We start from the raw sequence: 225,276 nt of genomic DNA, 5'->3' as shown, positions 1-225,276 counted from the left end.
TTGGCTACGAAGTGAACTGGGCATATGTCCATGATCCTTTTGGGGGGGGGGGGGGGGCAACAAATAACATAGAACTATTTGTACTCCGCCATTATGGCTTCCTTTGTGCATATACAATCTATTCAAGACATGTGGAATCTTCCAAGAAAGAATTAGCAAACAATCTTGTGCCTACAGAAATATATCTCTAAATTTAATGTTTTTCTGCTATAGCTGTAACTCTGAACACATTAAAAAGTATTACTGAATATAATTGGATTTACTTTCTAAATACTGTAATAATGGCTCACGAGATTATGCTCTAAAGCAGTGATGGCCAACCTATGACACGCGTGTCAGCACTGACACGCCTAGCCATTTTTGCTGGCACGCTGCTGTCTGCAGATTGATTGGATGACTACGGTATGTCTTTTGTGGCCAAATTTGGTGTGATTTGGTCCAGTGATTTTGTTGTTTACTCCATGGGAATTATGCACATTACATTTTATATATATATATATCTCATTCTATTATTATTCTATTGTAGTATATTATATTATTACTATTATATTATTCATTATTCATGCCTACATTGAAACTAGAATAGAGAGAAATCAGCGTGGAAACTGTAAGAGGTACCATATATCGTTGTACATGGAAATAAGGGTAGTAAATAGTTTTTGATTTATTAAATACAGTTATATATTACAATTATACATTTTTGTTATTTAAACTATACATATTGCAAAATTATGCGTTTTTTTTCTCAAAGTGACACACCACCCAAGTCATGCTAGGTTTTTTGGTGAATTTTGACACACCAAGCGCAAAAGCTTGCCCATCATTGCTCTAAAGTCAGTAATGGGTCTTCCATGAGTAAAAAAAATCCAGATATGAAAGGCCATCTTTTGATATAAGACACAGGAAATCGTAAATATCCAAGACCTTAAATATGATATAAAACAGGCTGTTGTCAAAAACATGTTGACTTCAGTTTTTCATAGTTGCCAGAATGCACACATCTATATTGAAGGGGAAGTTTCTATGAAAGAGGGCTCTCTGAAGTGCTTTGAATACAAACTTTAAACTTCTTTTGTAGCTGGTATGCTACAAATGTTTTGTATTCATGAGGTTTCAGTTTCAGCCTAGTTCACCAGTACTTTCCCAATAATTTAACCACATCCCTCATTTTTAGTGGCAACTGAACACAGGGCAACCATCTCCTGGTGATGCACACAGCAGAGTTTAAGAAGTACATGGGCAAGTGCTATGTTTGTTTACAACAGCAGCAATAAATTATAACACTAGAATAACAGAACTCTCTGCCTCAGAGTGTGGTGGAAGCGGTTTCTTTGGATGCTTTTAAACAGGCTGGATAGCCATCTGTTGGGGGTGCTTTGATGGGGCTTTTCTTTGCATGCAGGGGGTTGGACATGAAGGCCCATTGGGTCTCTAACAACACTAAGATTCTGCCAAAGTAACATAATCTGGCAGCCTACTCTACTGTAGCCCACCATATTCAAGAAAAAGAGCAGAAATAAATTTAATTATATAAACTATAAGCAATACATTGAATAATAAATTAATTCTGCCATTTATGTTTTGTTTGAGCACACCTTGAATTAAATGCAAAAAAGAAAGTAAAAAAAAACTACTCAGGGAAATAGTTCTTTACACAGCAGACTGACAAAAGTGCTTGGTGAAATACCTGCATTCTGTAGCAGATAAGGTTCAAGACCTTGTACAACTACAATCCCTACGATTCCCTATAATTTAGCCATGTCAGTCAAAGTGGAGTGGAATGGCATCAATTCTACAGTGCAGATCAGGTGTCCTCAAACTGCAGCCCTCCAGCTCCCAGAAGCCCTGCCATCAAAAGATTCCTCCAGGCAGGAAGCAGCCATGCTTTGAAGCTGCAAGGCCATTCAATGCTAATCAGGGTGGCAAGATTCACACTTGCCTCCAACAGACAAGAGTTCTTTCTCTCATCATGGAGCTTCCACAGATATATAAACCCCACTTGCCTAGTTTCCAACAGACCTCACAACCTCTGAGGATGCCTGCCATAGATGTGCGCGAAATGTAAAGAGAAAAGGCTTCTGGAACATGGCCATACAGCCCGGAAAACTCACAGCAACCTACCCAGATTGTTCAATGGTCAGAAGTTCTGGCAATTGGGAGGCCCAAACAGCTGGAGGATGCCTGGTGTAGATACAACCTCAAGAGCAGGCATGGGCAAACTTCGGCCCTCCAGGTGTTTAGGACTTCAACGCCCACAATTCCTAACAGCCGGTAGAATTGTAGGAGTTGAAGTCCAAAACACCCGGAGGGCCGACGTTTGCCCATGCCTGAGACACAACCTCCAGAGAGGAAAAGGCGTCAGATCACAAGGATCTCCCACTAGGGGTAAGCAGCTCCCCACATGGTGTTTACAAAACCAGACGCTTCCGGCTTTGGTACGCTTGCAACTAATTGAACGGCCGTTTGGGCGGGGGAGGGGGCCACAGCCAATCAGGAAGCGGCTTGCCTTCGCGTGAGGCGGGGCGGGGTAGCCAATCGGGAAGCGGCAGCGGCGGCCCCGCCCCCTCCCTTGGCTCCCTTCAGGTCCGCTGCGGATGCCGGGCAGGGAGCAGAGCGGTGGAGCCCGAGAACCGGCCGCTTCCCTCCTCGGCCCGCCCCTCCGGGGCGCCATGCTCATCACGCTCTGCTACCTGTACCTGTGGGCGCGCTGGGGGCCCTGCTCGGTGGGGCTGGTCCGCCGCACGGTGAGGAGGCTCTACCGCACCCGCTGCTCCTTCACCTTCTGCTGCTGCGCCTCCTCCTCCTCCGGCGGCCAAACTTTGCCTCAGGAGCCCCGGCGCCGCCGTCACCGCAAAGCAGGCCTTCCCCGCCCCCCAGAAGAGGTAGCCTGCCTCAGGGCGGGAGACAAGGTGTTCTTCGCCGGAGAGACCAAGGTGTGGAAGGAAGGGAGGCAGGGTGGAGGAAGGGAGGGAGGGGCTCTGTGCTGTGGAACCGGGGGTCGGGATTGGTCAAGGGGCCCTTCCAGGCAGGCCCTACATATATCCCAGGATCCAATCTCAGGTTTTCTGCTTTAAACTGGATTATATGAGTCCGCACTGCCAGATAATCTGGGATAAATAGAAAACCTGGGATCAGATCCTGGGATACATACACACACACACATATAGGGCCTGTCTGGAAGAGCCCAAGGTCTCTCCTGAGCCTTTCTTGCCAATAATAATAACAACTTTATTTTTATATCCCGCCACCATCTCCCTGAAGGGACTCAGGGTGGTGTACAAGCCGGACCAAACCCAGTACAACAAGGTTTAAAAACAAAGATGACGTTTAAAAACATAATACACATATTACAGGGCTGTAGCCAACCCCCCCCCCCCCCAAATTTTCAGGTTTTAAAAAAACCTGATTTACTCATGAATTGTAATTGATTAATCAAATCCCCATGAGTGTCCACTGAAGTTTATCTATCTTGAGTGTTCAGTGAAGTTTATAGATGGAACCAGATTTCTAAATTACTTTGTGTTGTGGAACTACTCTACATGATTAGCTAAAAAGAAGTTTCAAACATCCCCCCCCCCCCCCGATTTCTTTTCTGGCTATGGCTCTGGTGTATATAACAATCTGATTAAACTGTTGAAAACCACAGAATATAAAACAACAATTAAAATTATTCAAAACCAACATTAAATAACCAGAACCAGGGATAAGGTGGGCAAGATCAAAAACTGTAGAGGGCTGGGCATGGGCTTGTGCAAAAAGTGCTGAGGCTGGGGTCTTGAGTTGGTTTAAACGACTGGTTTTAAAGTAGATATAACTGATTTTAATGCTTTTATATATTTATAGTTATTTTATGTCCCGGCATGGAATGCTTGCTGTATATATCTTGTGCTCTGCCCTGAGTCCCCTTTGGGGTGAGAAGGGTGGAATAGAAATGTTTTAAATAAATAAATAAAGTGCTGAGCTTGCTGTAATGGTAGTTTGGGATGAGTGTTCATTGACAAGGGCCTAATCATTATCAAATGTGCACTGGAACATCCATGTTTTGAGGTCCCTGCGGAAGGCGGACAGAGTATGTATTAGCATAATCTCTCTGGGGTGGAAGCCAGAGCGGGGGGGGGGGCACCATGAAGAAGCCCCCCCTCGTCATCACCAGCTGTGCTTGTGACAGTGGTGGGAGTGAGGGAAGGATCTCCCCAGCATATCTTAGAGTCAAAGAGGACTAGCCCCCCCTCCCCCCGATAATAACTCCCAGTTTGACAACACTTGAACTGCCATAAAATCATACTTGGAAGAGACTGTGTGGACCATCCAGTCCAACCCCCTGTCAAGAAGCAGGAGAATCACATTCAAACCATCCCCAACAGAAGCCTCTGTTTAAAAGCCTCCAAAGAAGCAGCCTCCACCACACTCCAGGGCAGAGCCTTCCACTACTGAACAGCTCTCATAAGAAATTCTTCCTCATGTTCAAATGGAATTTCCTTTTCTGTAGTTTGAATTCATTGTTCCATGTCCTAATCTGCAAGGCAGCAGAAAACAAGCCTGCTCCCTCCTCCCTATAACTTCCCCTCACATATTTATACATGGCCATAATGTCTCCTCTCAGCCTTCTTTTCTGCAGGCTAAACATGCCTAGCAATTTAAGGGCTTGCTCTCCGGACCGTTGATCCTTTGAGTTGCCCTCCTTGGGACACATTTCAGCTTGTCAACATCTCCCTTCAATTGAGGTGCCCAGAATTGGACACAGTATTCCATGTGTGGTCTGACCAAGGTGGAATAGAGGGGTAGCACAACTTCTCTGGATCTAGACACTATACTCCTATTTGTGGTGGCCAAAATCTCATTAGCTTTTTTTGCTGCCGCAGAGCATTGTTGGCTCATATTTAACTTGTTGTCCATGTGGACTCCAAGATCGTTTTTGCACATACTGCTGTCGAGCCAGGCGTTCCCCATTCTGTATCTTTACGTTTCATTTTTTCTGCCTAAGCGGAGTATCTTGCATTTGTTCCTGTTGAACTTCATTGTGTTAGTTTCTGCCCATCTATCTAATCTGTTAAGATCGTTTTGAATTCTGCTCCTGTCTTCTGGAGTATTGGCTATAGCTCCCAATTTGGTGTCGTCTGCAAACTTGATGATCATACCTTCTAACCCTTCATCTAAGTAATTAATAAAGGTGTTGAACAGAACTGGGCCCAGGATAGAACCCTGCTGCACTCTATGGCTTAGGGTTACGGAATCCTGAGTGTTCTAGTTCTGTGAGGTCTTTGTCCCCTTACAGGCTGGAGCTACACTGCCATATAATCCAGTATCTGATTCCAGATAACTCCATGCAACATGATTCTTGTTCCAGGGTTATAAATGTCATTTCCTAATTGGTTTTTATCATAAAAATATGGGGAAAGTGTATTGAACTCTTTTTGCAGGACATCCTGCAGCACATTTTGCTATAGTTTTTCAGTGAATATCTTATAGAGTCTCCGCCAATTCAACATAGTTGGTGGCAGCCACAAAACAAAGTTTCTGGAGTATAACAACTACTGTACTTTTAAAGAAATACCACACAAGTAGTCAGGAAATGATACTTTCAAATCAGGAACTGATTTTTTTTTTCAAATTGTGTTGCATAGTGTGATCTGGGATCAGAAACTGGATTATATGGCATTGTAGATCCAGCCTAGGGCCCCTTCCATACAGGTATATAAAATCCCACATTATCTGCTTTGAACTGGAATATATGGCAGTGTGGACTTACCGTGTTTCCCCTAAAATAAGACCTCCCCAAAGAATAAGACCTAGCAGGGGTTTGGGGGGATTGCCAAATATAAGGCCTCCCCTGAAAGTAAGACCTAGCAACTAAGGCTGCAGCAGAGTTCCATTGGGAAGCATGGCTGCAGGGCAGAAGCAGCACTCATTCATACACACGGGAGGGAGGGAGAGAAAGTGCTTGCTGGCCTTGCCTTGCCTGTCCCCCAGCCTCCATGGCCGTTTCTTCCTTCCGTCCTGGCCATGCTCCCTTCGCCCCCAAGGATTCTGATTGGCTCCTGGAGCCAGGGCAAGGAAGGATGGGAGGGAAGGAAGAGGGCTTTCCACTGTCCTGCTGCTTCTGCTTCTTAAAGGTACAGGACGCATAGGGATTCTCCTCTCATCCTTATTCCTATCCTATGCCATGAAACTTATTATTTTATACTATTATTCTATTACCATATTATTATCATCATATCTGTTACTATTATTATATCCCATTATTATATTATCCTATTAATATATTTTATATCATTATATTTTTATTATTATTATTATATCATTATATTATTATTCTATTATTATTCTATTATATTTTCATATTATTATATTATTATTCTGTTATTATATTCCATTTTATATTATCCTATTAATATATTTTATATCATTATATTCTATACTATTATTCTATTATATTATCATATTATTACTTTATTATTATTACCATATTCTGTTTTTTTATTATATTCCATTTTAAATTATCCTATTAATATATTTTATATCATTCTATTCCATTCTATTATTCTATTATATTATCCTATTATTATATTATTATTATGCTATTCTATTATTATATCCCATTATTATATTATCCTATTAATACCATATTATTAATACCATATTATATTATCCTATTAATATATTTTATATCATTCTATTCCATTCTATTATTCTATTATATTATCCTATTATTATATTATTATTATGCTATTCTGTTATTATATCCCATTATTATATTATCCTATTAATACCATATTATTATCATATTCTGTTATTTTTATATCCTATTATTATATTATCTCATTAATATATTGTATATCATTATATTATCATATTATCATATTATTATTATAGTATATTATATTATTCATCATTCATGACTACATTGAAACTAGAATAGAGAGAAATCAGCGTGGAAACCTTGTGAAACCCAAAGTGCAAGAGGTACCATAGATTGTTGTACATGTAAATAATGGTAGTAACAAGAAATTCTTGATAGGATTCATAGTTTGTCTGGTTATGCTGGTTTGTGATGACAACTACTTTACAGTATATAATAAATGTTCATTTTGTTGTTATAAATGTGAGCTCTTCTTCATGGAAAAATAAGACATCCCCTGAAAATAAGACCTAGTGCATCTTTGGGAGCAAAAATTAATATAAGACCCTGTCTTATTTTCGGAGAAACAGGATAGATAACTCAGTTCAAAGCAGATATTGTGGATTATCTGCCTTGATATGCTGGGTTATATGGCTGTGTGGAAGGACTTAGAATGCTGCCCCACCATTCTACAAGTCCCATGATTTTATAGCATGGAACCATGTCAATCAAAGTGGTGTCACACTGCATTCATTCTACAGTGCAGACACACCCCTACTGTGTGTGTGTGTGTGTGTGTGAGAGAGAGAGAGAGAGAGAGAGAGAGAGAGAGAGAGAGAGAAGTGGGAACCTTTTAAACAGCTTTCTTTATATACAATAAATTCACAGTTATCCATGGGAATTAGTAGTACTATTAAAAACAGGCCTAACTAATCCTATATCCCGTCAAACCCTCTATATTGACGGTATATTAATTGTTGAAGTACAGTAACTAAAAACCAGTGGTTCCGGTCCGCGAACTTCCTCTTTATTTTTTATTGTTTCAGCTCTTTCCGCAGAGCTGACCATTGCATTGGATAGACCACATTAACTCTAGATTATTAATATGGTTTTCTGTGGGCAAGCAGATAGCAACTACTGGATAGCATATGTTCTGTATCAGAAACTAGAGCTGATGTGGTCTATCCAATGCAATTTTCTGAATCGGCACTCTAAATAACCAAATCTAAAGTTGACCAAAAACTGATTCATAACCCTTTTGGTGCTAATCTTGGAGAGTGGTCCCTGATCAAGTGGCTCCTGGTCAAAAAAAGGTTGGGAACCACTGCTAAAAACAATTTTTTTTGTGTGTCAGGAGCGACTTGAGAAACTGCAAGTTGCTTCTGGTGTGAGAGAATTGTCCATCTGCAAGGACGTTGCCCAGGGAACGCCCTGATGTTTGTTTGTTTGTTTCTTGGATGTTTTTATCCTTGTGGGAGGCTTCTCTCATGTCCCCGCATGGAGCTGGAGCTGATAGAGGGAGTTCATCTGCGCTCTCCCCAGGTGGGATTCGAACCTGGCAGCTTTCAGATCAGCAACCCAACCTTCAAGTCACTACGCCATCGGGGGGGGGGGGGGGGCTCCTAAAAAAAAAAAAATTAAAGACAAGTAAATACAAATGTAATGTAACACAGATTTAGTGTATAATAAAAACAGCTTAAAATTATTATAAACTATTTTTATTGTTTGCTTGAGTTCTGGTTACTTGAGTTTCAGTTAATTGAGAATCTATTGTATTTATTTAATTTTTAAACTGAATTGTTTTAATAACTGTCCTAGTTTAATTCTACTTTAATATTTATTTTGTATGTTTATTGTACAGTTTTTTAAAGGTAGTGAGCTGCTTTGGGTCCCTGTTCCAGAGAGAAAATAGGATATAAATAAATCTAACAATAATATCAGCAAAAACTGCAGAGTGTAGCATTATTATTATTATCACGTTTGCGTTTATTTATACCCCGCTTTTTCTCTCCACAGGAGAGAAGGAGAATTTTTCCCTTCACACATAGACGATGTTTCTTGTAGGAGTTTGTATTTCTTACGTTGTCAGAGTGACCTCTCCTTATTCAGTTGCAGCTCTGATACAGTTTGAACATCCCTCATCCAAAATTCTCCTTTGCTTTCTGAGAGTTCAATGTACACACAATTTGTTTCATTCACATTTCTTTTCAAAATATTGTGTATAAGTTTAACTTAAGGCTGTAATATTTATAGGAAAAGTAAATCAATTTTGTGTTCAGACTTGGGTCCTGCTTCCAAGATATCTCATGATATGTAGGCAAATATTCCAAAGTCTATTTTTAATAGAATATGAACAGTTTCTTGTCCCAAGTATTGCAAATAAAAAGAATATTTGACCTGTAATGATAAATTGGTTAAAGGTTTGCCTGCACAAGAGTTACTTGGATGAAATCTTGTTTTATGCAAGTTTGCCAAGAAGCCACAAGTATCTATTTTTTTCCTCTTCTCTGCTAATGTAAAGTGATACTTACCTAAGTTACATGGTTGTTGTTAGAAGTACAGTAGAGTCTCACTTATCCAACACTCGCTTATCCAACATTCTGGATTATCCAATGCATTTTTGTAGTCAATGTTTTCAATGCATCGTGATATTTTGGTGCTAAATTCGTAAATACAGTAATTACTACATAGCATTACTGCGTATTGAACTATTTTTTCTGTCAAATTTGTTGTATAACATAATGTTTTGGTGCTTAATTTGTAAAATCATAACCTAATTTGATGTTTAATAGGCTTTTCCTTAATCTCTCCTTATTATCCAACATATTCGCTTATCCAACATTCTGCCGGCCTGTTTACGTTGGATAAGTGAGACTCTACTGTACTGTAATAACATTTGTATGAAATGTGTTGAACTCCACAGCCTAAACCAGTGATTCCCAAAGTGGATGCTACTGCCCCCTGGTGGGCGCTGCAGCGATCCTGGGGGGCGGTGACGGCCACATATGCATTTGCCATATGCATTAATACATATATCTTTCTGTTTAACTGCTATTAAAAAATTTAAAAAATTAATTTCCAGGGGGTGCTGAGTAATATTTTTTCTTGAAAGGGGGCGGTAGGCCAAATAAGTCGGGGAACCACTGGCCCAAACTATGCAATCTGAACTATATAAATGGGACTGGAATTAGGATTTCAATGAAATTGAGTGATCTTGGGCCAATCACACACTCATAATTTACCTCACTAGAGTTTTACAAGGTGTTTTCTCACAAGTGATGAATCTACATATCTGATTGTATTGAGCCATGGCAGTTAAAGTAGTTTTAGCCTACTTTGCCAACAAGTGCTGGTCCTTCCCTAAACTACAAATCCCAATATCCATAGTATTAAGCCATGGCAGTTAAAGTGGTGTTAAGCACATTACCTCTACAGTGTAGATGCCCTCCTGACAGCATTCTTGTGAGATAAACTATGAGTGTGGCTTGCTTAGGATTGCCCAATTTAATTTTAATTAATTTCAAGCCCAACAGTTACATTTGTATAGTTCAGGTTATGTAGTTCAGCCTGCAGGGGTTCAAAGCATTTAGTATGAACCAAATTCCTTCTAACAACAACTCTGCAATGTAGGCCAATAACACCTTATAATACCAGTTGTCTATATGTACTGTGCAACAGAAATTTCATATCAATTTGAAGATTGCTAAGAAAAATGTAGATCCTAGGCAAAGCCCGTTAAATGTAGTGCCTAGCTGCAAAATGTTTTACTAGCTAGTGCAAAGCTTCTTTGTGCTATGCTAACTTCTCTTATGGGTCTTGAGCATATTGTAATCAATTAGTGAATGTCAAAGCACCATCAGATAGTAGCATTTTGTTAGCTAGAAAGTTTTTTAAAGACTTGTAAAAGGCTAGATGGGTGTGGCTGCTTTACAAATGCTTGTGAAGTATCCCTTTTTGTTAATAAAGTCCTCCTTTGTCATCTTCCAGCCCTGTGTGTGTGTCTTAATTGGCTTCCAAGTTCATCCAGCACAATCCAATGTCCTTTTGGGGGATAGCAAATATTACAGAACTGTTTGCACTCTGGTTATTGTGGCTTCTTTTGTGCATATATATTCAAGAGATGTGGAACCTTCCAAGAAGGAATTAGTAAACAATCTTGTGCCAACAGAAATATATCCCTAGATTTTATTTTAATGCTTTTCAGTAACTCTATGCACAGTAAGGAGGAAGCGTTACTGAGCACAATGTGATTTCTTTTCTAAACAATGATGGCTTACAGGATTATGTTCTAAGTCAGTAATGGCTCTTCCATGACTGGAAGAATCCAGATATGGAAGGCCATCTTCTGATATAAGATGCAGCAAATCCTAAATATTTCAGACATTAAATAAATATGACTTGAAATGGGTGCAAGCAGTAACATGTTGACTTCAGTTTTTCACAAATCTCAGGGTAACTTTTGAGTTTGGCCTTGAATGATAAATCATGAGTGATAGATCAATTTGTAGCTGAAGTGCATTGATGCAAACTTCACACTTATTTTGTAGTGGTATGCTTTCTACTGTTTTATAATATGAGGTTAGAACTTTTTCTTTGCCCAAAACTTCTGACCTAATAATTTAGTCTCTTCCTTCTGTGTTCTACCAGCAATGAACACAATGGACTTTCAGAATTACGTAGGTGGATAGAATAGTCTTAACTGTCTACGTCAGTTTTTGATAGTTTGAAGCACACCTTCAGCCTAAGTTCAAAAGGCCTTTGAAAATGAGCTAGTCAGGTAAGCTGTCCATTCCATAGCATCTCTATAAAGGAAGGAGGAGTGTGTTTACTTACTTTCCCCCTCCCTGCCATGTCAAATCATTCCTGAAGAAACAGCATTTTCCATGAAAGGTGCCCATTCAGATACCCATCCTTGCCTTCGATCTGTTAAGATGCGGAGAATGCTGCAAATGTTGTCAAATACTGGGGAAGGGACACAATCTACAGGCCTATCCTAAGTTATATGTGTTGGGGATTTATATGCACCTTTCAAAAAAAATTCTTCCCACTACTGTGTTCTTGATTCTGGACAACTGACCAATTGAAGGTTTTTCCAGAGTTTTGTCAGTTTCAGTAGCGAGCAGGAAGGGAACAAGAAGAGCAAGTATGCTGTAGTGGTGCTAGAGTGTTTGTCTAGGATTTGGCAAATCCTAGTCTGCACTGATCCATGAACCTCCTTGGGTTACCTTGGGATGCATTTACTCTGTAGACATTTGTATCCTGCCTTTCTGCTTCAAGTGGATGAGGCAGCTAATCTTAATAAAACCTAGTACTTTGACTGCCATGGGTCAATGCTACGGAATCCTGGGATTTGTAGTTTGGTAAGACACCAGCATTCTTGACAGAGAAAGCTAAAAACCTTGATTCCATAGCACTGAGCCATGGAAGTTAACGTAGTGTCAATTGTACAGTGTAGATGCACCTAGGAAAAGTGGAGCATGTATGTTGCCCTGTCACTGGAGGAAGACAGAATACAAACAACAAATATATACATGATGACATTTCTGTTAAACAGAATATTGGGAAAGGGAAATAACCATTAGAATACTTGTAACTCAGGAGGATCTGTGAATTGCTTTCAAATTATCCCTCAGGTGTATAATTTAACTCCTTACACAGATTGTAGTGCACAAATATAATTCCTGATGCATCACGTTATTGGTGATGTCTGCTATTATTTTATCAGTAGCACTAAAATACCTTTATCTCTATTCCAGTCTGTGTCTTGCTCATGTTTTTGCCTCAACAGTAGGGTACCTTCCATTTCTTAGGGCCCTTCCACACAGCCATATAACCCAGAACATCAAGGCAGATAACCCACAATATCTGCCTTGAACTGGGTTATCTGAGTCCACACTGCTATATAACCCAGTTCAAAGCAGATAATGTAGGATTTTATACAACAGTGTGGAAGGGGCCTTAGTACTATATATGAGCTTTAATATCCAGTAACTACAGAACCAGTGAAGTGTAGTGATTTGAATGCTGACTATGACTCTGAAACCTCACTTATCCGTGGAAACCTAATGAGTGACCTTGGGCAAATCACACTCTCAGCCTCAGAGGAAAGCAGAGGCAAGCCCCTTCTCAACAAATCAAACACCGGGATAGACTGACATAAATCAGAAACAACTTGAAGGCACACAATAGCAACAATGATATTTAGGATTTTGATTCATAATTAGAAATCATTTTGAATTGGAAAGTGTGTCCCCTCTGATTTTACAAAATCCACAAAAGAGTAATACATTCATTGGCCAACCAAAATGCAAAAGGAAATACATAATGCAAGCTTTTGACCTTTTATTAAGCAAAGATATTAAAAATTACACAGGAAAAGAAAAATGACAGTGTTAGAGTCACATATCTACTTTTTGTCTGAGATGTGTTTCTACTGTCAGTTAAGATGATCTAGAGATAGATGTATCAACGCAAACAGAGGCTTCCCCTTAGCCATGTGGGGACCTGTAACAAAGGACAACAAAAGACTAAATACTCAACTCTGTTAGCAAGAGAAAATGTAATGTCCCTTGAGATAACTGACTCCTTGTTTTCCAATATTGTTAGACCACAGGTATAATGGATCTTTCACCATAGGCTATTCTGACTAGGGTTTGCAAGACTTAAAGACCCGACTATCTGGACAGACTCCGGTTTCCTGTTTTGCTTTAAAAAAATATTGGAAGAGATACCTGATTAAAGATGGTGATTGCCAGTGAAACTGTTGGTAAAGTTGTTCTTAACTGTCCTTATATTGACATTCTCTGGGTGATGCATTTGAATCCTTAACCCTCTTGTGTATATACTTTCTCTACCTTAGTCAAAACCAACATATTTTTCTAGTACTACTACTCTAGGTTTTGGATCAGTTTATTTCTCTGTTCTCTTGTTTAATCTTAAACTTCTTACATATGTGTTCCCAGAGGGTTAGATTAGGTTCCCATATCTCATCAGCTCTCACTCTCAACACTGGGATGCCACAGGGCTGTGTGTTGAGTCCTTTGCTTTTCACATTGTACACGTATGACTGTACCCCTGTCCACCATATAAATTCCATTACCAGATTCGCAGATGATACAACCATGGTGGGGCTCATCTCTGAAGGGGATGTGTCTGCCTACCAGGATGAGTTGGATCAGCTGCTCTCTTGGTGCAGGGGCAATAATCTGGTTCTTAACATCAACATGACCAGGAAGCTCATAGTGGATTATAGGAAGAACAGACCATAAATTTAGCCCTTGGTCATAAATGGAGACCAAGTGGAGCAGGTGGCCAGTTTTAAGTTCCTGGGTGTCACTGTGACAGAGGATCTGACCTGTGGCACCCATATGGCAACGTTGGTTACGAGGGCCAAGAAGAGACTACTGCCTGAGACTCCTAAGGAACCACCAACTGAATGAAAAACTGCTGGTGACTTTTTACCGCTGTCCTATAGACAGTGTCCTAACCTATTGTATCTGTGCATGAGTTGGTAGCTGCACAATGGCAGATAGGAAGGCACTCCAAAGGGTCACCACTTCAGCACAGCGAATCATTGGCTGCCCTCTTTCTTCATTGGAAGAAGTTTATAATTCCCATTGTCTGAAGAAAGCTCAGAGCATTCTTGGAGATCCATCCCACCTGACATATTCTTTTTTTGAACTATTGCCATCTGGCAGATGGTACAGGGTGACAAAGACAAGGACAAACAGACAGAAGTATAGTCTTTATCCTAGAGCTGTGGCTATGTTGAACTCTGGTTTAGCATTGATGTATTATTGGGGACTGTGTGGTGGTGGGGGGTGCAGAGAGATGGATATGTTGTTTTGTGGTGTGTGTGGGGGGAAGGCATGTAATTTCATTGTGCAATAGCACAATGACAAATAAAGCTATTCTATTCTCAGACAAAGTTTACTTACGTGTAATCTTTATTTGCTCATATTTATTACTTTCATTTTCATCATCTAATTATTTGTTCTTTGTTTTCCTCTTATTGTTACTACTGTACCATGGTTTTGTTGGGGCGGGGGGAATTAACTCATGAGTTCAAATAATTAAAATAATGCCTTAGAAAAAAAACCTCATCCAGCCACTCGGGATAATGAAAATTTAGACCACAGTTACCCTTACTATTTTTAGACAGTTGTCAAATGTAAGAAGAAGTATGTTAACACAGTAAAAGCTGTGTAAAAATAAAATTGCCATACTCTTAAAAATAATAGCATGCACATAAGAATTCACCAGAGGTTGACAGAAAAATTAACATTGCTATAGACTCATTTTAAATGCAAGGGAGTTAGGAAATTAAAGAGTGGACTGGACATGTTTCTGACTCCTCTCTCTCTCTACAATATGATCTATGTTTTGATGAAAATAACAAAAATAGATTGTTTTCTGCATGTCAGTACATTTGGTGTTGTAAAAGATGCCTTTGTTGTAATGAATGGCCTAAACATAGTCAGGCTACTGAAATTTGAAATAGAATTTAGTTTGCCTGTGCTCTTGTAATAGGAACTGTAGTGCAATTTATCTTAAGATTTCCTAAAATTTCAATATCTCTTCTCCCCTTCTAGTTCCTTGATGATTTAAGCAAATGGACATTGCTAATTGTATCACCTTTCAGTTATTTGGATAAAATATTTGAAGCAGAACATATTGCATTTGTGACAGAAAGTATTTCTGCTCAAGCAGATAATTCAAAGGCTATAACTTCTTCAGCAGATAAGGTGAGTTTATTGTTTATGTTGTTTTGTTAAAAGCCATTCTGTGAGTGATAGTTTGTAGTAACGATTTTGTTTTTTGAAAGACTGGGTTTACAAATGGGCTGGAAGAGCACAGAGAGCAGCATTTGAAGATGAAGTAACAAGTAAATCAACAAACAAGTCTCAAACAACAGTCTAAGCTCCAAAAACCCAAATCTACACTCAGAGTAATAATCTTTCAGCATGTGGGAGGGCGCATATATTAATAAACACAAGCATGTGTGTTTGTAGCTGTGTGAGATAGAATCTATCTCCAGTGCAACATCCCATTAAATTAAGTTAGCAGTACTATTATAGTTAGCCCTCCCTGTTAGCACACATCTCTTTCATGGACTGGATTATTTGTAAGTTTATACTTGCCACTTAAGTAGCACCATCTCCTTGCTTCCTCGACACAACTGAATGTCCTATCCTTCCAACAATGCCAGACAGATTTTAAATCCCTTTCCAGCCCATCAGTCACCTCATCCTATCGCTCTTCCTCCCAATTCTATCCTCAGACTCCATCTATACTGCCGTATAATGCAATTTTAGAATGCAATTTGTGTTTTATGGAAATAGTGAAATATGACAATATATGAATCTATATTGCCATATAATCCAGTTGAATGCAGTTAATCTGCATTCTGAAGCTGCATTATATGGCAGTGTAGATGGGGCCTCAATCACGTGTTCTTCTAAAAGCCAGCCAGATTTTGAACTGCTTTCCAACCCAGCATTCTTTTCACCTCTTCCTCATAATTCTCTCCACTCAATAACCTTTCTTTGTAACTGCATCAGCATGTGGAGGGGCCGATGCAGTGCAAAATGGTTTAAAAACTGTTAGGCATTTTTGGAAATACAAGACTTGAAAGAAGAGGACTCGAAGGAAGAGATTGAAGTGAAGACATCTATGAGTTGGAAAGCAGTTTAAAGTCTGTTTGACTCTTTTGGAAGAACAGGCTCTTAAGAGACACGGAAGAGGCACGGGACAGAGAGATTCAGCTGAGGCATCCTGGTAGCAAAATGAGTAAAGGAAATGGTGGATTGGTGCTACAACAGGAGTCTGTAGCAGGTGGGAGCGTAGAGAATTACAGTGTTGACAGTTTTCTACTATTGTGGGGTTCCTGAGGCAGTCATGTCCCCACTTCCCCAAATATATGTATTTCAAGTAGCTTTGTTCTATTTATTGCCTGCAGTGTACTGTGTTTGTGATGCCTCATGGGCCTTGTAGTCCTGTTCCTAGTGCTATCGTGGCAGATGAAGATGAAAACATGGGGTTTTCGCCGGTTCAACAAGAGCCGGAGTCCTTTCACCTGCCGGATGTTGATGTTTGTCCTCAAGAATTCAGTAAAACAGACCTTGGGCATGCCTCGCCTCCGTTTCCCAGGAGGGAATCTTACTCTAGAGACAGAGGAGTCAGAGAAGCAAATCGCAGGAGTTTACGGATCGCTGCCAAACAACAGGCTGATTAGGCCTGCTTCCCTTGGGATGCTTCAACCTCGAGATGAAGGAAGAAATCTCTAAGGTGGACCCCCCTGGGACTCTTGAAAGACTCATCGCCCAGTGTTTACGGGCTGAAGTCCTGCTTGCCAACAAGAAGCAGTGGCTCCGAGGTCAGAGTGGAAGAGCCGGAGTAAAGCCCCCCACTCCTACCAGTGTCCAGCCTCGTCCAGTATGGAGACCCCCACCGCCAGCCCCTAGCCCCATGGGAAGCGAGGAGGAGCCGATGCAGTTGGGCAATGTGTGCCCCAGGCTGGATGTTGCTGAAAAGGCCCACCGCCAACGCTTGAATCTGTGCTGGTACTGTGGGAATGGGGGCCACTTTGCCAGGGAGTGCCCAGCCAAGAAGAAGCCCCCCGCCCGTCTGGCGGCGGCGGTTTCCGCGGAGGCGGAGGCTGCCGAGGCGGCTGGAACAAAGCCGGCGGGGGAAGCCAGCGACCGGGCGTAGAAGGGCTCGCCAACCCGGTCAAAAACTCCACTCAAGAGCCACAAACGGGGGTCCTATTTCTCCTGGTGGTCACACTGTTGTCAATAAAAAAGGGACCCGTCATGATCCATGCCATGATAGACTCAGGGGCAACAAACAATTTCATCGATAGAGACTATGCTAACTCTCTGGGACTACAATATCATGATTTCAAGAACGCCCGGGTGGTGCAAGCCATAGACGGCCGACCCCTGAAGACAGGTCCAGTAAGCCAATGGACCGAGCCCACCAGAATGTGGATAAGGGAACACATGGAAGAAATCTCCTTCTTCGTCACCGAGGTTCCTCATTTCCCCGTGATCTTGGGTATCCCGTGGCTGACACTCCATGACCCAAACATCTCCTGGTCCAACAAAGAACTGCAGTTCGCCTCAAGGTATTGCCAAAATCATTGTCTAGTAGCCAAGGTCTGCCATGCCACAGATGCAGAACCCATCATCACCTTGCCCAAGAAATATTCGGACTTTTGGGATGTCTTCAATGAAAAAGAAGCCGAGAAACTACCCCCACATAGACCCTATGACTGTGCCATTGACCTGGTGGAGGGGGCCCGAATTCCGCGAGGACACCTCTATTCCCTGACTGAACCAGAGCAGGAAGCTCTCAGGGAGTTTATAGAGTCAAACCTCCGCAAGGGGTTCATCAGACCCTCTCAATCCCCAGCCGCTTCCCCAGTGATGTTTGTGAAAAAGAAGTCAGGGGACCTATGCTTGGTTGTGGACTATCTGGCACTGAACAACATCACGAAGCGGAACCGCTACCCATTGCCACTGATCTCGGACCTATTGGACCAACTCCGAGGGGCCAAGGTTTACACCAAACTGGATCTTCGCGGGGCTTACAATCTGGTTCGCATAAGAGAAGGGGACGAATGGAAAACCGCCTTCCAGACCAAATTCGGATTATACGAGTCCCTAGTCATGAATTTCGGATTATCTGGAGCTCCCGCAACGTTCCAGCATTTTGTTAACGATATCTTCCAAGACTATCTAGATCGGTTCTTGATCATATACTTGGACGACTTTTTGGTGTTCTCAAAATCACAGACCGAACACGACCAGCACGTCAAAATGGTGCTACAACGATTGCGGGATCATGGACTATATGCCAAGTTAGAGAAATGCGCCTTTGATTTGCAAGAGGTAGACTTCCTGGGATAACGCGTCTCGCCACTAGGACTATCCATGGACCCGGCAAAGGTTTCGGCCGTATTGGAATGGCGGGCGCCAACTAACAAAAAGGAAGTACAGCGCTTCTTGGGGTTTGCAAACTACTACCGCAAATTCATCCCAGACTTCACTCGCTGGTCTGACCCAATCACCAGCTGCATCCGAGGAAAACAACCTTTCCGTTGGACAGAACAAGCCGAAAAAGGGTTCTACCAGCTAAAGCAATTATTCACGACCCAGCCAATTCTACAGCACCCTGATCCTAAAACCCCTTTTGTTGTGCAGGCTGATGCCTCTGATGTGGCAATAGGGGCTGTACTGATGCAACCAGTGGGAGAACATCTCCATCCTTGTGCCTATTACTCACGACAACTAACGGCTCCAGAGAGGAACTATACCATTTGGGAAAAGGAACTCTTAGCCATAAAGGCAGCCTTTGAAAATTGGAGACATTGGCTAGAAGGGGCCAAATTCCCCATTGAAGTTCATACTGACCATCGGAATTTGGAGCATCTAAGAACCGCATAAAAGCTAAACCAAAGACAACAACGCTGGGCTTTGTTCTTTGAACGTTTTGACTTCCGGATCCATTATGTGACTCCGGCTCAGACCAAGCAAGCAGATGCCCTGTCACGGAAACCAGAGTATGCAGCAGGGCGCAGAGACACCTCAGAATCTCAATTGCTGCAACCCGAGAACTTTGCCACGCTCACAGTGGGAAACACCAAATCCACTTCAATTGAGCCAGCTCCTCCTAACCCAGAATCCCCTTTCACTCAAGAGATTAGGGCCAGTCAACAGACAGATGCCTGGGCTCAAGAACAGATTCGCCAAGGACTACGTTTCCCTTTCTCACTCAAGAACGATCTATTATGCTACAGGAACCATGTTTACATCCCTCCAGGCCCCGGCAGAGAAAAGGCACTTCGTTTGTGCCATGACAGCAAGCCTGCCGGACATTTTGGGCTATTCAAAACCATACACTTAATTCTGCGAGACTTCTGGTGGCCCAAGATTCGCAAAGATGTGGAGAATTATGTTAACACCTGCCCTGTATGCCAGCGTTCCAAGACGCGAAGGGAGAAGCCGTCAGGGCTACTACATCCCCTTCCCACTCCTTCTCGCCCATGGGAGATAATTTCTGCGGATTTTATCACTGATCTACCACCCTCCCTTGGATTCACCACGATTCTAGTAGTGGTAGACCTTTATACCAAGTTGGCCCATTTCATCCCCTGCGATGGCCTTCCCACGGCCAAAGAAACTGCAGACTTATTTCTTCAGCATGTATTCCGACTACATGGATTGCCCAAGAGTTTGGTCACTGACCGTGGATCCCAATTCACCTCTCGTTTTTGGAAAGCCCTACAAAAACTATTGGGCATAGACTCTCGTTTATCCTCAGCTCACCATCCCCAAACAGATGGACAAACTGAGCACACCAATGCCACTTTGGAACAATATCTTCGCTGTTATGTAAACTACAACAGGACAATTGGGCTTCCCTATTACCTCTGTCAGAGTTTGCTTACAACAATGGTGTCCAGAATTCGACTAAAGAAACCCCATTTTTTGCGAATTATGGTTTTCATCCTCGTTTCTTTCCTCCCATCATGGAGACCTCAGAAGTCCCTGCGGCAGAAGATTGGCTACAGGAACTCACAGCGGTGCAAGAACTCTTGCACCAGCAACTTGATCAAGCCAAGGTGGACTACAAACGCCACGCTGACAGCCATCGCCAGCCTGGCCCCGAGATCAAGGTAGGAGATCGGGTTCTGTTGTCCACTCGCTTTTTGCCCTCCCACCGTCCCTGCCGGAAGTTAGATGCCCGCTTCATTGGTCCCTACCCAGTGGTGGCGCAACTTAACCCCGTGACTTTCAAACTCCAACTTCCGCGCTCCATGCGCATTCATCCGGTGTTCCACCGTTCCCTGCTACTTCCGGCGGATGGGGTACGCCCCGACGAATCGGCCGCCCCCCGCCCCTGTTTTAGTGGACGGAGAGGAGGAATTCGAGGTTCAGGACATTTTGGATTCTCGCTTCCATCGCCGCCGCCTTCAGTATCTCATTGACTGGGTTTTGGCCCCGAAGAACGCTCCTGGGAAGACGCTTCCACAGTCCACACCCCTGATTTGGTCCGCCGCTTCCATCAGGCCTACCCTACCAAGCCGCGGCCCCGCGACTCTCGGGGACGGGCCCTGAATGAGGGGGGCCTTGGGAGAGGGGATAGTGTGATGCCTCATGGGCCTTGTAGTCCTGTTCCTAGTGCTATTGTGGCAGATGAAGATGGAAACATGGGGTTTTCGCCGGTTCAACAAGAGCCGGAGTCCTTTCACCTGCCGGATGTTGATGTTTGTCCTCAAGAATTCAGTAAAACAGACCTTGGGCATTCCTCGCCTCCGTTTCCCAGGAGGGAATCTTACTCTAGAGACAGAGGAGTCAGAGAAGCAAATCGCAGGAGTTTACGGATCGCTGCCAAACAACAGGCTGATTAGGCCTGCTTCCCTTGGGAAATTCTAAGGAGTCTTGCATCTGGACAGAGTTGGGTTTCGCTTCTCGTTCTCTAGGGAAAGAGATTGTTGGCGGGAAAACGAGACCCAATATAGGTGTTTGACGAGGGAGATTCTTTGCGGAGTCAACAGAGCTGCTTCAGGAGTGAGATCGTGTGTGGACTTCGTAACCCCAGTTCCTTGCTTCCCGGATCAAGAATTCAAGTACTGCCTTGCTTTGCTGTTATCCATGGACCTTGTTCCAAGATTCACTGTTTGCCTTGTTTCTAGTCACGGACCTTGTCAAAGAACCAAGTCTATTTCCAGCCTTGTTGTCAAGCTTCATTGGACTTCTAAGACTCTGACATTTCCCCACACTATTGCTTGGCAATAGTGTGTGTTTCGGTATTGGATTAAGAATTTTGAACTCTAATATCATTTATTGGACAATACATTTTTGGACTATATTTGACCTCATTTGAAAGGTCTGCTTCTGGACTATATTCTTCACTTGTTTTTATTGCTTTTATATATTTCCTTAATAAAGATATTAGATAGAGATTGGCCTCCGTGTATGGTTCTTGGTGCCCAGCTGCCAGGGGTCTGACAGTGTTGTACATTGGTTTCCATACCCCTAGGCTCATCCTTACCAAAATCCTGGAAAGTAGGATTAGCTGGAATATTAGAATTGGCCTATGGTAACTATAGGAGCTTCGTGGGGAAGCTGAAAATTGAATCTAATAATGCCATCATATAAATCTGTAGAATCTTAGAATTGGTTCCAAGCATCACATAATCCAATCCCCTTCCAATTCAGGAACCCATAATTATGATATAGTTTATTTTTTGTTCTATTATGTCCTTCCAATTTACATAACATATTGTGGGGCTAAGAAATAGCCAAAAAGTTGAAGGAAAGTTATCTGAGGTTTGAAAAATCCTTTTCCAAGGAAAAACTACCATATATACTTGAGTATAAGCCGACCCAAATATAAGCTGACGCACCTAATTTTACCACAAAAAACTGGGAAAACTTAATTGACTCGATTATAAGACGAGGGTGGAAAATGCAGCAGCTACTGGTAAATTTCAAAAATAAAAATATATACCAATAAAGTTACATTAATTGAGGCATCAATAGGTTAAATGTCTGAATATTTACATAAAAATGTAATTTAAGATAAGACTATCCAACTCTGCTTATATCATTATTCACACCTTCTTCAATGTAAATGTGGTTATGTATCCTTTCAATAATAATAGAGTAAAATAATAAATGTAATAATACCAATAATAGCGTAAAATAATAAATGTAATAATTACAATAACAAATAGAATAAAATAATAAATGTAATAATAATAGAGTAAAATAATGAATATAATAATAACAATAATAATAGAGAAAAATAATAAATGTACCTTATATACTTTAGTATAAGTTGGCCCGAATTAAGCCGGCCAGGACCCTCTCTTGAGTATAAGCCGAGGAAGGCTTTTTCAGTCCTATAAAAAGGGCTGTAAACTCAGCTTATACAGTAAGCAAGTTTGGGGAATCTGTAATCACTTAACTCTAGGAATTTAAATGTAACTGTTGGAGCTTAATATCTGCTGTTTTAAGACATTCCAGATTCCAGTGATTTTGTGGGCTCACTCTCATGGAGTGATGAGAAAACAGATGTTTTATAAATCTGACCAAATCTCAGGTTCAAGTTGCTTTTACTTTTATTCACGTGTCTAACATTTTTGATATGAACAAAATGAATTCAGGACTATTGCCTGCAAATGTGAAACCAAATACAATTTTTTAAAAATAATACGTGTGTGTTCTGTGTAACCTATGCAAATCTAAGTTAACTGAAAACAGTACTTTTATTTTGTATTTAGCTAGGACACAACTTTGTCTATAGCTATTTCCTGGTTGTTCATGCCACATGTCATGAATGTGTTTTTTTAAAAATAATTTTTATTATACTTTTGTACATATATATGTATATACAGATAAGATAAAATAATATTAAAAACAAAACAAAAACACAGAACACACCATGGGTGGGGGGAGGAGGGGGGAGTAAAGTTGGGGGCAGGGAAAAAAGAAGAGGAAAAAAAAGAAAGAGAGAGAGAGAGAGAGAGAAACAATAGGGAAGATGGGGAAGGGGGGGTCGACTTCCACTTCACTCGGCAGGTAGGTCTGTCTTTCTCATTTTGAAAATTCTTCATCTGTTCCTCTTTACTTGCTTCTTTTCCCATTGCTATTTTATTGTCTTCTTCACGGGATCTGTGATTAGGTTTGGACTCAATCTTAGGGCGTGTTCTGGAATTTCTTCTTCTTCTTTTTTTTGTATATAAAAATTAATTTATTTTCTTTATTTAATTATTGTTATTTATATAGTCCTTCCTTTATTCTTTATTTTCCGATCCTATTTTGTAGCCATGTTAGTTCCTAAGTACTTTTCTATTGCTTGCCAGTTTGTTTCTTTCCTTGGTCTGCCCTGATTCTTTGCTATTAAATAGGTTAGCCTATCCATATTTTTTATTTCCGCCACTTTAGTTAACCATTCCTCTGTCTTAGGTATTACTTTCTGTCTCCAATATCTGGCGTATGACATTCTGGCCGAAGTGGTTAGATATGTCATTAGTTTTTCCTCATTTATGTCCTGGGATTCTTTAAAAATTCCTAACAAGTAGAGTTCTGGAGTCTTTTTCGCTTTTATATTCAACATATTTTGTATAATTTCATGTATTTTATTCCAATATTCTTTCGCTTTTTTACATTCCCACCAAATATGATGGAAGGTTCCCTCTTTTTCACCGCATTTCCAACATTTGTAGTTTTTAGTTTTATTAATCATTCTTAATTTTTTGGGGGTGATATACCACCTGTAAAACATCTTCATCCAGTTCTCTTTTAACTGGTAAGAATATGTGTGTTTTAACTTCCTTCCCCAGCATGCTTCCCACTCTTCCATTTGGATGGGCCTTCCTATATCTGTGGCCCATTTAACCATATTATTCTTTACCTGTTCTATCTCCGTATTCCATTCTAGTAATATTTTGTAAATTCTTGAGATTAGGTGGCCTGTTGAGAATAGTATTTTGTCCCAGAGATTGTTTTTCCCCATGAAACCCTTTATTTCATCTTTTTTATAGTATTCCTTCAATTGGCCATACTGTAACCAAGTTATATTTTTATATTCTGTTTTCAACTCCTGTTGGGATTTTAATACATATTCTGATCCTTGCAGTTTTATTAGATCTTCGTATTTGGGCCATTGTGACCAACCTAGAAGTCTCCTTTGGACCGCCTCGAGAGGGGAGATCCATGTCGGGGTCTTATTATACATTCTTAGTTTATATTTGTTCCAAGTTTTTATAAGCGCCGATCTAATGAAGTGATTTCCAAAATTTTTCTCGATTTTAATTTTGTCGTACCATAAATATGAATGCCAGCCGGCTCTTAAATCAAATCCCTCTACTGTTAATTTTTTTTATTTTTTAATTGAATCCAATCTTTTATCCAAATTAAGTTACTGCCTTTGTAATGCGTCTTCAAATCTGGCATGGCAAACCCACCCCATGTCATGAATGTTGGCTGTACCCAAATACTAGTTTGAAAACCATGCGACCCTTACCTGCATCTGTTAACAACTTATTTATCCCTTTACTGTTTTATGTAAACTTGCTTCAAGATAAAAGGTAGTATCCACTTGAAAGTTCTTCTGTTCAAATCCCATTGAAATAGAAAGCTGCTCAAGAGGTTGGGAGTGTTATGTTCTCTTATACCACTGAAGCATATACAATACATTTCTAAATACATTATATATTAAATTACTATTGTATTTGTAGTTGTTAGTGTTTTCATTTGCCTCTGCCAGCATTACCATATTAATTGCATATTTGTTAATAAAATGACTTTTGTGGATTTCTTCTATTTCTTGCATAAAATTCCTACTTCTGGAACATGCAGTACCTATCAACTGATTATGTACAAATCATAATTTAAACATTTCAACACAACTTTTAACTAAATTTTGTAATGAATGTACAGATTTTGTGTGTTTTTTCCTTCTCAGATTGTGAAATGGTCAGACTTCTGTTCGCCTTTGGCCTTTAAAACTGGAGAACCTTATATATTATTTGCTGAGGCCAGCATAGATAACTTCAGTAGTCTTGGAATAGCATTCATGGAAGATAGACTCCAAATGGATAATGGAATGGTTCCTCAAAAAATTATGTGTAAGTATACTTAGAAATAAAATGTGTTGTAAACTTTGTACTTCCCAGTCTAAAACAAGTATATTTGCAGTGGCACACTAGTACTTTGCACCAGTTTATCTTTAGCATTCTGTACAAGATAATAGGGAGCCATTCATTTTGCTCTTCTGCTACCAGTTGCAGTTCTGTTGTTGAAACTGTGCTTTTATTCACCTTACTGTGTCTTTATTGAAGACATTAAGATACAAGCCTCATGTTATAGTAGAAAGATGCAATTGGTTTAACGAATAGTAATCTGGAAATATGGTGGCTTCTGTAGTAAAGGCAGCTGTTACTAAATATTAATGATTTAGGCTTACCTTTGTAAATATGCTGTTAGTAAGATGCATGTAATAATTTTAAATTTTTACTGCAACATTATTTAGCATTGTTTTTGTATTTTATATAGTTATTCTAATGATTTACTTTAAAATGTGTCAGCTGTGCACCTACAGATGTCAAAGCTGGAAGAATTAGATCAATTATCAAATGTCAAAAAAGAAGGAAATGCTAATCAGATGCAGCATGGAGAATGGACTCAAGAGCCTCCTTTTGTGACAGCTACTAAACCAGAAGTAAAAACTGCTGATTGTGCAGGAGATGATGAGGAAGAGGAGAAAGGAACAGAATATCCTGAAAAACTTGAGCAAGTATCTGAAAGAGAGGTGGATACTGGTGAACATCATCACCTGCATCTTTCTAGCTGCCACGAGTGCTTAGAACTGGAAAACAGCACAATTGAGTCTGTTAAATTTGCTTCTGTAGAAAACATTCCAGAACTTCCTGATGATTACAGTTGCAATTTGGAAGGCGTTAATAGTGACTGTCCAACAGAATATCTGAAAAGAATAAGCCTTTCTGGGAAGCCTCCCAATATTTTAGTCTATGTTGGTTCTGACACTGAAAAAGTGAAATTTGAAGAAATAAAATCAGTCATTTTGGAATGCATTGATTTTAACTCGTATACTATCTACCAGTTGTTAGAGAAACATGTTTTAAGTGTTCCTTGGGTTCATAATGCACTACTATTAATCATTGCTACATCAGAGCCTATCACAGATGCAGTGTCTAAACAATTTTTAACTTTCATGTCAGAAGGTGGGAAAATTTTGGGACTTTCATCTTTTTTCACTTTTGGTGGTATACGTGTAAAGAGTAAACAAGAATTAATTGGCACAGTTCAAGCTTTTGTGTTTTCAAATGCTGAGAACAGTGAAATTAAACTCAATGTGCTAGCTAGTGGGAAAATATTTGAGAAAGAAATTGTGGAAGAACCTAACTTTCTGAAGCCACTAGGTTTCTTGGACAGTCCAGATAAAGATATGTTGATCATCCAGCTGCCGTGTGGAAATAATGGAGGAGAAGCCATACTCTGTCAGGTATAGTGTCCAAATATTCAGTTTACCTATTATTTTTTTCCCAAAGGATTGTTAAATAATGGTACTTTCATACATATTTCATAGTAAATCATATGTACAATAAACATTTTATCCTAGAAAATTGAGTAATTATTGCTGCTGTGCATGGTTTTGCTCCAAAGTGTTCTTTGTGTAAACAGAAGACATTTCAATATCTGTGATGAAATGTGGATGAACAGTCCCTGATTCCTCTCACTACTTTGTCTGTAGTACATTTATGAGAAGAGACTGCATGTTTCTTTACATGATCGTTCCTTTTAAAAATTAGCATAAGTTGGGTGGAAGCTTCCTGTGCTACTGGATTCCCATATTTGTTACAGTAACATTTCAACCTTTTATATAAAAGGTAGTACAGTAGAGTCTTGTTTACCCAGCCTTTGCTCATCCAATGTTCTGTATTATCCAACAGTCTGCCTTTTAGTAGTCAATGTTTTTGTAGTCAATGTTTTCAATACATTGTGATGTTTTGGTGCTAAATTTGTAAATACAGTAGTTACTAAGTAACGTTACAGTGTTTTGAACTGCTTTTTCTGTCGATGTGTTGTAACATGTCATGTTTTGGTGCTTAATTTGTAAAATCATAACTTAATTTGACATTTAATAGGCTTTTCCTTAATCCCTCCTTATTCAACACTTTCGCTTATCCAACGTTCTGTGGGCCAGTTTATGTTGGATAAGTGAAACTCTACTGTATTACTTAATTTCAAAATTAGGATCATGTGAATTTAAATTTAATGTGGGTTTTAAAATTAATTGTAGGTCAATACAGTTTCTAAAATAGCGCTATGAATCAGTTTTAAAGTTCCTTTTTTTCTTTACATTTGCAGGCACATTTAGAGGTTAATATCCAAAGTTTGTCTAATAGATCTAAAGATGACTTCAATTTACTCAAATTAAGCAATGCTAAAAGATACAAAGTTCTTACCAATATCCTGACCCAACTTGGCTTGAATTGTCAAATGAGTGAAGTTCCTCCATTAACTCCTATTTACCTCCTTTCATCAAATAAGGTAAGTCTCTTTTTAGCTTAAAGGTAGCATTCAAAAACAATCCATCCATTGCTGTGAACTTCATTGCTGTTTTCTGGGTTTTTCTTTTTTAAAAAAATATTGTGATTATGTCTTGGAATATGTCCATAACTCTCTTTGCAAAGCATAGTCATTCTTGGTTCAATGGTTTGTACATTCATCAAAGGTATGGTCAGGTTGGATTTCAGTCAGTGGTTCTCAACCTGTAGTGTTTTGACCTACAGCTTCCAGAAATCCCAGACAGTTTACCAGCTGTTAGGGTTTCTGGGAGTTGAAGACCAAAACATCTGGGGACCCACAGGTTGAGAACCACTGATTTAGGTGATCATGTAAAGTTAAGTATCCATAGCTGTCCACTATTTAGTGGGCATCTAAATACACTGCCTGCACATTTTAACATATAGTACAAAGCCTATCTAAACTGGAATGAAGTTTGAAGAAATGTTTATGATCTCATGTTTTACTTAATTTACATTTAAAGAGATAAGCTATGTATGTTCAAGGCAGTAAATGTAAAGCACGGGAATTTGGATAGTGTACGGCGCATGATCTATATATATAAAAGAGTGATGGAATCAGGGCACTGGACAAAACAACAAAACTACAGGCCCCCCCAACCTCGAAATTTGACAACAAAACCCATCATCCACGCCTCTAGGTTGATACAACAAAAAGAAAAGAAAAATAAAGTCCTAATTAGAGGGAGAGCAATAATTGTTTTTATCCAATTGCTGCCAGTTTAGAGGGCTAATCTCTGCCCACTTGGTCTCCTAGCAACCAACTCAGCACAGGGACAGCCAGGGTTCAGTTAGGGGACAGGCAGATTTAGGCCTCTTCCACAGATTATCTAATTTGCACTGGATTATATGGCAGTGTAGACTCAAGGCCCTTCCACATAGCTATATAACCCATTTATAATCTTATATTATCTGCTTTGCACTGGATTATCTTGACTCCACACTGCCATATAATCCACTTCAATGTGCATTTTATATAGCTGTGAAGAAGGGGCCTCATATAATCCAGTTCTAAGCAGATAATATAAGATTATCAATATACAGTAGGGTCTCACTTATCCAGCATAAACAGGCCAGCAGGGTAAGTGAATATGTTGGATAATAAGGGGATTCAGGAAAAGCCGATTAAACATCAAATTAGGTAATGATTATACAAATTAAGCACCAAAACATCATATTATACAACAAATTTGACAGAAAAAGTAGTTCCATGTGCAGTAATGCTATGTAGTAATTACAGTAGAGTCTCACTTATCCAACACTCACTTATCCAACATTCTGGATTATCCAACACATTTTTGTAGTCAATGTTTTCAATATATCGTGATATTTTGGTGCTAAATTCATAAATACAGTAATTACTACATAGCATTACTGCGTATTGAACTACTTTTTCTGCCAAATTTGTTGTCTAACATGATGTTTCGGTGCTTCATTTGTAAAATCATAACCTAAATTGATTTTTAATAGGCTTTTCCTTAATCCCTCCTTATTATCCAACATATTCGCTTATCCAACATTCTCCCGGCCCATTTATGTTGGATAAGTGAGACTCTACTGTACTGTATTCACAAATTTACCACTAAAATATCACAATGAATTTAAAACACTGACTACAAAAACATTGATTATGAAAAGGCAGACTGCGTTGGATAATCCAGAACATTGTATAAGCGAATGTTGGATAAGTGAGATTCTACTTTAATATGAAATAATTACTGGGATAGAATAATGCAGAACAATATAATCTCTAAAACCAGGACTGTACATAAATACCAACTGTCTGAAAGCAGGGAAATTGGAAATTCCACAAAGGAAACAATCAGGAACAGCTAACACCTCCAAGAAAGGATTCTTCCAGAAAGGAAGCTGAGAAGAGCGTGAAGCACTATTACCAAAGTTGTTATTATTATTATTATTATTATTATTATTATTATTATTATTATTATTATTATTATTATTATTATTGTGTTGCAGTCAACCATGAAAATGAATACAATCTGGCTCCAAGTATTCAAAAACACTAAAATCAGAATATATAAAAATTAATGTGGTATAATAAAACAGAACAATACAATCTCTAAAATCAGAACACTAAATAAAGAACAACACTCTGAAAACAGGGGAATTCCACACAGGAAACAATCAGGGCCAGCTAACACCTCCCAACAAAGTATTCCCATCATCAAAGTCTGGCAAATCCTCTGTTTTCTCAGTGCCACAGACAGTAGAAGCACATAAAATATCGCAAACAACACCACTCTGAAAACAAGGGAATTCCAGACAGGAAACAATCAGGGCCAGCTAACACCTCCCAACAAAAAATTCACTCAGGGAGGAAACAGCCAGGCTTTAAATCTGCAAGGCCATTACATCCTAATCATTTTTCCTAATTGCAGCATTCATACTTGCCTCCAACAGACAAAAAAAAATCAGAAATATTGTATATTCACAACCTTTAGGAAATAATATCCCCTGATGGCGCAGCATGTTAAAGCGCTGACCTGCTGAACTTCTGGACCGAAAGCGGAGAGAGCCCCCACTGTTAGCCCCAGCTTCTGCCAACCCAGAAGTTCAAAAACATACAAATGTGAGTGCATCAATAGGTACTGCTCCGGTGGGAAGGTAACGCCGCTTCATGCAGTCATCCCACATGACCTTGGAGGAGTCTACGGACAACGCCGGCTCTTCAGCTTAGAAATGGAGATGAGCACCAACCCCTAGAGTCAGTCGTGTCCGACTCTGGGGGAGGTGCTTATCTTCATTTCTAAGCTGAAGAGCTGCTTTTGTGCGTAGACACTCCCAAGGTAATGTGGCGGGCATGACTGCATGGAGCGCCGTTACCTTTCCGCCTGAGCGATACCTATTGATCTACTTACATTTGCATATTTTCAAACTGCTAGGTTGGCAGAAGCTGGGACTAACAGTGGGAGCTCACTCTGCTTCCCTGATTTGAACTGCCTACCTTTCAGTCAGCAAGTTCAGCAGTTTAACCCACTGTGGCATTGGGGTTCCATAAGACTTTATACACTATATCAGGGGTCCCCAAACTTTTTAAACAGGGGGCCAGTTCACGATCCTTCGGACCATTGGAGAGCCGGACTACAGTTGGCCACCGAGCAATAATAATTAATAATGACAACAACAACAATAAAAAGTGGGTTGAAAGAGACCCTTTGGGCCATTGAGTCCAACCCCCTTCTGCCTTTGTGCACCAAAAGCACAAGCAAAGCACCCCTGACAGGTGGCCACCCAGCCTCAATGTTATTAATAATAATCATCATCATAATCATAATCATAAAGAGGGTTGGAAGAGACCCCTTGGGCCATTCAGTCCAACCCCCTTCTGCCTTTGTGCACCAAAAGCACAAGCAAAGCATCCCTGACAGATGGCCACCCAGCCTCAATGTTAATAATAATAATAATAATAATAATAATAATAATAATAATAATAATAATAATAATAATAAGGGTTGGAAGAGAAGAAGAGACCCCTTGGGTCATTTAGCCCAACCCCTTTCTGCCTTTGTGCCGTGGGGGCCGGATAAATAGCTTCGATGGGCCGCATCCGGCCCCCGGGCCTTAGTTTGGGGACCCCTGCACTATATCATATAATAGCAATTCTTGGATTTGCTTTCCTTTTCCTCAGTTGTTTTATGCAAATGGGTGCTTTGTATATTCTTTCTTTAAGAAAATCCTATTGGTGATTAAGCATGACTTGTTTGTGTATGTAATTTCATCTGTTGATTCACAGTAACTCCATGCATTTCATAGGTTTTTCTTAGGCTAGAAATATTCTGGTGGTTTTGCCAGTTCCCTCCTCTGTAATACAGCATATGGCACCTTTTATTTATTTCTGTGTGGAAAAAATGCCCCACAAGATGGCACTTCTGAGCTATTTTACAGTTTGTATTCTCAGGTTGACTGAAGGAGCAATCTGCAACTATGGGTTTCTTACATGACTGATTACTGTTTCTCAGATGGTGGCCTCCTTAGTAATGATGTGTCAAAAAGCTGCAAAACATTTTTGGCAGGCTTGTGAGGGTTTTTTTTTTAGAAGCTCAAAATGTCAGTAGATGCGCTTCAGCAAATGATACTGAGAATTATATGCTATAAATTTTTAAGTTTAAGGCCAACAAAATTTATTACAAAATTAAGAAACAACAAGGTTTTTTTCCCAAGGTGGGAAGACAGGGGTCTGGAGTGCATATGTTTGTCTGATTGTTTTAAAACTCAAAAGTTCAGTATTACACACCAGAGATTTGGATGAATCTTTGTTTTAATGATCATATGAGCAATTTCACAAGGTTCATATTAAGAGAGGGCCAAATTAGTGGTTTTGGTTTTGAAGTTTTGGGGGATGGGTGTATTTAATTAAATATTTCTTTTCCTGTGAGGGAAAAGTGGTAGAGGAGGACAATCCAGCCCCCTGATGTCAAATTGTGGTCAGTGGCTATTGGCGGACTATTGATAGCAGGGGAAGGGGTTGTCATGGAGAGGTAGCAGACCAGCAACAGGCTGCACATGGCTTTTTGTGATAGGAACCATCCCTAAAGATGACACCCCGATGTCTATGCTAGTTCGTCACCTCTGTGTGGTAAAGTCTTCAAAATGTCAAGAATTCATAGGCATTTATTTATTTATCATGTCAAGTGAACAAAGGGTACAGTTGTAATGTATTTAGAAGCACCAATAAAGTTTAAAAACTTGGCGTTATACTAAATGTCCTTTGACCAGTAGCTGGCCACGTGGGTGCCTCTGATGTTGCTATAAGAATGTCCTCCATTGTGCATGTGGCAGGGTTCAGACTTCATTGTAATAGGTGGTTTGTGGTTTGCTCTTCTCCACACTTGCATGTTGTGGACTCCACTTTGTAGCCCCATAGGCGTAAATGTGCAGCTTTGCACAGTACCTCACTAGCTACCATGTTGTGAGTGGAGGTCTGTGATTCTGCTGAAGACAACAGCTCCTCCTTCTCAGAACAATGCAGTAGTAAGTTGTTAAGATGGGCTGCCTACTGTGTGGAAGTGAGCATGTCTCAGGTGGACAACCTTGCATAAATAAATGAAGTATTTATTTGCGAGACTGTGGCATATATCACTAAAGATGTACTAGGTTTATCTCATAAAGGAAAAGACCAGAAAACTGTCCCTACTAGCTTTTTCTCGTCACAGTCTGAATCATCCAGCATGCCTTCCTCCTGGTCCTAACTAGAGCACCACTATTCGAAACATCATCACAAGCAAGCTTTTGACCTCACTGAGGCTGAATAAAGTTATGCAAAAGGGAGACTTACTATTATACAAAGTAGGTAGCTCAAGTGCATTCTTCTAGTTAAGGGATTAAGTGAAGTCAGATTCCACTCTGCAGGGATGGTAACATTCTGAAAAATGGATGGGAGGGGTAGCGTGAAGGCAGATTCCAAAGCAAACCCCCAATTCACTTTCTCCTTCATTATCTTAAATTAGAAAATTAATTTTTTTAACAAGAATTCCTTTCATAGAGAACCACTACAAACAATTATTCTGGGTTCCCCTGGGGAAGAAGAGTGGTATATACATTAAATAAATAATAATAATAATTAAGAGAAATTAAGATGATTTAATCTACACAAAGGCTGGGAAAATTAGCAACCCATTGTAAGTGAACCCCACCAAACAAAGAGAAAGAGAAACCCAAATTAGACCACATCTTAACACTACTAGACAACTTGTTTCTTCTAACTAAATATAAGCATAGGCAAATATTTTCCAAGCCCTTCTCCCAGTCTCAAGCTACAGTTTCAACCACCTAGTCAAAGAGATATTTTTAAAAAGAGTTTTAAAAAATGATATGCAATACATGAAAATTGTGTAGATAGGTTAATACAATTGTAATACAGCTTTGTTGTTGTTGTTTATTCATTCATTCGCTTCCAACTCTTTGTGACTTCATGGCCAGCCCACACCAGGGCTCCCTGTCGACCATTGTCACCCCCAGTTCCTTCAAGGTCAAGCCAGTCGCTTCAAGGATATCATCCATCCATCTTGTCTTTGGTCGGCCTCTCTTTCTTTTTCCTTCCTTTCCCGCCAGCATCATTATCTTCTCCAACATTTTATGTCTTCTCATTATGTGGCCAAAGTACTTCATCTTTGCTTCTAATATCCTTCCCTCCAGTGAGCAGTTGGGCATTATTTCCTGGAGTGTGGACAGGTTTGATCTTTTTGCGGTCCAAGGTACTCTCAGAATTTTCCTCCAATACCACAGTTCAAAAGCGTCTTATCTTCCTTTGCTCAGCCTTCCTTATGGTCCAGCTCTCGCACACTACAGGGAACACCATTTTACTATGCTGACCTTCGTTGCCAGTGTGATGTCTTGACACTTCACAATTTTATCAAGGCTGGTCATTGCTCTCTTCCCAAGAAATAAACATGTTCTGATTTCTTGGCTGCAGTCTGCGTCTGCAATAATCTTCACGCCTCTGTCACTGCCTCCACGTTTTCTCCCTCTATTTGCCAGTTATCAATCAGTCCAGTTGCCAAAATCTTTTTTTATGTTTAACTGCAACCCAGTTTTTGCACTTTCTTCTTTTACCTTAGTTATTTTGTCCAGATGAAATATTGGATGTAAAAAAATGTTAAGGTCAGATGTTCAAAATGCCACTTTCTGGACACACTTGTGGTTATGCTAATAAACAGTCCTCTTCATTTAACATTTTGAACTCTAAACCTTATTTTTATTTTTTAACAACTATGTGCCTATCAGCAGAACAGGGAAAGGTGTGATTTTCCTCTGTCCCAGTAACCTTTTGTGTGCCTTCAAAATCAATTTCAACACATAGTAATTACAGAACAGAAATTTTCATTTTGTGAGTGTCCTTTGCTTTGTGTGATATTCAGTTTCATCCCTAATCTGCTTTAGATTGGGGAATTATATCTGATTTTAAAAATAAATGAATGTAGTCATTATCTCAAAGCATAATTGTGTTTAATGTATTATGTAACAGTGAATAAATGCGGCATTTAAAGTTCTAATGTACTTTAAGTCAGAAAATCTCATATCTTCATCTGTTTTGCATACTATTAGAATATATTTTAAAATAACATCCTTTCATAGGATATTTTTAAAGCACCTTTCTAAAAATATGTTGCCCCACTGAAATTTTCCAAGACAGCTTAATTGTCTATAATGTCAAAATTATTGCAGTAAAAGATTCAGTTTTCATGTTTTTTTGTCAATGACCAGTGGCGTTTTCAGTGTTGTGAAATGCTGTTGAATGTTTTTTGGACTATCTGGAGCAAAGTCAAATTTTTGCAGTGAAAAACCTGCAGTCCTCCTGACCCAGAAGGATATTGGAGACTGCCAAAATATTTTAAACTCCTATAACAGAGGTCTATTTTAGATACATTGTGGCTGCTCACCAAAATATAGATGATGATATATTGGGGAGGAAACAGACACTTTCATATTAAAGTACTTCTCATTAAAATACAGATACATTTGTTTCAGTGGACTTTAGCCATTGCAATGAACATAACTTTTTTTTCTATAAGTCTTTTTTCTTATGTATGAACTGTACAGTTTTTGAAAATATATGTTTTCAGCTTAGGATGATATTTAGCCTTTGACCTAACTACTTTCTTACAATAAACAGTTTGTTGATGAGAGCAGCTGCTAGGAAGATTGTTTCCAGACTGTTCTCATAGCACTGAATAAGAGGAATTAAACAAGAGTGCACCTTACAAAAGCCAGGCATTGCAGAATTATCTTTACAATGGTTCCAGTATATTGTATTATATTGTATTACATTATATTATGTGATGTATTAGTCTCTGCATGTTTATGTATTCAGACATTCTGTAGTTCAATATAGAACAGCATAGCCTTGTGTCTTCAAAAAAAGGCACAGCGTTTATATTTTCAAAGAGTTTGAATTAAAATTTCTGTAGAGTGACTCTTTAGCTCTGGTTGAAATTTCCTCTTGCATGACATTATTCTTAGTTAAATTAATATAGGGCTTTGTGGGCTTGAATGTATACTAATTATGAAGACTTGTATGTGAGATCATCATTGGTAAGCTTGTATCTTGCAGATACTGAGGAGCTAACACATTGTAAGTATATATTCCCCATTCGTCAGGTGGTATACAATCCTGGATATGAAATCATGTAAAAATGGTATCTAGTGGAGGAGGAGAGAGATCTTCCTTTCCAACTGAATCGCCCTCCAGAAATGCCCCTAAACCTTGTCAAGAGCAACAGGAAAGTCATAACAGGAGTAACAAAAGCCCCTTCCGCACAGCTGTATAAAATCGCACATGACCTGCTTTGAACTGGATTATAAGGCAGTGTGGACTCAGATAACCCAGTTCAATGCTGATATTGTGGATTATCTGCCTATTATATATTATTATTATTATTATTATTATTATTATTAATAATAATAATAATATACTTGTGCGGTTTTCTGGCATTGTATATTTCTGCCACTTCTGTGACTGTTCATTTGTATTTTGATTCCGTAGCCCGCTTGTCGATGGATGTCCAGAATCAGCAGCATCCACCGTGGTCCTTTTTATCCTGGGCGACGACCGAGCCAGTATAGACTTCGTTTTGGTTTGATTCTCCATAATGCTAATGGGTTAGGTGCTCTTAGTTCTGCTCCTCAGCTGAGGCCTCTCTGGCTTGGTTGGACCTGCCGGTAGTTACACTACCGCCAGCACAGCCCTCAGTCATCATTGGAGCAGTTAAGCCCTCCCACCACGTCAAGGTGGCACCTGCCGGGGGGGGGGGGGATTGAACTTCAAAGACTTTGGCAGAAACCAGTGCAGGTGGTCTCAGTGGTGATCGGCACATTGGGTGCCGTGCCAAAATATCTCAGCCAGCATTTGGAAACAATAGACATTGATAAAATCACGATCTGTCAACTGCAAAAGGCCACCTACTGGGATCTGCACGCATCATCCGAAAATACATCACACAGTCCTAGACACTTGGGAAGTGTTCGACTTGTGATTTTGTGATACAAAATCCAGCATATCTATCTTGTTTGCTGTGTCATAATAAAATAATATACTTTATTTGTATCTCCCCAAGGGGATTCCACATATGGCTGTGTGGAAGGGTCCAAAGAGGGTTTTTTATTGCTGAAGGAAGGTCTGTAGCATTTGCTTGTATCACATTGGATTTAGTTCACATTGAATTTTAAAAGGATCTTATTAGTGCTTACCTCCCCACTTTTCCACTAATTGCTTCAATATAGCATTTCTGGTGATGTTATCCAAAATATATCTTTATAAAATGCTATACATTATTGAAATGTGTGATACTTCACTTTCTTTTTTTTAAACAGCTGTATGTTGTCTGTCCTATAAAATTTGACACAAAATAATTTATAATTAGATAGAAGATACAAAATAAAAATAAAGAATGAATGAATGACTAAAATGAAATACAATTTAAGAGCATAGCAATAAAAGAAAATATGGTTCATTCTTAACTGAAAGCCCTTTTACTTGCAATAGATGTGAGATCATTTGCCAAAAACCTGCATGGGGAAAACAATTATTTGTCTGCTTAGTAGAAATACAAAAAGGAGGCAAACAGTCAGATCCCCTCATCAGGGAATTGCTTGCTGGTTAGATAAAGAATACAGTACTTCATCTGGATCTATGTCAGAAGTAAAAATTGGGCATCATTTTTGGTTTTGTTTATGGTACAGTAGAGTCTCACTTATCCAACATAAACGGGCTGGCAGAATGTTGGATAAGCAAAAATGTTGGATAATAAGGAGGGATTAAGGAAAAACCTATTAAACATCAAATTAAGCACCAAAACATCATGTTTTACACCAAAACAACAGAAAAGGCAGTTCAATACACAGTAACGTTATGCAGTAATTACTGTATTTACGAATTTAGCACCAAAACATCACAATGTATTGAAAACATTGACTACAAAAACACTGACTACTAAGAGGCAGATTGCGTTGGATAATCCAGAACATTGGATAAGCCAAGGTTGGATAAGCGAGATTCTGCTTTATTTATTTGTGTTTCTCAAAACTTAATGGTGATTTCTTTTAAGTGGAACTGATAAAGATATCCACACTAAGAAACAGACAAGGTTTTTAAAGTGCCAGTTGCCAAAGCAAAAAGTTTTATCTGATTGCAGGGATCTACAATTTGAATAATGCCCATGCTTTAAAAAGCCTTGAATAGTTTTAACATGTTTGAATTAAGCACATGATTACCTAACTGACAGATGTGGGGTGTGGCTTATCTCTGTTTTTGTTTCCTGGCATTCCCCGTTCCCCACAATATATGCTTGGTGTTTGAAGAAGTGGCATTATATTTTGTAACTCATTAATTGATACCTTAATATTGATATCATCCTTAAAAGTAGTTAGATTAATGCTACTGGTATTAACCTACAGGGTGAGATGTCAGGATGAATCTACCACCCAGTGAATTATTCAATTCTATATTGACATTGAACATAATGGGACTTAGAATCTTGCCCACTTAAAAATAACATGTGAAACCCTTATTGTGCTATGTATACATTTTGTGGGGGACTTTATTCTTGGGAACCAGATATGTTGAAGGCAGTGTAGGTTTCGGCACAGTGAACTTGAGTTTCCTCTAGTTATGTTGCTGTGGCTAGCAACATGGTCAAGAATCATGATCATGTAATCAAGCACATAATGCAATGAAGATCTTTGAGACTTGGTTTGTGTGTTCATATTTTCTTTTACACTCTCATAGGATAATTTTTATCTTATTGACTTCACGGGATAAATGCAACAAATGGCAACTGATATTTGCCATTATTAGTGAATCTGTTGTCTTCTAACTTTTCTCCAGAACTGATGAATATACACTATAGTTCTGTTGCAAGGTGATACACCTATACAAAATAGCCACACAAAGCCAATTAGATGAAATAATGACCTCTGACATCAAAGGTGAATGTAGAAACCAACCTAAAAAGGCAATCTAACTGACCAAGGTACAATTAAAAATAGTGGAAGCTCTTACCTGCAGCCTTTTGCTTGATTACACATGGGAATTGCATGCAAGGGATCAATATTATTAATTGCACTGTTGAAGATGTGTAAACCAATTGGTCTTAAAATTCCTGTATTTATTTAGGGAGGTCTGATTGACAGTTGGAAAGCCTTGGCATCCCTCTTTTAATAAAGAAAAGAAAAATTTAATTGGCGAATACAGAATCACTGCATAATATTTGGAATTGTAAATTAGTGGGAGTCTCAATGTAATACCTTTATGTTAAAGTGGTATTGGTTAATATTCCATCCATTTGAAAATTATAAAAAGCTTGCATTGTTTTAAAAACAGTGTAAAGTTTACCATTTCTACATAATGAAGTAAATATTGAGACTTGATGTTATGGCTGTGTAAGAGAATCTTTAAAACAAATACATACAGCTTTAATCAATTCACTGTGATTTAATTTGAACACATATAGCTACCAATATATATATTGCATTCTTGCCCATAATCTGATACTAGTTTTAGTAATCACTGCCAGGAATTTTAAAACAGCACCCGCAGCGCAGTCTCACAATTCTGTGCTTTATGTAGTATTTCTGTTAAGGTCTCAAGGGAACATAAGGTCAGATATTTGAACATTATTACCAACACCTTTCATTTAAGTGGCCACTAGAGGCTCCCACAAAACAGTGGTCACATCTCCGTCTATCGCTTGTAAATAGTGTTAAGTTCTAAACCCTTGAATCAAAGTAGTTAAATGTAGGGTTTGCTTTAGATTACAGTATTGTGGTTAATTGGCTCAAAACAGCAGTTTACAGGGCTAGGTGTATTATTTGCTTGGAATTTGAATGTTTTGTATTATATTAGTATGTGTGACTTATCAATATGCCTGATGAATTTAATGGGGGAAAGGAACTATGGAAATATGGTAATATATCTATGAGACCACAAACTGCTTTTCTCCTTTATTAAAATAATAAGTACAGTACTCATATTTGAAAAGTTAAAATAGCAGATGATAATATGCATGTTCTGGGAAACATGGTGGTTTGTTCTGCATTGTACTAGCTCCAAATTACTGTTGGAATACTGTCAGATCTTCATGTTCATTATGGATATTTTTAAATACTAATTGTTTTTAATATAACAACAAACAAATTCAAACAATTCACAGGCTTTACTTTTTAATCATTATATAGCAAGGTGATCTTTCTATGAGTCCTCAGACTATTTGAAATACTGATTGTTTCTGAATCATCAATAAGATAAATGAAATGTCTGATTTATGAATTATTTCACATTCCTCTTTTACTGCATATTATATATTTTTAATCTTTGCCAGCAAACAGCTATTAAAGAACTAGTAATTGAAATATTTGCTGTATGTCCCCATTTATCCGAAAGAATTAATTTGCAATCAAATTGTTGACTGTGTGAGTTTAACTTTTAGTATTGAATAGTTCTTCTAAAAAGTTACAACCTTGGTACATATTTAAAAGTCACCTGTTGTGACATGCAGCGGTAGGAAGGCATTAATATTGATGAATATGTAGAGTCATTGTGCATTTCCCCTGTTTTTGATAGAAGAATGCACACATGAATATACATCAAATAAAAGGGCACAAAGTGTTTCAAGTTGACTGAAATTGTATGGTCTGTAGCCAGAGGCACTACCATTTTGAATAAACCTCTTTTCAATAGTACCTTGTCTGAGTTGAAGATCAGGATCGAAAGTTTCACTGTCATCCTATTTTATTTCATTTCCAACAGGAAAACCACAGTTCTCTTCTGGAATGGTTAGGAAAAAATGTGAATGCAGCAGGAATAATTACTTCCAGCAAAGTGTCCCTTAAGTTTGTATCATCTTGCAGCATGGAGACAGAAATAACACCCTCATTCATGCCAGTCATCACTGAGATGAAAGCTTTCTCATCTGTAAATTTCAGCCTCGACCGATACAAGAAGAATCTACATACACAGAACCTTGGGAAAGTGGTTCTATTTACTGAGGTTACATCAACCACAATGGATTTGCTTGATGGGTAAGTAATCATACCAATAATAATTTCAGTTTATGTACTATGGCTAAGAACATGTTGGTGCACTATACTGATGCAACTATGCCAGTGTGGCAGCCAATAAGAAGAGGTCAAATGTGCAGTATCTGCAAGAAAAGGCAAATAACGTTATAATTGGAGAGCAAATCTGCTTCCTGAGTGCAGCCTTTTTCTACAATGCAGTAACTTGGGTAAATCGTCAAAGTCGCGTCATTTTTTTAAAGGATAGGTTGGAAGAATGCCTATTCTCTGGACAGATATTGCAGACCTACGCTGATCTGAAGTGACTATACTTTATCCTAGCATAAAACACCAAGATTTCATCCTTTATTTGGCAAAAGGAAGTGGAAATTCAAGTTATTGGGGCTTCCACTTTCCCAGTCTTATTGAGAAAAGATTTAACAGCAGGAGGGAAAAGTTCCAAGCACGTCATCTGTAAGCTTACTAAAACAAGTTAGACAAATGTTTAAGACAGATTTTTACATATAAAATTATCTTTATAAATCATAGCCTACAATAATTAAAAGAATATCCACTGCTACAGTATAGTTTCTTTTTTATTTAGTTACTTCTAGATTGGACTATTGCAATGTGCTCTACGTGGGGCTGCCCTTGAAGACGGCCCGGAAACTTCAACTAGTCCAACGTTCGGCAGCCATGCTTCTAACTGGAGCTAGTTACAGGGAGCGGACTACCCCCCCCCCTTTTTAAGGAGCTCCATTGGCTGCTGTTTACTTTCCGGATCCAATTCAAGGTTCAAGTGATCACCTATAAAGCCCTAAACGGTTCGGGACCATCCTACCTTAGTGACCGCCTTTCCCCCTATGAACCCGCACATTCTCTTCGTTCATCTGGGGAGGCCCTTCTCTTGCTTCCGCCTCCATTGCAAGCGCGGTTCATAGAATCATAGAATAGTAGAGTTGGAAGAGATCTCATGGGCCATCCAGTCCAACCCCCTGCTAAGAAGCAGGAAATTGCATTCAGAGCACCCCCGACAGATGGCCATCCAGCCTCTGCTTAAAAGCATCCAAAGAAGGAGCCTCCACCACGGCCCGGGGGAGAGAGTTCCATTGTCGAACAGCTCTCACAGTGAGGAAGTTCTTCCTGATGTTCAGGTGGAATCTCCTTTCCTGTAGTTTGAAGCCATTGTTCCGTGTCCTAGTCTGCAGGGCAGCAGAAAACAAGCTTGCTCCCTCCTCCCTATGACTTCCCTTCATGTATTTGTACATGGCTATCATGTCTCCTCTCAGCCTTCTCTTCTGCAGGCTAAACATGCCCAGCTCTTTAAGCCGCTCCTCATAGGGCTTGTTCTCCAGACCCTTAATCATTTTAGTCGCCCTCCTCTGGACGCTTTCCAGCTTGTCAATATCTCCCTTCAACTGCGGTGCCCAAAATTGGACACAGTATTCCAGGTGTGGTCTGACCAAGGCGGAATAGAGGGGGAGCATGACTTCCCTGGATCTAGACGCTATACCCCTATTGATGCAGGCCAGAATCCCGTTGGCTTTTTTAGCTGCCGCATCACATTGTTGGCTCATGTTTAACTTGTTGTCCACGACGACTCCAAGGTCTTTTTCGCACACACTGCTGTCAAGCCAGGCGTCCCCCATGCTGTATCTCTGATTTCCATTTTTTCTGCCGAAGTGAAGTATCTTGCATTTGTCCCTGTTGAACTTCATTTTGTTAGTTTCGGCCCATCTCTCTAGTTTGTCAAGATCGTTTTGAATTCTGCTCCTGTCTTCTGGAGTGTTAGCTATCCCTCCCAGTTTTGTGTCGTCTGCAAACTTGATGATCGTGCCTTCTAACCCTTCGTCTAAGTCGTTAATAAAGATGTTGAACAGAACCGGGCCCAGGATGGAGCCCTGAGGCACTCTACTTGTCACTTCTTTCCATGATGAAGACGAAGCATTGGTGAGCACCCTTTGGGTTCGTTCGCTTAGCCAATTACAGATCCACCTAACCGTAGTTTTGTCTAGCCCACATTTTACTAGTTTGTTTGCCAAAAGGTCGTGGGGGACTTTGTCGAAGGCCTTACTGAAATCCAGGTACGCTACATGCACAGCATTCCCTGTATCGACCCAACTCGTAACTCTATCGAAAAAAGAGATCAGATTAGTCTGGCAAGACTTGTTTTTGGTAAATCCGTGTTGACTATTAGCAATGACTGCATTTGTTTCTAAGTGTTCGCAGACCACTTCCTTAATGATCTTTTCCAGAATCTTGCCTGGTATCGATGTGAGGCTGACCTGGTTGGTGGGGACAAGGGAGAGGGCCTTCTCCGTGGTGGCCCCCCGGCTCTGGAACTCGCTCCCCGGGGAGATTAGGCAAGCCCCCACCCTGGCAATTTTCAGGAAGAGCTTGAAAACCTCGCTCTTCACACAGGCCTTTGGATAAGGTCTGCCCATCTTCATGATAATTCTTGTTTCCTGTGACCATTTCCTCATTGAATGCACTTTAATTCGATATGGCCACAGGGTCTATTCCCATCCCAAGTTATCCTCTCACTAATATGTAGCACTTTGTCACCTATCTCGGGTTTGAAATGTATATGGTGCACTTTATTCAGTCTGTTTTTTAATTTTTTGTGTTTTAATCATGTTATCAAGTTTGCTATTTCACATGTTTATGTTTGTTTTTATAATTGCACATGTCTTTGCACATTTGATGTATTTTATATTGTTACTGTTTTTATCTGGGTTCGTCCCTTGTAAGCCACCCCGAGTCCCTCCGGAGAGATGGAGGCGGGGTATAAATAAAGTATTATTATTATTATTATTATTATTATTATTATTATTATTATTATTGTATTTTGACATATAATCTTAAGATTCACAGAGGTCATAATGAATCATTAATTCCTAATGCAGCAGCTAAGAGAAAATCCATTCCTGCTTTTCGTTTTTGCCCATGTGAATTGGTGGTAGGGATGACAATAGGGTGTGTCGAATTTTAAATGTTGAATAGGAACTTCTAACATTCTTCACCATTCACTATGTTGGCAAGTGCTTCACCATTCACTATGTTGGCAAGTGCTAGCCTGCAGCAGAGAAGGCTGAGAGGAGACATGATAGCCATGTACAAATATGTGAGGGGAAGTCATAGGGAGGAGGGAGCAAGCTTATTTTCTGCTGCCCTGCAGACTAGGACACGGAACAATGGCTTCAAACTACAGGAAAGGAGATTCCACCTGAACATCAGGAAGAACTTCCTCACTGTGAGGGCTGTTCGGCAGTGGAACTCTCTCCCCCGGGCCGTGGTGGAGGCTCCTTCTTTGGAGGCTTTCAAGCAGAGGCTGGATGGCCATCTGTCGGGGGTGCTTTGAATGCGATTTCCTGCTTCTTAGCGGGGGGTTGGACTAGATGGCCCTTGAGGTCTCTTCCAACTCTACGATTCTATGATTCTATGATTCTATGATTCTACGAGTTGCAGTCCAATAACATCTGGAGGGCCACATGATTTCCAGTCTTTTTCTATGGGCTAAATCCACTTATCATTACAGGCCCAACAACTCGATGAACCTTAACATAGATCAGTCTATTCTAGCTGGAATTGACAACTGCACTTAATCCTAGTTGGTCTAGTTCAAACTTGTAACTCATTTTATTCTAACCACAAACAGTATACCTCAACAGTAGAGCACAGGATAGCACTGGGCTGCTTATGCTTACGGCAACTGTACCTTTTTGAAACACTAAGAGGCAATGCTGAACCTACGCAGCCAGAACAGCTACCACCATGGCTGGGGGACAGCCCTTAAATACTTTAGAAGTCTAAGTTTTGATTTTTTTTTAATTTCGTATCAAAAGCATTGCATAACAAATACATTTTAAAATGATGAAAAAAAGGAAATCACAAGCAACTAAATAGTTTTAGACCAAAAGCGGGCAACAGCAACCGCATTGACCGTAGCTTTAAGCAACTCCTCCTCTGTACATGAGGCAGGACATTGTGGGCAAGCATACATGTGCGGAGTTGTTTGTTCTGCTCCACAGTCACATAAGGTGGAGGATTCCTCCAAGTAGTGCCACCTTGCCAAGTTGTCTTTAGATCTGCCCACTCCGCTTCTGAGTCTGTTCAGGGACTTCCAAGTTGCCCATTCTTGGTTTGCCCCTGGAGGAGGACCCTCTTGGGGGGCCATCCAGTTAGAATTGCCAGGTTTAGCTGCCCAGAGGGACACCCTTGCTGTTGCTGGAGGAACATCAAAAGGAGTGGTAGTTCTCATGAAGCCCTTCCTTGATTTGAGTCTGGTGGGAGGAGGCTGATAGTCATGCAGTGGATGGCTTTCACAATGTTCGACCTTATTTCTCTCGCAGTTAGCAGCAACTTCCCATCGCACGTCAGGAGGGGCAATGCCAGCTAACTTGTAGAGGTGTAGGTTTAAGGCATCCTGTGATTATTCTGCATGTTTCGTTTAGTGCTTGTCCACCTGCTTCGCATGTGCAGACTTGTGCCAGACAGGACAGGCGTACTCAGCAGTTGAGAAAGACAAGGCCAGGGCTGATGTTCTTATTACTTGTGGGTCTGCACCCCATGCACTGCCAGTCAGTTTCCGCAGGATGTTGTTGCGTGCAGCTACTTTGTGCTTGGTGTTCATGCAGTGTTTCCTATATGTTAGTGTTCGATCTAAGGTGACACCAAGATATTTAGGATGGAAACAGTGTTCGAGCTCTTGGACTTCCCAAGTAACTTTCAGTTTCCTGTTGGCTTCACGGTTACGTAGGTGGAAAGCACACACTTGTATCTTGGCAGGATTAGGCTTCAAGTTTTGATGAACAGGAAAAGATCAGAGCATCTCAAAGATAAAATACTCTTTAGTGCATTACACAGATGCAACTATGCTAGCATGGCAGCCAGTAGAAAGAATCTGCTCTGAAACTGTTGGATGGTAACTACAAGCAAGTTTTAGTTTTCAAGATAAGCTTTTTATGTTTTTATTCAATGTATTTTTATTTCCTAACTTGGGTTTATGAAACATCTTAGACCTTTTTGGTGGCAAGGCTAATAACATTCTAGAAATTTCATGTGGTTGGCATGTCTTGTAGCATGTTTCCAGCTTGACCCTTTTTCTTGGTTGCACAACAAATTAGTCTTTCCCTTCCTGGATAGATCCTAAAGTTTGATTGCAGATGGCTGTGGTTAGTGTCTACAGTCCTCCTACCCAGGGACCTATGTGAATGATGTGTTCTGTAAATTCTTTTTTCTCTAATTTGTATGTTACATTCCAAGACAGTGGTTGTGAGACACAGAAGGGCATTTGAACCCATGTTTTCTTAGCATTTTTATGATTTCTAGATACATGTTTGTCCTTTCTGTATTTGAGCCCACATATAAATTAGTAACTATTTTCAAACACAGTAATGGCATATTTCTCCCTATCTCAGTTTATACAACAGTATACTTTCTGACATTATAAAACCTGATGCTTAGCATGAATATCTGCATTATATTTTATTATTAGTCCATGTGGATGATATAATAATTTCCAACTGTGCAGCATTGGTAATGCAAACTATTCATTTATTCTAAATATAGGGCCACTATTGCTTGACTTCTGTCATATAGGAAGACAGCCTTTATAATGGTTGAATGATTACCAGTGAGGAATTAACCTTTTTTTTTTGAAATGTAAGGTTTGTGCAGGGATGTTATTAATGGTTTAGCACTGCTTTAATATTGAGATGCAGCTAAATATACAGTGGAAGGGCTGGTTGTATATAGAAAGGCATGGATACATGAAAACTTGGCTGTGTGAAGTTTAGGGTGTTAATTTAGTTAGGAGATTTATTAGTTTGAATTGTGCCATTTATTGCAGCTTCCCTTGCTAAATGGTGTGTGTTTTTATGTACATAAAGCTATTCATTCTGTGGAGTGCTTCGAGCCTTATGAAATCTAGCAGCTGAATATTAATGTTGATCCAAAGTTAACTACAGAAATTCCTAAAGAACTTTATAAAAATGTGTGCACATGTACTAATTTATGACTTACTAAAATCTGTCTGTGAAAAAAATTAATATTCAAATTTTTGTTTTTGCTTATTTAGTATACCTAAGGGTATGTGTGGTAGTTTTAACAGTTCAATATTTCATAGCCCAGACACTGATCTGCAACACAGAATATTGCACTGTTCCATTGGTAAATATAAACAGGTATCTGCAAGGCTATTGCTTGGCTAGAAGATTGGTGGGCGGGGGGGGGGGGGGTATGCTCCCCTTGGTTTCCCAAAAGAAAGATATGTGTATAATAAATACACCAATGAGCTCTTTTTGAACACAAGAAGTACAAGGGTGAACTATAGGGACTGGCAGCCGTGTTGCATTCTTACTCCAGTTTGCTCCTTTTCTTTCTCACCTTTCTGCTACACATCTCACTGTTAGTAATAACCATAAACAATATTTTTAACCCACCATCTCTCCTTGAGGGGACTCAGGGTGGCTTCCAAAGTAAAAATGGCAAACATTTAATGCCGATACAGTTTGCATTCCTTCTATGAATATGCAGAGGTATGAATATTTATGGACATAGGTGAAAATGCAAGGGTAAAGAGGGTTTTTTGCTGATACTTTTTGTTTTTGAAAATGAAAAAAGATAGATTGTTAAATTTAAAATGATGGGGGGGGTTGGGGGGGAACAGGACTTTGGTCAAGATTTTCATATATTTTCCCCTCCACATTATTTCTAAAAATAATGTAGCCAATAGAAGTTTATATAAGACTATATCATAACATTGTAATTCCTGGTCGTAATTTCCTTTTCTCTGTTCTTTTTATGGGAAGGAATGCATTATGTCTGCTTATTGCTAGGGAGAAATAGAAGAGACAGATTAACTTTCTCTGCTTTATTAATACTGAGCTGTTCCTCCTGGCTTTCTGTTTTTTGGAGGTGGGCTGCCCCTTATAAATTGGCAAAAGTAAAGAGGTTCCTTACAGTTCAGGGTTTTCTTTAGCTCCAGTTGGCATGAATTTTTTTGTTTATCTATTACTTTTGTATGCTGCCTTCTTCATAGAGTAGAGACCAAGGCAACTTGCAAAAGAATTAAAAATAGTAATAAGAGAAAGAAAATCACAAAAATGTTAGCAGTACTTTAAAGATATTGTAAACATGTATTAATTGATATTATTAACGAATTATTTGTATTTATATTATTTGTGAATTATATTTGTAATGTATTTCCTGTATAAATGTCAGATACAATATTTTGAATATGTCAGATGTAATACTTTTATGCCAATCTAAGTTATGCATGTTGCATTTTATGTTCTTAAAATAACAAAGTGATTTAAAACCTATTATGACTTTTAATATTGCAATTCCAAAAAAATCAAATTTTCTCCCTGAAAAAATAAGAAGTGCACATGAATGTACTTCATCACTAGCAATTGTTCATTGGAGTTAAGGGGTGCATTTTTCAAATGAAATAGCTGAGCAGGGTGGAGGGCTAAGCTGAACTCATTGATCCTTGCCTCTCTTAGTTTACCTGTTTCCCATTTTCCACTTGCAGGGATTCTATACTTTGGGCTCTATACCAAAAAGAAATGTGTTTAGCTTAAAATAGTATGTTCAGATGTTTTGTTTCTCTCTCTGATTATGAGTATTGGAAAAACAACATTTTTTTCAAAACTGTCAGGACAAGAACAGTTAGCGATAGCCTAGTTTTCAGTTATCCTAATGTATTCAAGGGCCAAATGTATTTCAATTACAGCAATAATATTTATTTAATCTCCCTTATTGGGAACCTGACCTGAATTAATCATACTGAAAACACAAGATCTGAGGGATACTTGAATAAACACTTATCCAAGCAACAACAAAATCACATCTCCCAGTTTGTAAGCTTATATAGTGGCTTGGATCTTCATTTCAGTTATTTACATGCACTGTTACATATTTTTATGTGTAGTTCAACTATAATGTTCGATTGATTGCCAGGTGCAAATGATGCTTTGAATGGGACCATATCTTTTTCTTTGGATTTTTTTTCCCTTTTGAATATTAGGTCCCTACGGCATATCACAAACCGATTTAGATCTCTCAGTTTTGAAAGCAGCTTGGTGTAAGGGCATCAAAGCAGAGTGTCTCCCGGTATCCTGGGGATCATAGATGCCGTAGTCCAACACATCTGGAGGTATTGGATATGAGAAGTCTGCTTTACCATTATGAAGTAAAGCAGACTCACATGCCCCTGCTTTCCTTTGATGCAGCCATAAGGGAACTGGAAATCTCTGTTACACTATCAGCCATGCTTGACTATTATGTCAGAACCCTAAACTGTGGACAATGTTATTTATAATTAGCAAAAATATCTTAGCTTCTTACACTGAGGTTTGTAGCTGGTTTGTTTCCACAAAGAACTGCAGTTTGGCTGCATTGAAACATTGCAATGAGTTCCAGTTAGTTGAAAAGAGAAGCAACTGCTTCTCAACTCCAGCGATCATGCAAAAAGGGAAGTTTACCATGACTCAGCCTCTTAGCGCTACAACATGAATTTGACCAGAAACAAGCATAGAGACATCTACTTAACTACACAGAGCTAGTAATTCAGATTTGGGTCTATAGTCATAGCAGAATTATTGCATAACAGAATTCAGTAATTCATATTGCAATCCTAGGCACATTCATTTGAAATGTTTTATAACGGCAGTCATCAAAAGTACTTCCAACATGACTTACAGTGTTTTTAAAAAAAATAATGATACAAACACATGATCACATATGAGATTTAACTGAAACATAGCTATTTTACATCAAGAGTTTTTTTGTCACAGAACTATTTTAAAGGTTGGGAGTCTCAACAAATTTGAAGGTGTGAAAAGATTTAGCAAAAGAAATTTGTAATATTTCATTTTAGCTTGCAGATAACATTTAATATTTCAACCATACACAAATAAAGGTCATGTTTATTGGGCCTTCAAATCTTTCTACAAGCCAAATACCAGACCTTCTGTCCCAGTCCCCTAAATTTACATATCTCCCCGAAAATTAAGACATAGGAGAAAGTGGGCTGGAACTAATTTAATGGCTGAGTGACCTCACAGTAGAGAAACAGCCAGAGTCTAATAGGGGTCTTTGTCTACATTTCCACCCTAGCTGGTAACTTGCCAGTCAAAAGTCAAGCAGGAGAAACAGGTGGGAACTATTAAACCTGTCATAAAGTTTGAAAAATTGATTCTGGAGTCCAAATGAATAGATTGAACTTGACAGTGTTATCCTAAAGATTCTAAGAAAAATTCAATAGTTTAATTTGGAGTCCCTTGATTATTCATTAGTTCTCCAGATGGCCAGCATTGATGTATCACATATTATTATACAAAGTCTATTATTTTTGGCATATATTTGTATAGACAACTAACAAGCACAGTGTGAACATCTCTATTAGTACCTTTAAGGGGTATTAGTTGATTGCAAAATAAAGATTGGTTTAAATATAAAATAATTTTGAATGATCAAGCAGTGTCTTATTATTTTTACTTCAGAATTATTCAGACTCTTGGGGTTATCATTATGGAATATTTCTGCCAAAATTGCCATTGTCATGATTGTTGGAGAAACTAAAATTTCTTACTTTATGGTTTATCACTTAGAGATATTAGTAATAACGAGGGTACCTTAGCACTGTTAGGTTCCTTCCATAACCGTTGTGTGTTCACTTTTTATCAACATGGTTTATACAACATGTTGAAAATTCAGTGTAGTTTAGACATCATTTTAGGATTTTCTGAAGAAATATATTAAGTTTCGGAATGAATTACATTAATATTTTTAAACTGTGATTACAAACAACAAAATGTAAGCTAAATCATTCTAAAATACAAATCAAATCATCCATGTTGTAATGTCTGTAACCCACATGCTGGAGCAATAGGTAAAAATATAAATGTTTACAACAAAACAAGAGTCTTTTTATTGGATGGGAGCATGTTCCAAGCCATGGACTTTCATGTGTTTTGCCGAATTGTTGGCATAATGCAAAAATTTGCTTGTACTCATGCATGCAGTTTACACCAAGGCATTAAGTTCCCCACCTCCATTCCCAAATCCCATTGCTTTTGATATATCTATGAGCAGAACCAGTTTATTATCTAGTATGTGGTAAGGCAAGTAGATGTTTTGGAGAGAGGCAGTCCTGAAGCTCCTTGGACTTACAGAATTAATTCTATACTTGTTCTCTGCTGTATGGCAAAACAGGAAAATTATGCATTTAACATATTTTGGCATGTCTCTGTACATAGAGGGGCTGCCTCCCAAGTGATACGAATGGAAAGATTCTCATGTAACAGATCTTTTCCGACTCTACCTCCCACTGCACCCTCTGGAGGTTGGAGGATTTCTGAATGATATGGTTGTAACACTGAAAGGGAGAAATAAACCAAAAGCAGGTGGAAGTAATTTGTAATGGAAGTGGAGCACTAATCATGCAGGCTCTCTCCACCCAATTTTGGGCAATTTCCCTTTACATCACACCACAGTCCACAGTATTTAGGAGGTCTCTCAAACTTCTGGGCATACTTATTGGGGCACGCACTAGGAAATGGTGCAAGACTTCAGCTTGTATTCAGATCCAGTCCAAGAAGACTGATCACCTGTGTATTCCTGTAAACCTTTTGCAGTTGTTTTTCTGGATTTTAAGCCAACTGCTAAGAACTTCTAGATTCAAAAGTGGACATGGCAGTGTTTTGCAGTGCTAAGTTGCCAAAGGTATAAATATGCTGAATAATAAAATGCCTTACTTGTGTCAAATGTATAGTTCTTAACTTTATTACACATTTTCTTGCTGCATCAATCCAGTGGATGTATCCTGTCTTAGGATAGCAGAAATATATTTGTTTCTAATTGCACAAATATTAACAGCCTAATGAGGCACCCAGTAGTTCACACATTAGCTTGCACAATCAGATTCAGAGCTCTGATGGCTAGACATATACTGAAATTTAGGAGCTCTGAACTCTTATCTGGACTGTCATTTCTGTTTCAACATCAGCTGACAGAGCTCCTGGCCCAAGCAACCAAGGAAAAGGAGGGAGGCTATCTCTTCCTTTTCCCTTGTCACGTAGGCACTTTTGCTGATGTCAGCAAAGGCGCTTGGCAATGACCAGAACTGGCTGCTGTGGTGACAGGATGTCACAGCCTCTGTCTGACCATTTGTCTTTGTGTTGGAAACTACAGCAAAATGGAGATTGTGATGTCTGGCTATGTGAATAGTTTATTGGTCCGAATTAAAGCAAGTCCAGCTGCCCCACACTTTCCTGGAGTATTCCCCAACTTCTCTTATTGCAGAGTAAACTTGGGTTGACCAGTTTTACCCATGTTACCAACTAGAAATCCCGGAACATTGTCTAGACATCCAGAAGTGACCTCTGATTGAAACCAGGGTATTGGCCCAGGATAGACAAGCCCTGGTTTTGAGGTTTGCACAAGGATGAGAGTAGAATGACACCAATAACCATTCAAAAGAAACATTTGATAGAACTGGGGTAAATCTCACCCAGCTGTGTCCTCCAGGTTTCGGGGTGCAACAGCAGGCTAGATCCGGGGGGCGGGGAGGTGGGGTTGCGGTGGTCTTTCATCTCCCTGGTCAGGTGCGCTGTCCCACAATCTACAGGTTTTGAGTGTGTCCATCTTAAGGTGGGTACCCGGGACAGCTTGGGGATTCTGCTGGTGTACCGTCCACCCCGCGACACAGCAGTCTCCCTACCTGAGCTAGCAGAGGTGATCTCTGATGTGGCGTTGGTGTCCCAGCATCTGGTAGTGCTGGGGGACTTTAACATCCACACTGAGGTTGCCTTAACAGGAGCAACTCAAGACTTCATGATTTCCATGACGACCATGGGGCTGTCCCAAGTGATATCTGGTCCCACCCATGAAGCTGGTCACACACTCGACCTGGTTTTTGTTGCTTTGGATGGTGGTGTCAGAGTGGAAGAGCAAAATATCCTTCCGTTGTCATGGTCCAACCATCACCTGATCAGTTTAAGACTTACTGTGATCTCAAACCTCCGCAGGGGTGGGGGACCCATTAAGATGGTCTGCCCCAGGAGACTTATGGATCCTGATGGATTCCTGAGGTCTCTTGGGGAGTTTCCTGTCATGGAGGCTGGCAATCCTGTCGATGCCCTGGTAGACCGCTATAATAGCGAGATGTCCAGGGCAATTGACATGATTGCTCCCGAATGTCCCCTCTCTTTGTGCAGAGTCACTTCAGCTCCCTGGTTCTCAGAGGAGTTGGCAGTGATGAAGCACAAGAGAAGAGGACTAGAGTGCCGCTGGTGGAAGACTCATGACGCCTCTGACCGAGCATGGGTTAGAGCTGCTATTAGGGCCTACTCCGCAGCTTTGCGGGCAGCCAGGAAGACCTTCACGACTGCCTGCATAGCGTCTGCAACTAATAGACCATCGGAGTTGTTCCTTGTCGTTGGGGAGCTCCTCCACCCTCCTGAGGGTGGGGAGGCACCCGAGGACACGGCAACTCGGTGCAGCGAGTTCACACACCATTTTGCAGACGAAAGTCGCTCAGATCCGTTATGACTTGGACGCTAGCTTTGATGCAATGCCATGTGAGGCACCTGTCTGTCCTATCTTGTGAGATTCGCTTCAGCTTGTTCACCTAGATGACGTGGACAGGATCCTTGATGCGGTGAGAACAACTACCTGTGCCATGGATCCTTGCCCTTCTTAGCTAATTAAATTGGCCAGAGGGGGGTTGCGAGACTGGTTTGTAAGGATAATTAATTCCTCTTTGGATCAAGGTAAATTTCCATCTTCCCTTAAACAGGCCATAGTGAAGCCAATCCTGAAGAAGGCCTCCCTTGATTCGACCATTTTAAACAATTATCTCAAACCTCCCTTTCTTGGGCAAGGTCCTGGAGCGGGCGGTTGCCTCGCAGCTTCAGGGTTTCTTGGATGACACTGATTTTCTAGACCCATCACAGTCTGGCTTTAGACCTGGTCACAGTACTGAGACGGCTTTGGTCGCCTTGGTGGATGACCTCCGCAGGGAACTGAACAGGGGGAGTGTGACCCTGCTGGTTCTCTTGGACATCTCAGCGGCTTTCGATATCATCGACCATGGTATCCTTCTGGGACGGCTCTCCGGGATGGGCCTTGGGGGTACTGCTTTGCAGTGGCTCCAGTCGGAGTGGCTCCTGCTTGGACCCCTGGCCATTGACCTGTGGGGTCCCACAAGGTTCCATTCTATCCCCCGTGCTTTTTAACATCTACATGAAACCGCTGGGAGAGGTCATCCAGAGTTTTGGAGTACGGTGCCATCTCTACGTAGATGACACCCAACTCTACTACTCTTTTCCACCAAACTCCAAGGAAGCCCCCCAGATACTGAACCAGTGCTTAGCAGCTGTGATGGGCTGGATGAGGGTGAATAAGCTGAAGCTTAATCCCGACAAGACAGAGGTCCTCCAGGTAAGTCGTATGTCTGATCGGGGTATTGGGTGGCAACCTGTGCTTGACAGGGTCGCACTCCCCCGAAGGCGCAGGTCCGTAGCTTGGGGGTCCTCCTGGACTCATCACTGACACTTGCTCACGTGTCGGCGGTGGCCGGGAGGGCCTTTGCACAACTAAAACTTGTGCGCCAGCTGCGACCATACCTCGTGAAGTCTGACTTGGCCATGGTGGTTCACGCCTTAGTTACCTCTAGACTGGATTTTTGCAATGCGCTCTACGTGGGGCTGCCTTTGAAGACGGCCCGGAAACTTCAATTAGTTCAGTGCTCGGCAGCGTTGGTTCTAACGGGAGCCCGACACAGGGAGCGGTCAACCCTCCTGTTTAAGGAGCTCCACTGGCTCCCGCTCATTTTCCGGACCAAATTCAAAGTGCTGGTGATCACCTATAAAGCTCGGAACGGTTTGGGACCCATCTACCTTCGGGATTGTCTCTCCCCCTACGAACCTGTACGGTCTCTTCGGTCATCGGGGGAGGCCCTCCTCTCGCTTCTGCCAGCGTCACAAGCGCGGTTGGTGGGGACGAGGGAGAGGGCCTTCTCTGTAGTGGCTCCCCGGTTATGGAATTCGCTGCCTGGGGAGATCAGGAAAGCCCCCACCTTGATGGCATTTCGGAAGAGTCTGAAAACTTGGCTTTTCACCCAGGCCTTTGGTTAAGATCGCCTTTCTCCATCACAATTATTATGCTCCTCGACCTTTTGCACTGGTCGCTCTTCCTCTGATTCCTGATTGCTTGATATTATTCAGGACTCCTCCCTACCTAATGTGACCTTAAATGATTCTAATGCACTTTATCTATTTACGAATTTGTTACTCATAATGTGCACCTTGCTTATCCACTATTGCAACCTCATTGTTTTTAATTTGATGTTTTAATTCTGTCTTGTGTTTCTTCATCTATTGTGTATATTTTATTATTGGTTTTTGTTTTTGTCATTTGATGTTTTATATTTTATCATTGCTTGTATTTTAATTTTGCTGTAAGCCGCCCCGAGTCCCCTTCGGGGGAGATGGAGACGGGATATAAATAAACTTATAATAATTATTATTATTAACTGAAATTTTAAAGGTAACAGAAATCTTATTCAAATATAATATCATCATTAACAACAAACTTTTATTGTTGTGCTTGGTCAAATATTATTGACTTCAGTCGCTTCAAAAATATTACAATCATTATATTGGATGGGATTTTCATGTTTGATAGTGATATTGATGACTGAATGAACATTAAGTACAAATAACAGAAATAGAGCAAATGTCGTTTATAAAAAATGAGAAGTTAAAATTACTAAGTCACTTAATTTTAACCAATTACTTCTGTATAGAAAACAAATGGGAAATGTAGGCAACTGTACTCAAGTAAATCATGTCAGATGACCCATTGTGAAAGAATAGATTACTCAGCTAGTGCAACCAATAGACATAGTCCAAGTTCTTGATTGCATCTTTCGTAAAAAGATGTTTCATATCTGACTCTAATTTAATTCTGTAATTTACAAATTCATTACTTCTCATTTTGGAGTAGAATATGATAAATTGAAACAATGGCATATATGCGACATACTGGACACTATTATTTTCCTCTGAACCTTATTCAGCTTTGAAACTTCATGGGGAAAAAATCTTATCCTGTTTAATTTTTGTTAATTGTGAAAGCAAAACATGGGGAGAAGAACATGGATGGAACATAGATTTATTGGACGGAAACTATTACGTTTCAACTGGACTTGAACCTAATACCTCAGACTTCTTTTTATAGTAAAACAGCCTTTCCCATCATGGTTCCTCAATGGAAGAACAGCAGTCATTGTGGTCAAAAACATTTTTTTTTTCATTCATGTATTCTGTAAATTTCTGTGTGCTCTTGTTCTTCAAACTGATTTTATCAGAAATGTAAGTACTTCATAGGTTTGTAGTTTGTAAGTTATTGTTTCACTTGTACCGTCATCTTTTATATTAATCTATAATACTAATAATTAAAAACTGATAGTATTTCTAAAGCTAGTTTTTCCCTAAACTAGAAAAAAGAAAGTAGATGAGCAGTATAAAAATTATATTTTTCTTATAATTTTGCCATTACCTTCACTATTTTAAAAAGAGGTGAAGATAAATAACCCCTGAGCATCTCATATGTTGTACCAACTAGATGTTGAAGTACTACAGAAGTAGCTGGTGGCCACCTGTTTGGTATATGTTTCAGTTTTGTATAACTTCTGATGTAATAAAGGATGCATGTTGATAAGGAATAATTCTAAGTTAGTAGACCATGGCAGGTTAGCAAGGATCACTGCCAGTGGAATGCTAGCATTTTACATCACATTTAGACCCATCTGTTTTCCGAGAAGGATAAGCTATTTTTTGTCATTAAAAAAATAGATAGGTGATACCATTACGTATATGAAAATACTGCTTTCACAGTAATAAATCCCAAAGGTAATTGTCTCAGGAAATCACCAGACCACTGTAGACATTTAATTTTGGATTATTGGATTTCTTCAGTGCCCCCTCCCCACAAATCTAATACCATATTATAACAACAGCAACATCAACAATAATAATACATTTTATTTGTTACCCGCCTCTCCTAACAGCTCAAGGCAAAGTACAACAAAGTCAAAATATATCAACTTAAAATATATAGAATAAAATACACATATCAAAACACACCATTCTAAAAAAACATACATCAAACACAGGATATAAATCCAAAACTCATGAGTGACTGGATAGACCTGCTGGAAGAGATGGGTCTTGATTTGAGTCAAATTCTGACAGTTCATTTAGCTGTCGGAGCTCTTCCAGCATGTCATTCCACAGCCATGGTGAGGCCGATGAAAAGGTCCTCTGGGTGACGGCCTTGGTTGGGTTCTGGCTGGTTGAGTAAGTGTGTTCCAATGGACATTAGTGTCCAAAGATGTGGATTGTGCGAGAGAAGGTGATCCTATAAGCAACCTGGACCCAAATAATGTTGAACTTTAAAGGTTATAACCAATACTTTGTACTTTGCCAGGAAACTAATTGGCAACCAGTGTAGTGACGGCAGTATAGGTGTAGTATGCTCACTCCTGGATGTTCCTATAACTAGTCTGACTGCCACCTTTTGAACAATGTACAGTTCATTGCAGAAGTCCAACCTCGAGATTACCAGTACATGCACTTCTAGTGCTTCTCTAATGAAATCTGTAGTCAAAGACTCAGTAGAAATCAATTAGTAGAGTTCAATCTTAGGTCATTTCCTCTACATTCACTTCCTCTCAATTGAGCAAGTGGCATCCTTGAACTGATCTCTTAGTAAGTAAATAAAATTTCATCTCTCAGGGTCTCATTTCTCTTTCAGTCTTTAAATCTAATTTGTCTTTTAAGTATGTTCATCCAGTTCCTTTTTCATTCTTATTCTATGAATGTTGTGAATGCGCCTCCGGAGACTGTGAATGATAGTGGTGGGATCAGGAGAGGAAGGAAAACCCCTCGCGAGGAGGGCTCGTTGTTTAGGAAAAGGGTCAGGGAGACTGATGGGGAGTCTTCTGAGGAGGATTCATGAGGGATCCTGAGGTGGAAATGGATGCTGGGGAACAGGTGTTAACAGAGGAATTGGGCATGGACTGGGCACGGGCACCGGAGATGCTTGGGGACGAATCGGGGCCCATGGATACTACTGATGCTGGGGAAGCTTGGGTGTCTTCAGAAGCAGATCCCACTTGGTCTGCTTGGAGGAGTGAAAGGGGGTCCACAGGTGTGGATAGAGTTGGGAATGGGCAGGATGATTGGGACTCTGATGACTAATTTGGAACACCTGACCCAAAGGCTTTGGCTGTGTGGAGTTCTGATTCAGATTAAGAAGTTGAGACACCTGCTCTTTGGGTGTGAATAGTTTGGACGCCCAGGAAGACCTGGATATATTGGGGTTGTTTGGCCATTATACCTTGTGTGTGGCAAGGTGTTGCTGGGCGCCATTGGGTTTCCTGTGTGTGTTACTGAAGACTGGACTGGGACTTTGCAACGGATCTGCTGTTCGCCCTCGTTGCTTTGGCTCTCTGTGCCATTTTGTGTTGTGACCTTCTTGGATGACTTCAACCTCTCGGACCTTGGACGTTGGACTGGAACTTGACTTGGCTTTGCTCTTCGCTCTCAATCCGTGGCTTGGCGTCATTCTTTATTCCGTGGCTGTCTGCTGTTGCTGCCTACTACCTTCACTCCTGATACCGACGCTGTCTGCTTATCCTGACTTCAGACCGGCTTGACGACGCTTTCCCGCTCTGCTACTTTAACTCTTGGTTTGGTGTATGTTCCAGCAGCAGTTGCTGCGAGCTCGCCAGCGTCTCGCTGTTTCGCTGGCTTTGCTGCTCTCAACTGGGAGTTCCCTAGCTCAGTTTGGGCGTTTGTTTGTTTTGAACTCCTTTTTGTACTTTTGAGTTTTGGGAAAGGTTTGTGGGCTTCAATACTGCTTGCTTTAGTTCATGCCTCCGTTTTTCAGCCCATTGTGAACTTTTGGGTCAGGTTCTAGAACTTTAAGTTTAACCCGGATTATATCTCTGGCTAATCCGGATTATTTGCCAGTTCTTGTTTTTTGGGGTTTTGCCCGCTTGTTCTACTTAATAACACTGAAAGTTAAGTGTTTTAAGTCTTTTTAGTTTGTTGAGCTATTTTTTGGACTGTTGCTTTAATAAACTCTATTTTGCTCTCTAATTGGCGTCTGACTTTTGACAATGAAGTTTTAGCAACACAACTTTTTCTGAAATAATTATTCACACAGTTTTCATTTTATGCACATTACTTTTTAAAAAAACTGTTAGAGCGATTTGTTGACATCTTACTAGCTCAAGTGTTTTGCAGATCTTACCGCCCTCAATCAAAAGATTTTGAAACAGAACAGTATTATATACTAATATGTTACATCTATGGTGGTGTTGGTGTCACCCAGTTCGGTAACTCATTATGTCTCCCTATGGACCTTTTCCTGTATCTACTATATGTCGTGGATAGCTTGGAAAGCATGGATGAGGAGATGTAGATGGAAGGTTCAGCAGTGGAGCTGGAACCCAGCAGCTCCCTCTGAAGCAAGATCCATGGAAGGAGTTACTACTCAGCCTGCTGAGCAAGTGTAAGCAAGTTCCTCTGAGCAGGCTGGGGAAGAGTTAACTGTTCCAGCTTTTGTGGTCTCAGCTGTGCAGGTCATTGAGATTAGGTGAGAAGAGAACTAGCAACAGGTAACTCCTGTGAACGTAGGATTTAAGGAACTGAAAACATGTACAGTAGAGTGTCACTTATCCAACATTCTGGATTATCCAACGCATTTTTGGAGTCAATGTTTTCAATATAACGTGATATTTTCATGCTAATTTTGTAAATACAGTAATTACAACATAACATTACTGTGTATTGAACTACTTTTTCTGTCAAATTTGTTGGATAACATGATGTTTTGGTGCTTAATTTGTAAAATCATAACCTATTTTGATGTTTAATAGGCTTTTTCTTAATCTCTCCTTATTATCCAACATATTCGCTTATCCAACGTTCTGCCAGCCCGTTTATGTTGGATAAGTGAGACTCTACTGTACCTGATTGTTGGCTGCAATGTCAGTTCTAGAAGCTGCGACCTTGTACTCTTCATATCTCATGTTTCCTGAATCCTGGACTTAGCTTGGACCTCAGCTTACGAACTCTGATTCAACCTTGCACTCTGGGCACTCTTAAAATCAGCTCACAGGCCTGGAACTAACATTTGGATTCTCTCTTATGTTATTCTATTAAGGTTTGACCTTGATATCAGCTTGACCTTGATATTTGGGGGTTGAAGCTTTTACACCATACCACAATGTAGTAGCTAAAATTCCAGAATTTTCAAGTTTCCATAAAATACCACAATCTTCCCACACAGTACTTGGTTCCTTGCTTGTGATGCTGCGTAAGAACCACAATAACAGTGAAGCACAGTTGTTCCACAAGAGAGCAGGGGAAAATATGGAAATTTTAAATCTATGGTTAGCAGCAGAAAAGGTGTCTGTCTCCCAGCAATCAGAATAGCAAATTAAGACCATATTTATCATCACAAAGCAAAGCATGTCGCACTTTGGGCATACAGTGAGAAAAACATAGGCTACTGTTGCTTGAGTCGTTTTAGCTTCTAGAGCAGGGGTCCTCAAACTTTTAAAGTGGAGGGCCGGTTCATGGTCCCTCAGATTGCTGAAGGGCCAAATTATCATTTGAAAAAAAAACCGAACAAATCCCTATGCACACTGCACATGTCTTATTTGTAATGCAAAAAAAAACAACCAACAACATTTATTTACTTATTTATTTATTTACTACATTTATACCCCACCCTCTCTCACCCCGAAGGGGACTCAGAGTGTCTTACAAGTTGTATGTACATCTATATATATAAAAGAGTGATGGCATCAGGGCAGCGGACAAAATAACAAAACTACAGGCCCCCCAACCTCGAAATTTGACAACACAACCCATCATCCACAGCTCTAGGTTGATACAACAAAAAGAAAAGAAAAATAAAGTCCTAATTAGAGGGAGAGGAATAATTGTTTTTATCCAATTGCTGCCAGTTAGAGGGCTAAGCTCCGCCCACTTGGTCTCCTAGCAACGCACTCAGCCCAGGAGACAGGCACAAGAGTTTGGAGAGACCCCTAAGGGCCATCCAGCCCAACCCTTTCTACTATGCAGCAGGACACAATCCAAGCATTCCCAACACATGGACAACGTATAAATACTATACAATACTACACAGGGACATAGACCCCCTCTACCCTCACCACTTTCACAGTACACAAACAACCAAATGCATACTAAACATAAAGACAACCATACAACAGACATTCAATACCACCACTACCTCAACAATTTCTCACCAGCACCACCAGACAACGCCACAGCAACGCGTGGCTGGGCATAGCTAGTACAATATATTATGTTATTAGCATAGCACAATATTAGCATTATATATTACTACTAGCTGTGCCCGGACACGCGTTGCTGTGACTTAGTCTGGTGGTGTTGGTCAGTCTACATTAGGTTGTATTTATGCTGTGACCTCCACCTTCTTTATACTCACATTAGTAGTAGTATTTGAAGTCTGTTACCTTGTTCAATTTTTGTGTTGATTGATAATTGCTTGAGATCCCTGTTGTCTTTGGTTTGTTGTTAGTTGTAATGTCTGATTCTGCTGAGTGCGGTTTATATTTTTATTGTCTTTCTTTTGTTTTGCCTGTGTAGGTGTTTATTATTATTGTTGTTCTAGTGGTCATGAAGGTTGGATAAGTTGGATGCTACTGTATTGTTTTATGGAGGCCCAGTGTAGCACTGACTGGCCTCTCAGCCTCAGTGCCTGGCTGCTTCTTGCCTGTGATGGTGTTGATTCTTGTTGTTGTTGTCATTGTTATTATTGTAATTGTTTTTTTTTTGGAGGCCAAGTGTGAATGTAGGGATTGGGGAAGTGTTGGCGTTGTTGTGAGTTTTGTGGGTCCGGATTGTGGTTTTGTGGTGTGGTTGTGTTGTTACAACTGAGAGGCAAGGCTTTTGTGTTGTGTTGCCAAGTTTTGTATTTCTGGGGCATTTAGTTGTGTTGTTATAGTCACGATGCACTGTTGTGAGTTTTGTGGGTCCGGATTGTGGTTTTGTGGTGTGGTTGTGTTGTTACAATCGGGAGGGAATGCTTTTGTGTTGTGTTGCCAAGTTTTGTATTTCTGGGGCGTTTAGTTGTGTTGTTATAGTCATGATGCGTTGTTGTGAGTTTTATGGGTCCAGATTGTGGTTTTGTGGTGTGGTTGTGTTATTACAACCGGGAGGCAAGGCTTTTGCATTGTGTTGTCAAGTTTTATATTTCTGGGGCGTTTAGTTGTGTGCCAAGTTTCGTATTTCTGGGGCGTTTAGTTGTGTTGTTATAGTCACGATGCGTTGCTGTGAGTTTTATGGGTCCGGATTGAGGTTTTGTGGTGTGGTTGTGTTGTTACAACCTGGAGGGAAGGCTTTTGCGTTGTGTTAAGTTTTATATTTCTGGGGCGTTTAGTTGTGTGCCAAGTTTCGTATTTCTGGGGCATTTAGTTGTGTTGTTATAGTCACGATGCGTTGTTGTGAGTTTTATGGGTCCGGATTGTGGTTTTGTGGTGTGGTTGTGTTGTTACAACCTGGAGGGAAGGCTTTTGCATTGTGTTGTCAAGTTTCGTATTTCTGGGGCGTTTAGTTGTGTTGTTATAGTCACGATGCGTTGTTGTGAGTTTTGTGGGTCCTGTGTGGTTTTGTGGTGTGGTTGTGTTGTTACAACTGGGAGGCAAGGCTTTTGCATTGTGTTGCCAAGTTTTGTATTTCTGGGGCGTTTAGTTGTGTTGTTATCGCATGATGCGTTGTTGTGAGTTTTGTGGGTCTGGATTGTGGTTTTGTAGTGTGGTTGTGTTGTTGTAACCTGGAGGCAAGCCTTTTGTATTGTGTTGCCAAATTTCGTATTTCTGGGATGTTTAGTTTTGTTGTTATAGTCACTGCGCAAACAACTTTATCATTATATATATATAGATCTGGTACTATACTATACATTTAATATATAATTAATATTATTATACCATATTATTATATTGTATTATTATTATTAGCCACCCTGAGTCCCCTATTGAGTGAGAAGGGCGGGGTAGAAATACTGTAATAAATAAATAAATATTGTATTGTGTTACATTATAATATTATTATCAATATTATATGTATACACAATATATCATATTATTACCATAGCACAATACTAGTAAATGGAAGAACAATATAATATTTAAAAATAAAAACAATTTTAACCAACATACTGTAAACCTATCAGGATTTCATTAGGAAGTGAGGGCCTGCTTCTGCCCAAGTTAATTAGGATTGTTGTTGTTGTGCCTTCAAGTCATTTCAGACTTTGGGTGAGCCTAAGTCTAAAAATGAGGGAGGGGGCCAGGTCAATGACCTTGGAGGGCCGCATCCGGCCCCCGGGCCTTAGTTTGGGGACCCCTGTTCTAGAGGAACAGTTGGGAAGAGTAACTCAAAAGTGAAACTGAGAAGAAGAGTTTTTTTATATATCTGTTGTTTAAGGAAAGGGAGATGAAGCGGGAAAGTATTCTGTGTAAATATGTGGAAAGAGAGGTAGGGACTTTGGAGAGGAAGCCTTTTGCAAGGGAAAGTGAGAGTGAAATGAACAGTTGTAAAGAAATGCAGCTGAGAAAGGAAGGACAGAGTTCTCTCCTGTCAGCCTTCAATGAGCTATTCAGCATTACTTGAACCCTTTTTCTCCTGTTCTGCCCAACTATCTCCTAACCCTCCACGGTTGATGTCACCTCCTCTGATAATGTCACCTGGCACAGCCCACATTCTTTGTACTCCCTTGTAGCACCTCTGCCCATCTATCCTTTTGTTTGCAACAACTGCTAATTTCCATTTTCAGGAAATTCCAATGCAGCATTTTAGTCTGGTTTTTAAAAAGAAATACCATGTCAGAGTTTTATATTATTTAGGTCATTTCTTATGTGAAAATGGATAAGTGTTTATAAGAATCATGTCCTATCCATGTATGACCAGCAGCATTCAAGACACCTGCTAAAGACTGTGCTATTAATAGAGACTGAGTAAATCTTGTGTTAGTGAATGTGATGATGATGATGATAATGTGAAGGTGATGGTGACAATGATGGTGTTGCTGTTGGAGTGAACCCTAAGAGCGCTTTGAAGATGGAGAGTCTGGAAACCAGGTTGTTTAAAAGGTTGGAGCTGAAGAAAGCTTGAAGATAACATTTTGTTTCGCCAGTTGAAAGCTGCTAATAAAAGCCAAGGACTGTTATGTTTGTACAGTAGAGTCTCACTTATCCAACCCTCACTTATCCAACGTTCTGGATTATCCAACGCATTTTTGTAGTCAACGTTTTTAATACATCGTGATATTTTGGTGCTAAATTAGCAAATACAGTAATTACTACATAGCATTACTGCATATTGAACTACTTTTTCTGTCAAATTTACTGTATAACATGATGTTTTGGTGCTTAATTTGTAAAATCATAACCTAATTTGATTTTTAATAGGCATTTCCTTAATCTCTCCTTATTATCCAACATATTTGCTTATCCAACGTTCTGCCAGCCCGTTTATGTTGGATAAGCGAGACTCTACTGTATATATTTTCATATAAATCTTTCTTTACTAAAAGACAATTTGTTTTGGAGTTTTCTCCTTGGACGAAGGGTGCAGCTTCCGCAGAAGGGGTTGAATGTTTGGAACCCCAGTTTGATAGCTGCGACAGAGAGAGAATTGTGGTCAGGTGCAGGCTGGAGAGAAGGAAATATAAAAAGAACTATCTGATGTTCTTTGGGCTTATTTTCACATCCACCCCCTGAGCATAATCCCTCCACTGGGCATTTGATAGAAAATATTCACTAATAACAAGAGCTGTGGCATCAATGTCTATAGCCATCATGCATAATCATTATAACTTGTAACCACTGCCAATCTTCTCCCCCATCCTTGTTGTTAGAAAATGCCTATTTAAATAGAAGACTTTAGCTCGCCTATTCTTATCAGTGTGTTGTATTAGGTTTGAGCTAGGAAACTGATTTGCAGCTTGCTTCAATGGTGTTCAAAGTGGAAGGTGTTACAGCACAACAGTGATGTCACACTTATAGGATTATTCTTAGAATAGCTGAAGCACCTTCCAAGATGAATTTTCTTTTCTGTTGATTTAGAACTGAATTTTGAGATTGAGTTTTAGGATACATTTCAACTTTTGTAATGTCCCCCCCCCCCCCGCCCCCCGCCCCCACTTGGAGTCTCTGTCCAGGCTTGTTGTCATATTCCTACATTGTTGATTTGCTTCCCTTCAAATAATGCTTTTAGGAGAATGAACAGTCAAATAAAAGAGACCATAATGAGACAATATGAGAACTCTTGGTCTAAGTTAAATCATGGCTTCTGCAGCCTTTGTTATTAATAGACTGGGTTGAAAAGTATTAAGAATATTTTTGTCATTCTTGGGAGTCTGAAAGAAAATAAAAGAAACTTTTATATGTTTACTTATCCCTGAAATGTGAATGTAAAGAAAATGTGAAACCATTTTCTTGTACCTTGGATTAAAAATCCTTTTTCAGTAATTGAGTGGTAATTCATAAGTGGTAAAGTGTTAAAGTAGATAAGTGCTTCCCCACTGTGGTGAAAGTGCTGTGCCAAAGTGTAAAGTGCTGAGGTGTTTATTTTAACACTGGGAAACATATTATTGCAAGCATTCCTGGTTATACTTAGTATTTGTTATGCCAGATGTGCCACGTACAAATTAGACATGGCTCATAAATGGTAACAATCCCAGGTTTCTGTAAGACATAATAAAAAGTAATTCTATTTTATCACTTACAGTTTTCTCTACATTCAATATGTGGGACACACTGGTAGATGAAATCTGCTAAATGTGTTGAGAACATTGTGTAAAAATTTTCATAGAGGAGTAATCAGTCTTGAAAGCTAGTATGCTAACTGCTAGAGACCTAGTATTAAAATCTCTTTCTATAAATGGATTTGTTAATACAGTATCTAATCAACACTTGGCATACCAAGAAAAATCATATGGAAGTATTGAATGTAGGAAGATAAAAGTTGGTTGATTCCAAGCTCTGAGTATTTGAACTTAGGTCTAGTTGCTATTCTAATCTACAGTAGAGCCAATAAACCAATGTGATTTATATAGGTTATGGTTCATTATTCTACTATTATTTCAATAGGGTTGTTTTAGGTGGGATTAGCAATTGGCCTAAGGCCCTAGTGTAGCTATTTACATCTCTAAAAGAGGAAATGTGTTGGAAAAGAGTTCTGATATGAATGAAAACAATGTGATAGCTTAGACTACTGAGAAGTGGTCGATGATCAGGCAAACATTAATAATGACAAGTTGTTGGGATGAGGATACTTTGCCAACCAGTGACAAAATTGACAGCTCTATTCTTAGAATGTGATGTTTATGGGTTGTTGCCCTTGTTGTAGCCAGTCCGTAATTCATTACCTTTCGTCTGTATTTAACCTAATTCTGTGATAAATCTTCTTTATTTAGGTATAGTCACTGGTGGGGTTTTTTATTGACAAGACTCCTTAAAATAGTGTTCAGTTAAACTATATTTTTTAGCCACAAAGTTCATTCTGAAACAAACCATTTAAGTACATTTTACTTCAAAATAAGAAACATATCTGGCATGTATAATGGCAATATTTGCCATGTGCTCCTGTACTAAAGCATTTTGTTCAGTTTGCAGTAAGCATGTGAAGCCATAGCAATTCCTAGCTTTGCACTGTATTCGTTTGCCTTCCAGTCTCCAGGGCTGGAGCACGCATCCCCAACTTAAAATGGGCTGCAGAAGCAATGTTGTTTTCCTGTTTGCTTGCCTGGTTTCTTATTTTCTTTTTAAAACTAGGCACAGATTAGAGGAAAGGATATGTGTGTGGGAGAGAGACTAAGAGAAACGTCAGTGTACAGTAAAAAATTACTCCATGTTGGCAATTTATTCTGGATTTGAAAAGGATATGAACTGCTTGCTGCTATGAGAGCCTAGCAGTACTGCATTTTTTTACAGTTCAAGAGACATGGCTTCATAAGAGCCATACATTTATTTGAAAAGGGTGGTGTGTAGACTAAGGTTTAAGTGTAACCTTTCATAATTTGCCAGCATTTATGTAAAATGCTGGCAAAATGTTGAAGTTAATTTCAGACCAGAAGCCAAATTCCAATTTAGGTAATTGCATCCTGTATAGCAAATCTTCCCTTGATGGCTATATATTTTAATGAATAACACTCATTAATTTGTTTAATGTCCACCCAAAATCTAATGTATCAGATTGTTCTTCTAAACATCTTCAGATTTCACATAACATCTTTAGATTTTAAACCCCACATTCATATCAAAAACACTTTTTAAAATATGGGCAAGAAAATCTTTCATAACCTGTTTTGAAACCAAAGCTGTGTTTTTGGGAGGATATTTGTTGTTGTAATAGAACTACACTACAAGAAGTCCCCCCCCCCCCAAAAAAGACTAGGCAATGGCAGTAATGTAGTTGAAATATTTGATAATCTATTAAAAATCTGCTGCTTCATCCTATTAGAGTGGTTTTACTCCAAAATACAGACACCCTCTGCTTTTCAAAGATGCGCTTTTCCAAGACTTTTCATTTATAACCTGATATACTCTGTTGTTGTCAAAGGTCAGACGCCAACTGAGAGCCAAAATATAGTTTATTAAAGAAATAGTCCAAAAATAGTTCAGTAAATTAACAGAGACTTGAAACACTTAATCTTCAGTGTTATTAGGTAGTCAAAACAGGAAAAACGGCAAAAGCATTAATTGGCATATAATCCGGATTAACCAGAGATATAATCCGGATTTAACATAGAATACTTGAACTCAGCCCAAAAGCTCAAAACGGGCTTAAAATAGCAAAACAAACAAAGGCAAACAGTTATGAAGCCTCAAAAACTTTTCCAAAACCCAGAAGTACAACAGCAATTCCAAACTGAAACAAGAACCCAAACCGGGCTAAAAAGCTCTTTGCTGTGAGCGGCAAAAACAAGCGAAACTGGAAGACACTGAAGATTTAGCAGCAAACCGCTACAGAGACAAACGCCGAGCCAGGAGTTAAAGGAGCAGAACGCTGTAACGTAGTCAAGCCGGTCCGAAGTCGGGATAAGGAGAATACATCAGAGTCGGAAACAAAGCCAGTAGTCAGCAACAGTAGACAGCCACAAAGACAGGAACGACGCCAAGCCGAGTTTGGAAGCGAAGAGATAAGCCGAGTTGAGTTCCAGTCCAAGGTCCAAGGGGTGAAGTCGTCACTAGAAGGTCCACGTCATGGAATGGCAGAAAGAGCCAAGACAACGGAGGCGAACAGCAGCTAATGCAAAATAGTAATAACAGTGCAGTCCAGGGAAACCCACACAATTCCAGCCCTCCGTTGCAGAATAACCCGTATCAAACTTACATCTGTTGCAAAGTCCCAAGCTAGTCTTCAGAATCACGTACAGAAAACCCAATGGCGCCCAGCAACACCTTGCCACACGCAAAGCATAGTGACCCAACATCCCCAATTTATTTAGGTTTCCTTGGGCCTCCAAACCTCTAATGCCCTTGGATCAGGTGTCCCAAACTCCTCATCAGAATCTGAGCTCCAAACAGCCAACACCCTTGGATCAGGCGTCCCAAACTCCTCATCAGAGTCAAGATCATCCTGCCCACACCCAACTCTATCCACACCTGTGGAACTACCCTCATTCCTGCAGGCAGACCATGTGGGATCTGCTTCTGAAGATACCCAAATCTCTCCAGCATTTACAGCATCCATGGACCCAGATTCCTCCCCAAGATCCTCCGGAGCCTGTGCCCAATCTATGCCAACTTCCTCTGACACCACTGGTTCCTCAGCATCCATTTCCAGCTCAAGATCCCCTCCCAAGTCCCCACATGAATCTTCCTCAGAAGACTCCTCATCAATCTCCCTGATTCTCTTCCTGTATAAATCTTCCGCGAGGGTTCTTCCTTCCTCTCCTGATCCCTCCATTATCACTCACAGCCTCAGAATACTCATTCACAACAGTTGTTTTGGCCCATTTCATTTTGTTTCCACAAACATCCACTCAATCCTGCCATGAGAAGCTGCATTACTTAGCTTTAGCACACACAAATAGCATATCCTGGGTCATGTAAATATGAAAGGGGTTGCGAGGGGAAAAGAGAAGCCCTACCCTAGATAATTAAATCCACGAAAAAACCCAAAATTATTAATTTCTCAATCACCTAAGTGTGATATACACGTTTGCAGGTTATAATATGCGATTTTCCTGCTTCTTGGCAAGGAGTTGGACTGGATGGCCTACAAGGGCTTTTCCAACTCTATGATTCTATGATATATAAGTATATAAAATAGGTATAAAAAAAACCAAACATGTCTGGATAACAAATCAGCATTTGTAAGGCTTGCCAAACAGACTAGTTTTCCTTTTTCTGAAGTACAACTGAAGCAGTACACTGTAAACACTGCACAACAGACTTGTGTAAATGTCTAAAACAGCCACGAGGTTTTTTTTTGGGGGGGGGGGGGAGGGTCTCCAACATTGAATTAAGGCAGGGTTGTCAAACTCATTTTCATTGAAGGCAACAAAAAGTCTGTCGGGTGAAGAATCCGTGCATACAGGGAGCCAACTAAAAAAATTACTTAGTGGTCAGTGATCTTTAGATTTTACCCAGTATGGGTCCCCAGATGTTATTGAATGATCACTTCTATGTCTTTTTGTTAAGACTTAACTTTATGCTTGCAGAGTCTCAGCGCCTTCCAGTAGCTTACATCTGCTCAGTACTTTCAGTCTGCTTCCATAGTAGACTCTTGAGCACATGCCCGGCCATTGTCAGTTTTTACTACTGTCTTTCCCCTAGTCTAGATGATATTACAGACTCACCACAGAACGTAGTATCTTGTCCAAGTAGTAGTAGGTTTAATTACATATAGACGTCACGACATCAAAAGGAAAGGAAAAGGGGGGGGGGAAATACACTGAACATGGTTCCTTATATACAATACATACACATAGTAATCACTGATTGGTTACCAACTAATTAACCCAACCCAAACTCAGGATTGCATCATTGACAATCACCTAGAGTAGGCCCAAACACATTCCCCAAATGATTCCCAATAGAAGCCCATTAGCAGTGCATGACTCAGTACATTGTAAAACCTAACACTTTTGATTATGTGCCATGTGGACTGTGGATAATGAGAATTGGAGCCCAACAGCACTTGTGGCTCTGAGGTTGGGAAAAGGTTAAAAGACATTTTAAAGTCAGATGTCATATCCACAAGTCTTGTATCTCAATTCAAATTCCACTATCCTGACTCAACAGATCAAATTGCGGACTTCCAGATGTTACTGTATCACATTTCCCATCAGCTGTTGTAGTCCAGCAACTGAAGGGCAACATAAAATGACATATTTGACACCTTTGAACTAAGGGGACCCCATTTGGTGTCAGGACCCACAGTGATCTAGAGTTGTGAGTCTATTCTAGTTGATGGAAACTATTGAGTTTGTGCTTACTTAATGAATATTTAATTCTGAGGACCACGCTGTGTTTGGCAAAATCCTATTTGTTAGTCATTCTCTTGTTGGGGTTGTAATGTAACATTGTGCACTGCTCTTATAAAAATTCAGGGATTTTGCCATTATGTAGCCAAAATGAAAGCACTCATACAACAGAAGCAATGATATTGGCAGACTTGAATAAAGTTTTAGAAGTCCAAAAATAAAGGAACAAAAAAACTAGGAGGATGACTGAAAGCATACCAGTAAGGACTGAGTGTGCCCAGTTTATTTATTTTATTTATTTATTTCCAATATTTCTATCCCGCCCTTCTCACCCGAAGGGACTCAGGGCGGCGTACAATTTGCAACAATTTGATGCCGATACATCATTAAAAACAACAACATATAAAAATATATTACAACCATTAAATACAGTATAAAATATAAAACATAAAACATATGCTTAAAATCCGTTCGTCCAATATCCTCCAGCTTTATCCATATAACAGTCTGTGTCGTCTTTATCATTTATTCGTTAAAAGCCTGGGCACATAGCCATGTTTTGAAGGCTTTTCTAAAACTCAAAAGGGTTGGGGCTTGCCGTATATCTCTGGGGAGGGTATTCCACAGTTGCCATGGAATGCTGTTTGGGTTGAATGATATTACTAGAATCTTTAACACCTACATTCCACATTGCAGCTTTTTGTTGGCAGTCCCACTTCTTTAAATAGATTAGGAAATTGGTATTTAGAGACCATAGTTTCTTTTTAATGAAGCACATCTTAAGCAAAATATGTAGTAAGACTGTACGGAATGTTTGTAAGTAAATGAAGTAAGTATGGAAATCTTTTATGTATTTATTTTTAATAAGTAATTTTAATTCGTTTTCAACAGGATTTACAAAAACATAAACAAAAACATGATTGCTTAATTGCAATTGTGAGGGGAAGAGGAAATATAATAAAAAGGGTATGGCAAGAAAAGATATAGATACAAAGAAAGATAAGTTAGTGATGAAAAAGGAAAAGTAGGACAGGGAAAAAAATTAAAATAAAAAATTAAGAGAAAAAAATTACAAAAACAATAATTTGGAAATAACCAGGCAATGGGAAGTGACTTCCATTCGATTCCACAGGGTTTAGAGATCATTAAAATTATAGCACATATTTTCTAAGCCCTCTTCCTTGCTTTCCGCACTTCTCTGTTCCCTTGCATGACTAATGTCATTAAAGCAATCTACTCAAAGATAATGTGGCGTTTTTCTTGTAGGAACTTTTTGATTGGTGACCAATCTGTCCTTTGTTTTTTTGTACTATCTTGTAATAAAAAAGTCATAGTGCCCATGTCCATGTAATCCCTTAATTTGATGATCCAAGAGTCTTCTGACGGAATTTCCTTCGTACGCCATTTTTGAGCTGTTGAGGCTCTTGCTGCTGCTGTTATATAAAAAAATTATATATCTTCATTTCTTTCTAAATGAAAATCCGTGATGTTTAGCAAATAATAATCAGGTTTGAAATCAAAGTTCTTTTTAAAGATTTTTTTTGAATACTGGTGGATCAATTTCCAAAAGCCCTTAATCTCTTTACATTCCCACCATGCATTTAAGAAAGTCCCAATTTTCGTGTTACACTTCCAACATTCTTTCTTTTGATTTTTATAATACTCAGATAGTTTATGGGGAGTTAGGTACCATTGAAAAAACATTTTATACCAATTCTCCCTTAATTTAAGTGAACTAGAATACTTTGGTTTAACTTTCCACAGTTTCTCCCACTCTTCAAACAATATTGGGTGTCCTAAGTCCTGTGCCCATCTAATCATAGTAGCTTTGACCGCTTCTATTTCCATACTCCAGTAGTTTTCGGTATAGAATCTTAATAATTTTCTTTTCCTTAGACATTATTATGTCCCAAACAGTTTCTTGGCTCATAAAATCACTTTTTAAAAATCTTTTGCATAGCTTTCCGCTGTCTGTCTATGTTGATACCAGATTAAATTGCCTTCTAGCCTCCTTAATTCTTCTAATGATTTGAGATTCCAAATATCATCTTTTTTATGGAGTAGCTGTTTATAAGTGAGCCATTTTTCTTTGGCTATTTCTCTTTTATGGTGAGCTTCTCCTGGTGAGATCCAGAGGGGTATTTTATTATAGAATCTGTCTTTATATTTAAGCCAGTATGGAAATCTTAAAAGGGAAAGAAAATATAGGATATATCTTTCAGTAAAATGTTTCTGAAGAATATAGGTTTATTGAATAAAAATAAAGCTGAACAGATTTCAGCAGATATGAATTTCTTTCGTTCGATGTTTTCCCGTCTTCCTCTGTTAGGTTAAGACTCACCTGAACTATTGAGCCAACTTTCCTAATTTTCCTTTAAAAAAATAGAAAGTGTAGACAGAGACTAAATGTTAGGGATAGACTCCCTGTACCTTTAAAAGTATTCAAGGAGAAAGATATCTTGGGAGATCTTTTTTTTTTCAGCCTAATAAACTGCCAAAAATATTTTATAGAGTTGTTAAATATAAAGAAACCCTTCTTTGCATCTGTTACCTTAGAGAATGAAAGAGAAAGAACATTATAGTAAAAATATAATAACAATGGACCTCTTGTTATGGATTAGAAAACATCCTGGGTCCAAAATGGATGGAGGTTCGCATTGTAGTTACATGCTTTAAAATATTTTAAAGAGTTTTAAGTGAAAGATTTTTCTGAATAATGTATTTTAAATTCTTATGACTATTCTGTATCGATAGGTTAGGGAACAACGTGTTTAAACATTGTCCATTCTACCATTGAAGAAGCTGATCTTGAAAAAGGTTGTGAGATTGAAGGTATCCTTGCTAATAAATTACAGGCAAGATGGATGAGGTGCTAAGTTTTCAAAGCAGGTGACATTGGGCCAAGCTAAGCAAAGACAACTCCTGATTGACGAGAGTTTGTTCTAAGAGTTTGAATATTTGCTTTCAGATTTAACTGTTTGATCCTTAGATTTTATATTCCTCATTCAGATGTAAGTGAATACAGTTTCAGGATTACAAATTATAAAAAATTACCATCATCTTCTAAGGTGATTTAATGACATTATCAGTTCTTTCTCCCATTTTAAGAAATATCTATTGTATATTGCAAGTAAACTCTGGCTTTAAAATGCCACTGTTATAATCTGAAACAAAGCTTTTGGGAAACAAAGCTTGTTTTTTTGTCCAAATATGGTAAAATGCTTCCTTTTATAGTAGATAAACACATTTTGGATAGAAGTGATATTTAATTTGTTTTATTGGTTTGATGCTATTGGACAAAAATATTTTTTTATCAAAAGACTGCTTCTGTCCTGTTTAATGGACACAACAGCATTTTGTCCATAGAATGGAACAGAGATCTACGTCCAGCAGTCATAGAGACCCAAGGCTGAAATCCTTTAAATAAATTACCTAAAATAATCCCTGTTGGTGCAATGTAGAGCCCACTGCTAAAGAAAAATACTGCATCCAGGCATCCATTTTTTTCTTTGTGGTCTGTCAGTTATCATATATACAGATTGTGCAGCTATCCAGAGCCTGACTTCAGAGTCTTCTAGATTTCGTAATTAGGGTGGATTCTATAAGGTTCTAGAGGTAGGCTATGTACAGGAGCACAATCCATATACTAGTTCAGTGATATACTCATGAGGTACATTTGTGTACAACACTATTTCTTCCCTTTTTTTGCTTTCCTTTTTTCCTTTCTTCACAGTATGCTGTTATAGGCATATTTTGTCTAGAAATTTTTAGATAAGTTTCCAAGTATGTGTTGGGTTTCTCCAAATACAGGCAATCCCCAAGTTATGAACAAGATACATTCTGTAAGTATGTTCTTAAGCTGAATTTGTATGTAGGTCAGACCAGATACTTTTTAAAGTGTAACTTCAGCCAATTTATTTTAGCTATGGATAACATAGGGAAGGATGAACACTCCTGTGGGGTTTGCTTTGCTATCTGTGCCCCTGTTCAGGAGATTTCACCTCACTTTCTGTCCCTGTGAAATGTCTTGTTGTGGAAACAAGGATTGGTGAGAAAGCTTCAGTGGAGACACAATTTCACCATACTTCTATTCCATGCATAATGGTTTAACTGCTTTAGAGGGAAATATGCAAAGTAAACTGTAATCTTCAAGATTTGAAGCCTGTAAAAACTGGCTGAATGGGGTAACTGGCTGAGTAGGAAAGGGGAGCAAACATTAAATGAGTTGGTTCTGTCCTGCCTAAAAGAGACAGTAGTGAGGGGATGACTGAAAAGAAAACCCTGTCTGATCTCCTGTATAATTACCAGTCAGTCTCCAGTATACCTATTATGTACAAAGTTCTTTTAAAATTGCTATTAGCCCCTGGTGACGCAGCGGGTTAAACCATTGAGCTGCTGAACTTGCTGACCGAAAGGTTAACGGTTCAAATTTGGGGAGCGGGGTGAGCCCCCACTATTAGCCCCAGCTTCTGCCAACCTAGCAGTTCGAAAACATACAAATATGAGTAGATCAATAGGCACCGCTTCAACGCTCCATGCAGTCATGCCAGCCACATGACCTTGGAGGCATCTACAGACAGTACTGGCTCTTCGGCATAGAAATGAGATGAGCACCAGCCCTCAGAATCGGACATGACTAGACTTAATGTCAGGATAAAACCTTTACCTTTACCTATTAGTATTTTATTACTATTTTTTACTGCCTTGTAATGGACTGGATGAGAATGAACAAATTGAAGCTTAATGCAGACAAATCCAAGGCAGTCTGGACAGATGAAAGGCAGATCAGAGATCAGTGATCTAGCCCGTTCTAGGTGAGGTTACACTTCCCTGAAATTTCAAATTCATCATTTGGGTGTACAGTAGACCTTCCAGATCCAGGGACTCTGGGTCCACGATTTCCTGTGACTGCAGATCATGTTTTATACATAAATGGATATACAGTAGAGTCTCGTTTATCCAACCTTCGCTCATCCAACGTTCTGTATTATCCAATGCAGTCTGACTACAAAAACATTGACCTCTAAAAGACAATGTTTTCATCATCATCATCATCATCATCATCATCATCATCATCATCATCATTTAATTACTTATTAATCGCCCTCCATCCACGATGCTCTAGGCGATTTACAAGATAAAATTGTAAAGGATAAAAATATATACATACAAATATTGATAAAATTAACATAGATTAAAAGCTCTAGTAAAGAGCTTTTTTTCAATACATTGCGATGTTTTGGTGTTCAATTCATAACTACAGCAATTACTTCATAATGTTACCGTGTATTGAACTGCTTTTTCTGTCGATTTATAGTAAAAAATGGTGTTTTGGTGCTTAATTTGTAAAAGCATAATGTAATTTGAAATTTAATAGGTTTTTCCTTAATCCCTCATTATTGAATATTTTCACTTATCCAACATTCTGCTGTCCTGTTTATGTTTGATAAGCGAGACTCTAATGTCAACTGCCTCCTCATGCACATCGCAGCCATTGAATGATATGAGCCACAATCATCCCTGTTTTGGGACATCCGTGGTAAGACCAGGAACCAAACCCCCATGGATCCAGAAGGTCCAGTGTACTCCTGGATTCAGTTGTTAGCCTGGCTGTCCAGTTTTCAGTAATTTCCAGAGGTATGTTTCTAATTTAACCATTTCATCTGCTAGCTGTGCCCATTTCTGAAAAAGTTAGATCTGCCTAAAATGGCACATCCCATGATTACATTCCATTTGTTCCAGAGCACATGGAGGTGCCTGCTCAAGTTTCAAGAAATCCTGGGCAGAGTTTTCTCTTGGCCTTACCATAGAATCATAGAATCATAGAATAGTAGAGTTGGAAGAGACCTCATGGGCCATCTAGTCCAACCCCCCGCTAAGAAGCAGGAAATCGCATTCAAAGCACCCCCGACAGATGGCCATCCAGCCTCTGCTTAAAAGCTTCCAAGGAAGGAGCCTCCACCACAGTCCGGGGGAGAGAGTTCCACTGCCGAACAGCCCTCACAGTGAGGAAGTTCTTCCTGATGTTCAGGTGGAATCTCCTTTCCTGTAGTTTGAAGCCATTGTTCCGTGTCCTAGTCTGCAGGGCAGCAGAAAATAAGCTTGCTCCCTCCTGCCTATGACTTCCCCTCACGTATTTGTACATGGCTATCATGTCTCCTCTCAGCCTTCTCTTCTGCAGGCTAAACATGCCCAGCTCTTTAAGCCGCTCCTCATAGGGCTTGTTCTCCAGACCCTTAATCATTTTAGTCGCCCTCCTCTGGACGCTTTCCAGCTTGTCAACATCTCCCTTCATCTGCGGTGCCCAAAATTGGACACAGTATTCCAGGTGTGGTCTGACCAAGGCAGAATAGAGGTGGAGCATGACTTCCCTGGATCTAGACGCTATTCCTCTATTGATGCAGGCCAAAATCCCATTGGCTTTTTTAGCTGCCGCATCACATTGTAGGCTCATGTTTAACTTGTTGTCCACGAGGACTCCAAGGTCTTTTTCGCACACACTGCTGTCAAGCCAGGCGTCCCCCATTCTGTATCTTTGATTTCCATTTTTTCTGCCAAAGTGAAGTATCTTGCATTTGTCCCTGTTGAACTTCATTTTGTTAGTTTCGGCCCATCTCTCTAGTCTGTCAAGATCGTTTTGAATTCTGCTCCTGTCTTCTGGAGTGTTAGCTATCCCTCCGAGTTTGGTGTCATCTGCAAACTTGATGATCGTGCCTTCTAACCCTTCGTCTAAGTCGTTAATAAAGATGTTGAACAGAACTGGGCCCAGGACGGAGCCCTGCGGCACTCCACTTGTCACTTCTTTCCATGATGAAGACGACGCATTGGTGAGCACCCTTTGGGTTCGTTCGCTTAGCCAATTACAGATCCACCTAACCGTAGTTTTGTCTAGCCCACATTTTACTAGTTTGTTTGCCAGAAGGTCGTGGGGGACTTTGTCGAAGGCCTTACTGAAATCCAGGTACGCTACATCCACGGCATTCCCTGTATCGACCCAACTCGTAACTCTATCGAAAAATGAGATCAGATTAGTCTGGCATGACTTGTTTTTGGTAAATCCGTGTTGACTATTAGCAATGACCGCATTTGTTTCTAAGTGTTTGCAGACCACTTCCTTAATGATCTTTTCCAGAATCTTGCCTGGTATTGATGTGAGGCTGACCGGACATCAATACTTGTTGTTTGGGTCATCAGTAATTGTTTGGGTCGTTCTTTTTTCCCTTCTTGAAGATAGGGACCACATTCGCCCTCCTCCAATCTGCTGGGACTTCTCCTGTTCTCCAAGAACTCTCGAAGATAATTGCTAGTGGTTCTGAAATAACTTCCGCTAATTCCTTCAATACTCTTGGATGTAGCTGATCTGGTCCTGGCGACTTGAATTCGTTTAGAGTGGCCAGGTGTTCCTGGACAACTTGTTTCCCTATTTGGGGTTGGATTTCCCCCAATCCTTCGTCCATTCCATGTTGCTGAGGTTGAAGATGGCTTTCTTTTTGTGAGAAGACCGAGGCAAAGAAGGCATTAAGCAGTTCTGCCTTTTCCCTATCCCCTGTCACCATCACCCCATCTTCTCCTTGCAGTGGCCCTATCGCCTCCTTTTTCTTCCTTTTTCTACCAACGTAAGCAAAAAAACCTTTTTTGTTGTTTTTTATGTCCCTGGCAAGCCTGAGCTCATTTTGCGCTTTAGCCTTGCGAACCTTTTCCCTACAGGTGTTGGCTATACGTTTGAATTCTTCTTTGGTGATTTCTCCCCTTTTTCACTTCTTGTGCATGTCACTTTTGAGCTTTAGCTCAGTTAGAAGTTCTTTGGACATCCATTCTGGCTTCTTTGCATTTGTCTTATTTTTCTTCTTTGTTGGCACTGTTTGCACCTGCGCCTTGAGTATTTCACTTTTGAAAAACTCCCATCCATCCTTAACTCTCTTGTTTTTTAATATTGGCGTCCATGGGATGCCGCTCAGTAATTCCTTCATTTTTTGGAAGTCAGCTCTCTTAAAGTCCAGAATGCGTGTTTGACTTGTCTTAGTTTCAGCATTCCTTTGTATTGCAAACTGCAGGAGCACATGGTCACTTGCCCCTAAGGATCCAACCACTTCAACTGTATTGATCAGGTCTTCCACATTTGTTAAGATTAGATCAAGAGTTGCTGATCCCCTTGTTGCCTCTTCTACCTTCTGGACCATAAAACACAGCAAGGAGGAATTTGTTGGACTTTGTACTCTTGGCCGAGTTTGTTTTCCAGCAGATATCGGGATAATTGAAATCGCCCATGACTACTATATCTCTTCTTTGTGCCTGTTTGGTCAGCTGTTGACAGAAAGCTTCATCAAGTCCTTCATCCTGACTCGGAGGTCTGTAGTAGACACCCACGACAAGGTCTTTTTGAGTCCCGGTTCCCTTGATTCTTATCCAGATGCTTTCAAGCTGGTTTCCCGGATTACAGTCTTGCATTTCTTCTGCAACGTAACTGTTTTTGACATATAAAGCTACTCCCCCTCCTCTCCCCTTTGTTCTATTTCTGTGAAAGAGGTTATAGCCCTCAATGGTTAAATTCCAGTGATGGGAGTCATCCCACCAGGTTTCAGTGATGCCTATGACATCGTATGTGTGCTGCTGTGCTAAGAGTTGGAGTTCGTCTTGCTTATTTCCCATGCTCTGAGCATTAGTGTAAAGACATGTAAGCCCCTGTGACCTCCCCTTGAGCTGTTTATTTGGGATTATGCTCTCTGTACTTGGTCCTTGCTGTGTTTGTGCAGCCCTCCGTTTAGCCTTTTGGCGGTTCCCTGTAGTCGTGGGTAATATAGTGTTTGCCAGGCTGTTGTTCCCCTCCCCCAGTGGATCTAGTTTAAAGTGCGCCTGATGAGGTTTGTGAGTCTGTGTGCAAAAAGATGTTTTCCTACTTGTGTGAGATGCACCCCATCACTTGCCAGTAGTCCATCCTCTTGGAAGAGTAGACCATGGTCAAGGAAGCCAAAATGCTCCTCTTGACACCATTTTCTGAGCCAGTTATTGACCTGTACTATTTTTCCGGCCCTTGTAGAGCTATGTCCTACAACGGGGAGGAGGGATGAAAAGATCACATGTACATTATACAGTTTTAGCTTTGTTCCCAGAGCTCGAAAATCATTTGTGATCTTTTGAAAAGTATGCCTAGTGGTGTCATTGGTACCTACATGAATCAACATAAGGTGGGGAGGGTGATGGGGCTTTAGGAGCCTGCTGAGCCTCTGAGTGATATGGTGTATTTTTGCCCCCGGGAGGCAGCATGTTTCTCGAGCCATCCCATCCGGTCTGGAAATGATGGCTTCTGTTCCTCTAAGGAAGGAGTCACCTACTACCAAGACCTGTTTCCTTTGAGGATTGACAGGGTCCCTTTTGTGCAAAACAGTGTGTATGTCCCCTGAAGAGTGTTCCTGTTGAAGTGAATCATGTAGGTGTAAAGTGTTGTCCTCCTCCTCAACATCCCCAGTGCATTCATCAATGACAATCCATTGAGATATATCCGAGAGCCCATTACTCTCCCAAGGATGTTCCTGTTGCTCCTGGTCTATGATTGGGGATGGAGCATTTGCATGATTACATAAGTGTGAATGTGGTGATGCACTGTCCCCATCAGGGCTATCCCCTGCGCATTGATAAAGGGTGGCCCACTGAGTAGTATCTAAGAAACTGTGGTCCTCCACAAGATGTGTTTCCTGATTGTATGTTGATGGTGTAAGAATATCAAATCTGTTGTGTAAATCCAGCTGAGCAGAGGAGTTCAGCGGAGGCTGCCTGGTTATGTGTCTCCTTCTATGGGTGACCTCCTTCCAAGCCTGAGGGTTGTCTACCTTTGAGTTGATCTCCCCATAAGGTTCGTGATCATGGTCATGGTGGTGTTGGTGTGATGCAGGCTGCAAATCTACAGCAGCGTGTTGTGCAGTGTCCAAGAAGAGCTCGAGTGCCTGAATGTCCTTAAGGGTCTTAATACGGTGCTCGAGCTGTTGGATCCTCTGCTCCATCAGAGTCATCTGTTTGCATTTGGAGCAGATGTAGTTGACTACTTTTTGTGTGAAAAAGCGGAACATGCCGCAGCTGGTGCATGTGATGGGAATGTTTTGCTACCATTGTCACAGTGGCAGCTGACACTGTGGTAGTTGCTCCCAGGCGGTGGAACTTTCTGCTGAGGGAAGATAGCTTGCACACCTTCCACCAGCAGGCAAAGACAATTTATTTAAACAAGCTATTAACTGGTTGTTGCAGAACAGTCTTTAAAGGGAGAAAATGTTATTCTTCACCCACGTGTTATATTTTAAGTGTTTTTAAACTGTTTTAATAGGGATTCTTTTAAATGATTATTGTTAATTTATTACTATTTTTGTCTGCCTTAGTTTCTGTGTTGGAGAAAGGGAGGAAGTAAATATATAAAATTAGCATCTTACTGTGCCTTGTGTGACCATGCATCTGTACTGAAATGTAAAAGCCACTGGTTAGGAATACTTTAGACCAGTGCCTCCCAGGAAATCTGATGTGGCAATTATTCTACCATCATCACCACCATGCCAGGGAACAGCACTAAATTTGTGCCTACTGGATGTTTCCCTCTCCTTTTCTGGAAACTTTCCAGGGATCTGCATCCAATGATTCAGGGACAGCACTGGTTCAGGGATCACCACTTGAATAACACTCTCGATCATGCATAGATATTATTTTTTTACTGGAGAATTTTGAAGATTCTTTAACAAAGTTTCTAATTTGGTTGTTTAAATCAACATGAAGCATTTATGTATACAATCAACATTTCTATAAACTTCTCCTGCCTGTTCTTCCCGCTTCTTAGTGAACTTGGCAATGTGCTGTAGGTATGGAGGAAATGGAGGAAGGAAAATGGGTTATTTGGTAATGCATAAGGCCCATGATCAATGTTTGTTGTTGTATAAAATCACAATCAAAATTGACAAAGTTGCTATTAAATACTATTTCCTGTGCTAAAAGAGAGTCAGTGTAAGCTGAAAAGAAATCTGCAGCAGTAGATTTGCACATAGACCTTAATTGGCCCAATTGACCTTCTGTGCTGTATTTACAATTGCCTTCAAATTGTAAGCAGATGTTTCAGAAACATTCATTAATAGGTTGCTAACATCTGTTTCACCCGCAGTATTGCCCACCAAAGCAGTTGTAATTATATGGGTATACCATGCATCTTTACTTAGTGGCCTTGGGTAGTTATTTTTTGTTTGGGAATTTTAAAATATAATCTTACCAGTTGTTTTTTAAAGGTAGATAGAAAGATAAATAGAACATAATTGCTGACAGTATTGGTTAACACTGTAACCCAAATTCTAACATTCCTATTTGAAGAACCATGAAAGCATATTGTTCTGTACAAATCCCTTTTGACATGACAGAATTAAGCAAACATAGTAAACAAAGCTCCTATCTAGAATGGTCAGGTATTTCATTAATGTTCTGTTAAACAAACTTGAAAACACAATTTTAATACTTTTAGGATGACATTTTACATTAATGTGTTTGATGTGTGGTCACATGCATACATTTTTAGTTTACACAATCTTTTTAAAAGACTGAATGTTAAATTGACAGCATGATACCAAATATTCTCCATTTAGACTCTCCCCATAAATATAATAAACATTCTAATACAGATACAGTATTATAAAAGTTGTATATTATTAATATGTATAGCTACAGCATACAAAGTCAGTGAGTAGAGTGGGGTTGTGTCTCATCATGTCTGTTGTCCTACCTCAAAGTTGTATGTTGTGGAGTTTAATCCATTGTGTATGATAAAGAAAAACACAGTTCTAGGGGAAATTCTTCATAGTTGGCCATGGTGGTCCACGCCTTGCTTACATCTAGATTGGACTTCTGCAATGCACTCTGCGGGGGGCTGCCTTTGAAGATGGCCCAGAAACTGAAACTGGTGCAAAGATCGGCAGCCAGGTAACTAACAAGAACTAATTACAGGGAGTATATGACACCTCTACTGAAGTAGCTCCATTGGCTGCTGATAATTTTCCGGTCCCAATTCAAAGTGCAGGTTATGACCTACAAAGTCCTTAACAGTTCAGGTTCTGCCTATCTTTGTGTCTCTCCCTACGAACCAGCGTGGTCTCTTAGATCTGCCAGGGAGATCCTTCTCTCGCCCCTGCCTCCGTCACAAGTACAACAATCTATGGTACGTACATTTACCAAACCTGCATGCTCTGGTGTTCTGTTCGGCGGACATGCTTCCAAACACAAACGGTGCTAGGTCTTACTTTCGGGGGAGGCCTTATATTTAGCAATTCAGCAAAACCTCTACTAGGTCTTATTTTCTGGGGATGTCTTATTTTAGGGGAAACAGGGTATGTATGTATATATATATATACATATACATATACATATATACACACACACACACACACACACATATAATTAGCATAGCATGTTACTGGTGAGAGAGGCCTTCAGCTGGTGCAAAGGAGACAAGATGGAATAGCATGGGACAACCCACTGGCCAACAAGTTAGCACTAGAATTTCATGGGATTTTACCTTTTAGAGGACCTGTTAGAGGTAGTCTCCTTCACAAGAAGCCTTGCAGAGAAATTAATGAATCTCTAGCATGTCCTACAAAAACTAATTAAACATAAAAGCAAAAGGTATTATGTGTACATGTGTTAGGCATTTATATATATCTAACTAGAGACATCTGAGAGTTTCTGGAGTCACAAGGACTGGTTGCCAAGGACTGATCAACAATGATGCCTGTGCATTATCAGCTGTCACTGAGCAAAAGGAAAGATTGTAAGAGTGTGAAATATTGTTAAGAGGAAGGCATATAGTGTCTAATCAAACCACTTGCTCTGGTAGCAAAAAAAATGGCAGAACCATGAGGAGAATGTTTAATTAGTGCTTCAGACGTTTTGTCCATAGCATCTGAAGAAAAGATCAACTATTGTTTAACAATATTATATTAACAATTGCTATTAACAATATTATAGCAAAATAAATAGCCTCAAAGGACCGATGCAGGTGCCCTTAACTCAGAACATGGCAAATTTAATTTGCCTTCAAGCATTTTCATTTACCAATTAGCCTATTAAAGAGAAAGGCTTTTTCATGAATAAGAAGCAGAATGGTAAATCTGGGATGGGAATCAGGTTGTATTCCACTTGGATTGCACGTCTAAGCATTCCTCACCATCAGCTATTCCCGTGATTTTTGATAGGAAAGTCCTACAGCATCTGGAGAACCATGTAAATCCTATTTCTGTAGTTCATCATTCACCATTAGAAATGTGATAAAAACAATTAGTGCCAAGGCTAGACCAGAAAGTAAAATGGTGAGATTGGAAGGAAGTACATATAGAAAGCCTTCAATGTATGCTTTATATGCAGATGTCTTCAGGTTCAATTTCTGCCATCTCCAGTCAGATTTGAAGGAATTCTGTTTAAGAGCCAGGAAACCCAATGGTGGGTCTATGTAGGGTAGTAATACTGAATCTGTTTATTCTATTTTGACTTGGTATAATTACCTTCCTGTGGTTCTGTGCTCATTAATTGCCTATCCATAAGAGCTAGTACTACTGGTAATGGAAGTAACCTTAGTCTATGTGATCTAGGCATTATCACCGCAATATGGAATCCTAACCATTGCACTGTAATGAGGCGTAGCAGCTGCTCCATAATCAATCAAATAGTCTGAGCTGTACATAGAGAGGCTTTCTGTGCCGTTCTATGACAGGTAAATGCTCTTCCTTTTTTAAACAGGTTTTGCATAGATCACAATTGGTTTATTGAAAATAAAGCATTGCTTCAGAGAAATTCTTAAAATATTAAAAATGTATGTGTTTTTCTAAAACAAACATTGGGGGAAAGGCCTAAGTACTTCTACTAGAATTTCATATACATTGCGCTATATGAAAACAGTAGCAGTCATTATTGCTTGCCAAAATGTTCATGATTGCATGATTACAGATGAGTTGCAGATTTCTCCAAAATTATACTTTAGGAAAGAAAACAGATCCATCGATGTGTGAAAATTGCCATTCATTTCTCTGGATTCGACCTCTTGATTTTTCTAATATTTAGTTACACTTGCATTCATAGTTTGGCTGCGAGAAAAATATTTTTTTATGTGCTATACATTTTTGTTTGGTAAGCTGACAGCTTTTCGTTTCTAAGAATTGCAGCAGTTTTCATTAGTTCAGGTGCAAGTCTCTTTTATGTTCCAGTTTTGTAATGGACATTTTACTATTCTACTATTTTAATTCTCGTTGGAATAAATTTATTTTGGAAGACGTCAGCATACTTTCCTTGGGTTGTAAAATTGTCAGAATTAGGCAAGTCATTAATATAGGGTGTGATATTCTTCTTATATCATTCTAATTAATGCATGTGTGCAATCTGGAAATAATTAAAGCAATGTATAAAAGCAGTATTCCTCTTTGCATCCATAAAAGCTTAGGCCCACAAGTGTGTGTTGAAGGGCAGTATTACTTTTTATTTAAAGAGTGACTGACAGCTGGGACTCCCTGGCTTCATGTTAAAATTCCCAAGTAATGCAACTGCAAACTCACATTGTTCAAATGGAATGAACTGGAATTAATCTAACAGGATTTCAAGCATGTTTGTATAGTTTACATAGTAGCCCAGAATGTTGAAGTATAACAGAAATTAATATGAGTTTGAAAGTGTAGCAACATTGCCCTTCCTACTAATTTTATTCTTATATTTAATATTTCTTCTGTTTCCATTCAGAAGTCTTGTACAAATGCCATGGCATAATATGTAAAACCTGGTAAGAAAATGCTCCATATTTATGATTTATTTTGTAATTTCCAAACATTTTATTCTTCATTTTGTTGCATTCTGTCATCGCTTCCCAGTAAATTGCCTACATTAGCGGTTAAGAGGAAATGCTTCACCTTATTATATATGCTTCTGTAGATCTTTAGAATCCTTGAAATTAAGTTGAGATGGTGATTTGGACTTACACAAATGCCAAAACTATGAGGAAGTACTTTATAACATACCTTTTAAGTAAGAAAGAACCTACCACACTTTGTCTGTAATGAGTTAACTTTTAAAACCATAAATTTAATGTGGTTATACATTATGCTTGTTTGCTTCTCAAAAAATCATATTACAGTAACATTTCATTTTAATGCATTTGGAAAACCTGCCTTTGTTCTACCTCAGTGGTTCCCAACCTTTGGGCCTCCAGCTGTTTTGAACTTCAACTCCCAGAAATCCCAGTCAATTTACCAGCTGTTTGGAAGTGTGGGAGCTGAAGTCCAAAACACCTGGAGGCCCAAAGGTTGGGAACCGCTGTTCTACCTGAAAGAGCACTTCTCTTGAACTCTCTAGACCAGTGGTTCTCAACCTATGGGTCCCCAGATGTTTTGGCCTTCAACACCCAGAAATCTTAACAGCAGATAAACTGGCTGGGATTTCTGGGGGTTGTAGGCCAAAATACCTGGGGACCCATAGGTTGAGAACCATCCAGGGCAATTGCTACCAGACATTGACCGTAGAATCAGTCCAGATGACCTAGAGAGTCTAGAGAAGTGTTCTGTCTTGGAATTTCCAGGTTCTCCATCATAACTCTGTGGTCAAATTTCCAGAGAGAACAAATTAATCAAATCCACAAAAGTTAAACCTGCAAATGTTGAGGGACAACTGCATTGATAAGTTTTTTTTTCCTTTCATGAAAATCAACTAGAGTCTCTGCTGTTTGAGAAAAGTGCCAAATGTGATAGATGTTTAATATTTTCCCACCTCCCTTTTCTGCTGAAATTTACACTGAGCAGCTTTTCTACACACTCAAATTGTGTATTTATGAGGGCATAAGTGGGTGTGGATATAGAAACACATGCCCTTTTAGTGTATAGTACACTCTCCTGAACAAGTGTATTTTTCAAAAGTCTTGCCTCCCTAGCATTTTCTTATAACCAGGCTCTTTCAAAAAATAGTCATAGAATTCCAATTAATAGATATATTAATTGTCTCCTTGTTTTTTTAAAAAAGGAATTACTAACACAACATATGCTTTTATTGTTTTCCCTTGGAACTTCGCATTATAGAAAAAAACACTGTCTGATATACAGTAAATGTGCAAGTTTTTCAGTGCTGTTTAAACAGAAATTATTCTTTTTTTTAAAAAAAGTTTAGATTCTTAGCTACTTCCACAAATCCTCATTTCATGCTCCCCATTATAAACTGGAATGGTTATTTTTTCTTTGAAATTATGCTTATGCTGTACTATAGTAAACAGGATTACTCAATCAAATTTACAGATTAACTCCTTATTGATCACACTTTTGTTATGCTGAAGATCAATGGTAACACATTTTAAATCTTTAATTTTTAATCCTTTTAAAAATGTAAGTCTGTCTGATATAATCCTTCTTAATATAGAATTTAATTCTTTATGGGTTTGTAGTACTTTGCTGGTCTTGCAAAATACATTTGCAGAAATTACTGAATAGACAAGTGGAAATTTTATTTTAAAAACAGTCGCTAGTGGCAAATACAAATTCAGGCTCAGAAGAGAAAAATAACATTGTCTGTATAGATGAAATGGCTGAAAGCTGAATAAACTTTCTTAATTTAATAGTTTTTTTTTAGCATCTCAAACAAAGTTTGAGAAGCAAAACTTTGTTGTTGCTATTGGAGACATAAATCTTATTGCCTGGCTTATACAGTCAACCCTCCATATCCCTAGATTCAACCAACCATGGTTTGAAAATATTTGTGGTTTCCTATCTGAAATTGGTTGCTTAGACCCATTTCAGTTTAGCCAAAATGTTCAGAACATTCTTATCAGAAAAAAAAAACATCAAGGAAGTAAAAGTGCGGTCACTGCTCTTCCACCCACAGAGGTGCATGTTAGCTTCTTGATTCTTTTTTTCTTAATTAATTAATTTGTTCTCTTTGCATATTTCATTGTCACATTTTATAGCTCTTTTCAGTACTACATCAAATATAGATATAATTCATGAGAAAATATTTTCCTACCTTAATACCATTATTTACCATTCTAATACTTCTGTCCTCTTATTGTGACTAATTTGATTCTCAAAGCAATGAAGTACAGTGTTCCCTCGCTACTTCGCGGTTCACTTTTCGCGGATTCGCTGTTTCGCAATTTTTCAATAAACTCTAAAAGACTGTTATAAATAATAAAAAAATTACAATTTACAGCCTAAGGAAGAGGGAAAGGAGAAGCCGAAGGGAGAGAAAAGGAGCCCAAGCAGCAACAGGAGGAGAAGGAGGCAATGTATCAACACACGATTGGTTGATAAAGACTTAAAATAGTGTATAACTACTAAAATAATGTATAAATATTAAAATAAATATGGTGTCCCTACTTCGTGGATTTTCTCTTATTGCGGGTGGTCCTGGAACCTAACCCCAGCGATAAGTGAGGGAACACTGTATAGTTCTTCCAATGAAATTAAGCAATATTCTAACTGGAAAAGCTGGGGGCAGGAGAGGCAGCTTTCACTGGTAGGAGTTGCAAAAGCTACCAGAATTGATTCTAAATGTCCTCCCCTTAAATATTTCTTGAATGTAATACTATGAGGTGCAAATGAGAAGGCCCATCTACTCTTAGAATGATTTGTTATTTCCTTAACAGCCTAGGACCTTTGTATGTAGCTTTTCAAATAGCACAGAGGCTGCAGTAGGAAAGAGTGACATATTCTGCAAGCAGAACTCAGCTCATGGTTCTTAGTATCCTCCCAATAACAATAAGGAGCTGTATCTACTCTGTATTTTCCATTTCAAAAGCATTTCTGTTATAATATAGTATATTGCTTATTAAAATATATAGTTAACTTCTTGTCAGAATACAGTTCTGCATAAGTACTGATTCTGCAAAGCTTTGTAAACAATAACATTGTCTTATTAGCATATGAGGCCCATTTCATGCCTGTAACGTGTGACCATTTTTATACATAAGGCAGTTCGATAACACTTAACTGTGTAGGTTATGACGACCCCTTTCTTAGCTACTCTGAATGCACTGTTATTCTCTAATTGGCTTAGTGTGGCAACTGGGTGGCAATTGATATTCTGCTGTGGGAAATTAAGTGCAAACATTACTGCCATTTGGGAAGGAGGATGACCTCTTGTCCTTTATATGTGTATGTGTGTGTTAATCTTAACACATTTGGTGCTTTTTCATATTTGTTATCAGTATTCTCTACATTCTTTCCATATCTTCTACCCAAATTATCATTTTCTTTGATACTGTGTGTATGGGTGTTTAAGTTGAGAGTATATTTCGGGGTAAAAATTATGGATTCCGCTATGAACTATGGATAAATTGGAGGTAAAAGTTTATCTCTGATTTTAAAAATGCTAAAATGGACCATACTTAGGAAGACCTAAGGTGAAGGAGAACATCTGTTTATTTGAGGGGTTACAATGGAAGGGATGTAAATTGCATTGCTGATCTTAAAATGTCTACAAGATATAAATACAGATAGGAAAAGGAATATAAATGAGGAAAATGAATTAGAACACAGCACAAAAAAAGGGAGTGAAGAGCAAGGAAAGCAACCTGCCTCTACTACGAACATAGCATGAAAGTGACAAAGCCAGACGTGAGAAGTTGCTCTTATATGGCAGGCCATGAAAGCAGCACTCTCACCTCATTACGCCCCTCCCTTTCCTAAACCAGAGAAAGAAAGACAGCTGTCTCTCCTTTCCTCACCTTCTTTTTTGGGCTGAGTTACCTTCAGAGGCAGGTAAAGGAGCCTACAGAATGCAGCATGTCCACCATTTGGAGTGGCTAAGGAGGAGCGGAGCAACAATGCCTTTTATTAATTGGGATTTACTGTATAAGCCTCTCTGCAGGGAAACTGCCAGACAGTCATTCAGCATTTGTTAGCAAACCTCTTATTCAAAACTAACAACATCCTCATATTTGTTGAAATAAAACCAGCAAGTGATGTAGGGCTTGCTTAGGTAAACCAAAACACTTCATCTATATACACATAATAAAAGTGAAAATCTGTATGTGTGTATGTGGCGCAGGTGTATGTGTGGAGCCTCCCACCTCCACAAACTGCTTTAACTCACAGTGCTGAGGAGCCACCAAATTCACATGACCCCGCCCACTGCCTCTCCCTTAATCCTTTCCTATTCTTTTCTATGGTACACAGCAATTAAACATACTAGAGAGAGAGGATTGGGGAGAATTCACCATGATTTATAGGAGATGTGGTGACTGGGATGTATAGTTCATTTGCAGTCTAAGAGTGCTCTGAACCCCATCAGCGATGGATCTGGACCAAACTTGGCACACAGACCCAATGCTGCCAGATTTGCATACTGGTGGACTTTGGGGGTGATTGACCTTGAAATCTCGGGGTTATAGTTCACCCGTATCCAGAAAGCACTGAACCCAGCCGACGTCAGATCTGGGCCAAACTTGGCATACATACCCAACATAGCGTGGGGCTGCCTTTGAAAATGGTCCAGAAGCTCCAACTAGTACAACAGGCGGCAGCCAGATTAATAACCGGAGCGGCTTACAGGGAGCGCACTACTCCCTTGTTAAGCCAGCTCCACTGGCTGCTGATATGCTGCCGAGCCCATTTCAAAGTGCTGGTTTTGACCTAGAAAGCCCTAAACGATTCTGGCCTATCTTACCTGTCCGAACGTATCTCCCCCTATGAGCCTTCTAGAACTCTTAGATCATCAGGGGAGGCCCTACTCTCAGTCCCACCGGCCTCGCAGGTACAGCTGGTGGGAACGAGGGACAGGACCTTCTCAGTGGTGGCTCCTCTGCTATGGAACACCCTCCCCAGCAACATAGGGCAGACACCAACTCTCCTAGGCTTCAGGAAAGCCTTAAAAACATGGTTGTGCACAAAAGCTTTTAATGAATGAGAACATGGACTTTACATGACCTGTACCAAGACTTATGTTGAGGATTCTGGATGAATGGATTTTAATCTTGGATATATTTAAAATTTTATATAGTGTGATTTTATTTTGTAATGGTATCTGTTTTTATATGAATTGTTGTTTTGTACACTGTTTTAGGCATTGAATTTTTGCCTATTTATTGTAAGCTGCCTTGAGTCCCCCTGGGGAGAAAGGCGGGGTAAAAATGATGTAAATAAATAAATAAATAGCCAGCTGCATACAAGCGGGGCTTGGGAGTGATTAACCTTGGGATATGGGAGTTGTAGTTCAACCTTATCCAGAGAGCACTGAACCCAGCTGATGATGGATCTGGACCAAACTTGGCACATAGACCCAACATTTTCAGTTGTGCATACAAGCCTGGTTTGGGGAGGATTAACTCATGATTCTGGGAATTGTGGTATTTTCTAATGGGAACGTTCATAAAAAATGAAATCAAAGACTGGCTTTTTCCTAATAAATAATGTTATTAATTAACTAAATGATATTACCTAGCACCCCAAAACAAACAATGCTTTTTTTCAAACCTGGGCACCACTGGGTACCCAAGCTAGTACTTTTTCTAATCCACTTGAAAACTGATTCCAAATTGCATCCAGGGTTCCCCCCCCCCCAGCAGCTTCCACCCCTTTGTGGTGGCCAGACATAAAGACTTACTCATTTTCTCTCTGTTTTGTGATTTTAACCTGTTCACAGTCAGGGATTCGGAAGGGGCAGGGTCTACTGCTTACCTTTTCTGTTACAGCAGTGGTTCCCAACCTTTGGGCCTCCAGGTGTTTTGGACTCCCAGAAATCCTAGCCAGTTTATCAGCTGTTAGGAAGTGTGGGAGCTGAAGTCCAAAACACCTGGAAGCCCAAAGGTTGGGAACCACTGTGTTACAGGGAGGCACACATTGGTGAATTAATATCAGCTGGAGCAGAATCCCATTCTTTTCCACCTCATTCTTTAATGCAGGCACACTACTGCAAACTGATACTGAAAGTTTGTTTTTTCTTTACTATCTTCTATGCCAAATATTATTTAAAAACCTCCAGCTGGACAGTAGAAAAGGGGGCATGCAGGGCATAAAAAGACTTTGTAAAAAGCAATTTCTTTTGTCAGAGGTGGGAAAGAGCATTTGATTGTATTTGACCTTAGGACGCAATGATAACAAAATACTATTTGTTTATTACACTAAAGCTTTATATTAAGAACCAATATGCAATGTCAGCTCTAGAAATGAAATCAATGTGTGAGTGTGTGTAAGAGAGAGAGAGAAATTGTATTTAGAGCTGAACCTTCAATATTATTGTAGTAATTTGAGAATCTGCACATGTTTTCTTAACTAGGAAATAATAATTGCTAATTTTGCAAATTACATAGGAATGAGGACAATTAATCAATTATAAATTCTTATCAGCTCTTTCTTTTTGTTAGCCCTCTCATCATTTGGGGTGAAGTTGTTTCGTTATTGTTTTTTAATGACAGTTTTAACTGAGAGTATTTTTAGTATTTCTAAATCTGATACCAGCATTTTCCTAGCAAATATATATATTTAAATTGGTCCTTTTAAGACCTTGCGCTTTTAATGAACCATCTCATAGTCGACATTCAGAATCCAATAGTGTGCCTTTTGGTGACGTTGTTCAGAATTTTAATGCATTTTAGTTCTCATTCAGCACGGCCTATGTGCTCCTCACAGGAGGGCCTTTAGAAATAGGATTAACTTCTAGAGGAATGCATTAGCTATGCCACAGAAGTAGGCAAAACCCTAACTAGCTTGATAGATTGCTCCATGCCTCAAATCCTCCTTACTCCCCACTCCCCCTTTTTATTGACAGCTTCTCATTGAGCGCCTAGAAGCATTAGTGTATTTAGGAGTTAGGTGTTTTGTATGATCCTAGGCTGATCTCATATTCGCTTTCCAAAATTATTTCGACACTACTTTACATGTTAATCCGCAAAGGATTGATTTTGGGAAGGTCAGAGTAGAGCAGTCTCAGAAAATGGAAGAAAAGCTCTACTTAAAACAGCTCATTTCAGTTCCCAGAGTTGCATATAGCTGTCTTTTCATTGGGGCACTTAGCCAGCTGTAGGAAACTTGGTCCTCTTGCAGATATCCCCAACTGCATTGTTTGAAGTAAGCTATAGAAAGCTGAATTAAGTTTAGCTTCATTAACCAATTGCAGTTTGCAAATTGCACAACTATACTTGAAAGCCTGCAGGATAATAGAGTGTTCAGTCTTCTTTGGACCAAAGCCTTAATAGTTGAATGGCACTTTAATGGGAATATAAATAGAGCTTTAAAAACTTAAAACTACTTATCTTTAGGCTTTTCTGTGGTATCTTTGACTTTCCTTTCTTGTACTGGAGTTGCAAAGTTGCTAAAATACAAAGTACGCATATAAAGCAAAACGCTCATAATATGCAAGAAATTGATATTGTTTCATAAAAGATGAGGAATTTCTTTGTAAATCTAAACACAGAAAAGAATGCAATTGATAAGATCATTATCACAATGTTGTGCTCATACTATATAGAAATCATTCAATTTTACAAAAATAAGAAAGTACCATCCATTCAACCACATGTTGTGCCTGCGTGGAAGGGCCCTTAGTCTCAAACATAATTCAATATATTGTGCCTTTTGTTCAGTGATAACTTCCAGTCCTTGATTCTTCTGCTTGGGTTCACACAAACTACTGTTCCAAGCACATCCATTGTTTGCCATTTCTTTACTCATTGTTGGTAATGAAAGCTTTCATACTGCCAAAAGTCACACACACGACAGGTAGTGATGTCATTACCAAATGCAAACGTATCTGACATAATTTCTCTGTCTCCATCTGAAAATATCTCTTGGGTTTAATTCCAACCTCTACCAGTATATCTGATCCACTTTTCAACAGCTTGATTCAAACAGTGTGCAGACAGTAAGCTGCTCTTCTCTTCTACCTCCGTTTTCTGAATTAATTCAAAATTGATAAGACTGCTTGCCTCCAGCCTCAAAATAAATTGAAAATCCATGTAGAAATTTGATGGGAGGTGCTAATTTTGTATTCTACCATCCTCCTAATTCTGTTCCATTTGAAGTTGAACAGATAAAGAAAGCTCACTGCAGATGCATTTGACAGATGTGCCCATAAACTTGACATACTGAGTTGACTTTACTTTGAAAGTGCCTCTCATTTCTTCCCCAAACGCATAGCACTAGTGGTTGCCTTCTTCAGCACTAGAGATAGTACAGTCTTTCCAAATACAGATAGCTAGTTGCTTGCAACATTCTCTGAACCAAATGACAATAGTACTGACTAATATTCTCACCCCAATACCATCTATTTAATTTATTCGAACTCAATTTGATTTTCTGTGGATGTGAACCTGCTTACTCTAAAGGCAGAGCTAAAAAAATTATACCTCATATAAATGGTCTTTTCAGATTTTTTTCCCTACAGTCCAAGCTATTTTGCAGCCTCCTTTTTAGCAAGAAAAAAGACTACAAAAGAAATTATTACCTATGCTGCAGGTAAAAAATATAATTTTGGTGAAACGTTGCAGAGACCTGGTGCGCACTTTCAATTATTGAAACAATACATAAAAGAATCAGTGGAGAGCACACTGCATGACATTCTACAGCCCCCAACAAATGGATTTCTTAAAAGCGATCATTGGACATAAATATTGGATCTATTCAAGGCTTAGCAGGCATTCATAGTTACTATATTGGAGAGAGTGGTTCAGATTGCCACATACAATACTATCAGGTGTATTATATGGACAAATAAGGCGTTTTTCCTGATTGAAATTAACAGCTCCTCGGGATAAGATTGGTTTAGGATATGATCTGTAGATCACATGCAACCCTCAGAACCATTTTATGGCCTCTCAGAGATGAAAAAAAAGTTTTGTTTGCAGAATATCCAAAGTAATGTCTGGAGCAGTGGTTCTCAACCTGTGGGTCCTCAGGTGTTTTGGCCTACAACTCCCAGAAATCCCAGCCAGTTTACCAGCTGTTAGGATTCCTGAGAGCTGAAGACCAAAACATCTGGGGAGCCACAGGTTGAGAACCACTGGTCTAGAAGATATGGAGGACATTTTCACCATGTTTAGAGCACACTGAGAGCATCCAGGAGTCAAAATGAATTTGAGGGGAGGGTTTAAAGGGAGGTGCTTCAAAATGCCCCAAATGCTCTTGATGGAACCAATGCCTTGATGCTCACTAGAGGGTGTTTAAAAATGATTTTAGAAGAAGCAATGTAGTGGAAAGCAAGTTTAGCCCTCTACTCTTCCACAGTAGCCCACCATGGTTTAGTTGAATGACATGGTAATGCCTTTAGAGGATAAATAAGAAATAATGCCTAAGTGTTCCTTATGCTCAATTTTATCACCTATAAAAGTGTATATAATTAAATAACGTAACAGGTGATCATTGTCACACCTTTACATTATGTGAGCGTTATTTGCTGAGAAGCAAGGAAGATTCAGATCTCCCAGAAATCCTAACAGCTGGTAACCTGGTTGGGATTTCTGGGAGTTGTAGGCCAAAACACCTAGGGACCCACAGGTTGAGAACCACTGTGCTTATGGGAAAGTTGATTTCCCAACTCAAACAGAATAAAAACATTTAAATAACTCCTTTTTGTTGCATGTTGCAAACGTAATAATAATGTTTCAACCATATAATCTCAAGCAGGTTTTGGACTGATCCAGTATCTTAGCTCCATACTTGATACATTTCAATATAATGATCAACTTTGTTTTTGATACATTTTTTAAAAACCTGCTACACAATTAGTCTTGCAGTATTTCACTGTAAATTGTTTTTGTTTTGTTAACATCTTCCTCTTTTATTACTGAATGCCATAAAGTTTCCTTAAAAACCTGCAACAGCTTTATCAACTCTAATTAAATGAACAATCATACTATGAACGTGGTGTCTCACATAACCCTTATTGCTCTCGGAAGTCATGGAAAAAAGGAAATTCTCTTGTAGATGCGCAATGCAGGAAAACTTAAGCCAGTTTTCAACCTGTGGGTCCCCAGGTGTTTTGGCCTACAACTCCCAGAAATCCCAGCCAGTTTATGAGCTGTTGGGATTTTTGGGAGTTGAAGGCCAAACCATCTGGGGACCCACAAGCTGAGAACTACTGACTTAAGCAGTATCTTTATCTAATTAGGTTTCATAATCTAATGGCCAAATGTGAATGTCCTCAGGTACAGTAGAGTCTCACTTATCCAAGACTCGCTTATCCAAGGTTCTGGATTATCCAAGGCATTTTTGTAGTCAATGTTTTCAATATATCGTGATATTTTGGTGCTAAATTCGTAAATACAGTCATTACAACATAACATTACAGCGTATTGAACTACTTTTTCTGTCAAATTTGTTGTATAACATGATGTTTTGGTGCTTAATTTGGAAAATCATAACCTAATTTGATGTTTAATAGGCTTTTCCTTAATCCCTCCTTATTATCCAAGATATTCGCTTATCCAAGGTTCTGCCAGCCCGTTTAGCTTGCATAAGTGAGACTCTACTGTATATGTTTTCATAACCAGTCTCATCAAAAAATACAGAAAAACTGCAGTTAAACAGAAGCAGGCCCTGACTTTTCGGGCAATGGTTTTATTCATAATTGGAATGCATCTCTCAAACTTTCTCACCATTTCCTTTGATAGTATATTGTTTTCTTGTAGCACCTTGATTCACCATGCTTTGACTCCAGCAAGACCTAGTAAGTTAGGCAGGCAGACTTAACTAAGAGCATGAAGACTGCTTTTTCCTTTCCCAGTGATCTAGGAGTTTTTTGGGTTCTGGAGGCTTCATAGTTACCAATTATAAGACACTCTTACACATTGAAGTTACAAAAAATTCAGGAATATTTGTGGGTGCTGGGCACTTCAAAGCAGCAACCTATTTGCTTTGCCAAATATTCTTAATTCTTCACTTCTTCACTTCACTTTATTTCTTAATTATTCGCTCTCCACCAGAGTGCTCCGAGCGTCTTACAATTTAAAATATCATTCCACAATATAAAAAACATTGAACATAAAAACATTCAACCTAAAAACATTCAACAGTGACTATTTGGCAAATTTGATCTGATTTACTTAAATGCACAACCAAACAGCCAAGTCTTGAGCGCTTTTACAAAAGGTCGCAGCTCTGACATTGCTCTAATATATGGAGGCAATGAGTTCCACAGAATTGGAGCATAGATCGAAAAGGCTCTACGCCTTGTAGCTTCCAGGTGTACCTCCCTAGGGCCCGGTACGTATAGGAGATTTTCCTGGGAGGATCGAGGTGACCACTGATGGAAACAAGGAATGAGGCGGTTCCTAAGATATAATGGTCCTTGGCCATTTCGAGCTCTAAATGTCAGGATCAGTATCTTGTAAGAGATCCGATGTTCTGTTGGTAGCCAATGCAGTTGTTTCAGAATCGGTGTAATATGGGATCTTATAGATGATCCCGCTAGCAGCCTGGCCACCGCATTTTGGACCATTCGGATCTTCTGGGTTTTTGTCTTCGGAAGGCCGGCATATAAGGCATTACAATAATCCAACCTAGTGGTGACTGTTGCATGGATTACCGTTGCCAATGCTTCTGTCGAAAGGTAGGATGCCAATTTCCTTGCCTGGCGAAGATGAAAAAAGGCCTGCTTACTTATGGCAGTGATCTGGGCCTCCATTGTCAGCGATGAGTCCAACACAACCCCAAGGCTTTTAACAGTAGCAGATGGAACCAGAACTTCCCCATCAAAGTCAGGCAGTGACTGGATTAACTCTGGTGGCTGGCCGGGCCAGAGTATCTCAGTTTTTGCGGGATTCACTTTTAATCTACTCGCTGGCAGCCAACTCTCACTGCTTCCAAACACAGCTTAAAGTTCTCAGGAATCGTGGTTGTCCCAGGTTCGAGACGCAAGAGTAGCTGGGTATCATCTGCAATCTTGTAGCACTCTATGCCAAAGCTCCGCACTAGTCCAGCAAGTGGTCGGACGTAGATGTTAAATAACAGGGGCGAAAGGATAGCACCCTGGGGAACTCCACAGCAAAGGCAGGAGCTCTCAGAGCTTTGGCCTGACCACTCCACCCTCTGTCTCCGGTCCCGGAGAAATGAATTGAACCATTGAAGAGCTAAACCTTGTACACCAGACATAGCCAACCGATGGATCAGCAAGTCATGGTCCACGGTGTTGAAGGCAGCTGTAAGGTCCAAGAGTACCAATAGCGCTGATCCGCCCCGGTCTAACTGACGACGAATTTCGTCAGTAATAGCTACCAAGACAGTCTCTGTCCCATGACCTAAACGAAAGCCTGATTGAAAGGGGTCTAAGCCCGCAGTCTCATCTAAGAATTGCTGTAGCTGTCCCCCCACTGTCCGTTCAATCACCTTGCTCAAAAATGGAAGGTTTGAAACTGGGCGGTAGTTACTAGGTATGGTGGCGTCTAGACTTGGTTTTTTCAGAAGAGGGTGAACCACTGCTTCTTTAAGACACTCTGGGAAAATTCCTTGTTCCAAGGAGCTGTTAATGATGTCCCTTAAGGGATCTCGTAGTCCCTCCCAGCACTCCTTAACCAACCGGGAGGGGCAAAGGTCGAGGGAGCAGGTAGTTGGTCTTGCTGCAGCTAGAGTCTTTTCCAGATCTTCCATTTCTAATGGCACAAAAAGTTCTAGAAGTTTGTCACTAGATGGCCAGAAAGCTTCTAGTTCCCTCAATGTGTCCTCTGTGGGAGGTAGCCCTTCGCGAAGCAGATTGATCTTATTTATGAAGTAGCTCTGAAAGGTCTCTGCTGTAATATCTTGACTGGCCATATCTTTGGCTGGATGGGTTGGATTTATGATGTTGCGAACAATTTTAAATATTTGAGCAGGTCGAGATCTGGCAGAAGCTATCAGTGAGGAATTATATTCTTTTTTAGCCTCTCTGGTGGCTGCTTCGTAGATTTTCTGATGTGTTTCGAGAGCCAACTTCGATGTTTCATCAGGTTTCTTGCGCCATCTACGTTCTAATCTCTTCCGCTCAAGTTTCATCTGACGTAATGCATCCGTGAACCATGGAGATCTATTCTGGCGGAGGCGAAAAGCCCGTTTAGGGGCAACTTAATCTAAGGCAGTTGATAGATTTTTATTCCAATTTTCCACTCATTCATGCAGAGAATTGACTGTGTAATCCAGTTCTTTAAGGACACTCGAAAGTCTAATAGGATCCATCAGCTTCCTCGGCCGCGCGAAAATTTGTTCAGTCTCCGGACGCTGTGGTGGTGAACTCTACTGTACCTTTTTTCTTTGTCCTTAAAATCCACTTCACTACAGTTTAATTTCTCACCAATGGGTATATTTAGGATTATTTGTGTGGGTTTTTTTGTATTTTATTTGGTTTTTGGCAAGTGTTAAACACTTGTGGGGATATGGAAACAGAATGTTGTAGTGGTTTGAGTGTTAGACTATGACTCTGAAGTTCAGGGTTTAAATCTCCACTTGACCACAGATCCCACTGGGTTACTTTGGGTAAATCACATTCACTCAGCCTCAAAGGAGGACAATGGGAAACCTTTTTTGAACAAATACTGCCAAGAAAACCCCATGATAAGTTCACCTGAGAATCTCTGTAGGTCAGAAAACATAAACTGTGCAGCAGGAAATACAAACTTGTGAATATCACCATATAGAACACCCCAATCCCCCAGCCCACCTTAAGAGTGGAACTAGAGACTCTACCAACCATTGTTTTGATCATATTTGATAGACAGTGTCAATTTGTGAAGTGATGCCAATCCTACATCCAAGGGACAACTAATACATAGTTTTACACATCTACTTTGGCATTATCTTTAATTTATGTCACTAATTATTAATATTAATAAATATGGAAGAAGAAATCTGAAATCATTTTAAAGCAAATGCTACCACACTTATCAACCAGTGGGAGGGAAATCTGAATCTACAGTGAGACAGTGCTCTCTCTTTCCTTTTCTCCCCAAAATGCTGTAAAATATAACATTAAATTTATTGAAAACTGATAATCAGGAAAAGTAACACAACAAGTGAGGAATGATGATGATGATAATGATGAAGAAGAAGATGGTGATGATGATGAAGAAGAAGAACAAACAATTAGACCAGATCTTGTAACTACTAATCTGTAAATTCAGATCCATGCTCAAGATGAAAATTGGTGCTAAATGGTGCTACAGTTTATGCATGATATCTTGGATTCTGGAGCAAAGAATGTATGACTGATGGACAGGTTGCTTTACATGTAACTGGTTCTTCAGAGTATGCTCTATGAATTTACACAAATGCCTTGCTGAGTGTTTGTTTGAAATATTCTAGAGCTGAATAATTTTTGGTGGGATCTTCACCACCTATGGCATATGTCCAGTGCACAAAGCTGAGTCTGCCAGCAATGATCAATGAAACAAAATTATGGGGAAGGGGGTTGGTTGTGTGAGTTCACAGATAGCTACTCAAAGAACTATACAGGCAGTCTCCAAGTTACAAACAACTGACTTACAAACAACAGGGCTGAGACAACAGGAGGTGAGAGAAATCTACCTCTCGGAAGAGAAATTCACTCATAAAAGAGTTATCATGGAGAAAAGGTGTCTCAATTGAAACTTTCTCATCAACCCTTGTTTCTACAACAAGCCACATTTTTCAAAATCCAGTTATCACAGAGACAGAAAGTGAGGTGAAATCTTCTGAGCAGGGGCACAGACAGCAAAACAAACACCACAAGGTGTTCATCCTTTCCTATCCTACCCAAAGGCTGGAGTTACACTTAAAAATGTACCTGTTACAACTTACATACAAATTCAACTTAAGGACAAACCTGCAGAACATATCTTGTTGATAACATGGGGACTGCCTGTACTTACAAACAAGTAACCTAACCTTTTTGGTTTCTATGATTCATGTTAAGAGGTTAGACACTTATAAAGAGGAGACTGAAATTTTGGAACTATTAATCAGCATTCAAAATATATGTGCAGATGTTATAGCTTGAACACCATGAATTTATATGACATTGATTATAGCCACAGTTGTTGTTAAAGTAGTTTAGCCAATTTAATTTTTTAAGCATACCCAAATGTAAATGATGCTTGCAGTGTTTTTCCCTTTTTTGATTTGCAGCTCATATTAGAAGGAAAATAATCTTTCAGATTGAATAATGGAGGAAACTGCTTGATACCCTCCTTGCAAAAAAAATTAAGAGTTGCTTCCTGTAATTTTTAATTTATTTATTTATTTATTATTAGTATGGTCCCAGCTGCATTATCTAACCCCAATGAAGAAAATTAAGTCAATGTAAAAGTATACTCTGTTTTTTTATAGAGAGGTCACGAATAGTCTTTCTTTCCTTACTAGTCACTAGTGTTCTTATTACACTTCATTTATATAGTTGAAGGACTCAGGAGAACCAGCTGGGCTCCCTGTCTGCACTCATCAAGTGTTAATTTCTGAAAGGGGTACTGCTGTCATGAACAAGTGCCGAAGGTGCTCTGGTGGTCCTGCCAAACAACGAGAGCTCTTAATTAGTGCCAATGTTCAATCAGGCTGCTTAACCTGCCACAGTACTGAGGAGGTCATGTTCCTTCCTGCGGCATTGCCAACAGAAAATACGCAAGAGCAGACCCCCAAAGCTTTCTTTTACTGTAAGAATAGTTCAAAAGGAAACTGATCCTAGTAATGTGGTCTTCATTTGAAGATGATGTACAGAGAGTGGTGTATGTTCTTTGGAAGGCGGAGGCAGGCCTCGTTGCTGCACAGAATTTTTGAATGATGTTTTTAATTCTTAATTATCTTTTGCAAATACAGAAGACTTTCAGATAACTGGAACTCAAGCAACTGGGAAAAAGTGAAGAAATAATACTTTAAATTAAAATTAGAATTAAATCATTTTTAATGGACATGTTACATTCAAACATATATTACGTTCAGTAATGTTAGTCAAGTTCATTGTTGAAAAGTTAGTTGGTTTCCATTTAACTAAGACTGCATATTGCATTCACAAAGCTGTTTTTATAAAACAGTAAAGCTGTTAGATTAAGTTGTCTTTAATTGTCTTAATTTGCTTTTAAATTTTTAAGTGTAACTCCAGCCTTAATATCAAGCCAATACAGAGTTTATGGTATGGTGTAGTATGGGGTACGGTGTTAGTTAGGCCTATTTTTAATAGTAACTCTCTAGTAACCAGAAATTACATCTATCCAGCATCTAGGGGTGAGCATATTACACCTATCCTAAAGTCACTCCACTGGCTGCCAATTAGTTTCCAGGCAAAGTACAAGGTGTTGGTTTTGACCTTTAAAGCCCTACATAGATTGGGCCCAAGTTACTTACAGGATTGCCTTCTCCCATACAATCTGCCCTGAACACTTAGGTCCTATGGGGGCATCTACTTCAGCCTGCCAGAACCCGACTGGCAACCATTATCCAGAGGACCTTTCCATCAGCCTTCCCAAGTCTGTGGAACAGCTTGCAGGAAGAGCTCTGACAACTAAATGAGCTGTCAGAATTTAAAAATCATCTAAAGACCTATGTCTTCATGTAGGCCTGCCAATTTTAATCATGACTTTTAAACCCATGCCCTGTGTTTAATCTCTGTTTTATGTGTTTTAATATATATGTTTTATAGAAATAAATTTAATATGTGTATTTATAGAATTTTTACAATGTTTATGAGTTTTCACTATGTAACCCACCTCAAGCCATGAGGAAAGGTGGGGAAGAAGAAGAAGAAGAAGAAGAAGAAGAAGATAAGATGGTGATGGTGATGATGTAAATGTGTCTAATTTTATTTTCAACCTACAATGTATTTAATATTAAAGATTTCCCCTGACGTTAAGTCCAGTCGTGTCCGACTCTGGGGGTTGGTGCTCATCTCCCTTTCTAAGCCGAAGAGCCGGCGTTGTCCATAGACATCTCCAGGTCATGTGGCTGGCATGACTGCATGGAGCGCGGTTACCTTCCCGCCGGAGTGGTACCTATTAATCTACTCACATTTGCATGTTTTCGAACTGCTAGGTTGGCAGGAGCTGGGGCTAACAGCGGGCGCTCATTCCGCTCCCGGGATTTGAACCTGGCACCTTTCGGTCCACAAGTTCAGCAGCTCAGCGCTTTAACACACTGTGCCACCAGGGCCCCCCGTATTTAATATTAGTTGTGATTATTCTACACTGTTACCTACAAGAACCTACTGTAATACATTAACCATTCGCAACACAGTGAAACTGAAGCAAATAGTAAAAGTTAAAGTGATGGAGAAAGTAGGGCAATTCAAAATAAATTTGAATTAAGGATCCAAGGGATTGATCAAATAACTCAACATTTTTTCCCCCTAAGGTTAAAAAAAGTATTAAAGGCATTCATGTCAGATTTCCACGGTAACAATATATCTTTGAATACAGCTTCTTTGGCGTAATTTCACTTTTTTTGTGTGTACAAGCCTGGCAAAAAGGAAGAATATTTGTTTTTGTTATTAAATTAAAATAGTGTTTATTTAAAATTGGACTGAACAAGAATGGTCTTGTGTATGGAAAAGCTGGATATTTCTGTAAAAGCCCTTGCACTTTGAAATAATTGCCATATCATAGGCCAGATTGCAGTTTAAACAAGTGCAGAAGCTGTGTTCAAACATTTCATAGAATTTAGGTTCATTTAAAGTCTAGTTATAAAGATACTACAAACTATCAAGTTACAAATGTGTGATAATTTTTCTGTTTAAAACATGAAAACCTCTGTGTATGTGTAGAGACTAAGAAACAGCTTCAGAGTGGTAAGAGATGGATGGCTGCTAAGACTGCTCTGTTGACACAACTTCTGTGCATTATAAAGGTTACCTTACCCTTTTCAAAGTGAAAATACATTGGAATGCTTTCTGATCTTATTGTGCAATTGGAAGCATGGCATGCTAATCCTTTTGTACATACATGCTTATCATGGCAACCACATTGTTCTGATGGTTTTACACAAGTTAGAAAGAATTTAATGCATCTCTCAAATACGGATTTTGGGAAAGATTGTTTGCTGTCTGTCTTATGAGAAGGAATGCAGGGTAGTTTCATTGTTTCCTTCATTGTCTCCATGTATTTTCAGTTGCCATTTTAGATAGTAGTTTTATTTTATGTAAACCCATTATGAGGAAAGGGAGGCTTAGCCTTTCTGAACCTCATCAAAAGAAAGTAGTATCTTTACTACATGTAAGCCTGTCTTGAGCTGAAGTATACTTATGTTTAGTAGTTTCAAGTCTGCAAATATTTCTATATATGACCTCCAAAGTGATATATCACTGCAGTGGAGAAATGCATGCTAAAATGTTGAATTATTTTGTGGAATTTTGTGGAATTTTATCAATTTTCATTCCATTGTGTCTCTTTTGACAAAGCACCTCTGACACAGAAAAGGTTGAAGATTCTGCCCATATGAATTGAAAAAGCCAAGCGGAACTGTGGACATACTTTAATTTTAACAACTAGTTCCCTCTGCATAAGTTAAATGTAATTCAGGAGGGAATATTGTAAGTCAGGAGTAGCTCCTAGCCTCTTATCTCCAGAATGTTTTGGAGTATAGCCCTTACTGTGCTTGACCATTTGCTATGCTGGCTTACATGTGTATTGGAACTGGAGGGATCCTATTGTAATTAGTGTATTGGGTAGGAGTTGAATTGTTGTGGTTGTAGTGATCGGAAAGACAGTGCCAAAGTTTGGCTTTAGGTAAAAATAACATTAAAACATGCTCAGGAAGTATTAATTGTCTTTATCTAGGACTTTCAATTATTGGCCCATGCAGCCATGCAAATAAAAATGTGTAAATACTTCACATTCAGCAGAGCCAACAGTGTGTATATTTCATTGCTCATCTCATCAAGAAAAAAAGTAAAAGAACAGTAGCATTGAGAGTTGTGGCCAATGAATGCCAAAGATGTTTAACAATGAATTCATCTCCTCATCCTATGGTAGTCATATTTTTAATCTCAGCAGGCAGAAGCCAATTCCAATAAAACTGACCCAGATCTACACAGAGAAAATGTATGGAACAGGCTATTTTATATTAATAAAGGGTGTTTCTATTTAGTGATGTCAATATTATGCATATACATAGGGGGCAATGTTTTTATTGTTGTTTTGCTTCCTACAACTTGAATAAACAGTTTGGATGCCAGAAATTAAATGAGAGAAGTATCATTCCAATTCTTTTTAAGAAAGCCTAAATATTGCTGCACCGCTAAATATATCATTTGAAAACTGTGGCTTCATCCTCTCTAGATTTCTTGGTTCCCTTTTAAAACTGGTTAAATTGTGTTAGTATTTATGTTAGAAATAGACCACAAGTTAACTGGGTCAGTAAATTCATTTTATTACTCCACATTTGCTTTAGCTAAAGTTTTTATTCCAAATTCTTGAGGGGGGGAGGGGGGAATTAAGTGAACTCTGTAAACATTGAATTGCAGTGACACCCCAGGCAAAATGCAGGAAGATGCTACTTTCAAAGAAATGAAAGTTTGGGAATGTGGCCATGGCACACATTGGAAAGCCCCATAAAAGATTTGAGTCATTTTTCTCTTTCTTTTGTAAGTATATTCTGTGATGACATAGAGAAGTTCTGTTTAAAAAAAATATGTCAGTCTCAGGTTCTTTCTGTAAAATATCTCAATGGCATAACAAGTACTGTTAAGACCCCCGGAGAAGGGGTACATGCACAAGGGGTTCGCAGAGCATGAGGAGACCCTATGTGGTCTCCGTGCCTGTGGGAATGGGGGCAGATGCATAGTATGGGACCCTGGACTTGGGGGAAGGATGAGGCTATGAGATACATGTCAGCTGTGACGATGTGGGGGTGAGACCCTGGTTGCCGTGCAGAGTGGGTTCCAAAAACATCATCCCGGTCTCACCTCCTTCTCCAGGCTGTATTCCCATGCGGAGAATCAGCACTGGTCAACAAACAGTCCAGCAGGCGAAGAGTCCGTTGTTTAACTTTATTTACATAACTATTTACAGTTGCATTTATTCACAATAAATCCCGACACATGGCTGTGTCACCTCAGCTACAGAGCATAGCATTCATAGTCCATCTCCAGAGAATGCTCAAGCCGAACACTCACTAAAACGACACTCCCCTGCATTCCACAGACCATGAAGGAAGTTCCGGTCAAACAAACTTGACCCCATTGGTCCTGTGATACGTCAATCAAAGCAGGTTCTTATTAACTCCGTAGTTACTGAAATGCCTTGCCGAAAACTAACACAGAAGGCATTTCTAACAGCCTAGATTGATTTCAACATTTCACACAATTCACAATACCCTGACAATTCATAGTTTGGTTGGGGAGGGTAGAAAGACGAAGGAAAGAGTCAGGAAACGGCTGGGAGTGTTGGTTTAGCATCAGGGGAACAGCAAAGGTGAGTCAAAGATTGTTGTAGCCCAGCCTCCATCTGAGCTGTCAGGTGAGCCTGAGGTTGGGCCTGTTGAGCCTGTGATTGTCCCTGCACCTGCCTTGTTAGAGGACTCTGGGTTTGGGCCTGAGATGCAGCCAGAGTTTGTCCCAGTGGATTCTACGACAGAAACATAATGGTTGCAAGTAGGCAGCTTGAACCGCATTCCTCAAAGCAGTCAAGGTCTGATCTCCTGGTGCCTGATGGACGTTCTAGCTTGGATTCTGGAAGTGATAAGGCGGATAGGGCTAATGAGCCTGACGGAAGGAAGGTGATAACGTAGCAAAGGAAAGAAAGGGAGTATGTCATAAGGAATAATCTATTGCTTTTGAAATGAAATAATGAGTAGACTTCTCATGGAAAGGGACCTTGAATTTCTCTTAAGAAGGGCTGCTTGCTCTGACAGAGTCAGAGTGGTAACTTTGTTTTCCTGTGAATTCCATGTTATTTCCTACAGCTTTGTATCTTGATTCGAGTTCCAGCCTCGTTCTTGTTTCTGTGCAACCAGTTGAATATTCCAGTAATTTTGCAGTTTGGATTTCTGTTCCAGTCAAGACCCCTGCCTTGTGTTTCAGCATTGGCTCTGTACCTTGGACTGAATTTGGAGTTTTGTTCCTGTATTCCAGTTTTGCTTCCTGTGTTTCCAGCTTGACTCACGCCTTGGATTAATCCTTGATATCTTGTTTGAACTATTCGTGATACCTTTCTTGGGACTTACTTTGATATCCGATTTCGATTATATTCTTTGAGTGACTTTTATAGACTCTTGCTTCAAGATTTTCAAGTACTTTGTTCTTGTGGATTCAAACTCATTTTATTGACTTTGAACTTTGATTTGCTATTGCTTGCATATAATCTTCAATAAACAGTTTGCTTGCTTATATTCTGGGGCTCCAGTGTGGTTTTGAGGTGCCTATGCAGCCTAGGGGTGCAACAAAGATGATACAAAGAGACAAGAATAGGCAGAACGGATACATTTTGTATTTGAGAAATAAGGGCAAGATTATAAAATATATTGTTTACTTGGCTTTTACCTTTGCTAGCCTTTAGACTAAAGCTTAGAAATGTAATTTTTCCTCAACCCAGCTTCAGACAAAGGGCCTTGAAGTCCCTTTGTTTGTGAGTCATTGACTGGGGTGGGAAACCATTAGCAAAGTCGTCTGGCCATTTGCTTAGGCTGAGCAAAGATCAAATGGCTTTTGTAATATGGATCCCAGTATGTTCGTTATAAAATATGAGATATAAAACCTTAATTAAATGTACTCAGATCTAACATGGGAAAGGGTCCTTGCTGTTGTTAATCCTTTTGCAAATTGGCCAATTGGCCCTTACTATATCATTCCAACCTGGCAAAACTATAAGTTTTATTGGGGCGGGGGGGGGGGGGGAGTCACCCTCGATAATAATGTCTACACTGACAAAACAAAATCTGTATGACACTGCATTTTCCTGGTCTGCACTGACCCAGCAGTGATCCCACTGCCACCCTATGTGATCATGGTGAGATCACTATAAACAATCACACATTTTCCCTTTAGAACTCTCTTCGTTGTTAGGGGACAGTCCACATTTCCAGTCCTTCACACTATATTTAGCTACACAATGGATAATGCTTTGCTTTTTTGTTCTGATTTTTTCTGTCATGCATGCGAATCAAAATATTTTTTGTTAAATGGAGGTTCCCTAATATTAATATTTTGATATGCGAGTGTGAGTACCCACCCACACAAAACTTTTTTTAAAACAAAATAAAACTCCGTCTGAGAGACATTTCTTGGTAGGAATGCTCACCTCCCACTTATCTGTTTGCCAATTACTAGCAATGCTCCCACATGGATGGCCATATGTCCAAAAGTTTGGATTTTCTGTAAAACCTTAAAAAAAAACATTCCAGCCCAAAGGTATTCATTGCAAACAAATTGTCATGGACATTAGGTTTGAGTATGATTTTTTTGTCCATATAGGCAAATCCAAAGACTTCATATATTAAGTGCTATTGAATATAGTTTGCCTTCTATGAGACTTAACAGAAATTGTCCCTTTTTTCTGTCTTGTCTCATTTAAATATATTAAAGACAAGTTATCATATTTTTGCATTCTGTTCGATATATAATTTGGCTTGTGATTATTTAGTGGAACTAGCTACTGCACCTTTACCACTTTTTATTGCAGCACAGAAAGAACCTGATAACAGATTAAGAAATACTACGGGGTTTTTTTCTGATTTCAGTTGATTTAACCTAAATTCATGTTGAATTTTTTTTGTTTTTTGTTGTTGTTGTTTTTTTGCTGAATATGGTATCAGAGGTTTTGTGAGATGACAATATCCAAGATCTTGGGTTTGTATTTTCTTCTGCTCCTTTTCCTCTTTAATTGTTACTTTGTGATCCTCCTTTCAAAATTAAGTGGAAGTACAGTAAAAGGCAATAAGTGTATTAGTGACTGTGAAGGACTTGTGTTAGAAAGAGAATGGTCCTACATGGAAATAGGATAAATTTTGGTGAATTTTGTTTGGTGAATTTCTAAAATTAAATTGAAAAATTGCATAGAAATATATTGGAAGCATATGACTTTTTAAACTTAGATTATTAGTTTGAAGGCAGCTCAGGTTTGTAATAATGAGAAATTACTAGCAGGTGAAGACCTTTGGATGACCCTTTTGAAAAGAACTGACCATCTGATCTCCTTCCTGGTAGATGAATGTTTTCATCACAGGAAGCCTTTCCAGCTGCTCTCTGCAAAGAAATGAACAGTTAACCAGAGAGAAATAAAACCAGTTTCATTTTATCTGGAATATTTCTATTTGACAAAATAACTACTCTATTAAAGTTTTCAGATTGACTATGTGACCCAATAATAGTAAGTATTTCATACATTTTCTAAATGAACGTTTTTCTTTTCTTTTTCCCCCTATAAGCTTATTATTTTATAATGCCTGTTTCGAAAAATTAAGACTTTGATCCAATTTTTGTAAGCCATGGAGCCTTCCAGGAGCAAGAACGTTTGCATTGATGGGTCTTGTGTTTAATTCACTCTGCACTTTTTTTTTCTTTAATGCCACAATGCTTCCAGTGCACTTTTAAGATTTTAAAGATATGATTAATTTGACCTCTACTCCTAACGTACAGAAATAAGGATCATATATGCGTGTAGCCTTGCTTCTCACACAGAAGCAAGAAACATTGTGGTCTAAAGTTACCTGCACAATATGAAGACCAGGGTAAACAGCTGTCAGCTTGTGGTGTCTTTTCTGCAGCCCTGCCCCTCATTGCTGTGCAAGAGCCACTCCAGTGCTCCCAACTCAACTAGAAGAGATGTCACAAAACATCTGGCTGCTTTGTTCCTTTGTTAGACCTGTACATCTGAGTGCAAAGATCCTTTTCCAATCTCAGACAAATTCAAATATATTTCAGGATTTGCCTGTGTGTTTGTGATTTAGTTTGCACTTTACCACAATTTCCCCCACTATTTTGAAACACATGTAATGTCTGGGGATTTTTTCAGAATAGACAGAAAAACATTCTGTGATGTCCCTAATTTAGTGCAGTTCAACTTTTTATCTGTTGTGAATGTACCTTTAATTTTTGAATACCTGGATGAGTTGGTGTGTTCAAAATATCTCATCACATATAGCAATAACAGGTAAAACATGTGTTCTAGAAGGCAGATGTCTTCTTACTTGAGTCAGGAAACACTACCCATCCAACCCCTTATGTCTATTTTCAGTTGTAGTTCCAATCACCCCACTTTTTGTTTTAGTAATTAATGGGTTATGGGTTATATATGTTTATACAAGGATAATTTAATGTCAATTAAGAAATATCTAAGCAATGTTAATCCTGTTAGTGAAGAAGTTAGTGAACCCAAACGCCAAATAAGTCTGTTTACTGTTGAGAGTTTTCATTCTGTGTGTCTGCTGACATTACTCTGATGCATGCATTTGAAGAAAATTGGAGAGGTGTCTGCATTTTTATCATTCTAATCACAGATTTGAAATCTGACATAATTGTGATTCTATTAGTATGTTACGTTTTCCCACCATTGAGAGTATGGATACAGCTACTTTTCATATCCTGAAGAAGCATTGCTGTGTATCGAACTTGCGGAATTTGCATAAAGTATGTATTTGGATAAAGTAAAGTAATGGAGATACTACTTTAGAGCAGTCGGATGCATATTTACTCATATGTATCATGTGCCCAATTTGTTTAGGGTTTCATACAATATTATCAGTACTGCTTCTGGCATTTCTATTTAATGTCAATTAAAAATTGAGGGCATATTGTATAGATTGTTCCAATTTGAGACATGCTTTGAAAGTAAAGTACAGATTTCTTCAGCAAGCTATATGAGGGGAATAAGTTTTTTAACTACTGAAAATAAAAAACGTTAAATGTTACTTCTGACCTCCAGGTTTTTCAACATCTGGAATGCAATGTTGCTTTTTGTAATACCTTGGCAATACCATAACACAGCAGGGTGCATTAATGAGAGTTTCAGTCTGAAAACCACAACATCAGTGAAATTTATAGATGTCAGGTCATTAACATTAGTCAAACATAGTTTCTGTGGTTTGAGTTCCAATTTTAAGTAGGCAAATAAAAGTCATTTACTGGCTATGAAGACTGAGTGTCTTTGGACCTGATGAAATTTCAATTTAACTATTCTGTATTTAGTCCCATTTTCAATATATGTAATAAGCATTTTGTGTAAAATGCTTAATAGGCTGCTTCAGCACCATTTAAAAACTTCTTTTAACTATTTTCCCTTGAGAGTAGGATTTTAAAATAAACCTTAAACGTTCAGCATTGTGTTGAATGTTTTCAGTCTAACATGTGATATATTGATTTGTCTGTTCATTTCTTTCCTACAATATCATAATTTCTGTAACATCTTTTCATTGAAATTCCCGGTATAGTATAGTCCGCCTGGCCAACCCCTCCAATAGTTTCTGTTGGTCATGGGGATTCTATGTGCCAAGTATGTCCTAGATCCGTCATCAGTGGGGTTCAGAGTGCTCTCTGGATGCAGGGTGAACTACAACTCCCACCCTGGTAGATCAGTCCCCAAACCCCCTTCAGTATGTTCTTTTGATCATAGGGGTCCTGTGTGCCAAGTGTTGTCCAGGTCCATCATCAGTCAGGGTCACAATTAATATAAATATAATATAAATATATCAGATATAATATATAGTTATAACAGATATAGATATAAATACGCTATTTTAATTACAAAGCTTAGTTGCATGTATTTCTCCTTTCTATATGCACCCAGAGCTCCTCTTAGATAGAAATTAGTAGTGGTGCTTAACTGTAGCCTCAGTCTCAACAGTAGACACAGCTCAGCTTATAAGCCTTGGTGTGGTGAAAGAGTTCACATAACGTGAGCTTGCTTCTTTCTACTAGATTAAACATCCCCAGGCCTGGAGCATCTTTTGGAAGGGGTTTCTAGGTTCAGGTTATTGTATCTGTTGCAGGTGAGTTTTTTGTTTCAGTGTCTGCTTAAGACTACAGAATATGGATGATAAGGGAGCTGCTGTCACTAGCAACAGCTGTGTTATATTTATGTTTTTAATAGACGATATGGTTAGTCATACCTGCAACAAGTACAAGTTGATGCTCCTGTTGCAAGAGAAGGTCTAACAACTTAAGGTCTACTCTTCAACATATTGGGAAGCATGAAAGTTTCTTGGAAAGAACAGAGCACATTGTCCAGTATGAGGAACACGTAAGGAGTGTCTCCAAGAAGATCAGTTCTCAAACATAGAAAGTAGACTTTTTGATAGAATGTGACACATAAAATGGCCAATGATCATTCTGCAAGAGATAAGGAATCAGTTAGAAGATCCCTCTATCTGTGATTACCAAGAACAGGAATAAGAGCAACAATGTCAGTCCTTAAGTAACCTTGGAAATTCAGCACATGGAATATTCTCTACCACTCCTCCAAAGAGACTTGTTGCTGATGGTGCTAGAGGTTTCCATATTGAGGGGAGCAGAAGCAGTGGTTTGCAGACCTGGCAGGATTACTCGAGTGGTGTGCTGTCTCTGATGCTAAAATGTGTGATGTTTCAGAGAGGTTGACAAGACTTGTCAAGCCCACTGACCTTTAATAATAATAATAACAACAACAACTTTATTTATACCCTGCCACCATTTCCCAGACGGACTTGGGGCGGCTTACAGAAGTACATGCAAGTGCCATAACACATAAAAATAGAAATAAAATTACATCATATATTTTATATATATATAGCTCTGTTGTGGCTTCAGTCCTTCCTGGAGGGCCGTTCCCAGTTGGTGAAGCTGGGGGACACCTGCTCGGACCCCTGGCCATTGACCTGTGGGGTCCCGCAAGGTTCCATTCTGTCCTCCATGCTTTTTAACATCTACATGAAACCGCTGGGAGAGGTCATCCGGAGTTTTGGAGTTCGGTGCCATCTCTACGCAGATGACACTCAACTCTACTACTCCTTTCCACCGAACTCCAAGGAAGCCCCCCAGATACTGAACCAGTGCTTGGCAGCTGTGATGGGCTGGATGAGGGCGAATAAGCTGAAGCTTAATCCCGACAAGACAGAGGTCCTCCAGGTCAGTCGTATGTCCGATCGGGGTATTGGGTGGCTACCTGTGCTTGACGGGGTCGCACTCCCCCTGAAGGCGCAGGTCCGCAGTTTGGGGGTCCTCCTGGACTCAGCGCTGACGCTTGATGCTCAGGTGTCGGCGGTGGCCGGGAGGGCCTTTGCACAATTAAAATGTGTGCGCCAACTGCGACCTTACCTCGTGAAGTCTGATCTGGCCACGGTGTTCCATGCCTTAGTTGCCTCTAGACTGGACTATTGCAATGCACTCTACGTGGGGCTGCCCTTGAAGACGGCCCGGAAACTCCAACTAGTTCAATGTTTGGCAGCCTTGCTTCTAACTGGAGCTAATTATAGGGAGCGGTCAACCCTCCTGCTTAAGGAGCTCCACTGGCTGCCGTTCACCTTCCGGACCCAATTCAAGGTGCAAGTGATCACCTACAAAGCCCTGAATGGTTTGGGACCCTCCTACCTTAGTGATCGCCTCTCCCCCTACGAACCTGCACGATCTCTTCATTCGTCGGGGGAGGCCCTCCTCTCGCTCCCACCTCCGTCACAAGCACGGTTGGTGGGGACGAGAGAGAGGGCCTTCTCCGTGGTGGCCCCCCGGCTCTGGAACTCGCTCCCCAGGGAAATCAGGCAAGCCCCCACCCTGGTAGCATTCAGAAAGAGCTTGAAAACCTGGCTCTTTACTCAAGCCTTTAGATAAAGATTGCTAATCCAGAAGCAATCTGTATCTGTGACCATTCTTGTACCGGTTTGCACTTTTTACCTTTGTCAACTCGATATAGACACAGGGTCTATTCCCATCCCAATTTGCACTTCCAAGAATTTGCAGCACTTTATTAGTCACCTCGTGTTTACAATATTTATATGGTGCACCTTACCCAGTCTACTTTTACAATCTCTCAGTTTTAATCCATGTTTTTATTAGTTCTTGTTTTTTATTGGCTAATGTTTAATTTTTTTTTTATTGTGCATGTTTTTGTCTATTGCTGTGTTTTATACTGCTACTGTTTTTATTCGGGCTTGGCCCCATGTAATCCGCCCTGAGTCCCCTTCGGGGAGATAGAGGCGGGGTATAAAAATAAAGTTGTTATTATTATTATTATTATTATTATTATTATTATTATTATACAATGACAACATTAATTAAGATAAAAACAACACATTACAAAAGGTCCGATTTTAAAAATCAATAAAATACAGTACAAATTGCCATAAAAATAAATAGTATTGCGTCTGTTGAAGAGTTTCCTTAGACGGTTATGTTGTTTTGTGCAGCAGCTATATTCTGCTTTAGTCTTCCACCTATCACTCAGATTCAGCTGAGTTTCTTTCTCTAGCAAACTCAATTGGTCTTTTTGTGAAGCAATCATCTGGGTGATACCCTTTATTTGTCCCAGTTCAGCTAACTCCACCTGTGTCTCCATGTGCTCAAAATTTTTCTGAAGCTGAGAAAACATTCTGGAAGTGTCTTCTTGCAGTTTACTCAAAGCAAGAGGGTGGCCTTGGAAGAAAGCAGCCATTTCTTCTTTATAGCCTGTCATTCTCCAAACTGGATGCCACATATTTATGTCTTCCTTTTGGTCCAAGTGGGAACCAATGACACTTCAAGATATCACAAAGCTTCAGGTATGAAGCTGAAAACCTTATGCATAGGTTGCCATTTTGTCTCTGATCCCTGTTAAAAGACACAGTCCAGGAAGAGAGCGGAGAATTGTAGCGATAAACAACTGGTTCTGCAGATGGTGCTTCCAACATTGATTTGGCTTATTGGACCATGGTCTGCAGTTTCATGAAGATGAACTTCTGACAAGTGATGGATTGCAACTCATAGTAGTTGGTAGGACTGGTTTTTGCTGCAGAAACTTTTTTGAGCCTTGCAAACTTGATCACAAGGTCTTTAAACTGCAGCAATTCATCAAGTGCTGGAGATAATAGCTCAATTTTTATAGAGAGAATTCGGTAAATATTACAACATAACAGAACAGGGAAATAAACAAGATGAGCTTGAATCATTAGCATGGTAAAAATCTGATATAATAGACATCACTGACACTTCATGGGATGAGTCTCATGATTGGAATGTAATAGAGGGGTATAACCTATTTCAGATAAAAAGAACAATTAAGAAAGTAGACACAGTAACCTTAGATATCAAGGAAGTTTTCATCATGTGACTGAAAGAGACGTCATTATGGAAATCTGTAGACTCCCCACATCAGATTGAGGACTTGAATGCCTTCCTGGAACAGATGAACTCACATTTAGAAAGGAGCAGTAATAGTAATGGAAATTTCAACTATCCTGGTATTCATTGGAAGTCAAGCTCTTTAATGAGGTGCGGTCTAACATATTCCTCACTTTCCTTGCAGTTCTATTGTCAAGGGAAAGCAACAAGGGATTTTGCTATTTAAAATCTGATCCTACCTAACAGTGATGACGTGGAATGACAATTTCACCTGAAATTTATTATATGACAGAAAGCAGAAACCAAGCATAGTCTTGAAGTCATTCTAGAGATGGGGATTTCTTAAAAATGGGAACTGAAGGCACGATTCCAAACAGTTCAAATGAAGAGTTAAAATGGGAGGTATTGAAAGAATCTGGTAAGGATAGCTAAAGAACTTTTAGCTGGGTTACAATTTAAAAGAATCATGTACAAGAAATAGGTGATTCAAGTGAATTGCCAAGACATGTAGGGAGAAAGTCAGAAAAGCTAAAGCTTAGAACAAACTCAGGCTTGTGTGAGAGGTGTAATAAACAATAAAAATGGGCATTTTTGATCCTGTCTGCAGCAAAAGGAAGAACAAGAAAATGTTGGTGTCATTGTATGATGAAGATGGTAAAATACTAAGAGGTGACAGAAGAAAGGCAGAACTGCTCAATGTCTTCTTTGCTTTGGTCTTCTCTGTAAAGGAAAGCAGTGTTTTAACTTGGGGGAAATGAAGCAGATAATGTAGTGGGAAGAATGCAGCACAGACTGCATAAAAAGGTGGTATGGCAATACCTATCTACTCTGAATGAATTCAAGTCACCAAGGCCAGATGAACTATATCCACATCTATGGAAAGAACTGCCAGAACCAATTTCAGGATTCCTAGAAAACAGAAGAAGTCCCAGCAAGCAAATATTATCCCACTTTTCAAAAAGAGGGAAAAAGATGACACAAACAATTACTACCCAGCCAACCAGACATCAATATCAGGAACGTCTAGAAAAAATGTTTAAAAGACAGTCTTTAAGCACTTAGCAAAGAATGCCATGGTCACTAAACGTCAATGTGAATTTGTCAGAAGCAGGTCATGGCAGATTAATCTCTTTTTTTGATAGTGTTGTAAACATGGTAGATGAAAATTAAGCTGTGGATGTAACACGCCATAGTTTTAGTAAGGCCTTTGACAGTTTCTTCTTGATATTCTTGCAAATTGTAGACTAATGCCACTATTAGAGTTGTAATTGATTGACCAACCAAGCCCAAAGGATACTCATCCTGGAGAGAATTGACCACTGGGGTGCCACAGGGCTTTATTCTAGGCTCAGTGCCATTCACAATCTAGGAGTCTAACGACCTCATCACATTGGGCAAAAATTGGTGGCATGTGTTGATTTGAACCCAGGTCACCACACGCACTCACACTTTCCCCCATGTGATCTCCCTCGAATCCGGGCAATGTGGGGCATGGGGTGCCAGATTTTACACAGCAAAGCGGAGCACCGCTGGCTGTCACAGATATGATGAGGTCATTAGTGGACCCTAACCAAAACATAAGTAAACAGTATAGCGTGGCATTAAAAAATACAGCTGCAATTCTATACTACATCAATCAGAGTATCGTATCTAGAACAAGTGGAGTTATATTGTGTTTTGGACAGACATCATCTGGAATATCATGTCTAGTTCTGGGCACTGCAAATCAAGAAAGTTATGGACAAACTGGAACGTGCAACTAAAATGGTAAAAGGTCTGGAAACCATGTTTTATGAGGAGTGATTTCAGGAGTTAGATATGGTTAGCACAGAGGAGAGAAGATTAAAAGTTAATATGAAAGCCATGTTTAAATATTTGAAAAGATTTCATATTGAAGATGAAACATGCTTATGTCCTGATGCTGCAGAGACTAGGATAGAGAGAAAAGGATTCAAACCAGGGAGGTGGAAGGGGGGAGAGGTTCTTCCTAAACATTAGAAAGAATTTCCTTATGATAAAAGCAGTTCAATAGTGATATATGCTGTCTTGAAATGTGGTGGAATCTCCTCTTGAGGTTTCAGAAAGAAGCTGGATGGCATCTGTCTGGATTGTTTTGATGATTTCCTGCATGGCAATGGCTTGGGCTGGATGGTCCTTAGGCTCTTCCAACTCTGTAATTCTAAGGTACTTTAGAATGAAAAAAATGTTTACAATTGCTTCTTTCTGTTACAAAAATATAACATTCACAAGCAATTTATTATGGCTATGGAAGTCTGTGGTAATGCACCTAAAGTTATCTAGCCTAAATAAATCTGTCTGTCTCCAGCTGTCTCAGTCTAGGTATTAGCAACTTCTCCACTTTGTATCCTTCCTTACAGAATTTCCTCTTAGCCTTCAGTAGCACAGGAGCTCAGTCTTGTCATTCTTGTGCTCTGGTAACTCCAGCCAAACCACTTAGCAACTCCATGCATATGCTTCCTTAATCACATCCTTGTTCTGCAGTCCTGTGTTTGGTGTCATAACCAATTTTTTTCTTTCTGATTTTCCCCCCTCATATTTGTAACATATGACTTGCCTGTTATGTAAAGCCTAGATAGATTGCCAGTCGCAACAGATATATTTATAATCTGTTCATAGCACCATTTCCACATTTAAATTAGATTTCCTTTTTTGTAACATGAATGTGGTATTGAAAACTGAAGCAACGTTTCACTCTGATGTGCCGAGTTTCTAGAAGACAATATTAAACCTAAATGGATACAAAGAACCTCTCTTAGAATCTTTCCTTCAACTCCCAAGATTACTAAAATATACTTTTAACAGCAGTGGTTGGTGGTAGATAGTCTCAATAAGCAATTCATGGTGGCCAAGAGAAACAATTATCAAGTTCTGTTTAATGTATAATGGAAGTAAGACTGGCAAAGAGATCATCTGGCTTCGAAAAATTGACTCTCACTGATATTTGCATTGCATTGAGAAAATATTGCATTACCATTCCTGTGGTTTAAGTATTTCTAGTTACTAACATCTCTTTTCTAGCTCTCAGAGCCAAAATACTTAGTTTTTTTTACAGTTATATGAACAAGTGAGTCATTATTTAAAGATGTTGAAAACATTTTGGATAATATTTTGAGACCTTTTATGTCTTCTTTATCTTTCCAAAACTATTTATAAAGTATCAGGCAGAGTGAATTAGGAAGCACTTATGCTAACCATTGGAACTAAGCATTAATTTCCACTGATCAGGAGTGGGGGCATTTGTGTGTACTACTCTGCTTTGCTTCATTGCATTGTTATCTTAATTCCTGGGTTTGTTGATCTTCTAATATTCAAGAAAGTCTACTTTGAATTCCAGTTGTTCATCTACTACAAAGAAAAGAGCCTTGACTAGTTGTCTGGCAACTTTTCTGAAGTATATTACATTACTATTCTCTGTGGGTGACAACTGGCAATTAAATTTCCTCTTTACCAAATCTGAAAATAAATTTTTAAAAAATTAGTCCCATTCACCGTTATTACGGCAATTTAACAAGCATTCTCACAAAAAGATTTTTTAAAAGTGAACACTAACTATTTTGGAGTTAGAGTATGCACTGCTTTCTCCCTATCCCCAGAAGGGAAGCTGCATTACTTTTAGTGAATTTTTTTAAAAAGCAAAGCACAAAGTTAAAATAAGCCAGTGTTCTCTAGAGTTCTCAGAAGGTGTAGATTTATTTACTGTAGTTAAATCATAATTAGTTCTCAAGGGATAATGTCGCTTTTAAACAGTATTATTGCCACCATCCTGGTTTTCGAAATAATCAGAAACTGCTGTAGTTACAGAATTTACTATAAGTAGAAACAAATGTTGGGAATTACCAGTTGTCACCCATAGAAGATACTAATATACTTCTGTGAAAATAAGCACTTCAAATTGAAATGTTGAATATTTAACTACAGTACCTCTTCTAAGTATACATCTGAATGATCCCTTATGTATCATCCTATTTCATTTACAATTTTCTTACAATTTTCTGTGTTACATTTTTCCATGATCCTTTTGACCTGTGTGTGAAACAGAATAAAAGCCACACACTGTTCTGACAGAAATGTGCTTTTCTAATATAATTTGCCAGGTTGATATACAAGATACCACAGGAAATCGGTCTTATAGCAATTGCTGTTCAACAGACTCAAGGGAAAGGTAAGTTGCTGTAATTTTGGTGTTAGTGGAATAACCTTTATTTGATTAAATGTATCAGTGACACAAATTCATCAGGTGAAGCCAGATTCATTCATATATAAAACAGATCCTTGAAATCAATGGGATGTAAGATGAAGATGAGGAACTATTTCATTAAGTCTTCTCAGTGTGATTAAATCTGCATCACACTTGAAGAACCTGTGACCCTCCAACCTAGAACACCCATCAATTGTGACTGTTGATAATATTGACTAATGATAATTGGTTCAATGTCATTTTGAAGATCACAGGTCCCCTACCCCTGTTTTACAATAATCATTATAATCCACCTGTATCTCTGTGATATGAAAACATTCCAAATTGTGACTGTTTTTATGCAGTTACATTTTTCATACAAGGAGCTAACATGCATTTTTCATTCTGCCATTGATCAGATCTAGAAGCTCCAAAGTTGCACACATACAGAAGCACACATATGATACTTTTGTGTGCTTAAACTTTCCATGAGATTACCCTTAAAATATCTAGAACAGCCTTCCCCAGCTTGGTATCCTCCAGATGTTTCAGATTACAGTTACATTCTTGACCATTGGTCATGTCAGGTGTACAGGAACAGAGGGAAAGACTAATCTGGGAGAACTACTTTTTTAGTTCAGTGCAAAGAAAAATGTTTTAGTATGTGAAACATGAGAAAGTATCTTGTGTCACTGGTTCATAAATCAGATGAATAATGATACACTAAAGTGATAAGATTTGATTTTTCTGTATGTACAGGTTATTCTACCCAGACTTGCTTTATCAAGCAATATCAGAATTGTATGTTGTTTGTAAGACATAATAAATAAAACACTTCTGAAGGCATTTACCGTTTTTGCTTTGTTTAGTGGTCATGATTGAATAAAGGTCTTTATAATTAAAAATTCTGCATATCCAGAACACATGCTGTTGTTTAGAATGCTGCTATATTGCTTGCTTTTATGAGTCTTATGATTTCTCTTTTGGGAAAATATGGGAGTCGTTTCTTCTTGGTAAAATTTCCCTAGAAGTTTTGAAAACTGAAAAGCCATATATTCTGAAATAACTCAACTGCCACTTGCACTTTTAGGACTAAAGTTAGGGACATGTGGGCTCATGAGACTCTTACAGGAAAGTGAGCATCTCCTTATATATTGAAATCCCATGCTGAGGTAAAAATGCTCTGCAGCCTTTTGTCTGTGCTAATTAATCATCTCCATGCCTGTTTCAAGTTGTGCATACCATTGTGGGCGTAGTTTGGGTATTCACAGGTTTCTCTGATACCAGGGACTATAATGCCTACATATACTCTAAATCAGTGGTTCCCAACCTTTTTTTGACCAGGGCCCGCTTTGACCAAGGAGCCCTTTGGCAAGGGACCACTCTCCAACATTAGTACCAAAAGGGTTACGAATCAGTTTTTGGTCAATTTTAGATTTGGTTTGATTATTTAGGGCGCTGGCTCAGAAAATTGCATTGGACATCAGCTCTAGTTTCTGATATAGAACATATGCCATCCAGTAGTCGCCATCTGCTCACCCACGGAAAACCATATTTAATAATCTAGAGCTGATATGGTCTATCCAATGCAATTTTATGAATCAGCACCCCAAATAACCCCAGGAACAGGCCTAAAATGAAGACACAAAGAAAAAAATATTTTGGGTTGGGTTATGTTATTATCCGTAGTAGTAACGGTGAGGCCATGGACCGTATTTTAGTTCTTGTAGACCACTGGTGGTCCATGGATCACAGGTTGGGAACCACTGCTCTAAATAAATGCATTTCTTCTTTGTATATAAATAATAGTTAATTCTCTCCTCACCCACTCCCCTTTTACAGGTCGTGGTGGAAATGCTTGGCTGAGTCCTGTGGGAGCTGCTTTATCCACCATTCATATCACCATTCCTTTAACATCCCAACTGGGTCAAAGAATTCCATTTATTCAGCATCTGGTTTCTTTAGCAGTTGTGGAGGCTGTTAGATCCATACCTGGGTACCAGGTACTCTATTTCATATCTCTCTTATATGGTTTTAAAACTTCATTTGACCCAAATGAAAGAAATGGTATATGTAACTGCCATACCTCCTTGTTATTTTATACAATTAAAAATTAATTTGCTTTGCCTGCAATAATGTTTTTCTTTTCACAAGTGAGGTTTATGTTCCCGTAATGAACAAAATATGACCATGTTGAAGCTACCAGTTCATTTTGATTTAAAATTGTATTGTAACTACTTTCCTATAATCATGACATACACATATATGCTTTTTAGTCTAATTCCAGGATTTATTTTTGTTATTAAACCAATGAGGAAAATATGGGGGGTGGGGGGAGAAAAAATAACAATACTTTGCCAGTTGCTTCTTAGATTATTGCTGAAGCAGTTTCAGCGGCTACTTCATCCCTTTTGATAAAGCTTCTTTTTCTGTGTCTTGTTTAATGTTGAAAAATGTTTGCTTCACACTCTGAAGCAATAAGTAACTATATCCTCTCAGGAGGGAATCAAGTGTCCTGTCATCAGTGCACAAATTACAAACCAATCTTCTTTAGCACCTCATCTGTTTCCTTTGGCTGTAACCAATTCTTAATATTGGTGAACTGTAAAACATTGGTATTTTGCAGGACCAGTTAATAAAAGCATGTGTTCCCTATATTATACATTATCAGTGGCTTACTCACATTTACACATGAATTTAATTAGAGTGGCATTCAGTAGCCTTTCACATATTTTAGGGCTTGTCTTCTATTAACACCTCCCAACCTCAGGACTTCATAACCGGACTATAAAAAATGCTTTATGGTGGAATTTAAAACAAAATATAATTCTCTGGGGTTTACAGCATTAATCACAGAGGCAAGAAAATTTAAAAATAGAAGTAATCGTTTATGGAAAATATTTCAGCTTGTTATACATATCTAATTTTGTTTGCCAGCTGACAGGTGTACATAATTGTCATCCATCTAATACAGAACTTTCCAAACTCTGAAAAAATTGGACACATGGTAGTATGTCGGCTGCTGTGTGTAGGTGTGTATACAAATGTAACGAGAAATGACAAAAATCTTTAAAATGTATGTTATTATCTTACAAATAATACATTTTTAAAAATATAAATGAAAGGTTTTCAGCGATAAGTTGTGCCCTCATACATTTAGCTATTACAATTTCTGTATGTGCCTTACAAGGGGTTGATTTTAACCTCTGGTTTGCTAGTAAAACTGAATTACTGTGTCATGAAATGATGCATGTCTAAAAAGTATGTTACCAACGTGAAATGTTCGGAAAGTTCTGATCTAGATTATCTGTTTTGTGTGCCATTATATGTTTTACTGCCTCTTCTGGATCTCTGCCAGTTTCTAGGGCAACATTGGTAGTTTATTGCACTTGAATCTGTGTTTAAATGTCACAGGAGCTGTTAAATTGCTGTTATTTAGCCTCAGATCCTAATAATAAATGATTGTTAGGAAGATGGTATGAAACTCGCAACCTAGTGAGTCTGTAGCAAAAAGGGGCTTTTGACAATATCAGCACCTAAAGATATGGATGGAATAGTCTCTTACTATATCCAGTTACCACACATTATCAAAGCTGGAGCAAACTTGAAGGCAAAGTAATAAAACTTATGAAAACATCTCCATTGGCCATCAGTCTATCCAGGCATAATTCAAAACTCTGGTTATGACCTATAACGTCCTATACCCCTTGTGTACATACTATTTGAAAGACTGCATTTCTCCATATGAACTTACCTGAGCAACTGAGATCTTTAGGAAAAACCTTTCTCCCAGTCCTTCAGCTTCCACAGGGATGTTCGTTAGGAACATGAGAGCTTTCTTGCTAGCTCTTGAACATTGGAAAAATTAGACAAAATTCTTCTTTGTTAGCCTTTCATAAGAAAGGGAAGACTTTTATTTTATTTCCAGTTGGTTTTTGGGAACTGGTCCACTGTAATAGACTGAACGTAATAGTGTGACATACTATTTTAATTTTTCTCCTTCAGATATGTTTGAAAAAGTTACCAATGTACATGTTTGTTTCCTTAGGATATTGATCTTCGAGTGAAATGGCCAAATGATATTTATTACAGTGATCTTATGAAGCTTGGTGGTATTCTAGTGAATTCCACACTAACTGGAAATACATTCCACATACTTATTGGTAAGAACATACAAAATCTCATACTTTTGTTTGAAGCTATTTTGCCATTGTTGACACTAAATGTATAACAAAATAATATTTTGTCCCTTAAATAATTCACCTACATTTTTTGTTTCCACTATGGTATTCGGGATAATTTATTGACTTCTCAATTTGGGAGAAGAGACACCTGGATCAAAAAATCCTCTTAATGCTAGACCATTTTCTATCTTGTATTATGTCATCTAAACATTATGTCATCTCGACACCTTTCTGTTGTTCAGAATGTTTTGGTTGTCATGTGTTTCAGTAATTATATTCAATTGAAGAGATAATTTGGGACTATGTGTATATTGGGACTTACTTAAATCAAATGGATCTCACTTAGAGTTAGGAAAACTTTTAAGACCAGTGCCATTTACACAACTAGAATAGACTTTAGAAGCAATACCTTTTGCAACTTTCACTCTAAGTAATCTATTAAGTATTTTGCTTTTTAAAAAGACTGCCAACATCAATAACAATTCTTCACCCTAGGTCAGTGAGAGCCAACCTATGACACGCGTGTCAGCACTGACACACCTAGCCATTTTTGCTGACACGCTGCTGCATGCAGATTGATTGGATAACTATGTCTTTTGTGGCGAAATCTGATGCGATTTGGCCCAGTTGTTTTGTTGTTTAGTCCATGGGAATTATGCACATATTATATATATATATATATATATATATATATATATATATATATATATATATGTAATATCATGTTATTACTATTATATTATTATTCATTATTCATGACTACATTGAAACTAGAATAGAGAGAAATCACCGTGGAAACTGCAAGAGGTACCATAGATTGTTGTATATGGAAATAATGGTAGTAAATAGTTTTTGATTTATTAAATACAGTTATATATTACAATTATATATTTTTGTTATTTAAACTATACATATTGCGAAATTATGGTTTTTTTCTCGAAATGACACACCACCCAAGTCATGCTAGGTTTTTTGGTGAATTTTGACACACCAAGCGCAAAAGGTTGCCCATCATTGCCCTAGGTAACACCCATGTGAATAAATAGTATCATCAGTTCTGTTCTGAAAATTATGAAGATGGAAAAAAAATGGTCAGATGATTGTCAAAATCATTTATCAATTGCCTTTCTACAACTTGCTTACATGATTGGTAAGATTATATGTTCTTCAAGGCATGTTTACAGGTGTATTCCCCAAAACCTAGATTACTCTGTGAAGTTTGTTGAGAAAGATTATTCTTACAGCATCTAACATTATTAGTCAACTCCTTTTTAAATGCCAAGATTTCTCTTTAAGACATGGAGAAATATGTTTTAGGCATAGAAATTTTAGGACATAGCATTCTTTAATCATCATCATCATCATAATTTAATTACTTATTAATCGCCCTCCATCCAAGATGCTCTAGGCGATTTACAAGATAAAATTGTAAAGGATAAAAATACATACATACAAATATTGATAAAATTAACATAGATTAAAAGCTCTAGTAAAGAGCCAGGTCTTGAGTGCTAGGGTAAAAGGCCCTAACTCACGCATGGCTCTCATATAGGGCGGCAAGGCATTCCATAAGGCAGGGGCAGAAATAGAAAAAGCTCTGCGTCTGGTCCTTTCCAAGTGCACTTCTCTAGGACCCGGTATGTAAAATAAGTCTCGTTGAGATAGTCGTTGCAACCTCTGATGATGCACTAGTTCTCACCTGTGGGTCCCCAGGTATTTTGTCCTACAATTCCCAGAAATCCCAATGAGATTACCAGCTGTTAATACTTCTGGGAGTTGAAGGCCAAAATTTCTGGGGACCCACAGGTTGAGAACCACTGCTTTAAGACACAGGTTATAGAAAGTACATTTGATGATTCATGCTTATCCTCCTTAAAATACAGGTACCATAAGTTCCATTCTGTTCCCATGCGGTTTAGTATTTTATCAAGAAACAGATTTGCTCATTGGGGTTTTCAGGAATGAGTATCTTCAGTACACCGATGATACTCAGCTCCTCTTCTCCTTCAGAGTCAGTGGATCCATGCAGAGAGTCCAGGCAGGGAGTCCATCTTGAGACCAGTGCCTGGATACTGTAATGGGCTAGATGATGGTTAATGAACTGAAACTGAGTCCTGATAAGATGAAATCTCTGTTGTGTGTTAGTTTCTGGATCTTGGAATTGAGTTAGCATCCTGCCATAGATGGAGCCATCTTTCCTAGATCTATCTGTCACTTGTTTGGGCTTTCTGGCTCAGAGTGATTTGAATCAGCTTATCTGCCAGAGTGATTTGAATCAGCTTATCTATTTTGCAAATGGGTATAACCTCACCAGATTTGCACCAGTTGCTAGTACATTTGTGGTCAATATTCAAGGTGCTGATAATGATATTTAAAACCGTAGATGGCTTGGTGATGTACTGTTCAAGAATACACTTGTTGCATTTTTTTCTCTCCAAACAGTTGTGTTTCCGTGTGGACAGACTTGAGATTAATTCTACTGGTTTTTTATTAGAGGGAGAAAATTAAGTCATAAATATCAGCAGACTGTCTTGTCTTTGGCAAACGTGAGGGACTTGTGTTTATATGGGCTTGTTCATCTTTCATCATCACTGAAAACAAATGTCTTCTGAAAAACTATGGAAGGATTTCCACTGTTGTCTTGATGTATGTGTTTATATTGCAGTAAGAAAAGAGAGTTTTGTAGAGAAATTGAACTTCTATATCACTTTTCTGATTACATTTTCCTCCTCAGGCTGTGGATTTAACGTGAATAACAACAATCCTACTATATGCATCAATGATCTCATTATTGAGCACAATAAGACAAAGAATACAAATTTAAAACCTTTAAGTGTTGACTGTCTAATTGCAAGAAGTGTGACAGTGCTGGAAAATCTGATCAGTACTTTTCAAGAGAAAGGACCTAATGGTGTTCTTCCCTTGTATTATAAGTACTGGATACATAGGTAAGTAAGCTCATCCTTCTGGCCTTCATATTCATAATTGTTTAAGCTAGAGGCTGAACTACCCCTATCAATCTCTTAAGTAAATCTCTTAAAGCTATAGTGACATGCTGGGCTTTTATTTATCTCCAAATAAGCTTCTTCATTGTGCATTTGTTTATATAAATGAAGATTTAACCAAATTGTGTTGTCCTCCATGTGTACTTTAAAATACATCAGAATGTTTACATTTCAGCAGGCATTTCGATATGCTGTATTTTGAATCACTTTGGTTATCTCCCTCAGTGTGCTAAAAACAAGCTATGAATTAGCCATAAATGTTACAAGGAGCTAGAGAAGAAACATATTGAATCTCAGGTTCTCTCACAGGGAATTAAATAAACTTTTAAAAATCTGTGGAGGTTGGTTCAGGGCTTACTAGCTCTATTCTCGCTGCTTGCTTTGCCCCCCAGGAGGGTTGTCTCATTGCTCCCTGTCCAGGACTCCACTGGAAATTCCCTCATCCAACATGTGTGGCAATTATATTTTGAAAACAATTCCATTGGCACCAGTGCAAGAGATTTTTCTCTCCATATGTTGCTATCGTGCAGGAAGTCCATCTTGTGACTTAGGGCACATCTACACTGACCACTTAAGTCAGTTTCACAACCAGTATTGACAAAAAGGTTCTCTATACAGATGATTACATAGGAAATCCTGGAACCAGTTTGAAGCTCAGATGGTAATTGTGCAAACCACAGAGCATAGATATGCATTAAGGTCTTTCTTTGACATATTTTGTTTGATGTCTGAATCTAGCTTCGAAATGCATTAAATGGTCAGTGTAGATGGGATCAAAGGAAAAAACAAACTCTTCCCTTCCTAGGTGCACTCCCTCCTAAAAATAACTCCTATATAACATTAAATTAGGGAGCTCCCGGTGGTGCAGTGGATTAAATTGCTGAGCTGCTGAACTTGCTGACCGAAAGGTAGGCGGTTCGAATCCAGGAGCGGAGTGAGATCCTGCTGTTAGCCCCAGCTTCTGCCAACCTAGCATTTCAAAAACATGCAAATATGAGTGAATCAATAGGTACCACTCTGGTGGGAAGGTAACGGCGCTCTATGCAGTCATGCCGGCCACGACCTAGGAAGTGTCTATGGACAATGCCAGCTCTTCGGCTTAGAAGTCAAGATGAGCACCAACCCCCAGAGGCGGACACGACTAGACTTAATGTTAAGGGAAAACCTTTACCTTTAGCATTAAATTGGGGGGACAGGGGACTTACATTGAATGAATTGACATTTATGGCTTTGGGCAACAGAGTCAAGTTTTTTAGTAATAGATCTATCCCTGGAAAGCAATAATGCTCTAATTTTAAACAAGCAGAGCTATGTGATAGATGTAGGTAGGGACCATAAGTATGTACAGCTCTTGTTCCCAAGGATGGTAGATTGTTAAGTTACATAGTTTACTGCATAGAATCCATAGTTTTAAAGAATTACTTCTACAATGGCTTTTTTTCCTTTTTTTATTAAAAGACATCCAAAGAACCTGGCTTATCAAATGTGAAAACCTCCTTGGAGCACCTGGAGCACTTGGTTGCTATATGAAGGTGCCTTGTTAAATGTAAATATTTACACAAGACTACTTGATTATGAGGCACTACAAAACAAATTTAGATAATCAGAAATCATGGAATATATTTGGATGGGAGGGATTCATTATAACTAGTTTGATGTGGTTCTATGAAACTTGATGCACCCCAGTTTTATAATGTGAGCAATTTTTGTTTTCTGTTTGCAGTGGTAAGCAAGTCCAGTTAGGAAGCGATGAAGGGCCAATGGCTTGGATTGTCGGAGTAGATGATTCTGGTTTCCTGCAAGTTCACGAGGAAGGCAAAGGCGTAGTAACTGTGCACCCAGATGGCAATTCTTTTGACATGCTGAGAAACCTTATAATTCCAAAGCAGCGATAATTTCTCGGTCTGGTGAAACAGCTGCTTGCTTAGAAGACCTTTTTGTGTTATGATACATCGGTGGGGGTCATGTATCAACCGCAAGGGTAGAAACAAAGGCTGGAGGATGGAAATGATGTGCACTAAACGAAACCCTGCACTCTACAATATTTAATTGTTCTAAACATGGGAATTGGTAATGTTCATGTTTTGTTTTGCATTTTTGCCTTCTATTTGAGAGAAGCTTGTCAGCATGAATTCTAATTTTTGGCATGGAAAACCTAACCAGAATTTCCTCCTAAAGTCTGTGTTAGCCTGTTACTGCAGATACTTAATACTTTTTCTTACGGTATACCTATACAATTTATATTACTTTGATTTCTAGTCATTTATTGAGGGATATGTTTCATTTCATAATATGTAAGATATTAAAGCAATAGGATGGACTTATGTGATTTCACAATGCCCCAGTTTAGCGTAGGGTTTAAATACAAATAAATGTAGGTGGGGTTTTTAGATTTAATTTCATACCTATTCCTTTCCTGCACCCCCCAAATTAGTGCTTAAAAGAGATTGGAACTTTTTAGAAAGGGCTTTGAAGCAGGTCTGTTTCACAATAGTTTGTTGCAGTTTTCTTTTGCTAGGATATTTTATATTTAGGATATATGTGTGTGTGTGTGTGGAGGGTGAGAGAGAGGGGGTCGGGAATCAAAACCATTTTCCTGACTTAGAGACTGGCTGCACATGCTTACTTCTGATAGTTCATTTCTCTTACTTTATGCCAGAGCAGCCTACTGTTTTTATCTAGGCATGACAATACATTCTAGGCTTGTGCCATACACTAATAGAGAGATACCCCTTTCTTTCATCAGCAGATTCCTTGCTAACCCACAGCTGCTACAGATTCCAGTCAGTTGCTTCACTCTTTGATAAGATGAGCAGGTGGAATCATGCTAAATTTGCATGTACATTATCTAACGGTGGCTCTGTGCGTGCACATGCCCCTTGTCAACCAGGCAATGCAGAGGCTGGATTGGCCACTGTCCCTGGCTCCTAAATGTGGCCATGGTTCCCTTTGCCAATGAGGACCAAGTTGTTAAGTTTAAGACAGGGAAATAGCAGCCAGCATAGCTATATTTCTTTGGTTTGTCTTAGGAGTCCCTTGCTATTGTCAAAGGTTTCTTTTTTAAAAAACTGGTGGCTCAGATGAATGGGAGCATTAGTGACGATGTGCCAATGAGATTCTTTTTCAACCCACTTTTTTAGAAAACTTTTTTTTATTTCTTTCAATTTATGGATTCAAGACCTTAAACCTAATGTTGTATACCTTGATTTTGCCTTTTTAATGCAAATGTTATTGTTACAGAAGACATTGAGCTTCAAGAAATGGTTTTATGATTGAATTGGCCAGACAGGGCCGGTTTTCAATCTTTGAGGCCAACACTTGTTTGCCCTGCCATCCATAACATCATCCCTGGTGAGTACCGGATGCCATTAGTTAATTAAACTCAAGGACTTTTCACACTCTATGATGCCACAATCTCATCTATTTTGAATATTCAAGTCTCCTGATCACCACTAATAATTTAGTAATGTAATGCCAAATAAAAATGGGACTAAAAATATGCTCCACCTCTTGCAGTGTTTTCCACTGTGATATATGTGTGTTCTAGACTTTGAACTCACATTTGCAACCCTCTTCACCCAGACTAGAGTCTGAAGCTAATTCCTGCATTTCAGGGAACTGTAGGTAACCTGACCTCCTAATGAGAGCTGCTGTGAGTCCTAACAGATTCCCTCATGTTCAATAAAAAGTGCCCTCTCAAAGGCATGCCTGACTTGTAGTTAGAAGCCAAGTTTTGTAGGTTAAAGTTCACTTCATAAAGAATTGGGAAATAAGTGGATTGGCTCAAATATAAGTCCAAAAAGTATTAAAGAAAGAAGTTGTCTTGTAATGGTGGATTAACATAATCCCTGCATATTGGTGATTTGTTAGGTCGACTATAAATTACTGGAGACTAAGTTATCCAATCACTGACAGTGAGGATTTTGATTTCTGCCGCATGAAGTTTTCCATACAGCAGCATCCATAAACAGTTCTTGGAATAAAGCTCAGTTAAAATAATGAAGTTAACTTTTTAAAAACTTAAAACAATTAAAACTATACTATGAAGCTTGCAGACTAACATGGACCAAAGGTTGGATTACATTGAAACGAGAAAAATTGTTAACATTGGAAGGCTTTGATGTAAGAACAGGGTGGCATTCTTATTTATGGTATGAAAACTTGAAAATCGAGAAAAACTTTGGAAACCATTTCATAAGATCCGCTTTAATTAAGATATGAGAAAGATACAAAGACTTATTTTATTGAAAAACCTCACTGTGGATATCTCTGTTAGAAGCAAAAAAAAAGTGGGTAAAATGGCCCACTTACAAGGAAATGTTGATAAAGCAAAATGGATTGTTCCAGATGAAATCACAAGGAGATAAATCAACAATACAAGAACATCTCTTGGTTCCAGTTTATGCAACTAAAAGAATCTTATAATAAAGATAGGAAGATAGACTTTAATGACAAAGACACCTTCTGGGACAAAATGATTCAATCTATAGATCTATAGATACATGTTATGTTTTTCTTATCCACTTGAATCATTTTGTCCCAGAAGGTGTCTTTGTCATTAAAGTCTATCTTCCTATCTTTATTATAAGATTCTTTTAGTTGCATAAACTGGAACCAAGAGATCAAAGCCTTCCAATGTTAACAATTTTTCTCGTTTCAATGTAATCCAACCTTTGGTCCATGTTAGTCTGCAAGCTTCATAGTATAGTTTTAATTGTTTTAAGTTTTTAAAAAGTTAACTTCATTATTTTAACTGAGCTTTATTCCAAGAACTGTTTATGGATGCTGCTGTATGGAAAACTTCATGCGGCAGAAATCAAAATCCTCACTGTCAGTGATTGGATAACTTAGTCTCCAGTAATTTATAGAATGGACAAAGGATTGGGGGAAATCCAACCCCAAATAGGGAAACAAGTTGTCCAGGAACACCTGGCCGCTCTAAACGAATTCAAGTCCCCAGGGCCAGATCAGCTACATCCAAGAGTATTGAAGGAACTAGCGGAAGTTATTTCAGAACCACTGGCAATTATCTTCGAGAGTTCTTGGAGAACGGGAGAAGTCCCAGCAGATTGGAGGAAGGCGAATGTGGTCCCTATCTTCAAGAAGGGAAAAAAGAACGACCCAAACAATTACCGTCCAGTCAGCCTCACGTCGATACCAGGCAAGATTCTGGAAAAGATCATTAAGGAAGTGGTCTGCAAACACTTAGAAACAAATGCGGTCATTGCTAATAGTCAACACGGATTTACCAAAAACAAGTCTTGCCAGACTAATCTGATCTCTTTTTTCGATAGAGTTACGAGTTGGGTCGATACAGGGAATGCTGTGGATGTAGCGTACCTGGATTTCAGTAAGGCCTTCGACAAAGTCCCCCACGACCTTCTGGCAAACAAACTAGTAAAATGTGGGCTAGACAAAACTACGGTTAGGTGGATCTGTAATTGGCTAAGCGAACGAACCCAAAGGGTGCTCACCAATGCATCGTCTTCATCTTGGAAAGAAGTCACGAGTGGAGTGCCGCAGGGCTCCGTCCTGGGCCCGGTTCTGTTCAACATCTTTATTAACAACTTAGACGAAGGGTTAGAAGGAACGATCATCAAGTTTGCAGACGACACAAAACTGGGAGGGATAGCTAACACTCCAGAAGACAGGAGCAGAATTCAAAACGATCTTGACAGACTAGAGAGATGGGCCGAAACTAACAAAATGAAATTCAACAGGGACAAATGCAAGATACTTCACTTCGGCAGAAAAAATGGAAATCAAAGATACAGAATGGGGGACGCCTGGCTTGACAGCAGTGTGTGCGAAAAAGACCTTGGAGTCCTCGTGGACAACAAGTTAAACATGAGCCAACAATGTGATGCGGCAGCTAAAAAAGCCAACGGGATTCTGGCCTGCATAAATAGGGGAATAGCGTCTAGATCCAGGGAAGTCATGCTCCCCCTCTATTCTGCCTTGGTCAGGCCACACCTGGAATACTGTGTCCAATTTTGGGCACCGCAGTTGAAGGGAGATGTTGACAAGCTGGAAAGCGTCCAGAGGAGGGCGACTAAAATGATTAAGGGTCTGGAGAACAAGCCCTATGAGGAGCGGCTTAAAGAGCTGGGCATGTTTAGCCTGCAGAAGAGAAGGCTGAGAGGAGACATGATAGCCATGTACAAATACGTGAAGGGAAGTCATAGGGAGGAGGGAGCAAGCTTGTTTTCTGCTGCCCTGGAGACTAGGACATGGAACAATGGCTTCAAACTACAGGAAAGGAGATTCCACCTGAACATCAGGAAGAACTTCCTCACTGTGAGGGCTGTTCGACAGTGGAACTCTCTCCCCCGGGCTGTGGTGGAGGCTCCTTCTTTGGAGGCTTTTAAGCAGAGGCTGAATGGCCATCTGTCGGGGGTGCTTTGAATGCGATTTCCTGCTTCTTAGCAGGGGGTTGGACTGGATGGCCCATGAGGTCTCTTCCAACTCTACTATTCTATGATTCTATGATTCTTTACCCCAACACAATTTTCTCTAATTTTTCTCTCATTTTTAAACCATATTATCACTGTGAAAACTCTTAATAAAAATTATTACAAAAAAAACCACGTTAAACAATTAGAAGTAGCTATTTGTAAACATCTGGGGGATTGGAAGATCAAAGATCCTTTTTTCATTTATAGACATTATTATTGATTTTATAACTTAAGTGATTACTAAACCTGAATTAGTATAATGAAATAAATGGGAACTCCCGTAATATAGTTTGACTGTTTTTAATCCTTTTGTGATCACTCTGCCCTCTTGTCTTACTTCATCACTTTTTAAATGCATGAATCATGCCTTTATTTGTTAGCTACAGAATTGATAGAATCCGGGCTAAGTTGCTCTTGGAAGGAAGCAGTCAATTGTTCAGTCCAAACTTCTAGCCAAAGCAGTTAATCCTTCTGTTCCCTGTTCTTTCCTACATGCCTCCAAATATGTCCTGGCTGAAAGATAGAATTCTTTATTTTTACACATTTAGGACAATTCCAGAATAGCATGACTGTCCATATTTTCTTACTGAAGCATAGAATATTGGGAAGTGCCTTGTCAAAACATTAAAAAAACATGTCTAGCTAATGACTTTTGACTTCTCCAAAGGGAAAGCTTAATTGATTACATTTTTGCAAATTTACATGAGCTCTAGCTGTGACATATTTTTGGTTTCTTTGCTATGAAGTTAGTGATGAATAATGCTTTTTCTAAGATGGCACTTGTAATTTGCATGCATTTACATGTACTTGTATTAACCTTTTTTTCAAAAACCTATTTAATCCGGAATGCCTTTTTGTTGAGCAAGAGGACTTTGTCTATTAATAAAAGCAATTACTTAACTCTGTATCACAGTTTAGTTGTAACAGCACAGAGTAGAAGGAATTGAAGCAATAAAAAGTTGTAATAGGCATTTTGAGTAAAGAAATAACAATCAATGCCTTTTATATAAATCTGAACTAAAGAATACTGTGTCTATTCTAGTCATTGTCTCTTATCAGATATCTTGAGAAGAGACAGAAAAGAGCTAATAACCTTTCGATGATTGAGAGATTTTTTTTCTTTTCAAAATACTTGGCTTTAAGGAAAATATTATCAATGTGTGTGTCCATGGGATAGAGGGCCCTAGGCACAGTGAGGTATAGGATACAGATTTGGGTATCATAGCTAACAATCCATTTTTCTTTAAACAGACATTTGCTAGTCGATAGATGTTTTTCTGATGCTACTAAAAAAATCAGGGCTGTTAACTTTTATATATGCACAGTAGTTATAGGTTATATATTTCATTTCTGCATGATGTTCTGAAAGTATTAATGGATATCTTTGTAGAAAATAGAGCTAGAAATGTGTGTGTACACAAATAAAACATCTGATTTTCATATATTGATAAAAAAAATCAATACTTTGAAAAGCTATCCAATCTTCCCACCTCACCCCCGGTTTGGTTTATTTTAATTCAAGTTATGTTCTGAAATCGTTTGCACTGCAAACATTTCTTCATTTAATTTCCTTTTCATAAATGAAAAGTAATGAAGTATGGACACATTGAAGCACAAGTAAATTAGTTGGGAATATTGTTTTTGCCTCCGCGTTTTGATGGACTAATCCTGTCCATACAAGGCAAAGCATTACCTTGATTGAAGGCGAAGGGAGAGTCAGCATCAAGTGGAAACATTAGATATCAGATTTTACTTCATTTTATTTGCTTTAGGTGCTTTAATGGGAAATTCCTCCTATGTACAGAATAGGTAAAGGTAAAGGTTTTCCCCTGACGTTAAGTCCAGTCATGTCTGATTCTGGGGGTTGGTGCTCATCTCCATTTCTAAGCCGAAGAGCCTGTGTTGTCCGTAGACCCCTCCAAGGTCATGTGGCCGGCATGACTGCATGGAGCGCCGTTACCTTCCCGCCAGAGCGGTACCTATTGATCTACTCACATTGGCATGTTTTCGAACTGCTAGGTTGGCAGAAGCTGGAGCTAACAGCGGCCGCTCCCGCCGCTCCTGGGGTTTGAACCTGGAATACCGGAATAATATATTCAAAGTTCTGAGTGACAGCTGTTGCAGTAAGAAATCTTGGGTACGTTTCTAATGGATACTTAGGTAAAGGTGAATGTGAGGAATTCAGCTGGTACTAACATTGTTTTCGGCATCAAACATGGCAACTAACCACGTCTATATGACAGAAGGATTTTATAGCAGTCCTTATGATTGTTATAATACAGCAAAATATGTCTGAACAGCCTCTGAAGGAGCCAGCCAGGCATCCTGGAATTCAGAGGTAGCCCACTGAAAATGTGTAATGCTATTAAAATGTCCATGTTAGTAAAACACCTTTTCCACTGTGAAGCTGATGTCGCCTTTCAGACTGTTCATTTGATGAAGTGGTTTCTAAAATATTTTATGGTGCCTGCTTTTTCCCCCCTGTGCAATATGGGTTTTTCTTCTGGCTTATGTTAAAAAACGCCCCATTCCATGTATTTTAAAAATCTGTACACATTACTTATTGACAGCAGTGTTTCTTAAGCCACTGTGTTGTGTCGATATGTGGATTTGAAAAAAAAATTAGGAGCAAAATTATATCCAGGAGTTGATGGCCTTTCCAGAGTTGTACAAAATTTCCACTACATACTCAGAATTTGAGAGGGGAGGGTTTTTTTATTACTGGTCTATAGGACCCCGTAATATTTTGAAATAAATGTCATAGGAAGTCTATATAACTCATTGATTTAAAAATACATGAAATGCTTACTTCTTTATACTATGGATCATATTTGCCTTTTATAGGTTTATTACCAAAATGTTACAATTGCTGTAATTATGGAATGTACTTTACTCATTTTGTTTCAGTCATAGAAAGGCTCAATAGTTGGTAAACTATATCACTGCCAAACAATATACAGTGTGAAAAGCAGGACAGAATGTTTCTTTGTGTTGCCTCTGTGCAGTTTCCACTGTGATCTACCTGTGAATAGCAGTATTTGACATCTAGAGCAGGGTTTCTTCCAGTTTTCCACTTGCAATCCCTTTCAACACGGGAATTTTTTACATGACACCATGTATATATAGGTATATAAAATAGGTATAAAACCAGACATCAGCATTTGCAAGGCTTGCTAAACAGACTGATTTCTCTTTTCATGAAGTACATCGGAAGCATCTTCTGCTGAGTTCACTGTAAACACTGTACAACGGATTCGTACAGTGTTTTAAACAGCTACTATGTGACATTCAGAAAACTTTTATTGATGCCAACATAGAGCTAAGGGGAATCCATTTGGGGTTGGGACCAACAATTTAAGAAGCTGTATTCTAGAGCTACAGCAGTCACTTTCTGGCTCTAAATATTCCTTCTCAGATGGAGTGTAAGCTGAGGTTGGTGGAACCTATGAGATTTCTGCCCTTTATTCCACCATTTTTCTGCTTGAATCTCTGCTGCCACCATAAATGACTGCTTTTCCTATTACCAAGAATGAGATCTTTTCCTTATCCCAAACCTCTGCCTCCCTTGTAAAAACCTCTTAGGGAGAGAATATGCCCTCAATGTTCTTATTATATTATTCAACTTATATCCCCATTGAACACAAACTCTCTTCATATTCTGCTACCACCACTGACATGTCTGAACTCTGGCTAGAAGCGTACGATACTCCAAAACAATACTTTAATAACAGAAGTTGAACAAAACAAACTATATCAATAATATTACATATTTAAAGCAAGTATTTAACTCTCACACTCTTCTCTACAGAAACTACTAAAACTTTTAAACTCAATTCCCAATTCCCTTGACCTCACTCTCTTAGCCCTAAGCCTCTCATTTGCTCATACACTGCACTAATCTCTCTCAACTTCCAGAGCAACTTTCAACCTTTTCCAAATACCTTTGAATATTTCTTCTCACTATGAATATTCTGTTCTCACTCCCTCCTGATTCTTACTTCCCTGATTACCTCAAATATTCAAGACATAATAACATAAAACATAAAACAATATTTTCTACAAAACGCCCATGACATCACAGAACCATACTACTCAGTTTCTACCCCATTTTCTTCTACAATCTGATTCACTCATTAATAACATTAAAATACAATGAATGTTAGATTTATAAATGTCTAATTTATTATTATAAAGTAGTTATATTTGTAAAACCAAGCAATTAATCCAAGTCCATTTATTTCTTTGGCTACATTATTTTATTTAACATTTTTGTCTTACATAATAAATAAGCAAAAGAAGCTTTACAATTTAAGGGCACAAATATACAATCCAAAGCAATAATAGGTGGTATGTATTTAGGGTGTTTCTTTTTCCACATACATTTTGTTCATGAACTGATTTTTTATTGTATCATTTGAGAACAAATTAACGTGTTTTAGAAGTTATTCATCAGTTTGGTCTCAATCTGATTGGAACAAATAATATCATTGGCAGTAGACTTTACATTTGCTCAAACAAATGTCCTTGATTTTATGAGTGAGACTATAATTCTAAACACACTTCCTAGAAAGTAAACTCTGTGGAACATAGTGAGATTTATTTCCAAATAATCATGCATAGGGCTTATGCTGCAAGAACTTTAAAATCATTTACTAGTTTACTGACGTGGCTAAGCGTTTAAAACTAAAATAGATTTTTGGAAGGGAAGGGAAAACCTATCAAGTTGGGTTCAGATGAGTGGTGTATGACGAGGCATACTACAATGCAGCATTTCTGTTGCTATGATTTATTTATCATATGACAAGCAAACGGAGGGTACAGTTGTAATATATTTAAAAACACAAAGTTAAAAACTTGGCATTATACTGTTGCTATGATACAATGCCAATACTGTCCATATCTCACTTGCCAATTTTTAAAAAAGATTTTTTTAGAGTCCTGCAACATATTTTCATAGATTTGTTTAGAGTAAAATAAATGGAAATAGAGTTTCTACTTTGTGCTACCTCCCCAGATTGAAGTTTCTGCTACATGTAAATTAGCATTCAATTTCGTTGCCGTTCTTAACTAGCATTAGTAATTCTCAGGCAGGTTGAAAGAACAATCCACCCACTGTGGGTTTATCTCCTGCACCATCCTGATGAAGGCAGAGGAATCTTCAAAATTCTGTTAATATCATTGACTCCCCTCTCTCTCTCCTCAAATTTTTTCTGCTGTCTATCCAACTGGTTTTTTTTTAATCCAACTGGTCAAGCTTTAAGTTTCTCCTAATTATACTACTACTCATTTTAGTTTCACAACAAAATCTTTCTCAGTTATTTAAAGCATCTAAGAATTGAACCATGACTTTTGTAGTTAGTGATGTGACAAAAAGTATAAGCAAAATGAACCTGGAGAAGTTAAGGACAATTGCTGCTTGCCTACTGAAAAAAGGAGGCATGAAAGAGAAGACTGTGTGCATGGTCACAGAAGGTGAGCAAAATCAGCAGATTGACACAAAAGGTCAGTAGACTGAAGATAGAGGTGTTCAGGATAAAAAAAACTACAGAAAATATTTCCTCAGGCAAAATTTAAATTGAGGATATCTCTGCAACAACAGATGATGCAGTAAGGCAGGTTAGAAAAGGTGGGCTGATGTGGGCTATGATGCAATGGCAGTTGTAGCCAGGCCTATTTTGGTAAGTGCCTTAAATAGAAGAGTGTTGTGACTTAAACACTGAGATGCAGACTAGAAATCGAGGTCAAATCTTGTGAGCATCCCATATAGAGAAAAATTGTTATTTGAAGAGAAAATGTTAGAAAAAGGATGGAAGGGCCAAGTACTGACTACAGAAAGATACTGGTAGGAGGGAGATACCTCTGTTTCGGTCATTTGTGGAACCTGATAACTTTAGACAAATGGTTTCTTCAGATGGCAATAGTAAGATTCAGCATTCAGGCAAACAGGTTCTAAGTCTTGTCAATTTACAGCTCCTGGTTTAGCTGCAGTTATGCTAAGAATGCAGAACTAATTACCTCCTATCTTGCAAGGTGTGATAGCTGAGCCAGCACAGTGCTGGACTTACTTGCTTCTGGAAATAATTTAAAATTAAATCAACGTGTTTCCATAGATGGCAGTTTAGGCATTACAAAATAGGCCTTTTGTAGGTACCATGGCCTCAGTGTCAACAACATCCTATATAGAGTGTCAGCTTCATTTGGAGATGTCTATAGAGTGGTGATATGGAAGGAGCCATCCACATTTAAGCACCATTATAAAGTAGACAAGTGTAAAGTGAGGCAGCCTTTGGCGAAACAGTTCGTCAAGCAGTGATGCAACAGGATAGTTAGTGGTAGGTTGCAGCTTAAGTATATCCCACATGTAATAGATTGCTCTTTCAGCCTGCCTGAGAATGATAGGTTGGCATCTGCTTTGATACCCATGGAAGCTGAAGGAGCAATCCATGCCAACAATATTAATAAAAGAACATTTTGAAGACTCATGCCTTGATCAAATTGGTGCAAGGGATAAACCCACAGGTTGTTGATTGCACCTTTAGCCTTCCTTGAATGACTGTCCACAGTAGGTGTCGACCATTCATTTACACATTATGGGCATTGATAGATGCTAATACTTGTTTGAGTTTTCATTTCTGCATAATGCTCAAATTTCAAATGTAAACAGGACCTATTTGCGGATGACACAATGGATGGAATATTTTTCTTAAATTGAATAGCACAAAATAGGCAGTTTCTTAAACAAAATTAAAATGTGCAGTTCATGAAATACGTTCCTCCAGTGTGGGAGAAACTAGCATAAAGGTCTCTTTGAAGAATATAAAAGAACTACTATGATACGTTATCTATCAGATTTGTTTTATGAGGCATGTAATTGTTAGAATCTCATTAAGAAACTCCTTTATAGGTAGCAAAATGAAAAACATGTCTCATCATAAATATTTTCTTTCAGGACTTCATCTGAATGAACAGAGAATGAGAATTGTTTGAAAAACTAAACTTAGATTTGAGAATAGAGTCAAAGCATGGCATTGTGAAAAGATTCACTTACAAAAGCTTCTTTATATCAAGGACTTCTCGTGCTAGGAGTGTTGCTGCTTTTTTCCAGCAATATTGCTAAAAGGCATCAAACTCATACCGTCTTCCTTGCAAGGGCTAGAAGGTATTTTCTGTTTTCCTGACAGGAAATATATCTAGCTCTGTTAACATTAAATACAATATAGAAATGCAATTACAAACTGAAGTCTTATGACAAGTTGAAACTGCATGAGTAAACATGTTCCCAATGCTTGACACTTCAGCCAAGGACGGCACCACTTTGGTGCAGTAACACACAAACAATTACATTGCTGTGCAAGTTGAGGCAACAGCTTAGTTCTCCAAGGTTGGCATTACACACTTGAGAACCAGGTTTTGCTTAGAAAAGAAAAGGCATGTAACCCTTTGTGAAAGTGATTAAACTTGCAAATTATTTGTGGGCTACCTCTTGTGTTTTCATCCTTATTTCTATAATAATGTTTTTGGACATTGATTTTGCAAAGATTTACTACATCGAATTCCTAAAATATTCCTGCTGGCTTCAAACACTAAAACAATGCCTACAGACCCAAATTTCAACTAATTGATTGTTGCATATTTAAATTGGTGCTGTCTAATAGAAACGTTCACACGTGCAGTTTGAGGCCTATTTGTGTGTGTGTGATGCATTTAAGAGATAGCACACAGATGACAACCAGTCAGTTACAACATGCATCTGACATTATCAGCTTTCAGCATACTCAGCCCCTTCAATGAGTACCATATAAATGAGAACAGACCAAAACTTTTTTGTGAAAAGCATATCAACTTTTTAAAAACCATTAAAACTATGCAGACTTGAGCTTTCCTTAAATACTGTATTCTCCAAATGCAGATTTAGACAAAAATGGTAGCCAGTTCACCTGGAGGTACTTCACCTTTGAAAGAGGATCAAGAAAGAGAAAGAACAAGGCCAAAGAAGGTACTCAACCCCAAATGTGCAAAGCAAAAAGAATTACCTTCAGCCCCATGAAGCAACCGTGGAGGGCATGTAGATTGGTAACAAGGTGCTTTTTCTTCCCAGCAACTTTGTGTCCCAGAGAAGCCTACCTTACACTTTGGGAATTACTGGCATCAACTCAAGGCACTGTTTAACTCCATTTGAACTGGTCTGTACATGGCTCTGTCATTATTTAATATATATGCCCAACACTGTTAAGTTTTTAAAAAGATAACATGATAAATTTGTTTCATTAGAAAAACAAATTGTAATACTAGAAAAGGGAATGCTTTGTATTGCAGAAAACAAGAAAAATTATCTTATTAAGAAAATGCCTATCCGATTTAATTTGATACCTGAAATGGTATAGCTAATGATATTTTTTATTCTGCACGAAGTACATTAAATATGATGTTTGAAGGAAATAACCTTAAAAATTGTTGCTGACTCTACACTAGTTTGTGGCTTATTGTACTGCAGAATTTCTTCTGACTTAACATTTGACTTTTAGGGGGTATCTTTAGAGATGGTTTTAACATAACTCAGCCTTAAGCAATAGAAAGGAAGCTACTGGATCCAAATTAAAATATATTTCTGATTCATGTCAGTATGCATTTTAAATATATGTTGATCCATCAGGGAGCGTTCTGTCATGTCAAGAGGACAACTCCCATATTCTAGTAACACCTTACATGCCAAAGAGCCCTGATGGATACATGCACAAGCTTCTATGTACACAAAGCTCTCGGGTTCAATTAGCAGGAACAGTTCAACCAAGGGATTTCTTTGTGCTATTATTTCATACGATTAGAGAACCCACAGAGATCAGGATCAGAGCAGCGACAACATACTTATGGCATAAAATCTTTGCAGTCCTCCTTAACCACTAGATTCAACATTACAGAAAATCAAAAATCAGTATACTGTACTTAAAATTAAAAAGTGCCTGTGAATTTTCAACTGCATTGGTATTTTGATAATTTTATAATCTCTTAACCATATGAATATTTTTACTTGCTGGCCTGAAAACACAAGCCCCCTAAACATAAAATGAAAGCTATTGAAACAGAAAGGACTTTGGATCTCATTGCTAGCACAAACTGAACAGAACACAATTCTCTTTTATTATTCTCTGTCAAAGGAAGCTTTGGATATACTCTTTTTCCTTGAAGATATATTTCAAATGGGGGGGAAATTATCTTTCTTCTATTTTCAAATATACTTTTAAAAATTCTTACCACAGTCCCCCCCCCCCCCCTACAATGTGAAAATTCATCAACTCTTTGGTAGGTATTTCCAAGCTTGCTGAAATAATAGATTTTCCTTATTTCAAGATGCATAGTAATAATGAAAGCTGGCCTTCATAAAATCTATCAAAGTCATAAAAATAAAAATCCATTATTGGGCTTCAGAGATTAAAAATGTAAACACATGTTCTTGAGGGTAATAAAACTGAAGGCAAGTTAACAGAGACAATCACAAATAACTGCGGCACTTATAGTCTCCTGCCAAACTTTCTGTATATCAGGTAATCAAATATTCAAATATATTTTTGATCCAAAGGATTTTGGAAATGTATTTTACAAGAAAACATAGTAAATCTTTGTGTTGGTAAATGAACTATAAGTAGTAAACCTGCAAAATAACAAAATTGATTTGTCGAATGAATGATTACTGGGAGAATCAACTACAGAGATTAATCTGTAACAATAAATCACTGAAGCTTAGATACATTTTTTCCTGACCTTAGAAGTACTGTTCAACATGGCTTGCCAAGAACACATGCAAGTTTGTGTCTCAGCTGACTTTTACCATGCTTACTGTGTGTGTAGGTTCGCATTTTTGGAAACAATTGTTTAATCAGTTAGTTTAAAATTGTTCCATGACTGTCACCTTCCATTGGCTATTATTACAGAAGTTCCAATATAATGAGGAAGTGCAGGTTCCTTGTGAGTCTCAGGGGAAGAGGCAGATGAGGGACTTTGGTTTTTGTAAAACATATTTACTTCTTCAGAACTGTGTCCGTAAGTTTCTGCTCTGTGTTCTGTGGCAGTGCACGAGGATGTTTGAAATGTGCCATGTTTGGCCAAAACCCGGTGGTAGTTCAGAAGAACAAATGGGACTTGTCCTGTGTGCCTCATATCAACTGTGTGATCATGTTCAGAGTCTTGGTCAAGCTTAACTGGCATTCTATTGTCTGCTGCCAGCTCACCCATATTTGAAGAGTGATGGGCAACATGCTCATATTTGGGCTCTTTTGTACACATTCTTCTTGTTTGTTCATAAACTGTTGGAACTGGGAGAAGATGGCTTAATGGTCCAATAGATTTAGCTTGGAAACATTCTGATTTGGACAAAAAAGAGTTAGTTAATGAGTTTGAAAAGGGCTTTTCATTGACATTTTTGTCTTGTACTTCTCTGTTGAAAGCTAGCTTATTTTCTTCTTTGATCAGATGGTGATGTGCTGGATATATTCTGCTTTCCATTTTGCTATGTTTTATAATGCTGGAATCATAGATCTCTTCCTTGTATCGATTACTTGGTGTTAGTGTGGGACAACTTGAGAAACTGTCAGATATACCTTCTTCTTGGCTGTATCGTCTGTGTGACAGCGGCACTTAGGAAGAAAAGATGAAGAAACAATGAGTAGAAATAAATGCTAATGCCTGACTAATATGAGTGCATTAAGGTTGCATTAAAAAGTTTACATTCTTTCATTTCACTTTGCATATGACAAATTATAGTGAATTACCTTCTCAGGCAAGGCCCTGAAACTCACTGGAATTCTTCGAAACATAAACATTCTGATGAATTTGGTGGTTACATACCCAAAGACATAATATAATCCCAATTAGGTCAGTTTTAAAAATGAAAAAGCCTTATTATACTTTGTTAGGATTATTATTTTTTATTTTTTATTGGAAAAAATCCAAAATATACTGTCAAAATAAGTTAGCATAAACTCATAAGTAACAAAATACTATACTTATTCATAAAAACTAAAAAAATAAAATAAAAAGCAATCTCAGCCTTTGACTGCATTTCAATGCTATGATGGTTCTTTAGTCAGCTCAGACAAAGCTCCCATGAACCCAAGGGCAGTTCCTACAGTATTCAAGGTTGGCATGAAACTGATAGCAGAGCTACCCAACTCTATAGACTGCAATGTTTCATGCTGATAGTCATATGAATGCACGCTAAGTAAATCCAATTGAATCCATATTTCTTCCATAATTATCTTTGCAAAATAATTGGATTAGATCAGTATTTTAATATTACCCCTATACTGAATCTATCACATAAACTACAATTGTTATAATCTGGGGTGGAAGCCTAGATTATAGTCATCCCTCCACATTTTCTGGTGTTAGAACCACGGGGCCCCTGTGAACAGGTAAAACTAAGAATAAAGACAGTGCTTTTTTTAACCCAAGAGAACACCTCTCTGGGAATTTCTAGGTGTTCCAGAACAACTCTATGGTCAACTTCCACTGGAATATGATTATAGAATTGCATTGAGTGACCTAAAGTTTTCTAGGTTCTGCAACATACCTGTAGGAAGATTAACACAGACTCACACTGGAGGTCCTTGAGATATTAGAACAATTTTAATAAATCTGCGAATAAGTGACTATGTGAATGTCAAACCCATAAATGTGCAGAGACAACTGTAGAGCCTTAATGACTTTGGACCTCATCACATTGATGAAGTCCTCTGTGCTGATTTGCCAGGCTCTGTGGCAAATCAGCAGGGGAATTTTTCCGGCCAGCTGGTCGGCAGCAACATTTCCCTGTCATACGTGGGGAAATATTGCCGTGAAGCTTGTCCCTGCAGTAGCCCCTTTGTTCCAAATGGAACATGAGGGAATCTCCCGTGTTGGCAGCTCAGTGTCCTACTATACCACCACAGTTGAGCAACAGAGCCCTGCCAGAAGTGAAGCTATGTCATATGATGGGCGGTGTGGGGTTCTGTTGCTTAACTGCGGTAGCAGCGTCCTAACAATTCATCATGGGATGAGGTTATTCATAAAACACAATTTGGATTTCTTGGGAAGACATTTCAATTTAATATTTTAATAAGTTAGTATTAAAGTTATCCAAAGCTTCAACTGAAGATACAAATTAAATATCTTGAAAATATTCAAATGTAAGTATTTCACATTTTTTAATTTTATTTTTATTTTACAAAACAGCTTCTTAGTTGTTTGCATCATACACACCTTCATAGCCTGGTAAGAGATTGTGGCGTACGTTGCTTGCTGATTGATCAGAAGGGCTTTTAGATGGCGATTGGCTGCCTGGTATAAGAGAATTGGCATAGTGCCATTGGCACTCTCCACTTGTCTGTAATGTACTTAAGAAAAACCGAGCTACTTCGCAAGGTGTTCCTTGAGTCTGCCCAAATTTAGAAGGCAGCATTTGTTTTTTGCTACTGAATACATGAGGGTCTACGGGGAAGGGTCCATAATGGTAAGGGAATGGTAAGCTGTACGATGGAGTATATAAAAGTTCGCTGTTTTCTGAATGGAAGGCTTGTTCTTGGACAGTGGCAGAATTTGCTGTGGAGCTGGATCTCCAGCTTCCAACCTGGCTACATTCCAGTTTGTCTGTCTGGAAGGAGCTGTATTGCTGAAAAAGCAAATAAAAAGAAAGAAAAGTGTTTAATAGCTGACTCTGAAATCTGTCAGTATAACAGAGTGTGCTGCAGCCAAGTACCACCTTGAACTACAGTTACACCAGTTCATTTAAACTAAGAGGAGTTGGCAATACTTATTCTCTAAAGAGAGGAACTGCAGCTCAAAGCCTTTTGGAATTCCTCCTATTTGCCTTGAAAACTCTTCTACTAAATCCAAAATGCACCGGATAAGCTATCGTACCCCAGTGGAGAGCGGGGAGACGTTTGGCAAATGCTCAGATTAACAAATTCCTCTATCTTCAGCTCTGACCACAATAACAGATTCCGCAGCTAATCCCTGACACAAAGTATAATGTTAGTCATGTAACAAATAGGTAAAGGTAAAGGTGTTATCCTAACGTTAAGTCTAGTCATGTCCGATTCTGGGGGTTGGTGCTCATCTCCATTTCTAAGCCAAAGAGCCAGCGTTGTCCGTAAACACCTCCAAGGTCATGGGGCCGGCATGACTGCATGCAATGCCATTACCTTCCTGCCAAAGCGGTACCTACTGATCTCACATTTGCATGTTTTCAAACTGCTAAGTTGGCAGAAGCTGGGGCTAACAGTGGGTGCTCACCCTTCTCCCCAGATTTGAACCGCCAACCTTTCGGTCAGCAAGTTCAGCAGCTTGGTGGTTTGACCCAATGCGCCACTGGGGGCTCCATATGCAACAAGTAAGAATGTATTTATTAATCTTATTTGCACCCAGCAGACCAGCTGCTAAATAAACCAGTTCACCTATCTTGCAACTAGAGACAGGATCTTGGCTACCCAAAAACTAAGAAGCTAGAGGAGATGCTACTCTTTTCACCCCATTTTACATACACATTTAATTCCATCTTCCCATAATTGCCCAATGTTGTTGTTCCATTGTTCCCTGTTCAGCTCCTGAATCCCCCCCCAGGCCTGGCCCTAGGTAATTTTCAAGTGTAAGCAAACAGAATTTTGGCGCCCCCCCAAAAAAAACCAATCACTGAAAAATAAAAGTGTTGGATAAGTGAAAATGTTGGATAATAAGGAGGAATTAAGGAAAAGCCTAAATAAAGAACAACACTCTGAAAACGGGAATCCCAGACAGGAAACAATCAGGGCCAGCGAACACCTCCCAACCAAGGATGCCCCCCAGGGAGGAAGCAGCCAGGCTTTGAATCTGCAAGGCCATTAAATGCTAATCAAGCTGGCCAATTGCCTCCATTCACACTAGCCTCAAACAGACAAGAGAGATCTTTCTCCCACCCTGGACTTTCCACAGAAACCTCAATTACCTAGCTTCCAACAGATCTCAGAACCTCTGAGAATGCCTGCTATAGATGTGGATGAAACGTCAGGAGAGAATGCTTCTGGAACATGGCCAGGCAGTCCGGAGACCTGACCTTGAGGGCAAAGTCCAGAACAGGCCGCAGCTGCAGAATAGGAAGGCCTTTTACCTGCTGGGACCTCTGGCGACCCATCCTGAGGCAAGCGGTGGGACCGAGCTGTAAACCAGCGCCAGCCCCGCTGAAGGGAGGAACAGCAAGATGGACGGCTGCTTGTGCCATGCTGCCGCTTGGCCCCACCACGTATCCCTTGAGGATACGGGGCGGGGCCAACCGGCCGCATGGCACATGCGCAGCAGTCGGAGAGGGTGCCTCGCCCATCTCGCTGTTCGGACTGCCTTTGGCGGATGGGCAAGATGGGCGGGGTGCCCTCTCCGACCACTGCGCATGCGCCAAGCGGCCACATGGTGCAAGCGGCCGCCCATCTTGCTGTTCCCTCGTTGGATCCGGCACCGGTTTACCGCTCAGTCCCGCCGCCTGCCTTGGGACAGGTCGCCAGAGGCCCCGTCAGGTGAGAGGCCTTCCTGCCTCCACGGCCTAGCCTGGCCTCCAGCCAGGCCGTCCTGCTGCCCCTTTAAGGGCAGGGATGTGAGACAGCCCTCAGGCGCAGGCCAGGATCGCTTCCCTGTCCTTAAAGGGCCAGCAGGGCAGCTTGGTTGGAGGCCAGGCCAGGACACGGAGGCAGGAAGGCCACGCCTGAGCAGAGATGCCTCAACGGTTGCTGAAGGCGCCATTCTCCAGCCTCAGCTGCGCCCCATAGAGGATGGCACCTTCGGCAACTGCCTAATTTGCCTTGCGGTTGAACCACTCCTGATCCCCCCCACACACACACACACACAAAACCTTCATTCTTCAAATGTGCAAACTTCCCTTTGTGCAAATCATTCTACAATGCTCATTTCTCCCTAGACCTTATTTAATGTATGTACTGGTTATTTCTCTATCCCCTCCCCTCTCGCCAGCTCCTCAACAATGGCCTTAATTGGAATAGAGGGAGCCAAAATAGTGAGGGGTCAGTTTTCATGCCTGACAAACTCACTGTTGCTAGAATATTTGGGTACAAGAGTGGTATCACCACAGAGCCCCATATTGGCTGGAATCTTCAGGACAGTGATACAATTTCTGAGGTTGAATCATTAGAACTCTCCTTATTTCTGATTCTAAATACTTATTGGGGAAAACAACAGCTTCTCAAATTAGTTTGGGGAAGAGAATGTTATAGCTTGAACTGCAAAGACATTTCTGTAATTATTCATAGGGTACCTGGTGCAATGATGCTGCTGCAAATAAATTCTCACACTATTTTAAGCATGAAATGTTCTGAAGAAAAAGTAGTACCTGCTGTGGATATGGAGTTGTTCTGAGTTTTGTCTTCATTTTATTACTTTTAGGTTTTGTTGCTTTTCTTGTTTCTTGTGAGGTAGATACTGAGTTTCTACATGAGAACTGTGATTTAGAAATTGTGACCTGGTCCAATGATAATGGAAGTTCCTTATATTCTATATCTCTGCAAAAAACAACAACAACAGTGCAACAAAGGAATTGGTTCTCAAACCCATTTTTCTTCCCTCTTAGCACTAATTAAAACTGATTACTCTGCACTCATAAGAAAGAGAGGCTCAGATTGCTTTGAAAGATATTAGTAGTGGCGAAGCTAGTGTTGCGAATTTAATTCAAAGTAATCAAATCTTACATATGAACACATTTCCATATAAGGTTAACTCAGCAATCTTTTTTTTAACTTTTCCCAGCTGGAATCCTGTTAGGAACAGACATTTCCTTTACATGTTGTGCTTATATCCTTTTCTGGGTGCTGTGGGGATTGGTATTTCCTTTCTCCACAGTCCGCAAATTCCCTCTGATTTAGACCCTTCTACACAGACCTTATAATTCACACTGAAGTTGATTGTAAGGGGGAGGGGCCAAACGATACACATTCATAATGCAGGAGGAACTGCATTAAACAGGGAAAACTCATGTTTAAAAAGACCCGGAGAATGTCTGGTTTTAGCTGAAAAATCTGCTGCAACAGAGCCCATCATTTTATTTATTTATTTACAGTATTTATATTCCGCCCTTCTCACCCAGAAGGGGACTCAGGGCAGATCACACAACATCCATATCCAGCAAACATTCAGTGCCATTTATACACAGAACAAGACAGACAATTGCACATAGATAGACGTATATAGGCTTTTCCCATCTCCAGCATCTTGGAGGCTTGTGCTCAGTTCCGGCCATGAGGGGGTGGTGTCACTCCATCTCCCTGCCAAAAGGCTTTGCTCATAAACTTTCCTCCTTGATCTAATCCCGGCATTATTCTGGCATTTCTTATGGGTGCCTTGAAAATACCTCCTTGCTTTTAAGCGGTACCTATTTATCTACTTACATTTTGCTTTCTAACCGCTAGGTAGGCGGAAGGTGGGCTAAGGCCAAGAACTCACCCTGATCCAGGCTTCGAACTGTCAACCTTTTGATAGACAAGATTTACTCCAGCTGGTGGTTTAATCTGCTGTGCAAAAGCCCAGCCTGTGCAAAATGTGACACTTTGCAAGATTTCCATGTGGTGCACTGGTGTGGACAGCACTAGCACATTACTGTATTTTAAAACTGAAAAAATTTACAACATTTTAAAAATTCTTGCTCTCTGCATATGCACTGCAGCACATTTCCAAAACTATGTTGGGGGGGGGGAGTAAAAAACTTCTGACAGATGTTCCACCAATCAGATTGTTCTAGATTAATGTGGACGCCCAAGGAGGATTGCTCTGGGGCAATGGAGTCAGGTAGACACTCTATAGAATGTAATGGGTTTTTAAAACCCTCCTTATACTCCAGATTAAAGGCCTGGAGTATAAAGGTATTGAACACACATACCACATAGTCATTCCATGTATCATATGAAGATGTCAAGATCATAAAAGCATCTCACCATAGCCAAATATAAAATCACACGACCAGTGCTGATATCCAGCAGAGTACTCCTGAGGTTTCAGTGCTGCTGTAGTCATTCCATATCTGGCTATGGGGATGGAAGGGTTCAGAGACTTTCAGTAAGTTAGGATGAAGTAGTTTGCTTAGACTAGTTATGTTGAGTCATATAGGATTGTAGCCCTCATTTTGCAATACTGAATGCATTTTTTCAGTCAGCTGCTTTTATAACCCTATTCTACTATGATGTATATAAGCAAGTGCCTGTTCTCATTCTTCCATAAAATACACTCAGTTCTCTGTATCCAATCATCATCAACTTCCAAAAAACAAACCTTGATTTTGCCATTTTATATATAGGACACCGTTTTACTATGCCATTGTATATCATGGGACTTGGGCACCCACAAAGTTTGGTATGCACAAGCAGGGGAGGGGGGTCCTGTAACTAAACCCCAATAGATACCAAGGGCCCACTATAATAAAATATATCTCTGTGCTGTTTGGATTCATTTGAAGTACACAGTTTTTCAGAGTTCAGGAAGATTACATGGTCAGTCCTATAAAAGCAAAATGCAAGCGGTAGAAGTTCCTGGGGGAACAGTGATTCTGCACTCCAAAAACCAATGGGTATCCCCCATGCGCCAGCTGGATAGGCAGGTGTTTCAAATTCGTTTTCAGTCTTTTTCAGTCAGAGCTGTTTACTTCTCTGCCTTACTTGCCAGTTTTTTATTTTGTGCCTTGCCAACTGGACTCTAAATCCCTTAGCTTGTAATAAGGCAATATTTAGAAGTTAAAATCATTGGTATTATGCTAGAATTGAGACGTTTAAAAAAGAGGAAAGGTGCCGATCAAGAAATGGAAACACTGGCTGTGGCACTGCCAGGTAGAAAGACAAACCATGGTCAAAGTTACATCAAAGATGAACTCACTAACTACTAACCAAAGCATTGTGAGTTCAAAAATAAAGAGCAGCAAACCCAGATACCAATCCCAGTGTGACTTTGAGGAAAAAGAGAGAGAAAGGGCTGTTTTAAACAGAAAAATTATATCCTCAAGTGAGAGTGAGGCAGAGGTGAGTATAACTTCCTCTCCTGCACAAAACAGGGACTGGAAAAGATGCAAGTAGAGACAAGGTAAAAATGTGGGGTAAAAAAAGATTAAAAGGTGAAAAATAGTTAACGAAAATAAAACACCTAAGTTTCCTGGTAAAATGGCAATGGGAACTCAGGGGTCTGAATCACAAAAATTACCAACATCAGCTTTGAGTTGCCATTTTAAAAAATGGAGAAAGTGAATGATGCTGATGCTGGCAAACAAAGCTTCCTATTCTACAGCTTAAAAATTGTGCCATCAATCATCTGAAAAGGAGGGAATGTATACTAATTAATCCTCATGGCTGATGTGATATTGCTATCTCTACAACCATGAACCTCCCATAAAACTCTTGCTACTTGAAAGAGTGAGGCACAGAATTTCCAGTGAATGTTGCTAGATGCCTTTCCCAGCACACAAACAGCCCCTGGCCTCAGTCATTCGCAAGATGGTGACCCCACAACATAAGGCCTAATGAGATATTCTCCATGTCTGGACTTATTTTTTAGATTTTGTTCTGGCTCAAAATGGTTCATAAAACTTGGTAACTAGATAGCTCATTAAAAAGTCCATCACTTTTTGTGTAATTGTAACATGTTGCCATCATGAAATATACTGTTTTGAAATTGAGTCCATTATTTTGAAACACTTTGTTTAAAATCAACAATGACGGGGACAGCACAGGTAACACATCACCTGTGACTCTACCTGCAGCTCCCAGTGGTTCAGCGACTGCACAGTAACATGCATACCCAATTGATATACAAGCGATAGTTAATGAAACAGAAAGAAAACAAGAAATTAAATACTATACTGAAGCTATGTAATACATTTCTGGGCAGCATTACCAATCAGGAGACAAATCGATTCATTGGTTTACAGTTAATTAATTATTTAATACAAATGAATTTCAGAAACTCGATTCAACCTAGCATTATTTCTGAGATTGTCTTTTCATAATTATTCTTATGAAGAAATGAATATTCCTCTGATGTCAGAAAGAGAGGAAGTAAATTAGAACTTCAGTCAGCATAATGAATTCCTAAAACTAAAGTTATTAATAAAACAAACAAAGAAAACCAGTAAAGTCAGCAAAGGAGTATAAAATTAAAGTCAGAAAATGTTTAAGAAAAGACAAAGAATTTGACATGGAGTCTGATTTTGAGTTAGTAATAGGAGAAGACTTGGCAAGGAGTGAAATGGCTTATGAGTCACATGAAAACAGTGATGAGGAGGGTTTCTCAAGAGCAGGTTCAGAGAATGATTCAAGTAGATTATTTATGGTGAAACAATTCAGAGGTTTGATTAAAAAGGCATTGCAGACATTAGTCTGTTGGGTCATATAAATGATAAGGTTAGTGGCAGAAGGATCATTAAAAGAAATGGCATGAAGCTTCTGTGTTAGTGATTAGAAGCTCAACAGCAGCATGTTTACTAGGGCAGCTGCACTTTGGGTACAAGATGTTTTAGATTCTCAAGAAAACAAAAGGAGGGATTTAAAGAAAATATTGCATACAAGTATGATATATTGCTGATGCAGGTATTGATGCTACAAAATTTTCATGCAGCTCATTTTGGGTGCAGTTAACCACATGGATTTTGATAGGAACATACTAACACAACAGGGATATTCGCAGGAGGTAGAAGAAACAATCCTGGCATCAAGGAGAGATTTTACACACAGAACATATGATTGGACTTGTAAGGCCTTCAAAGGCTGGTGCTTATTATATGAAAGCAATTACACAAGTGTGAAAGTAGCTGATATGCTGGATTTTTTTCCTAAGGATAGATACTCTAAAATGATAAAGTGCCACTTTGTTGACTGTATTACATCAGAAGGGTGTCAGCTATCCCTTTACGAAGATATTTCTAAAAGGGGTGATATTGCTGACACCAACAATACATAGATTTCCTTTGTGGGATCTTAACTTATTGCTCAATGTGTTTGGGAAGGGTCCATTTGAACACAAACATCAAGCTTCTCTACACTTACTGTCTCTCAAGGTGGCCCCATTTTAGTGTTAATAAAATCATGTAGAAGAGTGGCAGAATCAGCTACTCTGTCTGTGAATAGTAGTCTATGTAAACACGAACACAACAAATTAACATTGAGACTACATCATACCTTTTTGCCAAAGTGTTTAGTCAATAAAGAGGTATATCAAGATATGCAGTTACCAAATTTTACCCTGATCCTAAACATCCATTAGAGAGGAAGTGGCATGCTTTGGATGTACAGAGGGCAGTTAAGCATTATACTAAAAGAACAGCAGGGTTCAAGCATACAGAATAACTGATGTATTTGTAGTTTTTAATCTGAAATCTTTGGGCAATAGAGCCTCAAAACACATAATTGTAAACTGGATTAAAGCCTGCCCATTTCTGTTACGTCTCCTCAATATGAAAAGGCGAGTGACCGTGTGGTTCACTCCATTCGCTTGATGGCACAGTTTATGCCATATCAATGTCTCTGCAAGACATTTGTGAGGCATCAGGATGAAAAAGAGTCTTCAACATTCATCAGGCATAAGAAAGTCAATAAATACAAATTGGCACAGGCGACGTTCAGCCAAACAATACTACAACCAGTAAGGGAACTGTTATGCAACTATTCCCATCCAATTTTAAGGGCTTTGGTACATTATATGTTGATTTGTGGATAGCTCATCCTAACCCATCCAGAGAATGAAACATTGGTGCTGCTTACTGTGGTAAATCATGATTAGATGGTAGGAGGGGCAGCTATTATTTGGCTGCATAAAGCAAAATTACTTTGGAACTCCCTCCCCAGGTAGATTAGGCAAGCACCCACCCTGTCAGCCTTTAGAAAAAGGTTAAAAACCAGGCTTTTCCAGTGCGCTTTCGAATAATCATTCCCCATAAGAGACCCCCTCCTAAAGGAAAACTGATTCTTTTGCACTTTATTCTACCCCACCCCAAATTCTGCTAGAGAACACTTCAGCACTTTGTCCAGGCACCTTATTAAATGATCTTATGACTATATATCTTTGCACGTTTGTCCTGACCGCCCAGCCCCCCCCCCATTTTATCAATTAATTGTGGGCTTTGTCTTAAATCATTTTAACATTTTATTTTACTACTACTGTGTCATACTGTATTATTGTGTTGTAAAATTGTTTTATTTTATCTTTTGTTGATGTTGTGTATCCAGTATATGCTTTTAATATTGTTCATGTTTTGTTTTGGGCTTGGCCCCATGTTAGCCACCCCAAGATGGAGGCGGGATAGAAAAATAAAGATGATGATGATGATGATGATTATTATTATTATATAATTTAGTGGATTTTTGGTGAACAACAGAAGTGTAGTTAGTTTATAATAGAGCAAAGTCATTATGGCAACACTATACAATTAAATTGGCGAACAACAAAGATGGATAAATGGTTGCACCTGAAAAAGAATTTGGAATTCCTGCCTATCCAGCTAATGCATGGGTAATAACCCATTGATTTGTGGATTACTCCTCAAATCCAAAAATAAGTTTTCATGATAAGTACCAATATTTAATTTCCTAACTGTTCCACCTGGATCATCCTTCTCACCAGTTATTCCCTACTGTTGGATTTCTGAACTATATATATGTTGCAATACTTGCTCTGGGCTCTCTAATTTAACTTGCTGTCTCCTGATGTAGGAGGAGAAAATGTTCATTATCAGCACTTAAGTAAGACTCACTTTCCAGTCTTCTGTTTATGATATGGGAATAAGAACTACTTTATTTTGGGCCTCCAAGGATCTTTTTAAAGTCAAAGTCAAGGAATCAACTCTGTTTTCAACTAATTTAAAGATACATTTTTTAAAAAAAAACATAATTAGTAATTTAGAACAGCTGAAATTGTAAGGTTGAGAGCCATGAGGGTGAGCTGAGTCTCAGTTTTCAACAGGTCATGCCAGCTGTGTCATATTTCTCCTTTGTCTTTGACTAAGAAAAGTTGAAAATCTTTCCACAGCTGGATACAGCATTATAAAAGCACAGCAAAAATATTTTAGTGATCAACCTTGTTAAGCAACAAGATGGAAAATAAAATGTCAAGAGTTGCTATTAACACAAAACAACAGTGAGCAAAACAGTCAGAAATAAAAGACACCAGGAGGCAAAATGAAAACAGTATCTTATGGCAGGAAGTTTGAACTTACGTTAGTACATAATTGACACTCACGATGCAGTGAGGTCGTGATGAACGGCTGTTGTGGACAATGGTGGCATAACTCTGGATCCAAACCCAGCCACCATTCTTTGATAGCAATCGATAGTACTTGGTTGTGACTTGTCCTTTCACCAACACTATAAAAATAGTATGAAAGATTTTAATTACATGATATTCCGCCTTTCCCATGCAGAATTTGAAATAAGATTCCCAGCTGACCGTTTTTGTTAACAGCTCAAGACCTACTTGCCTTCAGTTAGATTACATCATTGCAGCCTTTCAGAACCAATTACTCTAGCCTAACTTATTTAGCTTTTTAAAAGGAAATAAAACAAGCTGAATTTGACTCCTACCATTGATTTTCCATGAAAATTCGTGATGCAAGAAATTTATACAGTTTTGTATCTGAGGTGTTGTGATAAAAGGTTCCCTTTATATGGATCTTATGTAGCATAAAATCCAATAATAGAAAAATCTCACTAACAGCATAATCCTATGTATGCCTTATTAGAAGTAAGTCTCATGAAATGTATGTACTTTACGAATTCTCATTCTAAATTAGTTCTGGTTATTTTAGGAATAAACTTGTGCAGACCAGAGCCTTTGGAGCCAATTTGCAATCAGGTTTGGTGATTTTTACTCAGCACTTTAGATTAATTTAAGATTCCTTCAGATATCAATGAAGCTCTCTGTTTATATTGTCCTCATTACCATCATAGCCTATCACTCGTGACAGAGTATGATTGTCTTCAAGAAGTAGTCTTGACGCTGGATTCATAAGTAATTGTAGAGACCTATTCTGAATTCACATGGTCTGTCACAATGATGACATCAATTTCTAGATGGAAGGTGGTCCCAAAAAGGGTTTCCTTGATGCACCTTCCTTTTGGCATGTTTCTTCCTCTATTTGGGCATCTTCAAAATCCACAGCATTGCTGGTAACAGTTGACCTACAGTTAGAATACTCAAGGGCCAGAGCCACAACTTTTGGTGTGTATTCCACATTTTTTTAGGTTAGCCTTAAGCTCATTTTAAAATCTCTTTTGCTGTCCACCAATTTTCCGTTTTCCATTCTTGAGCTGAGAGTAAAATAACTGCTTTGGGAGATGGTGATCGGGCATTCGGACAACATGGCCATTCCAGCAAAGTTGATGGCGGAGGATCAATACTGGTTGTTTTTTATTCTTCCAGAACACTGACGTTTGTCTGCCTGTCTTCCCAAGAGATCTGCAGGATTTTTTGAAGGCAGCGCTGATGGAATCTTTCCAGAAGATGAGAGCAATGTTTGTAGATGGTCCATGTTTTTCAGGTGTACAACAGGGTTGGAAAGATAATAGCTTTATAAACAAGCATTCTGGTATCCCTATGAATGTCCTGATCCTCAAACACTCTCTGCTTCATTTTTTTTAAATGCTGCACTTGCAGAGCTCAGACGGTGTTGTATTTCAGCATGAATATCAACTTTTGGGAGCGGTGTGGGGTTGTTGGAACAAAACTCTGAAAACAGTGCATATTTTTAATAATTCTTTTGATATCATTTTTTCTATGCTACTCAGATATTTTTCTCATGGCCTTTGGCCTTTTCATTTATATGTATTTGTAATGATGTAGTATTTGTACTGCTTCATGAGTTATCACATTTAGTCCTACAGTATTCACGATTAAGTCAGGCTCATTATTTTGTTTAGCTTTAGCATTCTTTTAGCATTTTACTGTGCCTTCATGTATCTTGAAAAATAAAAATGCCCTATCGATTTTCTGCTTCTATTATGAAATTCACTCTTCATTCAGAAACCAGCAGTGCCATTAATTAATGCCAACCCATTACAATATATGTTAATTAGACAAAGAATGCTATATGCAGAAAACAGTCTTTTCTGAAAAACAGTCTTTTCACTGAAGAGTAGATTATAAAATGGCAGAAATGGGCAAACTGGCAATGATTCTAAGCGGGGGAGAATCAAAATGATTCCCAAATAACCTAGGAATCATTTTGGAACTTTATTTTTAAAAAGCGAAAGATGCACAACTTTGGATTGAGGGCTTCAGATAAGTTTAAAGCAGGAATAGGTCTATATTCAAAATATCTACAAACAACATTTAGCCAGAGTGTTCAACTTAACATTGTCATCTTGGAAGATCTGTTATGTTAAAAGCAGTAATGTCTTCTATCTAGAAAATGGAAAACCAGCAGAGAAGATGGGTTGGGGGGATTGTACTGTTATACTATATTTTACAAATTACAAATGTTTTGTTAGAAAGAACAAGGCAATTGTGGAAGAAAATACATTTAAAACTTTGAGGGAAAATAAACCAGCAGTGCCACGTATTCAATAATTTGGGTCTGCTAGCTCTGCATAGAATAGATGTAGATGACATGGTCCCCCTCTTGCTTTAATGCTAAAGTCAGTGTAAAACAATGGGAACAGATAGATCCTATAATATGTATGACAAAACCTTCCTGCTATTTAAATAGAGGGCATTGTCTCACAAATGCCTACAATTCAAAGAAGCCACAGGAGCCTTTGATGCTCTTGGTAAAATGAAGCTACTTTGCCATAGGTGTTTACCTCCTTATCACACTGCACTTTATTTATTGTGTCAGAAGCAAACTGAGGGTACAGTTGTAATGTATTTATAAACAAAAACAAAGTTTTAAAAATTTAGCATTACACTAAATGTCCTTTGACCACATGCTCTGAAGTACCACATGCAGATACAATTAACTGGCTTTTGATCATTTTCCAGCCAACCATCTTATTGGGCAAAGATTTCTATAAATTTCCTTTCAACCTCATTCCTATGATAGCAATTTGTTCCCACTGTTATATCTTGCTCAATTCATCTTTCTAAAATTCCACTTTGTTTTCATAAATTACACACCAGCTCATGTACATACCCACCACAATAACAGGATACTCAAAAGCTACTTACTTATATTTCATAGAATCATATTTAATTCATTTATTGTATACCCCAATTTTTTCCAGTGACAACCCAACATGGCAGTCTCAAAACAATGAAATAACTGTAGAACTAATAAAAGCTAAATTTGATTTCCATTACTTACAGAGATGGTGAGCGTATCGTAAATGAAATACATCACATCCGTGTACATGGTGGTAGAGAGTTTTCTCTATCAGGTCCTGTGGCTCATATCCAGTCAATTCAGTCACTCTAAGAGAAAAGAAAAAGGCACAACCTATAAAATGTAAGCATTTCAAACAAAAGTTCATCTTTTTCCAGTAATTAGACTAGAAGAACCTTTGTTCAACATCCTGGAAACCTCTAGAATGAATCATCCATTTACTTTTGACTTTGTAGGTATAGGTCAAGTTTGAATCTCATGCAAGAGATCCATATAAAATCTCTTTAAGAAAAGATTAATAATTTGTTTTAAGCAGAATAAAGAACTCACTGGTTCTCCATATTTAGATTTTTAAAAGGCAGTCCTCACTTCCAAGCAGAAGACAACTGGCAAGTATGAAAGGAACACAATCATATTTAATGGCTGTTCCATTCATTAAGATGCAGTGATGTCACTAGAGGGGTGCAAGGAGCACTGCACTAGGTGACATCAGCAGAGAGGTCACATCAAAATGACTGTGGTGCAGTGATTCAGCAGAAATGTATTCTTTTTAATAGTATTATCCCTGCATATTACCACAAAAACTATTTACATAAGCCCAAGTTTACATGTATTGTATCAATACATACCTACAAGGCTAAAACCCATGTGGATTTGTTTTTTGAACTTTCTAATAATAGAATAATAGAATATGAGAGTTGGAAGAGACCATATGGGCCATCTAGTCCAACCCCCTGCCATGCAGGAGAAACACAATCAAAATTTCCCTGACAGTTGACCATCCAGCCTCAGTTTAAAAGTCTTCAAGGAAGGAGCTTCCACCACACTCCAAGAAAGAGAGTTCCACTGTTGAATAGCTCGTATGGCCAGGAAGTTCTTCTTAATATTCAGGTGGAATCTCCTTTCCTGTAACTTGAACCCATTGCTCAAGTCCTTCTTTCAAGGGCAGCAGAAAACAAACCTGCTCCCTCTTCCTTATGACACCCTTTTACATATTTATACATGGCTATCATGTCTCCTCTCAACCTTCTCTTCTGCAGGCTAAACATGCCCAAGTCTTTAAGCCACTTCTCATACAGCATGATCTCCAGAACTTTGATCATTTTAGTCGCCCTCTGGACACCTTCCAGCTTGTCAAAATCTCTTTTGAACTGTGGTGTCCAGAACTGGACACAGTATTCCCATCGAGGTCTAACCAAAGCAGAATACAAAGGCACCATAACTTCCCTCGATCTAGACACTCTACTTCTTTTGATGCAGCCCAAAATCCCATTGGCTTTTTTAGCTGCTGCATCACACTGTTGGCTCGTGTTCAACTTGTGGTCTACAAAGATTCCAAGATCTTTTTCACATGGACTATTGTCAAGCCAAGCATCATTCATTCCGTATCTTTACATTTCATTTTTTCTGCCTAAGTATAGCATCTTACATTTGTGCTTGTTGAAATTCATTTCATTAGTTTTGGCCCAGTTCTCTAATCCTTCCTAATTTGGTGTCATCTGTAAACTTGATAAGCACACCCTTTAAACTTTCATCCAAATCAGTACTGGGCCCAGGACAGAACCCTGCAGCATTCCATTAGTCTCTTCTTTCTAGGATGATGCGGAACCATTGTTGAGCACCCTTAGGGTTCGGTCGCTTACAGAGCCGCTTAATAGTAGCATACCCTAGCCCACATTTTGACTAGTTTGCTTGCAAGAAGGTCATGGGGGACTTTGTCAAAGGCCTTACTAAAATCAAGATATGTTACATCCACAGCATTTCTTGCATCTACCAAGTTTATAACTCTATCTAAAAAGAGACAAGATTAGTCTGGCATGACTTGTTTTGAGAAATCCATGTTGACTTTTAGCAATCACAGCATTTCTTTCTAAGTGGTTGCAGATTGCCTCCTTAATGATCTGCTCTTTCCTGGTATTGATGTCAGGCTGACTGGATGATAACTGTTTGGATCCTCTTTTTTCCCTTCTTGAAGATAGGGACAACATAATGCACATGCATTTCTATCAGAACTGTTATTGCGCTATTACAATGTTTCAAATCATGTGGTGTCATCTACACATACTGCAAGCACATGATGTTATGTTAGTTCACCTGATTTTGTCAAATTTTTTGGTATTTTAGCTACAATACTATAGACATGGTCTGGTATAGGAGGTGATCCATGTGGGTGACACCATGTATTGCTGCACTGAGTGACATCAGTGCTAGTGATGCCATTTCTAAGATGACTGACTATAGCTGATTCTGATTTCTATCTATTAGCAGAAAAACCAATTAATGTTCACATCCAGAAGTAGCCAAACATACAATTATCAGGACTCTTGGCAGGATATGCCTAAAAAAATTATTGAGGTTTCTTGTTACAATTTTGTGGCAATATTAGCATATGGGATGTAAATGGTAACTAGAGCTGGATCTACACTGCCATATAATGCAGTGTGAACTGCAGTATATGATCAGTGTAGATTCATAAACTGCATGTAGATCAAGCTAAAGTCAGCAATGGATGTCTTGTATTAGAGTCCATTGCTGGTCCAAATGTGATAGTTATTCCCCCTTTAGGACGACGGCAACAGTCTGAAAGTATGCACTGTTTTCATGCTTTTCTTTACTGACTAAGCAAAGAGTAGAAGATACATGTACCCAATGCTATGCAGTCAAGTCAACAAACAAGGCAGTCAGATTTTCACTCAAAGATGTCAGTGTCTTCTATGTTTCCTTCTTCCTGTGCACACAGTGAGTTACTCAAGAAAATAAATAATATACTTTTATTTTCTGTTGACATATTTTTATTTACTTCTTTCAAGATTGATTGCTGTAACAGAAATTATTATTCTACAGGGCTTATGGTCAGTTTATAAATTTAAGGGCATCTAAATAAATTAGTCTTTTTTATCTGTGTTGAAAAACCCTATTTCAACTAAATATTGCAAAATAACATGCCAGTGAAAATATCAGCCAAAAGATCTTAAGAACAGTAAGGGCATTAAGGCATTACTAATGATGACAGATACATATTCTTCATCATGGTCTCTAACTCACACATATGGATTGTTCTGTGCCTGCACATAACCTGGTTAAGAACTTCTGAAGATAAGTGGAATGGTTTTTGGAAGTTGTTGGATTTCCTGCTCTTTCTCTCTGTTAATTTTGACTGCCTCAGCTACAGCAGTATGTTGGAGACTCCACTTTCTTGCAAAGAATCAGTTATGTGATTTCTCTGAAAATACATACTTTTGACTTTCCTCCAAATTTGTTTCTTTTCTGTTTTTATCAAGACCCTTAAGCCTATGGTATATCTTTCTTCTCATTGTGGCATCTAAGAAGTATATGTAAAATAACTCATACTGATGGGCATTCATGCTACTTACTTACTTTATCTGGGTGAGTGTCACACTGTCAAAACTGAAACCATTACAAAGTTTAGTCAAAATATGCACCAAAGAACTTTTTATACAACCTCAAATTCTCAGAGATGGAGAAAAACCTTTCACCTCAGAGCTATTTGTTATTCTGTTGTTCCATCCTTGAATTCAACTACATCCGGTCCAATTACTTTCTTTTTGTTTACAGTTGCCTTAACCAAGCTCCAAGATTTAGCTACCAAGCACAAAGCTTCCTACTCATAGGAGATGTGCAATAAGGAAAGAAACCCAGAATTTAGCTGTCTATGAAGCCTGCATCAATCACCTCCCAAGTGGGTGAACCCGAATCCAATGGATAACACCACTTTCTTTGTTTAGATAATTGTTTTGATGCCTCTCAGGTCTCCAAACTAGCCTGATGGGAGGTGTGTCTTACCCTTCTAGATGGATCACACTAAAGTCTCCACCACCAAATCAACATTTGTTACAGGAGCACCCCCAAGGGACACCAAATCTGAATAAACAAATCTCCTAAGGAGTAGCAGCTGCCATCCACTTCTCTTATGAACCTTGTCTTCAGTCTTACAAAGACATTCCACCAGGACTTTAGGTACATCTATAACATGTTTGACTTTTATACCTATTTTATATACCTATATAATTGGGCTCACATAAAAAATGGGCCAAAAGGCATCACAAGTGAATAAGTTTAAGAAGCCCTGATCTAGATCCTCTATTGAGGGATCTGAAGGCTACACATATGCACATGCTCCATCTTGTTTTCTACTGAGCACTTTGCCGAGTGACAGTCATTATAAGAGAAGATGTGTTACAGTAGGCCCTCAATTTCATGGGAGTTGGGAGTGCAGGACCCCTATGAAAGTGGGAAAACTGCAAATTTCTTTCCTCCAACCACCTTCAACATGCCTGCAGGCTCTTACTCTTGTGTACGATCACCCTAGCACAAGGCCTGCCTTGACCCATCCCACCTTTTATCTAGTTCTTTCTTGGACATCTAATGATGCTAAGTGAAAGGAGCTGTACCATGCCACCTCCCTTGCCTCTTCAACCCATCCTCTTCTGCCTTTCCCCATCAACCCTCGCCTGTTAACCAGGCTGTGGAGGCCAACCCTGCTCTGCTGGGGACTCTTATTTATTTATTTACTTACAGTATTTGTATTCCGCCCTTCTCACCCCGAAGGGGACTCAGGGCGGATCACATTACACATATAAGGCAAACATTCAATGCCTTTTAAACATAGAACAACGACAAGACAAACGCGGGGCTCCAAGCTGGCCTCAAACTCATGACCTCTTGGTCAGAGTGATTTGTTGCAGCTGGCTGCAGCAGGTTGCTCAACAGCCTGTGCCACAGAGTTTGCAGATAGAGTCTGTAGATGTGCATGGTATTAAAATCTGTTGAAACATGCTGTATTGCCCTTATTTTATGATATAGGAATCTAAATCTATTCTTTCCATGCTATTTCTCCCTATAGTATCAAAATTCCTGTTAAAGAAGGAATGCTCAGGAAAACGTCTACATCATTAATTGAGGTATATATGTAGAACTAGAGCACAGACAGGTCTAACAAAGGTCATTCAAAGCAAAGATAATAAAATGAATATAGATAGGCCATAGTAGAACCTCTAGCAGATGGATGCAAAATAACTGGATTTGGATTTGCAGGGAGCATAAGCATTTACCTAGCCAACTAAAGCATAAATAAGATCTACTTGTCGTATTTTACAGGCAAAGAGGGCTGCAGAAGGCGCAGAAATGAAACATCCAGAGATGTGCAGAGTTGTACTGCTAGTGAGAAGCGATGATGAGGAAAGATCCAGTGAAATAAGAATTGGTATTTATTAAGTCTCAAGCTTAGGATAAAGACAACCTGTTACAAATGTCTCTTTGAACTATCACTCCCATTACAAACATTCAGCCAAGTCACTCCCCAAACCTTAAATATCTTGTCTTAAAAACAAATGACAGGAAGATTTTTAGCAACCACTCCAGCTTATTTCCACAAAACTGAACAACATATATTCACAGTGGTTTCTGAAGTCTCTTTTTTATTCAGTGTTCTAATTGTAAGCATAGTAGGTAAACCCTCCCCCATAAAGAACTATTATTATTTGTTTCTAAAAAGTCAATCCATGTGATTTACAGCAAATCATAGTTTTACTTACCTAGAATCCAGAAATATTAGTTTTAGGTCCAGGCTTGCTCTGAACATAAACATATTACTATGAAGCTTTATCTCGGTGATTGCACTGGGAGGTAATGATTGACCTACAGCAACCAGACCAACAATTTGGTAACAGGTATCGTACAAAGACATATCCAACATGTACTGTCGTATCTTCAAATAGCCGCTGCAGTGGATCACCTAGTGTGATGTGGGAGGAAAAGAAAAACCGTGAAGGCAAAAACAGACGTCAACATTGTTTCTTCACGGTACTGTCTACCCTATCTTCCCCTTCAAAAAAACCATGATTTTTTTTCCTAATAAAATTAGGGGTTTTTTCTTACTGATTGATCAACTAGCAGCAGTAAGCATACACCATGTATTCCCTTCCACAGGTAAAATATGTAGTCAAATTTATACAACAAACTTGACATGATACTGGAATGATCTTGATTTTACATAGATGTATTTGTAGTTTATTATTTCACATTGGCTCTCCTATACCTTTTATTTTAGAGAAAAGGAATGAAAGATAAGCAGTAAGAGGGGATTTGAGGGGAAAACCTGATGGAGGTGTTCTCTGATATACTGTTGATTTGTTAAGAAAGAGTAAAATGTTTCACTAGCATTTTCCAACAAAATAATATCTATTTAATTTCTGTAACATATTGTTCCAAAGCAAAGGTTTTAGGATAATGTACACTGCATACTTTCAAGATACAGACTGTGAAGCAGACTAAACTATACAATTTTTGTAAAACCCGCAATTGAGAGTACTGTAAGCTACCTCTGAATAGATATGAAACTTGTTCAGGAATACCTATGCTCAGACTGGCAGGTTCTCTATGAGGTACTGCAGAAGTCTTTCATCATAATTTTTAACTGAAACTGCTAGACAGCAAACCTACCATTATTAGCTGACAGGCATCTCCATTACTGTAAAATACATGTTTGAGAGTGAGATTTCACTGTCACAACCTGTTATTCTATAAATATAAACTATTTACCTTGTAACCACTGCATGTCAGTCCTGCATTCCTCTTGGCCAAGACACATTTCATGCGCAGAAAAAAAGATCTTTCTATTTCATACTCTGAAAACAACATACATATTATTATTATTATTATTATTATTATTATTATTATTATTATTATTATTATCCCACTTTTTCTTTCCACAGAGCCCCTGGTGGCACAGCGGATTAAACTGCTGAGCTGCTGAACTTGCTGATGGAAAGGTTGGTGGTTCAAATCTGGGGAGCAGGGTGAGCTCCCGCTGTTACCAACCTAGCACATTGAAAACATGCAAATGTGAGTAGATCAATAGGTACTGCTCTGGCAGGAAGGTAACGGTGCTCCATATAGTCATTCTGGCCACATGACCTTGGAGATGTCTGTGGACAACACTGGCTCGTTGGCTTAGAAATGGAGATGAGCACCAACCCCCAGAATCAGACATGACTAGACGTAACGTCAGGGGAAAACTTTAAAAACTTTTTCTTTCCACAAAGGAAAATATGATAATGAAAATAAAATGTTCATATTTTGAAAAATAATCTAAGATAGTATTGAGATAATATTTGTTGTTTTATTGGATTTTTTTTGTAGTGAATCAAATTAGCATGCTAGCTGTGTAATGCCCTCATATATGAATGCTGTATTTGAATAAAGAGCATTTTAATAATATCTTAATAAATAATCACTTAAAATGAATGAAATGATTAAATAATGTTGCCAACTATCCTGAAATTAATTGGATTTTTTAAATTGCTGACAAAATCTTTTTTATGGAATGATTTTATAGTTGGAAGGGGCCCTGTTCTGCAAAATGCACAAATTAAAGATACAGGATTCTGATCTGAGAATAACTTAGACAAAACTTCTATCTTTGAAATCCATCCCACTAAAGACTTTGTTGATCCTGCATGTGAGAAAAAGATGGACTCCCTGGCATTTCCATATTTAAATTTCCAAACATTTTTAGGCCCATGTTATTCTTAAAATAAAACTAAACATTGGGAATCTATTATGTTCACTGTTGATAACCATCTCCAATTTTCTATCTACTGTTGGCAAGGTAACACAGTTCCAATCACCTATGAATATATGTATAAAATAAAATCTTTTCTGTTAACCTTTCAAAATATTTCATCTTGTTTTATGTCAGGGTATAAATTCCCACAGCTGTTTTCATGCCTTGAATATCTATCTGTACATATCTACCGTTAGAATTCTCAAAAAGCATCCTAGAATCAAAACATATTTGACATAAATAACTAAAAAAAACTCTTCCTCTTTTTTATCAGAAGCAGCCACAAGTTCTATTCCCAGTTTCAGATACTTTAAGTATTTACATGTGCCTTATAATGTATGTTTTTTGAAGACAGGTTGCCCATAAACTCATTGCTTTTCTTCTTTTAAGGCCCACACAGACTCTTCACCTCTGCACCTGCAGACCATCCACTTGGACTGTTTTCTATTTTCTTTTTGGGGGAGGAGGAGGCTTAAGATTTGTTCTGAATCACTTTCATACTCCTTTGACCATTGTCTTGATCTTGGTCAATCATTGAGTTTCCTCTGTCTGAGCATCATCTTGCTTCTTTTGCCATTGTTCTGAATCCATCTCCTTGGCATTCCATTGTTTGCTCCTTTTAAGAGCTTCATTCTGTTAATTCAGGGGCCTTTTCACAAGCATTGGTCTCTTCTCTGTCTTCATTTCATTCTGTTACTTGGATCCAGCTGTTCCTTTACTCAGCTCAACAGCTCTGTGACACTTACACTTAGTTTTGCAGTGTAGTACTATGCCAGAGCATAAATCATCACTTATACATAAGAAAGAAGCTAAATGTCGATGTGTCTTCAAATCATGTGTCAAATGACCACATTAATTTCATAGGATTTTGTAGGCAATGAATACGGATAGGTGGGTTTGCTAGTTTCTTCTGAAATATAGCTTACATCACCTGATATTTGTGGGTGGTCTCCCATTCAAATACTAACCAGGACCGATTTTGCTTAGCTTCCATGGTGCCTGAGATTTGGTGCCTTTAAGAGGTATTGAAGCTACAAAGGAATCAAATGCATCTGTTTAAAAAAGGACTTGATTTGCTTGACAACATGGGGCTCATGGTTTAGCTCAAGGACTGTTGTGGACCCTGTAGTTCTCAGCAATTGTAGCCAGGATATTATGAGGAAAGTTGGGAAGTGATGTGCAATAATATCTAGATTCCCAGGTCTGATGTAACTGTTGGAACTATAGTAGACATATACCCGACTAAGTTAAACATGGCTTACACTCAAATGACTATGCATGCATGTGTAGATGCATAGGTTCATATGCATGTACTGTGTGTGCATGTATTTCTTCCTTAAGGAATGCCATTCATGTAATTCGTTTCTGATAGATTATCTGAAAAATTGATATAATTTTTTGTATTAAGAAGTAGAAGCAAAATATAGGAAGTAGGTATCAAAAGGGTGAACTGATGTCTATTGTACTATATTGGCACTTGTTTGAAATACAGTATGACTCTCTTATTCATGGTTTCACTTTCCCACATGCCTGGAAATGTTTGTGGGCTCTTTAGCTCCTCCAGTGCTATTCTAAAGTTTGCATTTTGCCCAAGTATAGTCAAAATATAGGGTTCACTGTTATCCACAGTTATAGGGTTGTATGTTACATACCTTTTTCTTACACAATAAATGACCTTTCAATTTTAGTTATATAGTATATAGTTTAGGTAAATAGTATATCACATTTTTTCTCCCTAATATATTTGTAACAGGGCAATGGTTGCAGCACTGAAGGAAGAGGTTAATGTAACAGGGCAGGATGAGAAAGCAGTCACACATAAATACAGCTCACAAAGCCTTCCTGATCTTGGATTCTAAAGACTGCTCCAATGCAAATTAATCTTTTTTGCAAGTATTTTAAAATATAGTCTTCTACTCTGTATATACTAACAGAATGGTAGTTTCTTGAGAAGAGTTGTCAGTACTCAGCCAAAATATCCCATTGTGACAAATGAAGAAAACACCACCAAACAAAAATCAGAATAAAGCAGTGTTTTATTCTGTAAATATTGTGTGATGGCTGAACATCCATTCACAATTGAAATCACTTGAACATTACTGCTTTTGAGAAAAACCACAGGACATTGCTAAAAAATAAATAATTTAATTAAAACCAAAGACCAATTCATCCCAATGTGAGTACAATCTGTTAAGGGTGTTGTTATAGTGCTCCCTTTTTCTCTTGATACGCATGCACTATCAGTTAGTCAAAATTATGGATCAGCATGATTCCAGTTGTCTTATCAGACCCTTCTCTCAATCTGAACTGCCAGTTATGAATTAACGCATCAACCTAGTATATACAAAAACATTCAGATATCCATTGTCAATGCAATTTAAAACCATCAATTTGTTTTCATCAAATGTTTTATTTAAATTATTCACTTCCATTTCTTGGACATTCAAAGACAACATATCTGACTTCAAAAAAGATGTTAACATGAAATGTTTTATGTACATGTAAATGGTTTGCTCTGTTATATGACATGATAAAAAGGAGGCATTTACTACTTCATGAAATGAACTTGTATTTGTTCTCTTAGATTTCACATGACTTATAAATAAGGTTCTTTAGCCACTTCTGTAGAATTATATTTAGCTTTCATGCAACCAAGATTAATCCCTGGGGTGATGAAATGAAACCAATCTTTTTTGGTGTCTCCCATCTTTCATGTGTTTTGAACAAAGATCACACAAAGCCTCAGTTTGGTGTTGGTCAGCAAATAGTCATGAAGCATTTTACAACTTGATACTATGTAAATCATAGTTCTGCATAGAAATACTTTTCTAAAGTTGGTACATGTAGCCCATAAATCAAATGCAAAATCAAAAAATGTGCTTCAACTAGGGTCAGGTATGGGAAACCTGTAGGCCTCTGCTTGTGGTTGGACCCCATTTCACACTGAATCCCTAAAACCAGAAATGATGGATTATAATCCAAAAGAATACACATTGGTTCTCTAACACTGGACTAAATAGCACAATGAGCTTTATGAAAAACATGAATAGTATTCCTATAATATAGAAAAATTGTATATCAGTATAACAGTTCTCAGCCATATACCTGCTTTATGTTTGTTAATTTCAGCAAATGAAACATTAAGCATGATAGAGTCAGTCCTGCATCTACTATCACATGTATTTGTGCACTGTCACATTTCATGGAAGTACCTTGCAAAAGATGAGGATGAAGAGGTTGATGAGCTGTTAGCACTGCTGTCATTTCATCATGGTCTGATGGGTGTATGTATTCATAAATACTATTACCAGTGAGTTCCACCTGTGAAGATGATAAACAATTCAACACAACATCATTTTTCTTTTTAAATACAATCATTTAAATATTTATTGATTTAAAAAGTTATATCCCTCCCTATTTTATGAGATCTTACAGCAGTATACAAATGAAGGGGGTTGGACTGGATGGCTTTTGTGGTCTCTTCCAATTCTATTACTCTAAATGATTCACGCATTGCATTGCTATCAACAACAAGATTTCCCAGTACCACAAGTAGCTCACCAAAATACTATAATCTACAGCCAATTTAGTCTTACCATGATTAAAAAAAAACCACTCAGCTGAAAAATTCAAGGCCCAAATACCATAATCTGTATCCACACCAATCATAGCCCCAAAAAACCTTATTTAAATTTAAAAACTATCCTGTGAACTTCTTTAGCCATTTCTGGTTCTTCACTTCTCACAAGGTTGTTGCCAGACAAAATAAAAAATACAGTGAACGAACAGATCTTGTAGTTCCTATAGTTTAATAAGAAATCAGAATTCAAAACATTGCAGCTATTCGATGGGAAAGTAAATTTTAGAAAGAAAATAACAATATATATATGCTTATCCACTCTTGAACAGACTTGGGCTTTTTAAAAATGTCACAGACAATCCTGGCTGTTAGAGTAAACATGAAAATGAATCTATAAGAATGAATTCATACATTAGGGGTGAGCAGTGGTGACCTACCAGGTGTTTCTGGACTGCAACTCCTATGATATCTGACAGTTGGCTCTTGGGAATTTCAGTTCAACATCTGGAGGGATGCTATTACCAATCCAGACTTTAGAAAATATGTCTGCATATCCATCATCCAAATCATAGTTTTGAGAGGCAGGAGAAACTAAAGGCTCATGTTCCTCCCTATATGCACACTCCTCGCCTCTTCCTCTCATGTGCATATGGCGTATTATGACTAAAGGATGGTTTTATTACGTTTTTTCAAATCAAAATTACAAACCACAGTTCAGGACTCCCTCAAACCCACACTTTGGACATAATAAAGCCCATGGAGCCTGTGTGGTGTAGAGGTTTGAATGTGGGACTATGACTCTTGGAGACTGAGATTCAAATCCCTGCTCAATCATAGAAACCTACTGGGTAATCATGGGAAAGTTACATTCTCTCAGCCTCAGAAAAAGGAAACAGATACTCTCTATGAACAAATCCTACCAAGAAACCCCAGGGATAGGGCTTCTTAGAGTTGTCATAAGTTAAAAATGATCTGAAGGCACACAATAATGATGAATACAACAACAGCAACAACAACAACAACAACAACAACAACAGCAGCAGCAGCAGCAGCAGCAACATAGTTTGACTATGTCAGGATAGGCAAAGTTCAGTCTTCCAGATATTGCTGCAATTCAAGGCATTTCTCACCACTAAGTGCATTGGTTAGAGTTTCAGAAAGGGACATTTTGTCTATTTCTAGATTAGAATGAAAAATAATCCATAGAGAAGGGGATGAATGAGAAGAGAAGGGGGCACTAGATTTCATGTCTTTTTCCCAAGACAGGTTTTGGAGCAGTGCTGGAAATCACATGGCCCACTTCAGTAATTCCAGAGCACACACCTTTGACCCTACATTTCTCTTCCCCCCCCCTCCCCACCTCACAAAAGAGAGTTTTGCTGAAAGAAGCTAGTGTGGCCTGAAGCACATTGGTGCAGTAGGCTGGTAATGGTCCCAGACTTTCTAATATGGGGTTTAGAGAATTACATCAGATCTTTGCAACTCCTTACTTCCTTACTCCATACATACATAGCTAATACCAACAAATAAGTTTGCCTAAATCCCATATTTACAATTGGTGGTGTAACCTTTGATTGTTTAGGGCAGTGGTTCTCAACCTGTGGGTTCCTAGGTATTTTGGCCTATAACTCCCAGAAATCCCAGCCAGTTTAACAGCTGTTAGGATTTCTGGGAGTTGAAGGCTAAAACATCTGGGGACCCACAGGTTGAGAACCACTGGTTTAAGGTAACCTTACTGATTCTTAACCCCAATAATGGAGAAATGAATTAATATCTTCCCCTATGTCAATGCTACAGACATCTTAAGATACCTAAGTGATTCAATGGAACATACCTCCACGCAGAAATAGATTAAAATGTTGCTTTCTCTAGTGGGATAACATAAAACTGATAAACTCATTTCCAAAATTAAAGACATCAATGAAAAAAATTCAAAACCAGCTACAGCAACATCTACAAATAGTTTTAAAATCAGAGATAGTTTTAAAAAGCCACAATAACTATTCTTGCTATTAAGAACAAAGCCCACATGAGATAATATAGTTTTAGTTGCCTGTTAGAACTGCAAAAGAACCCTAACTTCTTTTATGAGGTTATTCCATTTTGGGCTTCTAGAAAAGTCCGTGTTTGTCTTTATGTGTTCTGTATGTATTAAGTAATCAGCAGAAACACACATGTACCTGGTAACTTTCAAGTCATCAGAGGGTAGGAAGTGGTTTCAAAACTTCTGTTTTGAGCTATTTTTCTTTTAAAAACGAGGTAGCAAAACACAATCACTTACAGCAGAATAACCCCTTTAATAAACTTTCAATATTGCAGGTTTGAGCACTGTAGTGACAATATACCAGCTATTCATTTGTCTGATCAAATATCCTTTAATGAGATATAGTTAAAGTGCCCGTTCAAAAATTGAAAAGACTTTATCTTACAGTTACCAGGGAAAGCCAATATCTGGCAAGATCTCCTATTCACCTATATAGATTCCAAAAATGTCTCACCAAGGGATATGATTATTTCGAATCAAAAGCAGTGTAGGCTTTTGACCCACAGAATGAATGCTGGGAATTAAGACTGCAAGAATGTTCACTACAAATTCTGTGAAAACTGTTAACGTTACTATTTTATGTAATGTTGACAGCCAATTAGTTACAAAGAATTATGCAATATAATACAGACAATAAATTGTAAATGATTTGGAGCATTTTGAGTGAACTAATTAATAATGAAGTATAAATTTAAAATCAATACTTGTTTCCTTTTTCCCAAGTATCCTAACTTTTATGGTTGCAGTCCCAAATTAATATTCAAATCCTAAACAGAGTATATAGAAGTAAAATTGAAATAGAATTTTGACATTGGCTGGGATTAAGGACTAAAAATTAAGATTTTGCAAACATCAGTAAAGCAAAAAAGATAAACCCCCTAATTTCAGCAGTGTAGTCAGATAAATCTACTTTCTATAAACATGCACTTCATTTAATGAATTAAGACTGAAATACACTTTAGAGCCTGAAATTCAGCTCATTTAAAGTTTAAAGGCTACCTTCAGTATGCAATAGACCAGAGAATATAGTCTTTCCTCCATCTTAAAACTACACGAAGATTGCATAATAACTATTGGTGATATTCTATCCTTTTATGTGGGCCTTTATATCTTGTTTTGGTTCAACAAGTGAGGTGTAGGCATAAGTAGCGCATCTACTTGAGCACAAGGAATAACACCAGTGTGGATCTATATATGTTCCTCCAGAGAGAAAAAATAATCACACACACATAGCTCCGGTGTTTAGCTTTCTCAGGATGTGAAGAGGCAAAACTATATTGAATCTTCACTCTTGCACTGATTTTCCACTGCAGATAGAGATGCTCCCTGAGATATTGGGTAAATATTCCTTCTTTCTCTCACAAAATAGATTTTTATGGAAGGAAGAAAGGCAGAATTGGAAAAAAAAAGTTAGGTGTGAAAAAAAAAATCAACTGAACCATCCATTTAATGCTGTGTGTGAGACACAATGATTGTTTGGTAAAGCACCCCAAAAGAGTGGTGCAAGCAAAACACACTTTGCATATTGAAACATTTTAGGGAGGTATACATAGCAGAACGAGAAAGATAGTATGAAGAACTAAAGGAGAAAAGAATGTGATAGAAAGAACTAAGGGAGTGGTAGGACAGGGGAACAGGTCATACATTAGGTTTTTAACAAGACACCACATGTATAGAATCCCTTCTCTGCCTGCGCTGGCCTGCAGAAAAAGTGTGGAGTTTATTTCCCTTGGAGACCAAAATAGGCAGCAGTTGTTTGAAAGTACTTTTAGCACTCGCATACCTCTTTGCTATGCCTGCCTTTCAGGATCAGCTACAGTCACCACAATAGGTCTGATTTTCCTCATCTCCACGACCTCCCTTTGTACCCCATCTCCCAATACAAATTCACTTATTCATTCTGATGGTGGCAGAGTTCATCTAATGGTTCTCAGAGAAAAACAGATGTCACTTGAGCAAACCATTTATTTTAAGCATAAAAAAGAGAAATCTGTTAGGATGGCTAGAAATGGGGAATTGTGTGTGATGGTGGTGGATCCTGAAACATACCTTCAGGCAGTCCCCAAGTTACAAACAAGATAGGCTTTGTCTTTGTGTTCATTATGAGTCCTCAAATAGAACATGTGGCTGAGTAGTTGATAAATCCATACATTACAATACTGAAAGGCCTTTTTGTGATTGTGATTTCATTGAATAATGTATTGCATCAAAAAATGACAATATGCATTAAATGGGGCTTCTGTATTTTAGCTTGACTCCTGTATATATGAATACATAATTGAAAGTGAACAGTGTATAGGCAGTCCACACGTTACGTACAAGATAGTTTCTGTAGGTTGGAGGTACATTTTAAGTGTAACTTCAGCCATACACGCACGCATGCTTTGGAAAGCATAGAGAAGAGTGAACACCTCTGTAGTGTTTGTTTTGCCGTCTATACCCTTGTTCAGAAGATTTCACCTCACTTTCTGTCGCTGTGATAATTGGTTATTGAAAAAAAATGGCTTGTTGTGGAAACAAGAATTGGTGATAAATGTTCCAGAAGCATTATCTCCAGAAGGATAGAATCTTTCTGGAACATGACCCTACCGCCTGGAAAACTCACAGCAACCCATTGAGTCCAGCCATGAAAGCCTTTGACAACATATTGGTTATAAAGTTTCAGTGGAGACAACTTTTTCCCATGAGAACTCTTTCTGGAGTGAATTTCCTTTCTGAGGGGTAGATTTCTCTTTTTGGTTGTCTCACCCTCATTCTTAATTATGAATCATATGTAAGTCATATGTTTGTAATTTGGGGACTGCCTGAAAAGCAAATGGTAAACATGGTACCACATCATGTAGCAAGTGTTATTAAAGAGGCATCTTGAAAAGCCTACTCAGAGACCCTGAAAAAAATCCACTTAACTATTAATAACCCCAGAAAAAAGAACAAGTACACTGCAGATAGAGCAAATAGATTTAAGAGTAAAATGTGTTACAGAAAAGAATGAACCTCAATTCAAGCAATGCCAGGAAGGCTGCAAATGGAGTTGACTAACCAATACCGACCCACAACAAGCTTTGAGGCTAGTTTGAGATCATTCTTCAAGAGCCAGTCCACACATGAAAATGAATGTGCACTTTACTGTACACTACACAAATAGATGTATTTTGCACAATTAAATGTGTGTGTGTGTGTGTGTGTATCCATGATAATGGGAAGATTCAAAGGTAATTAAAATGCTATAAATGCTATGATACCCATTCTTCACCATTTGAGCATTATGAATTGCGGGCATAATTTATAATTTAAAACGTTGGATTAAATGACATCACCTTTAAGTACTTTTGATGCTCACATTTTAAGCATATGTACTTGAAAGTAAATCCTATTATTCTCAAATGGATCTGTTTGAAATTGTGTTTTAGATCACAACTATCATTACTTCTAAAAGAACAAATGTGGCATGCCTTAAAACCCAAAGCACTCACTCCTAACCAGAACAGTAGTAAACCCAGTTTTATGAGTTCTGCCATAAGCATATAAAACACTTTACTGAAAAGTCCACGAGGCTGGCAAAACTCAGAAAAAATTACCCTGAATTCCATGTGAACACTCATAAATCTACCCCTTTTTTTCTTAAGGCACCGTTACTATAAAACTCAGGTTTCCACTATTTTCACAGCAACTAACATTACTGCGCACTGTTGAAAACAAAGACTTGAATATCTATTTTTTTCAGTGATATTACAATTTCTGCTCAGGCCAGTTGCAAAAGCACCTAAATGGAAATGGATAGCTTTTGGCTATATATATGGTGAATGAACCACGATGCATAGTGTGTCCAAATTATCACACTTTTGTGGGTGACAATTTTAGTTTCTAAACATAAGTATAAGTAATAAGAAAAAATGAAATCAGTTTATAAATAATGACAAATTGTGTGAAATATTTCACTCTTCAAAAAACCCCAACCATCTAAACCCAACTAAAGGGGAAACTTTATACCACCAGCAAAATTATATCACCATATGACACCAACATTCAGCATTCAATAAAAGGACAAAAATGTGTTCCTACCTGAGATAAACCTAGATGGACAGAAGCTGTTTCTGAGATATACATTATTTTGCCATCAGATGCTACCACAAAAACAAATCCATCCAGAGTCTGTAAAAGAGAAATAAATTGAGTAAACATTTGACACTTAAAATTTATAGTCAAGTTGCTTGAGATAAGTTTTAATTTCTCCCTACAGAAGAACATATATTAAAAGGATATTACCCATATTGGCCTGATGAAGACTATTATATACACACTGTAAAAAAGTTAATTCTAACTCATTCTCCTCTTACATATGGTAGTTTTACAGCAGCAGCACTTAAGCTAACAATCTCATGTTGATATGGGTTATTTTAGTACTTAGCACAAATCCTGAGTTATGTGGTTCTTGGGGGCGGGGGGGGGGGGGACCAATCCCAAGTCATCAGCCAAAATAGCTTATCACTATTTACATTTTTAATGACATCTTGGGCAATGTTAATGACTTCTTGAGCACTGTTTTAAATTCTTCTGACCTTTTGTAATTATGGCATTGTGAGCTAAGGATTATCTGACAGGTGCCTTGTTTGAAACTTATAAGGGAAATAAAAAGAACATGAAACCATAGCTTCACAAACTATAACAGCGAAATTTTAGGAAAATTAAATCAACCTTCAACACCACGTGGAACACTGAAACATGCTACTTTAATGTATTACATATTAATTACTTGGGACCTAATATCGCTTATTTCCACCAAAAAGATAAATATGAAAATACAACATGAAATGTGAATCATGAGCACCTTTGAGTAGATACTGCTTAAATAAATGAGATTTGTCTTCAGACTTGATCAGATTACACAAGCCAACAGTTATTTTTCATCAGATATAATTTTAGGTAATTCTTATAGAGGTTTTTGCACTGAAATTCTGATCTGTGTTTATTTTTTCTCTAACACGTGTATAATTGATGCATTTACGCACTGATATCAATTAGATTATGTTGATATCAGTGAGTAAATGCATTAATTATTTGATTATTCTCGTCACAAAAACTACATGTAATAGAGAAAAAATTCAGCGCAAAAAACTTTATAAGAATGACCTAAAATTATATCTGTTGAAAAATACTTGTTGGCTTGTGGTTAATTAGATTCTATTGACATCAATGCCTAAATGTATTAATTATTCGATTAGCCTCATCGCAAAAACTACACATGATAGAGAAAAAATAAATACAGATCTGAATTCAGCACAAAGAACTCTTTAAGAATGACCTAAAATTATATCTGATGAAATTATATCTGATGTTGGCTTGTGTTACATGAATATGATGTGAAATGTGCAGACTTTACAGTAGTCCGCTGTAATGTACCGTTCGTCATATTTTTAAAAGTTGACGTGATGGGGGAAAAATAAAGACATATTTAAAATCAGCATAAACAGTTGATTTAAACTGTGCTACTCTCCTTTCTGATGATTACAAAAAGTTTGATTTTGTTGGCTTATGTTATGAGTTACAGTATTGAAATCCTTATCAGTCTCGACAATATGTATTTGGTAGAAGCTCCACTAATTTCAGACAAGCACCATTAATCAGAGATGAATTAAAAATACTAAGACAGGTAAAAATATTTGTTTGAGGCCTAAATTGCATTATTTGTCAAAGTTGAGCAGCACTTTAGGGAAAGTGGCAGAAAACCTCAGTACCAGGTTCAAGCTCCATTTTAAAAAGTCTGTGATAGGACTAGCGAGATCTCTGCCTAAGACCTTTGATGCTCTTATGTCATCATAAGAGATAATATGTTATCAATAGTTTAATTAAATATAGAGCAGATTAATATATACATTTTAGTGAAACTCGGCTCCATTTAAAGGTGATGAGATTAAATAAAACTCTTAAGTATTTTCCATGTTGCAGGAAAGACATCTCCATTTGAAGAAAAAAAAACCTAATATCTAAATACCTAGATTAAACAGTTGCTTTTTCTATTTACTAATTCATATTTTAAGATGCTTGAACAGGAGAAAGGTAATAAAAGGCTGTAACAGAGGGCAAGTTCAATGTTACCCCAATAAAAATATTCCAAATTATTCTCTAGCCTCCCTACTTTTACAGCATGTAATTGGAACCAGATTACTTTTTGGTTTCCTCCCTCCCCACATTTCAGAACATAAACAAAACTTTGTAGCATGGGGGAGAAATCGTTGCTTTCTTAAATAAAACATTGCTTTAAAACTTTCCTCATAAAGTAGCAATTTGTTCCCTGATGTTATAGTTAGGCTATATCAGTACTTCGATTAGAAAACCTTACTTTTAATGGCTCTGTAAATATATATAGGGCCTTTTTCTCAGAGGTAAATGTGTATACATTTTCAACAGATTAACTGAAGAATTTAAAGTAGCATTCATTACTCAAAAATAATTGGCACACATCATCAGGGTCTTTTTGTTATGCAAAACGTTTAAAGGTTATATTAAAGAGCAACCTTTAAGTTAATATTGTATAGATATTATTAATTGTTGCAAGACATTTCAACTATCAGAGACATTGGATCTGAAAGTTTGCGGGAGGGGGAAAAACAAAAAATGCAATTCAGTTTTTTCATTATACAGGAAAGGATATTTTTGGAAAAATGAAGAATTTGTATCAAATTTTGCTTACATATATAATTTGTGTCACCAAGAGAAGGGTTTCAAAAACATTATTGTAACATAATATCTAAGCAAAAATGTTATGACAACAGGAAAAGTAAGTTTTAAGGACATACAATTTCATTAAAATTACATCCAACATTTTATGTATCACAGTGAAAAGCATTTCATTCTCTACTAATGGAAAACAATTTATGTATGACAATAAACTGATCACTATCATTCTTATGACCAGGACATATTTCTGACTGCATAAGAGTCTACTGTTCCTGACACAGAGTGGGATTTATTAAGTGCGCAGACTGAAGAATAGCTTTATGCAAATTGTAGAAGGCTGTGCAAAATCTCTCCTTGCCAGTGATAATTCCATTAAAAGTGGTCGAGAAGTGTAGAAAGTACAGGACTTGAAAAGTTTGTGGGAAACAGAGAGGAAAACAAAAGTATGAGAAATTAGGAGGAAAATATTACATAAGTTGTATTGTACACTCTGTCGATTAGTGTATTATTATAAAAAAGGGAACAGTCAGTGCTGGCATGGATGTCAACAGAAAGAGTGGTTTATGCACATGATGTGGGAATGAGAACAGGTACAATAGTTCTGTCAGACTATATAAAATGTGTCAAACCAAATATAGTAGTTTTTTAGAGTGTGAGAAGAGAAGGAAGTTTTGACAATGAAAAGACACACAAACAAAATGTTTGGACACTGGAGTATGTGCTACTCTAATCTTCCAGGCGCTAACTCTAATAGGAATCATATCATTCACCATCTTAAAAACCTCAAATTTTAAAACATTTTCTCTAATCTACCATGGGGAGGGAAAATATTGAAAACTCTCATTTAAAATATACATGAACATGAGAGGCTGTGTGTAGATATAATAATAACTAGGCTGGCGTTCAACTTCTTGTTAACAGCAGCCTCTTTTTGTCCAGAATGCCTGCAAGTATGTGCAAAAAAATGGCATATACAAATAAGCATTAGCCCGTCCATTGCTACCTTTTGATTTCTGTAATCCCAATTACAAATTGAGCCTACAATTTGTCCATAATATGCATCAACCAGCGGAGGAGGGAGTGACACTTATCCATTTATTTTTAAACTCTCCTCACTTAACCTACAGAGGTGTCAACAGGGGAACCAAGCCATATTCAACTGGCTTGAGTTATGAGCGCTTGAAAGGGGCAAAGCTCAGGGCAGCCATGGCATTTCAGGGGCACTCGCGTCAACACGGTGAAACTTATCCTGAAACAAGACAACAAGCGTTGAAAGCAGCACGACTTTGCCAACTCTACCTGAAGCAAATGCGAGCCCAGCTCCTTGGCCACATTATCCAAGGGGCCTAACCGACTCGGCTGTCCCCAGGCATCTCCAAGACCTGTAAAAAAACCGAAAACATTTAGTATTTGAAAGATAAAAGATACAATACTGACTGGCTGGGTGAGGGAGTGGGAGCCTCTTTTCTGGGCAAGTTAGGTGGTCCTTTCCTCAAGAAAAAATCAGCTCCATGACATTTGAGTTAAGATTTAGAAGGAGTGGTTGAAAGCGCCTGGCGGGCCTACATGTTCTGAGAGGTTCAATGGCCATTTTAAGGGGAAATCCCCCTCAAAGGCACATAAGCCTCCCTGAAATTGACTGAGGGATCTCTTCAGAGGGTCATGTTTCCTTCAGGCACCCAACCACCCACCTTTCTGAAGGTTTGCAGCCCTCCCAGAAGCCTCCGCAGCTTAGCCTTTCAGGTCTTCCAGGGGCCGTAAAAGCATTTGGTCCCTTCAGTCAAAATGCTGCTGCTGCTTCAGCAGGCTGACCCTTCTCTTCCTTCACATAGCTTTCTGGTTCAGCCCGTTCTCGCTGTATAACTCTTTGGATAAAGATTATTGGCACGGATATAAAAAGAAACCACTTCTGGCCTTTTCCCGCCCTTTCTCTCCAAGGACCAGTTCTGTAGCCACTCCAAATCCCCTCCGCATTTCTTCTCAGAAAATGGCTTCCTAACGGCTCATGTCAAAAAGTTATTTGTTCATGGAAGTCAAACTGAATGCCGCCGCACACTGTAGATCCCCCTGAGAGAGCTAGATTCCATATCTAATCCACACAAATACTAACAAAAACTAACAAAGCGCGGGTTGTCCGAGTACCAAGTGAAAAGGAGAGGCCCTCCCAATTTTGAGCAAGCTCATCTAAGAGATAGGACCATCTGCCATTTTGTGACCCCTAATGCCTGAGAAACCTCTATTTAAACTGATGGATTCTTTTATATATTTTTTTTAAAAAACCCACTGAAGTAAAAGAAAACAGGAATATTGTAAAATCATAATAATTATGTTTAGACAGTAACTCAGTTGCTCTTTTTCTCTGCTTAAGGTGTATTCTGAACTGAAAAGTGACCCAGTCATCCTCTCAGGGCCCTTCCACACAGCCATATACATAACACAGAATAACAAGGCAGAAAATCCCGCAGTATCTGTTTTGAACTGGGTTATCTGAATCCACACTGCCATCAGAGCCGGTCCAACAATGAGGCAAATTAAGCGGTCGCTTGGCGCGCAAAACATACGGGGGCGCAGTCAATACTACTTTTTCTGTTGATTTGTTGTAAAACATGATGTTTTGGTGCTTGATTTGTAAAATCTTAATGTAATTTGATGTTTAATAGGCTTTTCCTTAATCCCTCCTTATTATCCAACATTTTCGCTTATCCAACGCTTTTATTTTTCAGTGATTGGTTTGGGGGGGGGGGGGCAAAATTCTGTTTGCCTACACTTGAAAAATACCTAGGGCCAGCTCTGACTGCCATATAACCGAGTTCAAAGCAGATAATGTGGGATTTTATTCAGCTGTGTAGAAGGGGCCTCTGGTCCCCTGAACTTGCTGACCAAAAGAGAGCAGGTGAACTCCTGCTGTTAGGCCCAGCTTCTGCCAACCTAGTAGTTCAAAAATATGTATATGTGAGTAGATCAATAGGTACCACTTTGGCTGGAAGGTAACGGCACTCCATGCAAGCATGCTGGCCACATGATCTTGGAGACCTCTATGGACAATGCAGGCTCTTCAGCTTAGAAATGGAAATGAGCACCAACCCCCAGAGTCGGACACAACTTGACTTAATGTCAAGGGAAACCTTTGCCTTTATCTTTAGAAGGAGCCTCAGAAAGCCAACCCTTGAGTTTTGTTCCTGAAAAGAAGCCACCTTTTGCCTAATGGGAAAAAACACTGTTTGACCTTTCAAGTCTTTGCAGCTGAAAAGGAAGCTGTAGTAACTTGAAGAAGAAATGCTATTTGAACATGCGTAGGTACCTTTTTTGTATTAAAATATATGCAAAATATAATCTAGTCTCTGACACCTTTAAATATGTGTAACATTTTCCAAATCCTGACATTCCTTCTGGGACTGAGCATTGGCTTCAGAGTGTAATATGGGTGTACTACCAGCACAGGACAAAAGTGAATTCATACTACACTTACATTATTATACAAAACCCACAGGCGATTCTTTACTAAGGGCATTTTCAATCACCTGAAAGGAGATGTTTGCATGAGTGCTTTCTTCAACTCGTGCTTCAATTTACTGGTCCCTTCAGGCCTACATTATAAATGAATTCCCTTCATCACATGCAAGAGAATCTGGAATTTTCCATACTTTCCCCAATGAATCCCCCCTTATTATCTGAAGATTTTAGTTCCTTGCTGCTACAATGAATTGACAACATCTTCTGCAATATCTCTCCACAATTGCACAAAATTGCCAATCTGAATTAATTTCCCCTTCCTTCCCCGTAGTTATAAATGTATTAACTTCTTATTGATTACATTAGTAAAGTGAGATGTAATATATACTAGAAAAGAAACTATGCTATATAAGAAGGCATCCACACTGTAGAATTATCACATTTTAACTCCAATTTACCTGTTACATTTCAATGCTTTAGAATTCTGGAATTTGTAGTTCTGAGATACATTTAGCCTTTTCTATAACGAGTGAGCATACAGTATGTTTTGGAGAAAATCAAAAGCTTCCAATAAAAGGAATAAGAATGACCTCTGTGGTCCACACCTCTAAGAAAGGCAATATTTTATCTTGTAGGTCTAGCAACAACAAAAAACATTAGAAAGCAATTTATTAAAGAGAATTTGAATGAAGTCAACCACATGAATTTGAATTGATTGTTTTGGTGTAGCAGCCACTGCCTGAAGCACCAGATCCCATCTGATCATGGAAGCTAAGCAGGATCAGGTCTGGTTAATACTTAGATGGTAACCGCTCAATCAATACAAAATGCTATAGACTATATCTCACAGGAAGGAACTGGCAAAACTACCTCTGAATATTCCTTGCCTAAGAAACATTCATGTGATCCCTTCAGCCAACTGGCAACTTGGAGACATACACATTTATCCATCCCATTGCCTGCCTCTTTCCTCCCATCCTGGAGAATGGCATGCTAAGAGTCAAAGCAATGTTGGATCTAGACTTAAGATGCATCTACACTGTAGAATCAAAGCAACTTGACACCATTTTAACTGACAAGGTTTAATACTATGAAATCCTAGGAGTTGTGCTTTGGGGAGGCACCAGCATTCTTCTCCAGAGAAGGAGAAAGACTGAAAACGACAACTCCCAGGATCATTATTTTTATTATGTTTATTTATACCCCGCTTTTTCTCCCCACAAGAGTTCCATAATATTCAGCCATAGCAGCTAAAGGGGTGCCAAACTGAACTAAAATTCTATAGAATAGATGCTCTCTTACTGACACTTAAGAGTGGACCCATCCAAAGAGTGGACCCATGACTAAAGTGCCAATTATTTCCACTGGTCTGCTTTAAATATGACCCATACTTTTCCATCCTAAGTATCTCTTAACTTTTTCATAGTCTTCAATTTCACTAACGTTAATTTCCTTGATCATCCGCACTGGGATTGGATGGGAGGACTTTTTGTATCATTATAATAGGGAGAGGGCAATCTGGAGAGGGCGACCTGAGCATTTTGAGCGTTGGACTAAGGGTAAATCTACACTGTACAATTGGTTGGAATTGAACAGAATGAATGCAATTTGACACCATCTTTACTCAATGGTATGGAAGACTGGGAGTTGTAGTCTGGTAAGGGAGCAGCATTCTTTAAAAGAGAATGCTCAGAACTGTGTCAAGCCACAACTCTCTTGATTCCATAGCATCGAGATATAGTAGTTTAAATGTATTATTTCCACAGTTGTAGATGCACCCTTCGGACTATGGGGCCATGGAAACCCACTGGTTGACCTTGGGCCAGTCACACACTCTCAGCTTCAGAGGAAGGCAACGGTAAATGTCTTCTTATTTTATTTCTTCCCTGGATGGCACAAGTTCTTGTTTAATGGAGTTTCCAGTCCTCAATGAGTAGCTAGACTAGAGACAGGGCTAAGCTAAGGGATTCCTTCCCCACATTCCTATGCATGTTTTCCGAAAGGGTTTTGTCTTTCCTTTTCACTGCTAGCCATTGTCTCCTCCTCCTTTGATGAAGTAGTGATAGAATTTCTGTGAGGCAACTTCCTCTTAAGTTTAAAACTACTCTGGGTTGACCATAGGTCTCCACCATTTTAGGGTCTTCTGCTTTTCCTTTCTCCCAGTGAGGATGCACATTTTGCTTCTCTCCCAGTGGTTCTCAGCCTGTGGGTCCCCAGATGTTTTGGCCTTCAATGCCCAGAAATCATAACAGCTGGTAAACTGGCTGGGATTTCTGGGAGTTGAGGGAAATAAACACCTGGGGACCCACAGGCTGAGAACCACTGCTCTAGGCTGCATGGATATTTTTTACCTTTTAGCTTCTTTAGAAGATGAGATTAAGTAAGCTACTTAGCTCCAAGACTTTTCTATCAAGAAGGTATTTCTTTTACTTCAATAAATATTATTGAACCAAAGTTCTGACTCTGCAATCCCGAGCCATCCTAAGGAATAGAAGACTATCCTTTCTCACCACACCTAAGTTTTCTGCTGGTTATGGAGTTTACTCCTGGAAATCTGTTATATTTTGGTGGAATTTCCCTGAGAGTTAGTTTTGAGCCTAACAGCTCAGGGCCCTTCCACACAGCCATATAACCCAGAATATCAAATCAGAAAATCCCACAGTATCTGCTTTGAATTGGGATATCTGAGTCCACACTGCCATATATTCCAGTTCAAAGCAGATAGTGTGGGATTTTATTCAGCTGTGTGGAAGGGGCCTCAAATTCCACAACACTTCTGAACAAATCTTGCCACACACACACACACACAAAACTGTGACTGTGCCCTGTTGTTGTTCAGTCACTCAATCATTTCGGACTATTCGATTCGTGACCTCATGGACCAGTCCACGCCAGAGCGCCACCCCCAGTTCCTTCAAGGTCAAGCCAGTTTCTTCAAGGATACCATCCATCCATCGTGACTGTGTCCAAGAGTGTCCAAATGGCCTTCATGTGTGGAGGGACTATGGGACTCGTGTCTATAGCAATCCAGATGACAACAGGACCCTTCTGCTCACCTCAGGTCTGCTGTGGCTGCCTGGAGCAACAAGGGCCTGATTTTTCCCTTTCTCTTCCTGACCCAGAAGGGCCACTTGCCCTTGCCCTTGCCCCAGTCCGGGCAAAAAGAGGGCAAATGCCACCTGACTTTGATCAGGTGACGCTGTCTTTCTGGGCGTCCCCTTGGAAGGCTTGTTTCAGAAAACAGACTTGCTTGGGCAGATAACAGGGAGGGAACCCAGTCTCTCCCTTTGCACCTGATCCAAAGGACCTGGGACTCTTGAGATATTTCAAGTCTATCTACTAGGTCAGGAAGGAAGTCTGAGTTGCAAATGAACGGTATCTGTTTACAAATGATGAAAATCACCCGGGGGAAAATACTAGCCCAGCCGAATTGGTCACCCTTCCTCCCAACAAAAACCTTGTACAACAGGCATGGGCAAGCTTGGGCCCTCCAGGTGTTTTGGACTTCAACTCCCATCATTCCAAACAGCATCAGGCCCCTTCCTTTTCCCCCTCAGCCGCTTAAGTGGTCCAGCATTTCTGCGTTCTCAAATAATATGCTTTGCCTAGGTTGGTTCATCAGGTGCTCTGCTATGGCTGACTTCTCAGATTGGATTAGTCTGCAGTGCCTTTCATGTTCCTTGGCTTGTATTTTGGCACTGCATTTGGAGAAAAACAGGAGAATTCCAGACAGAAAACAATCAGGGCCAGCTAACACCTCCTAACAAAGGATTCCCCCAGGCAGTATGCAGCCAATCCTTGAATCTGCAAGGCCATTCAATGCTAATCAGGGTGGCCTATTACTATATTAACACTTGCCTCAAGTAGGCGAGAGTTTTTTTTCTCCCAACCTGGATCTTCCACAGATATATAAACCCCACTTGCCTGGTTTCCAACAGACACCACAACCTCTGAGGATGCTTGCCATAGATGTGGGAGAAACGTCAGGAGAGACTACGGCCACATGGCCATACAGCCCAGAAAACTCACAGCAACTCAGTGTCTTCCCTGTTTCAAAGAACTGTGTGAAACTGATGTTATTGGTATTGTACTTGGAACACCCTGTTCTAAGCTGTGATTCCTATTCTTAGAGAAAGTTGGGCTCACGTCAAATCAAACCAATGTTTTTGGAACATGGCCATACAGCCCGGAAAACTCACACTGATTCCGGCCATGAAAGCCTTCGACAACAGTTTAATACATATCTGATTTTCCGCCTTGAAGTTAATTCTATACTTGTTTTAAAAGGGTTTGCGGATTGCAACCAAAACAAAGCCCTCACCCAGATTCTGCTGCTTCCACCCTTTTGGACAGACGAGCCAGGCATTGTTCCTTGGATTTGCGTTGCTTTCCCTGTTCGCATATTCTCCCCCCCCCCCCCCCCTCCACGCCACACACTTTATGGCCGAGTCTCTCCTGCTAATGAAAGAAACTGATGCAAAGCCATGAGCCGTTTGCGTCTCTTTCCCTGGTAATAAGAGACCTGCATGGAAATCAGAGGCAGGCAAAGCTTCCTTGACACACCGTCTCTCGGTTTCTCCTGAAAAAAATACAGATATTAAAAGCACCTTCGTGCCCGTGTTCTTGACAAAGGGACCCACCACAGAATAAATTTCTGCTCGAAATGGATCGGAGTCTTTCCATCGATTCAATTGCTTGTTTCAAACAGGCGCCCGAGTCTCCAATAAGGAAGACAGTAAAGAGATAAATGAAGTCTAATTTTCTATTAAACCTTCCTTGGATGACAAGGAAGTGTTCCAGTGACTATGTTCGCCTTCGTTGCTTGTTTTCATGTATTTCCTTTTTTATTGTCCTGGTCATATTCTAGTACCAATTCACCCAGATTCCTATCGACAGGCATCTTCTGTCTAAATCAGAATCGTTCTGGGCAAAGGCTCGCCGAGAAACCTTTTAACCTTTCTAGGAAGGCAAGGATCGCTTTGCTTTCAAGCCTCAAGCAGGACCCAGCTGTAGCTTCTCTCTAGACTATAAATCCATCGTTGCATTTCCTAAGAAAGAGAATTGAGATTATTTTTGTGGGGAGCACCGCTTTCTGTTAGAGTTACAAATTCCATTCCCACATACAATCCTTGGGACCTCAGCACACTAGCGCTTGGGTCCACCTTAAATCCACTTTAAATCTACTTTAGGGAGGTGACTTTAAACAGTTCACCCTGGGCCTCACCAAACTGCAAACCCCAGAATTCTGCAGGAGGCAGAAACCGGATTTAAAGTGGATTCATGCCCTAGTGTCTCCGCAGAAAAGGGTGCCTTTTTCGGGCTGGAAAAAAACATCAACAACCTTGTAAGGAGCACACAAAACCATTGTCGGAAAGGCACTCAATCAAAGCATAAGCAGTGGGTTGCTGTGAGTTTTCCGGGGATGTAGGACCATGTTCCAGAAGCATTCTCTCCTGACGTTTCGCCCACATAATTAGATTTATACAAGTGCCCTGGTTTTTCGGCCTGTTCCTGGGATTATACGGGGCGGTAATGTAGAAAATTGCATTGAATACACCGCATCAGCTCTAGTTTATTATCATGTGCTGTTGAAGGCTTTCATGTCCGGAATCACTGGGTTGCTGTGACTCTTGCCCAGTTTTCAACAGACCTCACACAATCTCTAAGGATGCCTGCCATAGATCCAGGCGAAACGTCAGGAGAGAATGCTTCTGGAACATGGCTATACAGCCCGAAAAACTCACAGCAACTCACCGATTTCTTCTCTCCTCTCTCCCTTTGATCAGGGGATCAGGGCGCGAAGCAATCTAGATGTTGTGGGGTTGCAGCTTCCATCAGCCTTCGCTAAAAACACAGTGGTGGGGCTGCTGGGAGATGCAATCCACCAAGAGTGAAAGGGCCACGCGTACCGCACCTGTGATTTACCTGCTGTAGGTGTGTGTCGGGTGTTATATCCTCATCCACACAGTAATAAATTCAGGCAGGAACGTGCATCCAACAGAGGTGCTAACAACAGAGAGACTGATTACTTGTTATCCAGATACTTAAAATTCTGTAAAGGGGATTCCTGTTGTTGTGAGCCTTCCAATAGAGTTTGACTCATTGCGACTCTCTAAAGGGGATTTCTTGGCGGAATTTAGTCAGAGAAAGTTTGTGTGTGCCTTCCCCCGAGACTGAGAGAATATGTTTTGCACGCACGTTTCTATGTACTATGGGAATGCAGGCCTTTGAGTCCTGGAGTGCATCCACATTGTAGAATTAATGTGGTTGTACATCACTTTAACTGCCAAAGTTCAATGCTACGGAATCCTGGGGTGATTCCATAGCATTGAATCATGTATTGGAAAATAGCTGCAATTACAATTACGACTGCAATTTAAAGAAACAACCATCCTCTGCTAACCAAATATATTTTTGTAGTGGCACGTCTTTGTCCTTGGCAGTTCAAAGACATGGTTCTTCAGTTTAACAGCTGCGTTACCTGTGTGCCATTACATGAATACTTGTGAATATCACTTGTTCAAAGAGCTGACTTCTAACAAGGTCATGCCTTTCTTGACTAGTGGTTTTCAAAAGGTGGTCTCCACATATGCATGGAGATTCACACTTGCCAAAAGGATATGTGCCCAGATACTGGGTGCAGTTATTTTCCAATATCATGACAATTACAGTTGTGTCGATGAATTAAAGTGTTGTAGATGCACCCCTCAAACTACTACATCTAATCGGCTCTCGGGAAAACGATGGTGCTATATAGGTATTGCCAGACTCCACTTCCCATTAGCCAGCACCGCCAAGTATTGAAGCTAATGGAAGCTGTAGTTTGGCAACATCTAGAAGACAGCGGGTTTTCCTGCACTTTTCGTCGAGATCTTTCTTTCTTCGAGGAAAAAAAAGCAGCAAGTAACCTCGAACACATTCGGCACACAAGCATTTCTTTTGCGTCTTTGCTAAACTGGGGATTTTTTACTAGAGTGAGACTATGAGCTGCTCCGATTCCTCCTCGCATGTAAATGTGTATTTAGGCAAGAGCTGGAGATCTGGGTCTGTCTCTCAGGCAAACATTGCTCGAAAGGCTTCTTTTATAACAAGTCATTTGGAAACCTGGTCATTTTCAGGCGGAAGGGGAAAGGCTACAGCAGTCCTAAACCAAACCATTCATTCCTGATGCCGATTAGAAAGATTTGGGCCCCTTCCACACTACCTCTAGCCCAGGATCTGATCCCAAATAATCTGTTTATCCCAGATTATTTGTCAGTGGAGATTAATATAATGCAGTTTAAATCAGACAATCTGGGATCAGATCCTGGGGTATAGGACAGTGCTGAATAGACCTCCGAGAGATCTGGAAACAGATCCTAATGCAAATTAATGTGCCTTCACCCGCATCTGAGGGTGCATCTACCTTGCAGAATTAATGCAGTTTGATACCACTATAACTGTCATGGCTCCAGGCTATGGAATCGTGGGAGCTGTAGTGTGGTGCTGCATCACATAATATCATGTAGCTATATATATGCCTCGATTTTGGGGAAACCATACAAAATTAGTCAGATCCACCCAGAAATGTGGGAAGAGTAGTATATGTGGTCATTTCTGGGTTCTGGGTTTATTGAAATACAAAGGACACCTCCTTGCAACCCTGGGACAAAAAAGCAACAAAAATAGGGAACAAGGGTGAAAATAAGTAACAGGAATACACCAAACTGTAGACTCAATCCAGTTTGACCACACTTTAAGTGTCATGGCTCAGTGCAATGGAATCCTGGGACTTGTAGTTTGGTGAGGGACCAGCCCTCTTTGGCAGAGCAAGCCAAGTGAAACCACAACTCCTATGGTTCTATAGCTTCGAGCCATGCCAGTTAAACTAGCATCAAACTGCATTCATTCTACAGTGTAGATCAGGAATGGGGCAACTTCGGCCTTCCTCCCAGGTGTTTTGGACTTCAACTCCCACCATTCCTAACAGCCTCAGGCCCCTTCCTTTCCCCCATCAGCTGCTTAAGAGGAGGCCTGAGGCTGTTAAGAATGGTGGGAGTTGAAGTCCAACACCTGGTGAGAAGGCTGAAGTTGGCCCATGCCCATGAAAACATATTGCCATTTACCATAGCTAGGAATGGCCTTCTTTACAGACATAAAAGGATGTTGAATCCTAAAGCTTTTTAGTCTGGGGTCAATATGATTTCCTCCAAAATGTACACTGTGGCTCCATTTTAAAAGAGAACTATTCCATGTTGTGGTAGAAAACCAAAGCCCTCCTGTGGTGCTCCTACCATTAAGAAGCTGGACTTAAGAGTCGGCCTTATCATGAGTTGAGTCAGGCTGGATCTACACAGAAGCAGTTTGAACTGCATTGTGTGGATCTACACTTACTTAATGCAGTTCAAAGTGCGTGCTACTACGGCAGTGTAGATCCAGTTTCAGAGGGAAGCCACAGGAAATAGGGGGTTGATATGTGGATCAGTGCAATGTAGTGGTCTGGATGTGGGACTCAGTTCCATAGAATGCAGTTTGAACTGTATACAATTGAGTTCTATCTTCACTGACCCGTATAATAGAACTGGATATATGGGTTGACATTGACCATTTACACAGCGGGCAGTGTAGATCCAGCCCAAGGCTCAGGGTGGTTGGAGTATTTGATAGATCTCTGGAGACCTGGGTTAAAATTCCTGGATGACCCTGGAGAAATCACATTCTCTCAGCCTAGAAAGAAGGCAAAAGCAATGGCAAATTTCCTCGGAAAAAAACTTACAATAAGTTTGCCTTAGGCAGTGGTTCTCAACCTGTGGGTCCCCAGATGTTTTGGCCTTCAACTCCCAGAAATCCTAACAGCTGGTAAACTGGCTGGGATTTTTGGGAAGCCAAAACACCTGGGGATTCACAAGTTGAGAACCACTGGTCTTAGGGATACCAAAAATCGGAAAAGAAGGTACAAAACAACAATCTTGGAGCCTGAACAAGTACTTCCTTCTCGCCTTTCTTTAAGACAAAATGTCCAATAATCCAGCCTTTCTATTGAACCTCACTGCCTCTCTCCAACCCACATAAAAGCAGGTTGAGAAAGGTTCCTTTTGGTGTGTTTATTTGTAGGGCTCCAGCCCTTGGAAAGGAAAGGAAACAGCGTTTGTGCGTTTGTTTATTGATGGGATATGAAAAATCGTGGCTCCATTGGGGGATTTCTCTCTACGTGTATCCAGAGTTTCTGTTTCTTCTTGTTGGGGAATCTGAGCTGTTGGGTTCAAAAATAATCCTCAATTGGGGCAATTCCAGCAAAATATAGCCGAGTACCAGGAGTAAACCCCTTAACCAGCAGAAACGTCCAACTACACATCGCAGGATTCCCTAGCAGTTAAACTAGTGGCAAACTGCGTTAATTCTATAGTGTAGATGCACCTAAAGTCCGATCTCGTGCAAATGAGGGACTGCAGGTTTGAGGCCTGAAATGTTGGAATACCATGTAAAAGGGGACATAATGCACAAATTATTCCTGGAGGGAATTCAACTGGGCTTAATCCCTTGTACATTGGGGGCTGGTTGGTTTGCTTTAATCCGCTCTAGAGGCGGTGAACAAATAATAGGAATGAGGCAACTAATTAAAATCAGCAAGGGATAATGTGAAGATCAGTGTTAATTCCAGCTCGGACGCTGGAGAATTGGGAAAACCCTGCGTGCATCTAAACTCTAGAGCCGTGGTTCTCAACCTTTCTGATGCCACGACCTCTAAATACAGTTCCTCGTGTTGTGGTGATGACCCCAGCCATAAAATTATTTTCGTTGCTACTTCCTAACTATAATTTTGCTACTGTCATGAATCGTAATGTAAATATCTGATATGCAGAATGTATTTTCATTGTTACGAATTGGACCTAATTAAAGCAGAGTGATTGATCACAAAAAAACAATGTTTGGGGAGTATGGACAACGGATGATGGGATTTGCAGTACCTTCAACGATTCAGCTCTGACTTCCACAGACCACTGAGACCCCCACGAATGACAGACCTGGACCAAACTTGGCACACAGAACCCCCATGACCAACAGAAAATGCTGGAGGTGTTTGGGAGGAATTAACAGTGATTTAGGGGAGATGTAGTTCACCTACATCCAGAGAGCACTGTGAACCCAAACTACTATGGATCTGGACCAAATTTGGCACAAATACCTGATACACCAAAATTTGAATTATGGTGGGGTTGGCTGGGGGATTGATTTTGTCATTTGGGAACTATAGTTGCTGGGATTTATAGTTCACCTAAAATCAAAGAGCATTCTGAACTCCACCAACGATGGAATTGAACCAAACATGCCACACAGAACTCCCAGGACCAACAGAAAGTACTGGAAAGCCTGGTGTGCATACAATCTAGAATAAATGCAATTTGACTCCACTTTGGGCCCGTCCACACAGCCAGAATATCAAGGCAGATAATCCACAATATCTGCTTTGAACTGGATTATCTGAGTCCACACTGCCATATAGTCGAGTTCAATATGGATTTTATACAGCTGTGTGGAAGAAGCCTTTTACTGCTACGACTTAATGTTGCCTTCTCCACCGAAAATGACTAGTGCCTCACCATGCTCCACAGCGTTCCAAAGGTTAACACTTTCTTTCAGCATAACTTAACTGATAATAATTATTTTTATGATACACTGACAGCTACAACTCTCACAGTTTCATAGCATTGAGCCATGGCAGTTCAAGTGGCGTTCAAATGCATTAATTATAGATGCTCCCTGAGTGAATGGGATGCGCATTCTGTGTCTACTTTGGAAACTGAAAAAAAAAAAACCCAAGGAATGGTACATTTGGATTCTTTTCTTTCCTCCCTGGTTTTCTCACTCTTCCCTTCCTTCCTTCAGTTAAAGCAACCAAAGTACGAGTGGCTTGGTTGTATTATTTTTAAAGTAATTCATTAAGCAGACCACCTCCTTTTCTGGCTAAACCATTATGGAGTGGGACGTTTTAATGGTCTATTTTCAACACCACCCTGAGTCACATTTTAAACCGTCGGGGCTGAAGTTTAAGACCAACCACCTTTCCCTCAGTTTCTGCGTGGAACAAAAATAAAATCATCAGCCAAGGAGAGGAAAGGGAGTTACACGTGTATATGTATGTATGTATGCGTGTGTGTGTTTTGCAGCAGTAAATGATTTGGCCACCAAAAAAAATTAAAAATCAAAACTCGAAGGGGATGAAGTTACAGAGCAGAGAGCTGGTGCTGGTTGCTGCCTAGACTTTAAATTCATGGCTTGTTAACAAAACTACAGGAGCAGGAATGAGAAGAAAACCAGGCAAGAAAGGGCTGTCTAGATTTAAGCAGGACGTTAAAAACTCTACAGATCCAACCTTTGCAAGTAGACTCTTTTTTGACTTTGACTCCCAATTGGAAAAGTTCATATTGAGAATTTAGGAGCTGCTGCAGACCCGTTTGGCCCATTTGTGCTAAAAGGGACCAAAGGGGAACATTTGGTGCGTCCACACTGTGCAATTAATGCGGTTTGACACCATTTTAACTGCAATGGCTCAATGCTATGAAACCCGGGGATTTGTACTTTGGTGAAGCACCAGCCCTCTTTGGCAGGGGAGATTAAAGACCTTGCTAAAACTGCAGCTCCCCTAATTCCATAGCATTGTATCCTGGCAGTTCAAGTTGTGTCAGCTGCATCAACCCGGTGGCGAAATGGGTTAAACCCTTGTGCCGACAGGACTGCTGACTTGAAGGTTGGGTTGCTGGCCTGAGGGTTGCCGGTTCGAATCCAGGCAGAGCGTGGATGAGCTCCCTCAGTCAGCTCCAGCTCCCCATACGGGGACATGAGAGAAGCCTCCCACAAGGATGGTTGTCCCCTGGGCAACGTCCTTGCAGACGGCCAATTCTCTCACACCAGAAGCGACTTGCAGTTTCTCAAGTCGCTTCTGACACGGAAAAAAAAAACTCTACAGATCAGTGGTTCTCAACCTGTGGGTCCCCAGGTGTTTTGGCCTACAACTCCCAGAAATCCCAGCCAGTTTACCAGCTATTGGGATTTCTGGGAGTTAGTTGAAGGCCAAAACATCTGGGAATCCACAGGTTGAGAACCACTGCTATAGATGCACCCGCTGATCGCAACAATCCTGTGGAATCCTGGGGATTTGTAGTGCAGAATTTGCAGTACAGATAGCTGTAATAAAGTGTCAGCCAGGCCTTGAGGCCACAGGGCCATCAAATGCTAATCAAGTTGATTAATTACAACATCCACACCTGCCTCCAACAGACAAGAGTTCTTTCTCCCACCCTGGACCTTCCACAGATATATAAACCCCACTTGACTAGTTTCCAACAGACCTCACAACCCCTGAAGATGCCTGCCATAGATGTGGGTGAAACGTCAGGAGAGAATGCTTTCCAGGCCATACAACCTGGAAAACTCTCAGCAACCCAGTGATTCCGGCCATGAAAGCCTTCGGCAACACATTGTAATAAAATAGTTCAAGAACGTCGAAAAACAAAACATCCTAGCGCCACGGCTAAGCGGTATAAATTATATTATAATTATTATGTAGTATGAACTACAAGGAAGACAATGACTGAATAATGAGCAAAATATGTATAAAACAGAAGTTTCGGTGGTCCCGATTCCTAGTGTGGGGCTATTTTAAGGGAGGCTCAAGTCCCCCTAGACTTTCCCTAGAGACCCCTGACTCTTTTCCTAGTCCAGGCCAAGTTACAAAAACATCTCCAGCCAAATCCGCAAAAGAAAAAACTCGAAATGGCTCAGATATATTTGAAAACCGAGTTCAACGTCGTAAAAAAGAAGCAGAAAAGAGATTGCAGGACGGAGAGGAACAGAAAACGACAGCCAACCTATTTGTAGCATAAGTAAACCCATTAATTTCGGTACAACGTTAGTGCAAGTTACATTCGCGTTCTAGATAATAATCACATTCCTTTTGCCTTTGCCACGCAAAAAACGCAAATCGAGGCGTCTAGGGTTTACCAACACGGGAAGTTTTCTGGTAGGGTCAAAACTTTTTCGGAGGAGAGTCCATCTACATATTAGAATTAACGCAGTTTGGCATCACTTTAACTGCCATGGCTCAATCCTATGGCATCCTCGGAGTTGTAGTTTTACAAGGTCTTGAGGGCGCTGGTATCTCTCCAAACTACAGATCCCGGGGTTCTATGATATTGAGCTACTACAGTTAAAGCGATGTCAAACTGCATTAATTCTACAATGTAGGTGCAGGAGGGGCCGCAATGGGGGGGGGGGGAGGGAAAGGAAAGGAATCCCGATCCTTGTAGTGTAAAACACAGAAAAGAGGCCTTCTCTGTTTTGTTTCTTCTTAGATTTTTCTTAAAAATGCAAAATTTCCTCTCCCTTTAGAAGATTCTTATTAGCCATTCTCAAGCAAGTAAAAAACTAAAATCAGGACAGTAAATAAAGAACAACACTCTGAAGACAGAGGAATTTCAGACATGAATCAATCAGGGACAGCTAACACCTCCGAACAGGATTCCCCCAGGAAGGAAGCATCCAGGTCCTGAAACTGCAAGGCTGTTCAATGCTAATCAAGGTGATTAATTGCAACATTAACATTTGCCTCCAACAGACAAGAATTATTTCTCCCAACCTGGACATTCCACAGATATATAAATCCCACTTGCCTAGTTTCCAGCACCTCACAACTTCTGAGGCTGCCTGACATAGATGCAGGCGAAACGTCAGGAGAGAATGCTTCTGGACCATGGCCATATAGCCCGGAAAACTCACTGCAACCCAAGTAATAAACGCTCCTCGTTTGTTCTTGGTTTTTGAAGGGTAAATTCAAGGAACTAAGGAGAGCTAATCTATTTTTGCACTTGGAACTTTTCAGGGACATTTCAGGAGACTTCAAAATCCCTAACTTGGAAAGGAATGGCCGAAAGAGAAAGGCAGGAGGGAAAAGTAAACAAAACTTCCTCTAATGCCGGGCATAATCAGAACCAATCATAAACCCTGGTTACAAGAAATTGCAGTTCCGATGGTAGTCTTTTCTTTACTTCCCTCTTCCTGAACGGGGCCGAAATATTTATTCGTATCTATGGTCATAAATGGTTGGAACCTCCCCAAGCTCAACTTCAAAAACTAAGCAAGTTGTCACCATCACAAACTCTTATGTTGTAAAATCGCAAATCCACTGTTTTTCTTAAAGAAGTCGTTGTCTTCTCTCAGTGTTTTTCAAGAGTATAATGACGGGGTGGAGAAAGGGGATTATAGTGTACTTGAAGGGATTCTCAACCAGAAAGGGAACTTTTGGGTCACGGGCTCTTTGATTTTCTCTCTTCCACTTTCTGAATTCTGATAAATTTTCTGGGAGGGGAAAGTCTCCAGGAAACTGAACCAAAACACAAGACGAAAAGATTTCTCCGAAAGTTGATTTACATCTTAACATTGACGAGGAATCTTAATATTAATACCAGAGTGGGTCAAAAAGTTTTGTCTCCCTTGTCATAAAAACGTTGTAAATGAACATATAACAGTAGAAGTTGCTACAGATCATAGACTGAACTATCCTCTACTCAAAACTACCGTTCAACCTAGTCACCAAAAATTTGTACACATTTGTGCCAGCATTTAACCATCAAAACCATTTTGGAAAAAATTCTGAAACCAGGTAGGTTGTCTTTTCGGACCTCTGAAAGACAACCTACAAGGTTTCAGATCCAGTGACTTGAATGACGTTAAAACAGCTTGAAAATAATGGATCACAAGGCAAAGGGACGGTTCAGGTTATGATCTGTAGCAACGTCTGCTCTTATATGTTCATTCATAACCTTTTTATGACACAGAAGGCAAAACTTTTTGACCCACCCTCGTATATATATGTATGTATGTTTAAAGTAAACTGCAGACGGGTCGCATGGATGTGTTTACTGGAAAGTAAGATTCAAAGTAGGTCTCATTTTGTAAGGTCAGAACGTTGTTTGACTCTCTTCTGGGTTCACATATCATATAGTCTAAAGATTTTGAAGCTTCATTCTGAATAGACAGAAGGCCCTTCCACACAGCCCAGAATATCAAGGCAGAAAATCCCACATTGTCTAAGTGTGGACTCAAATAACCCAGTTTAAAGTAGATATTGTGGGATTTTTTTTGTCTTGATATTTTGGATATAGGGCTGTGTGGAAGGGCCCAGAGAAAGAAAAACGTTTTCAACAACTTTGTAAACTCTTCAGAGATTGAGCCAGAAAAACCAAGGTGATTAAGTTACAATCTCAAGCCTCTCCCTGCAAAGCTTCGCGGTGTGAGGTTTGGAGCCGCATTTAGAGCCCTTCCACACAGCCATATAACCCAGAATATCAAGGCAGAAAATCCCACAATATCTGCTTTGAACCGGGTTATCTGAATCCACACTGCCATATATTCCAGTTCAAAGCAGATAATGTGGGATTTTATTCAGCTGTGTGGAAGGGGCCTTAGAAGGAAGTCCATCCAGTTCAGTGACATTTATCCTCCTGAACTGAGGGTGTATCTACACTGCAGAATTCATGCACTTTGACTCCACTTGAACTGCCAGGGCACTATGTTATAGAATCGTGGGAAACGAACATCTCTGTAAAGAGGGCAACAAATAACAACTTTCTCAACAGTTCCACTGCATTGAGCCATGGCTGCTAAAGAGGAGCCAAACAGCATTAACTCCACAGTGTAGATGAACCCTCAAAGTCAAAGTGTCGCTGAATTTGCCAAGTTTTACTTCCGAGTAGCAATGTACAGGATTGTACTTGAAGTCGCCCTTAAGAAATAAAACTTCGGCTGAATGGGTTTGGGGTCAATATATATATTGACAAGGTTTTATTTGCCCCAGACTTTTCCTCTTTTGTTGCACGCCAAACAACACAAAAAGTGGCGACGGAGCCGAATCACTCGCACTGAATCTGCAAATGACTTGCTTTCTCCTCTCGGCCGAGCTGGAGGCCTCCCTCCTCGCCCCTCGGAGGCTTCCTCTGGTTTAAACACAAACAACTCCAATCTATATTTTCAAGAGGGCAAACTTAGGCTCCTTTCCACACAGCTGAATAGAATCCCACATCTGCTTTGTTGTTGTTGGACTCAGATAACCCAGTTCAAAGCAGATATTGTGATATTTTCTGCCTTGATATTCTGGGTTATATGGCTGCGTGGAAGGGCCCACTGGCTCCTTTCCTCTGGGCTCCATTTTGATAGGATGGCCTCTACTTCTGAAGGAGCAGCCCAAATAGTGGGGCGCCTTCAGACTTTCGAAAAAAATAGATGGATCTCGTTTGAATTTGGAAGCTTAGCGGGGTCAGGCCTGGGTTATATCTCGGAAAGGATCGCCAGGGAGGGTTGGAAGGGATCCTGCTTCGGGATCCGCAGACAAACCAAGTGTACAGTACTGAATCAGATGGACAGATTCCTATTGCTTTAAGTTGCCCTAAGATCTATGCAAACCGTGGATTTCATAGGGTTTTCTTAGGCAAGGAATATCCAGAGGTAGTTTTGCCAATTCCCTTTTCTGAAATATAGCCCATAGCACCTGGTATTAATTGGCGGCCTCCCATCTAAAGACTGACCCTGCTTAGCTCCCAAAACCAAGCGGGATCTGGTGCCCTTAGGCATTTAATAACAATAACCTGGGAATAAATCCTATAAAACTCAGAGGCAGTTTTATTCGAATTTCACAAAGGCCTACACACTAATTGTAGACAAGTTTTATGTCCTCTCACCAGTCGAAAGAATAAGGCACTGGGACACTAAAGTGCCACGGATCTCACTCCAACTCACTTATGGAGTAAGTGTAGCCACGCGTGCTCAGATGCTCAGGAGGAATAAACCCCAGAGAAATCTGCCTAGGTTGAGGCTGGCTCTACACTGCCATTTTACACAGACTAGACCCATATAATACAATTCAGTGTAAATCCAACTGTAGTAATGGATTAATTATCAATTCGCAGTGGGAATGATTGGGAAGGCGTACAGGAAAGGGTTTTTAGTGCATTTTGTTTTGCTGAAACAGGCGATCAAAACCTGCCACCAGGAGACATGCGCTTCATAGCCTTTTGTCCACAATAAGTGCCTGTGGTCTTAACAGTAAATTCGAGGAATAAAAATGACCTATGGGTAGATTTATTCATGTAGGATTGCTGCATTCGTGGGAAATCCCACCTTGTCCTGGTTTACTAGTTGTTGATGTTGGTTGATGCATTTTTATGATGTTTTTACTACGCTGTTTTTAATAATTTTAATTAGATTGTTTATGTGTTATGATGTTTTTAATTGTGTTTTAGCTTGTAATCTTTGTTTATGCTGGGCTTGGTCTCCATTCAGCGGTAGTGGCGGGATATAAAAATAAGTTATTATATTATTATTATTATTATTATTATTATTATTATTATTATTATTATTATTATTATTATTATTATTATATTATAAGAGACTCGCCAAGGTAAAGACGAGAATTTAGGAACCTACAAGGTTGCCTTGACCTGGCACTTCTTAGGGCCCTTCAACACAGCCACAAAACCCAGAATATCAAGGCAGAAAATTCCACAATATCTGCTTTGAACTGGGTTATCAGAGTCCACACTGCCATATATTCCAGTTCAATGAGCTTCCCTCAATGGGTTTGCTCTGAGCCTTAAGTATTTCTCTGATGTTAAGACTTTGTAGGTTTTTGTACTCTGGAAGGAACCGATTTACCTTGAAACGAAGGGAGGGTGTCCTGTGCTATCTAGATGGTGCTGGACTACACCTCCCATGTTCCTTTACCACTGGCCAGTCTTTCCAAGCAGTCTGAAAGCAGTCACAGTCTGACACCACTGTTTTCCAACCCTCAACACAATAGGCAGTTCCAAATAATATAAATTTGCTTTTCCATCCCAGATTGCGAATGCATAGCATTGAGTAGTGACAGTTAAAGCGATGCCCAGCTGCATTAATTCTATAGTGCAGGTGCACCTTTAATCACCTACAAAATACTTTCCTACCTGGGCGTTTTAAGGATTGGCCTGGGGAGACAGCTGATATTTTAAATTGGACCTTGCTGGGCACTGGTGGCTGCTGGTGATATTATTAGTGTCCCGCACCGGTCAACTTGGCACAAAGCTTTTCCATTAAAAACAACAACGGATTGTGTGAGAATGCCTGGCACTTGAGGGGGAAGGTGCCACAAAACGTGCCTGAAACTTGTCCTGAAATCATGCAACTGGTTGCACTCTTAAGGCACTCAGGCTGGAGTTACACTGCCCTGTATCCATGGATCTGATCCTAGATTATCTACTTTAAACTGGATTATATGAGTCTCCAATGCCTAATAATCTGGGATAAGCAGAGAATTTGGGATATAGGGCAGTGTAAATCCAGCCGCAGAGGCCTTAAGGTCCTAGCTGAGGCTGACCCAAAGGAAAACCCCATACAAACAGAGGAAACGAAGATGCCTAGGAAGAAACGCGCACAGAGAGCTAGTAAACCAAACTACAAGCAACAGTCAAGGCAATGCCGAGCGCTGTCATCGCCAATCTGACCCTGGGCAGAATAAATGGCATTGTAATAGGTTGAATAAAAAGGGATAGTGGCTCAGTGTTGGAATAGGACCCTGAGGGACTAGGGTTCCACCCTCCCCTACAAAGCACACTCTCTCGGCCTCAGTGGAAGGCAATTGCCAACCTCCTCCGAAGGTGATCTTACCAAAAAAACATTATAGGGCCGCCTTAAGTCAGAAATCACTGGGAGCAAAAAGAGACTCAGGCTCAGAAAGAAGATGTTCCCTTCGGGATTTATAGCTCTAATGGACAGGAGTGGGAACATGTTAAGGACTAGGAAGAAGCCCTCTTTTATTTTGTGGTGGTTTCTGAAAGAGAATGGCGGCTCTTCCGAGAAAAAGAGGCGCTTCTCTCCTTCGATCATCTTTTAGAATCGACTGCGAGACGATTTACATATGAATTTTAATTTGTTTTTTAGTCCCAAACTAGACAAAACTCAACAAATTTCAAGGGGGATTTGGTAAATCTGATGTGTAACACCCACTGGTTCTATTTATGATGACTCTCGCAGAGACTTAACAATTGAATTGGTGCGTTTTGGGGCCTCTGTAAACTCAAGTTCCCTCTTCCATCAGCCCTCCTGAAATCACCTCACCCGGCTTCCGTTGGGTTCAGTAGATTTAACTATGGATGGATCTACACTGCCAAACAATGCAGGTTGAACGGCATCCTACGGTCAAACCATATATTGCAATGTGTTGTGGAAGGCTTTCATGGCCAGAATCACTGAGTTGCTGTGAGTTTTCCGGGCTGTATGGCCATGTTCCAGAAACATTCTCTCCTGAGGTTTCGCCCACATCTATGGCAGGCATCCTCAGAGGTTGTGAGGTATGTTGGAAACTAGGCAAGGGGGTTTATATATCTGTGAAACATCCCGGGTGGGAGAAAGAACTCTTGTCTGTTGGAGGCCAGTGTGGATGCTGCAATTAATCACCTTGATTAGCATTGAATAGCCTTGCAAGCTTCAAGGACTGTCTGATTCTTGCCTGTTCAATGCAGTGTAGATCCAGCCTGTGACTAAGGGCACATCTACTCTGTAGAATTTACACTGTATGTACTAATCTTGCACTAATCTTAGAATATAAATGTGGGTCCTGACCCCAAATGGCATTCCTTTAGCTCAATGTTGGGGATCAAGAAAAAATGGTAACAACAAAAAGTGTCCGAACACACCCAGCGCCCTTCCACACAGCCATATAACCAGAATATCAAGGCAGAAAATCCCACAATATCTGCTTTGAACTGGGTTATCTGAGTCCACACTGCCATATATAATCCAGTTCAATGTGGATTCTATACAGCTGTGTTGCACCAATCAGTTAGCAACATTGTGCAGTGTTGACAGTGGATTCTTCAGAAAACGCTTCAGGAAAACAAGCCTTAAAAATGCTGATTTATCATCAGCAACTGTTTGTTTATTATACTTATTTTAAAAAACGCCAGTGGAAAACTTTTAAGAAGGCCTGGTCTAGAGCCAATCCAGCAGCTATCCCGCTTGACAGACAAATGGAAGGGGGGGGGGGGCTGAACTTTTGGCATTTAGACGCATTCATCTAGGAGTAAATCCTATTGAGCTCAATGGTGATTTTTCTCAGCAGGACATAAGGGTACTTGACTCTGAGGGCCCTTCTACACAGCCATATAACCCAGAATATCAAGGCAGAAAATCCCACAATATCTGATAGCTGAACCCACACTACCATATATTCCAGTTCAAAGCAGATAATGTGGAATTTTATTCAGCTGTGCAGAAGGGGCCTGAGAATTTCGTTAAGATTTTTTTCCCCATTGCCCTTCCTTTGAGGCTGTAACGGCTCGGTTGTGTTGATTTGAGCCCTGGTCTCTCGGACCCAGACCCACAACATCTAATCCTTCTCCTAAAAAGGGACAGGAGCTGGTGGATAAAAAGCAGTTCTGGAAGAGAACCTGACCCTGGTCGCCCCCTCTCTTTACTATCTCCTTCCTGATTACATTTGGAAAGGCCGGTCTGCCCAAAACAACTAGCAAAGCCATGTCCCAAACCCTTAGTTTCGGCAAAAATCCGCAACAGGAGAAAGTGTTCTCCGATACTTTTTTCCCGGGTGCTCTCTTTGTGTGAAGGGCGCTGAGTTAAAACTCATTTAGTAAAAGGTTTTTCATATCTCCTGTTCCTCTGTAGTGGTTCAGCGGCGTAGGCCGTCCTCAAGGCTTTATTCGCCTGGGTTATTTTCCCAGAAAGCCTGTTGTTGTTGCTGCTGCTGCTGCTGTTGTTGTGGGAAAGCATTTCACTCTCAGTACTGCACTGGAAATGACTCTTCCACAAGCTGTTCGCTTCGGACATGGCTATTTAAATATGAAAGGCAGCATGGGCACATTTATTATATATTTATTTACACTATTTTGATCCCGTCTTCCCCCAGATATACTTACTGAAAGTGGCTATTTAGAGATTTAAGGGAGTGTGTGTGGTTTCTGAGCAGAACGGTAGGTCGAAAGGTTACTTCAAGGAATTCCCTGATCTGAATGGAACTGAAATTATTTCCAGGGGAGAAAAAAGCGAGATCTAGGGCCTCTTCCACACAGCTGAATAAAATCCCACATTAACTGGGATATACGGCAGTGTGGACTCAGAAAACTCAGTGCAAAGCAGATATTGTGGGATTTTCTGCTACGATATTCTAGGTTCTTTGGCTGTGTGGAAGAGCCCTGGGTGAAACCCTTCCCTTCCCACTCCTGCGGCCTTTCCGAAAACACGCAAGATTTTATTTGGAGACCAAGGGAGACAGACCCCTCTGCTGCCTTTGGGGGCGAGGCAGCGCCACGGGTTTCGGGCGGTGGGCTTCCCGAAGGGCCCCACTGGTTTGGATCCCGACTTTTCCAAAAGCAAAGGGGCTCGGGGTTGATTGTGGAGGCGCCGGATTCGCCACCCGGGGCCTCGGGGCGCCTTTTCTCAATGTAAACAAACCGGGGCCCGGCCCACCGAAGCGCCTGAACACAGGGGCTGAGACAACAGGAAGTGGGTGAGATCTTATATATTATAAGTTCTCGTATTATTATTATTATTATTGTTATTATTATTATTATATTATTTATTAGTATTAATTTATCTCTCCCGCCGGGTTATTTGAAAAAGTCATTTTTTAAATTTTACAAAATGCATAAGGGCACATCATGCCAGGTTCGTCAAGTTGGGCCAGTTTGTTTTAGAGGCATCATCAGTGGGTTCAATGTACTTTCTAAGGAGCCCCCGATGGCGCAGTGGGTTAAACTCTTATGCGGGTAGGCGGTTCCAATCCCGGGGAGCGGGGTGAGCTCCCGTCTGTCAGCTCCAGCTCCCAATGCCGGGACATCAGAGAAGCCTCCCACAAGGGTGGTAAAACATCAAAACATCCGGGCATCGCCTGGGCAACGTCCTTGCAGACGGCTAATTCTCTCACACCAGAAGCGACTTGCAGTTTCTCAAGTCGCTCCTGACACGAAACAAAAAACCCCCCCAAGGAACTGCTTTCATGAACGCGTGGTAGATAAATTGGGCGCAGAGTGTATGAATTCGCACCCCAGACTTCTCCCTCCTTTGTCCAGCCGCAGCCCACGGGGAGGAGGGCACAGGAGAGCCCGGATCTCCCCATTTGCTTCGGGAGGAAAGAGAGCGGAGAGGCCAGCCCAGGGACGGGGACTCACCCTCCGGGAAGACGGCCCTCATCTTCAGGTAGCTGGTGGTGAGGCGGATGATGGAGGCCTTGTCGAGCTGCGAGGTGATGGCCGAGGGCAAGGGGAGCAGCTTGGCCAGCTCGTAGAACTCCCCGTTCTCCTTCTCGCGCCGCGTCTTGGCCGCGTTCTTGGACTTCTCCTTCATGGCGGATCCGAAGAGGACGAGGACGAGGACGAGGAAGAGGCCTGGCGGGGGGCCTCACTGGCATAGTAGGGCCCGGGGCTGCCCCTCCGCTTCCCTGCCTTCCTCCTCCGCTGCCTCCCGCGGGAGAGTCCGGGGCGCGGACTCCTTCGGAAAGAAGCCTTGGGCTCGGCTTGCTTTCTTGTCCAGCTTTGCACTTGCTCGGGCTGGAGAGAGCCGGGGGGCTCCGGTCTTCTTTCGGCGCCTCCCCTCCGAGTCAAGGTCAAGGGCGGGTGGGTTGAAGTCTCCGAGCCCTATGAACGGGGGTGAATCCGCGATGGAGCCCGAGCTTTCCGCACGACTCGGCGTTCTTCTCGCTCTCTTCCTCCGCTCCTCTGCTCCTCTCCCTCCCCGGGTGCCTCGAGACCCCTCCAAGGGCCCCTCGCGTGGGCCGGCCTCGCGGGAAAAGAGCCGCCGAAGGAGAAAGCCCCTTTCCCTGGCCGCCCGCAAAGCCTGGCCGGGTGAGGGATGGCCCCGCGGCCACGGATCGCCTGCCACTCGCTCCCTCTCGCGCGTTCCGGATTGGAGGGAGGAAGGCGGGGGAGGGGGAGGCCGGGCGGACGGGGGAGGGGGAGGAGGAGGAGGCTGGCCTGGAGAAGAGTGTCTCTCTGTGTGTCTGAATGTATGCCTGCTTCTTTCTGACGCCCCTTCCCAAAGGCTGGATCTACACTGCCGTGGAATGCAGTTTGACCTGCATTATATCGTCGGGTGTGTGTAAACCCATATTATGTAGTTCAAACTACAAGCAGTCCCCTAGTTAATTTCTAATTTCTAGCTAACAAGGAGGGTGAGAAAACAAGAGGTGTTGTCCACTGAGGTCTGATGCAAACTGATAACACTGCAGTCCAAGAAGATACTTCTCCGTGTTGAGTACACAAGGGTATCCTTCTTAATCAATAGTCCATAGTCTTTAGGTATAATTGTTCTCCAAAAGCAAACATGCATCCATTGAAATCTAAACAGATACATGCATCCACCTCCACTGAGGTCTGATGCAAACTGCTGACATTGAAGTTCAAGAACATATTTCTCAATTGAAATCCAATACAGCAATAGAACACAAAAATGGAGTCTTGAGTCTGAACATGCTCAGTACAATCACATGCCTATAATCCCTCCCACACCAAAGAGGTACAGTCAAACTGGCACATAGAATACAGGTTAGCAAATATATACAGTAACAAATAAATAGTGAAAGACTTGGGAGGTTACTATTTCCAACAGGTGAGACAACAGGAAGTGTCTCACTGAAGCTTTATCCCCAATCTTTGTTTCTATAACATGCCAAATTAGTCAAAATCCATTTATCACAGGGACAGAAAATAAGGTAAAATCTTCTGAACAGGGGCACAGACAGCAAAACGAACACCACAAGGGTATTAACTCTATGTTATCCAAGGCATGTGTGTGTGCGCACACCCTGTGTGTGTGTTTAGCTAAAGTTACTCTTTAAAATGTACCTGTTCCAATTTACAAACTAATTCAACCTAAGAACAAACCTACAGAACCTATCTTGTTCATAATTTGTGGACTGCTTGTATAATAGTATAGGTCCAAAGAAGGCCTGCTGTTGGGTTTCATTCCTGGGCTGCACAAGTTTCTTGTGTCATCAAGTTTCCAGTCCTCAATGAGTGGCTACTAGGCTAGAGACAGGGTTGAAAGATTGCTTCCCCCACATTCCTATGCATGCTTCCCAAAAAGGCTTTGTCTCTATTCTTTACTGCAAGCCATTGTCTCCTCCCCTTTGATGATTTAGTAGTGCAATTTCTGTGAGGGAACTTCCTCTTCCTGTTTAAACTCCCCTGGGTTGGCCATGAGGTCTCTTCCATTTTTTGGTATTTTCTGTCTCTTCTTCCTTCCAGTAAGGATGTATTTTGCCTCTCCTTAGGCAAAACGTAGCTGTATTGACTTTTTAAAAAACCCTTTATCTCCTTTAGAAGATGACACTTAATAAGCTAGTTAGCTCCAAGACCTTTTCTATCAAGAATGTATTTCTTTTACTTCAATAAATATTTTAGAACGAAAGTTCTGACTCTGCAATCCTGAACCATCCCAAGGAGTAGAAGCTTATCCTTCCACATCACACCTAAGTTTCTGTTGGTTAAGGAGTTTACTTTTGGTACTCTGCTATATTTTGGTGGAATTGCCCCAACTGAGGGTTATTTTGAGCCTAACAGCTCAGATTCCCCAACACCTTCCCACCTATGCACAAGAAGACAACAATCCCATGGCTTTCCAGCACACTGGACTCTACACTCTACGCTAGGTCTGCACAACCCGCCAGGTGTTTTGGACTTTAGCTTCCAGGATTCCTGACTACTGGACAAACTGCCAGGGCTTCTGGGAGTAGGAATCCCAAACAACTGGAGGACCATACATTGTGCAGGCCAGCTCTATGCTAACCATTTCAAACTAGTATTGAAGGATGTGGTCTGCTGTGTGGATACTGCACTAGGACAGTGGTTCTCCACCTGGGGTCCCCAGATGTTTTTGGCCTACAACTCTCAGAAATCCCAGCCAGTTTACCAGCTGTTAGGATTTCTGGGAGTTGAAGGCCAAAAATATCTGGGGACCCCAGGTGGAGAACCACTGCCTTAGAAAATCCTGGAACTAGTTTGAGGATGGTAATGACACAAACCACTGAGCACTGAAGTCTTAGCACAGCTTTTTGTGGGAGTTTCTTGTCTAACCTCTGCAGTTTGGAGCTACCTGGGAACTGATTTCAATGGCCAATGCAGGCAGGCCTTGGTGTCCAGATTTCTAGGGAAACTCCCCCTGCCCCCCCCCCCATCCCAGCAGGACAAAACGTGCCATTTGTTTCCACAGAATAGTAATTGGAGAACCGCCCTTTGAACCTTGAGGCGCTGGGGCGTGTTGTACTTGGACCCTGGACCCAGGGTCACAGTAAGGAAATCTAGGGAGTTTGGTCACCGTTTAAAGGACCTCTGCCTTCCGGGAAAGGGGTCTCCCTGGGGAGAGGGCTTCGTTTTCCAAACAAAACTGTTGTAGGTTGAGGAGTCAACTCCTCCCTTCACAGTCTGTGTGAACAAGGCCCCTTATCTTCGACAAAAAGATATTTAACGAGTAGAGAGCTAGGGTAGCGTAGTGTTGGAATCTGGGGGCATTTACACTGAAGAATGACTGCAGCTTGACACCTTGATCTGCCAGTGATGAAGGCTATGGAATCCTGGGAATCCGAATTGATCTGAATGATTATTTACAACCAATTAAAGCGCCTCCTTTTCCTCCACCTCCTTGCATGGAAATAATAAGGCCTATGGAGTCAGTGGGATTTCACCTTTGTAGGGTTGCTCTGCAAATCAGGGTTTTTCTTGTTAATTGCCCCCAAGTTGGCTTCTACTTACGGTGACCCCGTGAACGAGAGACCACCAAGAGTCCCGCCATCCACTGCCCAGCTCAGGCCTTGCAAACTTAGGGCTGTGACTCCATTGACTGCTTGTTGTTCATCTGTAGTGCGATTCTCCTCTTTCCTGCTGCCTCCATTTCGACCGTCGAGTTTCTAGAGAGAACTCAAGCTTAATTTGCTATAAGTTTTCTGGGCTGTATGACCAAGTTCCAGAAGGATTCTCTCCTGACGTTTCGCCCACATCAATGGTGGGCATACTCAGAGGTTGTTAATTCTGTTGGAAACTAGTCAAATGGGGTTAATATCTCTGTGCAATGTCCAGTGTAACAGAAAGAACTCTTGTCTGTTGGAGGCAAGTTTGAATGTTGCAGTTGGCCACCTTGATTAGCATTGAATAGCCTTGCAGCTTCAAAGCCTGCCTGCTTCCTGCCTGCCAATCCTTTGTTGGGAGGTGTTAACTGCCCTGATTGTTTCCTGTCTGGAATTCCCCTGTTTTCAGAGTGTTGTTCTTTGTTTACTGTCCTGATTTTAGAGTTTTTTAATACTGGTCGCCAGATTGTGTTCATTTTCCTGGTTTCCTCCTTTTTGTTGACATTGTCCGCATGCTTGTGGATTTCTATGGCTTCTCTGTGTGGCCTGAGATGGTGGTTGTTAGAGTGGTCCAGCATTTCTGTATTCTCAGATAATATGCTGTGTCCAGGTTGGTTCATCAAGTGCTCTGCTATGGCCGACTTCTCCAGTTGAATTAGTCTGCAGTGCCTTTCATGTTCCTTGATTCGTGTGCAGTGGAGACGCACCTTAGATGTGGGCGAAACGTCAGGAGAGAATGCTTCTGGAACATGGCCATACAGCCCGGAAAACTCACAGCAATCCAGTGATTCCTTCGACCACACATTATTTTGCTCTAGCTGCCATTTCCTTGCCGGTCCTTTGGACCTACCGAAAATTAAGATACTCAATACAATACGTTTTGAAGTGTCTTGGTTGGTTGAGTCCTTTGCTCCTTTGCACCACTTTCCACGAAGTTTTGACCCTTATTTTCTATCGATTGCTGTAATCAGTTCTATAAGTCGAAATAATAATGAATTGTGATATCCGACCTGGGTTACAATATAGGGTGCATCTACGTTGTAGGATTAACCCAGTTGGACTCCACTTTAACTGCTATGGCGTGGAAACCTGGGGATGTTGTTATATACAAGATCAAAACCTGCTGGTGCTTCATCAGATGACACCTCCCTTGGTTACACGCATGGCATCGAGCCGTGGTTGTTGTTTAGGCAAAGCAGCTTGGAGCTAGGGTTTGAGTTTGACTGGTACTGGGCGCCCGGGTTTGGGGAGTTACACACTTTCAGCCCCAGAAATCTTCGTGATGGGCTAGCCTTAGGGTCTCCACAGGTCGGATACGACTTGAAGGCACACAACAGCAAGGAAGAAGTATCATCGAGCCTTCCCGGGTGTATGAATAGGCGAGATTCCCCTCTTGGTCGGGCATTGAAAGCCTGGCTGGGGAATCTGCTGAAAATCGGGAATGGGAGTATTTTTTGGGGAATCTGAGCTGTTAGGCTCAACATAACCCTCAGTTGGGTTGATTCCTCCAAGAGTACCAGAAGTAAACTTCGTAAGCAGCAGAAACATACCTGTGATGAGCTGTGATAAACGCCTATTGCTTAGGATGGCACAGGATTGCAGAGTCAGAACTTTAGGTCCAAAAATATTTATTGAAGTAGAAGAAATACATTATTGATAGGAAAGATATTGAAGCTAATTAGCTTACGAAATCTTATTTTCTAAAAAAGGTAAAAATATCCATGCAGCTACATTTTGACTAGAGAGAGGCAAATTGTGCCTCCTCACTGGGAGAAAGGAAAAGCAGAATGCCCTAAAATGGTGGAGACTGGAGACCGCATGGTTAACCCAGGGCAGCTTAAATTTAAGAGGAAGTTCTCTCACAGAAATTTCATGACTATCTCATCAAAGGGGGAGGAGGCGGTGGCTAGCAGTAAAAAGGAAAGACAAAGCCCCTTTGGGAAACTGGCATAGGAATGTGGGGGGAGGAATCCCTGTCTCTAGCCTAACTACTCATTGGGGACTAGAGACTTGATGGCACAAGAGACTTGTGCAATTCAGGAATGAAACCCAACAGTAGCAGCATCAACCAGTTTTACTTCAACAGAGGGATGGATGGTAGAGTTTCTCTTCCTCTCATCTTTCCTCTGCGGTGGGACAAATAGTCTCAGGCGCCCCAAACCCCGGAGTTTCGAGGCGCCCACTGAGGAGGCCCAGCGGGGCTGCGGTTTCTTTGCCGCCCTGGGCTCCGTCCCATCCTCCCCCTCCCCCCGCCTGCCTCCTCTGACAATGGCTCTCCTTTGTGGATTCATGTGGAGGGGCTTCGCGAGGGGATCCCGGAGAGCTTTCTGACGCCTGCGGAGGAGGCGAGGGAAATCTGCGAAGCCCCTTCCTCCTTCGCTTCACCGCCCGGGGCCTCGGCGCCTTTCCTGAGAAGGTTTCCGTTTCGGCGCTCTTTATTTCCAAGGAAGCGCTGCCTGGTCTCCCATCGGGAAAGGCCTCTTAGGAGCGAGGGCAGCCGCTGCAAAGGAGCCCTGTGGCGCCCTAAAGCCAGCCCATTTGTTTAAGGACCAACCCAATCACTGGGGACAAAGCTTCCTTTTGGCTGCAGCCACCTTGCATTTGTCCAAATAGCACCAAATAGCGTTGGCAATCTTCACTGTGTCGCACGTCTCATCTTTTTTGTTTGTTCGTTGCTGCTGCGGGACAGGGGCACTTTCCAAACCTGTTCAAAGCCTTTGCCAACAATTTGTTCAGAGGAGGTTTGCTTTCGCCTTGCCCTGAGGCTACGTCGCTTCCATCTCTGGACCAAGGGTCCAAAGTCGGGGTTTGCTCCAAATTCTGAGCCAAAATTCAAAGTATCCAGTGACTTTGGTTAACTCTATCAAGACATGAACATGGCTTGCCCCCTCCGTTGTCTTCTACCAGCTCTGTGCGAGTGTTTGGCTACCACAGAAGTGATGGAGGCCCTTGGCATAAGGAGTCAGTGTAGATGTGCCCAATGACTTGCCGAAAATCACACAATGGGGTTCCAGGGCTGAACACGGTATGAACCCGGAATCCCAAAGTAATAGTCTAATGTGTTGTCGAAGGCTTCTATGGCCGGAATCACTGGGTTGCTGTGAGTTTTCCGGGCTGTATGGCCATGTTCCAGAAGCATTCTCTCCAGACGTTTGGCCCACATCTATGGCAGGCATCCTCAGAGGTTATGGGGTCTGTTGAAAACTAGGCAAGTGGGGTTTAATATATCTGTGGAAGATCCAGCGTGAGAGAAAGAACTCTTGTCTGTTGGAACGTTGATTTTAGAGTTTTTAAATAATTTTAGTCCTTACTCTGTTCCAGCACAACAACAAAGGACTAGGTGCCATTATTTAACGCCCAGCACCCCAAACCAGCGGGTCACTGGAAACTTGGTCAACTTACACTGTTATGTCTCATGAATTGCACGGATCTACCCGAGTCAGGACGACCTTGAGATTGAGCATCCAAAGTGAAGTGGTGCTGATAAATTGTTACTCCTAAAAGTTTACTAAGTTAGCTTCCTCATTTATAGGTCGCAGATTCCGGCTTCATGGCACTAACAAGAACAGGGTTGGGTTGCGGTGAGTTGTCCGGACTGTATGTCGATGTTCCAGAAGCATTATCTCCTGACGTTTCGCCTGCATTTATAGCAAGCATCCTCAGAGGTTGTGAAGAAACTAGGAAAGTGAGGTTTATATATCTGTGTAAGGTCCAGGGTGGGAGAAAGAACTCTTGTCTGTTTGAGGCAAGGGTGAATGTTGCAATTAATCACCTTGGTTATCATTGAAAAACCTTGCCGCTTTCAGGCCTGGCTGTCTCCTGCCTGAGGAAATCCTCTATTGGGAGGTGTTAGCTGGCCCTGATTGATTCATGTCTGGAATTCCTCTGTTTTCTGAGTGTTGCTCTTTATTCACTGTCCTGATTGTAGTTTTAAAAATAGTGGTAGCCAGATTTTGTTCATTTCCGTGGTTTCCTCCTTTCTGTTGAAATTGTCCACATGCTTATGGATTTCAATGGCTTCTCTGTGTCGTTTAACACGGTGGTTGTTAGAGTGGTCCGGCATTTCTGTGTTCTCAGATAATATGCTGTGTCCAAGGTTAAGTCAAAGTCGTTTTTGGAAAGGAACTCAACGTTTTGGCTTAACGTTAGCCATATATCAGCCATATCAACTCCAACTGAGGTAAATCAATCTGAAGTTGGCCGTTCCTGCGCTGTGAAAATACTCAGGTTGACCTTCAACTGTGACCACGTAAAATGCTTCTGAGAAGCCTCCCTGTCTCTCCACTTGTAAAGTGGCTTCCACGCCAGCCTCACGCGAGGCAAAAGGCACCTCTCTCAAAGGGACTGGCTTGGTGCTGCTCACGGAGAGCGAGGTTTTACTGCCTCTCGACTCCAAGGGGATGTTCTTTTCTTTTCCGTATAATAAGAGCCAGCCTCTTGGACTTCATAGAGGGTCTGCTCTCACCACTGATCCCGGGGCTGATTCGGGGTGGGGGGGAAGTGAAGGTGTGTTCGTCCATAACACATCGTGGTCAGTGCAGATGTGACCTACGTTTTTGAAAGAGGAAATTGAATGACCAAGAAATCCACTGTGTAACCTTGGGAAATGACACTCTCCTCCTCAGAGGATGCAATGGCAAACTCACTAGGATTTAATGTGTGGTAGAAGGCTTTCATGACCGGAATCACTAGGTTGCTGTGAGTTTACCGGGCTGTATGGCCATATTCCAGAAGCATTCTTTCCTGAGGTTTCGCCCACATCTATGGCAGGCATCCTCAGAGGTTGTGAGATATACTGGACACTAGGCAAGTGGGATTAATATATCTGTGGAATGCCCAGAGTGGGAGAAAGAACTCTTGTCTGTTTGAGGCAGGTGTGAATGTTGCACTTAATCACCTTGATTAGCATTGAATAGCTAATCAAGGTGACCAATTGCAAAAGAAGCCATTGAAATCCACAAGCATGTGGGCAATTTCAACAGAAAGGAGGAAACCATGAAACATGAACAAACTCTGGCTATCGGTATTAAAAAACTCTAAAATCAGGACAGTAAATAAAGACCAATGCTCAGAAACAGAAGAATTCCAGACATGAATCAATCAGGGTCAGCTAACACCTCCCAACAAATGATTCCCCCAAGCAATAAATAGCCAGACCTTGAAACAGAAAGGCTATTCAATGCTAATCACGATGGCCAACTGCAACATTCATCTTGCCTCAGACAAGAGTTCTTTCTCCCACCCTGGACCTTCCACAGATATATAAACCCCACTTGCTAGTTTTCAATATACCTCACAACTTCTGAGGACGCCTGCCATAGATGCAGGCGAAACGCCAGGAACTAATGCTTCTGAGACTTGGCCATACAAACCGGAAAACTCACAGCAACTCGCCTGGATTTGCCAGGAAAACTCGTGATGCCTTTGGGTTGCCCTTAGTCGCAAATGACAGATATAGACAGGGAACAGGAATGGTTTCACCTCTATACAGCCCGAAAAACTTACAGCGACCCAGATTTCACTTCGCTTTATTCCTGAAAAAGCAACTAAGCTTAAATAAAAATTCCTGGTGTATTTTGCATGTCTCGGTTGGGCTCATAAAATGACCATCCTGGAATAAATGTTGGATTTTGTGATATATAACTGTGAGGAATAGGCATCTAAAACCAATGAGACGCACACATCTTTCCCCGGGAAATCGAGGAAGGTCGCCTTTAGTTTCATTCGGGCCCTTAAACAGAGAAGCACCTCCAATTTGAAAAAAAATATTGGGTAACTTCGTGGGATCCACTTGATTCCTGCCCTCGCCTTCATTGATCTCTCCTTAGCCGCCTGAGATCTCAAACGAGCGCCTTCGGGAGGGAAAAATAGATGTTGAAATCCTGGAATTACAACCGGGATTCAGGTTTTGCTTCGAGGTATCGGAAGGGAAAAGTAAAGTCAAAGGAGAGAAGTTTCTAATATCTCTCCCCACTAAGCGCCCTTACGAAGGAGCAGAGCCCGGGAAAGTTTCTTTCTTTGAACGGCAACTGTCCGATCCTCTGCTCTGCAGCCCAAGGAGAAAACTGTACCCGGTTGCCTTCAGCAAAGACTTAAAACCCCAGTAAACACGGAGGGTGGGGGTCTTTGGAAGTAGTGGCAGCAGGTAAGTCATTAGCCTTTCTAATCTTTTCCGCGGGGAGAAAGGCTCCCAGAAGGTGATTTTCCGCAATGGCCAAACCAGCCCCTCGAGCTATAAGTTGCGCCCCACTTCTCGTCTTTCCTAATATTCAATCATCTCAAGTATGGGTTGGATGCGATCTCTTCTTGCTCGGGTTTAGTTAGGTACGTTTTTCCATGATATTACAGGAGTAGGGCACTGCATTCGGAGCAAGACTGGACAAAGGTGCGGACTGAATGAGAAAAGCTCGGGAGCGCAAGGAAGAAAAGTATCTAGGTACGGAAACTCTTCTCAAAAAACGAGCCTGAACCCATGGATTGGGTCCACAATCGGCCTCTCAGAATTTAACCAGGATTTTTAAATTTTATTTTATTGTTTGTCCAGATGGAGCCTCGGAAAAGTGGGCTGAGCCGGAGGCGCTCTCCTAGATCAAAACTTCACTTTTCTAGTGAAAACTTTCAGATTAAAACCGAGGTCCTTGAAAACCAGGGCTGTTTTTGTTTTCTTTCACCAGTGCTGATGCCCTTGGGTCTCCTTAGAGGGGGAAAGGGTGCTGGAAAAAGGCTCCTTTTACTGAAAGCGATCCAGACAGTTTTGTTTCCATTCCTGTGCAGAAGAAGCAGCCCGGCTCATTCACAAATCTGTCAGATGGAAGTGGAATCGAATATCTTGGATTAATTTGGGTGTAGATCCGCGACAATGTGCTGGCGACGGCTTTCATAGCCGGAATCACTGGGTTGCTGTGAGTCTTCCGGGCCGTATAGCTATGTACCAGAAGCATTATTTCCTGACGTTTCGCCTGCATCTATGGCAGGCATCGCCAGAGGCTGTGAGGTCTGTTGGAAACTAGGCAAATGGGGTTTATATATCTGTGGAATGATGTCAAGGGTGGGAGAAAGAACTCTTTTCTATTTGAGGCAGGTGTGAATGTTTCAATAGCCCGCCTTGATTAGCATTGAAGCCTTTCAGCTTCAAAGCCTGCCTGTTTACTGCCTGGGGGAATCTTTTGTTGGGAGGTGTTAGCTGACCCTGATTGATTCATGTCTGGAATTCCTTTGTTTTTTGAGTGTTGTTGTTTACTCACTGTCCGGGTTTTAGAGTTTTTTTTTTTAATACTGGAAGCCAGATTTTGTTCATTTTTCATGGTTTCTTCCTTTCTGTTGAAATTGTCCACATGCTTGTGGATTTCAATGGCTTCTCTGTGTAGTCTGACAAGGTAGTTGTTAGAATTCCAGACATGAATCAACCAGGGCCATCTAACACCTTTCAAAAAAAAAAAAAAAAAAAAAGGATTCCCTCAGTCACTAAGCAGCCAGACCTTGAAACTGCAAGGCTATTTAATGCTAACCCAGGTGGCCAACTGCAACATTCACACCTTCCTCAAATAGACAAGAGTTCTTTCTCCCACTCTGAATATTCCACAGATATATAAACCCTATGTGACTAGTTTCCGACAGACTTCACAACCTCTGAGGATGCCTGCCATAGATGCAGGCGAAACTTCAGGAGAGAATGCTTCTGGAACATGGCCATATAGCTCGGAAAACTCACAGCAACCCAGTGATTCCGGCCATGAAAACCTTCGACAACACAATATTTTTGCAATTGAATACACTTTTCCCATGTTCTTTATGATAGAACCCGTCTTCCTTTCACTAAAAAATTTTGTTTCGATTCCTGTGCAGAAGACGCAGCCCGGCTCATTCACACGTCTGTCAAGTGGAAGTGGAATTGAATACCTGAGATTAATTTGGGTGCAGATCCTTCCTTCCTTCCTTCCTTCCTTCCTTCCTTCCTTCCTTCCTTCCTTCCTTCCTTCCTTCCTTCCTTCCTTCCTTCCTTCCTTCCTTCCTTCCTTCCTTCCTTTCTTTCTTGGTTTCATGTTTCCTACCCTATTCCCTACTGTATGTCTGCAGAACCTATAGTATGGAAACTATTCTGCTCTCCGAGAGCGAGACAAAGGCGGGGAGGCGGGCGTGGGACAGACACAGACTTACTCACTAGGAGCAACGAGACCTCCATTACTCCGGATTTGCCCCATGACTTCGGCAGTTGTACTTTAATCACGGTTAAGTCTGGATCACAACCAGAGGCGGTGCTCTCAAAACTTCGCCACTTTGAACTGGGTGGAATTTACTCCAATCCTAAAGGATCACATACTTACTTTATAAAGAAGAAGAAATTATACTCTCAGGGGTAGGCATTCATTTTTTTTAAAAATTGCCAAGGGTTTGTTCAAGTTTCCACCACAGGGAAAGGTGGATAACTATCGAATCCCATTCTGGTTTAAGGTCTTGTCTGAGTTTCCTCCACTGAAACTTTGCACTTTCTCGTCCCAGTCCAGGGCCAGCGCGACTATTTCACACAAGAAAATTAGGCTGGATTTACACTGCCCTATATCCCAGGATCTGATCCCAGATTATCTGCTTTGAGCTGAATTATATGAGTCTACACTGCCATATAATCTGGGATAAGCAAATAATCTGGGATCAGATCCTGGGATATAGGGCAGTGTAGATCCAGCCTAAATCTCTAAGTGATGTCAAGGGAACCCCAGACCCGTTGTTGTTGTTGTTGTTGTTGTTGTTGTCTAGGATAGTTACAGAAGATGGTTTTAAACATTCAAATAGTAGAGTAATCTGATTACCAGTGGATTCAAACTGCAGGAAAGTATACTCAGTGTAAACATTAGGATGAATTTCCTGGGGATAAAAGATGTTGAAAAGTGGAATAAACTTGGAGATTTTTCAGCAGAGGTTAGATAGTCACCAGCTGTAGCTGTGGATTCCTGCCTGGAGGTCTCTTCCACTTCTATGAGCACATCGTCTATTCTACACTGTGTAATGAATGGAGTTTGTCATCACTTTCACCACCATGGCTCAATGCTATGGAATCCTGGGAGTTGAAGTTTGACAAGGTCTTCTTTGCCCAAGAATGCTGATGCCTCACCAAACTGGCTGTCTAGAAACTGGTCTGAAAATGCAAAGGGATATTGTAGCACTTTTTGAGACTGAAAGCAGTCGGTAGCATAAGATTTCATTCCTACTTTATTCCCCAGGTGCATGGAATGAAACGCTTTTGATCTGAAAAGACCACTCAGATATTTCTTTCCCCTCAAGATGCAATTAAAAAGAGAATTGTTCCTCTGAAGAACTAGTATTTCTTTCAGTTAATCTCTAAGGTGCTAGTATCCTATTAGGAACAATAAAGTGTAAGGGTTGGACTTTGGGAGATGAGGGTTCAAGTACCTGCGAGGGCTGACCAGTCACACTCTCTCAGCCTCAACCCCCCCCCGAACAAATATTGACATGAAAACTCTATGATAAGACCCCCCATAAGTGACGTAACAACAACAACAACAACAACAACAACACCCATTCTCCCCTATGACTTTCTTTAGTGGCAGCTTCCTTGCTGTCTTTCCCTGGCAGGCAGAGCTTTAAGAAAAATGATTCTTTTAAGAACAGAATCTTTTAAAGGGTTTTAAATAAGGTGCCGAATTGCTGTTTAAAAAGGGTATAAATCATGGGTCTTCTTTTCACTTCCAACACGCCTTGACTCTTTTTGACCTGCGTGACCAGATAAAAAAACATACATTGCATTACACCATGTAACAAAATTTGAAACAAATCTATTCTTGGTTTGAAAGTGTTAATTCCTGTTTAATTGTGCAGTACTTACTTTGGAAATAGTTGTTATCTTCCAGAAACGTTGTTTTTGTGGTAGCCACAAACTATGTTGAATTTGGTCGAGACTCTGCGAGATATTCATTGAAAAACTATAACAAAATGTGCTGCAGGTTGTCCCACAAAAACAATGTTTTAGAAGGGTTGCTGTTAGTTTTCCCAGGCTATATGGCCATGTTCCAGAAGCATTCTCTCCTGAGGTTTTGCCCACATCTATGGCAGCAATTCTCAGAGGTTGTGTGGTTTGTTGGAAACTAAGCAAGTGGGGTTTATATATCTGTGGAAAGTCCAGGGCGGGAGAAAGAACTCTTGTCTGCTTGAGGCAGGTGTGAATGGTGTAATTGGATACCTTGATTAGCATCGGATAGCATTGCAGCTTCAAAGCTTGCCTAGGGAATCCTTTGTTGGGAGGTGTTAGCTGGCCCTGGTTGTTTCTTGCTTGGAATTCCCTTTTATAAAGTGTAGTTCTTTATTTACTGTCTTGATTTTAGAGTTTTTAAAACAGAAAGCAGGAAGGAGGCAGGCTTTGAAGCTGCAAGGCTATTCAATGCTAATCAAGTTGGCCAACTGCAACATTCACACTTGCCTCCAACAGACAAGAGTTCTTTCTCCCACAATGGACATTCCACAGATATATAAACCCTACTTGCCTAGTTTCCAAGAGACCTCACAACCTCTGAAGATGCCTGCCATGGATGCGGGCGAAACATCAGGAAAAAATGCTTCTGGAACATGGTCATATAGCCCGGAAAACTCTCAGCAACCTAGTGATTCCGGCCATGAAAGTTTTCGGCAACACAATGTTTTTGCAATCGAATACACTTTTTCCATGTTCTTTATGATAGAATCCATTAGGAAATGACATTTATAACCCAGGAACAAAAATCGTGCTACATAGTGGTCTTTTCACTGCTAACACTCGTGATTTTCCAAGCGATGGCTCTTTTTGATCTGAGAAGATCAGATAAATGCATACCCTGCATTATTAGACAGTGTAGAACCAGCGTCTACACTGTAAAATCCATGCAGTTTGGCCCTACTTTAACTCAATGCTATGGAACCCTGGGGTCTGCAGTTTGGCGAGGCACCGTCACTCTTTGGCAGAGAATGCTCCGGTCAGACCTCGTGTAACTGCAACTCCCAGGACCCCAGAGCCCTGAGCCCTGGTTTTGTGGCTGAGCTGGAGCCCAGTCCTGGTCCAACAACCCAACCACTCGCTCCGCCGCCGCCGCCTCTCCACACCCCAGTCACACCCTCTAACCACTAACCAAAACTTGAGGATTAGTAGCGAGAAAGCCACAAGTCTGTGCTGCCTGGGCAACCCTCTTCCTGCACTTTCGAGTAGGTTGGAGAATCCAGATCTTTACCCACACTTTCTTTCCCAACTTGATTTCATTAGAATATTTTGCTGGAAAACAAACACGAATGCACCCTATGTTTCCCTGGAAAGAAAGTCTTGAATTCCTCGACAATGACCTCATAAGTAATTTCAAAGACTGGGTTGTTATGTGTTTTCTGGGCTGTATGGCCATGTGCCAGAAGCATTTTCTCCTGACGTTTTGCCTGTATCTATGGCAGGCATCCTCAGAGGTTGTGAGGTCTGTTAGAAACTAGGAAAGTGGGGTTTATATATTTGGGAGAAAGAGCCGGCCTTGTCCTCCGAGGTCATGTGGCCAGTATGACTGCATGGAGCTCCCTTACCTTCCCGCCGGAGCGGTACCTATTGATCTACTCACAATTGCATGTTTTCGAACTGCTAGGTTGGCAGAAGCTAGGGCTAACAGCGGGAGCTCACCCCACCCCGGATTGAAACAGCCGACCTTTCTGTCAGCAAGTTCAGCAGCTCAGAGGTTTAACCCACTGAGCCACCAGACCCGTAGCAAACTCCAGATCCCAGGATTCCATAGCATTGAGTTAAAGTAGGGTCAGACTGCATTCATCTTACAGTGTAGATCAGGCAAGGGCAAACTTCGGTCCTCCAAGTGTTTTGAACTTCAACTCCCACAATTCCTAACAGCCTCGGGTCCCCTCCTTTTCCCCCTCAGGGACCAACTGCATTAATTCGACAGTGTAGACGCACCCACAGTCCTTTCCTCTCTTTGCCCTCAGCGGTCCCACAGTCCCACAGTCCTTTCCTCTCTTTACCCTCCATCCCCCCGAAAGCCAACTGAAAAACAGGAAATATTTTCTTGGGGGGGGGGGGGGGGGTCTATGCCTGGAGGGGCCAGGGATGGGGATAGGGGCGTTGCCTTGAAATGGTCGCCCCCCCCCCCTTTCCAGGCTTCAGGTTTACTTTCCGCCCTTCGACCCTAAGGACCGGAGGGGAGGGTTGGAGCAGCGTGGGTTCCCAGAGCTCCTCCAGCTGTCCCGACCCGGGTCAAGGAAGGGGCCTGACCTCCCCATTAAGACCTTAATGCGGGGCGAAAGCGAGCCCCCAGGTGGGCGCAGGGAGGGGGCCCTGGGACCCATGCCTCGACGGAACAGACACGATGTTTGTACAAAGCCTGCTCGAACACGGAGTCCCGCTTTCCCGGGCTTAAGAGGCAGCCTTTGATGTGCCCTTTCATCCTGAGCACAAGTCCTGCCGCCCCGGCTCCCATCTTTTGACACAAGCGACCCGAGGCGGAGGGGCTTCCCTTAGTGCGTTTCTTCTTCTTCTTATGATCCAGGAGATTTAGGAATGAGACCTGCCCCAGGTAACAAACAGGGCGCCGGTTCAAAAGGGGAAGAAAGAATTCAAAGGGAGAAGAAAAGCCGGAAATTGGGGGCCCCTCCACACAGCCATATAATCCAGAATATCAAGGCAGATAACTCACAATATCTGCTTTGAGCTGGGTTATCTGAGTCCACACTGCCATATAATCCAGCTCAATGTGAATTTTATACAGCTGTGGTTCCAAGGGGCCTGAGAAGGGTCCTGGGTTTTATTTAAATTCCCCTCTTTCTCCCACTGGGGGATCCAGAGTTCATCTACATTGTAGGATGAATGCAGTTTGACGCCACTTTAACTGCTAAGTGCCTGTGATTTGGTGAGGCACCAACACCATTGGGCAGAGAAGGTGAAAGAGCTGGAGAAACTCCAACTCCCAGGACTCAATAGCATTGAGCCATGCAGATAAAATGATGTTAAAGTGCATTCATTCTACCGTGCGGGTGCACTCTCACACTGGGATAGTAAAACACGTTGTGGGAGCGAGGAGAAGAGCGATTTCCAAAGAGGTGAGAGTGAGAGATTGGATAAAATGCTAGCCATAAAGGAAATAACACACCGGAATGCAATTGGGATTTATTTCCTATGATTCCTATTCTTCAAGAAAGTTGGGCTCATGTCAAATCAAACCAATTACCTTATGGTTTGAACATTTAAATACTACAACAAAGTGTTGTTACTTGTAGTGCTTGTGTTTAAGGGGCTAAAGTATGCTCCATTCCAAAGTACTCCACTTACTAGGTAAAGGTTTTCCCTGACATTAAGTCCAATCATGTTGACCCTGGGGGTTGGTGCTTATCGCCATTTCTAAGCCCAACGTAGACACCTCCAAGCTCATGTGACCGTCGTGACTGCATGGAGCGCCCTTACTTTCCCGCCAGTGCGGTAACTATTGATTTACCCACATTTACATGCTTTCAAACTGCTAGGTTGGCAGAAGCTGGGGCTAACAGTAGGAGCTCACTCCGCTCCCCTGATTCGAACCTGCGACCTTTCGGTCAGCAAGTTCAGCAGCTCAGCGCTTTACCACTGAGGGCTCCCACTCCACTTACTACCATCTCTATATTCAACTGGACTTCCAGCCAGTGAAAACCATCTCTCCTCTGTAAGTTTGGGGGAGTCACTCCGATTTTAAGGGGAAAGGGGATACTTCTGTTAACCTTGGGATTTTCAAGTCTTCCTGGTACTTCCTCATACTCCACCGGTTGCCATTTGAAACACCTCATTTAAAATTTTTATATAATTGCTTGAATGACAACAATCACAAGAAGTGTAAGACTTTGGGTCCTATTAAATATGATATATCTTCAAGTTTCAGCAAGTATCAATCAACTCCTAGCTAGACATTAGGGAGTATGTTCCTGCCTGAGTGACTGAAATGGGGAAATATAGAACTGGAGGTGTTGAACCTTTGAATGTGTCTCTAAGGAAGTCCTTCACACGTGTAATTGATTTGAAATCCCTGCTTCATAGGGAGATTACAATTCATATCTGGCCAGCTCCTCCCACCTGTACTCTTCCTTTACCATTGCTAGGCTGTGATCTCTGGGGATGAACTGTTGGGTTATCTAGCAATCATGCATGCATTTTCAATGTGGGATGGTTTATGTAGTTAGCTTGCTTTGTTTGTTGCTTACAGAGGTGGTTCAACCACCAGGCCAACTAGGCAGTTGCCTGTGGCGCCATCTTGTTGGGGGCGCCATCGAGGCAACTCCTGTCTCCTGCGGCCTGCCTCCACAAGGTACTGAACTGCTTTTTCTGTTGGTTTGTTGTAAAACATGATGTTTTAGTGCTTAATTTGTAAAGTCTTAATGTAATTTGATGTTTAATAGGCTTTTCCTTAATCCCTCCTTATTATCAAACATTTTCGCTTATCCAACACTTTTATTTTTCAGTGATTGGTTTTTTTTGGGGGGGGGGGCAAAATTCTGTTCACCTACACTTGAAAAATTCCTAGGGCCGTCTCTGGTTGCTTAGTAACCTGAAGCCAAAGTTGCATTCCAGAGTTGATGGCACCATTTTGAGGTTTTGCATGTGATGCGGGAAATGGGAGTATACTTTCTGGAGACTTACAGGAAGTGACATATGCCTTTAGAATTTGGGGCATAAAAAGGAGAGACTTTCTTTTGTTCGTTCTCTCTTCGGCTCTTCATGCTCTTCCTGTTTTCTTGATCATGCCATGCCATGCTGATGTTACTGATGCTTATTTTATGTGCATGGTTCTTTAGAGGCAAAGGGAGGCTGGCTATTTTTTTGCTATTCTGCACCAATATCTAACCATATTGGTATCATAATCCTAACAGGTTATGAATATATTCCTAATATGAACCATCAAGTGCAGCCTCAGGGTCAGAAAATTGTCAGTCCCTTTCAGGTAAACAAAAAGTTTGGCCTATTTCAAGGAGAAACTTGTCTCCGGAGAGAGGTAGGATAGATGTGTAGCAAAAACTAAGTGCTCCTATTTCTCTCTTTTAAAATGACCCCTCCCCAACAACTTGAGGGTTGCAGTGAATGCCACAAAACTGGGCAATGTTTATCTCACCTAAGACTAGCCCAATCTTTTATAGAGTTACTAGCTTTGCCCAGCCACTGTTGCTGTGGCTTATGGGAAACATTTGTTGGCCAGGTGGAATAGCAGTGAATACCTTGCAGCTTCAAAGCCTGGCCGTTTTCAGGAGTAGCTGGAGTAGCACCCTCAATCAAAGAGTCGCTTTGAAGCCTGGCTACCTCCTTTGTAGGGGAATCCTTGTTTGGCCAGCTTGAACTGCACTGAATAGCCTTGCTGCTTGCAAGCCTGGCCGCTTTCTACCTTGCGGAATCCTTGGTTGGCCAGTTTGAATAGCAATTAATAGTCTCAGTGTGGCAGGTTTGAATGCTGCAATTAACCACCATGATTATCATTTAATGGATTTGTAGCTTCAAAGCCTGTTTGCTTCCTGCCTGGGGGAATCCTTTGTTGGGAAGTGTTAGCTGGCCCTGATTGTTTCCTCTCTGGAATTCCCAATTTCCCTGCTTTCAGAGTGTTGCTCTTTATTTACTGTCCTGGTTTTAGATATTATATTGTTCTGTATTATTATAGCACAGAAATTATTTCATATTTCAGTAGAGTCTCACTTATCCAATATTCGCTTATCCAGTGTTCTGGATTACCCAACGCAGTCGGCCTTTTAGTAGTCAATGTTTGTGTAGTCAATGTTTTCAATACATTGTGATGTTTTGGTGCTAAATTCATAAATACAGTAATTACTACATAGCATCACCGCACACTGAATTTTTTTTCTGTCAAATTTGTTGTATAACATGATGTTTTGGTGCTTAATTTGTAAAATTATAAGGTAATTTGATGTTTAATAGATTTTCCCTTAATCCCTTCTTATTATCCAACATATTCACTTATCCAACATTCTGTTGGGGTGTTTATGTTGGATAAGTGAGATTCTACTGTATATTTATAATCTTATATTATCTGCTTAGAACTAGATGATATGAGGCTCCTTCTACACAGCTGTACAAAATCCACACTGAAGTGGATTATATGGCAGTGTGAACTCAAGATAATCCAGTTCAAAGCAGATAGTATAAGATTATAAATGGGTAATATAGCTGTGTGGAAGGGTCTTGAGTCTACACTGCCATATAATCCAGTTCAAATCAGATAATCTGTATTTTATAGGCAGTGTGGATGAGGCCTGGTTGAAGATGCCCTGGCACCATTAAATGGCTGAGTGGGTTGCTAGGAGACAAAGTGGGCGGAGCTTAGCCTTCTAACTGGCAGCCATGGGGAAAAACAATTATTCCTCTCCCTCTAGTTAGGACTTTATTTCTCTTGTTTTTTTATGTCTAAACACAGCGGGGATGGCCATGTCTTTTATGGCCAAGTTTCATGGGTTTTGGGTGTTTAGTTTCGCTCTTTACTTTAAGGCAGAAATGGTCAGAACATGTTTATATATATAGATGTATCCCTGAGGCTATTGATATGTTGCCCGAAGTCTAGTCTTTCAGGTATTTTGAACTTAGTTCTCAGAATCTCTTATCATTGGCCAAGGAATCTGGGGCTTCTGGGAGTGCAAATCCAAAACACTGGAAGACAAGATTTGGGGACCATTGGTTTATTGGTTTCAGTGTGCTTAGGCACAGTATAATACTCTGAAGATCTGGGCATCTTCCAGATAGGAGAAAAAGACAAACATAGAATCATAGAATCATAGAATAGTAGAGTTGGAAGAGACCTCATGGGCCATCCAGTCCAACCCCCTGCCAAGAAGCAGGAAATCGCATTCAAAGCACCCCCGACAGATGGCCATCCAGCCTCTGCTTAAAAGCCTCCAAAGAAGGAGCCACTCCCACACTCTGGGGCAGAGAGTTCCACTGCCGAACAGCTCTCACAGTGAGGAAGTTCTTCCTGATGTTCAGGTGGAATCTCCTTTCCTGTAGTTTGAAGCCATTGTTCCACGTCCTAGTCTCCAGGGCAGCAGAAAACAATCTTGCTTCCTCCTCCCTATGACTTCCCCTCACATATTTATACATAGCTATCATGTCTCCTCTCAGCCTTCTCTTCTGCAGGCTAAACATGCTGAGTTCTTTAAGTCGCTCCTCATAGGGCTTGTTCTCCAGACCCTTGATCATTTTAGTTGTCCTCCTCTGGACACTTTCCAGCTTGTCAACATCTCTCTTCAACTGCGGTGCCCAGAATTGGACACAGTATTCCAGGTGTGGTCTGACCAAGGTAGAATAGAGGGGGAGCATGACTTCCCTGGATCTAGACGCTATTCTCCTATTGATGTAGGCCAAAATCCCATTGGCTTTTTTTTTAGCAGCCGCATCACATTGTTGGCTCATGTTTAACTTGTTGTCCACAAGGACTCCAAGATCTTTTTCACATGTACTGTTGTCTAGCCAGGCATCCCCCATTCTGTATCTCTGCATTCCATTTTTTCTGCCGAAGTGGAGTATCTTGCATTTGTCCCTGTTGAACTTCATTTTGTTAGTTTTGGCCCATCTCTCTAGTTTGCTAAGATCGTTTTGAATGAAAGGTAGACAGAGAATAGGGAGATTTTGGCTTAAGTCCCAACTCAATCATGACATTCATTGCCTAATTTCAGGTCAGTTATCTTCTGTCTTAAGGTGTATCTATAGTGTATAATGAACACAATTTGATACAATTTTAACTGACGTGGCTCAATGCTGTGGAATCATGGGAGTTGGAGTTTAGTGGGCTTGGGCTGTGGCGCAGGCTGGAAGAGCAGCTGCAATGAATCACTCTGACCAGGAGGTCATGAGTTTGAGGCCCGCTCAGAGCCTATGTTTGTCTTGTCTTTGTTCTATGTTAAAAGGCATTGAATGTTTGCCTATATGTGTAATGTGATCCGCCCTGAGTCCCCTTCAGGGTGAGAAGGGCGGAATATAAATGCTGTAAATAAATAAATAAATAGTGAGACAACAGCCATATTTAGCAGAGAAGCCTAATGACTTTGTAAAACTATAACTCCCATGATTCCATAGCATTGAAACATGGCAGTTAAAGTGGTGTCATACTGCATTCATTCTACAGTGTAGTTGCACCCCTACTCTGACCTAATTCATAGGGTTCTTGTCATGATAGAAGTGGGGACAGGTCACTACAGAAAGCTGACATATGCATGTATTTACCTTTGAGTTGCTGCCCACTTATGGCAACTTCATAAATTTCACAGGGTTACTTAAGCAAGGAATACTTAGAGGAGGTTTTGACAGTTCCTTCCTACATCAATATAGAGCCTGCATCAACTGGTATTTTGGGGAGGTCTCTCAGCCAAGTATAAATCAGAGCTGACCCTTCTTTGCTTCCCATATTACTTAGAATGTGGTACTTTTAAAGTATTTAGGTCGTGGTAGATGTGATGTAGATATAATCAAATCACATTTCAATATGGATGAAGAAAAAATAAATGCAAAGCCCCACAGGCCTGGAAGCTGACCATA

General features: G+C 39.9%; 2 protein-coding genes across 8 annotated transcripts; one reads left to right on the top strand and one right to left on the bottom strand.

Moving 5' to 3' along the window:
- Positions 1-2,559: 2,559 nt before the first annotated feature.
- hlcs (holocarboxylase synthetase) lies at positions 2,560-164,858 on the top strand. 7 transcript variants are annotated; one of them, XR_010004949.1, is made up of 13 exons: positions 2,560-2,933; positions 15,211-15,363; positions 25,097-25,259; positions 25,719-26,656; positions 27,523-27,705; positions 40,504-40,775; positions 118,547-118,614; positions 120,472-120,632; positions 122,678-122,792; positions 125,548-125,761; positions 155,668-161,542; positions 162,683-162,788; positions 164,299-164,858. XR_010004949.1 is itself a non-coding variant. In XM_062977156.1 (11 exons), exons 1-11 carry the CDS (start codon positions 2,595-2,597, stop codon positions 155,717-155,719), a joined length of 2,658 nt encoding a protein of 885 aa, XP_062833226.1. In that variant the 5' UTR covers positions 2,560-2,594; the 3' UTR covers positions 155,720-164,858. The 7 variants fall into 7 exon arrangements, 4 of the variants coding, with proteins under 4 accessions (XP_062833226.1, XP_062833228.1, XP_062833227.1 ...); XR_010004947.1 differs by having other exon boundaries at positions 162,683-164,858; XR_010004948.1 differs by having other exon boundaries at positions 155,668-162,788.
- On the bottom strand, positions 141,837-203,800 carry sim2 (SIM bHLH transcription factor 2). Its single transcript, XM_008107537.2, has 11 exons — positions 203,092-203,800; positions 178,751-178,833; positions 174,836-174,925; positions 168,362-168,470; positions 164,126-164,211; positions 163,120-163,319; positions 157,547-157,653; positions 154,466-154,613; positions 147,617-147,785; positions 144,508-144,916; positions 141,837-142,904 (listed from the first exon to the last, which is right to left on the bottom strand). Exons 1-11 carry the CDS (start codon positions 203,264-203,266, stop codon positions 142,177-142,179), a joined length of 2,304 nt encoding a protein of 767 aa, XP_008105744.1. The 5' UTR covers positions 203,267-203,800; the 3' UTR covers positions 141,837-142,176.
- Positions 203,801-225,276: the final 21,476 nt, after the last annotated feature.

This window comes from Anolis carolinensis, chromosome 3 (genome assembly GCF_035594765.1).
Source record: "Anolis carolinensis isolate JA03-04 chromosome 3, rAnoCar3.1.pri, whole genome shotgun sequence".
Classification (NCBI taxonomy): domain Eukaryota; kingdom Metazoa; phylum Chordata; class Lepidosauria; order Squamata; family Dactyloidae; genus Anolis; species Anolis carolinensis.
This window is presented reverse-complemented; position numbering and strand designations above follow the sequence as displayed.

Excerpts from the sequence above, each read along its gene's own strand:
- sim2 (XM_008107537.2), bottom strand. The coding sequence starts at position 203,266 with ATGAAGGAGAAGTCCAAGAACGCGGCCAAGACGCGGCGCGAGAAGGAG. Across the intron at positions 157,654-163,119 it reads CTAATATTTCTGGATTCTAG|AGTGACTGAATTGACTGGAT; the intron begins GTAAGTAAAACT and ends CTTTTCTCTTAG. Across the intron at positions 144,917-147,616 it reads CAACTCCATATCCACAGCAG|CAATACAGCTCCTTCCAGAC; the intron begins GTACTACTTTTT and ends TTGCTTTTTCAG.
- hlcs (XM_003219012.3), top strand. The coding sequence starts at position 2,595 with ATGCCGGGCAGGGAGCAGAGCGGTGGAGCCCGAGAACCGGCCGCTTCC. Across the intron at positions 25,260-25,718 it reads GGTTCCTCAAAAAATTATGT|CTGTGCACCTACAGATGTCA; the intron begins GTAAGTATACTT and ends AAAATGTGTCAG. Across the intron at positions 118,615-120,471 it reads TCAACAGACTCAAGGGAAAG|GTCGTGGTGGAAATGCTTGG; the intron begins GTAAGTTGCTGT and ends CCCCTTTTACAG.